Genomic DNA, 288,358 nt, shown 5'->3' on the forward strand with positions numbered 1-288,358 from the left:
GTGGCTCTCAGGGGGTGAGTGAGGGCTTAGGGAATGACAAAGGACTGGAACAGCTTGTCCTGGGAATAAGAAAACAAGCGCCCGAAGAACATATAAAAGGGCCATGAAGCAAGCAGCCCAAAGAGGCCTCGGGAGTTGGGCACCCACAGCTCTGGGGGAGCAACCGTCCCTGCAGGCTATGTGGTCTCCTCCAGTGACTCTCTGCAGTTCAGGAGCAAGATCAGAACAAATGGAAGGTTGGGCCCGCCCCATGGCCGAGTGGTTAAGTTTGCGCGCGCTGTTTTGGCGGCCGAGGGTTTTGCTGGTTCAGATCCTGGGCATGGACATGGCACTGCTTATCAGGCCATGCTGAGGCAGCATCCCACACAGCACAACCAGAAGGACCCACAACTAGAATATATACAACTATGTACTGGGGGGGAGGGGGTTGGGGGAGAAGAAGAAGAAAAAAAGAAAAGATGAAGATTGGCAACAGTTGTTAGCTCAGGTGCCAATCTTTAAAAAAAAAAAAAAGAAAAAAGAACAAATGGAAGGTAAAACTTATCCAGAAGAAACCCCTAGGGAAGTTTGACCATAAAAACCCAGTCCCGGCAATGGAACTTAAGGTTGGTACACCTTGAGAGGGAGGGCAGGCAACACTCCCAGCTCTACAGATGAGCTTCCAGAAAGAGGGAGATATTTGAGTCAGGATAAAGAGTCATAATAAAAAGACACCGGGAACAACAGGGCACCTGAGGGATTTCACAGAGGTGGGGCTGTTGTGTTGCACGTTGAGGGGTCCCTGACCACTAGTCCAGCCTCACTGAGGCCTCCATCCTGGAACGCCTACAAGAGCCTCAATTACCGCCTTTTCTGTTCTCCTCACGTGCGTATGTCTTGCTTCTCTAGTGAAACTCTTGAAAGAAACTCAGTGTCTCTTTCTCTTTTTTTTGTGTGAGGATGATTAGCCTTGAGCTAACATCTGCCACCAATCCTCCTGTTTTTGCTGAGGTAGATTGGCCCTGAGCTAACATCTGTGCCCATCTTCCTCCATTTTGCTTGTGGGACGCCTACCACAGCATGGCTTGATAAGCGGCATGTAGGTCCACACCCTGGATCTGAACCAGTGAACCCCAGGACGCAAACTTAACCACTGCACCACTGGTCCCCTCTCTCTCTTTTCTTAAATCTCTCACAAATCCCAGGAAACAGGGGTCACAAACAGCCAGACTTCACAGGCAGACCTGGAGGGGTCCCAAGTGAGTCTACAACGGCCCCAGCACAGCAGCTGAGGCAGAGTCTGCACTGCAGTCAAACAGGTTTGAACAAAACACGCAACAGAGAAAAATTTCTACAAAGCAGGTTTCAGCACTCAGGGCCTGGGAAACAGTGGAGAATGCCCGGCATTTGGATCAGGCGCCTCATACCTTTTAAGTAAACGGAGACATTTTTATTTCTGACTTTCGGGCCTGACGTGGGTGGAATGCAGAAGAGGGTTCCATCTGTGTAGTGTGCGGCTCCTGAGTCCACTTCACTCGCACAGGAGCCTTCCTCGCTTAGGGGAGCCCAGCACGCTCCCTCAGCTCACCATCCGAGCAGCCAGGACACGTCCTCACAACCTGGCGCTGGGCGCAGCAGTGCAAGAATGGTGGATGGGGACAATCTGCCCGTTCCTCATACCTCCAGACCTAGGGGACACGAGGCTCAAAGGCCACCTATTGGGGCGACTTAGCCTCACAAAACCTCCATGTCTTCAGGATGTGGCTTATGACACAGCAGAAGAAAATGCAGACCCTGGGGAAAGGTCTCTGAGATCAGACTAACCGGCCTGGCCTATGAGCTATGTGGGGGATGGAGCGCCTGAGACAAGGAGCACCTGAGGCTGAGGGCTGGGACGTGGCAGGCACCGAGCCTTACAGCTGAGCCGCCATGCCAGCAAAGGACAGCATAAAACTAGGCATAACTTCCAGAAATTTATTGGAAACACGATACAAATTGATTAGTAGATGGCATCTACTGACAGACAGACAGTCCACACTGTAATATCACGCTCTGAATGAATTATCCTGGGGAAAGGCTCATGACCACTGATGCATGGTCTGGGTTAGTGTTCTCTGGCAGGGAAAACCAGAAACTGGGGCGAGAGGAATGGGGAAGGGTGCACAGTAAACTGGGACATGGCTTTCCTGAGGGGAATGGTGAGGTGGGGCTGCTAAATGAGTAAATTCCCCCAAAGGAAAACAAGGACAACTCTTGAGAATAAAGGCTTTCCCCCTCCCTCCCAAAAGCACTTTCCTCTCTAGGCAGAGTGAAAGGGAGTCCACCAGACCCCATGGGGGCAGCTCCTCTGTCTACCTCTACCAGGTCTTAGGACAGCAAGGGGCATAAACACGAGGCTGGACATGACACAGAGCAGACCAAGGTCAGACACGTCCTGGGCCTGCTTGCCCTCAGACCGCTCCTCGTCTTCCCCTGCTCTGCTCTGAGTGGTGGAGAGCTGACCACGGCAGGCCGCCTGCCCCCAGCTCCCAGGTCAGCTGGCTTCCAGCTGGGTTTAGCTAACAAGAGGCACCTGCAGGAATCTGGAGGGCACAAGGAAGGGAGAAGCCAGGCAATTTCTCTCTCTTCTCTGCCTAGGGGATTGTTTCTGGCAGGGCTCCTGCCTCCTGGCGGCTCCAGCTCCACCAGACAGGCCCTCTGTGGTCCCAGGTTCCTCCCAGTGGCCTGGCCCCCAGCTCTAGTAACATGGACTCTCCCCTGTGTCCCACTAGCATCGGGTGATGGCAGCTTTTTGCTGTTGTTCCCCATCTCTGGGTTGTCCCTCACTCGCTGTTTGACCTCTCAGTTCTTCTGTTTCTGTGTTAAACAAGTCTCTGGATTAAAACCCCTCTGTTTTAAATGCTTAGAGTGGCCTCTGTTTTTCTGGTTGGATGCTGACTGATAGAAACTGGGCTGTGGGCAAGGTGGAATTGTGAGAGGCGTGCAAAAAAACCAGTCTGTCCTCCTCTTTTGCACCACTGCTAGGGGTAGGCGGGCGATGATGGAGAAGGAGAGGGAAGTCAACTTGAAGAGCTTCTGTGTCCTCATCCAAGGGAGCACAGACCAGGCTCGGCACAGCGCCACTGGGCACGTCTGCTGTGGGCCGTGCAGACAGCCTCTGCATGTCCACCCCACAAGCTCACTGCACAATGGTGACATGCCACTACAAACAGTAGGAACACCATGGCCCCAGAAAGAAGGCGGCTCTCAGCACCAGCTGCTCAGAACAGCAAAGGCAAACGTTAGCGGCTCCCTGCTGTCCTTCCTCCATTTCCTGGAGCATCCAATCCGAATGCTGGGGGACCTTCCAGAGATGAAGTGAGAGCAGATCTTCGTCGACATCCTCCGTGTAGGAGAATGGGCTACAGTACCAGGGGCTCTGACTACAAAGTGAAGGAAGAGCTTTCTGGGTACATATGGCTCAAAACGAGCTGCACTTGCCCCAAAGCTTCCTGTGAACTGGAACTGGGGTGGGCTTCCCTCCTCTTCCTTCAGACCCAGCCTGGCCCCAGTCTCCAAATCTCCTGGGCCTCGGCGAGGAGGGCCTCTCTCAACAGGCAGAGGGAACGGAGCTGGCAGCAGGGTCATGGGCAGCTAACGGTTTCTCTAATCAACAGCCATGGTTCCACGTGGGTTAGGAGAACATGAAAGGGTAGAAAACATTCCACCTTCTACATCCATGTGCAACAAAAAATCCAGGGCACAGGCAAGGAGAGACAGCTTTGCTGTGTCTCTTTCTTTAGAAAAGAACACAACACGTGGCGTGTGACATGGACAGCCAGTTGCCTCCTCTCCCTGGGTCTTTCTGAAGGGTCTTCTCTGTGGAGAACCCTGAGGACAATGCCTGCCACCTCCACTGCCTCCACCCGGCTCGCTGAGCACCTCTGACACAGGCCCACCCTCAAGGCCCCAAGCCAAGACCTAGAACAGCTCCAAGAGTTGGCAGTGATGAGAACATCCCCAGGGCACCCCCGCAAAAGCCTAAGATGAGAACCAACTCCTCCTCAGAAGGGAAGCCACGATGACTGCAAAACTGGAAAAGGAAAAGGCAGCTCGAGCTCCGAGCATCGCCTTCAGCCATCAAACATCGCATTCTCCTTGCTGAGCTGAACCCAGCCTCTGAGGATCTGGACATGCAGAGTGTCACTGTCATTTTAGTGATACCTCACTCTGCCTGGGGGGTCAGCTCAATTGTAGCCACTCTGTCATGCAACCACCTGGTTGTTTGGGGCACCTACTATCAGCCAGCCAGCTGCCTCCCAGCCACAGACCCTGGGGATGGCTGGGAGGCCAGACTCCAGTTGTCTTTCACGGTGCTGTGATTCTGTGCCTGCACACGGAGGGCAGGGGAGTGGCTAGACTCAATCTGCTCAGGGGGCCAATAGGGCACAAAGTTATCCTATCCCTGCAGCTGTGTGCACAGAGTGCAGAGCGGCCTGCCTGTGACGCCAGCAAGGGCTGGTGCTGAGGGCAGACAGGAAGAGCTCAAGTCAGTGGAAACCGGGTGGCAGGCGGGTCTCCCGGGGCCTAGGCACACGTGCTCACGGAAACGTTTGGGCCAGAGGAGGGAGGGGGCTCATGGTGTCGTATACACAGACTCACCAGCAAACACAGTTCTCTCACCTCACCCTCCTAAGCCCAACAGATTCCATCTGCTTAGAATAAACCTGGGTGGTCTGTGACTCATTGAAGGGCCAACCTGGCTGCAGCTCCTCATCCACTGATCTGGCTGTAAGGGAACAGGACAGTATGCAAATGGCTTGTCACAGTGACACACTCGATCAGCTCCGTTTTAAGAATCGTTCTTGCTGGAGCTGTCTGGGACCAAGCAGAACCAAGTAGAACACCAGCCTCTCTTCAATGACAAAATACAGATGATACGAAGAGCTCACAGGCTTACTAAAGACGATTTTGTCATCTTTTCTCAGAACCTCAGGTACTTCTGTACCTTGGAGGGGGAGGGGGGAGTCAAATGGAATGCAGGGGGTGAAGAGCAAAATTTCCCCATTAAAAAATATAAGTGTGAAGCCTATTGAGAAAAAGCTAAGTGACAATAACAGCAAGGACGGGGGGAAATATCATGAACTGCATAAACACTGGCACATTTCTTAAGAAAAACCATTCAGGAAGATGCCATGTCCCTGCTGGACACACTCATACAGCTTCCAACAGAGCGGAGCTGACACATGCAGGGCAGCAGCCCCACTGTCCCGAGGAGCTGCTGTGCCCGGGAGCGGAGTGTGGAAGAAGGGAGGAGGTGAAGTGGCTCCCTCATCACCTCAGTTCTCAGGCAGGTCCCGCTCTGGAGAGCGAGGTCTCTGAGAGGAAAGCGAAGTGACACTGATTCACACATGGGACATGGCTTTGGGAATGTGCACTCCTACAGTTCCTTGCCCTGCCCCATCGAGGCTCCATGGGGCGCACGCGGAGGTCTCCCTGAAATGTACTGGGAATGGGGCTGCCTCTTTCCCAGGCACGGCTGTGAACATCAGCAGGACAGTGTAGCAAGTCTTGGATTGTAGGATGAAACAGAAGAGCTCAGTCTGACACGCAGCATGTGAGTTCTGGAAAAGGAAACAGGGTCAAAGTTAAATGAGTTCCAGTGGTGGAGGCAAGATAAGAAGGATGGAATCAGTCCTCCCACCAATATCATCACGACCTTCAAGGAAAGGAGGTCAGGTATGTATTTAAAAAAAGCTCACGATGTAGTTTAAGGCTGGACCAAAGGAAAGTTTAATTGAGGCCAAGAAAATATGTGAATGACACTGAAGTATCTTAAAAGCTGGGTTTTGGATGCGCAGGTTTGGTGGTCATTGGCAAGGCACTACAGCATACCAGGCAAGTGCTTATATGTTTATCAAACCAACATCTTGGAACTTCTCTGACCAGATACCAAGAAACGGGGAACACAACTTGCCTGGAGGAGGCACAACCTGATCTGAGATACCCATAATTAATCATAATGATGTGGGCACTCAGAGACTAGCAACACATTTTTCTTAGGAGAAGAGTGAATCTCAAACGCCCACAGTGGCACAGTGTCCATCAATCCCACCCTCTCCACTTCCCCCAAAGACCTTCAACCCTGCTGTCCCAGAGCTGGACAGCTAGAGACTCTCAACAGAAACAAGCACATGAAAAGCAGAAGTGGCCTGAAACCATATGATCACTATCTGGTATTACTCAGTAGGTTGTGAAACCTTTTGCTTTGTTATTAGGAAAGCAGCGAGGAGGGAAGTGGGGGTTGTTCGCTGAGATGGTCATTAGGTGCCCCAGCCAACGCAGCACTCAGATATTCTCTCACATCCTGCAGGCCACTCTACAACCAGAAGAAGACACAGGGACGCTCCCCTTCACAGCCTCCCGCCATGCCGAAGGTCTGCAGGGTGGACCACAGCTGTGGTTTCACTCATGAGCCTTTCCAGAATGGGGGAGATATATGTACACAGCCTGGTGTTTGACGGGGCTCAGCAAATACGTGTTAAATAAAAACCCAGATAATTCAGTTTAGGACTTAGGCTAACTTTTGCTTTATGGAATCTACTGTAGGTTATGAAACCACCTTATTTAACTTTCACCAGAACCTTGTGAGGGTTGGAAAAATTAGGAACTTGCTCAAGGTCACACAGCAAGTAAGTTGAGGAGTTAAGATTTGAACTCAGATCTTCTTAATTCAGGTCAAGTTTTTCTTACTACACTAAGCCGTCCCATTCTCCATCCATCCCAGTAAGAGCATAGTGTCCTCTTTAGTGTCTAATTAGCTTATGGATGTGTCAGTAGCTCCAGTATCTCTTAGAAGCCTCTCTCTCTTTTTTTTTTTTTGCAGGGGCAGCAGGTAGGGGGGTGTCACTCTGTCATGCATTTGTTTGTCCAAACCCCTATGGAAGTAAGCCATCTGCCAGAGGAGCCACTTGTAATAGTTTCCTAAGTTTCTGACCTGCCATGGCAAACTGTGCTTTTTTCTATTTGTGCTAAACTCACCTGCTCCCGTTTCAAAAGCAACATCTCCTCCTGGCAGCTCGGGATCTGGCATCCAGGTTCACACCTGCCTTCTCCACACTCACCACGGTTTTATGTTGAGCTATGTCACCTCTCTGCATTCCAGGCTGAAGAATCACAGTGCTCACCACCTGCCCTTGCAAGGCTATCACTTCACTCCCCCAAGCTCAGCACTTCCTCAGCCCCGCTGCATTTCCTTGAAGCAAGAAACCAGAACCACATGCAGGGCCCAGATGCAGAGGCCCCCAGCATGGCAGAGGGCCCCTAGAAAAGATCTACACCCATCACAGGTGTTCCTCAGGTCTCCTTTCTAGACGATGCAGCCCAACTTATTTCCCTTTTTGTTTACAAGTAAATTCTCAAATGCATTAATCTACATTTGCTACTTTTGTCTCTACTAACCATGATTCATAAGCACTTATTTTGTTTTTTACAAAATTTTCCCTGTTGGTTTAACAATTCAGAAGTACCTGAAGTCCATGGACTTGGAGATTTTGCACTCTAACCAATCAATGCAATGAAAGCAGCCGTTTTAAAGGTTTCCAGCTGCTGGCTCCTGAGTTAATTAATTTCCCTCCTTTCTGAAACCCAGAGGAGAAACCACCATGAGAATTTTGGAAGATGGAAAGCAGATAAACAAGTGATAACAGACTATGCAATCAAGAAAGCCAAACTTGAAGTTGGCAGTGTGGAAAGTCCAGAACCAATTTGTCCAAAGGATCCTCAAATGGCTCAGGAATTGACACCAGACACATCCGGAAGTTGGGGAGGGAAGCTGAAGCAAAGATTAGTTGAAGGCTGTTTAAGAAGCAGCTGGACCCCTAGAAGCTCTCCTGACTCCACACTACTTGGCAACTGTCTACCTTCCACATGTCCGGATGTTTATTCTCGGGAGAGGGCCGGACAGAGGGTCTCAGGCCTAGGGGACACGAGGCACCAAGCACAGTTGAGGGCAGGACTACCAAATCCAAAACTGAGGGATCAAGTTACCGTATGCCTATCAGATGGTGAGACATCCAAGCCTTCTTCCCACTGTGTTCCCAGAAAGCAGGTAGCCAAGTCTTTACCCTCTGGGAAAGAGACAGTGCTACGGCCTGAATGTTTGTGTCGCCACAAAATTCATATGTTGAAATCTTAATGCCTAATGTGATGGTATTAGGAGGTGAGACCTTAGGGAAGTGCTTAGGTCATGAGGGTATAACTCTTATAAATGGGACTAACGCTCTTATAAAAGAGACCCCACACAGCTCCCTAGCCCCTCCCACCAGGTGAGGAGAGTGAGAAGTCAGCAGTCTGCAACCTGGAAGACGCTCTTCACCAGAACCCAAACATGCCAGCACCTTAATCTTAGACTTCCCAGCCTCTAGAACTGAGAGAAATAAATTTCTGTCGTTTGTAAGCCATCCATCTGTAGCATTTTGTTACAGCAGCCTGAACTGACTAAGATGGGAAGAATCTTCTCTGGGAAATCTGAGCAGCCGGTGAGAAGAGACCTGAAGATATTGGTTGGGCCAACCAGCAAACAGCCCAGCCTGATCACCATACTACAGGCTCCACCCACAAGCATGAGCACAGAGCTCTCAGTCTGATTTTAGTCTCCTTCTCTTAAACATTATGAAACATCCAAAGGTCACCAGGAAAAACCTCTACACAAATGTTAGAGACCAGAACAAAGAACAAAGAGAAGAGAGCAAATTGGAGGAAACAGAATATTCATGGAGAAGAAAAATGATAGCATTTTTTGTTTTCAGAAGAAGATACAGTATCCATGAAACAGAAACAGTATGCTATTTTTAAAAAATTGAGAGGACCAAGGGGAGTTGGCAGGGAGCCCATAGAAGGACTGAAGTGTTACGCTTCCCATAATGGTGGGCTAATTTACATTGGACAAACTCTCCAGCCAATAACAGTGATAAACTCTGGAAGAAATGTAAAAACAACTGTTTGGACAGCAACCAAAATCAGGCAAAAACTGAAGGGAATATGACCCTTGTAAAAAGGTGAGAACCACTCTTAACTGGTTTTTCCCTTGTGAGCACTTCCATGTAGTTCAAGAGGAATATAGCTCAAGCTGAAAGCTGCAGTCTAATTGGGCTGAGGAATCAGGGAGAGGTCGGAGTCTGAGACTGCCAGTGCAGCTGGAAATTGAGGGAGGAGATCCTGGAAAGGAAGGGGACAGGAAAAGAGGAGACCCCAAATCAATATACACACTTCCCTCAAACCATTGGCTGAGGTCAGAACTATGCATGTACAAGGCGAGACTCCAAGAAGCCTGGTGGAAAACACCAGCTCTATAGGTTTATAGAGTAATTACCATAGACTTTGTCACTCTTCTAAGATCTCCATATTGCTGAGAGGGTCTCAAGTCTAGACCTCTTACAGGCTCACACACTAGTATTTCCCTCAGGCACAGGATAAAAGTATTCTCTGGGAGAAACTGCAATATTAGTAAACCCAGGAATGGTCACAGGGGTGGCCAATTTGGCATCCTTCCAGAATATTCCAGAACACCAAGTTGTTGATTATTCATGCCTAATACACTTGGGTCTGTCTTTCTCTACAACTCCTACCCCTATGGCTTGACAGTGTGAGAGAACATCCATTGCCCTCAGCTGATGCTTCCACAGTCCTGAAATCCTCTAGACACTTTAGGTACTCTGCTATAATTGCTTCATATTCAATAAACCCTAGGGCCATAATGATCCATTACAAAATACTGAAAAAACTCAAAGGCACCTTTATATATTTAACCAGGTTTTAACAGTACACCTTGAGACAAGGAGACCAGAGGTGAGTCTAGGAGCACTCAATGTTCTTCCATAAACAATGTTTTAGAAGATTCAAAAAAAATCGCAGTCTTTTGAAATGACATAAAAATTTTGACAGAAGGCAGCCTGAGCATGCCTCGGAGTGCCATCAGCTGTTCCTGGCAGTCTATTTTTATCAGGATTTGTGAATACAGCAGATGCACTCCCAGAGCTCTCTCAGTGGTACAATGGCCCTCACCATCACCCATTTCCCAGAGTTGGGATGCAAACAGTTGAAGCTGTTGAATCACTGATTCAGAAACAAATCATCAAAAGGACAGTCTTCACACCCCAGATCATAATATTGTACTTAGAGGCATCCTTATTAGATACCCTCTTCATGGGAGACTTAGAGAAATGATATTACTCAATGCAGAAAATAAGAAAAATAACCAGATCTACAGTACACTCACATACCCCAGGGGAAATAAGCCAGAGGACAACATATTAAAGAGAAGTTTATTGTACAATTCATCAATTTCTTTGGCTCAGATGCCTTGACTCTGTCCCACTGAAAACTCACCTCTCTTCTAAGCCTGTTGCTCTGGTCTTCGGACACACTGAGTCCTGCTTCAGTAGTAGCACCCCTGGGACAAAAGTCACGTCATCTCGGAAAAAGGTTAAGAGCACCTCCAGTTGATGCTCCCTCCGTCTGTATCCCTACACAGCAGAAGCTGTTCTTAAGGGTCCCTATTTGATAAAAACAGCAGTCACCTTATCCCCGTGCAGTGGAATGGAAGATGTACTGTTTGAAACTTCACTCTTCCTATCACTATTCACCCCAAATAATGAGGCTTCTTATGTATGCAGATTTTGTCTTCACCCTCAGAGTTTCAGTTCCACTAGGACAGTCACAGGGCTCTGTGTGTGGCCTGGGGCGATGGGTTAAGCCTAACAGAGCAGACAGAGTGCTGGCTCCTGGCCACCAGTCACCCCATGGCCTTTAGAGGTCCAGGGCCAGGTGCAAGACAGTGACTTTCAAGAAGACAAGAAGAAGCTGTCTATTTTTTAATGTCAGGTACAATCCTTTCTGCCAGCAGAAATCCAGAGACTCTTCCCATCATCAAGGACCTCCACCTGAAGGCAGAGGGTGAGTGAAGGAGGAAGCCACTGAGAAGAGGACAGAAAGACCTAAAGCCGAGAGACCTGGATATTTCAGAACAATCAGGTTTTGTTTCCAGTTAAATCAGTTGGACATCCATCAACATCCTGTTTGGTTCGCTCATCTGTCTGACATGTTGATAATTAAGTGGCAATGCTAATTGATTTTATTATTGGATCACACAGGGCAAGGCTTTCTCTTGACTTTGTATCTATCAATTCCAGTATATGGTGGTATTAACTATCCTAGGAAAACTCACTAGTAGCCTAACATTTTTACTGATACTTTGAGTTCACCTTGGAAACTCAGGTTAGTCAGGATCCTATATCCCAAGGAAATAAGTAACAGACCCATTATCCCAAGGAAAAGGTCCACTGGGAATACAAAAATAGGGACATTTTCCAAAATGTGTTTCTGTTACATTCTTGTCTCTCAGCTCCACGTCAATCCATCTAAACTCAGCTTCAAGATTCCCTGCTGGACCAGTAGGGGGTGGCAGAGGGAGCCTGGAAGGCTGGAGGGCAGAGAAGGGCCTTGCTGCTTCCTGTTCCTGTCAATGTCACCTCAAATAGCAGGAGCAGTTTGTGTCAGTTCCCAGCTTTACTTTACATTCCCAGAACCAGCCTCACAGAGCAGCCCCCTCCTCAGGGGTCTGAGTTCCAGCTCCTCGGGACCTCCGTTGAGCTTCTAGCTTATGATAACCCACTTTCTTCCTTTTGTTCTCCCAACCCTAGGCCTGCTGGCTGCTTCCTGAGCTCCTCCTTTCCCCACCCCCACCCCCCCAGGTTCCTTGTTTACCTATTACATCCTGCAGCATCTGGCATATTAATTTCTACTACATTAGCTGTTAAGATAACTCATGTAGTTTCTACTTTGATGACTAATACAGCACAGTTTGAGAGCTGCAGCTTCGTTTATATCAGTGGTTAAAAGAGCAGACTCTGAAATCAGTCACACCGGAGTGGGAATCCCAATCCATTTATGTTGTACCTGATAACTTCGGGAAATTCACCTGTCTAGGTCTCATTTTTCTCACTTTATGTATTCAATTAACATTTATTGAGTACCTACTAAGTTCCAGGTACTGTGCAGGCAGTAGAGATACAATGTCATACAAAACAAATTCCCTGACCTCTTGGAACTGTCTGTCATGTGAATCAAATGAGATAAGGAAGGTAAGGCGCACGTCGTCAGCCCTCCCCTCCATACCATGACAGGAGAGCAAAGACAAATGGAGCTTGAAGAAGAAGTCTTTCAACAGCTAGGTGTCTTCAGAAAACGAGATGAGCATTTTTCCTCAACAAGGCTGAAGGTCTTAGTCAACAGAACACCAGGGACTCATTGTATGCCCTGTCCATTCCTCCGGTTCAGAGCAGAGAAGCAGCAGCATTCATTCAGACAGAAATGGTGCAAACAGCCCTAGAGAGGGAAAGCTACAAGGTGGCATTTTTTAGAAATTCCGAGGAGACAGGTACCTGTGATACAGAGTAAGAGCAACAGGAGCTGTAATGCAGAGCTGGGACTGGAGCTTGGAATGACCATGACCGCGGGGTGCGAATGGAAGAAGCTACTAGAAAGCTGCTATTCCAACATCAGTCACAACAAGTGTCTTTCTACCATAAAGAACATATATATCAAATGAACCAGAATGTACTTTACACTTTCTGCAGTAGGACTATGCACCTATAGAGGCCTGGAAGGTGATGAGAGGGAAAAGAAAGATTCCTGATTCCATTGAAGCCTGAATTCAAAGGCCCCCCAGGCTGTGGGCAAGGAAAAAGCTGGAAACAAATCCAGTCTCCACGTTTTGACACAATCCCTTCTTGGTATTTTGCTGTCTAGACATCAGGCATATTGTGGCAAGCACGGCCAGTGTTCTCATTAGCAAGGAAGTACTTCTGCAAGAGTACTGTGTAGCTAAAAACTGTATCTACAACACACTGATATCCTATAAATGCAAACTAAAGTCCTCGTCTTCAATTTTTTTTTCATTTTGACATCACTATGACCGTCAAAACTCATGGTGAAGGAAAACCACCATGGGAAATTATTACTAGAAGGTCTATTCCACATCCTTGCTCTAGATAAATAATTTGCTGTCACTGAAGGAGTTTAGAGTTCCATAAGACATGAAAAGCCTGGAGAGAGTTTTATTCATAAATAATGCCAACATTTAAACAATCAAGATAGCTTCAAACTCCAGGACTATTGAAACGAACAATTTTTACTGCCTGGATAATTTATTATGCTTGTGTTTATAGTCCAAATGGGAAGATAATTCCATTCCACCTGAAGAGTCATTATTGGCCAGCCCAAGAGAAGTACTTTGGATAAGAGGTGGTATCTCTCAGTTTTTCTGTTTCAAACAAATTATTATTTCTGTATTTAGGACATCACCCAGGCAATTCCTTTCATGACTGGTAGCACTCTTGAGCAATTAGAAAAATGTATCAAGTGAAAGAAGTAGGGGACAAATGCCAAATTCAAAATGATCCACAGAACACTGAAGAACCCCCAGAGAGCACTGCTGTCTCAGACATAAGGCAAAATAATCCCTTCTGCTCAAGAAAACATAAATGAGCAGTGAGTGTGCATCACAGCAAGAACATTATCACCCAGCAGAGGCAACCTGCTAAATACAGACTTCATCTCCAAACAAGCCTCCTAATGGGAAATGCGAGCAAAAGATCCCTCTTGAAGAGATGGGGAAATAACACTTGGCATAATGTCTTCAGTGTGGCACATGGCAGCCTTCCCTCTTATCCCCCTTACCACACATTTAGTTCAACCTATTTGTTACACATTCTTGGACTTGGCAGATGACACGATGGAGCATGCAAGGGCACAGGGGCCCCGGCCTATCAGAACAGGCCCTGGAATTGCTGGGCTTACATACCATCCAGGCCATTGTGATGACTGTAGTTTCTTTTCCCCAAAATGCTCAGAGACGTGTGATTCGGGGTGGTTAGCATCCGCTTGGTAGTTGGGGTTTGCAGGCTTGGTGTAGATCGAATTACGTTAGGTTTCTTCGAAGGATGGATTTCTGATGGGGGGAGAAAAGGTTTCTCAACTCAGAACATGGTATTAAAACTCTGTGTGCACTTACACTGGCTAATAGGCACACATCTTATTTCTTAATGAGCTGAGAGCCAGTTCCTTAGGAGCCAGCCTGTTTTCCCAAGGACTTGCATAATGAATCAGCTTCAAGTGCTGTTACCATGGCTTTACTTATCAAAAGTGAGCTGGTTCTTCCCCTGCTAGCTAGACCTCTGAGCTTTATGCTGTGAGTACAAGGGGAAAGAAAACAAAAAACAAACCAAACACTACAGAAGGTCACTTAAACACGAGATTTACTAAGGGAATAAGGCATCTGACTCTTCAAGGTGTTAGAAATCCAAAGGTTATCTGGAAAGGAGCCTTAGAGAAAAGTACCTCTGTGCTCTAGCAAACCAGGAACTTAGCATGCAGCATGTCTGGTGTGTGAGAGCTTTCTGAAAAAGAGGATTTCTCCTCTGGCTCTGCAACCAAGGTCTAAGACCAGGGTCTGTCACTCCCAGCCTAGAACATTTTGATATAGACGAAATCTGACACCAAACTCCAAGGACTAGAGTCAAGAGGTAGCAGAAGAAATGCTTTGACAGAGGCTGTATCACAAAACTCTAATGTGCATGTGGTATATGCGTGTTTATGTGACTTATGTTGTTGTCAGCCTCAAAGCCCAGAACCACTTGCACTTTTTTGGATAAAGCAGATGGACAGAAATTGCAATACCGTAGGAAGTGGATTTATGGACCTCAGTCTGCTACTAATACTGGGCAACCTCTTCTCCAAAGCTAAACCTGCTCACTGATTTTCAGTCATCCGCCAGTGTGCCAGCTATGCTCAAGCCACCCTGTTTTCTCAGGTGAGGTCCAGGATATCAGCCTCATTTACTGAAATTTAAAAAGAGCCATTAGGATGGTTAGAATTACTACGTCTTGGTCTGGTCAAAATCCTACACTTGCCAAATTTTAGAAACGGATCAGGTACTAACCAAAATATACTGCTGACTGTCTTTCAACATGGCCTTGAAGGTCTGCCAACCTCATTTTTCATTACAACCCCCACAATCTACGCCCCATCCAGACCAGGCAACCTGCATTCCCTGACCTTTTCAGGTCCTTGGACTCTTTGAAGACTTTGTTTATCTGGTTCTCTTGGCCTCATAAGGGAAAAAATATTGTTTTCCTATCTATGCAAACCCTACATATCTTTCAAGGCTGAGCTCAAAATATTGCTTTCTTCATTTAGGCTGTCCTACCATGCATTAGAAATAACTACTCCTTCCTTCAAGTGCCCAGTGCATATTACCTGTAATTCCTTTAGAGAATCTAACCCTTTGTTTAACTGTCCTAACCTGCTTTCACCACTAAACTAAGATTTTTGAGGGCAAGGTCTTATTCATCTTGGGGTTCCCTAAGCCACTTAGTATAGTGTCTTGTTACATAGTGAATACTCAGAAATATGTTATGTAGGGATGGAGTTCAGCTAGCAAGGACAGCAGAGCTCTGGGCTTATCTGGAAGGGAGGGAGGCCAATTTGCCCACAAGAGGAATACACAATTACCCATGGAAAGGCTGACTAATAGGCCATGTTATATTCTGTTTTTTAATTCAGAAGCTTTCCCTTGCAGGTGGGAAGGGGCTTCTAGGATTAGGTCCTGCAAGAGTACATAGATAACAGACTTCAGGGACTTGACCACCATGACCTAGGTCATGCCTGTGATGACCATGTGATATTTTCAGAGGATATCAAAGCAACTCTTTAGCCCGTGAGCAATAAAACAAGAAATAAGGCGGCAGAGTAACATCAAAGAGGGAGCTGTGGGCTTCTGACTCCCAGCTTGCTCTGATGAGGACCAGATAATATATCAAGTTCAAGGCTACACTTTGATTTTTAAAAGACTGGATGTCTAAAGTCTGAAAGCTTCACAACTATAAATTTTTCTGACAGAGCAATAAGGTTCAATGCAACTCTGAGTATGTATTTCACTTTTACTGAGAAAATGAAAAAGCAAGAATATTAGAAGCACAAAAATATACCATTATAGCATCTAGGTATATTAGAACCATTATTTGTAAGTTATTTACCTTAAAACGTCACAAAAATAAAAAAGAGGTCATTGCCTAATTTTTTTAATACTAAATTGTGATATTTCAACACGTAAATGGAACCATCATCTTTAGCAACTTCCAGGAAGCAATACGAATGCTCGCCTTTCAGAGTGACCTTAATTGGCATATCAAAACTAAAATTTTTTTAAGAAGGTAATCAGTTTATCTCATTTTTTTAAAAAAAAGAAAGTAAATAAACCAATCCTTCTCTATTTTAGGGAAGAGGTGAGGTGCGTTAGAAATAGTGAAAGTATCTAAATCAAAATATTAAGAATATTCATCCTCTAATAATTTAGTGATTATTTTTCTTTTTGCTTAATATGTATTTATCTCCATAAATATACATTTTTATTCAATGATTTTTTTGAGAAAAGTAAACATACTCATAACTCTGGATGTTGTGTGTTTGGTCATAAAAATAAAAGTTTCTAAAACAAAATAAGTTGGCTATACATATGAAGGTGTCCAATTTCAGCTATTTTAAAGGGTTGAATTTAGTTTAGGTATGTCAACTTAGAATAGCCAAATAAGATACAGAAATTGTTCTTTGAGATTTTCGTCTATTAGAAAATACCCACCTAAATACCCAATGATACATGCCAAAGGTTTCCTAGTGCTTTTGCTTTTCAGTGGACTTCCAGATAGTTCGGCATGTCTGTCTGCATCTGAGGAGAGAAAGAAACATGGAGACAACCAATGAGGCTGATTTCTCTACCTATGCTACACACACCGCAGAAACAAAAGGTGCGAGGGGGGAACAGCACAGAATGTCTGCCAGAGCCCTGCATGATTTCCCTTGGAGTCTGGGAAAACCACCTGCCTGGAGAACACTCACTTTAAAGTCCCGTATGAGAGTAGCTAACACACCCACGCTTGCTTTCTGCGTGTGCCCATCTGAAAAGCGGTGGAAATATGCTTCTTTTCCAGCCATGGCATTTCTACATTAAAGTAGAAAAGTTTCCACAAAGTGTGAGGCAGAATCAATCCTAACGTACGATCTGGCACGGACACAAAAGATGACAGCTGACAAAGGCAACACACTTCATCTAGGCGCAGTGGGTCTCCACTGAGAAGTCCTGATCTATCCTGGTGTACTCAATTCTGTTAGATGGGAGCCTCACAAGGGTAAAAATGGGCCATCTGGTTTTATCACTGGTTTTCCATTCTTCATATCCCACTATGATGTCACTAGTGCTGAGATTGAAAAGGTTATCTATATACATAGTATTTCATCTAACAGAATTAGTAAGATACTGTGAGGATGGATATTGGTTCATGAAAGTTCATATCACACTCCTCATACTCCACCATAAGACATTTCAGACAGAGAAAAATAAAGCCTACAAAACAAACGCTCTCTGCATTTTAATTCGCTGTCATTAGAACGGAAGAGTAGATGTGAAACATGCCACCTCTCACACCAAAGAGCCAAGTTATAAAAATAGAGTTCGAAGAGACAAAAATGTGGATTGAAATGTTTTTTAAATTTGCAGATATTGTCATAAAGCTTAACAGAGTAGCTTTAGCAGATATCATTCTACTATTTATGCCTTTTTCCCACCTTCAAATATTTGACAAAAATGTCCCACAGGCTTTCTGATTCTATGGGAGAATTTGTTCTTTCACAGGCTGAGGCCACATTTCTAGGCATACATCCATGAAATTTCCTTTGACATCCATAGGCATTCTCTGAACTATTAGTGTTAAAATGTACAATTCAATCTGAAATCTCAAATAACTTTAAATTAAAAATTAACTTATTCATAGGCTCTAGCCCTTTTACCAAGAAAACTCTCTTCTAATAACTATTAAACAGAAAAAGGTGGGAAAACAGCATTTAAAAAATATATTAAAATAGACAAAACACATACTTCAGAGAGCCTCGAGTAATGGGAATCCGAATATGTATCCCAAGCACTGGCTAATTATTACGCAACCATTGACAACTATAAATGACCCAATTGCTTTTCCTCCTATTCAGCTGATTTCTTTTAGGGGAAAAAATTACTAAGCAATGAAGCTTTTCACCTATTGTTGCATAATAGTGAAGATACAGGCGGTAATATAATAAGCATATTTTGGAGGTGTAATCTAAATAAACATTAAAAGACAGCCCAATCCTTGCAAGGAACAACACCCGTCAAATCACTGTGAGTTAATACTAAATAATTCCTTCCTAATATCACTAATTCACCTAAAATTCAAGTTCTATTTGGGATGAGAACAAGAGAAAATTTTCTCTTTTCTATTAACAAAGCTTGAACATATCACCTTGGTTATTTCCTCAATATTTTGGACAAAGGCAATTGCTGTATTACTAGTAATACGATTAATTTTCCTCTTTATTCCAGTCGATAAAGCCCAAAGGAAAACTGCCAATGTGCCTGCAATTGAGGGACTGCCATATAACCATCACCTTGACAGGAATCAACAAATCCAGCAAAAAGGTTACCAACACAATACCCGAAGATATTTCATTTTAAACTATACTACTCTGCTTTTAATTTCTCATTAAGTCAGTAGGATTAATTATGTGATGTTCCAAGTGACAATTTACAGAGCACCTGAGTAGGAGATCAAAGCTCTTTATAAGGATCCATATTTCACTTAGCCTCATTATAAAGAAAGTAGTTGGTGGCACGAATTATCAGTCTTAAACATGAAAAAATTAGGATGAAAGGTGTTAAGATTACCTAGTCACTGTTTAATGTAAAAATTGCAGCCATTCAGTGATATCCACTGAATATAAATGGGAGATACATTCTGCCCTGAGGGAATGATCATAAACATAGGATTATCAGGTCCACACTTGAGTTGGTTAAAAGGAATCTTTGTCTGCACTCAAGACCAGGCCAGTAGGGTCACTTGTCAGTCATTCCCACTGCCAAATTATTCACCTAACTCTATTTAAATAGCGATGATTCATTAATATGCATTAAAAGTGCACAGATAAAGAAAGGAACCTGAGAAACGCCTCAAGAACCCAGAAGGCATCAGAATATGCCCAGAGAGAGACTGTCTGCATGCCACTCAAGTCACCCAGCTGAGCAAAAGGCACATTTGTTTGGTTTTCTAGAGGATGATTTACACCTCCTTGAGGTCAACCTGGAAAAAGTTACTTCTATTGCAATGCACGGCCATTTTTCTAAAACGTTTTGGAAATATTAGCAGGGGAAACAAAATTTAAAAACTGAAAAAAGTACACACTGAATTAAAATTCACAAAAACATCTCACACGGGCTTTGAGGATTGCTTTCGAAATAAAACCATCTGTAGAATTTTCTTATAGCAATTGTAAAGGCATTTCTAAGCAAGACACAAAACCCAGGTGCTATAAAAAATTGATAAATTCAATCACATTTGAAAAAACCCTACTTGGCAAATACATAATAAACAGAGTCAAAGACAACGGGCAAAATATTTGCATCATGTATTCACAGATTGAGAACTTCCTTAAAATATAAAAAGTTCCCACAAGTCAATAAGACTTCTAACAGAAAACAAGCCAGGGGCAAAAACAGTTCACAGAAAAGGAAAGACAAATGGTTTTCAAATATATGCAAAGATTTCTATCTCATTCAAAATGAGAAATGCAAGCTAATATAACTTACATGTCACCTGTCAACTAGTCACAGGTTTCAAAGATGGATAACACTGCTGGCAAGATTCTAGAGAAATTGGCCTTCTCTAGACATTGTGGGTGGGAGTGTAAATCATAGTTTTTCTGACGGCAACTGAGTAGTGAGTATCAAAATTCAAAATGCACGTTTCTTGACCCAGATGTTTTATTTTTAGGGATCTATCCCATAAGCCACATGCACATTTCACACATCAGTATGAAATGATGTCTGAATAAGGATATTTACAATAGAAAATGATTAAACAACCTAAAACTGAGAACTGGTTAAAGTACAAAATAATTATGCAGTTGATAAAAAAGAAGGTAGCTCTCAAGGTACTGGTATGGAATGGCCTCCAAGATATCTTAAGTAAAAAAGCAAGGTACAGAACAATGACTGTAGACTAACATCGTACAAAAACAAAAAGAATACACCTACTTAGGCTGTTATAGATACAAAGCGACTCTCTGGATACTTTAGACGCTGATGACAATGGTTACCTCTGAAGAGGGTAGAAATGAGAGTGGAGATAAGATTTGTAACCACTTTTGTACCTTTAGAAGAATTTAAAGTATCTGTTCAAAAGCAAATTTTTATTAAACTCTCTAACAAAAATAAACCAGAACTGTTGTCTCCTAATGTTAGAGCTTAGTATTCACATTTATACAATTACTAAAACTAACCTTTGCTGAGAAATCCCTAGAAAAACTCATAAAATACATATTTCTTAAGAATACAGGGCCTCGGGATAATTCTGAAGTTGAATTAGCATCTTCAAACAGAAAAAATGGCTCCAGGTGCCTCTGGAAGAACTTCATACTGGGGAATGGCACTGTCATTCAAGTCTGGTGTGTTATCAACTCAGAAACCACCTAATTACCTACCAAGGTGTCAGATAAGTCATTTTGATCCACTTCTCTAGGCACTTGAGCTTCATCTATGGAATGCTGCTAATATATCTACTTCTACGTAACTTCATTTCTGAGGATCCTGAATCTTAAATAGTAATCCTGTGCTCATCAGGTGTCGGGTGTTTACAGATCTTTGACGAAGTCATCGGGTAACACAGAGGTAATGTCTGATGGCAGTAACAAAGGAGGAACATCATTATCACATCTGGCTTTTTTACTGAGGGAGGGATGGAGAAGAGACAAGCTGTCTGAAACTTGATGCTGCATTTAAACCATGTTGTCTGCAAATCTTGTTAAGGACATGGTAGTATGCAATGTTTGGTTTTTGGTTTACCAATCCATTTTTAATAAGCACTATCTATATGGTAGAATGGGCTCAGGCATTCTACTAATGTCAGTAACTTTTTGCAGGGACTTATATATTCACATATAAAGGTATATTATTAAAATAGGTGTTTGGAGAAATTGGTTTTAAAAAATCATTTTCCCTATATATATCTCATCCGTATATATTTTTAAACATGTTTTAGTATATAGTATATTACTATATACTAATTTGCTTGTAAACTACTTTTTTAAATAGGAAATATATTACCATGGTTCAAAACTGAGAAAGTTCAAAAGGATGAACAATGGTAGGTATTCTTCCCACACCTTTTCCTCAGCCTCTTGTTTTCCCTTCCCAAAGATGTTATTACTTCTTGTATTTTCTTTAGGATATTTTATGCACACACAAACAAAAATTACCCTTTTTACTGTACTGCAGTCCTTAATACTGGCTTCTTAATGAAAATAAAGGCCAGGGAGTGGGCTGTAACCAATCAAAAACCATTTCCTCTAAATAAGGATTAACGTGTAAGTCAAGGACTCATGGTCAGGATTATGCTCTCTCCCACCTGAGAGTTTTACCTCCTTAGCTCCCCACTTCCTCCCTCTTCTGTAGTCACCCCATAAACTCTGGCTATGATACCCATTGTGATGGTCCTGCCAAGACCAAAAGCCATGGAAGGAGTCAACTTCTATAGTTCTTAAAAGAGGAAAAGTTTCAAATCCACAGGGAAAACTATCTTCCTTTTCCAATCTTATGAAGAATTATTTTAAAGTGCATTAATCGGAGCTGGTGATCCATTAGCATCTTTAGAATTATAAACTTTCGCCTGATCAGAAAGTACATTCATACTGCATACTGCATTCTTGTTTAGGGGGGCCAGATCACTACTGCCTTTGAGAAACCCAGAAAAGCTTACTAAAAAAAATGCACCCATATACTCCCAGTGGACCACAAGACATGGTTGCCTATGGACATCCGGCTATTAACATCTAACCTTTTTGCTAATAAGCCAAGATCAATGGATCTGCTGAAGAGATTCTAACAAGGTACACAGAAAAAGAGAAAAGATAATGTAAGAATCAGTTACATGCCAGGAAGAGATTGTTAGATGCTTGCCTGAAAAAAAATAACCAAGTACAGGGCTGCTGAAATTTTATAATGTTAAATATCAAGGTAAAATTATTTTGAGAATTTGATTCAACTAATAAAGCTAAATACAAATAAAATCTGCTCCTTGACTCTCATCACAACAAATGATTCTGTTCTTTTATTATTATATCTATGTTTGTACAAATAAAATACAGGTAATTTAATCTTGACCCTTTTTTAGCAACATGGCCATTCAACTGAGAAAAATACTAAAGTGAGGTGACAGAAAAATGTGCTTCACTGAAGAAAAGTCAAAATAAAAATTTGCAAATTAATTGAGAAAGGAACAGAAAGAGCCATGGGAAACAGAAGCTTCCTCGGCAGCAAATTTAGTTGGTGATGGTTTTTTCTTTTCCATTCAGAGGAACAAAGACGGTAATGGATCCTGCCCAATTTTAATGGAAGAATTTCATTCATTTTCTTTTTCAAATGCTTTATTCTTCTTCTTAAGAAATTATACATAAAAGTAGATGTTTTAAATCAGCTAAGCAGTTTAAATCAGTTTTGCTGTTGCTAGTGCTGTCGAGTCGATTCCGACTCCTAGCGGCCCTGTGGACAGCAGAGCAGGAGCCTGCTCAGTCTTTTTGCACCATCCTCTCAACTTCCAGTGCTACATCAGACAATGCTCCGCTGCTATTCACAGGGTTTTCAAGGCCAATTTTTTTGGGAAGTGGGTGGCCATGTCCTTCTTCCTAGTCTGTCTTAGTCTGGAAGCTCCACTGAAACCTGTCCACATGGGTGATTCTGCAGGTATTTGAAATACTGGTGGCGTAGCTTTCAGCATCACAGCAACATGCAGCCGCCACAGTATGACAACCGACAGACAGGTGGTGTGGTTCCCTGACCAGGAAACGAACCCAGGAAAAGTGCTAACACAAATCCATGAATTCAGAAATGCTAGCACAAAACCTCAATATAAGCCTAAGTTCTCAAATATACATGAGTCCAATGTAGCTAAATTTCCCCTCCACGGGACTCAGAGATTACTAACGATTTCCATTCCCTTTACAAAGCACTTTTCTTCTTCTCATAAAGCTTTTACCTATAAGTTTTAAAGCCTTTCAACGGTTCAGCTGAAAATTCTCTTCAGAAACACAAAATGTTTTTCAATCATCACTCCTTTAAAAAGGATACCCTCTTTAAATCAAAATGGAACATCCTGTAAGAAACTTCTCATCTCATGGATTTAAAAAAAGCATCTACTGAATGTCTTTAAGATTTCCTATCCGTTAAGCCAGACAGCAAGTTTTCTCATTCTTTAGCAGAAAACTGTTGCATGGCTCTAACATGCTAGCCAGGAATGTGACTACCAGTAGCAAAACTAGATAGAATCAGAGCTGACACACAAATTATGGACACACTCAGGGGTGCATGGTAATAACAGAACAGTCCGCAATTCATGGGTACATATGACCTTTGTTCTAACAAAAAAATGAAACATAAGACTGAATGTGTTGAAAATGAGAGTGATAAAGTTATGTAAATGTTATGTGATAATATATACGATATATGATTATGATACAAAAACTGAAGTGGACAAATAGAACGCTCAACCACAAATTCAGACACTGACTTGTAAAAACTAAACGTGTAATTTCAGAAAATTCACCCAAAAGACTTTAAAATTCACTTATAATTTACTAATCTAATAAACATAGCGTTTGTTATGAAGCACTGTGAATGTCTATAATATTTTACAATAATTGTAAAAGGTTCGTGAGAAAATCAGAGATTTACAAAGACATGCAATTTCTAATTAGTCTAAATTGGCAAATTTTATTCAAATCTAATGAATACATGTAAGACTGCGCTGCATGTCTCCATTATGGAGTTTCATGATAACACCATCCTTAAGGATTATATGGTGGCACTACCTTATAGATATGAGTGCCTCAATAAGGGCTCTTTAGGCAATTCTATCACCAAACCCCACTGGATAGGACCACCTCCCACCAATCTTTTGCTGAGCAATACTCTCTCATAAAGACTGTAGAGGTTTCAATGTTTTTTCCCCAGGTTGGCATGATACAAATGGCAGCAGACAAAAACAATGTTAAAAAAATAAACCAAATAAAAGGCTGTACACAAGAACTTATGTTTATTGCAAACAAAAAACAAACAAAAAAAAGAGAGTGAGGGAAGTGAGAAAATGATCAGAGGCACAACATATAGGGTTAAGAATTTAAAAGCATCTTACATTCTGCCCTAATGGCAGCATAATTAATAGGAACAAACGGCCGTCTTGCTGCCTGCCGCAGCCGGAGGGTATTTTTGCAGACCTGACGAGCAAATTTTGTGAAATATGTAGTGTGAAGGAAGAAAGCTTGGCGGGTCTTCACTGCAGACTTCGGGCTCCCAGTATTTCGGACCGGCATCCCCTGCATGGCCTGGCGAGACATGTGACTTCTAACACGGGGGTCCTGCAAATTCAGACACCAACATACACGTAAAGAATAGAACTTACCAAAGTACAACACTACTTGCATCATGCTTAAAGAAAAATGTTATTTTTACGTCTTCCACTGAGGCATCTATAACTTAATACACTATCCCCAAAAGAGAGAATTAAAAAGTGTTCACTTTGGGGAAGGAGATGGGGAACAGAGACGAAAACTGGGTGGGGCTAGGTATGTGTGTGATCCTATACTTTTGTTTTTAAATTGACCTTAACAATCCAAAATCACATTCAAAATAGTAAAAAATTGTCAAGGGGTTAGATTATTAAAAAAAATAAAAATGTTGAAGGAATACTCAGATCCTGTTAGCACTCAAAAGGAATAGTCTCCCTCTGGTAGACACAGGTTTTTGATATCTGCAGTCTGTGAGAATTTTACCAAAATCGTATTTCAACTGTTGTTCACCCCAAGATTGAGTCCACACCTTCCTGGCCTTCCTATGACAGCCCAGGGGCAGAAAAAATGTTCAATTTCTATTAGCTTTAGGTAATAAGACACATTTTCAACAGTATCTAAAGGTTGCAAACTGTTTTTTAAAAAAGCAATTAAAACATTTAATTTGTAAGCTCTCTATTTACACTAACATCTCCCACACACATTGTTCTTCTTTTGTCTGAGTAATCTCATAAAACCAATGTTTTGAATATCTAAAAAAATCTGATTTGTCCCTGCCCCTCTCTCCACATCTACCCTAAAAACTCTGGTGCTATGTTTAGCTATAAAAATAGCTGTTTGTTTTTCAATTATCCTATACTGTACTTCTGTTTCCAAGGAGAGATTCAGCCATTGAAAACATGACATTTCTCAACACTAAAAAGCCTACTGCTCATGTACCTCTGCAGCTGGGCTGGGAGATAACTTCTCCTCCTCTGACTGAGTGGGCATCTTCAGGCCTCCATATTTTTTCCAATAGAGCCAACAGGTTGCACACAATCTACATTGCATGTTAGGTGGGCCCCAAGAATACCACTGATGAGACTGTGTAGCTAAAGATGGAGGAAAAACAGAAAACAAAAACAAAGAATGCCAGATAATTTGTAACAGCAATAAACAAAAAATCAAAATATTTCAAAAATATTCCAAAGCCATCTTCAGTTTACAACGTTATCTATCTTTCCCCAGTTTACCAGCCAAACATTAAAGTCTAGTATATGCATATATTTTCTGACACTCAGAATTCATTAAACCATCTATTTCTATATCCACATCAAGTGCCTGTGGCTCTTACTAAGAGAGGCTATTATGTGAAGTATCCCATATTACACGTTGTGCTGCGGAGGGAGTTTCTGTTAATTAAAAATATCCCCTATTGTGTACATTTCTGGAAATAAGTTATCAGAAAGGTATTATTAGTGTATTTAAAGTCTAAATCCAGGTTTCCAAACCTACGGTTCAGAAGCTACCTCAGGGTTTAAGGTGCTCAGCGGGGCCCCATTAACAAAGGCAGGAATCTGACAGAAACAGGCATCTGTTTTCCATTCTTTTATTTTAATCAATAGACAAAATAATTATTTTACTATTTCTCCCTTTAAGAACAGAATCCCTTCCAAGACTGTAAGTCTACATCGAGTGAGCATGTGCGCCCGAGATCACAGCATGTTTAAGACCTAATAACTCAGGGGCTCCCCCGTGGCCCAGTGGTTAAGTGTGCGTACTCGGCTTCAGCGGCCCCAGGTTTTGCCGGTTCAGATCCTGGGTGCGGACATGGTACCGCTCCTCAGGCCATGCTGAGGCGGCGTCCAAAATGCCACAACTAGAAGGACCCACAACTAAAACTACACAACTATGTACCGGGGGAGGGGAGGGGAGTTTAGGGAGAAAAAGGAAAAATAAAATCTTAAAAAAAAAAAAACCTACTAACTCAGTTGATTTATCACTTAGCTAACTAAATACTGCAAGTCTGTGTTGGTTCTGTTCTGCAGTCTGAATTACTGCCATATAACATTTAAAGTATTCCCACAATGGATCTGAAATTTAAGATAGAAAACACTGACGCTGAAACATTAAGTTAATGAGGTATATAGAAATTATTATAATTCTGTAAGTTTGCCTTGGAATATTCTTCCTCTGATCTCTAAGTTACCTTCATCAGGTCAAAATGATCAAACAGCACATCAAGGCACCAACAAACACTTCACAAACCAATGTGAAAAAGAGAAAATATAGTGACCATTACAGTCAAACTGCCTCTTGGTTTATTGAGAATAATACTGTGCACACATTATGGATTACTTTTGGAGGACACATTGCAAATAGCAGTCTAAAAACCTTTCCTCTTATAATTTAAAAACAATAAAATAAGTCAAGTTGATTCTTTTTAAACATAAATTTTAAGAATCCTAAATGTTAGGCATGGATCTATTTTGGATTCTGAATATAAAATTTTACTCATATTTAAAATACACATTTTCCCCAAACTAATCATGACATGTCATCTTAATATCTGTCAGCAAATGCCTTTCTCTTTACATAATTAACTCAAATTCAAATAAAACATGACAAATAGAAAACACCAAATTCTATCTATAAACATAAATTGTGTATATTAAGATACATTTCATGACAGATTATTTAATACAGGCTCTAAAATAAATATTATGAAATTAAAATTGCTTATTTGTGATGCACACATAAAAACGACAGAATCATTATTTAAAGGGATATATGAGACTACATAGGAGTGTGAAATTTCAGGGTTTGTGAGTCAAAACCAAGACAGATTAAGTCACCACCATTTGTCTGCAGTATTCTTTTTATTTTCATGTGAATATAAATCAACTTCAAAATCTAAGAATTCCCAATTCAAAGACATTTATGATGCAATCCATGTAAAATTTTGACCAAAAGAATCTGATTTCCACAAATTGTTTCCCTTTGTGCTTCCCATGATGCAGAAAATGCTTAGACATGTACTATTTCTGTGAAGTCAACAATTGTCTGGCTCACACCCCTTCCTTGGTTTCAGGAAAGATAATTATATGATTTGGTTTTAAAAGCCTTTTCAAATGCTGACGCTTGGTGTGGAGTATGGAGAAGAGCCATGGATGTCCCTTATTCCCCTGTTCTTAGGGCAGGAGGCTACATCTAACCCCCAAAGAGCTGGTGAGGGACAAAAACTGGGCCCCAAGTAGACTTTTTTTTTGAGGAAGATTAGCCCTGTGCTAACTACTGCCTATCTTCCTCTTTTTGCTGAGGAAGACTAGCCCTGAGCTAATATCCATGCCCATCTTCCTCTACTTTATACGTGGGACACCTACCACAGCATGGCTTTTGCCAAATGGTGCTACGTCCGCACCCAGGATCCGAACCGGTGAACCCCGGGCCGCCGAGAAGCGAACGTGCGAACTTAACCGCTGTGCCACGGGGCAGGCCCCAAGGAAACTTTTAATAAATATTAGTTTCCTCCCCTCTCCCACTCCAAGCCTCTTTGACTGGATTGGAAGGAAACACAGATGATACTGTCACCAACGCCCTCATTTAGAGATTATACAGTTGTTTGAGATTTTAAATAAATATAAAAAGTGTGTCAACTGCCTAACAGTTCATCTCACTAACCCAATTTAATATCCAGGACAAATGTAATATAATACTGCTGGTGTCTGATTGATAGGTTTTGACACGGATAAATGCTGATAAATACACTGGGGCCCTGAGGCCAAAAGCAAATACAGAACAGCATCTCCCAAACCAGCGCTCTGAGGAAACCTGGTCTGAGGACTACAAATAGCAGTCCATCCACACACAGGTCCTTCCTATGGAATTATCTGGAGCCTTTAACTTGTCACAGTGTACCGAGAAACTCCAAAGGGGGACTTGGTATATTTTGTGGGACCACGGTTTGCACAAAGCTAGCAACAACTCTGAACACAGCTTAGCAAACAATGCTGTGGAATACTTAACACACACAGGACTCCACAGAAGCAAACCAAAGAAACCCAATGCCTAGATTTAGCGTCCAGGCAGAAGGGAAGGATGGGCACCTATCCACTCTGAGGCTACGTTATTCAGCCCTCTGCGCAGTACTGACCTTGTGCACCCTCGAGAAAGCTACTCAACACTTCCCATCCCATAGTGCCAGCCTGGTTCCTTGCACTTCACCCAAGACACACCTCAAGGAAGAAAGTAAAGCTCTGCTGGAGAAAACTTACCATAGCAGCTCTCACAGGCTCGCCCTAAGAGAGGATTCTGTGGCTGGAATGTGGTCCCCACAGCTCCATTCACAGCACCAGGTTTGCCATTGCTGGTGGATATTTGGTTGGGATTTGGTTTGCTGCTTTCAATGAAATACAAAGTGAGGTGATAAAAATGACTTGTATAACAAGGCAAAAGGCTCTACATCTTGTTACTGATTTATCGTAACTACACAAAAATAAACATTTCAATGTTGGGTGAAGAAGAAATAAAGTGGTAAAAGTAAGGTGTTAAAATGAACCCAAACCATTCACCTTTACAAAACAAGGCTATGTGAAAACCAATCTCTTGCGCCTGATGCTCACAAAGTAAGTACAGCAGTATCTCTCCTCCACACAAATACAATTTCCTTAGGATACCTTCTGATGCTTTTGAAAGACATAAGTTGTTAAGTTTTATCGCTTATCATAGATTCTCCTGAAAAAATAAAATAACTTTTGGATCAAATAAATTAAGCCAAGGGCAGTGTGTTGTATTGAGAGAAACCACCATCCCATTCCTGCTGCTGCTGTGAGAGCTGCTGACTCGACACACCAGCTCTCACAGGACCTGCACAAAAGCCACGTGCTCCACAGAGACACTGCAGACGTCAACAGGGCACAGCTCCAGAGGCCAGTCAGCACCCCAGGAGATTCAGACCACTCGTGATAATAATTTCTATTACCTTTGAATTTTTATGAGCAAGATAACATAGCATTCGAAATTAGAAAAACCAATAAATGTACCTTGAGGTTTTTCTCTTTAAGAAAAAAACTTTTAGGAGGAGGTAAAAAGTGACATTTACCAGAATTCTATAGGCAAATTTCCCAGAGGCCATAATTCCTCAGAAACATGTAGCCCAGATTATCTTGATACTTCCTGTGCAAACACGGCTAGCTCTTCCCTATTTAGGGTAGGCTAACTCCCCTGCTTATAAGCCATGCCCAAGAATACTGCACAGGTGGACAAAGAATATCCTCAATAAACTCATAATTCATTTAACATACATTTATCCGGTGCCTAGTAAATAAAAGTGCCTGACATCAAGGAGCTTTCATTCTAGAGAAGATTTCATGTCTACTTGCCAGACAGAAAATAAGCAAAATAAATTAGCAAATTATTTGTTAGAAATGAATGCTGGGTGACTAAACGCAGACTACACCTTCCCATGGCTACTGAAGTAATGAGAGTTCACAACTATCAAGACACTTGGAGTTTCAATACAGAGTAGGCCCACGAACTTCTCATTTGCTGTTTCTCGTTCCCACAATTCCATTTCCCAGTGAAAGCCTAATTAAACTTGGCCTGACGGCAAACTAAAATTTCCTTCAGGCATTATTACTCTAACTCTTAGGTGACACCCCACCACCATCCCAGAAGAAACCATTTAACCTCTGTGTGCACTGAGGTCCCTATTCTATAAACAAGGCTATTATTTACACTTCTAACCTGTGCCAGCAATGTATTTTGAAGACAAATTGGTTTTGAAAACACATTTTAAACCAGACAGAATATATTTCTCTTCTTATAGTTTTCAGTTGAAAACATACAAAATGAAGAAGTGATTTAGAATGACTACGATTTTCCAAGGGTATGTAATAACATTTCTGATCTTTAAAAATCTACCATATATAGACAGAAATGACAGCCCCTTGGAATCAGATGACCGATAATGTCAGCAGGTTTCTCCAGAATATGAAAATTTCTGACATTTAACCCACAGCTAAATATGTGTTGAAAAAGAGCTAATACAAATTTACAGTTGAGCTGCCTGAAAAAAGGACAGTAAACACAACTTTAGTTAGTTGTCCAACTGAATCTAGACTGTTACATGATTGAATAAACCACTAACATTATAATAATCACAAAAGGAAAATAAATGTGCAAAGACCGAATATAGATATGTGACTCACTTAAAACATATTTTGCAAAACCAAGTACCTACAGATTCATTCTCGGGGGACAAATGATTAATATCAATGTGACCATTTGAATAAACTTTTACTGTAAGACAAACATACAAAAAAAACTTTTTAAAGCTGCATTATGTGAAACTGCCCTTCCTTTATCTAACGCCCAAAACTTCCCCCTCATCTGTGCTCCAGTCTCCATACCTCCTGCCCTCTTGAGAACTTTGTACACTTGATTCTATTTCCTGGATGCTTCTTGTCACCATGTAAACACATTTCTCCTATTTAAAAACCCTCCCATTACTCTATCCCAACCCACCCCTCAAAGCCAAGCACTCTCTCTGGACTGTCTTTCCCAGCCACTTTTCTTGAGAGATGCCAGTCTTTACTGTGTGCAGTTCCCTGGCTCAAATGCAGCTCTCACCCTACATTAAAGGCCACCAATGACGTCTATGGTGTTATACTCCTTGGCTATTTTTCATCAGCATTTGACACTGTTAATCTATTTCTCTCCTTGAAACGCACTCCTCTCTCAGCTTTTGTGATAATGCACTCACCTCGCTATCCTTCTTCAGCTATCATACTCTGTCTGATATATAAAACACTGGATTTCCTCATGCTTGGTCCAAGGCCCTGTTTTCTTACGGCTCTAAGAAATCTCATCCATGGTTTCAAACATAATAGTACATGCTAATGAAGCTCAAATTTGTATCTCTAGCCCAGAACTTTTCCCTGAGTTTAAGACCAATATATCCAACAGCATAATCAACACCTCTTTTTGGATAGAGCAAACTCAAAATGACCTAACCTGGTTCTCTGCCACAGTTTCTTAGCTTGGTGAATAGCACAACAATCCATCTAGCTGTGCTAGACAGAAACCTGGGACTCAACCTTGAAATCTCCCCTCTACCCCCCCATAAAAGTCAACCACCTCCAAGCAGTGCACCATTTCCAGGGCCACAACTCTAGGTTAAGCTACATCATTCTTTCTCTCCAAAAACTTTGTAATTGGTCTCCTTACATCCACTCTCAGCTCCCCTTCCCCAAACCACTTTCCAAAACATAGTCAGTGATCTTAAAGTACAAATTTGATCATGATACTTCCTTGTTTAAAATCCATTTCCACTGTTCATCAGATGGGTAAATTCCTGGCCCTTGCCTACCACACCAGTCTCCCATGGCTCGCACACTCTTTTCACATCAGCCACATTGCCTTTCTCTCAGCCTCTTATCTATGTTCTGCCCCTTCCCATCTCAGGATCCCATTGGCCTGGAAAGCCTCCATAACCTGGTTAATTCCTTCTCCTCCTCCTCTACAGTTCACTCAAAGTTACTTCCACAAGGAATCTTTCCTAATCATGTCGACTTTGTCTGGTCCCCCCATATAAATTCTCATAAAACGTCTTCTCCATCACAGTACTCATCACACTAGGCGACTAGCTGCTTAGTGTCTGTCTTCCCCACACTGGAATGCACACTCCAGAAGACAGCCTGTCTTCTCAACCTTTCTACTCTAGCATTGAACAGAGTGTTTTGCATACGAGAGACTGCCAGGCTCAAGAGAGGAACAGTATAAAATAACTCTTAATCTAGTATTTGTTTTAAAATATTCTATTTCAGAGTTAACTGGGAAATTCTTTGAAGAACTCAGATTCTTATCCAACTCAATAACACAGCTTCATAATTTCTATTTACATATATGATATATATATAACTTTTTAAAAAAAGTATGAGAAGAAACTCTATTTTCATCTTCAAAAATCATTCACTTAGATCAGGGGTTGGCATAATAAATATTTTAAGCTTTGTGGGTATTATAATTTATGTCTCAACCACTAAACTCTGTCATTGTAGCACGAAAGCAAACATAGGCGATACATAAATGAATGAACATGGCTGTCCAATAACACTTTATTTACAAAAACAGGCAGCAGCTCAGATTTGGCCTGCAGACTCCAGTTTGCTGGTCTTGGACCTAGATCAAGACTCCAAAGTCAGTGCAAGACACAACAGCAATTATCTGGGTTACTTGGTGAAAACTAGTTAAATGCACCTTTCCTTTGATACAACAGCGCTGCAAAGTACAAGACAGTGGAATGCTTGCTTTTGAAAATCTAAGACACAGGAACACAACAATGTTTTATTTGAGGAGTTGCTCTTTTATAAATTAGTCAAGTGAAATATATAATTTTCTAAAATATTAGAAACCACTCTGCAGAGGGGCATTATAGCTCTGAATAAAAATTATTGACCCTGTAAATTACATGTTATCTGCCTTGAGATAACATACTGATTAGAAATATCGCAATTCATCGTCTATAAGGCCTCCTATATGTAAGAAATATGTATTAATATATCAGAATTCCGTAAACAAAAGGCTAGGTATAAGACAACTGTACTGAGTTCAAAGAGTGAGAAAATCTTGGAGTAGTACATAGAACTTTGCAGAAAATTTCATTTTAACCTCCAAAGACCCTAGAGAGATAGCACTATATATACATGGTGCTCAATAAATTAAATTTTCCTGAACAAATGAATGATGGAACTCTAAAGACCTCAAAAAATTACAATTCATTTAAAACAGCAAATGAAAAGAAAGCTGGTATTCATTTTGATCTGACAATGATTTCTAAACTCAGAGGATAATGACAGAATGCTAGACATCTGAAACTATTAAAACCTATTCATTATTTATCCAACATTTACAAAGTATGGTTCTAATTACTTTCCCTAACCCTTCCCCCAAGCAAACAATGTAAAACCCTCAATCAAATAAACAACGCACCTCCAATGGGCAATGTGCATTAAGAAACAAAACCCATTCTACAATGCAAGTTTCAAAAGTTGCTAGCTTTCTGAAACACATTTGCTTCAAATAATAGAATTTCATGGGTGAGGTTTCTGACGCTTTCCCTGCAGCTTTGAGAGAAGTTCCATACATGACATTCTTCCTCTAGTACTTTTGTTAGTGTATTTGGGGTTTCTCCCACAGGCCATTTTTCTTCCTAAAAAAATCACTGCAGTGGTCTAATGGAAAGCAAGTCTCATGCTTTGTAGTGGAAGAAAATATGATACACAAAGAAATTCAAATTTGGCTGAAACTGACCAAAACGACATATTTTGTTTTGATAGAATTAATACCATGACAAATATTTTAAAAGATTTCCATTACTTACTAAGTCGGGATATAAACTTGTTTCAGTTTACTTTCAGCTTCTGCTGCTTTTAGACGTTTCTAATTCAAAAGACAGACAAAATATTTTTCATACAATGCCTAATAACTATTATCACTTCATCGTCTAAAAAAATTCAGAAGAAAATGAAATATTAAAGCATAATTCAAAAACTCCCATTTTAAGATGGGCTTTTCTTTCATGTGTATATTCTGAACCTAGTAATTTGTAAGAAAAGTCACTAGATTCTGAGGTACAGAACTACAAGATTTAATAACATTTTAGAAACAGGTTTAAAAAATAAAGCAATGAACAACTCCATTTCCCATTCCTCCATGAGTGAATGAATAGGACTTTTAAGCAACCATTTTTACTTTTCAAATTTAGTTTCTACTTTATTTCTTTTTTGCTTTCTGGGAGGAAAAAAAAAACACATATACTCTGCTTTTAGAAAAATATTCAGAGGTGATTAGTTTCCAAAGTCCATGCAAAAGAAAGAGATAGCAACTATTCTAAGTACAATTAAATAAGCATTTACCCTCAAATGTTGGGAGATATGCAGTAAACTTTAAAGCTTGGCTGAATTCACATCAGATTTTAGGAACCAATTAGGAGCCAAATGCATGGAAAGGAATGGGAAAAAGATTATATAATCAAATCCAGAGACTGCTCAACACAATAACGAATGCAAATAGGGAAGGAAAATAATATATGGTACATATCTAAAAATAAGACAAACGAAAATACAAGGCAATCCTCCATTTTCTCAATGAGGAGAAAACAAAAACATTTAGGGGGACAACTTAAAACTTTTATAGACAGAGTTGAAGTTTTTGGAAATAATTTTATTCAAACACTTTTCAACCATCCTTGATGCCATCATCTCCACCATTTTTAGGGACTCTTTTTGCTTTGAATAACACAGGTTTCCACAGCACATGGTCTTCACTTCTACCTAAGTTGTTTGAAAGAAGCACTTTTTGAATTATACATGATGTCGACACTGGAAGTTTTTCAATAAGCCGTGGGTATCTATTCACTATTCATGATCTCAACAACTCACTATGTGACGCTTAAAACGTATTTTTATAGCATCCAGTACTTGCTACTGTATGATCACATACTTTGGAAAAATAATGTCTGTGTTAAATATATTGCCCCTTTCATTACCAGTTCTGACATGTGACCAGAAGAATACAAAAACAAGTATTGACTGAGGTCACTTCAGGAAAATGTACCTTTCTCCAAAAGTAGTATTATTCAAAATAAGTACCTGAGAAAATTACCTCAATACGGGACTTTGGGAAGGACTAAAAAATAAATGATACTCTGCTTTTAGAAATAACTGTGGAGAAAAATTTACGTACAGTACCAAAGCATCAAACCAGTAAGATTAACCACAGTTAAGGTCAAAGACAGGGGACATACCCACACAAATGTCACATAAGGAGGTTTCAGAAGATCTTTTAAAATATCTCAAATTGTATGGTCAATGGCATTGGTCTAAATTTTCAATACTTCGTAAAAATAACTTGTTTCAAAGGTTTGTGTTAGTATCACATCTTAGGCCATTCCTGTCAACTATACCCAAAAAGATGAGGCACCAGACACCTGCAAGGCAAATAATATCTCTTCTCTATCGTATCTTTCCCTGTCATCTTTCCAAAATATTTATCATAAGGAATTCTGAAGTAAAGAAAATACTAAGAATAAAATCTTAAAATATCATCTTAAGGATATAAAATCATATAGTTTACAATAGTCTAGAAAACATAAAGCAAACAAAACATTTAAAATTAAGTATATTGCTAAGAAATATTAAAACATAAAGTCACTTTAACGCAATCATATTGGTACCAATATAAAAAAATTACCTGCTGCACATATCTGTCAGTAGTTTTCCACATGTAATAATATTCAATGATGCTAGTCAATGATTTCCAAGGGAGCTGAAAAAATATTTAACATGATAATGAAAACAAGCTATTGTAGAAACTGCTTTCCTTTAAAACCACTTCTTTAAAATTATGAGGCAAATATCCACATGGAAGATTCATTCTAGAAGAAATGTTTCAGAAAACTGAAATTAATTCTTAGCAAAGGGTACTCCAATCAAGTTACCTTCAGTTAGAGACGCTAACACAACACATTCCATTTCTCACCTCCCATTTTGTTAAAAACTATAAACCTATGGCTGATAATATTTCATGACTTACTCAGGAAAGTTGTTCTCAGTGTATAGGTGGGGTTGAAGTACAATTTTTACAAATGATATTTAAATAGATTTAGCCTGAGTTACTTTAACTTCCAAAGATGCCAGCTACAAATTGGGTGTCATTTGGTCTCTAGCATAGTAATTCTCATCCTTTTCAAAACTGCTCTATTTTGACCTATTTTGTTGTAAATAAAACAAAAACCTAAATCTCTGAAAAAGAACACAGCCTAGTGTGATTCATATTAGAAAAACAGGAAGCTTGCCTTTGCTATTTTCCATAATTATTCAAAAATGGCCAAATGAGCTCCTACTCAAGAAACTCACAACCAAAGAATATATTCAATATATCCCTCTGTAAAAGGGAGATCTGTTAGTCATCTACGATGCAAATCAGGGCAGATCAAACCTTCAAATAAAATGGCTGGTAACATTCACGATTTCTAGCTGTTTGGGCAGATTTCACACATAGGTGACTCAGCCCTCGCTCTGACTCCCACCTAGCTTGCCCTAACATACCATCGGGTTAGAGTCAAAACAGTACTTCCCAGACCCTACTGCACCCAAGGGTCTGCTTGTGATCCACGTGTACAACATCCACATCATTCCTATCACCTCCACCTTGAACTTACCTGCTTGGTCTGAAGAGAGAATAGGTGGAGTTTAGAGAAAGGAAATTATTTTAGGCTTAACTTGGTAGCAACTCCAACAGTAGTTACAAACGTAGTCTCCTCACAGGAACAAATCAGCACAGCCACTGGCATTTGGACTGCAGTTAAAGCAAATACGGTTTTCACCAATTCAACAAGAATGTAATGGAGTTGAAAATGTCTGAGGGATGGTATGAGGAACCTACTTTGGCAAGACCTCATATGACAGTCACAGCATAGTCTCCTAGGGTTTTAAGCAAGCTACGACTTCTTTCATCTCTTAACTATTCTTCTTTTGAGAAATAGCCCCTGGCAATTTACCAATGAACCTCCAAAAGGAAATCAAGTAACCATGGAACATGAGCATCATCATGGGTGAGATTTTATCTAAGCCATAAAATTCTATTCAGCTGTACTCAGCACCACCATTCCCTTATCAAGGAGGAATGTAAGTTGTAACCGTAACGGCACAAGCAACATCTCCCAGTGTGTCTACTCCTGATGCAGTATCATTTCTCCCTCAACCCTCACTTATGACTTTATGGGAGTTTCCTATGAGACGTCAATAAAAGAGGAAAAAAAATCTGAATATGGCAGATGACTTTGCATGATATACTGGCACCAACCAGAATTATACTAGAATTATACCAGAATTATACTGCCGTGTTTCAGCCCCAAGCAGAAGTGGCTCTGAAGCACAGTGAAGAGGGAGATCCTTTTGGACGGTGGAACATTACACTGAACATCTGGTTTTCTACACTGAGTTAAAGGAGAGATGGCCAGCGGTACTAATCCATATGCATTCATGGATGGTGGTTATTTATTTGTGACAATGATCAGGGACTTGAAAGGAATCAGATTACCTCTAACAAAGAGGCTTAGGAAAGAGGTTTGTGGACAGACACCTCAGGATGGGCCTGAGTGTGAGGACATTTGTATCCTCACGCTCACTCAAAGGGTCCCTTGCAGAGGAGGTTCTAATTAATCAGTTGGATAGGATGATCTCTATAGCTGTCAGCCAGCCTCCTTCCCCAGCCACACCAATGAGTGCTCAAAGGATACATAAACCAAGTAAGGAGACAGATTACAGAGATGTCCTCTCCCTAAATCTGATCTGATTACTCAGGTGTCCAACGTGCAAGGGAGAGAGTACAACGGGCCTCCAACACGGCACCATTCCTGGTATATGTCAGTTACATTAGACTCTCAGTATCTTGGAATAGCAGCTGTCTGTTCTCATTGAACAGACAATTATTCTAGATATGATTTGCCTTTTCTGCCTGTAATGCACTGGCTAGCAATACCAGCCACAGACTTATGAAAAACTCATTCCCAGAGAACACTGCTTCTAATGCAGGGCTCAGAAACTTCAGGAATAAAGGTTTGGGTCACCCTAATCAACCAAGAACTCTGGTCTTCTAAGGTACAGAGGGGAGGAGAATAGTAGGGGAATTTGATTCTGAATGTCAACAAAACCTCTGGATGAGTTTTAGAAAAGGAGAAGAGCCATCCCGGATGGCCTAGTGGTTAAGTTTGGCGTGCTCTGCTTTGGCAGCCCACGTTTGGTTCCCAAGCACAGAACCACACCACTCATCTGTCAGTAGCCATGCTGTGGTGGCAGCTCACATAGAAGAACTAGAAGGACCTACAACTAGAATATACAACTAGGTACTGGGGCTTTGGAGTGAAAAAAAAAAAAAGAGAGAGAGGGAAATAAAATAGTTAAAAGAAAAAAAAAGAAATGGAGAAAGGAAGACTAAAGAAGCTATCTATATTTCTTTCCTTGGTATAATTATTTTCCTTCTGCACCCACAATTCCCTTTCTATTTTTATATAAGGTCTCTTGGTGGTGGTTTTACCTTTATAATTTAATGCAGAAGTTACAAGCTATAAAGACAGAGTTCTGACTAAAACCAGAGGAAGAATAAACATCAACCAGAGATGGATGCTGTGCCATTAAATTTGGGCCTACTCATTGAAGGAAATACCCTTGAACAAGGACGCAGACATACGTGCCAGGTTTAGCCACGCTAACAAACCTGAATGATACTTTGATAGAGAAGTGACCAACATCAAGAGGAGACTGCATGCAGGGAGACCGGATAGTTTGGCAAGACCAATGGCTGACATATCATATTCTTTTGGGACATCTGTGTTGACCTTTCTGCCATCCATACTTGACATCATGGATGCCAAGCAGCAGAGAGCATGGGCATTTCCACTGTTTCTGGAATTGTAGCATCCAAGCCTTGTTCTCCAGTCTTCCCAGAGATTCTATGAGAACCTAATATCCTGTATTCTTTGTGCTTAGATATAGTGAATTCTGTACTTAGCAAGTAAGAACCCTAATATAACAATAATCTATTCTTTCTTCTAAACTACGTGAGGCTGAGTTTCTCTCACTTGTAATTAAAAGCACTCTAATACAAAAATCGGTAAGAAGTGCAGTGTTCTTACTAAGAATAGACCCTAGATACATAGCATTTATAAACACAGTCAAGGTAGAACAGAATCAAGCAAGATTGGTAGTAAAGAGAGCAGATGTCATAGTTGGGCTTCTATAGAAAATTGCCAGCGAGATATTAGACATTGCTCCTGACTTCACAAGTCCTGGCTGTGAAGTTATCTAAACTTGGATCCCCTGGCCCTCCTGGAGGTCCTGTTCACTTTCTAACACTCTTTAATAAATTTCGTTCTTCTTAAACTAGCTCACTCAAATGGATTCTGTTGTCTCCAATTATGACTTGCTCAGTAAGTACCCTTTCCAACTTCCTTGTAGTACACCTTCTTATACTGCAAACCCAAACGTTATATTTCCAGGACTCTCTCGTGATTTATTTCTACCCATCAGACGTATGTGTATAAGACCTAAATTCAGAAATGAATTAAGCAGAGATAGAGAGGACGGTGCACAAGGCATCCATTTTACTGCAGCAGAACTAGGAGGCACAAAATCGTTCTAGAGCCAATAACTCTGGTAGAGGTTGCCTGATCCCAAGATCATGGTTAAAGTAGTGTGGTTCTAGAGCCGAGGGTAACCCAGCAGCTTCCCAGTTTCCATCCGGGGCAGAGGTAGGAGCTCACTTGCTGAATCATTTCTGTGGGATTGTTCTCAAGTCCAGCCTGAAGCCTCCTTCTCCAACCCTATCAGTGATTTTAAGCACCTAATTTCCAAAATCAAATTCCATTATAATACCTCCTGTAAGTTTGTTATCTGCAACTAAAGCCTAAATGATAGAAGAGCTAGGAAATACCCTTTGCCAAAAGAAGTTTCTATGGCAAAGGACTTCATTGCATGAATGGGGAGAGGCTTTGCTACTTTGCACTTTGAACTTTTCAGGTTCCTCCGCATATTTCAGGTCCTGCTTCTGCTTAGCATGTAGAAATCCACAATCATTTCTTTAAAAGATCTTTAAAAGATCACGGATTGCCTGAAGCAAAAAAAAAGTAATAATACACTGTGGGATTTAGAACAGATGCAGAAATAAAATGTATGACAACAAAAGCACAACAATAGCAGGGAATAACTAGAAGTGTATTGTTACATGGTTCTTATAATCTACGTGACCTAAGTATTACAGTAATTGATTTGAAGGTACACTATAGTATATTAAAGATGCATACTGTAAACCACCAAACAAAACAAAAGTTTAATCAGTAAGCCTCTAGGAGGGAAAAAATGGAAATAAAAAAATTAGTCAAAAAGGAGGAAAGAACAATGGGACAAATGGAAAATTAATACTAAGATGATGGATTTAAACCAATGATTATATTAAAGGTAACTGGTCTAAAGGCCCCAAGTAAAAGGTAGAGGTTGTCAGATTGGTTTTAAAAAAAAAGATCCAGCTACAAAAAACCCACTTTGGAAATAAATAAGATGAAAATAAAAGGATGCAAACAAAATATATCATGTAAACAATGAAATAAAGCTGGAGTGGTTATATTAAGAGGAAACACAGACTTCACCACAAGGAATATTGCCATGGGGAGAGAGTCATGATGTAAAGATCAAAGGGTCAATTCATCAGGAGAACACAACAATCCTATATATGTATATACCTCATAACGGAGTTTCAACATAATCAAAGCAAAAACCTATACAATTGAAAAGAGAAAGCCACAATTATAGCTAGCGACTTTTGATACTGCTCTCTCAGCAAATAATAGAAAGAGCGGACAGGAAAGCAGTGAGGCTCCAGAAGACTTGAAAAAACACTATCAATAAACTTAACCTAAGTAGCATTTATCGAACGTTCTACCTAACAGCAAAATATCCATTCTTTTCAAGAGTACATGGCACATTCACCATAATAAACCATAAACTGGGTCAGAATTCATCAAATCTCAAAAATGTAAAACATGGGTTTTTTTTGTTTTTTTTTTACAAAATATGTTTTATAAACAAAACAGAACTGGAATTCAGTAACAGAAAAATACATGGAAAAAACCCCACACATAAGTGGAACTTCTAAATAATCCATGAGTCAAAAAACCCCCAAAATCACAAGGAAAAATGAAAATACTCTGAAGGAATGAAAATGAAAACACAACTTATCAAACTTCGCAAGATGAAGCTAAATAGAGCAGTGCACAGAGGGAATCCATACACCCCCTTTGTTGAGCAGGAAGAATTTGGACAGGGCGAGAGACCTCAGAAAGCCCCCACTGGTGGTGATGTGGGTGTGCAAAACGGTGATCAGCTACTAGTGGAGACCAGGCGAGAAAACCCCTCGCTTCCCAGCTCCTTCTCTCATTCAAAGTCTGCTACCGGAGAGGGACTAGAAACCATCCCACCCCTGGGTCCCACGCCAAGTGCCACTGGAGAGAGACTGGAAAGTCTCTCACATCCAGAAACCCCTGCCAACAAAAGGCAGCACAAGGCAGAGACTGGCTCCCACAAGGGTGCTGCGGGAAGAGCAAAATGCTGCGGGAGCTCCGTCTCTGAGACTCAGGCACACGAAGCCTGCCTAAGCCGGAGCTGGAAGAGGACAGCTAAGAAACCCTCGAGCCTTCAACCATGAACCTGCAGCCAGCTACGAGCAACACCATTCTACCACCGGGGGAAGGGCAAACATGTGGAGAGGCTGCAGTGCAGGGCCCACGGAGGCTGGGACAGGAACACTGAAAAACCCTTCCACGTTCCAGGCCCCACACTAAGCAGGGTAACAATCCAAAGTCTGTGGATATTCAGATCACCTCCCATTTACCCTTCGGTGAGGGAGGGACCAGCCCCTCAAAACAGTATAAGATGGCCGGACATACAACACTCGACACGGGAGACAAAACAGATGAGATTGATAGCAGTTTACTAGTCAGATATAACCATAGCCCCCAGAAGAGGACACCATGCAGCGCCACACGGGGGTTGTACTTGGGAACAGTGAGCCAGAAGGGGCTGTGAAAGCGAGGCTCTGTGTAACAAGAGGGTGAGGTGTGCCCTAGTTCCTAAAGAAGGTTCCCATGGGAGGATGTGATTGGCTTGTTTGAATAATTTTGCAGGCTGACAGGAAACTGAAACGGTTAGGTTGAAGTCTGGGTGCTAGGGGAACTGGCTAGGTGGGGAGCCTTTCTGGCTGGGTTAAGGGGCAAGAGCTGGGGAAATCACAGTTAAGCTTTTGAAGCCCTATGAGGCTCAAAGATGTCAAGGCAGTACATGAAATTTCACGACTTCCAACACAATGGTGCAACAAAGGCAACTAGAACAACAAAAACATCCAAACCTGGACCAGCTACAGACTAGAGAGGCTCAATTCCCCACAATAATGGCCTAGAAAGAGAAGAGGCACCCTCGTTTCAGAATAGAAATACTATTTAACTCAGTCTCTGTCATTGTTTACACAAGATGTTCTGCATCCAATCAGAAATAAAAGACATTTAAAAAGGGCATGAAAACAAATGTCCCGTTTTCAAGAAATAAATCAGGCAACAGACAGAAAACCAATATGGCCCCAAATGTTGGAAATATCAGATAGGAACTTTAAAATAACTATTATTAATAAATTAAAGAACTAGTTGAAAAGATGGACAACACACATGAATAGAGTAGGAATTTAAAGGGAGACAAAAAGCATAAAAAAGAATAAAATATGAATGTTAAAACAAAACATGCTATCATATTTGAAAAATTCCTTTAACAAGTTTATCAATATACTGGACACAGCAGAGGAAACACTTAGTACTAGAAGATAGACCAACACAAATCACACAAACTAAAACACAAACAGAAAATCTCAGCTCCAGGAAACTCAGCGAACTACAAGTAGAATAATTACAAAGAAAAACACAGCCCGGGGCCAGCCCCATGGCGGAGTGGTTAAGTTCAGGCATTCCACTTAGGCGTCCCAGGGTTTCGCTGGTTTGGATCCTGGGCGTGGACATGGCACTGCTCATCAAGCCACATTGAGGCTGCGTCCCACAAGCCACAACCAGAGGGACCAACAACTAAAATATACAGCTGTGTACCGGGGGTCTTTGGGGAGAAAAAGGAAAAATAAAATCTTGAAAAAAAAAACCCACACCCAGGCATAATGTAGCAGTAAAACTACTAAAAACCAAAAATAGAGAGAAAATCTTGAACACAAAGAAACATCTACATGCATAGGAACTTTTCAGCAGAAACTATATAAGCCAGAGAGAGAGACATCTTTAGACTATTGAAAGAGAAAAGGGGAAAAAAAGAATGATATTTTTATTTTACATTATAAATATAAATATTTTATATATTATAAAAATTATATTCTTATTTTTAAAAATGAAATATATTTTTAAAGGGGACAGTAGAAAGTTTTTGATAAAGCTGAAATCATTGTCTGCCAAACGTATACTACCAACAAACAAATACACTAGAAGAAATGTTTCAAATAAAAAATCTAGGCTTCAGGAGCTGGCCCCATGGCCGAGTGGTTAAGTTCGTGAGCTCTGCTGCAGGCCGCCCAGTGTTTCGTTGGTTTGAATCCTGGGCGCGGACATGGCACTGCTCATCAGACCAGGCTGAGGCAGCGTCCCACATGCCACAACTAGAAGGACCCACAACGAAGAATATACAACTATGTACCGGGGGGCTTTGGGGAGAAAAAGGAAAAAAATAAAATCTTTAAAAAAAAAATAGCTTTAAAAAAAAAAAATCTAGGCTTCAACCTTAAAAATAGACACTAGGATAAGACACACTATGTAAGCCCAAAGCAAGCTGAAGGAAAAAAATAATAACATAAAAGCAGAAATCAAGGAAACAAAAAAACAAGCAAACCAAAAGCTGGTTCTTTGCAAAGATCAATAAAATTGATAAACCTCTACCCCAACTGATGAGGGAAAAAGAGAGAGCTAAATAGTATAAGGAAGGTAAGAGGGGTCATCATTACAGATCTATATATCCCACAGACCTTAAAAAAGGATAACATGAGGCTATTATGCACTTTATGACAATAAACTAGACAACTTGAGACAAAATAGACAGGGACAGAGACGACAGCAAGACAGAGGAGTAGGAGATACTAGTCTTTGTCCTCGAACAAACAACAATAATTAGACGGCCACTGACAAACGAAAATAGCCCTGGGAGGGCACAAGAGTCAAAGTAAGAACCTACAAAAAAAAGAAAAGAACCTATAGCAACACACTAGAGCAAAACAACAGAGAATAACTGAAGAGAAAAGACCAGTGCCAAGACACCTGGAAATGGCTAAGAGTGCAGGGTATCAGTATAAGCCACACAAAGGGTGCCACTGCGGTCCCCAGTGGCCTGCTCTGCAAGGAGCCTTTGCCACTGAGGACCTCAACAGCCCCCACGAAAGGCACAGAATCCCTGCAGCTTTTTTTTTTTTTTTTGAGGAAGATTAGCCCTGAGCTAACTGCTGCCAATCCTCCTCTTTTTGCTGAGGAACACTGGCCCTGAGCTAACATCCATGCCCATCTTCCTCTACTTTATATGTGGGACGCCTACCACAGCATGGCTTGCCAAGCGGTACCACGTCCGCACCTGGGATCCGAACCGGCGAACCCCAGGCTGCCGAAGTAGAACATGCACACTTAACCACTGCGCCACTGGGCCGGCCCCCCTTGCAGCTTTCACAGCAGAGGACTCTAGTGTTTCTTGGTGTGGACCTCAGTAGCCTGCTCTGCAGAGGAACAGCAGCAGCTCTTGCCACTGAGGTAACCAACAGCCACTGGGGCTGCTAACCTCCTAGAGAGGGAGACGCCACAGCACCCCTCCCAAAACACTGCTGTGTCTCCCACCCCAGGAACAGGGAGGCCAGCCCCGACCTCCAACCCCTTGGACACCTTGGACCCCAGAGCCCTGGCTGCTCCGCACACACCTGCACTTCAGACCTCAGTTCCATGCTGCTCCACATGTGCCCACATCTTAGGCACCAGAGCTACTGACACTGTGGGCTAGCCAGCAACCCAATCCCCAGGCTGCTGTCACTCTGCAAGCATATATGCTCCACTCCTGGCTCTGAGGCTGATCCAAGCATGCCCACAACTCAGCACCACTGCCACCACAAGAGCACTCCAAAGCCAGACCCAGTGCCAAGAGGGATTCCCTTGGCCACGACATACCTCATGAGAGAAAATGATCAGCAGGTCCCCACCAGCCTTTGCTACCAAAGATCACAGCAACCCTCACTGCCGCTGCAGACAGCCAAGGCTTTGCTATTGAGGACCCCTGCCATCTTTACCAATTCTGACCTCAGCTGATGGAGCTGAACATAGACTATGCACCCGGGCCTCGCCAAGACTGGTGCCATCACATCCCATCCATTAGATACCCTTGCACCCACCCGCAGGAGAAGGTCTTTCCCCACAAAAACCAGTCTAAAGTGTGTGAGAGGTGACTGCTCCGTCAAATGCAGATACCAAGACAAGGCTATGAGAAACAAGAAAAATTAAAGAAACGTGACACCACCAAAGGAACACAGTAACTTTCCAGCAACTTATCCCAAAGAAATGTAGATGTATGATTTGCCTGACAAAGAATTCATAATAATTGTTTTAAGGAAGCTCAATAAGCTACTAGAAAAAAACAGATAAACAACTCAATGAAATCAGGAAAACAAGACACAAACAAAACAAGAAATTAAACAGAGAGAGAGAAATCATAGAAAAGAACCAAATTCTAAAGCTGAAGAATACAACGAATTAAATGAAAAATACATCAACAGACTTCATGAAGCAGAAGAAAAGAACCTGTGAACTCACAGACATGTCATTAGAAATTATCCAGTCAGAAGAGGAAAAAGAAAAAAGAAAGCAGATCCAGTTAGCAGAAAGAAGGAAATAACAAAGATCAGAGCAGAAACAAATGAAGTAGAAGCTAGAAAAATAACAGAAAAGATCAATGAAACTAAGAACTGGTTTTTCGAAAAGATAAACAAAATTGACAAATCTTTAGCTAGGCTAAGAAAAAAGAAGGCTCAAATAAATAAAATCAGAAATGAAGGTGGAGACATTACTACTGATACTGCAGAAATACAAAGGATCATAAGAGACTACTATGAACAATTATACGCCAACAAATTGGATAACCCAGAAAAAAATGGATAAATTCCTAGAAACACACAACCCACTTAGACTGAATCATGAAGAAATAGAAAGTCTAAAGAGACCTAGAACTAACTGGGAAGGAGACTGAATCAGTAATCAAAACCCTCCAACAAAGAAAAGCTCAAGACAGGTGGCTTCACTGGAGAATTCTACCAAACATCTAAAGAAGCATTACGGCCAGCCCTCCTCCACACCCTCACCAATGTTCATCTCTCTGTCTCTTTGATAACAGCCATCCTAACAGGTGGGAGGCGATATCTCAATGTGTTTCTGATTTGTATTTCCCTGATGATTAGTGATGCTGAATGCCTTTTCATGTAACTGTTCTTCACCAGTGAGTATGATGTTAGTTTTGGGCTTGTCATATACAGCCTTCAGGTTTATGTATTACAAGTATGGGGTGGGAGGGAGATAATAAGTTTAAAAACAGCCAAAACTACAAAAAACACAAACCCTTTGAGGAGTTAGTCTCCTGACGTTCTATCTTCTTTAAGGTTTTTGACACTGGAGGCCAATACCAATCTCCAGTGTACAACAAATCTAGCACGGACTGACTAATGACCAAGCATTCTAACTACCTTCAGCAAAAACTAACATAGACCATACTACACATTTATAAGAATTTTGTTAGATCATGAAAGTTAACAAAAACCATCTAATACAACTATTACTATTATACTCCTTCCCATAGGGTTACCTTATCTCATAGCAACGTCAGCCTCTTTGTCCAAGCACACTGTACCAAGCTACTGTGCAGAGTTATCTCCTAGTCCTGGGTTAAGTGCCCAGGAGTGCTGTATGCAAGTTTCAAAATTCAGTGTATACTTTCCAATCTGCTCTTTTTTCCCTTTACCATCAGAGATCCAGAATATGCCAGTTAACTACACGAAGCCACTCCTGAGTTGAGTGGCACAACTAATAGCTCCCTCCCCAATGCACCCATAATACTTGGTCTTACTACTGACAGAAATAATTACATTATTTTTCGCTTGGGAGTAGTCTTCCAATCCCTTGATCTTGACTATGAACTCATTCCCTGCAGTAAGGACCACATTAAATTTCTGTTGCAAGCCTAGTGCCTACCTGAAGGCCTGGCACGTTGCAGGTACTCGACAAACATTTGCTGCACTGAACTGAGTTCAGAATGATAACGAGAACATACAATGAGCATGTCACACTCAGTGCAGGGAAAAGGAGTTTCACTTTAGAATTTCTCGTCTTCTACTCCTTTATCAGACCCAAAGATTTGTTCTTAAGAGAGTTTTGTTTTCGTAGTTTCTACTTAGTGGTATAGCTATATTAATAACTGCTATATTAATAACATTGCACTATTGTGTTATTCTGACCATCTGAAGCTAAATGCCACCAATGCATTTTTTACATTCTCAGCTGCATATCCTATAAATTGAAATCATGACATATAACAATCTGAGTATGAGTGAAGTTTTGCCAGAAGAACAAATGTCAGTGACAACAGCTTTAATTATCAGGTTTGGGATTTAATGTAGCAATGCATATTGATAAACAATAATTTTGCTTCAGAAATATTCGAAAAAGATGCAACAACAAAGGCAGGATATTAGCTCACAGCAAATTCTTCACAGACTATAAAGATTCTATTTTCATAATTAAAAAAAAGGATGACTGCTATAGAAAGCTATTTATGGACTTCTCAAGTAGAAATTTCCCCATTTCAGAGATTATAAACTTCAAGAGAGCAATTCCACAAATACAAAGACAAAAAGAAGTACATAATAGTGGATAAGATTATCTAGTATTTAAAATGCAACTCAGATACTGCATATCATTAAGAGAAGCCAAAGATCAAAAGCTCACAAAGCAAATTCCCCTATTCTACTTGGTACAGGTCATTTCTAAGGTAAAGGTCCACATCAAATTCAAGCTCAACAATTAGTAAGATAACTAGAAAAACATCGAAGGCCTAAAAGAGAGCAACAAGCTTAAAAAGCAGAGATCAGAGGGGCTGGCCCCGTGGCCGAGTGGTTAAGTTTGCGCGCTCCGCTGCAGGCGGGGCCAGTGTTTCGTTGGTTCCAATCCTGGGTGCGGACATGGCACTGCTCATCAAACCACGCTGAGGCAGCGTCCCACATGCCACAACTAGAAGGACCCACAACTAAGAATATACAACTATGTACCAGGGGGCTTTGGGGAGAAAAAAAAAATAAATAAAATCTTTAAAAAAAAAAAAAAAAAAAGCAGAGATCAGAAACATTTAGTGTAAAAGGTTAGAAAAGCTGTCCATATTTTAAACTTGGAACTCAGAGAGAGATGAAGAGGATGAACTCATACTGCCAAGGTTTACAGCCAGAACTCAGGGCCTCCTGACCCTGGGTCTTAACAACTACTTCCTAGAACAAATGTCAATTTCTCCCTCTACAAGACTGGCCTTCATTCTATGTTGAGCAGACAAAAATTACTGGCTTGCTAAATGAATACTTTGAAGCTTACCAGATTTCTAAAATAAATAAAATATTCCCACTCCAACATTTTATTCTATTCCCAATTTTCTACTTACAAAGTCTTGACGTATGTCGTTGAAGTCTTTGCCATACTTTTCCAGTGCCTCTTCAAATAAACTAGCTTCAGAGGCTGACCATTCTTCCATTTCATCTCTGCATAAAACAGGTCCTCCAAGTGGTACTAAGACACTAATCGCACTGCTCAAATCATAGCTGTGTCTATACAACGTATCCATAGCATGAAACTAAAGAAAACAAATAAGAGGGAAAAGATCAGACAGAAATACAAACTTGCTAGATTATTTAAGAAGAGACATACTAAAATGCATGATGCACTTAATTAAAATAATATACTTAAGTAGTAATTCTTTAAGTAACAAAATTAAGAAAAATTTAAAGAGATTACTTATTTAAAATATCATTTATTGCTTTAAGAAATACTGATTTGTACCTTTTAAGGTATGTACTTTTTTAAATGCATCCGTTTGTTAGAGCAACCTAACCATGAAGATCCAGAACCTCCAGGCATTAAATTGGAAACCCAGTAAGTTTCAACATCCTTTTGGTCAAAAATGCCAGTCACTTCAGCTATTGTACAAGTTTGGCACAGCCTTTCTTGACAAGGGAATAATAGATTATATATAAGTGAGTGAGAGAAATATTCTCAGCTTAGATTAAGGAAATGATGTACTAAGGACAAAAGATGGGAAGAAAACAATGAACTGACAATGATGGTAAGACAAAACAAAATTACACATCCATTAAAAAAAATTACATATGCAAGTTAAAATAGTCACTTGGTTGAGATTTTGTAAGGCCACGAACAGATGACTAGGCTTGCCTGAAATAGCTGGGCCAGTGTGGATTCCCTAAATATTTCAAGGGAGAGTGATTTGAAAGGAGGAAAGATAGATTAGGATAATATACAGATGATCCCCAATTTACAACGGTTTGACTTACGATTTTTTGACTTTACAATAGTGCAAAAGTGAAACCCTACTTTGAATTTTCATCTTTTCCCAGGCTAGTGGTATGCAGTAGGATAATCTCTTGTGATGCTAGGTAGTGGCAGAGAGCCACAGCTCCCATGGGGTCAGCCACATGATCACGAGGGTAAGCAACTGATACACTTACAACCATGCTGTACCCAGATGACAACCACTCTGTTTTTCACTTGCAGTATCGTATTCAATAAATTACATGAGACATTCAACACTTAATTATAAAATAGGCTTTGTGTTAGATGATTTTGCCCAACTGCAGGCTATTGCTAAGTGCTCTGAGCACGTTTAAGGTAGGCTAGGCTAAGCTTTGATGTTCGGTAGATTAGGTGTATTAAACACATTTTCAACTTACGATATTTTCAATTTGCAATGGGTTTATTGGAAAGTAACCCCATCATAACTTGAGGAAGATCTATAACTGGATTTTTGCAAAAATACCTTGGGTCCAGCTTATTTAAAAAATATTCTCCTCCTATCAGAAGCAGTGAATAAACTAGGTTCTAAAACTTTCTAAGTTTTGAAAAACTTTTGATGGTTTTTCTACTAGAGAGAAAGAGCTTCATTTATAACACGTATGCACATTTGTATGTGTAGCAGGAAAATTGCAACACAGGACCATCAGCTCTGTCTCTGGATAAGCATGTAGGTGTGGCGCAGATTTGGTGGGCAAGGTGGTCAAATCTTTGCCAAGTGAGAAGTACTTCTGTTTAAACTTTCCAACATATGAAAGCCAAGTCTTGCACCTTTACACAAACTATCTTCTAATATTTATTTAAAAATTCTCAAGTGGCTATAGCGTCATATCTATGTGACAACACATCTCTCAGAAATTTAGCTTATAAGTGAACCCTAAATGTCAGGTGGAGGACAGTGCATAGTTCCCTACTGGTACAAGAGCATAAAATAACCTCATGTATCAAATAACATGTATTACAGAGAAAAAATTACTAGCAGAAGTATGTATTAAAAAATATATTTATATCACGATACATTAAGACATTGAATAAGGACATGGAATATAAATTTACTGACAGAGCTATGGGCAGGATGTAGGACATACAGACATGTTGAGGAACAGTAATAACTCTTTAACAAGGGCTGACATCTCATCAAAATAAATCATTAGAGTCCACAAAACAAAAACAGGTAGAGACTTCATTGTCAATTTCCAAGTTATAATCACAGCTAAGACAATCATGGAATAACTTCAACTTTTAAGTGAATTTCTTCTCTCTCTTCTGCAGTAGGGGATACAAAGATGTTAAACTGATCTTTATTCTTTGCTTGTGTTCTGCCAACTTCAGAATCAAGCTCCGCATCTCTAGCTAACCTTCTCACTTGACAGACTCAGTAGTTTAGCTGTGGTGTACACTGTTACACACTTTTACATCATCCCTGAAACTAAATAATTACTGTTTCTGGATAACTAATCTATGAAAAGTAAGTTTAACAGCATTTAGAAGTCCCTTCAATTAATATATTTCCGTAAACTATTTTTTAAATTCCCAAATTTACAATGGATAACAAAATTAAAAAAGATTAAATGGTATTCAAAATCAGTAATTACACAAATTAACTGTGCTGCTGAGATTTCTCAGGAGCTAGAAGTAATTTTTATAATTAACAGGTGCTCTGAAACCAAAAGTCACAGAATTAAATGAGTTCTTCTCAGCTGATATTATACCAACCACTCAAGGCATGAATCAATTTTCAGTCTTTTGTTCATGCTAGATAAATGAAAATGCTTTTCTTATACGCACTTTTAAAAATCATGATGGGCTATTATCTAATAAGGCTTCAAAGAACCAAAGTAGTATCTTAGTCTTTTTTTTTTTGAGGAAGATTAGCCCTGAGCTAACATCTGCCGCCAATCCTCCTCTTTTTGTTGAGGAAGACTGGCTCTGAGTGAACATCCATGCTCATCTTCCTCTACTTTATATGTGGGATGCCTGCCATAACACGGCTTGACATGCCGAAGCTGCTGAAGCTAAACGCGCAAACTTAACTGCTGCACCACAGGTCTGGCCCCTATCTTAGCCTTTATAAGTGATTATGACCAAAATCTCAAGAGATTAAAGCTTCTGTTCTTTACAGAGTCTGTTTGTGTTACTCCACACTGAAGTAAGCATTTGCTTTTGGAAGACTGGCTTCTGTGTTGTGCCACAAATCACATGGAAAGAATCAGTTGGACTTACAGCTAACCGGGAGCCATGAAACCTCCAAAGCCCACTATACCACAGCTCAGAGGACAGCACAGTAATGCTCAGTATGTGTAGGAAACAAACATCCCATCAGGCACACGCGCTGTAGAATTCCTAGGGAATAATTCTGTTGAAATTGATGACTAACTTCACAAAGGAAACCAGAGGATCACATTATTTGCTAGGAGTCCATATTAACTCCATCTTTCTGACAAACATATCAGTTCCTTTTGAATAGAGTCTTATATAGTCTATCCTACCCTAAAAAGCTGTAAGACACGGAAGAGACTTTCCATAACAGAAGAGACAACAGCCAGTAATAACTCACAGAAATAAGCCAAGAGAAGACAGGAGTTTGACATATAACCAATGACTATGGTTTATCAGCAAGATAAAAACTCGAAGAGCCAGATGTATAAGAGAACATATTGGCTGATTCTACTTATATAAACTTTGAGAAAAGTAACAATTGATGGTGACAGAAGTCAGAATAGTGATTACTTCAGAAAGGGGAATCGCTGACTGAGAGGGCGTGAGGGAACCTTTTGGGATTCAGGTAATATTCTTTATTAGATCTGGGTGGTGGTTACAGAGATGTACAGTCATGCATGGCTTAACAACGGAGATACTTTCTGAGAAATGCATCATTTGTTGACTTCATCGTTATGCGAGAATCAGAGAGTCCCCTTCACAAATCTAAATGGTAAGGCCTACTATACACCTAGGCTATATGGTACTAATCTTATGGTACCGCAGTCGTACACACAATCCATCCCTGAGTGAACCGTAGTTATGTGGCGCATAACTGTATACATATGTAAAAATTTATAACTGTGCACCTAAGTGTAGGGTACTTAATACATTTTACTGTATGTATACCTCAATTTAAAATAAGATAACGAATTTAAAAACTAAACATAAAGAAAACTGTAAGTCTTCCCTACAGATAAATACTTTGCAAAGATACCTATCTTTTCATTAGAGATACAGATACACACAAGATCCATTCAAATCTAAATTTTAAAAATCTTAAGAACTCAGCACAAGCTGTTCTCTCTGCCAAATAGCAGTGAAGGTGTTGTCACATTTCATCTCATTCATAACAGATGGAGATGACAAACAGAAGTATTTTAGGAGAAGGACTGACATTGAAATCTTGGCAGTGGAACTCTCATCTTTTGTTCATTAAGCAGAATAACACTATGGTAGACTGCATTATCGTTTGGCAAATATTCACTCCCTCCCCTCGACCTCCATAGGAGGGTATTCTTCCAATCCATTGATGTTGGGCCTGGCCATGTGACTTGACTAGCCAATAGGATGTTAAGACACGTGAGTGAAAAGAAACTTAACATGCGTTTGTGCATTTGGACTTGCCCTCTGGTACTACTGACTTTTGTCAACAGAGGATGAGAGATACATGGAAGAGATCTGGGCTTGGCACCTAAAACAACCCAGTCTAGTTTAGCAGAATCCAAGACAATCAGCAGAGGAGTGTACAAGAAATTATGCTTACTGTTATAAGCCACTGAAATTCTGGGCAGTGTAATGGATACTGTGTTTTTCCCCTTTGAGAATAAAGAATTTATTCAGCGAGTGCTAGAAGCGCTGCGAGAAGACAGACTTCAGCTATTGGTCCTCTTTGGAATGATCTCAATTTAAGAAAGATTCATCCCCCAAGGTCATGCCCTCTTTCTGGGCAGCCTGCATCCAATGATGCAGCAGCAGAAAGGCCCAGCCTTTCACTATGATTTGGGACAACTCTTCAGAGCATCCCATGGAGGCCTTCACTTAGACTGTACCATGGCCCATCTTCTCCCTCTGTTCAACCCTGCCTCCTTCCCTGCTCCTTCACAGGTGCTGATCCCAAAGGTACCTCCTAACAAAGTCCTGCATGCAAATCTCCATCTCAGAGGCTGTTTCCCAAGAACCCAACCTGTAACATGCAGCACCGTTTTGACAATTATTAAGTTATGCATATATTCAATACTAACTATTGATTTGCTCAGTTAAAATTTTACAGAAAATGTATATCTCTAGCACAAATTACAGCATTCAGAACATCAAATCTATTGAAAAATTAATGAGCATTAACGAGCATATGGTTTTTTCCAAGCAGAAGGTAAATATAAACTCTCATGAGTAAATCCCAAACCGTGATTAAGGCAAATTTTTTTATATATAAAAGAGAAGTATGCCATCTACTCTCAATTTTTGCTTCACTGCATAGTACAGTACTCAAAACAAAATCCCTCGTTCATCACCAAATTTGTTAAGACTCAGCTGTCATTTACTCACATCAAACTAGAAGACACCTTGAGCCATATTCTTACGTGTACTCATACCTTTTGATTATTATCACGAGAAAGCTACAAGAGTGGCAGTCCATGGTAAGCCCATAGCCCTAAATGCCATTTTCAAACTTCACGTGAGCAGAACTATGGGTTCTTCCCCCTGGCTGTGATTCTAGACACAAAGCAGACAAATACACAACACAACTGTGAACACACTGGAGAACAATCAGTGCAGGCAAGGAGAGGCTAAGGCAGTTCAGGAAGAAGTATGAGAGGTGAGCTCCCACACGGACCCAGCTTATACCTTGAGGGCATTTTCTAGACTGCTACAAGGGAGAACAGACCCAAACAGAACGTTTCCTTTTTACTAGGCTGAGGTGAAAGGGGCAAGACCTGGGGAGCAAAATCCTAGGGAGGATTGTATTCCAGCCCCTAAAGGAAATCACAACATATTAAAAGAAGTGGTAACATACGTGTTCTCTGACCACAACCCCCAAGGCAATTAAGATAAATTATGAACCTCATTTCCTCAATTAACTCACAATCAAATACAAAACTGTAAAATAAATTAGGAAATACTCAGAACCAAAAGATAATGAAAATAGTACATATCAAAATATATGAGATACCGCCAAGGTGGTAATCAGAGGGACATTTACAATCTTAAATATTGATAACAGATAAGTAGATAAATAAAATTAATGGGCTAAAACTTGGGCTTAAAAAGCTGGAATAGGAATATCAGAGTAAGCCCAAAGAAAAGTAGGAGGAAGAAAATAATAAAGAGCAAAAGTAAATTAAATAGAAAACAAACATATAATAAAGAAAATAAACACCTAAAATCTCATTCTTTTAGACAATAAAAGAGAAATCTCTGGTAAAACTATAAAGACAAAAATGGGAAATGACACAAACAGTAACAGGAATGAAAGGCTATTTACAACTACAAACATAGCAAATCTTTCTAATGAAAAAACACTATGAAAAATTATTTTTATAAATTTGAAAATTTAGGGAAAAATGGAAAATCTCCTAGACTGACATAACTGTCCAAAATAGACTTAAGTAGAATAAAGACTTATTCTAATTATAAATCAAATTATAACCACAACCCAAACTGAGGGACATTCTACAAAAGAAAAGGCCTGTACTCTTAAAAAAAAAAACCACGGTCATGAAAGACAGAATGAGGAACTGTTCAGGATTGAAGGAAATTAAAGAGATATGACACCTAAATGCAACAAGTGATTCTCAAGTAGATTTTGGACCAGAAAAGAATAATTTTTCTTTTGTTATAAAGGACATTACTGGGACAACTAGCAAATCTGATGAAAGCCTCTAGATTAATTAACAGTGCTACAGCAAGGCTCACTTCCTGAATCTGACAATTGTACCGTCGTTATGTAAGAGAATATCCTTGTTCTTTTAGGAAATACCTCTTCAAATATTTAGCGATAAAGGGACATCCATCCTGAAACGTACTCTCAAACTATTCAGAAATAATAATAATATGTATATCTAGAGAGAGAACAATAAAGGAAATGTGGTAAATGTTAGCATTTGGGGAATCTGGGTGAAGGAAACACAGGAAGTCTTAGTACTATTTTTTGTATTATATCAAAACACAAAGATAAGTTTTAAGAACGTATAATCACAGGCCTTCATTAACTCACATCTGTAATCCAAATCTTCTCACCAGTTACCCTAGACAAAGCAGTTAGAACAATTTTCCTTCTATTTCCCCACAGTTCAAATCTACAATGACTTTCTGATGCTTCTTAGTGTCAAAGTCATGGGAGAAAAAGAAAAGTAAAGGGCAACATAAAAAATAATAATAATTTAAGCTTAAATTTAAAAGAAAGAGATGGATAAATAGACCTTAATATATACAAGCAATTCTCATAGCACAGTCTGCAGTGTCTCTAAGCTCATTTAATATCATTTTAAAATTCCTATCTGCAATAGATCATCAGACAAAAAGAAGTGTGCCTAATGTACAATATTATTGCCTTAATGGTGTATTTAGAAGGAAGGGAAATTTCCTGTTTCATATTTTTCACTACAGTGGTATTCCATTAGTTCTAATCCTAATTTATAGCCTTGGAAACATGGATCACACCCATAAGTTTTAGCAAATTGAGTTTTAAAAAATTATGTGATTCTCATTTAATCAATTTTATATTCATTTTGAAGACTAGATTTCTGATGTAAGTTAATGCCTAAAATGTTAATCAAACGATTTATATATTCTGCTGAGTACAATTTCTTTCAATGACATAATAACTGATTTTCAAACTATCCTCAAATTCCCAGTACAGTCATGCACTGGATAACAACGTTTCAGTCAACAATGGACCACATGTATGATGGTGATCCCTTAAGATTAGCACCATACAGGCCGGTGTGGAGTAGGCTATACCATCTCAGTTTGTTCTAAGTACACTCTGTGATGTTCGCACAATGACGAAATCGCCTAAGGACACAGTTAAGTGACACACGACTGTACCCTCAAAGCCCTAAATGAAATGTGTGATTTGAACAGACTCACCAGAATAAAGTGCATGATCAATGGCTAGCATTTTTACAAAGAGTTAATATCTGGAGAATAAAATTATTGTTGGTTAAATCAACTGTCTCTTATCAGGAAGATAAGTTATTTTTTCTAAGCTTCTCTTGGTAGGAAAACTTATATCGTAAAAATTATAGCTTGTTTTAAGGGGAAGATCTTTAAATCGTATAGTGATTTCCTTGTAACAATTACATTAAAATGTATAGTTAATCACAGCCTAATGATCATATTCAAGCTTGATAATCTACTACAATGACAGTAACTATGGCATGACAAAACCTCTTTTACACAATCAATAATGCTGTAAAATCAAAAGAAAGTAAATTAGACTCAACAAAGATTGGGCGGAAAATGCATCATTTTTATCAACATCATCTCAACAATAACAACTAATACTTATTGAGCTCTTACATTGTGCCAGACACTGTTTTAAATGATTTACAAGTATTATCTCGTTTAATCCTCAAGTTGATGCCACATGGTAATCCAGAGACAGACTTTTCTGGAGGCTGGAAAGAGGATGCTAGAGATCTTGTTCAGGACAGTGAGGCACTGCCTGCTTTCTCTCCCAGGGAGGAGAGGGCCTCAAGAGCCACAAGAGCCCAGTGTTTGTGAACATTACAATAAATGAAGGTGCACGGACTGCTGAACGTAATTTCTGCTGGGATGTTGATGGAAGCTCAAAAAGACTTGCGATATAGCAATAAATCAGTTGTCTTCCACTCAACCTGGGGAGCTGATGTCACAGAGAACTCTATGCTCCTCAGAGAACCCAGGAAAAACAGCCCTGGGGCATGCTCTGGGGAGCCGCCACAATTCCATCAAGTTCTGTATGCTTGTACACATATATCAGCAACTTAGAGAGGTTCATCTGTATAACTCCTTCTTGTCAATCCATAACCCCCTGGAGCAGGGCAGATAGGTTTTACTATTATCCCCACTGCAGATGAGGAAATTCAGACCCAAGGAGGTTAACTGGGGTAAGGCTATACGGATCATAAGCTAAAGATCATAAAAGTGTATCTATTTGTATACCCATGTTCACAGTAGCATAATTCATAATAGCCAAAAGGTAGAAGCAACCCAAGTTTCTATTGACAGATGAATGGATAAACAAAATGTGGTAAGGCAGAAAATGCAAACACATGCTATAATGTGGATGAACCTTGAAGACATTATGCTAGGTGAAATAAGCAAGTCACAAAATGGCAAATATGGTTCCACTTATATGAGGTACCTAGAGTAGTCAAATTCATAGAGACAGAAAGTACAACAGTGGTTGCCAAGGGCTGGGGAGTGGGGAGTCATTATTTAATAAGCAGAGTTTCAGGTGGAAAAGATGAAAAAGTTCTGGAGATGGATGATGGTGACAGTTGCACAAGAATGTGAATACTTAATGCCAGAGAATAGTACACTTAAAAATGGTTAAAATGGCAAATTTTGTAGTACATATTTTATATATTTTACCACAACTTTTAAACAAGTGTATCCCAGGCCTAAATCTTGTTACAATTCCTGGTCTTCAGGTTGTATGTGTACAGCTCTGGTGATACAAGGAAATTAGAATTCAAATATACATCACTCTTAGTGATGAGAGGCACTCAGTAAAATATCTATTGAAATGCAAAAACAACAGAATAGAAATAATATACTCCAATGACCTATTTTAATAAGAACCTCTGTTCCAGAGATAGAAATTAATTTATTCATTCTCAATTATTTACTGAACACCTAGTATATATGCCAGGCACTATATTAGGTGCTGGGGATTCAACAGTGAGGAAAAATAGTTACAGAACCACTATACTAATGGATGCTATAAGCTGCTACATGGGGAACAGGAGAGAGAGACAATCAGATAAATCACAAAAATGAGTTTTTAATTACAAACAATTAACATAGAGAAACGTGGTTGGTTCTTGACATGAGCACATCACAAAGTAACCTGCCATGGACTGATAGATTAGATAAGATCTGAAAAAAGACTAAGAGTTAACTAGATGGGGTTGTAAGAGCAACCAGGCAAAGGGAACTGAATGTGCAAAGTGCCTGTGGCAGGAGGGAGACCATGGAACCAAAGGAAGGATATAGCCTGGCCGGAGCCCAAAGAACACAGAGGAGCATGTGTAGGGAAGAGACTGGAGAGAGAGGTCAGCCAAAACCCCATAGTCTTTGTTGACTGTTTAAAAATCCAGGTTTTTTTTATCCTAAATGCAATTAAAAGCCACTAAAAGGATATAAGATAAGAGACAGCAAAATCAGTTGCATTTTAAAACCATCAGATATAATATAGGAATTAGAGATGTTCCAGGATACTATTTCCTCCCTACTAAATCAACACAGCCTGACCTTTTTCAGAACCAACGTAACATCAGGAAATCTAAATTTCTACTCTTGTATGAGGTACTTCACCATTATCTCTAATACAGTCTATCCAAGATTTCTAAGGCCCCAAACAACTCAAAAAGCTCTTTTTCTTAGATCCTACCCTTCAACTTGCTTTAGTCCTCAAAGTCCAGGCAAAAGAGAAATCTAGTACCTGTACAATTACGTGTTCTCCCAGACTCAGGCTCTGCTCCAGCAACAGCTCCCTGAATGTACACGGCACTCTGCCCCTCCAGCCACGAGGGTGCAGACCACAAGCAACTAACAGGCAAAACGTCCACCAACCGCTACTTACTAACCACCTCAGGGTTGACTTTGTTCTAAGGAATTTTGTTTCCACAAAAGGGAGAAGGGGAGATCAATGTAGGTATTGTTGTAAACTGATTTTTTTCTTTGCATGTTGTACAAAGTACACTTTACAGTTTAATGAAACAAGCGTGAAATATACGAAGCCTCCATGGCGTCAATTTTTTAACAATTATAAACCTTACTACACATCTTGTAGTATCTGAAATTCACAGTCCAGCTATGTCCATAACAGATCTCAAAATGAGGAAGTTAGATCTAGAGATCTACAGGCAGCTTAATTAGCGGCTTCTAAAATATTACTGGTGATTTGACAAGTGGCACACATTGTCTTGGATAAAAGGATGTGTCGGATTAGGAATGCCAATTAAGCAGTCCTCACAGGAAGGGCCACAGAGAAATCACCTAGGACAGACTACCTGGCTCCGGCAGTTGCACAACCCTGCCCTCTCTGCAGTGGGAGGTCTCCAAATCCATACTCTGGTTACCTGATGGAGAAAGTTGCTAACATGATCTGTACAGGCCTGTAAACACCAAAAGAAAAATAAGAATTTGACTCTCCAAATTCAACTGAATGATGCGTTCATTGTCATCTAATGGCACAAAACTTATCAGCCTTTCATATGTTCCTTTTAGAAAACAATTTGCAAAATTCATATTACCAACATATTATCAATTTTAACCACTTCCACTCATTTTTATAGGAATGCCTCAGGATCTTATACTTTAACATCAAAGTAGAACGCATGCTACCACCCTGCAAACAGGATTGAAGGTGTAGGTCATGGCATCTGAAATAAAAGGATATCAATTTCTTTCCACTTTTGCAGCTTCTGAAAGATGTCAGTTTTATGGCACTGAAAACAATATAACCTCAACACAAAAACAACATAAAGAGTCTTAGGGGCCAGGCCAGTGGCGCAGTGGTTAAGTTTGCACTCTCAGCTTCAACAGCCCAGGGTTCATGGGTTTGGATCCTGCGCACGCATCTACACACCGCTCATCAAGCCATGCTGTTGTGGCATCCCACATACAAAATAGAGGAAGATTGGCACAGATGTTAGCTCAAGGACAATTTTACTCAAGCAAAAGGAGAAGGATTAGCAAGAGACTTTAACCCAGGGCCAATCTTCCTCACCAAACAAAACAAAAACATAAAGAGTCTTATATAGTAGTTAGAGCAGGAAACCAAGGCATTTAAATGTTGCAGACAAAAGAATGATCTTCAGTGCTGCCTAATCCAAGACAGACAACAATAACGATATTGAATCCCAAGACACTTTAACGAGAATGAAACAGAAGAGGGGATCTGGTAGAGAGAACTCCTTAGTAAGAGTCAACAACAGATTCAAATCCTGTCTCTGAAACCAGCTGTTCAAACACGACAAAACACAATTTCCTGAGCCTCTGAGTGTATTTCTGCTTAAAAAAATGGCAATTACAATAATAAATTATTTAATAGATGTAATACAAAAGTGACCTCCAAATTGCTAAATTCTACAGGAAACAAAACAGAAGAGATGAAAACACTGGAGGGCGTGAGTACCTGCCTAGAAGGAACATACTAGGCAAGTACTGCAAGAGATACACACAATATGGTATTTAAACTAATGAAGGTATACAGGCTGCATCCTCTTTAAAATGCTTCTTTTATAGATGTCTTTCACTGACAGAAACAAATACTGAGTCTTGAAAACTCTGCCCTCTTCCTGAAGAAACTCATCTGCTGTCCCACCAGCCACCAGCAGTGGGAAGCAGAGAGCTGCTGCAGCTGCAAACCAAGTGCCTACACACCTGCTCTTCCCATCAGACTCGTCTTTAGGCCACTCAGCCCCAACTGTCACAGAGCTCTACCATCTCAAGAACTGGCTTTCCACTCTCGCTCCTCAGACAGGGTAGAGGGAACTTGCTGGGCGATGACAGGAATAGCATCCAGTCATAACCTGAGAGGCATTATCTCCTAAGAATAGTGCTATACCACAAGAGACTAGCTACGTGAGTAACCATGTATCTATAGAAGGCAAGTTCATACAACATTAGAAAAAAACTTTCCAGCTTCTTCTAATGATATGAAAAAGTGTTTATGTCATATAGTTAGGGAAAACATGGGGGTGGCAAAGTACAAAATTTTTTTAAATGCCTTCAACTATACATTAAAAAGAAAGTTCATGGGGCTGGCCCAGTGACACAGCGGTTAAGTTCGCACATCCTGCTTCTCAGCAGCCCCGGGTTCGCCGGTTTGGATCACGGGTGCGGACATGGTACTGCTTGGCAAAAGCCATGCTGTGGTAGGCGTCCCACATAGAAAGGAGAGGAAGATGGGCATGGATGTTAGCTCAGGGCCAGTCTTCCTCAGCAAAAAGACGAGGATTGGCAGTAGTTAGCTCAGGGCTAATTTTCCTCAAAAAGAAAAAACAAAGAAAAAGAAAGCTCACGTGGGACTTGTCTTATAGCTCCCAAAATCTATTATAATTTGGGGGCCAGCCTCGTGGTGCAGTGGCTAAGTTCACATGCTCCGCTTCAGTGACCCAGGGTTTGCCAGTTCGGATCCCTGGCACAGACACATGCACTGCTTATCAAGCCATGCTGTGGCAGGAGTCCCACATATAAAGCAGAGGAAGATGGGCAGGATGTTAGCTCAGGGCCAATCTTCCTCAAAAAAAATAAACAAAAAAAAATTATTATAACGTGGTGCTTGCACAGGGAAAAATAGATCAACAGAACAAAAGAGAATAGATTAAGAATCCAGAAGCAGACCTAAGCATATCTAGGACCTTGAAATAAGATAGAAGGGGTATTACAAAATCATGAGGAAACAACAGATTCAATAAAAGGTGTTGGAATGATTTATTTTCCATATGGAGAAAAACAAAATTAAACCCCTACTTTACTCCATTCTTAAAAATAAACTCCAGATATATTTAGTCTCAAATATGAATAAAACTACTAGAAAAAAAATATAACAGTGCAAGTGAAAAACAGACAAAGGCTAAGAATCTAAAGTACAAAGAAGGAAAAACCTGAAGAGCCAATAAACATATGAAAACATGCTTAAAAAACAAAATGAGACAGCATCAGCTTAGTAAAACTTTTAGTCTGAAAATACCAAGTGTTGAAGACAATGTAAGGTAATGGATGAAGAAAAGAGAATGCTCATTATCTGCTTGTGAGATTATAAATTTCTACCATGCTGTGCAGAATAATTTGGCTGCTTCTGTCAAATTCAAAATGAGCACTGCCCTACGAATCACTATGATAACTATTTCAATTCTAGTTATTGCCTAGAAAGCTCACACACATGCTCACCAAGGACAGGTGTTGGAAATTTCAATGCATTACGGGCAGGAGCAAAAGAGCAAAAGAAAAACGTGTTTAAAGCACTCCAGATGTTCTAGGAAACAATACTACGAATACTACCCAAGTAGTTAAAATGAGTGAAGTAAGTATGTATTTAGGAAGTAGTTAAAACGAGACCTCAATAATAGGCAAATGGCAAAATGTTACAGAATAAATTTAAACACATGAAAAACATGTTTACATTGTCTTTGGATACATAAATACATAGCAAAACTATAAAAACACAGACTAGCAACACAGCAGGTTTGTTACAGTGGCTGCCTGTTGAGAGGAGGCAGGGGTGGAGGGGGTCAGAGGTACAGGTGGAGGATGGGGAATAGGACCACAGACTTCAACATTTATATAACGGTTGAAAAGGTTTTCAATCCAAAGAACTAAAATATTAACATTTGGTTTAGGTGGCATTATGTGGAGTTTTATTACCTGGACTTCCATACTATTCTGTAATTTGCTATTATCATTTATAATGTAACAAAAGTGGCTGAAAGGAAACATAAGAAAATGGTAAGAATAGTCTACTCTAGGTAATGAGAACAAAACTTTTTTTGGCCGCTGCTGCACTTAGTTTTCAATTTTTCCTAATAAGCACACATTAACTTTAGAACTGGAAAAAATTTTCAAACAGGAAAAAACATACATGTGATGATTAAATTCTATGTAGTTCTGGTTCACATAAATATTACTGACAATTTTGAAGGTTTTTATAAATGTGCCATCTGTGCTCTTGCTTCTTCAGTAAAGTAGTACTCTACAAGTTCTAAACAAAATACAAACCTATTTTGAAACCCCTAAACTTTTATATAAAATATTAATGTACTGATGGAGACAACAAACTTGCTTCTATAAACAACACTCCAGTCTCTGAGAAACAATAAAAAAAGGAGTTCCAAAATGGCTTCAGATTATTAATGCTTTCTTCATTATCTATAATTACAGAAAAATACAAGAAAGCCTTAGACAAATTTGGCGTACATTTTAATATGAGTTTTTACATTATATTTTATGGAAACATTTCAGATTGAAATATAATGAGAAAGGAATGAAACCTATCATTGTATTCCATCAGAAAATAAAATTGAAACTTTTATTACATGTAATTAATGAGTATCAGTCAAATAACTTAACCTCACCAAACCTCAGTTTTCTCATCTGTAAATGGGCATCCTACCATGCCTATCTCAAAGGACTGTGGCAGTCAAATACAGTAACTTCAATTGGCGAAAACCTGCATGTCTGGTTTGCTGAGGGTGCAGAGAAAGAAGCAAGTGCCAAGCCCAGCGCCTGGCCCCAGCAGGCAGTACCTCGAGGTGTAACTAAAGCGAACACAGGAAGCGTCATCTGATCACCAAGGGAAAAGAGGAATTAGTCTTAGAAGATAGCAATCACAATACAATGAAATGTATGAAAACAGAACCTCCTTCTAATGAACAGACAGAAAACCTTTAAATATTGATACTAAACAATGACCTTACAATAGAATAACTCCTATGGCAATGGTTTCAAGAGGTGGTCACTTTCACTGAAAAAAACCGTACAGCACTATGTATGATCTACAACTATTTAAGTACACAGATGGAATACAGTGAAAACAGATGGGTGAGAATGTGGAATTGTTTTCCCCAAAGTATTTTTTACCATTTCAGACCTCCTCTGTGAACAGTCGTTCCTACTTAGCTCACAAATAATAACAGGTGACTGAGGACTGAGACACCCCAGTCAACCAACCAGCCACGCCAAATCAATCCAGCAGTCAGCAGGGCTAAGAGCCAGAAAGCCCTCATATCTACAACATTGCTATACCGGCTTTAAAATTAAGCAAGTGGCAGAAGAAATAATAAACCCAAAATTTCAAAAAGCATCTTACCAGGGTGATGTCTCGAGAAGCTGCAGCTGCGCTCATGTGCAAACTAGGCTGCCTTACAGAACTGCTGCAATCAAGGGCTCGAGCAAATGTTCCAACAGCCCTGAATGAACCGCAAAAACAATGAGGAAAAATTAAAGCTCTGTTATTTTTTTATCCTTAGAAAAACACATTTGGGTAGTGAATGAAAAATTGTAAAAGAAAAGTCAAACAAGTTCTTGGATATTTGAAAATCAAATATCAAATTAAAAGTATTTTCTGTAAGATTTAAGAACTGACAAGCCAATTTACTATATATGGGTCATTATAATTAAATTAAGAAAAAACAGCTTGTCTGGCACAAAGAAGGGAAAGATCTATTATGAAATACCATGGAGTAAACAACTGAGTATTCAAATGTGCTCAAAAATGAGAAGGATATTAGTTGCAGAGTTTGACTATTACTGCAAAGTAAGTTCTGACCATTTTTTTGGCCCAAATTGTGAAATCCCATTAACATCCTTTCCTTGAAAAGTGATATCAACAGTAGCAACCTCATCCTATGAGGACTCAATATATAACAGATTTCCATTAAAAAAACAAAACAATTACCACAACGCTGATTTTCCATTAATGATTTAGAAGGCCTTCTCATACGTAGAGAACCCTAACCTCAAGAGATAAAGCATGAAATGAAGATAAGACTTGCTCCTCGTCTGTATTTTAAACATGTTAGCTGAGGAAGAGAATTTTTAGATGTTTTAACTAAAATGTAACACACGTGCAGAACAGTACACATTGTACAGCTATTTAGTTATGACAAAGTGAACCATCCATTTCGCCAACATCGAGGTCAAGAAACAGGACGTGACAGCACCCCAAATGACTCCTCATGCTCCTTCCCAATCACTACTCCCTCCTTCTTCCCCAAAGGGAAACACCATCCTGGATTCTAACACTGTAGGCTAATTTTGCTCATTTGAGAACTTAAATACAATCATACACTACATACTCTTCTCACGTCCAGCTTCTTTTGTTCAAAATTATGTTTGTGGATTCACCTATGCTGCTGGCTGTAGCTGTGTTCATTCATTTTCCTTGCTATGGAGCATTCCTTTGTATGGCCCCCCCACCCCGACTCTATTGTTAATGAATATTAGTTTCCAGTTTGGGGCTTCTATGAATACTGCCATTCATGTCATCTGTGTACCTAACTTCTGGTGCAAAGGTGTATGTATGCATTTCTCCTGGGTATATATTTAGGAGTGAAACAAAGTATGTGTATGTTAGATGACAGCAAACAGTTTTCCAAAGCAGCTGTACCAGCTTCTACTCCCCACAGCAGGGTGTGAGAATGCTGGCTGCTGCTCCCCTCTTCACCAATGCTTGGCACTGTTGGGTTTTTACATTTTAACCATCCTGGTGGGATGTACAGTGGTATTTGATTGTGGTCTTAGTTTTTATTTAGAAGATTTTTTTTAAAACAAATATTGAAAAAGATACAAGGTGCATCTCCTCGGTGCCTCTCACACTGGCTTCAAGGAAAAAGGAAACATATGGCCCTTGCCATTCAGGAAAACGAAAAAACAAAATGGAAATCAAATCTACAACTGCAGTGTCTACTAAATAACCCCAAATTTGGGTAACCTGTCTGGAGACTCTAGGCCAGTAGTTCCACAAATGACTCATTTCTACTACCAAATCTTCAGTCTTGTCTATTCCACTGACTGGCTCCTTCCCAACAATGTACATCAAGTCTCTTCATCTCATCACTTAGTGGCAAGGCATGTGGGCACCGGAGTGCGAATGCCTAGCCACCAATACAATATATGATTTCCATGGTGACTGACATTATGCACAGTGCTGTCTAAGCACGGGCTAAGACTCTTTTTTCCTTTGTATTACAAAAAGAGTTCAACAGAAAATTAGAGAATATAATGAAGAACCTACTAACCATGTCCAGATCTACCTGATTCTACTATTTTGCTGTTTGGTTCATTTTTTAAAGGATATAAATACTATAAATTTTGTCAGAGCCCCCTATACACATTCCTAGAACTCATATATATATATAAATATGCATTTGCATATATTTGCCCATTAATGAAATAAGACACTGCACACTGTAAAACTTTTTATAAGTGATCATACTATGCGTATCCTCATTCAACATTATTTTTGAGATTTATCTCTTTGCTACATATACCTCTAATTCATTTTAATTGGTGTAAATAGTTCATTATTGAGTATACCTCAATTCATTCGTCAACTGCCTGCTGATGTTCTTCTGGGTTTTTTCCCCAACTTTTCTGCTATTACAATCTCATTTACTTTCTGCTTTGCCGCAATTCCCCCATGAACATCATTCACTTTTATAATTAAAAAAATAAAAATAAATTTCTGTCCCATTTATTTTCTCAAGAATAGAGGAAAAGTAGGGGAGAGAAGGAAGCAAGCAAACCAGCCAGGCAGGGAAGCTTAGATCTCTCAAAGGAAAGCCCTGTGCTTAGCGACCGGCCTCACTCACGCAGAGGTGCAGAAAGAGGCATTCCAGGCACACATTATTAACAACACCCGAATAACCCTGACTCGAATAACCCTGACTCGCGTAAAAAAGATCACTGCTTTAATGAAAGAGATGGGATTTCAGGTGTTGAATTTCTTCTTTATACTTTTCTATAGTGCTTAAATTTTTATAAGGAGTATTTATTATTTTGCTAATCAGTAAAAACTAATAAATCTCTTTTCATTTTTAAAACAAAAGCTAATGATAATAAGGCATATTCTTTAGGAAGTGGTGTGATATATATTAGGCTTTCTTACATGACTAGAAAAATAAAATTACAACCAATGAAAGAAAGCAGAATACAAAGAAAGGAAAACACATATACCTGTAAATTCTTTTATAAAAAGAAAAGATACTTCTTGACTCAGTAGTGCCATACTCACCGTGCTACAACTAAAAACTGGTCAATCTGTCGATCTGTAAGTGGGCTATCTGGGTCCCAAACTTTAACTTCCAATTTTGACTGTTCCCTCTCATCTGATTCTCCTGTCAGAGAACAAACGAAATGGAATTTTGTTACTCACAAGGCACACCCTTACACTGTCACATAACGATTGATGACTGTAGTCTCCGCAGCATGAAAAATGTAAGGTCAATGTTCAGGGTTTTGGTACATTCTTTCAGACAGCAATGCGGAATACTCTGTAAAGTAAGCACTGATAACAACACAACCAAACCAACCACAGGGTGTCTGCATCTAGTCATTAACATGTATTTCCTGAGTACTTGTATGTGTGAGGCACTCAGCCTCACGCTAAGGATTTAAAGACAAAACAGAAAGCACTCCTGCTGCAAGACACTTAAACTATAATAAAACTTACACATAAGTAACTATGACACAGATGAAAAGAAAGAGACATCATAAGAGACATACAGATATGGCTGTAAGATTCCAAAGATTAGAGAAATCATTTCAGGCTAGCTAGGGAACGATGTCATGAAGGGAGCGGCATTTCTGCTAAGAACTGACAGGTATGAATGCACTGGCAGGAGAGGATGCCTTAGAGTAGGAAATGAGAACATGAACAAAGTCATGGGGCTTTAAAACGTGATAGAGAAAAAAGCAGCTCATTTTGTCAGGAGTGTATTAAGAGGAATGAGGGGAGACAGCCAAGAGAGGCAGGTTATGAACATATTACTGAAGGTTCTGCAGAGATTTTCTGAATAGATCTTATTTGCAACTAATGAGAGCCCTTGCCTTTTTCGTAGGACAGTGACAAGACCAGAACCAAACTTCTCATCTCACACTTAGCAATGGTGTATAATCTGCTCTACAGAGATACCCGATGAAGACAAAGAGACATGGTACTGACAGCGACAACAGAGAGCAAAGAGAGAAGATGTAGGAATGTCAGCGATAAACTGGATGTAGCAGGTAGATTTCAAGTCTTGAGAACTACAGGGATGGTGTTGGCATTAACAAAAAGAAGTAAATAAACAGGAGGCAAGGGCTGAGGAAAAGACTGTGATAACTCAGGATGCTTTGTTTTAGGAATATCTCACAAGGAGATATAACCATCAGGCAGGACTCAATGTGAAAACACAGGATAGTACTAGAAAATAGACTTGGGAGTCAATCAGAATTTGGATTTACAGCTATGGATTTCCTATCAGGACTGGTTTGGGCTTTGTTTTGCTTTTGCTCACTGCATCTATAAAGCAGGCAAAATGCCTTGCACTGACATGCTACGAAGCTAAACATCCGCTGGTGACTGACAAACCCAGAGGATGGGCTTCTAACATGTCCAAACCTAGGGTAGGAGCAACCAGGTATCAATGGCTCTAATGGAGAAAGGGGGAGAGCAGAACCAGCCATTCCACCTACAGTCTCCCAAGTCAGCCACTGCTGTCAGGGAGGGCTCATCTTGCCCTTTTCAAAGGCAGGTAACCAGCTGCCACCAACACAAAGAAGCACAAGCACACACTAGGCCAAATAGATCTAAAGTGTTTGAAAGGATTTCATTTTTCTTTGTTTTGTTTACAATTCTCAGCATGCTGAGCCAAGACATCCAACACTAGGTTCACAGTTAAAACCCCCAAAATTTGCAAACTGCATGAAACTTGAGAAAGAATGACACAATTACATTTCCCTACATCTTCAATACATTTTAAGTAAGATAAATAGTAACAGTAAAAAAGAAAAACAGTAGTGGTAAAAATAAATCAACATTTAAACTCCATATATTTAAATAACGTAAGATGAAAAATGATGATGCTATTCAATATTAAGACCCTCTGTTATATCCTCCAGAATGTAAGGGTAAAACTAATACTTTTCAAATTCTAGTAAAATTGATACATTTCAATCCCATCCATACAATCTGCAGTATATAGCTGAAAGAGAATTCAGTATAAGAATTCTAAAATAAATCTGCTGCAAACAATAATAAAACATTTCTGGATGCATTTATCTAACACTTAAAATACAGACAGTACCATGGGAAGAGAACAAAAACAGCAACAAAAACAAAAGGATAAATATAAAAATGTTCTATATCAAACAGTGCTCTAAACTAAACAAGAATTTCCCATTTTGGATTCACTATATAATTACATTAATATCACTGTTTGATCATTTCTTCACAGTGGAAAAACTCTTGAGTAAACTTATTTAGAGCCTGCATAACTCAATTCTCAGCTAAGCCAGCAGTAATCTTGGAATGGTCCTGCTAACTGTGCTGGTACCAGAGACTGGACCAAGATTAACTCCCTGCTCTGGTCACGTTCATTCCAGTCATCGCAACAATTTCACTCCACCCCCTCCTCTTATGATAATCTGGACAATTCCAATCTGCTCAAGTCTCACATCATTAAATAACCCAGCCCATGAAGATCTCTAATGTCTGAATTCCTACAAAATGTATTTACCAACTAACTGCATGATTATATATATAGCATCCTATTTTTGCTTCATATTTTCTTCATAATTTTGAAGAAATGTAGATTCAGCAATGATTTCAAATGTGCCAGCCATAACCCTCCATCTATATCTTAAGATTTCTAGAAAATACAACAAAGTACTTCTTCAGTACATCCCCCAAGAGCGCATGATGTTGTTTAGAGGCTCTGAAAAACTAAGGCTGTATGAAACTGTCATCCTACAGGCCCTTTCCTAGACAAGTGGAAAGATTCTTTGCTCTAAATACAATTAATTTTCTTCGTACCAACCATCAGAGTACTATATATTTTGTTACAGTTAATCCAGAAACGCACAAAGATGCCATTTATCACCATTTTTGTTTAATACTGTTCTCAAAGTTCTGGCCAATGTATTAAGTTATGAAATAAAGAAATAATAAGTTACTAGAAAGGCACAATAAAAGATGAGTATAAAGAACTCACGGCATTCCAAACAAAAAGAATATAATGTAAAAAATTCACATTCATTGTGGCAACAAAAATATAAAACACTAAGAAATAAAATTAGAGGTATGTTTATAAAAAGAAATTATAATATTTTAAGATACAACGACTTGAGTATAAAGAAAGAGTAAAGAACACAAAATCTTAAGGATATAATTTTTGTACAAGTAACTTAACAGGTTAAATTTAACAAATTTTAGTCTTGGAAGCCAATAAAATGATTCAAATATTAATCTGTACAAACCAAATAATATTATTATGAAAAGAATAATAAAGAGAAAGGATTAACAGTTAACTGGATAGGATTATAGTATACAGCAACAGTATTATACTGGCACAAAAATAAACAGAATCAAAAGATTTGATTTTGATTATGTAAATATTAGTTAACATTTATCTAGTGCTTACTATGGCCCAAGAACCCTTTACGGCAGTTTCTCAACCTCAGCACTATTGACACTTTGGATGGAGTAACTCTGCTGTGGGGGGCTGTCCTGTGCATTAGAGGATATTCAATAGCATCCCCAGTCTATAATCACTAGATGCCAGTAGCATCTCTCCCTCCTCACCCCCCACCACCAATCATGAGATCCAAAACTGTCTATAGACATTGTCTAATGTCTCCTGTGGAACAAAATTGCCCCAGGCTGAGAATTACTGTTCTACATGGTTGCAGTCAACACCTACTTACACTTAATTGTTACGGGCTGCTATTTTCAAGTTGGTTAACATCCACCACGTTGCTGAAAAGCACATTCTACAAAATTACACACAAAAAAATAATAGGGTTTGTGGAAAATTAGGTCAAAACTTTGAAAAGCTATTGAACTTGATGAGAAGAGCACCCAAACAAAGTAATAATCATAATGAAAAGACTAGCACAGTTAAATCTCCACTGACACATGCAGCAAGTACGTCAGTCAACCAACACTCTCCCTAACCCTGGACTCATGCTTCCTCCACTGAGATACAGGGCATTGTGCACAGTTTCAACAAAAATAAAAATAGAATCCAGGGTGAAGGTTGCTTTAAACGCTAGGGGAAGTATCTTCATAACCCCTCCAATCTGTACCTCGAAGCTTCCCCATGTAGTTTGAACCACAGAGTTTGAAGCCACTTTATCAGCCACTACCTGAAACTAGAGGAAGGCGCCTCTATAGAATTTCCATCTTTTTCCCTTAAACTCTCTTCACCTGTGAGAATACTTGCTTCCCTGATTGCTGGGAAAAGATTCACATGAAATGACCCAACTTCACACTACACTGACATCTTCCTATTTACCAACTGCATATGAGCTAATGCAAGTTTAAAAAGCAAATATTGTGGCAGAAGAGACTACACTAATTCTTTAACTCTCCAAGATAGAGACCTCCTGAAATTTCCAAACACTGACAAGAGTTATTTAATTAGCAGCAGCAGGCAGTGCTGGCCAGGAGAGAAGGAACTGTAACAGCTAACGATGAGGGTCGGTGCTGTGCCACTAAACGCTTCACAAGAATTACTTCATTTGATCATCACAACACTACGATGTACGCACACACATTATTACTCCCTTTTTCAAGAGGAAGAAATAAGAACTTAGAGGGGTTAAATAGTTTTCCCAAGGTTTCTCAGCTAAAACAGTACAGCCAGGCTTTACCCAAACCTGTGAATCCAGAGTCATTTTAGTTTAATTAATGTTACTGTAATACATTTTAACAGCTACAAATTTTAATATGTAAACAGATTTGTTTCTTAAAATATCAGTGTTACAATACAGTGAACTAATAATTCAAAACTTCCCACGCTGTGATATGTTTTTCAATGGAAAATTCTGTAGGTGGTTTATTCAAACTCAATAAGATTTGCATTCTCAAAGAAACCATTACCTTCCTTTGCAAACTACATACTGATCTTTCCAGACCTCAAGAATTTGTTAGATGCTGGATAGACATAAATGAATTTAAAAATTCTAAAGTCACAAAAAGAATTTATTCACTAGCAAGACAAATGCCATAATGATGGCTTAGAATCCATCAAGATAAATTCATAAAGAAGGCAAGCCTCTAATATATTCTGGCATGGTGCTGACGCTGCCACTACTCAGGATATTAATTCAAATTCTACATCCCGTGCCAATGAAAATTGGAATCTGGCCACTGGTCAAAACGCAACCACTCAAGACCATCAAAAGGGTTAGTAAACACATATCACAGCAAGTCTTTTTTAAATTTTTATTTATTTTTTAATTTATTTTATTATTATCTTACATAGCTGTATATCCTAGTTGTAAGTCCTGCCACTTCTTCTATGTGGGATGCTGCCACAGCATGCCTTGATGAGCAATACGTAGGTCCATACCCAGGATCTGAACAGGTAAACCCCAGGCCATAGAAGCAGAGTGCACAAACTTAACTGCTACACCACCGGGCCGGCCCTAACAAGTCTTAAAATATCTGTCCTTGAATATGTTTTATACTATTTAATTCCCCTGAAAATAGGTACTGGCTATGTATAGAAGTTTCTATGATGGTAATGTCCCTGTTTTTCAAGTGTGGTTTAACTGTTGGTATACCTATTTGCCTCCCAACATGTTCTCCCCTGAAAATGTATCAGCCATGCATCACTTAAAGATGGGAATATGTTCTGAGAAATGTATCATTAGGAAACCTCATCATTGTGCAAACATCACAGAGTGCACTCACACAAATCTAGATGGCACAGCCGACTACACACCTAGGCTATGTGGCACTAATCTTATGGGACCACCGCCATACCTGCAGTCCATCACTGACTGAAACACTGTTGTGCAGTGTGTGACTATAATTAGAAAAAAGAAGGGGATTCTTTAAATCTCGAATCCAGTTGGTTGCCTGATTACAAATGAAAAGAAACATTTTGGATATGATAAATACTTTAGGGTGAAATAAACAGTCCAAAGCGACCTCTTCATTTATGATGAAAAATATGTTATTTTTCTTTGGTAAAGCTGAATACTGGGGCCGGCCTGATGGTGCAGCGGTTAAGTGCCCACGTTCCGCGTCGGCAGCCCGGGGTTCGCTGGTTTGGATCGCGGGTGTGGACATGGCACCACTTGGCAAGCCATGCTGTGGCAGGCGTCCCACATATAAAGTAGAGGAAGATGGGCACGGATGTGAGCTCAGGGCCAGTCTTCCTCAGCAAAAAGAGGAGGATTGGCAGCAGGTGTTAGCTCAGGGCTGATCCTCCTCAAAAACAAAAATAAATAAATAAATAAATAATCTTTGGGGGAACAAGCTGAATACTTACAAATAAAGCTAACAAATAATAAACTTAAAAATGAACTTCACAAGAAATGTATAAAATCTATATTAAAAAAAAAAAACCTCCAAGACCTAAATGTGGCCTTGAATAAAGGGAAAGACATCCCTTATTTCCAGTTAAGATGTTTCAAACTCATCAAACTGTCTGTTCTCCCTAAATTAACTGAAAAATTAACTGCAACTCCAATAAAAATAGGAAGGAAGAGTTTTTTTCTGGTGGTAGACAAGCTGATAATAAAATTCTTTCAGAAAAACAAGAGAACTAGCCTCACCAGATACTAACACATACTACAAAGCCTCTATAATTAAAACAGCAAGTTATTAGAGTATGAAGAGACAAATAGACCAGTGGAACAGAATAGAAACCTCTGTTTCTACAGATCCACGCACTGCTCAATATTATAATCAATCCCCTCCTAAAGTATCATATAATATTAATACAACTTCAATCAGAATCCTAATGAAATCTGAAAGAAAAGAAATTGACAAACTGATCTGATAAAGTTCAACAGTAAGAAAAAGCAATCGATGAGATAAGAGCCCCATTCCCCAAAGATTTTTAAAAACCATTGAGGTGGGGCCAGGCCCGTGGCCGAGTGGTTAAGTTTGTGCGCTCTGCTTCAGCAGTCCAGGATTTCACCAGTTCAAATGCTGAGTCCGGACATGGCACCGCTCATCAAGCCACGCTGAGGGGGCATCCCGCATGCCACAACTAGAAGGACCCACAACTAAAAATACACAACTATGTACCGGAGGGCTTTGGGAGAAAAAGGAAACATTTAAAAAAAAAAAAAATCTGAAAAAAAAAAAAAAGAAAAAACATTGAGGGAAAACTTGCCCCACCATAAAACATATAACAAGAGACAGATAAAATAAACCTGGATCTACCACACAGTGGAACACTGCATAGAATAGAATTTCACAGATCTCTATGTAACATTTATGTAACAAACATTTGGGAGAACATGCTAAATTAACCACATCGGTTAACGGTGGGTAAGAAGGGATGACCTGAGGGATGATCTTATCTACCACAATCCCTTTTTATTTGCAATAAAATAATTTTTGGATTTAAAAAATGGGAAGAAGCAAAGAGAATAGAGCGGAACCTCTTTGTTATGCTATGTTATAAAGGGACAGCATCCTAAGCACTTCTAACTGTGCAAAGTTTATTAGGAGATTTTGTGTAACAAAGAGAAGGAATTCTAACAGGTGTGGAGTACTGAACAGCGGCCTTCAACTTGCAATTTTCTGAATCCTGAGGCTCGCTAGGGTACCTCAAGAGACTCAATGGGGCCTTCTCCTCCGCCTCACCCACAACAACCTGACTTCTCTTATTTCATTCAAGATCATGTTGTGTAACATTTCATTTAAAGAAAGGGTTCTATTGCCTGAATAAAGTTTGTAAACCACTCACCCAGAAGACTACCAGGAGAAACATTAAAGGAAATTAATACTTGTTAATGAACTCTAAGATCTGTCATATTAACGAATATTTAGTCACATTTTTCTATATACAAAGAATGCCTTTGGCAGATAACTGGCATAACTCCCCAAATGCCATAAGCTCTTAAGAATCATTCCCTTTACCCAGAAGAACCTCAAGTCCATTCTGAGAAGGACTGTAGAATAAATTATTGTATTTTTTTGTGTTATTTTGTTTCCTAAAATAATTTTTTAAAAATCTAAGCTAGGTAAATATGCTCTCCAAATTACATCATTCTAACTATAACTAGGCTTTTGCTTTTCAGGGGCATATTAAATACTATACTTAAATAGTTTTTCAGATAAATAGTAACTCATGAAATTCCATGATCTAATTATTCTGCCCCTGGTTACTTGAAACACCCCAACTTCATTAGTTGGTTCAGCATTTATCTTTACACGAGCAATAACCAAAAATTCCTAGGCTTTCTATACTCCAAGGTTTAGGATCAGGCTCAAGGAAGAGCTACACAATCAATGGCTCAGGGAGTACAAAATTTTAGAAGGCACATAATAAAAATAGCATAAAAGATCACATGAACGACAGGTCTGCACAGCTGGAAGAAGGGAGAGATCAGAGTTCAGGGAGGAGTTAACAAGGGCTACTTAGGGCATGGAGGACTTGGCCAGGCGCCTGTGCACACATGAGCACTAGGGCCGTTCCTGGCATGGGGACTGGGCACAGATGGACTTGAACTAGCTCACTAGGAGCATACACATTTGTCACACAACTGTATACTAAAGGGTGGAATGTACTACATATAAATTATACCTTAAATAAAACAAGGAAAAAACCCACCTGTAAATGACTACCTGGAAGACAATTTGGCACTCTATAAAATTTCAAACACACATGCCCTTATGACAGCAATTCCACTTTTAGGAACGTATTTTCCAGTTATATTCAGAGCACAAAATTATCCATTATACTCGCAGCACTACTTGTAAAATTTAAAAGTCAAGGTTTTTTTTTTAAATAAAATAATAAATATTTAGTGAACACTTAGGTACAGTGATATAAGCCTAACATCAAACATTGTGAAGTACAAACATCCAAAATTATTTCTAGAAGACAAGTTGATTTACACAGATGAGAATGCCAATAAATACAGTCTCTCAGCCTTATAATAAACTGATTTACTACTCACAATCTATTCAAAAAACTTCCAAACAAAGTTGAGTACAGACACAGCACTCTGTTTTCCAAGCTTAATCATTATTGACTGATCTTTCCTGGTATTTAAGTTCATGAAAATGCAGAAGTCTGGCATTATTCACAGCCACCCCACCTACCCAACACTGACACTGACGTGACTATGGTTCACAAACTCTACCCTGAGTATCTGTTGATTTAACTTTTCTGCATACGTTTTCTAGAAGTAAGGCAAGGGAAAGAGAGAGAACGATGAAAGAACTCATTCACATGTTTTAATAATCAGAGGGCAGAAACGAACGTGGAGGTCTTTCTGTGATAACACAAATCACAAAGGCCTTAAAGGAAAAGACTAATAAAATTCCAAACCTCTGTATGACAAAAAATAAATAAAATGCATTTAAATTTAAAATCATTAAGATTTTTAAAAAATTAAATTATAAAGTGGGGAGGACTATCTGCATTACTTGTAGACACAAGGCAAATAGTTTTGTATTTGTCTACTTTTAATGTTCAAAGAACTCTTGCCAAAACATAAAAAGATAAATAACCAAGTAGAAAATGCACAAGAAATTTACAAAAGAGCTAAGTTTACAAAATAACTAAGGCAAGCAAATCTCAACTTAAAAAAAAAAGAAAAGACAATGAGATGGGGCCAGCCCCATGGCCAAGTGGTTAAGTTCACACACTCCACTGAGTGGCCCAGGGTTTCACTGGTTCGGATCCTGGGCATGTACACGGCACTGCTCATCAAGCGATGTTGAGGCAGTGTCCCACACAGCAGAACTAGAAGGACCCACTACGAGAATATATACCACTGTGTACTAGAGGGACGTTGGGGGGAAGCAGAAGAAAAAAAGAATACAATGAGATAACAAAATGTGAAAAAAAGGGCGGGGGGAAATGCCTAGTAATCAGTGTTGGTGAAGGAATCTGGTTCTTTCATACATAAATTAACAGAGCCTTTCTGAAGGGCAAAGGAGCATTTTCAATGTCTAAAATGTACATACCATTTCACTTCCAAGAAGTTATGGTCAACAAGTACTTATACAGCATAAATATATGTACAGATTTTCTAGCAACATCATTTGTAATATCAAAAAATGTAAACACCTGAAAGTCTACCAATAGGAACTAGAAAAGGAAATTACAGTACATCCATACAAATGTAAGAACTACACAGACATTAAAAAGAATAAATATCCTTCTCCTCATAGGGAAAGATGCTAAAGATACATTGTTAACTGAAAGAAGCAACTGAAGAATAACATGCAACCTGCTGCTGCATGCGGACCATTCTGAACCAAAGTGTCAACAAAAGAGACAGACCTTAAACGATCAGAGCAATTAAATATGAGTTTGGAATAAAGGAAAGGGGAAGGCATTCATTTCCTACATTATACATTTCCTTATTTTGAGTTTTATCTTTGAATGGTAAGGTATTTTTTTTTTCTGGGAAAGAGTTGCCCTGAGCTAACATCTGTTTCCAATCTTCCTCTCTCTTTTTTTTTTTTCCACTCCCCAAAGCCCCAGTACATAGGTCTATCTTCTAGTTGTCAGGTCTTGTATGTGAGCCATTGCCACATCATGGCCACTGACAGACAAGTGGTGTGGTTCTGCACCCAAGAACCAAATGCAGGCCACCAAAACAGATCACATCAAACTTTAACCACTAGGCCATGAGGGCTGGCTCAAGAATGTTTTACTTTTGAAATCAGAAAATAAAGGTTTGGAATGTACAGTTATAAGAGGAGAAAGAAAAATTATATCTCACTAGGAAAATGTTTTTAAAATGAAAAGCTCTGAATCTCTCTGGTACATAAACTACCCAGATCAGCCAAAATCCCCACCAAAGTGTAACTGTTCACTAGATTCCATGGTCACCTCAGATAGTTGACTTAAGGGCATTCAGGATCTCTAGGCATGAGAGTGTCACATTAAAACACAGCTTCAACAACTCTAACATTCTTAAAGTTGTATTTAAAAGAAAAACCCAGCCAGAAAACTCATAAAAACGTGAAATCAAAAATGAGTAATTGGGGAGCCGGCCTTGTGGCTGAGTGGTTAAGTTCGCATGCTCCACTTCAGCAGCCCAGGGTTTCACTGGTTCAAATCCTGGGCATGGACATGACACCACTCATCAGGCCATGGTGAGGCAGTCCCCAACATGCCACAACTAGAAGGACCCACAACTAAAATATGCAATTATGTACCAGGGGGATTTGGGGAGGGAAAAAAAGAAGAAGAAGATTGGCAACAGTTGTTAGCTCAGGTGCCAATCTTTAAAAAAAAAAAAAAAATTAAAAGAAAAAATGAGCAATTGATCAAATAAATTATTTTCTGTTGCTATTTGCTGTATTTCTAAAATTGGAAATTCCACCAAGCAGACATAACACTTATGAATATATAAGCATCTAACACAGGAGCACTAAAGTACATAAAGCAACTATTAACAGACCTATAGGGAGAAATTAAGAGTAACACAAGAATAGCAGGGGACCTCGACACCCAACTTACATCAATGGACAGATCACCCAGACAGAAAGTCAACAAGAAAATAGTGGATTTAAACAAAACACTTGATGAGATGGACTTAATCAATATACAGAGAGAGCATTCCATCCAAAAACAACAGAATACACATTCTTCTCAAGTGCACATGGATCACTCTCAAAGAGATCATATGTTGGAAAACAAGGCAAGCCTCAATAATTTTAAGAAGACTGAAATCATCTCAAGCACCTTTTCCAACCACAATGCTATGAAACTAAAAATCAACTACAAGAAAAAAAGCGAAAGTCAGAAACGTGGAGATCAAACAACATGCTACTGAACAACCATTGGATCAATGAAGAAATCAAAGGAGAAATTTAAAAATACCTGGAGACAAATGAAAATGAAAATACAACATACCAACTCTTATGGGATTCCTCAATAGCAGTTATAAGAAGGAAATTCATAGCAATACAGACCCACCTCAACAAACAAGAAAAATCTCAAGTAATCTTAAACTGCACCTAACGGAACTAGAAAAAGAGAACAAACAAAGCCCAAAGTCAGCAGAAGGAAGGAAATAATAAAAAGCAGAAGCAGAAATAAATGAAATAGAGACTAAAAAAACAGTAGAAAGGATTAATGAAACTAAGAGCTGGTTATTTGAGATGATAAACAAAATTGACAAACCCTTAAGCAGACTCACCAAGAAAAAAAGAGAGAAGGCTCAAATAAATCAAATTAGAAATGAAAGAGGAGAAATTACAATGGATACCACAGAAATACAAAGGATTATAAGATAATACTATGAAAAACTACATGCCCACAAATTGAATAACCTAGAAGAAAGGGATAAATTCTTAAGACTCATACAACCTCCTGAAACTGAATCAAGAAGAAATAGACAATCTAAACAGACCAACCATAAGTAAAGAGATTGAAACAGTAATCAAAAACTTCCCAAAAAACAAAAGTCCAGGACAAGATGGCTTCCCTGGAGAATTCTACCAAACATTCAAAGAAGATTTAATACCTATACTTCTCAAACTATTCCAAAAAAGTTTTTCTGGAAAACTTTTTTGCAAGTTTAAAGAAGACAGAACACTTCCTAACTGATTCTATAAGACCAACATCACCCTGATACCAAAACCAGACAAAGACAACACAAAGAGGGAAAATTACAGGCTGATGAACATACATGCAAAAGTCTTCAACAAAATACTGGCAAACTGAATACAGCAACAGATTAAGAGGATCATACACCATGATCAACTAGCATTTATTACAGCAATGCAGGGATGGTTCAACATCAGCAAATCAATCAATGTGATACACCACATTAACAAAATGAGGAATAAAAATCACATGATCATCTCAATAGACGCAGAGAAAGCATCTGACAAGATCCAACATCCATTTACAATAAAAACTCTCAATAAAATGGGTATAGAAGAAAAGTACCTCAACATAACAAAGGCCATATATGACAAACCAAAAGCCAACATCATACTCAATGGGAAAAAACTGAAAGCCATCCCTCTGAGAACAGGAACAATACAAAGATGCCCACTGTCGTCACTCCTATTCAACATAGTACTGAAGGTTTTGGTCAGAGCAATTGGGCAAGAAAAATAAATAAAAGGAATCCAAATTGGGAAGGAAGAAGTGAAACTCTGTTTGCAGATGACGTGATTCTATATATAGAAAACCCTAAAGAATCCACTAGAAAACTATAATAATCAATAACTGCAGCAAAGTTGGAGGGTACAAAATCAACTTATAAAAATCAGTTGCCTTTCCATACATTAACAACGAACTAACAGAAAGAGAAGTCATGGATACAATTCCATTTACAATCACAACCAAAAGAATAAAATATCTAGGAATAAATTTAACCAAAGACATGAAAGACCTATACACTGAAAACTATAAGGCATTATTGAAAGAAACTGAAGAAGACATAAAGAAATGGAAAGCTATTCCATGCTCATGGCTAGGAAGAATAAACGTAGTTAAAATGTCCATACTAAAGCAATCTACAGATTCAGTGCAATCCCAATCAGAATCCCAACAACATTCTTCACGGAAATAGAACAAAGAGTCCTAAAATTTATATGAAACAACCTAAGACCTCTAATAGCCAAAGCAATCCTGAGAAAAAGAACAAAGCCAGAGGCATCACAATACCTGACTTCAAAATATACTACAAAGCTACAGTAATCAAAACAGCATTGTACTGGAACAAAAACAGACACACAGATCAATGGAACAGAATTGAAAGCCCAGAAATAAAACCACACACCTATAGAGAGTTAACGTTCAACAAAGAAGCAAAGAAGACACAATGGAGAAAGGAAAGTCTCTTCAATAAATGGTGTTGGGAAAATTGGACAGCCACAGGCAAAAGAATGAAGGTATAGACTACCACCTTGTGCCATACACAAAAATTAACTCAAAATGGATTAAAGACTTTAATGTAAGAGCTGAAACCATAAAACTGGTAGAAGAAAATACAGGCAGTACACTATTTGACATTGGTCTTAGCAGCGTCTTTTCAAATATCATGTCTACACAGGGAAGGGAAACAAAATAAAAAATTAACAAATGGGACTACAGGGGCTGGCCCCGTGGCCGAGTGGTTAAGTTTGCGTGCTCCTCTGCAGGCGGCCCAGTCGTTCGTTGGTTCGAATCCTGGGTGCGGACATGGCACTGCTCATCAAACCACGCTAAGGCAGCGTCCCACATGCCACAACTAGAAGGACCCACAACGAAGAATATACAACTATGTACTGGGGGGCTTTGGGGAGAAAAAAATAAAAATATCTTAAAAAAAAATGGGACTACATTAGACTAAAAAGCTTCTGCAAGGCAAAGGAAACCATTAACAAAATGAAAAGACAACCCACCAACTGGGAGAAAATATTTGCAAATCATATATCCCACAAGGGGTTAATTTCCTATATAAAGAACTCGTACAAGTCAACAACAAAACAACAACCCGATCAAAAAATGGGCAAAGGATATGAACATTTTTCCAAAGAAGATATACAGATGGCCAACAGACACATGAAAAGATCTTCAGCATCACTAATTATTAGGGAAATACAAATCAAAACTACAATGAGATAATCACCTTACACCAGTCAGAACGGCTATAATTACCAAGATAAAAAAACAACAAATGTTGGAGAGGATGTGGAGAAAAAGGAACCTCATGCACTGGTGGTGGGAATGCAAACTGGTGCAGCTACTATGGAAAATAGTATGGAGACTTCTCAAAAACTTAAAAATAGAAATACTATATGATCCAGCTATCCCACTACTGGGTATTTACCCAAAGAACTTGAAATCAACAATCCAAAGAGATTTATGCACCCTAGGTTCACTGCAGCAGTATTCACAATAGCCAAGACACGGAAGCAACCCAAACATCCTTCCACAGATGAATGGATAAAGAAGATGTGGTATACATATATACAATGAAATACTACTCACCCATAAAAAAAGACAAAATCGTCCCATTTGCAACAGCATGGATGGTCCTTGAAGGTATGATGTTAGGCAAAATAAGCCAGACAGAGAAAGACAAATACTGTATGATTTCACTCATATGTGGAAGATAAATAAATACATGGATAAAGAGAACAGATTAGTAGTTACCAGAGGGGAAGGAGGCTGGGGGTGGATGAAAGGGGTAAAGGGGCACATATGTATGGTGATGGACAAAATTAGACTACTGGTGGTGAGCATGATGAAGTCTATTCAGAAACTGATAAATAATAATGTACATCCAAAATTATACAATGTTATAAACCATATGATCTCAATAAAATTATTGAAACAATAAATAAAATTGCAGGAACTCATAACCTTTAAACTTTAGCCTAAAGGTTGTTTCTCTCATAGAGGAAAAGAATATTTGAATTTTAGGATATATTTGTTTTCATAGGACTGAAAGCCAAAGAAAAACATACCTTCTAAGAGCATTTCTGGAATGTCTGCTTGATATCTAGGTCCCACTCTAATTTCACCTTTGTCAGCTAATAGTGTTTTCACCGAAGGGTCATAGACCAATGAATAGAAAAAGGTATCCTGAAAAAAAAAGACAGAAAATATCTAGGTACACTTAATGTCTTCTACTTTCTATAAAGCAATAAATCCAATGCCACAATAATAAAACCATAAAACTTCTGAGTGTATAAAACTTCATTTTGGTAAATAAACTCATAAATCTTTAAGGAGAGCAGGATGTTACCATCATGTAAGATAGTATAAAACTAACTCAAGCCAAAACAAATAGCTTACAACAAAGGCGGATTACAAAGTTTTGTTATTATTTGTTTTAGTCTAAAAGAAAACCATTTAACTGCTCTAAAACAGAGTTTTGAAAAGCTAGCAAAGTTAAGCCATACGTCAAAGGTAAGCCATCTGAAATCAAGTAATCATTTAAACCTCTAAAGCCCATATCAAAGTAAGGATGCCTTCATAGATACCAGGTACTTACTTTTGGAGTGTCCATCCCACATTTTATCAAAATATTAAAATGCACATGCATCTCACATTAAACAAACTATACAAGAGTTGAGCTTATATGCAGTTCACTAATTAAAATGTCACATTATATATATTTAATTAAACATCTATTAATTCTAATTCTGCAGTTCTCCTTTAAATTCTGAAGCATTCATATGTACATACAGATAGGCATATAAACATAATTATGCATACCACCACCACTAGCACAACCACCTAACTTTCCATGATCCTTTAAAACACAAAAAGGCCCTAAATTCTGCGCCTAATGAATAAAATGACCTGGCCACTAGTCCTTTGCTAATTTCTGCATAACCACCCGAGGTCATCTGAACCCGTGAAGTCTTATCCCTGCTTCCCATTATGATTCTGAAGATCATAGACTGCACAACTCTCTGTATTATACCTGGAAGGTATCCCTACCATCAGCACTTTATTAAGACCCACCTAAGCAAGCTGCAAATAAGAGATAACCTATCAGACCACAAAGTTTCTCCTTTCAGGGTCTTAGAGAGAGACTGTGATAAAGGGAAAGGAGGAAAGCAGACATCCATTGAGAAATTCGATGCTGTTTTAATCATGGGTCACTGTCAGGAGAAAAGATTAAACAGTAAAATGGTTAAAAAGTCACACCAATATATGTGAGAATTGATGCATTTAAAAAAATGCTACCTGGGGCTCGCCCCAGGTAACAAGGATTAAGTTTTGGTTAAGCATTGGTTAAGTTTGCACATTCTGCTCCAGTGGCCCTGGTTCACCAGTTTGGATCCTGGGCACAGACCTACGCACCGCTCATCACCCATGCTGTGGTGACATGCCACATAGAACTAGAATGACTTACAACTAGTATATACAACTACAGCCTAGGGCTTTGGGGAGAAAATAAAAAATAAAAAGAGGAAGACTGGCAAAAGATGTTAGCTCATGGCCAATCTTCCTCACCAAAAAGCATACTTTAAAAAAATAAAAATAAAAAAACGCTACCTAAGGAAAAGAAGAAATCTGCAGAATATATAAACCAAACTGCTTAATAAGTAGATGGGGGGTAATTAGTAGGTAATCAGAGTTGTTTATTTTTTAAGTCAGGAGCAACAAAGGATGTACTAGATAACTAAAGCTACTGCCGCTGGCTCATCATCAGCTTTAAAAGTAGACATACTTCAGGTCACTTTTATTCTGTAAAATGCGTTAGCATAGTATTCCATAAAAACAGGATTTTACCATACTTTACAGTAAAATGAAATGAAATTATTATTTAGGGCAGCGTAAGTTGCTTAGACTCTAGATTTATATATTGATTTGGGAAAATATCCAAAATGTGTTTAGTTAAAATAAAAGTTGTAAAAAAAGGGCAAGAGTTCTGAAAGTTGTTTAGACAATCAGCCAATTTCAAGAACACACTCTGTTACAAAGTAAAAAATGATTAGAAAGTTGCCTTTTGAGTTACCATCTTCAAACATGCCAATCTCAATACTTTAATGAGACTAAAAAACAGATTTTCTCAAAGATGGTCTTCTAACAGATAAAGTAGCAAATCTAAATCACAAAAAGTGTTTTTCAAATTGAATAAAGAATACTGTGAAAGCAGTACTACTTTTCCTAAACTGCTTCTTCTGCCCACCCCCACCCCCCCACCCACACACACACAAAAGAATTTCCTTAAATACATTGCCAGAGGTTAGTTCCTATTCCAAAGACTGATAGAGGACTAAGTAGTTAAAAATCAAGTGGATAGGAAAAAAATCCTAAAGACTTTTGGGAATTTTCATCTAATACAGTCCCTAGCATATACGAATTGTTAACAACAAATTAGAAGGCAAAAAATAACTTTCAAAAAGAATTCCACTTTTAAGAGCCAAATATACCAATAAGATACACTGAAACATACTGAATGCTTCCTCTTTTTATTTCTGCTTCTGTGAACTAATGCTAATTTCTGAGCATTATCATTTCCCATAGTATTCTCCACCATTCTGCTGGACAGACTGACGACAAACTCTACCACCTTCTTTTCTAAATTTCACAAGTTATAAAAGATTATTAACCTTTTTTCTACCTTAAACATTTATTTCCTTTTAGCTTTCTTTATTAGATTTTGTAATGTATAGTAGTTCACAAGTTTGTATCCATCTTGTTCGATTAAGTTTTCTTCATTTGAGATAAGGCAACAACACTTTTGAGTATGACAAGAATTTTTTTTTAATGAAATATGTCCCTTTAATTGCTTAAAAAACCATACATATACAAAATAAAGATTTGGGGAAAATAAAAACATCGTGAAACCATAAAGGTTAACTACCTAAAACATCACCAACAGTAAAATATTTTTCCCATAATACAAATGTTAAGTCACATAAAATTCTGCATAATGTGGAATATTCTGTTTATAAGAATTCCCTCCCTTCAAAGAAGCACATGCTCTAATTCAACTTGTTAAAAAATGTTTAAAATGCTTCTTGTTGAAGTTTACAGAAAGAAATATTTTTAGCTGACAAAGTTTATTAGGATTCCAGGAAAGAAAGCAGACCACCAATGGTAAAATCTCATCTATAAAAAGTCTAAAAGAAAAGCTATTTATTTAAAAAACAACAAAAAAACAGGGAGGAGGACCAAGTACACTAAAGTCACTTATTTCATAAAACCAAAATATTTCTTCTGCCACCAACTAAATCATGTGCTACACTTTATAAAGCTTTTCATTACCAACTAAAAAAGAGAGACAGACAGACACCAGAGCTTTTGCCAACACTTAGCTGTTAACCAGAAAAATCAAATTACCCAAATACATGCTAGTCATTATACTTTTACTATAATTCTGCTATCGTGGTGCAATAATTTGGTGCAAGAAGACATAAATTCAAAGGTATGGGCTTCCTGTGAAATAAAGGGGGAAAAGCACAAAACAAGTGTAATTGTGAATTACCTCTTTATCAAGATATGACAATACTGACTCTGTCTCATTCAGAAGGGCAACACTGCATTTTCCCCTGTTGAAAAAAGGAAAAATAAATAAATGTAAGAAAAGCCACCTCACTTTCACAGCTATACAAAGTCAGGAATATTCAAAATGTAAAGTTGGTATTAAGAAACCAGACAGCAGGTAGGAATATAAATGTATATATATAAATGTATATATTTAGATTCACTTTCCAATCCAGGTATACCAAAACCTAAAAAATAAGATTGTCTTTGTAGACATTTATTGAAAGGCTAACCTGGGAAAGGAACTGTGTTAGGCAGTAAATCCTTATAACATAAAACACTTTACAATAGGTAGTTCCTAATTATTCAAGAAAAAACCCTTCAGAGTAAGAGTCAGTTTCTGAATATAACGAGTTAACATGAGGTAATTTTATACATGAGATCTTCAGACAATGACATCACCATGCAAACCAGTGTCTAAAATAATCTTCAGATTTTTTAAGTAACCACTGCACATGAGAACCTAATACACATTTGTATCAGGATTAACTAACCTAACTTTACTGAAATTGCTCTAAAGACTAGTTAAAATTTAAACACAAGGAACTTCTATAGAGCAAGGGGCAAATAAAGAGCTAGAGATTCATGGACCTTGAAGTGTGATGGCATTCACCTTTGATCATAAAGCTGTGGGCGTGAATTTGGAAATGAATATCTATCTTAAAAAAAAAGGCTTGTCCAGACTTGAAAAAAATTAATGTTATCCAGGTAGAGACATTTATTACAAGCACTTTTTAAAAAATTATCCTAACTAGCTTGAAAAATTCAGTGGAGCTACAAATTTAACCAGAGAATTTTGATAGACTATTCAAGTTCCACATATTAGTCAAGACTAACAAAATATTTTTTACATGTCATAATGTCATTTGGTTTTCTCAGCAAAAGTCACTACCTACTCCCCAGAAAATAAGAAGGGAAAACAAATACATTACATATATATTAAATAGGAAGCTAGAAGAGCTTGCTGTTGGATTTTCAGGTGAAAAACAATTCAAAGGTAAAAATCAACAAAAGCAAAATAAAACAGCAAAAGTAAATGCTAAGTCAAAAGTTAGTTTTCTAAATACTTTGCAACTGTATGTTCCTCAAATTAAAAAAAAAAATTCCTGTTATAAAAACATCTTTTTCTGGTTATTATCTTAGGTTAATATCACTTCAAAAGATTTCTCTGAGAGCATGTGGTATTTCCATATTATCCTGTCAAATCTCTAATTTGGTGACCAAGAGTTATAAAGGTTTCCTGTTTTTCTAATATATTTTATTCATACATATTGCTGAAGCAGAAAAAATTAACATTACTACTTCAGTGCACATAAGAACACTCAAAGTCAACAATTACCTGATGTGCTCTTACAAAGGACAGAATCATGAGCAGGGAAACTGCTCTGTTGCTGTCAGCCCATCTACAGCTGCCAGAGAACTTCTATGACGAGTGAATACGTGTTCACACATGCAGCCTGCTGCAGTAATAAATGAGGTCTCCAAAAATAGTTTTTATCTACTTTCTTTGCCTCAGTAACAGCTGACAGAGCAGTATTTCTAACACTTAATACTTAATCACTTAATACTTTAATATTTAATCACCTAGAAGAAATAAAATCTCTTTTTTAAAGTTCTCTAGTGTTGGTTTTTCTTTTAATGGGCAAGAGCTGAATATTATTTTAACAGATATCACTATCTTTTTTTAAAAATTATTTTATTGAGGTCATACTGGTGTATAACATTGTGTAATTTCAGGGGTACATTATTAGACATCAGTTTCTGTATAGACTGCATTGTGCTCACCAGCAACAGTCTAGTTTTTATCCATCACCGTACCCATGTGCCCCTTTACCCCTTTCACCCTCCCCCTACACCCCTCCCCTCTGATAGATAGCACTTTCTTTATAGTCACTTGAATTTTAAGGGATAACAGACACTGACAATTCATACAAACAATATAGCATAAAGTCTCCTCCATACTATCTGAAATGACAAAAGAATTTAAAATGAATCATTAAACTTTTCATAATTATATTAGGAAATGAGGAAACACTGGATATACTGTTTTAGAGGCACAACAGAATCAATGGAAGGAGGGCCAGCCCGGTGACACAGTGGTTAAGTTCATGCTCTGCTTCGGTGGCCCAGGGTTTGTGGCTTCAGATCCTGGGCACGGACCTACACACTGCTCATCAAGCCACGCTGTAGTAGCATCCCATACACAAAATAGAGGAAGACTGGAACAGATGTTATTAGCTCAGGGACAATCTTCCTCTCACACACACACACACACACACAAATCAATAGAAGGATACTATAACCAATCTGAAATATAAATTTAAGGGGATTGTAGCTTTCATGTAAAGATAAAAGAATAACAGGTGATTTTAGCCTTTATTTTTTCTTTTAATGTCGCTTTATTGTACTTTTTCCCAAATTAAAAAATGAAAATCCAACACTTAAATTTTCATGTACATATATTAACAGCTAACTAAGAGGTTGAGTCAGAACTATTTTATGAAGTAAATGTGAACATGTAATTAACACATGTACTACCACGCCAAGAGTTGTTGATACAAGTAGTTTAAAAAGAGATTTAAAGTGTTGGCTTCCTTTATGCTGAACAAATCTTGGCTCATAAATAAAAACATGATAAATTTTAAGTGAGCTACAAACTAAAGGAACTATTAATTCTGAATATAGACAACCCAACTGATTTATCCTGAACCTCAAGCAATGAACCTAATTGTGTCTCTTTAATACTTTAATTGTGTCTCAATACGTCACTCCTTAAGGAATGATGATACCCATACATACTAATATAAAACATACCAAAGAATGTAATGCAAAGAAACATTACTTCAGGCCCACAGAACTATTCATACTGCTTTTCTTTAGGGAATCACACAAGAGTATGGGATTTCTATAGACATAACTATTTTCCCACAGATCGTTCAAGAAGTTTTAAAAAATATACTGTTTCAGAGCCTGTGCTAGGTGCTGGGACAGAGAGAAATATGAAGAAATAATTACAACACAACACAATCCCATGTAACAGCAGGTGCTGATCAGCCTGAAATCTGCTATTTGCTTAACAAGATGTCCAGTATAATCCCACAGAGCCAAAAAACATATGCAAAAATGTGCATACAGGGGGCTGGCCCCGTGGCCGAGTGGTTGAGTTCGCGCGCTCCGCTGCAGGCGGCCCAGTGTTTCGTTGGTTCGGGTCCTGGGCGCGGACATGGCACTGCTCATCGGACCACGCTGAGGCAGCGTCCCACGTGCCACAGCTGGAGGGACCCACAGCGAAGAGTACACAACTATGTACGGGGGGGCTTTGGGGAGAAAAAGGAAAAAATAAAATCTTAAAAAAAAAAAAAAATGTGCATACAGGTTACATACTTCTTGTATCTAAAGATGTTACCTATTTGTATAAATGAATGAAGAGGAAGTTGAAATTAGCATCTATTTCCCCACTGCCTAAAGACTTTTCCTCAGTTTGCAGAATGGTTCAGGACCACTATCCCTGCTGGGAAAACGCAAATTTCTTAGTGCCACACCAAACTTACTGAATCCAAGTATCTTGGGGAGGGATCAAGGAATCTACTTGGCTAACAAGCTTCCCCACGTGCTCCTTAGGTACACTGCACTTGGAAAACCACCACTACAGATGCAGAGTCTGACTTTTAACTTTCCTTGTTCAACAAAAGCCACTATTCCTTCATTAAAGAAAGGCATTTTTCTCATTGGCCTCATGAGTCTTACATTTGCCACAAATTGAATTCTGAACATTGTTTCATATAAAAAACCATGCTAGTTTCTGTTACTGGAAATCCAACGAATAGTCAGATTTACACTGCATTTAACCTACTGAATATAATAAACAAATAAAAAAATACTGAGGTTCAAAGATCCAAAATGCTTTCAGAAGATTACATTTCTCAACAGCAACACGGTAAGATAGGACAAAAGGGAAGATTCAAAATTCTGCGAAAAATGATCTCCAAAGCAGAATTATATGTCTAAACAAATCATCAACCAAGTGTGAAAAGCATTTTCAGATAAGGACTAAAAATTTTTTACATTTTAGAAGACTAATCAAAAAGAAAAAGAAAAATGATCAACTCCAAGGAAAACAGAAGGTTATACAAGAAAGAATTATGTGAAGAATACTTAAATGTTCATAAAATACAAAGGCTGATTATTAAGTTAAACAAAAGTTGTGATGTATTGGAAATACGGGGAAAAGGAATAAAGAAAAAGTAAAGAGAGACTTCTAAAATCGAAAATTAATAGTGGCAGTAAGAGTGGAATAAATGCAGAAACCACTGTCAGAGAAGTTGAAAATGATTGCAGAGTGGGAACCAGGCATATGACTGACTGCCTTGGATATTATTAGACAGCTATATACACAGACTTGACTTTAAAAAATAATAAAATTTAGGGGCCAGCCCTGTGGCCAAGTGGTTAAGTTCGCATGCTCTGCTTCAGTGGCCCAGGGTTTCGCTGGTTCGGATCCTGGGCGTGGACATGGCACCACTCATCAGGCCACGTTGAAGTGGCGTCCCATATAGCACAACTAGAAGGACCCACAACTAAAATATACAACTATGTACTGGGGGGATTTGGGGAGAAAATGCAGAAAAATAAATAAATAAAATAAAACTTAAATGTAAAGTAAAGGGGAGGATCCTAATTAGATAAAGTACATAAATTTGTATAAATGCTATATATACCAAGGGAACAACAATTACTTACAACAACTCTACACTGGGTTTTCTCAACCGTGGCATTATTGACATTTTGCACCAGATAATTCTCTGTTGTGAGGGCTGTCCTGTGCACTTAGGATGTTTAGTGGCACCCCTGTCCTCTACCCACTGGATGACAGTAGCACCCCACATCTAGCTATAACAACCAAGACTGTCCAGACTTTCTCTAACGTCCTCTGAGAGACAAAACCGGCCCTGCTTAAGAACCACTGCTCTACATAACAGAGTTGACGAACCATGGCTTTCTTAACTATATCTCGGTAACAAACATTTAAGGACTGCCTATCTAAGTGAAAGAATATGATTTTATGGATCTTTAGATTATGAAAAGGAGGAGGACAGAAAGGAGAAAGAAATCTGGAAAGCTTTACACATTTCTATTCAAAGGTATATTTTTTGTTGTTAATATTGCTTTAACAGATGTTAAAAAATAAAAATTAGAGGAGGCCAAAAAAAAACCTACAACATCTGTTTGAGAAGGTAAGGCAGAGGAATGAAAACCCAAGAAGTTTGGGCTTAAAGTGATAGATCAATGAATTCTTGTGAAGAAAAATGACAAGTAGTGTTTTGGAAAGCTCATTCTGTCTCTGGCATGTTGAAAGTGCCAAAGCAATAAGACTAATCCATGATTCTGGAGATTTGATAACAAAATGAAAGAAACTGTCAAAGAGGAATTAAAGGGGAAAAAAACCCTTCCCTTGGAGACACTTTTCCCTTCTATAAGGGAGACAGTGGAATGTCCAAAAGAAGGCAGCAGGTGTCAGGAAGATCCTCTTCTCCAGGACACGATGACAAATCAATTGTTTTGATTACCAGGAAAATCTCACAAACATTTCCACAACCATGTGGAACACTAGTATTCAGCATGAGGATATACTTTCACCCAGCCCAGTACTCTTCTGGGCTGTGATTCTGGCTGAAGAAAGAAACACTTCACTGGGCCAGCCCCATGGCCCAGTGGTTAAGTTCGGCAAGCTCTGCTTCAGCGGCCTGTGTTCAATTCCCAAACATAGACCTACACCACTCATCAGCAGCCATGTGTGATGATGACCCACATATAAAACAGAGGAAGACCGACACAGATGTTAGCTCAGGGCGAATCTTCCTTGAGCAAAAAGAGGAAGGTTGGCAAGAGATGTTAGCTCAGGGCAAATCTTCCTTGGCAAAAGAAAAAAGAAAAGAAAGAAAAAAGAAACACTTCAACCCATAGGGAATAAACTGATCATTTCAAAGGAAAGATTATATAGTATAAACACAATATTCAAGACAGTGTGCTAAACATGTAAACTTTAAAATATCAAACTGTGATATAATTTTTCTCCTCTTACTGTATTTTTCCCTTAGTTCTCCTCCTACTAGAAATCCTAAGAGCCTACACACTCTAGGTCGTTAACTTCCTTATGTTAAATTCATTTCTTAAGTTGCACTACTTATAGTCATTGATAGTACCCTTTGGGCTAATTCAAATTTTGTTTACAGATACCAAGAAAATTGTGAAAATTCAACAACTTCAAATAAAAATATTGGCATAATGAAACACGCAGGGGAAAAAAATCTGCCTTTATTAGGTTTTTTTTTTTAAAGATTCCAAATAAGCTTCTTTAACATTAATAGCCAAACTGAAGAGAGACTGATAATCCACAGTGGAGTTCTATTTTATTACTTACATACCTAAAAGTTAATACTACTACTTGTTTTCCACTAAACCTAAGTCTGTAAAAAAAAAAACAAAGCAAAACTGTTTTCTCTGATAACAAAAAAGTCTCAACAGGGGCTGGCCCGGTGGTGCAGTGGTTAGGTGCGCACGTTCGCTTTGGCCGCCCCGGGTTCACCGGTTCGGATCCCAGGTGCGAACATGGCACCGCTTGGGCACGACATCCTGTGGTAGGCATCTCACATATAAAGTAGAGGGAGATGGGCATGGATGTTAGCTCAGGGCCGGTGTTCCTCAGCAAAAAGAGGAGGATTCGCAGCTGTTAGCTCAGAGATAATCTTCCTCAAAAAAAAAAAAAAATTAAAACAAAATTTTTTTTAAAAAGTCTCAACAAACACATCATAAATTAAACTTATAAATTACAAATCCTTTCAGTTGAAACTCTCTGCTTTGCCCAAAACAGCAGTATGAAGAAATACAAAATACAGAAAGCATACAATCATGCTATTTTCAAGTATTTGACTTAGTATAACTTATTTTGTGAATATCCTCACAATCAAAACCTGTGTGAAATGATCTATACAAAAGTTTATTCTTGGCAGTATTATATTTTTAACAGCAAAAAACTAAAATGAACTAAACATCCATCAATTAGGACCAAACAAACTAGAAATATAAAACAGTCCTGGAAAAGAATGAGGCAGATCTTTATGATCTGATACGGAGCTATGTCTGAGATACTTCATTTAAAAAGCACAACAAATAGCATCATAATTTACTCCACAATTTACTTACACACACAAACACATACAGAGTTCACTGCTTCTGTATGCACGAAATGTTTCTGGGAGTATATATAACATTCCAGAAACACTGATGGGGTGGGAGACTGTACAAGAGTGAGATATTTTATTGTGTAACCGATATTTCGATTTCTGAACCATGTCAACACATTACATATCCCCCCTAAATGTCTGATTTTTAAAAGGAGGAGACCTGATCAGTTTTCTGTGATGCTGACAATAAAAAGGACAGCTCTTCTATCATCCACTGCTTTGGGATCGCATGTTATTCTAAACATTCATCCAAACTAGGTATACCATCCCCAACCATAGCAATTAATATCTATTGCCATCAAGTCCCATCTGCTAACTACAGCTTTGCAATTTCTGGAACATTTTTTGTTTAAAAAAATTCTGCAGATAGAGAGGCATTTTCTGTTCATTTATTAGTTTCTGATATGAATGACCACCTAAGGAAAAACTCAACCTTCCAAAATTAATTGCTCTAGGTAAAACATGAACCAGAAAATTTTTCAAATTACAGCTTCTGAAAATAAATGGAAATATTTTGCCAATGCTGAAAAACTTATAAGGCACAATGCATTTCCAAAACAATTTGATAACTCAGTTTCACGGAGACACACAAAGAGATAAATCCCAATACTGTATTTTTATTCAGTGACCTAATTGAAAGAAGTTTAACAGCATTCCGTTGGGGGGCGAGGGGGTAATATTTTTAGAGTCTCAACAGAGTAATAATGAACTAAATGACAGGCAAAGCCCATGTGTTTATCTCCTCTTCTCTGAGATGATTTTAAAATGACAGCAAGAGAATTAGAAACAAAAGAACCTAAAATCACTACGGGGGGGGGTGGGCATCAGCACAGTGAAGATTTCAGAAAACTCTAGAAGACAGAGACAGATAAGAGAGACTTAGCAGGGCAAACCAAAGTCCAAGATGAGCATTTACTTCATTTAACAGAGAAACACTAAAGATAGTTTCACTAAGATTAGAACAAGGCACAAATCCCCACTATACGCATTACAATTAAACATGGCATTGGTGGTTTTAGCTAGTAGAATCGAGTAAGAGAAAATAATAAGAGACAAAGCCGAAAAGATGCATAAAGAGAGCTGATGCTGAGGAAAATGGAACTGGTTTACCTTAGCAGAGCCTTAAAGAATTTCCAGTCTTAAGATTAGGACCTGTAGGGTCCGGCCCCGTGGCCAAGTGGTTAAGTTTGCGCGCTCCACTTTGGCAGCCCAGGGTTTCACCGGTTCAGATCCTGGGCGCAGACATGGCACCGCTCATCAAGCCATGCTGAGACGGTATCCCACATGCTACAACTATAAGGACCCACAACTAAGTGTATAACTATGTCCTGGGGGGATTGGGGAGAAAAAGTAGAAAGAAAAAAAAAAATAAAAAAGATTAGGACCTGGAAAAGCCAGCTCCACCTCCTACTGGGACGCCTACCAGCAAAGTCTGGCCACATAATGGAAGTCCTGGTCAGCCTTGCTATTCCCTTGGTTTTAAAAAGGAAAGACAGCTAAGAATCATCTAATATTGGAAGAAAGTCTACAGCACAAAAAATAAATGCAAAAAATCAAAAATCAAAAACTGAAGCTGGAGGAAACAGAGGTGATTTAAGTAAGAAAAGAGAACTTTTTAAAAAGTTTGAGGATACTGCATTAATGAAACAAAAATAGGATGCACCAAAAAAGAAACATTTGGAAGACAAAAAGATCCTCTGAAATTTTTAAATGTGGTTGGCAAAATTAAAATATCACTAGATAGGCTGGAAGATAAAAGTCAAAGATTTAGCTCAGAACCAAACAAAGAAACAAAAACGGAAAACATGACAAAAGACAGGAAACAAAGACGAGCAATCCAGAAGATCTAACATAAAAGCAATAGAAGTACTATACAGAGAGGAAAAAAATATGAAATATTAGGGGAAAAATTCCCAGCTATAAAGGAAGACAGGTTTCTTCAAATTAAAATGGTCTACCAAATATCCTCCCCATTGAGAACCCACTGTGAAATTTCAAGATATAATGGATAAGAGAATTCTAAGATTAACGAGAGAAAAAAAAAACAGGGAATATGCAAAGTATGGAGAATCTATGTGACATAAACTACTGTTCAGCGACAATCTTTGAGGACAATGAGATGATTCCTTCAAAGTTTCAAGGGAAATCATTTTCAACCCAAAATTTAATACCAAGCCAAACTACATATCACATGTATAGTATTAAATTATCTATGAATTTCATTTCAGAATAATATAGGAAGTATTTCAAAATATGTAAAGGAGGGACCGGCCCCGTGGCCAAGTGGTTAAGTTCGTGCGCTCCACTTCGGTGGCCCAGGGTTTCACTGGTTCAGATCCTGGGCGCAGACATGGCACCACTCGTCAGGCCACGCTGAGGCGGTATCCCACATGCCACAACTAGAAGGATCCACAACTAAAATATATAACTATTTTCTGGGGGGACTTGGGGAGAAAAAGCAGGAAAAAAAAAAAAAAGAAGATTGGCAACAGTTGTTAGCTCAGGTGCCAATCTTTAAAATATATATATATATATACGTAAAGGAGTGGTTGAGTCTGATAAAGTTGAGAACCTCTGCTGTTAAGGTATTACAGAGTAAAACATAAAACTAAAATTAGGTATGTCAATTATTTTTCAATAAAACGGGAAAAAAACCCCTAAAATTAAGAACAGAACCAAAAAACACAGAAGTCTTCCAACTAGTATATGAAGAAGGAACAGCGTAATTAGAATATCACCACTCTGTAACTATGAATTAATGGATCTCTAGGCAATAATCATCAAATGCCGGTAACATCCAGAAAAAAGATATTATACACTTCCTGATATACGGTACCACCTATGAAGAAGTTCTTGTCTTTTGCAGTTCCCTCTTTCCCACACACACACACACACACACAACTGAACCGCACCCTATGTATCTAATTACCAACTGACAGGAAACATAGGGAGAGAGGAACATGGTAAAGGGCACCACAGTGATACAATCAGCCAAATCCAACTGACTTGACACCATTTCCTGAAAAGACCACCCTGTGCCCACTACACTGCAGGGATGCCTCCAGCAAATATCAACTTGTATTATACATGTGGGTCTGTTCTGGCTTTTCTATTCTATTCTACTGGTTTATTTCTCAACCCAGTTACTAATACCACCCTACCTTAATTATTGTAACTCTACAAAGTGTCTCACTATCTAAAAATATAAGCCTCTAATATTTTTGTTCTTCAAGACTGACTTTGGCAATGATTCTGAAACTTTTTGGTCTCATGATCTCTTACATTCCTAAAGATGACTGAGGACCTCAAAGAACTTTTGCCTGTTTTCTTTGGTGAGAAGATTAGCCCTGAGCTAACATCTGCTGTCAATCCTCCCCAACCTTTATTTTTGTATTCTTTTCTTGAGGAAGATTGTCCCTGAGCTAACATTCGGGCCAATCTTCCTCTGTTTTGTACGTGGGATGCCTCCACAGCATGGCTTGATGAGTGCTGTGCAGGTCTGTGGCTGGGAATCAAACCTGCAAACCCCGGGTCACTGAAGCAGAGCACATGAACTCAACCACTAGGCCACTTGCCTGGCTCCCAAACTTTTGCCTTTGTGGGTTATATCCATCAATATTTACCATGTCAGAAATTAAAATTTTTTAAAAACGTAAACATTTAGTAATTAAAATAAAAATAAACATTACATATTAGCAAATATTTGTTAGGAATAATTACAATATTTTCCAAATTAATGGGAACAGTAGCACTGTTTTATATTTTTGCAAATCTCTTTAATGTCTGGCTTAATAAACAACTAGATCTTCACGTAACAAGTTCACTTCATTTTCAAAAGACATCCACCAAATACTCATGTCTAAATAACCATAGTTTGTCTTTCAGTGGTTATTTCAAGTAAAAATGGTATTCCACAAAAAAGGCAACTAGTTCAGTTCACAGTTCAAACAAGCCCATGAGGTTTTTCCTCAAGACGACCATCTCACTTCCACATGCAGCAACCATGATTTATGTATACTTCCCATTTTACCACATAGAACATTAAAAAGACGTGTAATCTCTTGAAACAATGTAAAGGTAATGGCTACACAACACTGTCAATGTACTGGAGTACCAGTGAATTGTACCCTGTACACAGTAAAAGGGTTAATTTGATGTTGTAGAATTTATCTCCATTTTTTAAAAAAGACAAGAAGGGTCAAGATTTATCAAAATTAATAAATTGTACTGTTTGTCAAGAATATTCGTAAGTGAAACTTGTAGTGTTTTTTTTTTATTATTGCAAATGCACAGAGGTGAAGAATACAGTGACAACTATAGCACAGTTTGGTGCCACTGACTTGATTCGTGCTAAGCTGCCAGCAGTCTACCCACCACTGCTTTTGTACATGCTTTTTGCTTTTTTTACAGGGAAAAGGCCGATCTTATGATCTTTCACTCTTATGGAAATAGTTTTGATCTCCCGAAGCCCCTGAAAAGGTACAGAGGGACACTCGGGACCACATGAACTATGTTTTGGAAACTTCTCGTTTTCGGTTTTCGGTCCTTTCCATTCCCATAAATTTTGGAATGTGCGTCTCAGTTTACATATTTATATTTATACACACACACACAACCATGCTGAGCTTTTCTTTGAAATTGTATTGAATCTTCAGACGAATCTGGGAAAACTGACAGACTGTCATGCATTTACTTATCCTGCATTTACTTAAGTCTTTAATTCCCTCAGCAATACTTTCTAGTTTCTACGCAGAGTTTTTACGCATCTTTCTCTTTTTTTCACGTCTTTCCTTAGATTTATTCCTAGGTATTTGGTGTTTTTTGATGATATTGTAAATGCTATCTTTTTAAACTTAGTTTTCTAATTGACCCCTCTTTACACCATATACATAAAAACAGACAAATACAAAAAGTGAAACAAAACTTCAAGAAAAAAACATAGGAGAATACCTTCATAATCTTCAGAAATCTTTGCCTTTTCCAAGACAGTGACACTTGGATTCATTTTTGAATGAGCACTCTTTCTGAGTAACAAAGTGTTCTTACTCTAGTTTCATTCTGCTTCTTCATATATATCAAACCTATCGGCCCGTCTGTTAACTTCTCAAGAATGGAATTTTTCCAGTTTTTATTTAAACATCCTCCCCTCTTCCTGCTGCTCCATTATTCATTTTCCAACCGTATTTCTCACATATTTAAAAACAAACCAACCAATCCAAAAAGAGCAAAGACGACAATAGCTCACTTCTGAAGAATAAGCACTACTTCACAAGAAAGGAAGCTACACACGAATAACACAGCTCCTCTACCCTTGCAGATAAATTCCGGCAATGTGCAGCCAAAACCCAACGAAGGAAAGATGCATTAATGATACACCAAAATGTCAAGGCTGCGAGGGGAAGGAATTACAGGGGTGTGTGCTTACGTATGTGTGACAGAGAGAGTGTGCATCTCTTTCTGTATTTTCCACACTTCAACAATAAATTATAATTCTTTCATTATCAGAAAATAAACAGTTTATTTTAAAATTTTAATATGCAGTAATGTCGAGGGAACAGCAAAATGGGCATTGTGTTGGGAATATAAACTGACAGAATAATTCTTGAAGGAAATTTAGCATTTTGCAACAAAAATACCTGAAAAATGTATGCCTAAATTAGAAACAGGTCTGCTATCAAATGGTAATAGTAGTTAATGTTACTACTTTACTACTGGGGAAGGGAGGATAAACAGGAGTTTTCAGTTGGTTTCCATCTATACTGGCTTCATCAGAACTAGTCATGTTGTCAGGCAAAGAAGGGGATAAAAATGAATGCAAAATGGGATATTCCCTCTCTATCTAATGTATAAAGTGTGCAAATTTTAAATCAACACTTTTACCCATTATATATCTAATGTGTTTTCATTTCAGAAAAATCGGAAATACAGAAAAGCATAAAGATGAAAGTTACTTGCATTTTGATATTAAAACAATTCTGATATCTATCAAATACCAAGTTCCGATTTACATTTGTGATGCAGATCCATGCTTATTAATGAAAATGATCTCATTTATTCACAAAGTAAAAATCACTAAAAAAAATAAAATAAAACCAATCTGCAATAAACATATCAGTATATATATCTCTACAAACTTGCATGAGAACTTCTGATAGTTACAAATCCAAAAAACAGAATTGCTGGGTAATAGGATATGCAAACATTGTAATTTGACTGGTTTTTCTTATTATACTAACACTCCAGTGCAGAAAAGTATTTCCATACCCTTGCCAACACTTGGTATCAGGACAAGAACTAGGGGCCGGCCCAGTGGGCGAGTGGTTAAGTTTGTGGGCTCTGCTTCGGCGGCCCAGGGTTTCGCTGGTTTGGATTCTGTGTGCAGACATGGCACCGCTCATCAAGCCATGCTGAGGTGGCATCCCACATGCCACAACTAGAAGGACCCACAACTAAAAATATACAACTATGTACCAGGGGGCTTTGGGGAGAAAAAGGAAAAATACAAATCTTTAAAGAAAAGAAAAAAAGACAAGAACTATAGTATTCCATCCCCCAGATAACTCTTGTTGGCTAAAAACTTTTCCATTTCTTCCTTTCTCACGGTTGCTAAATAGTGCTCATAAATTCATTCTGTTTGGTGACAAATAATAAGTACACAAAAATGGTTTTCTAGCCTAGCTCTCCATGTGAAAGCTTGATGTTGACTCTGAGTAACTCACTCTCCCTTAGAATACTGAGCAACCTGTGATTCCACATATTCCAATCTTTAATTCTCATGAAAAGAGAAAGGCACCATCTGAAATTTCATTTAAGGTCCGTAGTAATTGAGAAGAGATTATTCTATTATCTGTTGATGAGTTTCATTTCCTAAAAGAACAAAAGCAAAATTAAATGCAAACTATGAAAGCTTAAAATTCTGACTATTGTGCACTGTGCTCCAAAGCAGGCATGAGAAAAGAAAAAAAGATACCAACCTTCAAGAATCCTACCCTCTAAGACGATGTCTGAACAGAACAATCCAGACAAATTACACATAAGCCCCGAGATTTTTATCAGCTGCTCAAGATACGTTTTCAACTGAATTAAGAAAGCTCCCTGTTTTGAAGGTGAGGAGACCATGCAGAAGCAACGTGGCACCACTTAAACCAAGAAAAGTTCACAATTTATGGTTGTAGTCAGTCTTCTATATAGCAAAATAATGATGATTATGATGATGTTTATATTCTGGAAACCTAACCCAAAAACTGCTTAAAAGAAAAAGAATGTAAGGCTTTCGCTAAAGCACCCTGCCATTAAGAGACTGATTGTATACTATGTGCACCTATGCTTTCAAGACCTACCCTACTACTGACATCAAATTTAGTTCTGGAATAGCTTCTCTGGACCTTTTTTTTTTTTAAAGGACTGAAATTTCAACCAGTTTGTTTGTTGTTGTTTTTTTCTGCTGGGGAAAGATTTGCCCTGAGCTAACATCTGTTGCCAAGCTCCCATCCCCAACGCCCAGCACATAGTTGCTTATTCTAGTTAGAAGTTCTTCCAGTTCTTCCATGTGAGCCGCCACCGCAGCATGGCTGAAACGGAGCACGCCAAACTTGAACCACTAGGCCATCAGAGCTGGCTCTCTCTGGGCTTTTTGAAAAGTACAGTCAAGGTGAAGCAACGAGGTAGACAGAATCCTCACCAGCGATGCTCTGAACGAGGGTCATGTCTACTGGCATGGATATAATGGTTTCTCTACCACCACTCACTCCTCATAACAAGACAAACTTAGAACAAATCATTAGGTCCAAAAGCCCTTAACGTAGGACAAATTGAGACCAATAATCAACAGGTACCTAAGGAAATGCTTTTAAGACACAATGAAGCCTAACTTCAAAGGCTGTGATCCAGACCCCAAGGTTGGCAGGCAGGAAAGGACTGGCTCTTTGTAAAATATGACTAGCTGCACCAGAGGCTGGGAAAAGGCATTAATCATTACACGTACAATGCTGTAATTAGCAGCTTTTAAGAAACCAAGCTTTGTGTGTTCAAGATGTGGAAAAACTGACACTGAACCATATACAAGACATATCCACAAACTGAGACAGCCAATCAAGTAGGCAGTTCACAGTTGCTACTGCATATCTAGCACTGTAACATCATCTTTTAGTATAACAGTACAGTTTACATGCCTAACTCAGTTTTTAATTTAATTCTGCCCACTTGACTTGAGCATCTAAATAGAAAAATTGTGTGAAAAAGTAGAAAATCAAAGAGCCTACCTATTCAACAAGTTATTAAACTGCTTTCTTTCTGTCTCTGATGCTTTTCAACATTTACAGTCATACACATCATAATCCTATATATCTACAGCCAGGCAGTCTGGGTTCAATTTCTGAATCTGCCATTTAAAAACTGCGAGACTGACAAGTTACTTATTAATCTTTTTGTGATTTAGTCTCCTCATCTGTAAAATGGGGATAATAACAGGACCTACTTTATAAAGTCATTGTAAGGATTAAATAAAGTAACATGTAAAGCAACCGGAATAGCACCTATCATAAAGGTTCAATAAATGTCAGAATTTTTAAAAGCCAAGTTCAATAAACATGGGCTATACAGAAGATTGAATACAGTCTTATATATACAGGTAACAGGTCTAGTAGCTGGCATAACAATAAATTTTATGGTGCTTTATAGTGTATGCAGCTCTATATAATAATAATCTACTATTAATGACCTTGAGCACTGTGCAAGAAGCATGCTGCCTCTCCCCTTCCCCCTAAAAGTAATGTTCCAAAGGCATTCTGAATGTTCAAATCCTATCTATCTCATAAACAAGAGGTGAGTCACTAACTCCATCCAGAACGTGCCAGTCCTGTTCACTCTCTCTCTTCCAGCGTAATGAGAAGGAACAAAGAGTTCCCTCCCTGTCCCTCTGAGAACCTTACAGCATCCAGTGAATATTATAGCTCACAAACTACAAAGGACCTCAGCAACGCCTCACTCAGGTTTTCTCCTATGTTCCACACAGCACCAAGGGAATTCTGGGCACTTGATAATGTCCCTGAGAATAAAAAGCCAGTATTCACCAAATTACCCCTCTTTGCTGCCAAAGAACAATGGGGCTTCAGTAATTTTCTCCTATTATAGCAGAAATAGATAGGGCATGACTTCAACACTAGCAAAATGTCAAGATCACTCCAACGTGCACTTGTTCTACACCAGCATGAGGGCTGGTTAGCAGGCTCCACGCTCTGGCCAGAGACTGCCCCTAACCCCATTCAGCTGTTTGAAATGAGAGCCACAGATGAGAAAACATGGCTCTGTGCTACTCCCTCTCAACTTGGAAAAGAAAAAAACAAAACTAAAGTCTCAAATGTCTGTTTCTCTTCATCATAATTCAAAAGAATTACCACCCAGTAAACTCCTTGAGTTTACAAGCTGGAGACCTAGTCTTATTTATCAAGCACTTAATAAGCTCCCTAATCTAAAACACACTCAGGAAATATGTTCAACAGTGATTGAACGATCATGTGTTCTATGTAATTTCTATGTTCAACACAGGGGTGTCTTGATAATTATATTTCAATATACTCTCTCAGTCCTTATGGAAGATGAAAAACCACTAGTTTTTCCATTCCAAGCAATCTGTTAAAGGAAACCAACACTACTTGTAAACAGATTCCAAGCTATCAGGAGGGTAAATTAAAAATATACTTGCGTGTTTTGGATACATTTTTAAAACCATTTGTCAGATGCTTTTCTGGCAAGATTCTTATGACTAGCCACATAACTTCTTGAGCTTAAAATGAATCTTCATATTCTAGCTTCTTACAATTAAATAATAAACGCATACGGCTCTTCAGCATTTATTAGTTACATACATCCTTAGGAAAATTACAAAATATGTTTTCATGTTCTATCTCTCTAAGCAAAAATTGACCTACTTTCCTACTTCTTGAAATACCCCTACTGGTAGGTAAAATGACCGTTCCCACATTACCTGGCCTGATTATCTTTTCCAGGAAAGGACCTAAGTCACATGGAATATACTAACTCTAGCCAATCTAAACAGTACCCCCTAAAAAACCTAAATAAATCAATGATATGATGTTAACTATGGAGAGGGACTAAGTTATTTCTGAAAAGATTTGGAGAAAATGAAATTCCAGTATCTTTGTCATACACTTCCTACCTGAGAAGATCTGTGTTCATTTCTGAAAAGATAAGTATGCACAAAGGTCCCAGGAGAGAGATGGAGCGAGAGAGAGAGAAAGGGGGGTGTGTGTGTGTGTGCGTTACAAGGACCGAATCAGAGCTTTATGAAGTCTCCAAACCTGTCTGAGCCCAATAAAGACTGACTTGGATTCAATACCAACACTGGGGGCTAAAGAAGAGGGGCCAATTTCTTAAATAAGTTAATACATTTTATTTCCGTATATGAACAGTTTTTAAGACAATCATGACTAGTAGAGACCTAAATAAAATAAGTAAAGATTGTCAACAAAAGCTTAAGGGATTTCTTTAACCCAAGGGGACAAGAACACCGCATTCCCTCCCGCCCCCCACCCGGCACACATGCTGGTCCTGCACACACCCATGCTCACCTGTTTCCTCTACCTGAAACATGCCTCACAGTCTCTCAAAGGGTGAGTAAACGCCAACTCCTTCTCAAGTTTTCCTGACCCTAAGGATCACTAACTGCCTGTCTTTTGAGTTCAAACATTTTGTTATACCTTCAAGATGCACCTACTAAAGACTGTGCTAAGAAACAGCTCAATTGTATTTATGCTTAAATTCTACCACTACCAGCAGATCATAAAAGACCACCACCATCCCTCCACAAACTGCAAAACTACAAACCAGGGACTAGATTTTTTCACTTTTGCATTCCATCCCTAGCACAGACAGATGCTAACCAGTGAATAATAAAGAATATAATATTTTCATCCCAGAGGTTCTCAAAAGAAAATAAAAAGCCATATACTCCACAAGGTCAACAGTCACTGCCTGGGAACCAGATCTTGGTTCTAGTTCTTGGATTCTAATGACTCTGACATGTTCTAGGAATCTGGAGAAGATCGGCATTTTCTCAAAATGGTGTCTGCTGGACATTGTCCTGCTTAATAGAGACTTAAATAAATTGGGAAAGTCTGGATAAAAACAAAGTTAAAATGGCAAGTTTACTGTAGAACATCTGCAGGGTTTTAATATGCTAATACACACTATGTTTCCAAGATAAGATTCCATTATGAAGCCTTTAGTAAACTAATTTGAGCAAGATCGTGAGGAGAGTTTGAAAAATGCTTCAAAGAAAGTTGATTTGGGTTTTTTTTAATTGTCCAATATTACTGGGTACTTCAGATCAACTTCCAAAAAGTTCTTACCTGATATGTGTTGCAGGCAGAGATTCATACTGGCGTGATAAAAAGAGTTCCCTGTGTTTCAACTGATGTTTCTGTTTATCAGTCAAGTCAGCCTCAACTGTTGTTTCAGATTCTTCCTCAATTTCTTCTACAAATAAAATTCAAAGAATTCATTATTACAAAGCACACTATCCATCTGGATATTAAGATAGGTCAATCAACCTTTCATTCAATGTTTTCTTCAAAGCAATTGATTTTAAATTTACGTATTTAACTTGTCATTTGAATTACAATCATAAAATTAAGTTACCAGGGCCTCAAAGGAAGAAGTACTCCAATTTAAAAATGGCAGATGGAACACATGCATATATTGCCTCTACCCCCATAAAAATCACACCAAAACGGCAATTAAAATGTATTAACATCTCAGTGACAATGAAAACGGAAGCAACAATGGAAGAAAGATTTTCAACCAAAAAAGTTTAAGAGGATGGAAAGCAGATCAAAAGAAAAAAAAAAAAGCAAACACTTAGCTGACAGAAGGAAGTGACAATCTCTGTGCATAGAGACAGATGCATGGAGAAGGCAGCAGGCACAAAGCTTGTTCTGACCTAGCCCTTGAGACAGCAAGGACTGTGAGAAAGAGGAGTGGGACGAGAGCTAAAAAACAGGAGGAAAGGGTTGAAAGTCTATCTACCACACAGCAAGTGAATCCCAGAATACTCTATTTAAAAAGAGAATAATCAGAAAACAAGAAATAGGATAACACATTTCAAATTTGCTAACACAAATAAAAAACTAATAGAAGGATAAGAAGGTAATGCTAAGGAAGCCTCCCAGAAATCAGAACACTAAGACAATGAGATACATAATGGAAAACCAAAAGATAAAACACTTAAGGAACAATTCATGAAGTCCAACATCCCAGTAAAGAAGGTTCTGGAAAGAAACAATAGAGCAGATTTCTTTACCTCTTTTGGAGGGGAAAAGGGGTGAGGAAAGACGTGGCAAAGAAATGACTCGAGAAAATTTCCCCTTACTGAGCAAGATGAGAGTCCAGATGGAACACCCAGCATACTTAATTTTTTTAAGTGCTCATATGAGAAGGCCACAAAACTTTACAGAAAGGAAACACAGGTCACGTGCAAAGAAACTAGAATCAGAGTGGAATCACCAATGACTAGCAACACTGTATGCTAAGATGGTAGAGCAATGCTATCCAAGAGAAAAAGTTCAACCTAGAATCACATAGTACATTATTTATCAAGTCTGTAAACAGAGCAAAGACAACCTTTCATTAACTCACCAAAATTCATTAGGCACCCAAACAGGCACTGTTCAAGGTGCTGGAGACAAGCAGTGAACAAAAAAGTTACTAAAAACAAACAATTCAAAGTGTTCGCCTTTGGGAAGCAGGGTTAGAAGGAAGGGATGGAAGACAGGAGACGGAGTTCGACATGAGATTGTTTTTAACACTGTTTTTAATCTTTTTAAAGGAAAAAAATGACCAAATGTCATGTACAGATGTAATTCCAATTAATTTCAGATACAAAATTTTTAAAACTATAATACCTCTAGAGGCTCAGAGATCCCCTGCAGCCTTACCTGGACCATTTTTTGCGGCTCCAGGATAGCGGCAGCAGTGAGAACTCAGAGGTGAGACCACTACAAGGTGGGGAAGGGGTGGCTGGCTCTTTCACACAGCAGGTAGAGCCCAAGGTCAGGCCTCGGAGGCCTTAATTTTTGGACACTGATTGGCAACACACAGACAGCAACACATTTTTGTTCCTCATAATTCTCATAAATTTCTTATTTATGGACCCAGACCACAAAAGAGATTTTATCAAATAAATCCTTTCATTGTAGCAGTTCTTTTGAATTGCATGATGCTAATGAATGGGCTTTTCTACAAACTTGTAAAAACTATGAATTGAAAATGAACCTGTAAAAAGTAATTTAGAAACTGATGTAGAAAAAGACTCACCTAGCTCAAAAACAGTATAACATGATTTAAAATTCTTTGGCTGTTCTTTATAATGAACTATTCAAACAGAAATACAGCACTAAAAGAGCCATTTACTTGCAAGTCTAACAACATTTCATCAGTGGAGATCAATCAAGTTATTGCTGCTTTGGCACTATTAGCACCAGGAAATATCACAAACAAAATTATACTCTTTACCTAATTAGGATTTGATAAAATGTTGTTCTATAAAACACAGCTAACTGAATTTTAATGCGTACCCTATAGAGCTAAAACAGCAACAAGCTCAACAAATAATGGTAAAAGCAGCAAATCTTATTTTCTCATGCAACCCCTTGGTATCGTGTGAAAAGGACTAAAATCTCTGAAGTCCAACCTAACCAAAGGCAGAAATTACAGCAACAGCATCTGAAACCCATTTTTTAAAATTTACTAGTTAAATTTTATTTATATATTTTCATAAATTTACATTGGCTTCTGAATAGGAATGACTCCCATGGCAGTAACATCGTAAAAACATTAAACCACCACAATGGCAAAAAGTGGGATTTAGACAAGGAAAATTTTAAAAGACCAAATATAACTATCATCAAAACATAGTTACATTTCACCAAGTGTGATGGAACATCAAATTTGCTACCTAAGAGTTATTAAAGTAGAAGTCCCATACTGTATACAGTGATAGAAGAGACTGACACCAAATTATTTACTGCATTTTCTCTACCGTTGGGCAAGTTTCAGTGCACGTTAATTTATTAGCATAAGGCGGGGGGGGGGGGGAGGCATGGAGGGAAGAAACAGTACAGAAGGGAACTATACAAAGGGAGTGTATGAAGTTTTAAGGAGCAACATAAATACCACTATACTTAATACTGGTATCTCCTCTTTTAGCAGTGTAAGCCATACAATGCGTAACCCAGCAAGGCTCCTACGAATTTCAAAGTTTGAGACTGCAAGATGAGAAGGAAGCCATGGACAAAAAGCTCAGCAAGGCTAATTACATACGCAGGCTGAGAGGGCATGGGATAGAACAACGTCCAAGAAGCAAGGGTCAGAGAAGAAACCAAACTAGCAAGAGTAGTCGGGAACACCAGAGCATCCAGCTACGGGATATGGGAGGTCAGTCTCAACAGCAGGTTACAACTGGGGACTCAGGCAAAGCTTTAGACATTGGGCATGTGACACGACAGGGCCAGAGTAGGCAACTGATGATTTAGGTACCTGAGCAATGAGGGACAGAACCCAGGGAAGGAGGAGCCATTACTGATTCTAGGTACTTGATCTGAAACTGGGTATTTTTCAGAAAAGATCAGAATTATAATTCCTACATGTTATTGGAAGGGATTGAGGGGGAGCAAGCAGAAGTAGAGATCTCCACAGGTTATTCTCAAGCATCCTTGGGTCTCTATTTTAATGAAGTATTGGCCCACAGTGATAAGATGTTAGTGGGTACAGACCGTACAGAAAACCAGGCAGTTAAAAATCTGTCTACAGATGCATTTAACAAGTAGCCAAACGTTTGAAGGCATATTATTGGATTGAAAATAGCTGAGTATCGATGCAACTCAAGCCTGCGTGGTAAGAAAAAAGAAATCCTCAAAAAGGAATAAGCAAGTTGAATAAAATTAGAAGGATTTTTGTGACAATTGAGACTTCAGGGAACTATCTGAGTGAAGAAAAGGAAACAGTTTGGCAGTCTAGAGGCAAACGATCAACCAACAAAAATCAATTATATTTCCATTGCTAGCAATAAACAATCCAAAACTGAAATTAAGAAAATAATTTCATTTACAATAGCATCAAAAGGAAAACAATACTTAGGAATATAACAAAAGACAAAACTTGTATACTAAAAACTACAAAACATCATTGAAAGAAATCAAAGACCTAAATAAACGTTCACAGACTGGAAGGCTTAATATTGTTAAGACAGCAATACTCTCCAAATTGATCTACAGATTCAATACAACTCCTATCAAAATTCCAACTTTTTTGCAAAAATTAACAAACTAATATTAAAATTCACGTTGACATGTGACTCAGAAAAGCCAACATAATTTTAAAAAAGAACAAATTTAAGAGGATTCATACTTCCAGATTTCAAAGCTTACTTCAAAACCACAACCACCAAGACTGTGTGGTACTGGCACAAGGACAAGACATAGAGATCAATGGAACAGAACTGAGAGTCCAGAAATAAGCCCATAAATTCATTGACTTTGGAAAAGGGCGCCAAGACAATTCAATGGGTAAATGAACAGTCTTTTCTACAAATGGTGCTGAGAACAACTGGATATCCACAAGCAAAGAATGAAGCTTGACCCTCACACCATATACAAAAATTAATTTAAAAAGGATCAAAGATCTAAATGTAAGAGTTAAAACCATAAAACACTGGTATAAATCCTCATGACCTTAGAATAGGCGATGGTCTCTTTGCTATGGTACCCTAAATAAAGCACAAGCAACCAAAGAAAAAACAGATAAATTGAATATTAAAAATTTTATGCTTAAAAGGATATACAATCAAGAAAGCAGAGAGACAACCCACAGAAGAAAATATTTGCAAATTGTGTAGTATCTGATAAGAGTCTAGTATCCAAAATATATAAAGAACTCTTATAATTCAACAATAAAAGACAACCCAATGAAATAATGAGCAAAGGATGTGAACAGACATTTCTCCAAGATATATGAATGGCCAATAAGTACATAAAAAGATGTTCAACATTCTTAGTCACTAGGGAAATGCAAATCAAAACTACAATGAGATATTTCACACCAACTAAAATAACTATAATCAAAAAGATAATAACAAGCGTTGGCAAAAATGGGGAGAAATTATAATCTTTGTACATTATTGGTAGGAATGTAAACTGGTGCAGCTGCATTGTAAAAGTTTGGCAGTTCCTCAAATTGCTAAACAGAGTTACCATACAACCAACCAATTCCATTCCTAGGTATATACCCAAGAGAACGGAAAACATATGTCAATACAGAAACTTGTACATGAATGTTCACAGCAGTATTATTCAGAACCAGTATGTGGAAAGAATCCAAATGTCCATCTACTGATAACGGATAAACAAATGTAGTACATCCACATAATGGGATATTATTCAGCCATAAAAAGTAACGACATGATTTCATGTTACAACAGGGATGAACCTTGAGACATTATACTAAATGAAACATTACGAAAGTGAAAGACACAAAAAGTCACCTATTATATGATTCTATTTACATGAAAAGTCCAGAACAGACAAACGCACAGAGACAGGAAGTAGACGAATGGTTGCCAGAGGAAGAGTGGAAGGGGAAATGGGGGAGTGAGGGCTAATGGGTATGAGGTTTCTTTTTGGAGTGATGAAAATGTCCTGGACTTAAATAAGGTTGTGGTTGTACAAATTTGTGAATGTTCTAAAAACCACTGAACTATACACCTTTTTAAAGAGGTGAGGCCAGCCCCAGTGGCCTAGTGGTTAACTTCAGTGCACTCTGCTTTGGCGGCCCAGGTTGTTTCCAGGGTGCAGACCTACACCATTCATCTGTCAGTGGCCACACTGTGGCAGCAGCTCACATACAAAAAAGAGGAAGACTGGTAACAGATGTTAGCTCAGAGTGACTCTTCCTCAGCAAAAAAGAGGAAGATTGGCAACAGATGTTAGCTCAGGGTGAATCTTTCTCAGAAAAATAAATAAATAAATAAATAAGTGAATTATATGGTATGCGAAATGTATCAAAAAGAAAAAAGCTAAACCTGAAAAAAAAATAAGGGCGGGGATGAAACATCAGAAGGTCAAAAGAAGAACAGGTAAATTTCTCTTCTGTAGCTAAAAATGAATGAGCAAGTTCACATGCCAACATGAACAGATCTTGAAAACTTGAAATGCGTAAAAAGCAATCTGTAGAAGGGGACGTATATACAATAACATTCACTTTTTAAAATGTAAAAACAATGCTCCATATAAATACACACATATGCAGCAAAATTATAAAAACATGAAGGAAAAAACACACCAAAGTTAAGACACCAACTCACCTATGGAGAAACTGGGAAGGAAATGGGGTTGGAGATGGATACACAAGAGCACTATAAGAACCTGAAGCAAACATGTCAAAATAATAAGGGAAGACAGAGCTGGCTGGCAGGTTCATAATAAACACTAGATTCTTCTCTTTTCTGCTTCCTAAAAATACTTCGAAAATAAGAAATGAATAGGATTCAATAGAATGAAAACACTTCTTTTGCCTGTAACTAAACTCTAATACATGTTAAACTGTTTTTTTCCCCTTAAGGAAGATAACCACGAAAATCGATAATCATTTCTTTACATATATCTTCCTTCTCTCCTTTCTATCGTCTTGCCAAAATATAAATTTCAACTGTCATTCTGTATAACATTAATGAATTTCTGAAATACATACAAATAAAAATACATTTTTATAAATATAAAAATAAGTCTCGCTTTTGAAGATTAAAAAAGGAGGGAAACAAAATAGAAAAATGGTCCATTTTGGAAGACCAAAAATAGGAAAGAACTGAGAGTCAAATGCTTCTATAAAGAAATGCATGAGAGAGCCATCCCTGATGGCCTAGTGGTTCAAGTTCAGCATGCTCCACTTTGGCAGCCTGGGTTCTGTTACCAGGCACAGAACCACAGCACCTGTCTGTCAGTAGCCATGTTGTAGCAGCAGCTCACATAGAAGAACTATAAGGACTCACAAGTAGAATATACAACTAGGTACCGAGGCTTTGGGGAGGAGAAAAAAAAAGAGGAAGATTGGCAATATACATTAGCTCAGGGCAAATCTTTCCCAGCAAAAAAAAAAAAGGAAATGCATGAGATAAATAGGGAGAATATTGGAGTAGATGAAAAGTTAACAACGCAAAGTTCAAAGGGCCTCTGAGATTCTGGTACATGATCTATGAGGCTTCTGCCAGTCTCCAGGTGGAAGAGTCCCCTCCTATTTGCTACAAAGCAGCACCCACAGGAGCTTAGGGCCCTTGTCACAGTATGCCTTCACGACAGTCATCTGATTCAGAGTCCCCCGAGAACAAAGAAAGGTCATTTATCTTTGTATTCCTGCTGTTTTACTCATGGAGTAAAAGAGATGGAACCTCAAGAAATGTTCACAGTAGACCAAGTAAGAATTATCAGTAACACTCAAGGCTGCCTCTGCAAGGACAGACTCACAAAGTTATGACATAAAACACTGTGTGGAGTAACCACCAAAAAACTACTGTTCAAGGCGCTCTGCTTGCCGCATTTCATCGCAGTGCTTTCCACAATGCTCTGGAGAGTTAACACAGAGTGCGGGATGGGAGATTAGGTTTCAGAGTCGCACTTGAATTCAAAGTCTAGTTTTGCACGTTCCTAGTTATGTGACCTCGGGCAAATTATTTACTCTTGTAATCCTCAGTTTCTTCATCTGTAAAATGTGTACATAATTCCCGCCTCATAAAGTTATTGTGAGGATTAAGATAAAGCACATAAATTGCTTAACACAGTGCCTAACACAGTGCTAGGTTAAAAAAAACTGCTATCACTATTTTTTAAATGAATTTTAATATGATTTTCTTTGACATTTGGAAAAGGATTCCTATCTCCTAAAACGATGGTTTCTAATTAAGGAAAGCAAATCATATTAAAATTAAAACAAATTAAAAATTTGTTTTCACTTTTTATAAACAAACAGATATCCAGACCCCACCCCTAGAGATCCTGATTTAGAAACTGTGGGGTATAGTCATGCCAGCTGAGCCTCACTTAAGAATCATTATTATAAAACACTAACTTTAAAATATTTTTCTGGCAGAACATCTTTACCAGCAGTTCTCAAGCTTTTTAGTCCCAGGACCTATTTATGCTCTTAAATCCTATCAAGGACCTCAAAGAGCTTTTGTTTACCTGGGTTATATCTACCAATACTATATTAGAAATTAAAATCCTATCAAGGACCTCAAAGAGCTTTTGTTTACCTGGGTTATATCTACCAATACTATATTAGAAATTAAAACAGAAATTTTCAAAACACAAGAAATAAGCACAAAATCCATTATCATGAGTGATGATGTCATCACATGTCATGGAGCCTCTGGAAAAACTGTATTATATACTTATGAGAAAATTGGAGAAACAATTAAAGGACAGCTTAGTATTATTATAAAAACTGTTTTGACCAAAGGTCCCCTAAAAGGTGTTCAGGAAAAGTGACCTATACAAAAGAAATATTAACTGAAAGTCTAACCTGAAAAGAAAACCAAAAACTGGCTGAAGCAAAGGGTGTTTTACTTTACTGGGTTCAAGAAACCTGTCACAGAAATTCTATCTTCACATTGTGAGATACAATGACTCATAAGTTGCTCTATAGCAAGTTAGGATCCCATCAGAAATTTAAGCTATTTCTGCTTTACATTTATTTATTCCAAGAACACTGCATCTGGCAAAGCCTGCCCAATCTTATAATATATTCAAAGTCCATCTGGAATTTTATACAGCCTCAACACGCCACCATGCATTTTTCCATTTGCTATCAATTTTAAAATTTAAACAAAATAAAAGAATTAGAACTAGCCAAATTTTCCAGCACCTCCAGACCACCATCCTCTCCAGTTCATTACAGACACAGCAGCCAGCATCTCCCTACAACACAAACTCACGTTTCTCCCTTGCTTTGATTAAAAAATCCTCAGTAGCATTCAACCACCATTCAGATCAAACTGCTAATAGTCTGCCCTGCCATATGTTTCACCTATTTCCCCCACAACCACACCCTACTCCCAGCAAAATAAAAGAAAAGAAAATTTATTGATGTGCCTAACGAAGTATTACAGGGATATCTGTGAGGAAGACATCAAAGTCCTGCCCTCATAAAGATTACGGCTGATCGGTTGATCGAGGATTACAGATAAGAATATACACTTTCAAGGGTGGTAAGTATTATAGAATTATGTAGCGTACTCCAGAAGAATGACAGAGGAAACTAACACAGCCTGAGGGGCCAGGAGAGCCTTCTCTGAAGAAACACAGTGCAAGCTGAGACCTGAAGGAAAAGGAGGTGGGGTGGGTAGGTCCCTGTCTTTAACTAGAGAGCACAGCACTGGGGAAGGTTGGCCCAGGTCCTTATCTGTACTTAGCCCCGGCGTGACCATGTGAATTTCCAGCTTTTACCTTCACATCCCAATGACTAAATCAGCTGAGCGCCTCACTTGGGGTGACTAGAAGTGTCCTGGTTTTGAAACATAAAGCCCTGAGTTTAGACAATCCCTCAGTTCTAGGCAAACCAGGATGGTTGGTCACCCTAGCCCTCAAATTACTCAACCTAGGTATTATGCTTTGGCCTACTGAAAGAAATCTTATGATCCCAAAATGGCTAAAATTTAAAAGACTGAAAATATCAAGTTTCATCAAGAACATAGCCCAACTGGAATTCCCATACATAAATAAAGGAAGTGAAAATTGGTTCAACTGCTTTGGAAAACTGTTGGGTAATATTTTCTAAAGTAAATTTATACCTATCCCATGAAGCAACAATTCCACTCCTAGGTATTTTCCCAAGAGGAATGAGAGCTTAAGTACACAAAAAGACTTGTTGAAGAATGTTTACAGCAGCTTTATTCATTGGAGCCAAAAACTAGAAATCACTCAAACATTCATCACTAAAAGAATGACTACTATTGGGCCAGAAAAAAGAACAACTGATACAAGCAATAACATAAATGGATCCCACAGACATGGTGCTGAGTGAAAAAAATCAGGCGAAAAAAGGTAAATACTGTAGGTACTCCATTTAGATGAAGCTAACAACATGAATATCTAACAGGTGGTAGCAGACACCAGAATAGTGCTTACCCGGGGAGAAAGAGATGGCAGTGACCAGGAATGGGCACAAGGGAACCTACTGGAGTATTAGAAAGTTTCTCTATCTTGATCTGAGTGATAATAAAGTATAAATGCATACACTTGTGAAAATTTATTGAGCTGCACATTTTACCCATTCCACTATTTTATACCTCAATTTTAAAATTTTTTTAAGAGAACTAAGATTTCTGCTTCCAGACAAATGAAGTAACAGGAACCAAATCTACCCTCCTGTCTGAAAAAAACCAAAACAATAAAAAATTAATAAATAATTTAAAAAGCAGACAAGCTACATGAAACATCAATTCTCTCAACAATGGAACACTGGACATCAGGCAATCAAGAACAGTGATCCCTGAGAGACAGGAAACAAACACGGTGAGCCCTAACACTGGCCCTGCTTACTGCCTTGAGGGAGTTTCCAGGCAACAGTGCAAGGAGGGAAACTGAGGCAGAGCCTGGCAGACTCCCAGAGTTGAAGAGACAAAGCTGAGAGACCAGGGAGACCAAAGCAATTAGACTTCAGAATATAGAGCACCAGAGAAGAGAGAAAACCTGGAGATTGCAGAGGGTGATCCTTGAGCATGGTACCAATAAGTGAATGCACATAAGGAAATTACCAGAAGCCAGGGAAAGAATCAACTGGAAAGAATCAGAGGGAACAATGCCTACTGCTCACACGGGGGCACGAATAGTGCTTGTTCACAAAGAGCCAGAGTGGAAAAACTCATAATTCACACTGTATTGGGTAGAGTACACAGAAAGGTCTTACCTAAGTAACAGGGAACAATTAAGCCCTAGACTGAGCACCGACAGCTCTGCATCCATTTAACAAATATACATTAAGTCATAAACACAACAACCAAAAGGATCAAACTATTTCCCAGTAACTTGAATGCACCCCAGAACAAAGCTCAAGACGATTTACAGGAATGTAAAAATATCCAGGACCCAAAAAAGTGAAACTTACCATGTCTACTACATATCTATTTGAAGCCTTAAAATGAAGAGGCTGACCATACCAAGTGTTGGCAAAGATGTGAAGAAGCCAGAACTCTCCAACACTGCTATGGAAAAGTAAAAGGGTACAATCACATTGGCAAACAGTTTGCAGTTTCATAAAAAGCTAAAAGTACCCCTACCATATGAAAAAGCCATTCCACACCAAACCAAAACAGAATGTATATCTGTACAAAGACTTGTATATAAATGTTCACAACAACTTTATTTGTAATAGCCAAAAACTGCAAACAATTGAAATGTCCATCAACAGATGAGCAGATAAACTGTGGTACATACATACAATGGAATACTACTCAACAATAAAAAGGAACAAACCATTTACACTGAGAGACATACTGTGTTCACGGATTAGAAGACTCAATATTGTTAAGATCTCAATTCTCTCCCAAATTGATCAATGGATATAACACAACCCCATTCAAAATCCCAGCAGACTTTTTACAGAAATTGACAAGCTAATTCTAAAACTCATATGGAAATGCAAAGGATCTAGAATAGGCAAAACAACTCTGAAAAAGAGAATTCAAAGTTGGAGGGCTAACGTTACTTCATTTCAAGAAGTATTAGAAAACTACAACAATCAAGTGTGTTACTGGTGAGAAGAGCAACAAGTGGATCAATGGAACAGATACAAAGGTCAGAAATAGAGCCACACATATATGACCAACTGATCTGAAAAAGGCACAAAAGGCAACGCAACGGAAAAAGGCCAGCCTTTCCAACAAATGGTGCTGGAGCAACTGGATATCCATATGCCCTCCACCCCCAAAACACAGGAACTTAGGATCCATAACTTGCATCTCATACAAAAATTAATAAAAATGGGTCATAAATGCTATAAGACTTCTACAAAAAAATATAGAAGATTAAATGACAGCTAAGAATGAAAGTAAAACTGATTCACAATTTTACTCTTTGTAAAGGCTCTTTGGAAACACGTTTTAAAAACCTTAAAAACTGTACATGCCCTCTGATCCAATCATTTCACCAAAAAAGACAGATAAATTCATGTGAAAGTATTTACTAGGACAATCATTGAAGCATTTTTCTACTTCTTTTTTTTCTATAAACTACCCAGTAATCTACACTAATTCTACAATGGTATACTTTGTTTAAAGTTGTGAATTATGTGCTACATGAATTATCAACAGAAGAAACATGAAGCATCTCATACTATAGGATACAACCCTTTTCAAAGTCTTAAGCAGTCTGGAAACAAGAGTCAGAAAACTTACAGCCTATCATGGACAAAATGGAAACAAGAATCAATCACAGGGTACAGGATTACAATTACATTTCTTACAGACATTTTCTGCAGTATATTTCCTTCTGTGAGCCTTTCACTAGTGAGTTTCATAATTTCTAAAAATTTCTTATAATCCTGTCATCCTTTCCTGTCCTATTTCTAGTCGTTTATATGAAAAGATATACAATCAATAAGTTTTAAAAAGTCTTTTTAAATAAGGAAAAATATGGAAAACATTTCCCCAACTGTATCGAGTACTGAGTAATCTGAAAAACACCTCACAAAAGAAACAGGTTTGCTGCTTAAACTATAAAAACCCAATAAAGGAGTCAACCATATTACACTTTAAAGGCAAAAAGAATTACACAAAAACAGGAAATAAAATCTTTCATTTTTTATCTCTAGGGATGTCTTTCCAACATGCTAACCTTCAATAATTTTTCTACCAGGTTGAAATTAATTCCTGTTAGGAAATGCAGTTTCACTCACATGAATTACTGATATTCTTAAATGTAAAGCAAGTTTGGATAATCCAGCTATTTTTACAACCTTGTTACAAAGACTCACAAGTCCCCACAATATGAAAATATTCATGCAGCTTTAAAGAATAATGGAAATATTAGTCTGGGTCAGGGGAGAAAAAATTAAACACAAGACAAAGAAAGAGATCATGGGGGAAAAAATGTGCTAAGAAGGATCAATTTATAAAAACTTTATTTATGCAAAGAAGCTGAACAGAACCAACATAGTGTGAGATGCCGACTGAAACTACACTTTATTCCAGCATCTGCAAATATCGGCCAATAGAAAGGTTCAATTTGGCCATGAAGAAAATGAATTATTCCAGTAAATTATGGGGGGAAAATCACACTCATCAAGTGGTATGGTTGGAAGGTAACCCTTTAATCCAGGTGAGAACTCTAAACTATTCTTATCTGACCTATAGGTAAGAAGCAGTTTCTACTCTATCTTTCACTAAAGGGAATTAAAACAAGAGTGGATCTGATATGCATATCAAATGGAGGACACAGAAAACACAAAATGGAAGTGAGCAGCAAACTAAGCTTTTGATTTTCCTTCCAAATCATACACCAAACTAGCCATAAAAGTTCAAGGTCTTCCACCAGCGAAAACATGGTACATCCTTTGGAAGTTTCAAAAATTAATGCTATAATTAATGCAAATTCCAATGTAGATTCAAAGAAATTGCTAATTAGAGTGAGCATGTAAAGTAACGATACTTTACCATTCTATCTCTCTCTTTTTTTTTTTAAAGATTTTATTTTTTTCCTTTTTCTCCCCAAAGACCCCTGGTACATAGTTGCGTATTCTTCGTTGTGGGTCCTTCTAGTTGTGGCATGTGGGACGCTGCCTCAGCGTGGTTTGATGAGCAGTGCCATGTCTACGCCCAGGATGTGAACCAACGAAACACTGGGCCACCTGCAGCGGAGCGTGCAAACTTAACCACTGGGCCACGGGGCCAGCCCCATCTATTTCCATATTAGAATACGAAAGCTTATAAAATAACATTCCTATTCTACCAAAGCAATATGAGTCCAAGGATGATTTTATTCCCCATTCTTTTACCAATTAAAGGACAAAAGGAATAAGGCAGGAGAAAGTCATTTTACTAAAAACAACTCAGAAACATGCATTTTTAGAATTTAAGTACTTCTGCCTTTCCCTCCCTCCAAAAAAGACTCAAACTATAAAACAAGTTTACATCTAAGAAACGTTAAAAGTTAAAAAATACTCCTAAGAGTTATGCCCAAGGGCATTTACAAGGGACCTTTTAAAGGGTGTAGCACACAACTCTGGAACAATCATTCTGAGCACGAGTTTGGAAAGTTTCCAGTATAGCGGCGGAGCTCTCCGGGAGAAAGACGGCACAAGGAGGGCTTCTGAATGACCACTACTTCCACTTAAATATAAGCAGCCTCATTAGGAAATGTGTAACACACATCGTTATATGCTAACCTCTACCAGTATCTGCTGTACGTGCGAAGCAAAATACCTCTTCCAGCTCACCCATAGCTCTTTACCCTTGCCAGCTTGCGGATGGTGATGGTGGTGGCAGATGGTGGTAGTGGTGGATGGAACAGAAACAGGCTATAGGAAAGACACATGGTGAGGACTCACTGTTCCACACAGGGGAGAAGCACGAGATAGTGTGGGACTGTGCTTCCCAAAGGCACAAGAGGCAAACTGCTGCCTTTCACAGTACCCCTCCCCCCACCACCGCTTTTCTTTATTTGTCTTACACTTTTTCTGATACAATGGGACCTATGTTCTATGGCCCTGAAAAGGGGAACATAAGCATGAAAAGAGGAAAACGTTTTGAGCCCCACAGCACTCTACACAAACTGACGGAAGAGGCACAAACAGATTCAAAGCAGTGCATCTTATCTCATTTATTTGTAAGTTATTACTAAGGGTTGGACTGATAGAAAAGCCTCCCGCACTAGAAAGGCAGAGGGCTTTGAGACATTCATCACCAAATATTTAAGTGCCTGCTATGTGGAAGCAATGGGAAGAGCGGGACACAAGAAGGGGACACCAATTCGAGTTAACAGTGCTATGACTTTCAGTAAGTTACTGACTTCTCTTTGGGCCACTGTGGAAAAATAGAGCGAATAATAACCTAAATTAACAAACTCTAGTTGTGAAGATTAAGAGAATAAAACGAACAGATGAGTGTCCAGTGTAGTGCCTAGAACATAAGAGTTCAAAAAGGTTAGTTTTCCTTCCTTCTTCAAGATAAATTATTGGTGGCTTAAATGTGTAAAATTCCTTTTGATACACAATATGAGTTATTATCACATTTACTGAAATGCAAAGCCTATGAATAAATGGCCAGACAAAAGAACAATGATTTACAACTAACACAGAGCAAAGATATCTAAATTAAGCCTAAAGGCTGCACAAAACTAAAATCAAACAAAATGTCAGTGTAATCTTACAAAATGTACAAAAATGAACATTTACTAATGCTTCAAGGATATTATTTGTAAGTTTATTTTTAAAAATAATGATTTATGGGGGCCAGCCCCATGGCTGAATGGTTAAAGTTCCGTGCCCTCCACTTCAGCAGCCCAGGTTTGCAGGTTTGGATCCAGCACAGACCTACTCCACTGCATCAGCCATGCTGTGGTGGTGTCCCACAGACAAAAAAATGGAGGAAGACTGGGCACAGATGTTAGCTCAGGGCTAATCTTCCTCAAGCAAAAAAAGAGGAAGATTGGCAATGGGTGTTAGCTCAGGGTGAATCTTCACCAAAAAAAATAAATAATGAAGAGGCAATTTGGACACAAGCTATAATCTTTTTTTCTAACTGTATCCTCTACAACTGAAGACCACCACAACTGGCTGCCAAAAAATATAGAAAGTGAACAAATAAGGCCCTCTTTGGTGCCTTAAAATTTTGTTTATTGCACACACGGAATAAAACTAAGGAGTCCCTTCTTATATCCTGGATGAAGATAATAGGGAAAAAGGACAGAGAACATCTGGACCCGAGGCCTAGAATTTGCGTTATGCCATGAATGCCTACTTGGCTCTTTAGGAAGGAATATGGCCCCTGGAAGCCTTACAAGTGAAGACGATAAATAGGTGATGACAGGAGCCAAAGACGTCTCCCATGTTAGCTCAGCAACAGAACTGGCTAGATCCGAGAGGATTTTCTCCTCTTAAGCACTCTCTCCATCTCTCTGCAAAAACAATCTCCCATCTATAGTATTCTGTTCTGACCAAAAACTGACATGAAACAACTCTCTTTATTCTTTTATAAAATGTATAGGCAACTGGGGTACTCAAAATTGTGAATGATCATTTCCTAAAAGCGTTTGGTGATGCTTTAGGAGTCCTGCTGACAGAGGTGAGGTGTCCTTCCCGGGTGTTTCACCTCCACCACAGCACTTACTATACTTAGTAAAACAGTCTGTGTCTGTGACCCAAAGGACTAAAGGCTTTTTTTTTTTTTTGAGGAAGACTCACCCTGAGCTAACTACTGCCAATCCTATTTTTGCTGAAGAAGAGTGGCCTTGAGCTAACATCATGCCCATCTTCCTCTACTTTATATGTGGGACGCCTACCACAGCATGGGGTGCCAAGCGGTGCCATGTCCGCACCCGGGGTCTGAACCAGCGAACACCAGGCCGCTGAAGCAGAACGGGTGAACTCAACCGCTGTGACACTGGGCCGACCCCAGACTAAAGGCTTTTTGAGAGCAGGGACAGTATCTGGTCACTGCTAACATCCCCAGCACCCAAGATAGACACCCGCTCATACTGGGATGCTCAGTGAATTATTTATTGAATAAATAAAGAATAAGACATTGGAAGGAGCATGGCCCTCTGAAAATAACTGAATTTGGGATTCCCAGTTCTAGTTCCAGAATGTTACAGACTTGATGTATAATTCTGAAAGAGGTATATTAAACATAGCAATAATAATCCTTACCCACCACCATCATTATCATCCATCCACTACAGTAAATATTTGGATTTTCTCAACCTCCTTACTTCCCTTCAGAGACATCAGAAAGCTTGAAATTAGTTCCCAGCTTCCCAGATACCCCGAGTTGTGCATGGAAACAGGCATGAGATGTACTGGGAGGCTATGAGGCAGGAGTCATCTTGCTGAGACTCTTAGCCATTAACAAGCAAAGTTGAAAGGGGAGGCTTTTATGCAGCAACGTCCATTCTCCAAGTTCCCAGGTATCAAGAGAGGGGCAGGCATCAGCAGCTTCTTGATATGACTTCTGAAACCTCTGACTGAGGCCTCAGGTGACCATTTTCCAACTTCCTAGCTGTGAGGCGCAACTGAAAAAGCATGCTGCTAGCTTAGCTCCAGAGGCTTCAGAGGGACCAGCTTCCCATGAGGGTCAGTTCTGGGAGTCCTCCAGAGGCCCAGCCTAGGATCTGTTCCTGCAAGCTTTCCATCATTTTGTAAGTGCCTAATTACCAATAACAGATCAAATCCAGATTGGTTTGCTTCTTCCACTGACTCTGACTGTACAAAAAGCTACCATTATCTGCACACCTCATGAACTGCCAAGCATTTTATTCATTTAATTCCACAACAACCCTCACGACAGGCAGGTTGGTAAGGAAGAAAGCATTAGCAAGCCCTTTGTAAAGATGAAGAAACTACGGCTCAGCAAGGTTAATTAATCTGCCCAAGGCACATGATAGAACCAGCATTAACACTCATGTCTGACTCCAAAACCCATTTTTCCACAATGCCAGTTGGACAGACATAAAATGGAGTATAGCCATATTTATCTTCTCCAAAATAAATTTTAAACAGATTAAAAACAAAACATAGAAAAGCAGCAATCAGAAGACAGAATATTAGTCCAGCTAGGTAACCGTGGGTCAAGGACTCAGTCATAAAATACAGAGAGTGTACACAGATTGTGTGTAAGATCCTTCCAGGTCTAAAGTTCTATAGTTTGAAATGCTAAATGAAAACATATTTTGGGCTATTCTAAATAAAGGCCATATATAAAGGTAAAAACACTAACAGAAACAGAGGTAGCAGTAGGAAGCTACAGAATTTAGTATGTATACTATACTTCAATGAAAAGATTTTTTTTAAAAAGATTACCTGCGGAAAATTTTAGATTAACTACTCTGACTGCAAAAATGATTTTCATTCAACTAGTCACATGAAAATATAAAACATGTGTCTATATTTTTCCAATCCACAAATTAAGTAAAGCTAACACAGGCCTTTAAAGAATCTTAAGAATATCTAATTATTTGAATGCCTCATTTAATAATCAATAAGCAATGTGACATCAATTTTTAAAGTATTAATATAGTACTTGCTTTGTTTAAAAAGATAATAGCAACCATTAACATTCAAAGTAACAGATCAATAAGAAAATGTGCATCATAAAACATAATTAACTTGTCAAATAATAAACCTTAGTAATATTTACAGTTGATAATAATCTGGTTAATGAGACACAAACTTGCCATAACTGCTAATTATAAAATGTCAGTCACAAAAGTAAAAACATTACAAAACAGCAAGAGAAAAATGTCCTTATAAATGAATGTTTATTACTTTTAATGCTGTGATGGAAAATAGATTTTTCTGCCAACTCCAATAAGTGGTGGTAGACGCCTGGGAAGGAACGGCCTCCAGGGGCCGAGTGAGGGCTCAGTGTCTCAGCCCAGGCACGTCTGACCCAGTGTCTCAGATTAATCTCCTGGATTCAGAAAAGGAGAGTGTCAGGCTGAGGTCTATGTACCTACATACTTAACAGACTAAGAAACAACACACTCATGGGCTATGTTCTCACAATGTCAAACTTCCTGAGAAAATACAACAGATAGCTGGAAATCAAATATGTCTAGCCTTAACCCTGCTAACAAAATTTGTGGTCAAAGTACAAAAATAGGAAACAACAAAAGTTCTTCAAATGCCAGGGTGACTTTCTGTTGTTGTATTTTCCCTTGTCTCTCTGGTATTCCTCCTGGAAGCATTACAATTTCAACAAATGGGCTGAATGAATCTCAGAACAGATACAGTTGTTGATCAAATAAGAGAGCTGGAGCATAATATCAAAGAATTCTCCCAATAAGAGACACAAAAGATCTAAGAAATGAAAGAATGAAATCAAGTTAACAGAAATCACAAACTTTTGCTAGGAATTCCATAAAGCAAACAGAACAGAGGGACAACATAGAAATAACAGTTGTTTTCTTTGGGTTTTCTTGAGGAAGACTGGCCCTGAGCTAACATCTATGCCCATCTTCCTCTACTCTATACGTGGGACGCCTGCCACAGCATGGCTTGATAAGTAGTGCGTAGGTCTGCACTGCACTCAGGATCCGAACCGGCGAACCCTGGGCCACCGAAGTGGAATGTGCAAACTTAACCGCTGCACCACCGGGCCGGCCTCTAGAAATAGCAATCTTAAAAGAAAACATCCCTAAGCTGAAAACAAAGGTCCTCCCTCACTCTAACATATTCACCAAAAGTGCACAGAATAGTTACTGAAATAAGTCCAACATTTAGACCTATTCTGGTAAAATTTCAGAATGCCAATTCTAAAAGAAAATCACTTCCAGAGGAAAAAACACGTTACCTACAAAAGAATAAGAATCAGGTTGACATCAGACTTCTTAACAATAACGGTTTCAGAAGACAAGAAAAGAATTGCTTCAAAGTTCTGAGGGGAAACTATTTTGAACCCAGAATTCTATAAAAAGCCCACTAGCATTCAAATGTGATGGTAAAATAGTGACATTTTAAGTCAAGCAAAGATTTACAAAGTTTACCACCCACAGATGATTTCTGAAAAAAAATTTAGATGAGGGCATATTCCAGCAAAGCAAAACACAAATGTAATTCAAAAATAAAGATAATTTGGATACAAGACACATTGGCGAGGAAACAAACGAGTAAAACTAAACTATAATTCTTTTTTTTTTTTTTGCAGGGAAGGATTTGCCCTGAGCTAACATCTGTTGCCAATGTTTTTTTTCCTTCTCTCCAAAGCCCCAGTGCATGGTTGTATATCCTAGTTGTAATTCCTTCTAGTTCTTCTACATGAGCCACCACCAAAGCACAGCAACTGACAGACAGGTCAGGTGGTTCCGTGACCAGGAAGCGAACCTGGGCAACCAAAGCAGTGAAAGCACCAAACCTTAACCACCAGACCATCAGGGCTGACTCTAAAATATAATTCTTAAAATGTAGCTATGTAATGTAAGAAGGACTTATACGTACAGCCCTGAGAATATCGTCTGGTGCTATGTGATGTTATTATTATTAAATCATTATTATTTAGTAAAAATCTAGACCTAAATGTTGCATAGTTTCAACATGGAAAGAGAGAGGACAAGGAAGGAAGGAAGAAAATGTGAGCTAAATTTGCTTCCTTATGCTAAAGGCAGAATAACTGGTGGAAAAACAGAAGTTAAACATGCCTGTTTAAAAGTAAGGGTAAATACCCAGAATTGGAATAGCTGGATCAGACGGTATTTCTATTTTTAATTTTTTGAGAAATCTCTATCTTAAAATTTTCCACAGTGGTTGCACCAGTTTACATTCCCACCAGCAGTGCATGAGGGTTCCCTTTTCACCACATCCTCTCCAACACTTGTTATTTCTTGTCTTTTTAGTACTTGCCGTTCTGATGGGTGTAAGGCAATATCTGATTGTAGTTTCGATTTTCATTTCCCTATTAATTAGTGATATTGAACATCTTTTCATGTGCCTGTTGGCCATGTGTGTGTCTTCTTTGGAAAAATGTCTGTTCATACCCTCTGTCCAGTTTTTAATCAAGCTGTTCATTTTTTTGTTGTTGAGTTGTATGAGTCCTTCATATATTTTGGAAATTAATCCCTTATCAGATAAATGATTTGCAAATATTTTCTCCCAGCTGGTGGGCTATCTTTTTGTTTTGTTGATGATTTCCTCTGCCATAGAAGCTTTGTAGTTTGATGTAGTCCCATTTGTTTATTTTTTCTTTTATTTCCCTTCCCCGAGGAAACATGATATTCGAAAAGACACTGCTAAGACCAATGTCGAAGAGAGTACTGTCTACGTTTTCTGCTAGGAGTTTTATGGCTTGAGGTCTTACATTCTGGGTATTTACCCAAAGAACATGAAAACACTATCAAAAAGATATATGCACTCCTATGTTCGTTGTGACACAACAGCCAAGACTTGGATGTAACCTAAGTGCCCATCAACTGATGAATGAATAAAGATGTGGTGTATACAAACACGCACATACATTACACAATGGAATACGACTCAGCCATAAAAAAAAAGAAAGATGAAATCATGCCATTTGGGACAACACAGATGGACCTTGAGAATATTACGCTAAGTGAAATAAGTCAGAGAAAGGCAAATACTGTATGATTTCATTCATATGTGGAAGATCAAACAAACATACAGATACATAGAACAGACTGGTGGTTACCAGAGGGGAAGTGGGTGAGGGGAGGGCGAAACAGGGAAAGGGGTGTATATGTATGGTGATGGATGGAAACTAGATGTTTGGTGGTAAAGGTGATACAGTCTATACAGAAGCCAAAATATACTGACGTACACCTGACATTTACATACTGTTATAAACCAATGTGACTTCAATAAAATAAAATTTTAAAATGTAAGGGTACTTGCTTTTTTCTTCCTTTAGTGAATTAAAAATTTTCCCCCCACAAATTAATTACAAAAGTTAAACTCAATATAAAAAAGGCAAAGGATATAAACAGTTCATAGAAAAGAAAATAAAAGTGGTTTTAATAAGAAAGTCACATTTTCATAAGAAATGTAAAGTAAAACTATACCAAGGTATCATTTTTCACCTACTAGATTAGTAAAGATCAAAAGCCTGATAGTAAACTATATTGATAAGGATGGGAGAGAATAGGCACTCATTCATTACTGGTAGGTGAAAACTGGTACCCTATCTGAGGCAGACAACTTGGCAATATCTAACAAAATTACAACATACAATCTTTTGACCTTGCAACTCCAATCCTAGGAATCTCTATCCTAAATATAGATGCTGTACTCCTACATGTGCTAAATGATATGTAACTGTTTGACAGCAAAAGATGAAAAACCCAATTCTCCATCAGTACAGAGTGGTTGATAACTGTGGAATACAATGCAGCCATTAAAAGAAAGTATTGATATGGAAGGATCTCAAGAGAGAAACAAGAAAAAAGCAAGGCTGAGGAAAAGTGGTACAGTGTATCAGAAGTCTTCGGAAACACAGGCTTAAGGAGATCACTTTTCAGATCAACTCCCAGATGTACTAGGTTCCTACTGATCTGCCTGAGAACTAGCACAGGGTCGAGGCACCAGGCTGATCCTTCTTTCCTCATCTCCACTGCCCTGCTCTCACTTACCTCTGTACTACCCTACATCTTAGAGTGAAGCACCGCCCAAGTGAGTAAAAATTTCCAGGGCATCAAACAAAGAGACCACTGGTGGCAAAACAGAGACACAATATACATCTCTAAGAAGCCTCTTTAACCAAGATATGAGAAACTCACTCAGTAGGGTTTGTGTCTTATATATACTTCAGTTTACAGAGAAGTGTGGAATTAGAATTGGGGTTTTTTGGCCAGTGTTAGGATGTTACAAAATCAGAAATATTTGAGACTATGGCATCAGGTATCTATCAATCAATCAATCGATAAATAGATATATGAGCAATTTTCACTCAAAGGCTTAACTTCTTTCAACTCCTGAATGGCGGTCAAAAAAATGCACCACTCCTGAGAAAACAGCCCAAAGAAAACTAAAACACAAAGAGAATGTGTAAAGAAATACTGAAGCCCTTAGTCCATCACAGCAAGGCTCTGAGCATTATCCCTGAGTCTATCTTAGAATTCAGGAGATGGCTGCCTCGAAGATACACAGTACTCATTTATTAAAGCTGGAAAAAAAAAGAGTCAGACTTTCAAAGCTAGTGTGACTTAGTGTCCTGGTTTGTCAGTAAGGACTGGTTTCACCATTAAGGTTATTGGTGGTCATTTTCCGTAATTGAATAAATGAAATCCACAATTCTAACAATTTGGTGAAACTATAATTGAATACAGTATATAATATTATATATCAATTTATATATCATATATTTTAAATATATTTTAAGTACATACAAGGTACACGATTTGAACATTTTACCAGACATAAATTAAAAATGCAAAGGTATATTTAAATGAACATTATTTCAACTATCCCAAACCCTTCTGGGTGTACTGGTTTAAATAAGTTCCTTATGATGGTTAGTTTTGTGCGTCAAATTAGCTAGGCTATAGTCCTAGGTTATTCAAACTCTAATCTAGGTTTTCCTCCAACAGTATTTTGTTTAATTAACATCAGCTAACATTAAGCAAAAGCAATTATCCTCAACAATTTTGGTGGGCCTCATGCAATCAGTTGAAAGGTTTTATGAGCAAAATTGAAGAAATCCCACCTACCAGCCTGTCCATCCAATTTCAAACTTGCCTGGCTAGCCCCTACAATCATGTAAAACAGTTAGCTGCAAAAAATCTCTTTACATATTTATATAAACCAGTTAGAGATACCTGTGTGTATGTGTATAGATTATATACGTGTGTGTAAATGTATATGATTTTATATATATACATATATATTAAAAAAAAAATCTCCAACTGGTTCCATTTCTCTGGTAGAACCCTAGGTGATATAATCCCTAGAGGTGAAATAGTAAGAAGTATAATTAACAGTCATTTGTCAGATCTTGGTGAAGCCTTTTTCTGTGATTCTCAGAAAATGAGACCATGAATGACTCTAACAACTGGTTTAATAGACTTCTTCCAAGTCTGGTGGTTTCACATTCTCAACTTTCAGTAAAACTGAAGGATGACCTAATTGAATTGTCATTAAAAATCACTTTTGATGAAACAGGAAATGCAAATCAAAACTACACGAAGATACCACGTTACGCCTGTTAAAATGGCTATAATCGCTAAGACTAAAAATAACAAATGTTGGAGAGGGTGTGGAGAGAAGAGAACCCTCACACACTGCTGGTGGGAATGCAAACTGGTGAAGCCACTATGGAAAACAGTATGGAGATTCCTCAAAAGACTAAAAATAAAACTACCATGTGACCCAGCTATCACACTACTGGGTATCTACCCAAACAACTTGAAATCAACAACCCAAAGTAGAATACGCACCCCTATGTTCATTGAAGCACTATTCACAATAGCCAAGACATGGAAACAATCCAAGTGCCCACCCACTGATAACTGGATAAAGAAGATGTGATATATGTATACAATGAAATACTACTCAGCCATGAAAAGAGACAAATTCATCCCATTTGCAACGACATGGAAGGACATGGAGGGAATTATGCTAAGCGAAATAAGCCAGACTGAGAAAGACAAACACAGATGATTTCACTCATATGCAGAATATAAACAAGCACATGGACAAAGAAAACAGTTCGGTGGTTACCAGGGGAAGGGGGGTGGGGGGTGGGCACAGGGGGTGAAGGGGAGCACTTATGTGCTGACAGACAAGAAATAATGTAGAAGTGAAATCTCACATTGATGTAAACTATTATGAACTTAATTAAAATAAAAAATAAAATAAATCACTTTTGATGAAAAACTGCCATATGACTTTTCATATACAACTCAAAAGAACAAAGATGAGACACCTGTAAGCTCTGAGAGCAGGGTTCCAACTGCTTTGTTCACTAGAGCTTAGAAGCCTGTCCAGAACATAGGAAGAGCTCAGAATATATTTGAAAGTGAACAAATGAGCAAAACTCCACCATCTTCATCTACTTACCTAGATGAAAAATTTTGTCACAACTTATATGTATAAACACAAAACTTAGGAACAGAATCAATGCCAAACCCTACCTCATTCTAGCAATGAGTTACATTAATCCAAGGATTCATTAACCAACTGGGGTGAGAGGAAGCCCCATCCATCTCATTAGATGATTCCCAGTAAAAATATATTTTTATGTTTAGTAATTACCAAAACTTTTACAATATTTGGACTATAATTATAATAAATCCAAAAGAAATTTTTAAGACTCTGAGCCTGATGGTCTCAGGAAATATAAAGTGTTTTTAAATTTTAATTTATTCGTATGTTTTTCTTGCAGAGAATGATACAGTGATGAATAAAACTTTCAAGCATAAAATACATTAGGTGAAAATCCTGTGGAGAAGGCAAAATGGAAATGAGCTCAAGAAGAAAGGATCACGTAAAATTTAAAACTCTTAGGGGCTGGCCCCGTGGCCGAGTGGTTAAGTTCGCGCGCTCCGCTGCAGGCGGCCCAGTGTTTCGTTGGTTCGAATCCTGGGCGCGGACATGGCACTGCTCATCAGACCACGCTGAGGCAGTGTCCCACATGTCACAACTAGAAGAACCCACAACGAAGAATACACAACTATGTACCGGGGGGCTTTGGGGAGAAAAAGGAAAAAATAAAATCTTTAAAAAAAAAAAAAAAAAATTTTAAACTCTTAAAGTCAAGCTTGTTCATACATTTTTTTGACTGGTGATGGTGGGCAAATTGTTATTTCTTTTCCACCAGAATGGTTAAAAGTGTGATATAACTATTTTTAAATGTCACTATTCACAATACACTAGATAATTTATCTTTGCAACTATTTAAATTTTTGATGAAAAATTTTAGACCAACTCTAAAACATATAAGGGAGTTTTTTAAATTATTAAGGGAAATTTGAGACCAAAAAAACCACCAAAACCACTATATTACACTATCATTTTTATTAGGAAAATAAATTTGGAAGGAAATACGTCTACACACATATGTATGATTTCCTTCTATATATGATTTTCTCTAGAAAAAAACACCAGAAACTAGTAAGAATGGTGACCTGCAGGAGAAAACTATGTCTTTGAAGACCTGATGTGGGGAGTTTTTGCACCAATGGCAGTTTTTGTACCTTTTAAATGTTGACTCATATTCAAATATTACCTTTCAAAAAACAAAAATGTTCAGCAAGATAAATCAAAATGTGAAGGTAATCATTACAAGACTATAAATAGGATGAATATCTTCCTGACAAATAGAAAATTTGATAAAACCAACACAGGTAAGGAAGGAGAAAACACACACACACAGAGATATTAAAATAAAATATAAAAGAATTAAATGTCCTTACTCAAGTTAAAGACTCTCAGAATAGGTTTAAAAAGAAAAAAAAAATGCAAACAAAAAATCCAGCTATATGTGGTTTAAAGAGACATGACACTCCCAAAAACAACCTAAAAGATTAAAAATTAAAGGATAAAAAATTAATATAAACTAGACAAATGCTAAAAGCAAAAACGGGAATAGCAATAGTATCAGAAAAAACAGAATTCAAAGTGAAAAGCATTAGAGAAAGATATTTTCTATTATTTTTTAAAAGAATCCATCTGGAATAACAACCTTTATGCCCCTGACATAACTTCAAAACCAAAAACTGTGAGAAATGCAAGGGGAAATGGACTGATACGCTTACCAGAAGTAATCAACAGATGAGTGATCAACAGATCAGACAAACTAAGCCTATGCCTGTAAACAAATATTAGGTTTAAGAAAAGATGTAGTTACAGAGGAAAGAGTGTGCTGACAAGATCCGAGTTGGGGTGGGAGGTAGAGGAAGCAGGAGCAAAGTATGCCGATGAACTGTTGAAGCTGGGCGATGGCGATACGGAGTTCACTTCGCTGTTCTACGTTTCTGTTATTTGAAAAGCAAAGACTACTCAGAAGTGAATGACAAAGTATTACATAGCAAACCTGCAAGAGGTGACCACAGGTTCTCAAAGAAAAACAGGTAACCTTAAAAGCATTTACTCGAAAGCAAGAAACCAAACAAAACTGACCCATTTTTTTCCACTTTTTTTTCCTCCCAGTGTACCACAGAATCCCCCTGCCAAGTTCCAAATAAAGTCCTATTAGGACTCTGACTGGCATTTCATTATACTTATAGATTAACCGGGGGAAAATTCAAACATCTACAATTTACAATTTCAAAGAACCAGCCTCTGATTTTATAACTTTTGCTGTTTCCCCTATATCATTAATTTTTGCTTGTATATTTACTTGCTCCCTTCTTTTGGATTTACTTTATTTTTTCTCTTCTGTCTTGAATGGCTGGCTTTAACAATTATTTTTAATAATTATTTTCAAGGATTGCTTTGAAAGCTTTAAGTTTTCTATGAGTATCACTCTGGCCTCTTTCTACAGGTTTTTAAGACATAGTACTTTCATTGTCATTCATTTTGGAATCATTCACAACTGCAGATTTTGTTTCTCCTGCAGCACAAAAGATATTCATAAGCACGTTTTTTAAATTTCCAAATTGGACAGTAACACTGCTGGTTTTCCTTCTGTTAGTTGATTACTTCATTGCTGTGTAGACAGAATGTTATCTGTGTAATTCCTACTTTGGGTTTCTTTGGGCCTCATTTATAGACAAACGTAATGAATAACAGTCTGTCTTTTAACAGTGAATTTATTCCTTTCACATTTTGTGTCATTGATATGTTTGGACTCATTCTAGCCATCTTATTTCATATTTACCTTATTGTTCTTTTTCCTTCTCCTATTGAGTTAGGGTCCATTGGGGACCATTTTAAATTAATTTATTAATCTAGTAACGCAGATGAAGTAAAATCAAATTATTCTGTATCCTTCCGTTCATCATCCTTAAATTAAGAGGTATACTGTAACTAATAAACTACCAACATAATAAACTGAACACTACCTGTAACCTTGCCTGTCCTCAAAATATCATACTTTTAGAAGACTTTTACTTTCCCTCCTTGCTTGTAATGTTCTGTTAAAATACTGGAATTTTATTCCTAAATTATTGATTTACGTCATGCTTCTCATTTGTTGAAAAACACCTTTGGGGCCGGCCCAGTGGCACAGTGGTTAAGTTTGTGCACTTTGCTTCAGCCACCTGGGGTTCACAGGTTCAGATCCCAGACACAGAGCTAGCACCACTTATCAAGCCATGCTGTGGCGGCATCCCACATAAAACAGAGGAAGATTGGCACAGGTGTTAGCTCAGCAACAATTTTCCTCAAGCAAAAAGAGGAAGATTGGCAACAGACGTCAGCTCAGGGCCAATCTTCCTCACCAAAGAAAAAAAAGAAAAGAAAAGAAAAATACCTTTGTTTGAAATTTGATATTTTTATTGAATTCTCAACTTAAAATAATCTGCTCTTCTCGTATGATTCCTTTACTGATAACTTTCTCTAAAAACCTGTAGGATCCTCAGTTTTCCTTTGGTGTTCTTAAATGAAGTATCTGTGTCTTTTTTCAGTCAATCTGAAGATTTTTGTCTTTCAACTCTGAGGAAATGTTCTCCTCTTTAATAATTTCTCCCTTTCTCTCATTTATTTTTATTACTTAAATCCATCAGTCTTCATTATTCAGCCCTTCTATTATTTTATTTCAATAAGCATTTTTTAATTTTCCAAAATACTTTCTTATTCTGACTGTTCTATATTGATAACTGTTTTGCTTTGTAGGGGCAATATGTGTATGCAGATCACATATATACACATGTAGAAATTCACACAGAATGTCTATAAAATTTTACTTTTTGTATATTTGTTTCAAAATTGGGGTTATATCTTGTATGTTTATCTAATTTTTTAATTCAATCATATATTGTGCCATCCGTCTATGTTGCTATGTATAAATCTATTTCATTCATTCAAATGGCTGGAAGGCATTCCAGAATATGCAGTAAACAAAGTTTGTTTAGACTGGTACTCTTGCTGGACACTCAGATGTCTTATATTTTTGCTATTAAGAAGGCAGGTTCCCTTGAGCACTTGCCTATGGTTAGTATTCAGTAATAGAAATAGCAAGTTTTAATTTTGCTAGGTATTGTCAAATTCTCCCTTACATTCCAGATCAAGACAGTATCAATCTAGCTGAATATAAATAGTTTTAGCTTTTTTATTACTTGAAACTTTATCTCTAATTTTGGGGAATTAGGGGAAATATTAAGGATTTTTTTTTTAATTTGTACATATCAAGTAACTTCCATGTTCCCAGCATTACAGTGAATGTTAGAGAGAGAGACCTGGTTTTTGGTCCATGATGCTAAGTTTGGTGCAGTGGTTCCTGATGGGTGCTAGTCCACATCCTAAGGAGCCTTTTGGAAAGGGTGAAGTGGGGAGGGAGGAGTGCCACAACGGGAGTGGACTGACAACTCAGAGATGGAAGACAAGGATGTTAGATACCCCATGATGTACCAGTATATAGCACAGGACAGTCCAGGACCAAAGCACTGATTCCACATGTTTCTCTGGACATTCATGTAGGTGAAAAACAGATGCTGTTACCTGAGAGTAGAGTTAATTCCATTTTATGTATGAGAACACAAAGTATTTTGGGTATGATTTTAGTATAACTGAATTTTCCAGGAATGCAGCCATCATATAAAAACAGAAAACACTGTATTTTCTTTTGTTCAGAACTTACCAAGAGTAATTTACCATTTTGAAAAATCTCAACAATAAATCTTAGAGCTCCTAGTGCAACCTATCAGTTTAATCTATAACCGCTGCCCTGCTAGCGAGTCCACGCACACGCACGTGCAAGCATTTCAGCTCCTTTGTTACTTTGAAGTAACAACGAACTGTGATTAGTGGTTGTATATCTTTTTAAAAGAGGTGTCAATTCTTTTATAAAATCCCATTTTAGTCCAAAAATCCTATAAAACATATTAAACATTCTATATCTTATGTATGTGTGCGTGTGAGGAAGATTGTCCCTGAGCTAACATCTGTGCCAGTCTTCTTCTATTTTGTATGTGGGACCCCACCACAGCATGGCTTGATGGGCAGTGTGTAGGTCCACACCCAGGATCCAAACCTGGAAACCCCAGGCCAAACTTAACCACTATACAACCGGGCTGGCCCCTCTACACCTTTTTAATGATTCTGAATCATATACTGCATGAATCTTAAAAAATAAAGTTCCCAAAATGCCTTTTGACACTAAAACATTTTACAAGAACATAATGACTCAGACCAGGGTGTGGGAAGAACTGGGTATAGAAGTCACCTCACCTTTTACCTGAAACAAATCATAACCTTATTGCCTAATAATATTACCACATCCTAAAATGTCTCATTATTTAATATTTAAAATTCTTAAAATTTAAAAACTTTTAAGAATCAGGGGCCGGCCCAGTGACACAGTGGTTAAGTTCACACATTCTGCTTCTTGGCGGCCCGGGGTTCGCAGGTTCGGATCCTAGATGCGGACATGGCACCGCTTGGCAAAAGCCATGCTGTGGTAGGCGTCCCATGTATAAAGTAGAGAAAGAAGGGCACAGATGTTAGCTCAGGGCCAGTCTTCCTCAGCAAAAAGAGGAGGATTGGCAGTAGTTCACTCAGGGCTAATCTTCCTCAAAAAAAAAAAAATTTAAGAATCAATACCACTTTCTGATTCTACATACAATAATCACACAAAGATTCCAGAATCATCACTAAGTTGGTAAACTATATAAACAGGACTTAACGTAGGCAGGATCAGCTTCTCCCCAATTCTCTTCCACAGCTAATTCTGGTTTTATAATTCTAAGTATAAATAAATCTTCCTATCTCTGCTCTCTTCCTCTTCCACAAAGCTCTGAATGTGTAACTGCTGGAGTGGAAAGGCAGGGGCACACAGAATGAAAATAAGCAAAAGAACTATTCTCACTCACTCCATTTTTTCCAACGTCACAACTTCAACCCAGAGTAAGTTACACAACCACTGAAAAGTTAGGAAGAAAATTCTAAGAAACAAAAAGAGCTATAAGTAAAATAAACACTTTATCTTTGCCTAACAGGTTAAAGATGAAGGTGACACAAACAATTTTCTATAGCTTTACATTTTAACAATCATAATCTAAAAGTACACAATATGTCAAAAACATCTAAAATATACATAAGATAAAGAGTACCAACGAAATTCTTCATTTTCAAAGAGTCCATCAGTTTAGGGTGGACACGGTTACCTCTAAATTGGCATCACTTCTTTAATCCAAAATTCCATTTCTAACAGATTAAGAGAACGAAAATTGCTTTTATTTTTTGTTTGTTTGTTTTTTTGAGGAAGATCAGCGCTAACCTAACATCTGCTGCCAATCCTGCTCTTTTTGCTGAGGAAGACTGGCCCTGAGCTAACATCCGTGCCCATCTTCCTCTACTGTATATGTGGGACGCCTACCTCAGCATGGCTTGATGGGTGGTGCCATGTCTGCACCCAGGATCCGAACCAGCAAACCCTGGGCCGCCAAAGCAGAATGTGTGAACTTAACCACTGAGCCACTGGGCCGGCCCCAAGATTGCTTTTAAAACACAAAGTATGTACACTGGCTTTTAGTGAAATTACCTTAGAAAAGAAGAATCAGTAACAAGTACTCAAGTCAGATTTCTTTTAATTCTGAAGAATACACCAGAAAATAGTCTAATCTGTTAAAGTACACAGCAATCAGGATATAGCACCACCCTCTCTCAAAAGACAGTCCATCCCATAGTGCTCAGACTGTGCTCTCTAAGACCATTTCCCATTGAAAGGAAAAAGGGGTTCCATAAGAGATGAGGTCTGGGGCGAGAAGTGTAAAAGAGAAGCCTGGAACATCTTGTCAGAGCAGAAAGCCAGTCAGATAACAAAGACTACTGGGGTCATTTCAACATGACTCAAGAGCCAACCTAAGTAACCCCACTGGCTGAAGATCAATAAGGATGTTAATAAGGATAATGACTGAGAACATCAAATATGTCCAGGGCTGGCCCCAGTGGCCTAGTGTCAAGTTCAGCACACTCCACCTTGGCGGCCTGCTTTGGTTCACAGGTGTGGACCTGCACCACTCGTCTGGGCCATGCTGTGGTGGCAGCTCACATACAAAAAGAGGAATACGAGCAACAGATGTTAGCTCAGGGTGAATCTTCCTCAGCAAAAACAAAGTATGTCCAAATCCTTGAGCTCATGATAAAACTAAAAAAGAAATGAATTGGTGATCTTTGGAGGATGCCAGGAGCCACCTCATTATTTTTGAAAACTGGTAACTAAAAGGAGGAAAAAACACACCAAGAATTTAACCTGCCTTGGGCCTGGCCTGGTGGTGCAGCAGTTAAGTGCACATGTTCCACTTCGGTGGCCCGGGGTTTGCCGATTCAGATCCCGGGTGCAGACATGGCACCACCCATCAAGCCATGCTGTGGTAGGTGTCCCACATATAAAGTAGAGGAAGATGGACATGAATGTCAACTTAGGGCCAGTCTTCCTCAGCAAAAAGAGGAGGATTGGCAGATGTTAGCTCAGGGCTAATCTTCCTCAAAAAAAAAAAACAATTTAACCTGCCTTTCCTATAAGATCTGAACCTGAAGAGTAACCTAATAGCTGACAGAGGGAATGTTCTCTTAGAAATATTCCACCTAACAAATGAGGGGATGATAGAACTAAAAGCATAATGTTTACAACTTTAATGAATTAAAAGATTAACGTAATGGTCAATCAATCAATGGTTGATAATATTACAAAAAAATAGCTTAAAAATTCTTTATTTTTTATTATAAAAGGCATTAGTAGGAAATTTTGCAAAATCTGAATAAGACTACAGATTAGAGTACTATCACGTGGAGGTGAGATAAGAGAATATCCTTGTTCTTAGAAGATATACACTGAAGTATCTTTAGGGGTGGGAAATACATCGGGAACTTACTTTCAAATGGTTTAAAAATACTAATAATATGTAATAGAATAATAGAGCAACTATAGTAAAATGTTAACATTCAGGAAATCTGGGGGAAGGGCATATGAGAATTCTTGGCAATATTTTTAATAATTTTTCTGTAAGTCTAAAATTATTTCAAAAATTAAAATGTCAAAAAAAGAGACCGGCAACAATACATTATAGACCTCATGACAGGAGTACACACTACCTATGCAGTAATCCTGCACTCCCTTCTCCCCCACCCCAAAAATCAAATAAGCAAATCTGGATTTAGATCCTCTAGAATCTGGATGTAACTACCCATCTACAGAGAAACATGATAAAAGACACAACAAAGATGCAATAAACAAAATCTAGACCAAAGGAAACTCTACAGGAAAAATGACCTGGTGTCTTCCACAAGATATTGAGAGACATAGAAAGAGAGAGAATATGAATATGTATCTATAGATTAAAAGAATTAAGGATGTCCACACAAAAACTTGTACATGAATGTTCAAAACAGCGTTACGTCACAACAGCCAAAAGTGGAAACAATCCAACAGTCCATCAATTGATGAACGGAAGAGCAAAATATGGCATAGCCATCCAATGGGATATCATCCAGCCACGAAAAAGAATGAAGGGGGGCCAGCCCGGTGGCGCAGCAGTTAAGTGCACACGTTCCGCTTAGGTGGCCCGGGGTTTGCCGGTTCGGATCCCAGATGCAGACATGGCACCGCTTGGCGCGCCATGCTGTGGTGGGTGTCCCACGTGTAAGGTGGAGGAAGATGAGCACGGATGTTGGCTCTGGGCCAGGCTTCCTCAGCAAATGGGGGAAGACTGGCAGTAGTTGGCTCAGGGCTAATCTTCCTCAAAAAAAAAGAATGAAGGAATTCATTTCACAACATGGAAGAACATTAAATACAGTGTGCTAAGTAAAAAAAAAAAAAAAAAAAAAAAAAGTCAGACACAAAAAAACACGTATGATCCCATTTATATGAGATGTCCAGAACAGGCAAATCTGTAGAGACAAAGTAGATGAGTGGTTGCCAGGGGCTGAGGAGAAGGGGAAATGGGGCATAACTGGAAAAAAAGACAAGAGTTCTACCAACCAATCACAATCTATGAACTTTATTTGGATTCTAATTTAAACAAACTATAAAAGAGAAAAAGTATTATAATAGGAGAAATGTGAAAACTAGATATTTGGTGATACTAATGTTTAAAGAATCCTAAATGATCAATGGATGCTAAAATGAGTAGGTTAAAGTTTGACCAAGAACAAGATATTTACATATGTGCCAAGTATCTCTCCAAAATAACTTACTGAATACAAAGTAAAAGTACCCTAACCAAGTCATCAAATCCAACATCACCAATATTAAGACAAAACCAATTATGTGCCTCCTAACACAACGTACTGAGAAGAACCAACATCATTTCTGTGGCATTCCTACAATATATAACTTGAATCTAATCATGAGCAAACATTGGACCAACATAAATTGAGCCATATTCTACAAAATAACTAGCCTGTCTTCTTCAAAAATGTCAAGGTCCAAAAACACAGAGAAAGGCTGAGGACTGGTTCCATGTAAAGGAGACATGACAACTAAATGCAATGTGTGAGCCTGGATTTTATTCTAGACTATGGGAAAAACATAAAGCTATAAAGAACACTGTTGGGACATGGAAGACGAATAAGGACTGTGAATGAGATAATAATTTTGTGTAAATGTTAGATTTCCTGACTTGTTTACTATACTGTGTGGTTACGTAAAAGAATTTCCTTGCATTTAGGAAAAAAGTCTCAAATGGTTCAGGGAAAAAATATATATACATAGCTATAAACATATTTTATATATAAGCATATATAAAGAACGATAAAGTCAATAGGGCAAAATGTTCATTGCTGAATCTGGGTAAACGGCATATGGGCGTTCCTTGCATATTCTTAGCACTTTCTTTAAGTTTGAATGAGGTCATTATATTTAGAAACACATACTGAAATATTTACAGAGGAAATGATAAGACTTCTCTGGTGAGCTTCAAAATAATGGGGCAATCAAACAGGATTCTAGATGAATCACAATTGGTAATGTATTGATAACTGTTAAAGCAGAGTAATGGAAACATCAGGTGGATTATACTATTCTCTGTACTCTTCTGTAATAAAAAGTTTTGAAAGAGTCCATAATGAAAAGTTTTTTAAATGGAGAAACTAAAGGTCAGGAGAATTAAGTGCCACTCACATCCAGGGCTCCAGTTTTGAAATCTTTCTAATATACGACACTCTTTCCATTAATCCCCCCCTTAAAACCTCTTCAGATGGGGGCTGGCCCCGTGGCCGAGTGGTTAAGTTCTCGCACTCCGCTGCAGGCGGCCCGGTGTTTTGTTGGTTCAAATCCTGGGCGCAGACATGGCACTGCTCATCAAACCATGCTGAGGCAGTGTCCCACATGCCACAACTAGAAGGACCCACAACGAAGAATATACAACTATGTACCGGGGGGCTTTGGGGAGAAAAAGGAAAAAAATAAAATCTTTAAAAAGAAAAAAACCTCTTGGGGCTGGCCCCGTGGCCAAGTGCTTAAGTTCGCGTGCTCCATTGCAGGCAGCCCAGCGTTTCCTTGGTTCGAATCCTGGGCGCAGACATGGCACTGCTCATCAAACCATGCTGAGGCAGCATCCCACATGCCACAACTAGAAGGACCCACAATGACAAATATACAACTATGTACCGGGGTCTTTGGGGAGAAAGAGGGAAAAAAAAAAAAACCTCTTCATAAAATATGAACTATCAGGCAATTTTATTTCCTCTCCCCACCTGAAGTTTTATTTAATACCAACAGAAATACAGTAAGATACCTCTAACTCCACTGTACCTAGACATAGTTACCCTTGAGAATAAAATCAATAAATAATGGATGGAAGGTAAATGTAGACAGAAATAATCCTCTCAAAGAGATGATCTACAAATCACTGAGGATGTAGAAAAATCAAGAGACATTTATTAAGCACCCATTATGAGCCATCCCTTAAGTCATTTAATCCTCATATCAAGGCTGGTGTAATTTTTTTCCTTAATTTTTTTTATTGTGGTAAAATATATATAACTCAAACTGAGGTGATGTTTTTCAATCTCATTTTAGAGATAAGGAAAATGGAGATGGGTGAGAGGAAATTTTCCCAAGGCAAGCAGTAAGCAGCAAACCAGACTCAGAACCCAGGTTTTTCTCTAAAATGCATGACTGCCATATCTGACTGATTCTTAAGTCCCTTAAAATTTGGTTTCTTAAAAAAAAAAAAGGTGGTTTCTTTGAGTCAATACCAAGAACCTAACCAATTCTGAAATAACTGATTTCCTACATATATAAGCCTAAAACAGCACACAGATGCAGGCATGCTAAGATCCTCCATAAACAGTCAGCAGACCCCCAGACAATCTCTCCACCTCACGACCTTTGCAGCAATAACTTTAGATGCTAAATCAAATACAAAAGTATATGAAAATAGGGCCGGCCCCGTGGCCAAGTGGTTAAGTTCTCGCACTTCGTTTCAGCAGCCCAGGGTTTCACCGGTTCGGATCCTGGGCGTGGACATGGCACTACTCGTCAGGCCACGCTGAGGCAGCGTCCCACATGCCACAACTAGAAGGACCCACAACTAAAATATGCAGCTGTGTACTGGGGGGATTTCAGGAGAAAAAGCAGACAGGGGAAAAAAAAAAAAAACCATCGGCAACAGATGTTGGCTCAGGTGCCAATCTTTAAAAAACAAAAAGTATATGAAAATAAATGAGACATTTATCTTTCTTAAGCTTATATGTTGTAAATGGTAAATAAAATCCAAATAAGTTTGCATGGACGCTTTAATAATACATTGAATTTATAGATTTTGGCTATTTCTAAAATAACTGATTAGTACGTCATTTTAAAAAGCAATGTTTTGGTCTCATATACGAGAGACAAATATGAATGTCCTGAATCTGTCAATATATAATTTGTAAATATTATAGAACCACCCATATCATAATGACCACCTTCTATACAAACATAGAAAGAAACTGAAAAACACTGTGAACTACAGCAGAAAACCCAGTAGGAATTTAACTTATGAGATAACCAATCTGCCTGGTTAACCTGGCGACACAGTGAGGAAATAATTCTCACGCAGACACGGAAAAAAACCTGTGCACACAAGTGTCCCTTACCCCATTACCAAAACACTTCAAAAGTTTCTCAGGATCCCCAAGACCACAGCATTACGGATCACAGTATCAAACTGGAAAATACACATACGCATGGTCCTATTCTCATTACGTATTTTGTGGGACAAAAATGGCTTTCAAAATAAAGAACTTATATTCAACAACCCTTCTTTCTTAAAACTTAAATCTTCATGATTGAGCTTGTTTTAAAAAATTAAAATTATGGCCAGCCTGGTGGCGTACTGGTTAAGTTCGCACACTCCTCTTCGGCAGCCCAGGGTTTGTGGGTTCAGATTCCAGGCACGGATCTACACATCGCTCATCAAGCCATGCTGTGGCAGCATCCCACATACCAAAGAGAGGAAGACTGGCAACAAATGTTAGCTCAGGGCCAATCTCCCTCATCAAAAAAAAAAAGCTAAAATTAAAAAAATCAAAGGGGCTAAAATATGTCAAAGCTATTGATTGGGGAAAAAACACACAGAATAAAGATTAAACTACAAAGAAGCGCTGAGAGCTGCTATCCACAGAAATTTTCATTATCTAAATATCACTTTGCCCTTCTTTTTCAGGCAAACTTTTATTTTCATACATACCTAACACTATAAACATATGATAAATACTCAGAATTTTTAAAAATATAAATATTACTCAGTTATTTTAGAGAAAGAAAAATGTCCTCCAAAAAAATACCAGTGAAGTATAAATTTCCTCATATCTGTACCCTCAAACCATCATCCAAAATGGGAGATGGCAAAACATTGTCCTGATTGTCCACTAAAGCCTACTTGCAAAGACTTCTATTTCAACATTTTGACTAATTAACAAACATATGACGCAACCTAAAAAAATATACTAAAACCAAGCACCACCCAAAAAATTACTCCCATCTAAACTAAGAGAAAGACAAATGGGAAAGCAAAAAGTGACAGGCAATAAAAAGTATTTTTCCTCACATCAAAGAAAATGAAAGCTTAAAACATTTTTTGTTAATCCAAGAAAAAGACAATTAACTTACTAGCATGCTTGTCTGCAAGCATTATAAGTGTGTTGGAAATATCTCGTCGTCTATAAAAGCACACTACTTTTGCTTCCACGTTGCCAGTTGCAGTCTAAGAAATAAGAAAAATAAAAGTCATTCTGTACTGAATATTAGATTCAAATAGTTTATAAAACAAAACTAGATACAGCACAATTATAAGATCCCTCTCATTTACACTGTGCCGACCACAACTGCAGGATAATCAGAGAGCTTAAAAAATTCAAATGAGGATGAGCAACACTTGTTCAGGTTCCAAGTGAAACTGAAATGTCAAACATAAAAGAACTCACTGGCATCAATTAAACTAAAGTGATCAGATCGCTTTAATGACTAAAGCCAGGCATAGTCAAATCTGATTAGCTGTAAGAAACTAATCCCGAAAACTTAAACAGCCACAACATAACTTAAGACAGTTAAACATATCTCCTCCAAACCCACTCCCAGAAGCACAGGCTGATTACAATCATTTCTCCTAAACAGCCCCGTGTTCGACTGATGGTGAAGCTCTGTAGGCGCAGTGCAGCCAACCTGCAGGATGCACCAGACGACCTGGAAAAGCATTCTCCAGCCCAAGGAGTCTATGAATCCATAAGAGTCAATCTTCTTAGTGGTACTTAGTTTACCTTCACGTATAAAAGTATTAGAAACCCTGAGTCTGTGAACACTGAAGCTCTTCTTTCTTTCTGACTACAGTCGAGAATACAATCAATATTCAGTTAGGTTGCAATTTACTGCAGCTGGGGCCCAGCTCCCACGCTCCTGTGCTTTATGAATTGAGAGCTTTCAAGAAGGTCAATCATTCATTACAAACTTTCTTGTAAAACCATAGATTATAATAAAATGCTATTGTGATTTCCAATTTCAAATAAAGCTGAGAACAAATTTTCAGAATTTCTCTGGGCTTACAGATACAGTCAAACATAAAGAAATAAGAATATATATGTGGTGCAGTAAATTTGTCAGTTTTATGAAGTTCAGCGTCAGTATTTTAGAGTGAGAAACAGTCTTATAGAAATACTGCCCCTTAAAATTGCAATCATTAAATCCTAACCAAAGTGCTTCTATAATTCACAATATTATGATCAAATACATCCTCGATAAGTAATGATCACAGCAACCTGCTAAATGAACAGGCCAATATTTCCATGTAAATAAAATCTATCAATGACTTCAATAATAACTTCTTTATCATTTTTGTCTTCTGGAGACAAACACATATTAAAAACCCAAAGCTGGAGTTTCAAGACATATTTTTTCTTGAAATAATATTTTTTCTTGAAATAATAGGGATACTCTAACAAGCTAATTAAATTCTTAAAGCTACTTGGGGTGAAGGGACATAGTTCAAAATAAATATTCTCTTCTGAACCACGCACACACCTGGCCATTAGGTAGTTTACAACTCCAGTATTCCTCTTCGCCTCTACAATACACACACACAGAACCTCAAGCATTCCTCTAAAGCTGAGCTACTCAAATTGTGGTCCAAGGCCCAGTCCACAACTGTGACTGTGTAATGAAATAAGTACAGGATTGAGAGTAAGTGTATTATAACATTTGAGAGTTAATTTTTTATCTATTGAACTTAGTGAAAAAATGGGGGCTTGCATTCTCATAAGCTTATTTTAAATTTTTGTTGTTGTTATAAAAGCAGTCTGAGATAGTGACAATTCTTAAAAATCCTTCACTACTAATAGTTTGAGAAGTACTGCTCTAAAGACCTAGGTTAAATATTTAGCATATATAAAGTCTGGTTATTCTTTCAACTCATCAAATTTCTTCTGAGCCCTTTCCATGTGCTCAAGCACTGACCTAAGCCCTGTGGACACAGAGTGCTGCCCTCAGACCCTCCACTATGGCAAGGAAGCCTGCTCATACGTCCTCTCTCCAACCTTCCAGAGGCCAGCTGATTAGAAACCTTCACCAGTTCCCCACAGCTAAAGCATAAAGGTAAAACATTCGTGACAATATTCCCAGCACCGTTTTCCTTTACTCCTTCCTTTCCCCTCCAAACTCCACTGCTCACTCATGGAGGCAAGAAGCACAACCTGTTGGGGGAGGGGCAGAAAAAGCTTGATGGAGGAGGAAATGCAGTGGAGGATCCTAAGTCGGCTAGGAAAGAAGTCCAGCAGGCAAAGCTTGGAGGACTGAGTAATCTAAGAAAAAAGAAAGACCTGAGCAAAAGCCCACAGGTGGAAAAAGTGGGGACATGTATAAAAAAGAACCCAGAATGAACATCAAATTCTTGCCTGTGTTCTTTCCTCCATTTAGGCTGCAGCCTCTTAAATCTCTATTCTGTCAAACACGTTTACTAAAATACCCTCTCACAACAAGAGGCTCTTAACATCATACTCATGTCTGTTTCTATACCAGGCTTAGAAAGTATATTATTTAAAAAAAAACAAAAACACTTTCTATGTCAAAAAGTCCATAGCTTGCTCGAACTGAAGACCAAGTGGAAAAGGGACTTTCCTGGGGCTGGCCCAGTGGCGCAGCGGTTAAGTGCACATGTTCCGCTTCGGCGGCCCCGGGTTTGCCAGTTCGGATCCCCGGTGCAGACATGGCACTGCATGACAAGCCATGCTGTGGCAGGCATCCCACACATAAAGTAGAGGAAGATGGGCACAAATGTTAGCTCAGGGCCAGTCTTCCTCAGCAAAAAGAGGGGCATTGGCAGCAGTTAGCTCAGGGCCAATCTTCCTCCAAGAAAAAAAAAAAAGGGGGGACTTTCCTTTCCCAATTTCTGTCCTTATTCCCAACAGATCCCAAATGGCAGGAAGGGTCTTAACTTGGGTTCCATAAAAAGGCTTTGAGGGAATCTCCTGAAATTATGTGCAAAATCTCATATGTGCAAATATAGATTGGGGGCAGGAAGGGAGTGGCTCATCAGATGCCCAAAAGTTAGTGACACCGCTCCACCTACCAAAAAAATAAAGACTCTAACCATTAAAAGGAATCTCAGCAAAAATAAATAAATAAATAAAATGAATCTCAGAGCAAGGTAGATGGCTAATAAAATATACAGAACATGAAGATACATATAAATTATACAACATACACACCAAAAAATCAATGGCAAATAACATTAAATTTATCTACAAGCATAACTTCCAAAATTTCCTAAGACTACACCGTCATTATTGTGCGTGCAAAGCTTTCTTTCAACATGTGTGCAGACTCAGTCTTCAGAAACAAGAGCAACACTCAACCTAGATAGTGACTAAATTTACCAAAAAATTGTTTTCTATTTTAACCTTATATTCTTCCCCTAAAAGATCATCTTCACTATATCTAAGTACAAATTAGGGGAAAGTAAAAGAGGGAATATAAGATAAACAATGTTAAACTGTGTTCATCCACTGATATTTAGTTTTGTACCTAAAAGTTCCCAAACTATTTGGGGAAAAATTGAGACAAAAATCTATTTCTGGGGCTCGCCCTGTGGCATAGTGGTTAAGTTTGGCACACTCTGCTTCAGTAGCCTGGGTTCGTGGGTTTGGCTCCCAGGCATGGACCTATACCACTTGTCAGCCATGCTGTGGCAGCAACCCACACATAAAGCAGAGGAAGGTTGGCACGGATGTTTGCTGAGGGCTAATCTTCCTCAAGCCAAAAAAAAAAATTTTTGTAATCAAAAAAAAAAAAATACTGTACTCCTGTTTTCAAACTGAGCAAGTAACATTTCAAATAGGGTTTTTTTAAAAACAGGGACCATCATCCTATAAAAGTGAATTTTATATAAAAATGGTGATTGACACCTTATCCTAGGAATTTTGTTAAAAAACATTCTATTTAGAAGATGGTTAATGTCCCTTCTTGTTTTGGCTTATCAATTAGAATATATCAAGTGTACTTTAATTCATTACTTGGACTTTCCAATCATGTTAACTTTCCCCACTTAGCCAACTTGACCTCTGATCCTCTCAGGGCCTTTCTGGAATACTCTTGTGGCCTCTCTCCCACGGCTACCTCTTTCTCATCCTTTAAGCCTCAACTTCAATGGCCTTAAAGTCCTTTCTCTCCCTATCTAAAAGAAGTGACCTCTGTTCTTTTCTATGTCAAGGCTCTTGCTTCTTTCCTTCTTAGAAGTTAACATCATTTATCACTATTTTCTTCATGCCTATTAACTTGTCTTTTTATGTGTCTCCCTCATGAGAACGTAAACTCTGTGTGGGCAGACTGTGTACGTATTGTTCACTGTTGAATCTCTGAGCCTAGCATAATGCCTGCTACATAGTAAGTACTCAGTAAATATTTGTTTAATGAATTATTTAAAATGAGATATCTTTTTCACATGCCTTCAGAAATAAAGGTCCCACATAAATATTTAATATTTGGCCAATCTCAGTTCTTATTTACCAGTACTCCATCCATTCATAATACCATTCCCTGAAATTACAGAGAATCCCATCTCTCACACTTCAGTCATCACCAGCCCTCAAAGAACCATTATTATATTAATGACCCTTTGCTGAAGGCAGAGAGGCAGGTAGAAGGTGAGGAAGGTGGGGGTGGGGGGGTACTCTTGAAGTGAATGGTAATATAATGATAAAGGAGTATGAAATGATTCAGGTTCAAGCTGGATGTGTAACACAGTCATTTAACCACCGTGTGCCTCAGGACAACAATCCATGATGCATTTACCTTCAAAGGTTAAGGTTAATGAAAGGCTCAAAAGAGGTAACAAATGTGAATCCCCAGATTATACGCTTTCAGGGCAACCATGCTCTGATGTTTGTAAATTCAGCAGAGCTGCAATTTTCCCTCTACTTGTGGGATTATTTGGCTGATGTCTGTCTCCACTACTGGACCTATTTTTGTTCACCCCTGAATTCCTAAAAGTGCCTATCTAAAAGTGTCTGGCAAGTAGCAGGTCCTCAGAAATACCTATACAATGAATGAGTCAAAATACTTCATAAACAGTAAAGCTATGTACAAGTATTAACATTAGACATTTGAGAAATTCATTAATTCAAAAATATTTACTAAATGCCTGAACTACATGCCAGCCACTATTCTAAGGCACTTGGGATACATTAGTGATCAGAAAAGATCACTACGCATAGAGCTTACATTCTAGTTAGGGAAAACAAGACAATGAAAATAAACACAATAATTAAGTATATTGAAAGATGATAAATAATATGGAAAAAAGAGCACGGTACGGGGGACCAGAAACAACTAGAGGGTCCTAAGGTGAGTGCATGTGAGAAACAGTCAAGAGTCTACCGTGCTTGGAGCCAATGAGAAAGGCAGAGAGTACAGCAAGAGGTCAAAGAGGGACAGGGAGCAGTCAGAGAATAGGGGCCTCACAGGCCAACAATTCTCTTTGAATCCCAATGGACTTTCTAAACAAACTGATAGGCTTTAGAGTTGCCTAAACTCTTACATCTTACATCAACAACGTAAAAGAGCAGCAGATCAGAACGACATCCCAAGAGTTCTCACCCACAGACTGATATAATCCTGAGGCCATTCTCTTCATTGGGTGGTAGTCTCAAACACTACAGAAGTTTTTAAAATGCAAGGTCCCTGGAGTATCCCCAGAAGCAAATCAAGATCTTAAGGCTTATAAGTCAGGAATGCCCTCAGCCAGACTTGAGTTCCTGGGGCTTATAATTGGACCAGTCTCCAGAAGGTATTTGGGGGGAAAGGTATTAGCTAGATAGCCCCAAATATTTTAATCCTATGAATCCTCATAAGCTACACAAATAACCATCAAAGTATTTGGAGGAAAGCAGAGCATCATTAGAAATCTATGGTCCATGTTGTTTGCAATCTTTTTTGAGCGCCCACATTGTAAAAACTCAGCTACTGCAAATGGTCACAATGCTTCTGATGTCCTCGACACCTGTGATCAGGGACAAACTTTAATGTGAGTTTTACTTACTTGGGCCTACTTTATACTATACTAAAACTGTATTCTTATTGTTCTAGCCCAGAATTTCACAAATTCCCTTTAATATTATATTTCCCAGCTTCCTCCTTTTAAAACTAGAAGAGGAAAAAACTAATTCACTAAAAAGGGAGAAATAAAAATTATGACTCTAAATATAAAAAGAGACTGAGTTACAGGAGTAACCTGCTCTGAGAAGCTCTAAGCAATACGAAGAAATCTACAGATGTTAAATATTCAGCAACAACATTTAATATCAGAGGTAATTATAAAAAGCAAAAGCATATTCAGAATCTTGCATAACTCTCTCATCTGAAATCTCTTCTTTCAAAGAGTCTGGGACTGAAAGTAATATCAACTCTTATGCCCTGTACCCAATTACCCTTCAATGGAAAACAAATATTTTTTAATATTTTTATCAAGAACACTAAGTGTATACCTTGTTGAGTTCTTCTATCCTTCTGATTAGGTATGGGTTGCTGGAGGAATTCTCAAAGTAGACATAATCTGCAATTAAAGGAAGTAAAGAGCTTAATCTTTTCAACAAAAAGTTCACATTTGTCAATCCATGCCTTTCTACATTAGGCAATTCACATTCAAAATGAAGCATGTAATTCATTCTCCGGTAAAAGCAAAGTTAGTAATACAACCTTAAAATATTCTCTCATGTGCCCACTATTCACAGATTCTTATTTTCCTGGCATTTTCATTTCAATTAATGTTTTATCAAGTTCTCCTAGACTTTTGTCCCACACATGTCATTTCTTTAATAATAAAAAAGACACCTCTTCTCTTCCTTGAGTAGTCAGGGCTGACTAAACATGTGCCTTTCACACTCTTAACTGCTTCCACATCTTCTCCCTCCAATCCAATTTGCCCTGGAGTATGCTTCTCACATAAAACTACTGACCTAAGACAAACTCACAGCATCTTGAAAGGCTTAGCAGCCCAAAGTACATTTCAATCACCAACTTTAAGGAAAAAAAAAAAAATCAGGTGACCAGAGCAGGTAAGAGGAAGCACACCGACAAACTTTTCCTCAGCTCTATCTAGGAAGATGAGGGGAAAAAAAGGGGGAGGAGGGGTCACTTTCTGAGAGACAGAGCTCTCTGGAGGTGACATCAGAATCTTTTTAATACTCTTTTACCATATTTAATCCAGATCCATTTAGGGTCTTGTTATAAAGAAATCGCTGCAGGCTTTCAACAAAAAGGATAAAAATCTTCTCGTGTAGCCTTTCCTCTCCTCTAATAGGCTCACTGGAAACTTCCCACTGTGCGTTTATTTGAGAGGCTGGGCTGCATTGTTATTGTCTATCTTAGTGGCTCTTTCCCGTCTCTCTTCTGCAAAGTGGCCTCATTTAGCCAGGCCATTCCCACCACCATCCATCAGAAGCTCAGCTAATGAGCAGAGAAGGAAGAGCAAGTCTCACACACAAACACGCCACTTATCTGAATTATTATTTTACCAGGAAAGAGGGAGGAGGGCGTCGTGAGTAGGGAGAAAGTTTGTTTGACCTTATTTCTCTCTTCTGCAGAAGGCTGGGAAGGAGGCAGACAGCAGAGCAAACGTCCAGGCAGAGCTCAACTCCCCACCTCGGGCTGCCGAGCCCTGGCCCTACTAAGCCCCATTCTCGGGGGGCTGGATAACCCACGGAAGGGGGAGCGAGGAAGGAGAGGGGCAGGGCCCTGTCCCCGCAAACAGGCCTGTCCAGCTGTGCCCCTGGCTGGGCCCCCATCGCCCCCACCCCCACCCCACACTCCCACTGAAGGGGAGAAGGAGTCCAGGGTCGGGGGATGTCCCCCATCCTCTCCAACCCCCACTGGCCAGAAGCCACGCAGGAAAGACCACGCTACTGGGGGGGCTCAACGGCCCCTACCCCTATGGGGGTTTCATGGAGGGGGGCGTCTGATAATCCATACCTCCAAGTATAGGCCTGGCCCTAAATCACTGGGCGTGTGTGGGGGTGTGCGTGGGCCCAGGCCCCTGGCGGCCACGGTGGGGGAAGGAGGGAGGGGGAGTGCAGGGTGGGGGGGTGGGGAGCCCCCTCTGCGGGCCCCGGCGCCCCCCGCCCCCTGCGCCCTCAGCCCGGGCGCCCGTGGCTCCCTGCGGTTAGGGTGCACTCGCCCCGAGCCCCCCTCCCGGAGCCCCCTCCCAGACGGGCCGGGTCGGGCCGAGCCTTCCTACCTCCGACCCGGTACATGTTGGCCGCCATGTCCGCCCGCCCGCCCGCGGAGCCCGAGCCGAGCCCCGCCCGCCGCCGCCGCCTCAGCCTCGGCCGCCGCCGCCGCCGCCGCCGCCGCCGCCGCGCCACGTGGGGGAGGGGAAGGAGGGCGCGAGGGGAGGGGGAAGTGGAGGGGAGGGGACGCGAGGGGTGGGGGCGGGTGCCCGCCCCCGGCGCCGGGCTCGCGAGGCCGAGTGGGCTGGCCCGGGGACGTCCGGGCGCTGCGGGGCTAGCGGGGAACCCGGGAGGGGGCGTTTTGGGGGGCTTTACTAGAAGTGGGGGATCCTAGGGCAAGGGTCCTGGCCGAAGCGGAGGCCAGCGCTCGCAAACGCGGACCAGGGGTATTAGAGAATTGGAGTGGAGGCAAGGGTTCAGCCTCTCCGGAGCCCCTACCCCCCCTCCCAGCGTACCCCGACACCTGCCCACCCCGAGACAGGTCTTTCTCCCTGCTTCTGTCTCTGGGGAGTCTCAGTATGTGTGACCTTGAGCACGTGAGTGCGTGTCTCGGTGGAAACACTTGGATGCAAATAAGTGCATGCAGCAGGGCGCCTTCCTCGTGGTGATGTTAATGCGGCGGGGCCAGAGGGGCCCCAGGTGCTTCCAGCTTCCCCAGGCGGAGACCCAGCTGGGGACTAGACTAGAAAAACTGGCTCTCTTCCAAGTCCACCCTAACTGCGCTGGCAAGTCTATCAGCGTTCACCCCAAACGGCTGAACAGAACCCACTCCCCTACACCTGGAGGCCTTGCCCCTAGACGAGCCCTGTATACAGTGCCGCCCTGCGGAGAGAAGGGGGAGGGGGGTTCCTTTGTCCATAGGAGAACGGGGCCCTACAGTTCATCATCACCCACCCCAAAGCAGGAGATAGTGTCAATCAGCTTGCTGTTGGTTGCTGGACGGTTAACTTGGTTATGTGCCTAAAGCTTTTCAATAGTTATTATTTTCCCATGCTAATTCTCAAAAAAATCCTTGTTTTCTGAGTCTTCAGACCCTCACAGAAATAAAAAACCTAATGGAGTTGCATCTTCGCTGGCTATCCCCCAAAGGAATACAAACAACTTTCTTTTCAGAAACCGGTCCATTCCAAACTACTCCCAGAAGTCGTCGTATAATAAACATGAAGATGATCCTTTACTGTTGTTGTGGGTTGTTTGGAGTTTCTGTTGATTTACAGCTATATGTTGGGGTTTGGGGTCTGTGCAGGGATGGGAGGTGTACCCAGAAAAGAAGATTGTATTTTGTTTGTCTGCTGATGGCATTTGTGATGGTCTGTTATCACAAATTATTGAGGTGAAAAAAGTAATTTTCTACATAGCTGAAGCAAAGTAAAAAATAAAATAAGAAATAAAGCACCTTTGCCTGAATTACCTTGATTGTGTGACCCAAGTTTCCTCATCTATAAAATGAGGACACTAATTCCACTTCACAGGTGGGGTGAGGATCAGTTGTGATAATATCTGACAATGCTTTGTAAACCATTCAGCATAGAGCACTATGCAAATAACAGGTGTCTGTTTTGTTTTTTTTTTTTACCTCCGGAAAGTTTCAGATTCTCAAGGGTTTTATGCCATGTGTCAAATTGTGAGCCTGTGTCAGTTAGCTCTTTTGACCCAGAGAAAAACGCAAAAGTGTTCTGTTATGCACACTGCATAGCTGTTGTTTATCATAATCCTTTTACTGGAGATCCCACCAAAAACATATTGTGATACATCTGACATCACTCTCTCCATTTCTGAGCTGACGCATAAATAGGTTGAATAATTCACCTGAAGTCATCAGTAAACCGGCAGCAGTACTGGGATTGTAATTCAGCCCCATTCCTCTGGGCTAGAATTGTCTAAACCAGGAAGCCTTTTACCAAGTGAACAGGCCACCTGGTAACCATAAACTGCAAAGGAATGGATCATAAGCTTTAAGAAGTTTTCCTGTTATTTTTAAATAAATGAACAATTTCTGTATTTCAAATATTTCTGTATTTCTGATAGTTCCTTGGCTGCCTGTCTCAATTTCCCATCTTTGTACACCTTCCCAGGCATTTGTGATGCCTGTGCCACAATAAATGGACAAAGGTGCCAAGAAAATGCCCTCCATCCATACCCACCTCCTCCCCTTAGGAACAGCCTTAACCAGAAGCCCCCCATGAAAGGTCTCACAGACGTGGTAGGGAGGAGCAGGAGGCAATGGTGGTGGCAGAACCTGGGTCCCTTTGTTCCTCTAGATTCTGTGTAGTTAGCCTCTTCTGCCTCCAGCTCCTGAACCGGTGTGATCTACATAGTGTGCTCAATATCTGAAAGAATAAATGCCAATGAATGATGGGCTCAGTATAGTTAGGGAATCAGGTGCAGCGTTAAATGCAAGGGCTTTGTCTATGAAATGTTTGTACCTCCTAACACCAAAGAGGTATGCACCTAAGGGAGTTCAGCAGACGTTTGTAGATTGAAAGAAACCCTCCAACCAGACAAGGGAGGGTAGAAAAGCCTGTACCTTCAAAGAAAGTAAAATCACTTCTACCTCCTATGCTGCGTGGTTCAGATCACAGAATTGTCAACAACCAGCCCAAACTTCACTCTAATTTGGCTATTCAGCTTTAAGACCTTGAGCGAGTTACTTAACCCCTCTGAGCCTCAAATTCTACAAAATATGACTAGTGATTGACACCTACAGCAAAGACTTGTGCTAATAAGTATATCAAGTGTTTCGCACATGTTAAGGGCTTCATATTTATTAAGTCCCTTCTCTCTATTCCAGCCATCCTCATTACTAAGGAAGTGTCTCACAGACGATGCCAGAAATCCCAGGGCCAATCCAGTCCTCCAATGGGTAATAGCTCCTGGTAAGGCTGTTGTGATTAAAGAACCATGGTAAAGGATTGCCTAAAGGCTCAGGATGTTCCCTGTGTCAGTCTCACCAGTGTCCCACCATTTAGCTGAAGGGAAGTGGATGCTGCACGAGAGCTATAGATGAGATAGAGAGTTGGGTTTTGTCTCAACTTCAGGATGGAATTTTCTTTTTTCTTTTCTTTTCTTTTCTTTTGGTGAGGAAGATTGGTCCTGAGCTAACATCTGTTGCCAATCCTCCTCTTTTTGCTTGAGGAAAATTGTTGCTGAGCTAACATCTGTGAATCTTCCTCTATTTTGTATATAGGACACTGCCACAGCATGGCTTGATGGGCAGTGTGCAGGTTCGCACCTGGGATCTGAACCCGCAAACCCTGGGCCACCAAAGCGCAGCAGATGAACCCAACCACCACACCACCAGGCCAGCCCCCAGGATGGAGTTTTTATACATGCAAAAACAAAAAAGATGGGGCTGGCCACAGAATCTGGGAGCTTTGTGATATTGAACTCACAAAAGGAGGGTGGAGGTCTAGAATATAATCTGAAACCAGTTGCTGGGCTTTGGATAAGGGACTATATTTGTGTTTTCTGTTGTGTTTCTCTCTCTTTTTTTTTTTTGTTTTTTGAGGAAGATTAGCCCTGAGCTAACTACTGCCAATCCTCCTCTTTTTGCTGAGGAAGACTGGCCCTGAGCTAACATCCGTGCCTATCTTCCTCTACTTTATATATGGGACGCCTACCACAGCATGGCACTTTTGCCAAGCAGTGCCGTGTCCGCACTCGGGATCTGAACTGGCGAACCCTGGGCCGCCAAGCAGTGAAACATGCTGCGCCACAGGGCCGGCCCTCTCTCTCTCTCTCTCTTTTTTTCTCTTTCATTAACTTATTTTGTTATTTAGTAAAATTATTTTGGAAAAAGGCCAGATTGTCTCAGCTATTTTAAGGAGGTCATGGGTTTTAACAAAGGATGAATGTATCCCGGGAGAAGGGTGGGCATGTAACAGCAAGAATCAAGCAAGGGAGCCCCTAAGGCAAAGGAAACCAGAGCAGGGAGTTCGTAACTTCTCCAGTTCATGGAGCTTCTCCTTCCCTCCATCCCCTGAGCTAAAAACATGAAACCTAGGGCCAATCCTGGAATCTCCTGGTTTTTGGAAGTGTGTGTTTTAGGATTCCATGGTTCCCTCATGCCCTCAAAGGGGAGCTAGCACAGCCATTTGGTTGCATCCACAAGGAGGTTCCTTTTCTAGTGACAACATTGTCTCCAGGTAGTGAAAAATGCACTGAAAGTCACAATGGGGACAGGGATGAGCCCCTAGAAGGTTAACCTGATCGACCTTACTGCTTCCCTTTTTTAGCCTATGGAGTGCTATGGATTTGAATGAGAGATGGCTGGGCAGTATAGGATGTGGGATCAGGAAAAAGAATCCTAAGGGACAATGGGAGGTCTTGAAGAGATAGAATAGGGAGTGTTTATAGGAATGACTCAGGCTGCAGCAAAGAGAGTGACTGGAGAGGGCAGAGAGTCCAGGCCAGCAGATCAGTTGGAAGATTGGTGAGAGGAGATGATGGCTTGACCTAAGGTAGAGGCAGTGGGATGTGAGAGAAGTAAATGGATTTGAGCCAGATTTAGGAGGTAGGCGCTACATGATCTGGTGACTTTGGGGAGGCATGCAGTGAAAGGGTAGTACCAAGTTACGAGTAACTGGGTGGAGAGAGGTGCGATTCAGTAAGAGGAGAATACAGGAGGGGAGGCAAGTTGGGGGAGGAGCGACAATTGACAGGTTCAGTGTTAGAACCTGTTCGAGGTACCTTTGGAAACTCCAGGTAGATATTTCCTCTTTGGGAAAGAGGTGGAGGAACAGGCCTGGAGTTTAGGAGAGAGATCTAGGCTGGAAATACCCTCTTCTATATTACCATGAGCACAGAGCCCAGCCTGTCTTGTATGAGAACTATGCCAAACCCTGGCCCCAGGGAAAGAAGCAGGTTCTCTGAGTCCTTCTGCTTGGGCAAAAACAGGTTTAACAGGTCTGAGTTCAGGAGATCAGAGTCCAGGTCCAAATGTGCAAACAGGCAGGGCATGGGCAGAGAGCCACACAAGTCACTGACCAAGACAGATGGTGAAGACAAGTGGGAATGCCCAGGGCTGACAATATCCCAAGGGCCAGGGAGCAAAATTCTCAGAGAGGTTTGCTCCCAGCTCGAGAAAATCAACCAGGGTGCGGTGGGGGAGGGAAGATGAACAAGAGAAGGGAAAGGATACAGCCTAAAAACCAAATCTGCCTATTTCCTACCTCACCCTTTTGCCTCTAAGAGGGTGTAGGGAGTTAAATGGTGGTCCCCCAAAAGATATGCCCAACTGGAACCTGTGAATGCGACCTTATTTAGAAAAAGGGTTTTTGCAGATGAGATTAAGGATCTGGAGATGAGATCATCTTTGATTAGGGTGGGCCCTAAAGCTAATGACAAATGTACTCATAGGAGACAGAGTGAAGAGAAGGCCATGTGAAGGTGGAGGCAGAGATTGGAGTTATGCAGCCATAAGCCAAAGATTGCCAGCAACCACCAGATCCTGGGGGGGAAGCATGGATTCTCTGTCAGAGCCCCCAGAAGGAAACGACCCTGCCAATACCTAGGTTTCTGGCTTCAGGCCTTCAGAACTGTGAGAGATTAAATTTCTGTTGTTTGAAGCCACTCAATTTGTGGTAATTTGTTGTGTACGGCAGCCCTAGGAATTGAATACAGATGGTATCCACCACTCAATTTTAAGTAAACAGATTCAGCCAGAAAACAGTGAGCACTATATGCAGAGACTAAGGGACATAGAAACAGAATAAGAGAATAAAAGAGAGATACAGAGAGAAGGCCCAACACCACTCCATCTAAGTCTTACTCAAAATCTTGAGACAGAGTTCAATTTATGTCATCTTGGTTTGTCTCTCCTTCTAGCTGACATGGTTGGCTTGGTGCTAAGAGAAAAGAAGACCCGGATGCCATGCCCCTTTGATAAGGACCAGTGGAAGCATCCTAACATTTTTTCCTTCACCAGCACACCTAAAGGATATCACGCATTCCCACCGAGCAGCAGTAGATTACCAACATGGTGATGCACCAATTAACCCCTTAATTGGATTCCTTCATCAGGAAGCACCCTGGCTCCTCAGATCCCAATCCATGCTTCTATGGTGGAGTCGGGTAGGGGGTACCAAGAATATAAGGCTTGTTTATAAAAATGCCCTTTTCATTCAACAAATAAGCTTTAAACACCATGAAGGCACTGAGGATACAGCAGTGAACAAGATAGACAAAGTACCTGTTCCCCTGGGTCTTGTATTCTAGTAGGGAAGACAGACTGTGAGCAAGTAAATAAATCAATAGATATGCTAGTATAGAATGATGAATGTACTAGAGAAAGTAATTCAGGATAAGGAAACAGAAAGTGACAATAGTAGTCAGAGAAGTCTTCTTTAAGGTCGTAAGAACTGAAAAGAGACCTCAGTGATGGGATGGAGTGAGCCACTGGGATATCTGGGGAACAACATTCCAGGAAAATGGAACAGCAAGTAGAGATTCCCCAAATCAAGACTCAGGTTGACCTGATCATGACTTAGGAAGGCCAGTGTGGGTAGGAGATGAGGTCAGGGAGGTGGGCTGGGTCTGGACCACGTAGGACCTGGTAGGCCATCACAGAGAGCTTGGATTTTATTCTAAGTATAATGGGAAACCGTTGGAAGGTTTTTCTTTTTCATTTTTTTTTTTAATCCTCCCCAAAGCCCCAGTTCATGGTTGTATATCCTAGTTGTAATTCTTTCTAGTTCTTCTAGTGAGCTGCCACCACAGCATGGCTACTGACAGATGAGTGGTATAGTTCCGTGACCGGGAAGTGAACCCTGGGCTGCCAAAGCAGTGAGAGCACCAAACTTTTAACCACTAGACCGTCAGGGCTGGCTCCTTTGGAAGGTTTTTTGCTTTTGTTTTTTGCTAAGGAAGATTCACCAATGAGCTAATATCTGTTGCCAATCTTCCTCTATTTTGTATGTGAGCCACCATCACAGCATGGCCACTGATAACCAAGTGGTGTAGATCCATGTCTGGATCTGGATCATGTAGATCCAGATCATGATCCTGAACTGAACCCCGGGCCACCAAAGCAGAGCTCACTGACCTTAACCACGAAGGAACTGGGGTTTGCCCCTTTGGAAGGTTTTAAACACAGGAGTGATCGGGATCTGATTTGTGTTTTTAAAAGATGACTTGGAACATGAAGAACACAAAATAGCAAGAGGCTGTCTTGACTTCCAATTCAAAACAGCATGATTGTGTTCTCAGGTGGCATCAAACCTCCTTTGGTCACTAGGAATTCAAAACTCACCAAACCAAGGTTTATGGTGACAGAAAACCAAAATTCCTCCTGTGTTTCATTTGGTTTAATAGTGAAAGAGCCCACTTCCAACCCCATCTGTGGTTCTGAGAACTGTGTATAATGGCCATGGGAAAAATGGCAACACATATTGGCCACTTTTTAAAATCCTATACCGAATCATATAGGACAACACCTAGTCATGTAGGCTGTTGTTCCCCCTCACTCCAGTACTGTGATAGCTTTCCAGAGGGCCATTCACCTTTCTTTCAGGTGAAGTGCATGTTGGTAATAGGGCACATGGTTAAACCAGTGAATTCCATGTGGATGAGTCGCTTACTGCAGTTTTTAAAAAATTTCAGATGTACATCATTTTAGTTCAGCTTCCTTATACACTGCATCATGCATTTTTTTATCTTAAAGTTTTTTGGTTGTAAGTGATGCCGCGTGTAACATCATGGCCTGAAATAAAACCTTCTGAAAGTTCAAAAACAACAACACAACAACAATCCCTTGGGCTGCTGTGCAGAGCATAGACCGTGGGGAATGGAAACAGGGAGACTAGTTAGATGGCTGACATAGTGCAAGGAAGAGAGAGGGAACAAAGGTTTGGAATAGAACAGTAGCTGCCATGGCCAATGGAGATGTATTTTTAAGGTAAAGCCAACAGCTCTTGCTGAAGGATTGGATGTAGGAGACGAGAAGGCAAAATCAACGGACAGTAGTACTTCCAGATGCTTGTAGGTATCTGTTTGGGGTTAAATAGACAACCAGATCTGGGCTCTGGAGCTCAGCACAGAGGCCCGGGCTAAAAATACAAATCTGGGAGTCACCACTGTGTAGACAGTGCATGAAGCTGGGGACTGGTCAGATCACCTTGGAGAGAGTGTAGACGGAGAGGAGGGCAGAAGCCTGAGCCCTGGGGCAAGCCAGCATTGAGAGCAGAGGTTGGTTCTGCACCCTGGCTGTATCGGGGAACTGCTATTACAAGGCCTGAGCCCCATCCCCAGAGATTCTGGTTTAATTAGTTTGGAGCGCACCCTGATTTTCAGAAAAAAGAAAAAAAAAAAACCCTTAGGTGATTGTAATGTGTAGCCAAGATTGAGAACCACACATGTAGTGCTCAAGGAGAGCAGGGCCACAACGGGGGACTGAGAGAGCAATGAGGGAGAAAAGCCGGAGGAGTACATGTTCTAGAAACCAGGTCAAAAAGAGAGAGCTCCAACTGTGACAAACCAGAGTGACAGACTGACCACTGGATTTGGCAAGGTGCTGGTCATCAGAGACCAACTTTTCTGTCATCTTTCCTTTGGTGGTTCCTGGCTGTCCAGGTCCTAGGCAGCTTGAAAGGAATTGATAGGGTTCTGGCCTTAGATATTTTATGGTGTAGATGAGCGGGTGAGGGGCTCATGAAGCCCCTCAGACTGAAGTATGGAGACTAAAATTTTCTCCTTTCATCAGCTCCTTTTATCTTTATCTGTAGGTTTGTAGCAGCCGCCCTTTCTAAAAGAGGAAAGTTTATTTGCACTCTTGATTTCAAAAAGGACAGCAAATGTTGGAGGGCTCCAAGCCCAACTTTGAACTCCTGGATAAATAAATCGTTGTTTACGTCTTCTTTTATCTCTGTAAAGTTTTAGAGGAAAAAAGCATGAGTATTACAGAGCTGCCCCAAGGAGCTTCTTTTACAAAGCCAGGCCAGGACCCTGTCATTAGTGGCAACGAACGCAATGTTTCCCATTTAATTGCACAGATCAGAGTGCTGAGAAGCTGGCTCCAAAGACAGGGCACCCGGAGGCGGTTGACCCTTTTTGAGGTTTTGGCAAAGGACACTCAAGTCCTGTCTAGTCAAATCCCGTCATTGGTTCCTTTCTGTAAGAGGAGACAAAGTGTCCATCCCCTGGAAGCTATGACTTTCCCCTTAGGTTTCTGGTATAATGGGGTGAAATCTGGACCGTGTTCTTGGAATAGAGAGCAGGGCCCAAGTTAGGAGCCAGAATTCTGAAGGTGGAGGGAAGAGAGAAGGTTCCAGCATGTCATGGAGTCTCCTTCTTCCTCTGCCCTTATATTTGGCTGCATTTATATCTGGCGTCCTTGTCCTCTGCTCCACACTCACATAGAGCCTAGGTCAGACCTTTTCTAGGTGGCCTGAAGTCCCTCCATCAGGTCTGAGTCACCTGGAAGGCAGAGTCAAAACACTTTGTGGCCGTGGTGTTTCTACCTCTTCCCAGCCTCTTACTCTCCCCATCAACACACCCTCTTGCACTCCTGCAAAACCCCTCAGGTCAGGGCTAGAGTGAGGACTGCTTGCCTGTCACAACAACTCCCTCCAGAAGTAGCAAGGCCTTTGAGGCAAGGCCTTCGAGGTGCAAGGCAGATTTCTTTGTCCTAGTCCAGCTTCTCCCAAAGAAGCCAGAGGAGAGGGCAGGCCTCGAGACTTGAGGGATGGAGTGACTCCCAGCCAGTGGCATGTTGCTGGAATCAGATGCATTATTTATGATGCTGGTGTCAGCATGGCTCCCAGGCACCAGGGGAAATGGAAAAGGCACTTGGGCCTGTGCTGATTAAACTAAATATTTAAACAGGAATGAAGAATTGAGGCAAAATCCATTTTTCTTCAGTAAGGCAGAGCACCACAAATGACTTCAAGGCTGAAGACTTGGTAAACACCATGCAGATCATAAGGGAAGGCTGGAGGCTCCTGGTCTATGGCTCTCTTCCACAGTCAGCTCCCAGCTCCCTATCAGGAGCACATCTAAAGGGTTTGCAGGGGACCTGGGAGTCAGGGTCAGGGCGGGGAGATTGAGAAGCAGAGGAATGGTTTGAGACACTGTGGGAATGAGATTAGGAGACACCAGAACACAGTCAGGCTGGATTCACACCTCTGGTTACTTTTTCTTTCTCCAGAGACCTCCATTTCCCTGTCTCCTGAGATCTGTTAACAACATTTGCCCACATTATCACACCTACCTTTTGATTAGCTGGAAGAGGGTGGTGGGATGTCGGGCAACCATGAACCAACCCTCTTGGCTTGATTCTTCTTACTCCACCAGAGACAGGTCACGGTCAGGAAGCTGATCTCCACCCACTGCACACAAACACAGAGGAGACCCTACACAGAGAGGACACAAGGGAGCTTGGCCCTCCATTTACAATATCCTGAAATCTCCGGATTTGAGGAAAGAGGAGATCTCAAAGGGAAATTTCTTGGTGGAAAGAAACAGCTGTCATTTGGTCTGGCTTTTCCCACTGTGTTTTTCCTTCCCTGTGGGGTCCCTCACTTGTATTCCCACAGCAGTCACCATCCCTGGCCTCCAGGGATTTTCTCAGTCCCTGTGTGAACACGTGCCCTTTTCCTCCTTTCCTCCAAAGACAGCTGAGACAGGCTGACATTTTCAAAATTAACTTTTATAAGAACTCAGGAAAGAAAAGGAAATAATTGCAGAAAATATAATTGCATAAGTTCAATTCAGTTCAACATTTATTGAGATTCTTAGGTTTAGTCAATGTGGTATAATCTGGGTTACCTTGATGGATGAAATAGCATTCTGGTCCTCAAGGAGATCACTGGGAGGGGCAGGCATCAGTATATGATGATAAATTAATAAATTAAGGGTCATAATGGCCCAGAATTGAGAGCAATTAATATGGCCTGCTGTAGGGGCCGGGCTCATAAGAGAAGGCTTTGAGAGAGGTAATACTTGATCTGGAACTCCAAGTAAAATAAAGACTTTGCCTGATAAACAGTCAGAAGGGACATTCCAGACAGAGAGAATAGCATATATGAAGTACACGCATGACATATGAGAACCAACTGGAAAGTTGGTTTGAAGCCAAATTGTAAAGGCCTTGAATACCAGGCAAAGGACTTTGACCTAATCCTTTGGGGTCTATAGGCAATGGGAAGCCAACATTATTCTATTTGTATTTAAGTGAGAAGTATAAAAGTAGCTAAAATTTAATAAACTGGCATTTTAATTTATGCAAGTCTTCTGTGAGTTAGGTTGGCATAAATATATCAAATCTCTAGACCTACAGAACTGACAATACTGCCACTCTATAGGCTAAAATACTGCCACTCTATGAAGGAGCCAGGTTTCCTACAAGACTTATCTTTTTCTTTTTTAATTCTTTCTTTATTTTTTTGAGGAAGATTAGCCCTGAGTTAACATCCATTGCCAATCCTCCTCTTTTTTCCAATCCTCCTCTTTTTGCTGAGGAAGACTGGCCCTGAGCTAACATTCGTGCCCATCTTCCTCCACTTTATATGTGGGACGCCCGCCACAGCATGGCTTGATGAGCAGTGTGTGGGTCTGTGCCCAGAATGCGAGCCGGCAAACACCAGGCTGCCAAAGTGGAGCATGTGAATTTAACTGCTATGCCACCAGGCCAGCCCCTCTCAGCTTTTATATACTTCATAATTAGCATACATCCCAGGACCCTGAAGAGTCAGCTGAGAAATTAACCAACTGATATATAAACATTAAGTAACTTGAGAAGAAATGCTGGGTAAGGATTGACCAAAATTTATAATTCTCCCAAGGATATGGCACTGTGTTCCCTCTGCCATCTCTCTCTGGGTGCTAACTATGAATGAGTTTGCACCTCCAGGTAGAGACGCCCTGATGCTCTTTCCTGAATCAAGTATAGAAGCACACATTTTTAAATTTATTTGTTCACAGAGACAAGATTGGACATTTCCAAAAGAATTTAAATGTATTAGAAATTTAGGAAAATAGTGAACAAGAAAAAGCCACAAAACATATTAAGTGAAAAAAAGAAGCTGGGTTAAAACACAGATGGTACAATTACATTTAGGAAAACCAAAAATTAGATATTTTTAGTGCAAATATATAAGCATATAAATGTACAGAAGATTGGCTAGAATCTTGGCACCCAACAGTAGTTACCTCTGGGGGCAGGGAGCGGGAGGTATATGAAAAATAACTCAACTTTCTTGTATGTACTTCCATATTGTTTATTTTTTACAATGAGAATGTATTACATTTCCATCAAAAACACTTTTTTAATTAAGGGAAAATAAAAAAACCCAGAGACATAGAGACACAATTATAGAGTAGAACTTTCTGAAGCCAAGTTTGTTAGTCCAGAGATTATCACTTCTCTTGAGTGTCTGGCATGCACGCCTTTCCCTTGCACCAATCCCAGAGCCAACCAGACTGCTCAGCAGAAAGAGATGGAGAAAGACACTGAGGCAGAGGGGAAAGGCAGAAAGCTTCCCCAAGCTTCCAGTGCACCCCAGATTCCTGTCCCATCCTAAGATTGCCTCGTTCCACCCCTGGGTTCATGAGACACTCCTCTCCTTAATAATAAATCTCTTTTTTTTTTCTTGCTTAAATTAATTTAGGTTAGCTTATACAAACCAACAAAAAAAAATCCTAACTACTATAACTAAGAAGACGCCAGATTATGAATACCAGGCTAAGTCGAAACTTCATTGTGTGGAGACCACAGGAAGCCACTGAAGGGTTTTAAGCAAGGATGTGACAAGCATTTTTAGAAATATCTCAGGAGCAGAAAGGAGGACAAATCTGACAAGGGAAAGACTAAAACAAGGAGTCCAGTTACCAAAAGCTTTTTCAGTAGTCCAAGTGAGAGATGATTTTGACAGGTTTCTTCATATTCTGCTCTAAACTTGCTGATTGACTTAGAATCACTTGCATTCTTAACTATTCATGAATTTATCCAATAGAGAGGAGGAAGAACTACCAGAAACCCTACAATGGCTACAAGACCTTACAGTATTTTATCAAGGTATTGTGTGCATGAAAATAACCTTCACTGGTTCTCCAGGATCTCAGCAATCAAGGCCAGACTCCTTAGCACCATATTCAAGGCTAGCCCTTTACAATCTGTCCCCAACTTCCTCCTCTCAGTCTCATGTCCCACCCTTCTCCCCATGTTCTCCACCAACTAGGAGCTACTCTCAGCTCCTTGAGCAGGACATGGCTTGCCTCAGTCTCGACCTCTGCACCCACGTTTCCATGACCTGGCCCTCCCACCTTCTCTTCCACTGGGAACCTCTCAGTTTATACACAACCTCCTACGCAGAGCACTAATCCCTCCATCACACCACTCTTACTGTAATACCATGCTATTTGGGCCTGTCCCACTGCACCAATGGGCTCCACCAATGGGCTGCAAACCTGGCTGATCAACAGATGCACAGGGCGGTTTGCTTTCTCTTTCCCAGGCCTCACCCTAGACTTACAAAATCTGAGTCTGTGGGATGGGTGGGGGAATCAGTATTTTATAAAGTCCTCTATTAACTGTAGTCACCTGCCAGGAGTGGGGGGTGGGGCCTCTACTGCTCACAGACCACATCATTGTGAAGCCTCCCAGATCAAGGTCACTGGTGCCCTTAGCACTTTGTTCCCACCTCTGTACAGCTCTTGCTATGAGATCTGTGTGACTGGTGTCCCATTCTGCCATATTGTTTAGTTATTTTTCTGCCTGTCCCACTCTGCTCACATTCTGCCTCCTGTCTGCCCACATGTCCTATCTCCTATCCAAACGTGAGCCCTTGAGGACAGGGACCGCATCAAGGAACACCACAGATTCCATGCACATGGGTGCTTAGGAAAGACATGCAACATGCATATGGCATAAAAGCAGGAAAAGCCTCTAAATAGATTGCAGTGCCCATAAGAAACTTCAAGGAATTATTTTCAGTTCTTTTTGGTTTGAGTAGGAAAAAAGATGATCAACAATCTGGTTGCCAGGTTGGACTGTATGCAGCAGCCACCCGTAGATTTGATTGTATACATTTTACTAAAACACGGAGGTCCAGAGAAGTGCAGGGTCTTGTTCCAGGTCCCAATGCCAAGTAGGGCAGAGGAAGACATCTTAATTCTGGGCGCAGGACTGCTAGCATTTCACACAGACTTCTTACCCAGCGTGGGACCAGGCCACACCCTCCACTAATCTCCTGGCCGCCTTTGTTTGAGTGGAGCTACTTCATTAGCATATAACAATGGAGACAGCCAAGGTGCCTTCCTGTTTTCCATTTACAATTTAAGTGCCCGCAATCACCAGGCGCCTCCATTGTCAATGCTATTAGCTGAAGTTAATGGTTTTTTATGAAAACTCGAAGGCCCTCCCTCCCTCCTCACCACCAGGTTATCTACAGACTGAATTCCTGAGTCAGCCAATCACCCTTTCAGGAGTGGCACAGGGAAGCTTCTTTTAAGTAGCACCATTATCATTGTGATTAGCGTTATACTGAACCCTTCTTTCATTTCTTGGAATCCTTCTGGGAAGGCAAGTTCTAGATGCCCTGCTTAAAAGAATTTCAATAACCGGAATTTCCAGTTGGCTTCCCACTGTCTTGGAAGGCATGGAGGTCTTGGGTCAGGCCTCATCTGGAATCTCAATGCCACCTCCCACTGACTTGGGGAGCTGGAACCCCTGGACCTCAACTTTCACATCTCTAAGCTATCTACCCTTGTATCCCACACTTCTGAGGATTGTATCTTGCAATCTATTGAAAATGGTTTGTAAACTTTAAACTCTCTTGAAAACCTGCCATGCACCAGGAACAAAACTAGAAACTCTACACATTTTATCTAATGAAGTAGGCATTACATTATACTCTTATTTTACTTATAGGAAGACAGATTCCTCCTTGACACCCTTCCCCATGCATGAACACCCGCACCCCCCCAACCCTCCGCCTTTTTTATCAACTCCAGTTCATTGATTATCTGGGAGCCCTCGCTCTCCCCTCCAACCCAGGAGCATGACCTTCATTGTCCTAGTTCTCACCCAGAGCATTTCTTTCCTGAATTACTGACAAAGCCTTGCATTTTCTTAAGTTCTCTCTGTACTCCAGAAGGATCTCTTTGTCCTGCAAATCTCTTGAAGCCACTCCTCTAATATGCTCCACTGCCTCCTGTAAAGTTTAGCTGGGCTGAAACAACTGCCAGTCTCTTGCCTCCCTCCCCTACCACACACAGTCTGCTCTACCACACTGAGATGCTAAACACTCTGAAAGCCGGCCCTGTGCTCTTTCCATCTCCTAGCCTTTGTATCTGTTGATCCTCCTCCCTTTGACTCCTGGCAATTCCTACTCAGGGCTCAGAATTACTTCTTCCCTGAACCCGCAGGCTGATGGTTGCTCCTCCTCTGGACTCCCTTAGCACTTGTGCTTAGCTCCATTATGGCACATTACATTTGAGTTCATTGCCCTAGAATATATATTCTGGCATCTAGGTTGGAAAATACTTATTTCGGGAAGCGTGAGAAATTGACATTAATAGGGCGTAAGGAGGAGCTGAGGTGTACTGCCTGGAACATAATGGGAGATGAAGTTAGACAAGCAAAAGCTAGAAAATTTCAAGAGCCTTGATTGCTAAGAAGCTTTGGTTTTGCTCTGTAGGTGGTCTGGAGGGTTTTTGTTTTTGTTTTTGTTTTGAGGACGATCAGCCCTGAGCTAACCACCGCCAATCCTACTCTTTTTGCTGAGAAAGGCTGGCCCTGAGCTAACATCTGTGCCTATCTTCCTCTGCTTTATATGTGGGACACCTACCACATCACGGCTTTTTGCCAAGCGGTGCCATGTCCGCACCCGGGATCTGAACCTGCGTACCCCGGGCTGGCCCCAATCTGGAGGTTTTTATGGAAGGGAGCAACATTGGGTTTATGTTTTTAATGAGATAATCTGATTCTAGCATGGAAAATGGACTGGAGGACAGAGAAAGAAAAAGTAAGGAAGTTAGTGAGGAGGCCATTGCAATTGTCCAGACAAGACACAAGAGTGCTTAACCCAAGTGGGCAGTTCTAGGGTTGGAGAAAGGGGACAGATGGAAAGGATGCAGGGAGGCTTCTAGCTTGGTGGTAGTTAGAAGGAAATGCCACTGCGTACTTGTTTGGTAATGTGGTAAGAGAAAATTGGTGGGGAAAGATAGTTTTGTTTTGGTCATAATGAATTTGGAGTACTTATAGCAATATCCAGTGCAGTTGGAAATATATATCTAGAGCTGAGTGTAGAGAAGAGGGCTATAGTATAGATTTATGAGTCTTTTCTATAAAGATGACAGTAAAAACCATGGAAGTGTAAGGGTCACTGAGGGGAAAATTGTAGCATGAGATAAAAATCTAGCTTTTTTTCACATATGTCTCTTCTTGTTATAACATCACATGTCCATAAATCAAGTGATGTAAGGCAATCCACTTGAGAATTCACTTTAAGGACAACACTCTGGGATTAAAAATCTTGATGGTCTCCTCAAAAAATTAAGACTAGAACTACCGTACGATTCAGCTAGTCCACTGCTGGGTATTTATCCAAAGAACAGGGAAACACAAATGCATAAAGATACATGCATCCCTATGTTCATCACAGCATTATTCACAGTAGCCGAGACTTGGAAGCAACCTAGGTGCCCATCAAGGGAGGAATAGATAAGAAAGATGCGATACAGGGGCTGGCCCACTGGCGCAGTGGTTAAGTTCGCCTGTTCCGCTTTGGCAGCCTTGGGTTCGCCAGTTCGGATCCCGGGTGTGGACATGGCACCGCTTGGCAAGCCATGCTGTGGTAGGCGTCCCACATATAAAGTAGAGGAAGATGGGCACAGATGTTAGCTCAGGGTCGGTCTTCCTCAGCAAAAATAGGAGGATTGGCAGCAGTTAGCTCAGGGCTGATCTTCCTCAAAAAAAAAAAAAGAAAGAAAAGATGCGATATATATACACAATGGAATACTACTCAGCCATAAGAAATGATGAAATTGTGCCATTTGTGGCAACTTGGATGGACTTTGAGGGTAGTATGCTCAGTGAAATAAGTCGGAGTGAGAAAGTCAAACACTGTATGATCTCACTCATAAGTAGAAGATAAAAACAATGACAAACAAACACATAGAAACAGAGTTTGGGTTGGTGGTTACCAGAGGGGAAGGGGGAGGGAGGAGGGCAAAGGGGCTGATCAGGCACATGTGTGTGGTGATAGATTATAATTAGTCTTTGGGTGGTGAACAGGATATAATCTACACAGAAATCGAAATATAATAACATACACGTGAAATTTATATAATGTTATAAACCTATGTTACTGCAATGAGAATAAAAAAAGAAAAACATTCTTGACGGTCTTGTGAACAAGTTGTTTTCCGCTGCTATCCCCGCTGGACCTGGGGTGCCAGAGGCCTCTACTCTCTGTGAGACCTAAACAAACCATTATGTTGATCAAAGAATGGGCTGTTCAAGGTCACTTATTAGTTGTTTGCCAACTACCAGCTGTTGCCAAGTAGCCAGGCAAGAAATGGACAGGGTAGTCCTTGGTGTTCAGTACCCCTGTCTTCATATTTGAGGATCTGTTACTGGAAGTTCTCAGGAAGATTCTAACAGCATAGGCCCATGACGTGCATTCTCTGAGAACTCACCTACACTTACATCCATGCACAGAGCTGGGACAAGGGTTATGCTGATCATTTGGGACCCTATTCCCCTGACCACAGCTGACTGGAGTAGGGGAAGACCCCTGACTCAACTGGGTCAGTTCCTCAAGAATCTGGGGATGGGACAAGTACTTGGGAGTCTGCGTACTTGATCTAAGAGAACATACACATTTTGGAATGTTGGTGGGGTGGCGCAGATATCTTCCCATGAGCACAGAAAAAGCAGAATAACGCAGGGAACATTAGTGTAGCCCCAAAGAGAGAGAGACAGAAAATACACATAAGGAAATGGCTGCCTTGGCTCTCCATTTCCAGATTTCAATCCCTCCCAAGGCCTGTATCTTGGACCCATGGGTTCTGTCTTCCTTTTTGCCTAAACTGATCTGAGCAGGCTTCTGTTATTTACAAGTAAAGAGCCCTCACTAATTGACAGTAGCCATCTGGGTGAGGGCCTTCAGGGGAGAAGTGGTTAGAGTAGGTATAACTGAGAAGACTTGGGAAATATCTAAATCCCATCAAGAGGCTGAAGTATATCCTTAGGACTGAAATGGATTTAGTGAAAGCCGTAACAGAATCAACTGTTACCATGACTGAAGAAAGGATACTGAAAAGCACAGGCGTCTAGTACAAAGTGGGTGCTTTGCAGTGTTTATTGAATAGCTAAAACTAAAAGGCAAACATCAAGTTGGGGTGGAAAATTCACAACAAAGGGAAAATGCTTTTTCTGCTTATATTGTTTTCACCTCTCATTTTAGCAAAGGTTTCTACAAAGCTAACACCCACTATTGGCGGTAATGGGCATTATTTTGTCCATCCACAGATGGACTGCTCCTCCTCCTTCACCTGACTCTACCCCTGCTGACTAGAAAGGACTGTGATGCATGCTGGACCAATCAGAGCCCTCCCCTGGCATTTTAAAATTTCCAGCCAGAGAGAGGGGGGAAGGTGCTGCTTCTTTCTAGTGGTAGATGTGAGGCTCCGAGGCTGATTTGGCAGACAAATTCCAGCTGAGCAGCAGAAGCCATTATGCAACAGGAAGCAAAGATGCAGATGATGCAGAGAGAAAGTGGCATTCTCGAATCTGATTCCAGTTGTCCCTGAGGCCAGCTGCCCCTGCCTTTCTCGCAATGTGGTTACATGAATTAATAAAGTCACAGATTGGGACACCTGTGCTGAGGTCAAATGTGGGACATGAGGGACCACTATATACTCCTAATCACCCAATTGCCATCGAGGCAGGATTGCCTTAGGGATGGTCTTCAACCTGCCCCTGTACATATACTTGATTTACTCTATGCTCCCTCCATTTGTATGAGGTCCAGGGGGAGATCCTTGGAGGGTCAACGCTCTGTGGCTTATCTTTTGTCTACATGCCCATGCTGGAAGCTGCAGAACCAAACTGTGGGTCCTTTTAGAGCGATGCAGGTCATCAGCATGTACTCAAGGGGTACATATGTGTTGCTTATGCCAGCATTCATTTTCCTCTTTCTTCTTAGTGGCAGAACCTTGTTTTATTCAAGGCAGCAATTCACCTATCTAAAAAGCATTTCCCATCCTCTCTTGAAGCTAAGTGTACCATGTGACCAAGTTCTGGCCAATGAAATGCAAGTAGAAGTGTTGTATGATACTTCTGGGGAGTCTCCTTAAAAGGAAAGAAAAGATCTTAATCCCTCCCTTTTCACCTTTCTTCTGCCTAGAACGTGGAATTCTAATAGCTTGCTTGAACAGTGAGACAATAAACAAATGATAGCTCCATTGTCATCCAGGACCTGGATTCCTTCTATCTGGCTGTTCTGCCTTCATTAGCTCATTGTCTCCTGGGCCAAGATGACTGATAGAAATGAATGCAACCTTTCTTGCTAAGTTCAGTTGCGTATAATAGATGAAGTCCAAAAAAACAGCGTGTAAACAGGAGTTTATTTCTCTCAATTTTTTTTTTCTTAAGAGACAAAGTTATGTCTTGCTTATGCTTTTGTTATTTTGGGCTTTATCTATTATGTGCAACTGAACCTAATCACCCATCAAGTAACCTAGGGTGGGTACTGGCGTGTATTGGGGTCAATGATGGAGCTAGTTCCAGGCTGACTGTGAGTAGAGGGTACAGCCGCATGAGAATTTGCTCCCCACCTTAAGAATCCTCCCAAACTTGTTAGGGTCCTCCACCAAGCAAACTGGGTAGAGAGACTCCATCTGAGCTCCTTCTGGGAGGAGGAAGACTGAGAGGGGTGTTGCTCTTAACCTTTGCCTCTTTATTGAGGGCAAGGGTTCAGGTTCCCTATGAAAGGGTCCCGCTGCTTTGTTTCCTCGCCTCAGGAGATCCGTCTAGGGCCTACAGTCAGGACTATCACTGCCCAATAATGGGAGCCACCTATGCATTTAAAAATTTTCTAGTAGTCACATTAAGAAAAGTAAAAGAGATATGTGAAATTAATTTTAATAATATAGTTTACTTACTCAAATAGATACAAAATATTATCATTTTCAACAGTCAATGTAATCAATATAAACAGAATCATTATAAATTGTATTTGATCGAACATAATTAATATAAAAATTATTAATGAGATATTTTATATTCTTTTTCTGTTCCAAGTTTATATACACTGAGTATACACTGAAATCTAGTGTAGTATAGGTGTAAACATAGTGCATCTCAATTTGGGCTGGCCACATTTTAAGTGCTCAAGAGTCCTATATGCCTAGTGGCTACCATGTTGGACAGAGCAAATCTAGACTCTGCCTCTTCTCTCTTCCAAGCCAGCTAGTTCCATCTTCTTGTCTCTGATTATAATCTCATTGTGAGATTTTTGCCTCTCTGCCTGACTCCTTAGATTGCAGCATTTTTTTGAGTGCTCTTAAATCTTTCAGATCTTCTTTGTCTCCTGGCCCTGATAGGCATGGACCAGCCCATCTCCATTCTTTGCCTAGTCTTGATGGCCCCAGTTGTTTGAAAGGGAAATTCAGATGGGTGAAGTTCCTTAGGTGTTTCTCAAATACATGGCTGATCCTTTCATGGGCAGTCTCACACCATTGCTATCTAAAGGCCAAGAGTTAAGATCTGGCAAAAAAAAAAACTAGAAAAAGTAGGAGGCAAAAATAACCTGATGAGTGAGGTTATTCTTGATGTGTCATTTGGGAAACTGGCAAAAACTCAGATTAGAAATAAAAACTGGGGTATAGGGCAAGGTGAGGTACAGAAAGGCTTTCTCTCTTTCGGCTCTCAGTTGCCTAAATGGTGGAAAGTTGTCATATGGCCCTTGGCACCTAAAGACAGGTGAGGATCTGGAGCTTGAGAAATCAAGACCATGAGCCAGTGAAGTTGTGCCACCTCCTGTGGGTAGAGCAGTGATTTGAGACCAATCTGAGAGCTCATGCTATCTCATGGAAGGATGAATCTTTAACATGTAGTGATAATATCTGGGCATAATGAACTCCCACTGACAATGTGGCCTTAGCAAAGAAAGGAAAGGAAGTCTTGGGATTCCACAATTTTTTTTTTTTTTTGGTGAGGAAGATTGGCCCTGAGCTAACATCTGTTGCCAATCCTCTTTTTGCTTGAGGAAGATTGTCTTTGAGCTAACATCTGTGCCAATCTTCCTCTATTCTGTATGTGGCATGCTGCCACAGCATGGCTTGATGAGCATGTGATGTGTAGGTCCATGCCAGGGATCTGAACCCAGGAACCCCAGGCCACCGAAGGAGCATGTGAACTTAACCACTATGCCATTGGCCAGCCCCTCCACAAAAGAATTTTACTTTTTTTTGAGGAAGATTAGCCCTGAGCTAATACTGCCAATCCTCCTCTTTTTGCTGAAGACTGGCTCTGAGGTAACATCCATGCCCATCTTCCTCTACTTTATATATGGGACACTTACCACAGCATGGCTTTTGCCAAGCAGTGCCATGTCCACACCCGGGATCCAAACCAGTGAACCCTGGGCCGCCAAGAAGCGGAACATGCGAAATTAACCGCTGCGCCACTGGGCCAGTCCCCCACAAAAGAATTTTGACTTGTTTTTTCTGCTGAGGAAGATTCGCCCTGAGCTAACATCTGCTGCCCATCTTCCTCTTTTTGTATGTGAGCCACCACTGCAGCATAACCACTGACAGATGAGTGGTGTAGGTCCACACAGAGGAACTGAATCCGGGCCACTGAAGCAGAGCATACCCAACTTAAGCACCAGGCCACTGAGGCTGGCCCTTGACATTTTTATTTATCAAGAAACAGAACTTTTTTATAAAAAGAAAAAGCGTTTGAAATACTTGAGAAGACTGAAATTTGAGTCAACAGACATTCTCTGAGCTCTTCAAACCTGTATTATCTTTGTCAGTCTATCTACAACACCATGGAGGTCAAGAAGACTTATGCCTTAAGGGTTCATAGCTACGTATGGGCAGTCTCAGGACCATATCCAGACAGTCTCCTTCCAACACACAGTTTCAGTAAAGAAGGGAAGGAAGAAAAGGAGGGAGAAAGAGAAGAGAGGAAGGGAGGGAGAGAAAGAAGGGAGAAAAAGGGAGGAAGGAAGAGAGGGACAGGACAGATGGAATGACTACAAGGAAACATAGTTAAGCAGATCTCAGTATTCTTCCAAAACACTAAACATGTTGCTGCCTTTGTACACCTCCTTCCCTCTTCTCCAGAAATCCTCACACCTTACTCCTTTGCCTCACTGAGGTCTCTACTGAATGCAGAGGGCTTCCTTGACCACCCTATCTCAAACAGCACCCCGTCACTCTGACTCTGCTTTTTCTTCATAGCATTTATCAGCACTTGACATATTGTATACTTACTTAAAATTTATCGTTAAATTTTATTTCAAAATTTTGAGGAGAACTGATGGGTATTTTGTAGACTGTCTATATTTACTTCTTAATGTATCATTTCCCTTTCTCCACTAGAATGTAAGCTCCCAAGCTACAGAAACTTCACTTTGTTCAGTGCCGTATCCTCAGATAATAGAACAGTGCCTAGAGCATAGGAATTTCTCAATAAATGTTAAATGGCAGAATGAACAAAATAAAAGAATTATAGTCCAGACGTAGCGGGAGTTTGGAAACAAATTCTAGCCCGCGCCATCTTCCAGGGTGCCCAGAGATGAGGGTGAATGCAGCTGTCCTCAGAGTACTTGTCATTTGTCTGGGTTCACATGGCAGAGCACACTGAGTGTTGACAGAGCCAATAGAAGTTCCAAGGAATGTGTTAATCATCTTGACAGCACCCTTGAGGTTGCCAGGGAAGTGTGGAACACAGGCAGAGCCATGAATCTTGGCCTTACCCAGAAGCACAAACCACCATCTACAGGGGTAGGCAGCCACCCCTGCACCTGCCTTTCTCTGGAGCTGTATATGGGTGACGGAGCTTGTAGGTATCAGACTGGTGTTATCACTAGTTTGGGGCAATGATTTCTAGGTCTGGGTGGACTTATCTGGCAATGAACTTCTTCAGGTGGCAATGGGAGTCCCTGGGTACTTTGGTTCCCCAGGAAATCATTGATTGACATGGTGGTTCTTTCTCTGTGGCAAAGGAGAGGTTGAAATTGACATGCAGAAGTAATAGGACTCAATGTAACTGCCATGCCTCACCCTCCAGAGACCAAAGGGGGTTCAGGCCTTGGTAATTCAATGATATGTCATAGAGTATTGGGGTCTTTATGTTGAAGGTTGCCCTTTAGGCCTGGAAGGTGTCTTTACTGCAGGCTCCTCTTTTTTTTTTTGATAATCAGATAGGTTTTTTCCCCTCTTCTATCAGTGCCAAAATACAATGTTTTAAGGCCTTAGTTCTTCCAGAATCTGAGACAAAGTGGCACCACCCTAAGATTGGAGGCCTCTATCTCTAGTATAAATCTTGGGTCAGCATATGTGAAGATACAAACAGGGATGAAGAGGGCCTTAAACTTCCCCAAATGATGGCTGCAACCATTCCTGGTGAATATAAAGCTTTTTCTCAGGAGGCCAATCAAGGGGCAGTTGTGGGAAAGAGAGGAATCAGACCAGAGGAATAGTCCGCAGAACCCAGGGACTGTTTTGTTTTTTCGATGGCTTGAGGAGTTTCCAATATAGAACCACGGTCACCTTTGCTGGAGTCAGCATGCCCTGGCTGAAGATGTACCCTCGGATGGCCACCTCAGGCTATGACAACATAGTGTCTCTGTTAATGGAGAGGTGATTGCATTAGTTGTCAGGAGAGCAGGTTTCTAAGTTACTGTTCCTAAGAGAATCCTAAAATTCCGTGGCCTAAAGAACAAAGCTGATTTCTTTCTGGTATAACATCCGAGATGAGTGTCTGGGTCAGCAAGTAACTCCGCTTCTTGAGGTCATTTAGGCGCCAGGTTCCTTCCTCTTGGGACTCCTCCATCCCCTATGGCTTGTCTTATCTCCTTTGTTGAAGCTGGGCCATTGCCTTGTCCAGAGTCCAGCAGCAGGGAGGGAAGAAGAGAACCTGGGTCGGCCCACATTTAGCACTTTGAGGCCAAGTTCAAGGAATATAGATTGATCTACGAATCCCTTTAGGATAAAGACTGATTAAAAACTCATCTTTGCATCCCCAAGCCCCAGAGCCTAGCACCGTAACTATACAGAAAGGATGCCCAATAAATATATATTGAAGTTTGTGTTAAGCTTTTTTTGGTTGCAAGAAAATATTATTGGGAGTTTAGTGCAAGGCTTCTCTAGAATTGAAAAAAAGGAGCTAAGTAATCAAGTCTCAGACAGAATAGGAACTAGCATAGCTACAGGGACTTCAGCAGCTAGAGGTCATGGACACTTTCTCTAGGGCAATAATCTGGATTCAGCTCCCCAAATCCTCAGGCTGAACATCAATTCATTGAGTGCTCCAGATTTACAGGCAGGAGAATGCAGCTGTCCCAGGCTGGGCCAGCTGTCAACCCCTATCAGGTAGCCCCAGCCAGGAGCAGGGAGGAGAAGCAGGTAAGACCTCCGGGTGCCTCCCCATGTGCAAGGCATTGAACTGGACCTGTTTCCAGAGAAGGGAAAATTACCACATGAATTATTATCCAAATACCTGACCACACCCTGGTTCAGGAAGCCTTACAAGCTTCCGTTTGTTAGGTGCTGGCGCCCAGCAGGGGAGACGCTACAGCAGAAGAGTAGGACAAGTTTTCAAAGTCGCTGAGCCTTGGAAGTGGTTTTGAAAAGGCGTACAAGTTTGGAACACACAGCAGGCAGTGGTAATCTTGGCAGAGTCCCAGTCTGCTACTTTTACACTTTACCACTTTCCTAGGAGGCTCTAGGAGGCGCCTTGGGGGTCTGAGAAATCCCCACCATAAAGTGTGGGTCTATGTGCTTCTAGAGGAGCTGAATCTTCTTGCCTTCACCTGGCTGTGCTTGGACCTGAGAGAAGAGTAGAGGCTCAGTCCAGTCTCTATTTCACCACTAAGATCACGTCTTGGTTCCCTGCCCTTCCCTGAGCCAGAAGCGTGGGACCTCCAATTCTGCCAAGTACTTTGCCTAGGTATCTCATTCCAGAGGGGCTGATCACTCCTTCCTGAAAGTGGATGCAAACAGCAACATTATTCCAGAGCAAACCCCATACCAAGAGCCACAATTCATCTGCCCCAACCCTTCCAGAGATGCCACAGTGCTCTGACTGTACTCTTACACAAACTGGAGACACAGATATTTTATATTCTGCAGCAAGTAACCCCTTATGATCCTAATGCTGAGTTAGGGAGGCAGGATAGTTGTAACTCTCTCTCTCTCTCTCTCTGTCTCCCCACTTGGGTTTAAGATTAGGAAGACTGCTCAGTTGGCCTCCACCACACAGTGGAAAGGTTAGGAAATAATCTATTTGCACTGGGAACTTGGACAGCTTGATCGGCTGCCTTAGAGGAATCAGGTGCAATTATCTGGCAACTAGCCAGCCTAGATTAGCCAGTCTGACAAAGGGCTTCCAAAACTGGCTTGAATCAATGAGAAGGAAAGGGTTTTGCCTACTCTTGAGCTCCACTCTTTCCTTCTGTGTGCCCCAGATCCATGGCCTTGTGTAATGATATCTGCTATGCATGTGTGCCACTGGGCTACACTCAGTTTGAGTTGCTCATGAAGGTGATACACGGCTTTGAGAGGTGTACTGGTTACCTACGGCTGTGTAACAAATCATCCCAAAACTTAGCAACTTAAAACAACAGTTATTATCTCAGTTTCTGTGGTCAGGAATCTGGGCACAGCTTAGCTGGGTGCCTCTGACCCAGGGTCTGTCACAAGGCTGCAGTCATCACAAGGCTCCCCTGGGGTAGGATCTGCCTGCAAGTTCACTCACATGGCTGTTGGCTGACCTCGGGTCCTCTCTCACTGTTGGCCAGAGACCTTAGTTCCTTGCTATGTGGGTCTCTCTGTAGTACAGCTCATGACACGACAGCTGGCTTCCCTCAAGTGAATAAACAAGAGAGAGGGAGAAAGACAGAGCACCCAAGATGGAAGCCATAGTCTTTTTATAACTTAATCTTAGCAACGACATCCCAACACCTTTGCTGTATTTTATTCATTAGAAGTGAGTTACTAGGTCCAGTCCACACTCAAGGGGAGGTGGTTACCCAAGAAATCATTGAGGGGTCATCTTACAGGCTGCTTACTACAGGAAGTCCCAGAGATGTGATGCCAATAAGGGCTTTGTCACTGGTTTGTCAGTTCTAGGAGATGCCAGGACAGAGGCATGGAATGTTTATCAAAGTCAAGGACTTGAGGCCAGAGTTAGGGAGCTGGGATGTCAGAGAGGAAATGCCAAACAGAAGAGGAACCAAGGAATGGATGAGAGCCAATAATAGAGTGGCCCGAGACAAGCAAAGGTAATGATTTAATGGAGCACTGAGGAACCAATTCTGGGAAGCCTGTCATAACACACAGCTGTTCACTTATGCTTATGGGGCAGCATCTTAAGGCATAAGGCTGGGTAGACAGATGCAGGTGGGTGGTGGTACAAACAAGATAGGAAATAAAGAGGGTCATTGATTTGCTCTAGGACAAGTTGATTTTGTAGTGCCTGTGGAACATCCAGATGGAGATGTCCTCTGGGCAACTGAAAAAGGATTGAAGGTCTAGAGAGGACCTGCATATATAGGGTTTGGAACACAAACGTTAGACTGAGGGGCAGAGACAGGAGCAGGAGCCATCAAGGTAGACTGAGGAACAGTCAGATCCTCAGGCAACTCCTACTAAAAGTGTCTCTAACACACTTACCTTTCCTTTTTGAGATCTATCATGAATCTGCTACCCTGATTTTTGTGTTTGCATTTTTCTTGAAGTCAACTGCATTTTTTAAAGTATAAACTTTATTTTTAGAACAATTTTAGATTTACGGAAAAATTGAGACAGTAGTACAAAGAGTTTCCATATACCCCACACTTAGTGTCCTCACTTATTAACAACCTACATTGGGATGGTCCATTTGTTACAATTAATGAACTAATATTGATACACTGTCATTGACTAAAGTCCATAGTTTATTCAGATTTCCTTAGTTTTTTAACCTAATGTCCTTTTTCTGTCCCTGGATCCCATCTAGAATACCACATTACATTTAGTTGTCACATCTCCTTAAGCTCCTCTTGGCTGTGACAGTTTCTCAGACTTTCCTTGTTTTTGGTGACCTTGACAGTTTTGAGGAGTACTGGTCAGGTATTTTTCAGAATGTCTTTCTATTGGGATTTGTCTGATGTTTTTCTCATGATTAGACTGGAGTTATGGGTTTGGGGGAGGAAGACCACAGAAGTAAAGCACCATTCTCATCACCTCATATCAAGGGATACTTACTATTAACATGACATCATTGGTGATGTTGACCTTGATCGCTTTGCTGAGGTAGTTTGCCATTTTCCTCCACTGTAAAGTCAATGTTTTTTCCACCCTTCTATACTGCACTCTCTGGAAGGAAGTCACTGTGAACAACCTACACTTAAGGAGTGGGAAGTTATGCTCCACCTCCTTGAGGGTGGAGCACCCACACGAGTTATTTAGGATTATCCTGCATGGGAGGCTTGTCTTTTCTCCATATGTCTGTTTGTCTGTCTATCTATCTACCTACCTACCTATCTATCCATTCAATCATTTATTTCTATCAGTATGGACTCATGGATATTTATTTTATACTTTGGGTTATACTCCAATGCTACTTTATTTTTTTGCTCAAATTCCTCCAGCTTTGGCCATTGGAAGCTGTTTCAGTTTGCTCCTCTGTTGCTTTGACATACCGCCATCATTGTGGTGGTTTTGTTTGTTTGTTTTAGCACTTCCTTACTTTCTGGCACTACAAGATACTCCAGTTTCATCGTGTATATTCCCTACCCCAGCTCTAGAATCAGCCATTTCTCCAAGGAGCCCTGCTTCCTTTTATTGGAGAATGGTATTAGAAACTAAGATCTGAGTACTAGGTGTGCTCAACTCAACTGTATTTTCATGCTTTGCTGTTTCCTGACCTAAAGTAAAGTGTGCTATACTTTTGCATAGGCCTACTTTTGTTTCCATTTTGGCTTCCTAATTTCTTTGAATACCTTACTACTCATTCTCTCCTTTGCTTTCTCTCTACATTTAAGGCTGCTTAAATGGGCTTTGGCTGGGGGGCCGGCCCCGTGACTGAATGGTTAAGTTTGCACGCTCCCGCTTGGGCGGCCCAGGGTTTCACCGCTTCGGATCCTTGGTGCAGACATGGCACGGCTCATCAAGCTGTGCTGAGGCGGCATCCCACATGCCGCAACTAGAAGGACCCACAACTGAAAATATACAATTATGTACTGGGGGGCTTTGGCTGGCCTGATGTCCATAAGTTGTTACCACTAGATTCTTTAGTCACATTTACTATTTCAATCCTAGACTTAAGCTTCTGCAGACATTTCTTTCCTTCCTAAATAAAGGTATTGTCATTTTGCAAAATAAAACTATAACATTTGCCTTGGGTTTGTAAGCCTGTAAAAATTAGAATTCTATAAAACCATTGTTGGGGAAGGAGAGAGACATTTAGAAAGCTGGGTTGAGTTGGGACCCTAAACCAGAAAAGGCTTGAGTTTCACGAATATATATCCATTTTCTGTGCTTAATAAAAAGCCTAGATCAAAGGAAAAAGGAGCAGTGTTTATGGTGCTTCCTATAATTTATCTCTGCTGCTGCCGCCCAGAAGCTCAAGTATGGCCAAAAAGCCCTCTCCCTTCAGCTTAACAAACACAGACTGAGTTTTACAGAAAGGGCTTTTAAAATAAACACACACATGTATATACAAAGGAAAATGTAAAAGTATAGATTTTTTACAAATAGCATAGAAGTGGTGAGCTAACGGAGCACAATTTTCTTGTCCTAAGATAACCATGATTTGCCCAATTTTCATTATTGCAGACCTGGGATTCTTCAAGCTCTTACTTCTGTCTCTCAACTTGAGGTGAAGGAGGGGGACCAGCATGCCTGGGTCTGATGGGAGTCTGAGATCCTTCCAGGGCCTTAGCCTCCATTTGCCCCTCAGACCAGCCTGGGATGCCTGCCCATCCTACTGCTTCTCTGACTCTCACAGGTTCTCCCCGATTCCCAGCTCACTGTCTCTAGCACTCATCTTCTGGGCTTCAAGTCAGCTGGGCTTAATTTTCCAAATGTCCCTCTTCCTATGCTCTGGAAGTTCTACCCTTTTCTCTGTCCTGTGTAGCTATCCAAAGAATACTTTGAGGGTCCTGATAAGCCTGGTTATATTTTTCCATGGAGCTGGGTCTCTTACTAGCTTTAGGTTGGTGTTACCAGCGGCCAGATGGCCTCAGGAGGCCACTGCCTTCTTAATTTTGAGTCCATCCTTTTCCTGGGGTGTGGTCTCTGCTCTTTTCTTCCTATGCCTCCTAGTGGCCTTCTCAGGAAGGTTCTTTTTTAGCCTCTGAAATGTTCAGTTCTAAGGATATTTGTTAAACCAAGAAGATTGACCTACTCGAGCTCAGTGACTGCAAAATCCTTTTTCGGTCAAATTCTGAATAGGAACAATGTATTCCAAGTAGTTATTCTATCCCTTATAAACCCTCCAACCCCAACTGGTTTTTGCAATATAAATTACTACAATTTAACATCCAAAAAATTCCTTAAACATGTAACAAGGTTCTTCCTAAGGTAGAGACAAAATGGGGTGTCCACTGAAGGGGTAACTGGAAATGCCAGCCACTCCTATGTGCCAAGTTGATTATTTAGCAAGTTAGAAGTAAGGGCAGAGTGAACATTCTCCTAGGGGACACCATGGTGACTGAATCAAATGAAGTGGCAATATTACTTGTATACCTCACATTTTCACAGTCTGGGAGAATTGATTGTTTGAGTAGCACCATTAAAACTGGAGTTTCCTTAAGGGTCTTATAAGTAAGGGGATGTCTCAGTAATGTTTAATCTATATAGGATATAAATATCACTCTTGAGTTGGTTACTAGGGTGAAATCACAATGAACTATAAATTGAAAGTCTTGACTAATGCTGATTCAATGGAAGTTATATTCACAATTTCTCCTTTCCATAAGTGTCTGTTGCTATTGAGACAGACCACTGGTATAGTCATCGAGTGTTTGCTAATCCCTTGACACTATCGAAGTTAAATACACACTATAACCGGGGAAGAGAATGCCTTGGCATCATCAAAGGAAACTTGGTAAGCCTATTTTCTTCTTTCTTTGGAGATTTACACTGACATTTGCTCTAATTGTTCTTGCAGTTTCATTCATCACGATAGGAGCTAGCGAAAGGGGATAAAAAGCTTCTCAGTGTCCTTTGCTACAAAAATTTTTATTTGTGATTACTTTTCTCTATAAAGGAAAAATCCTACTTAGAAGACCTAAGGCACCAGCAAATGTTAAGCAGAGGACAAGGCTCCTCGCAGGCAGAGGAAGGTCCTATCTGGGGACAGGATCTGATGTTGCTCGACCACATGGAATTAGAGCCGGCAGTCACTTCAGCATTTTTCACTGAGCCATAGGCTCTGTTCTCTGACCCGGGCCTGTGACAGGCTTCCACTAACCTAATTGCATTGGCTCCAAACCTCCTTTAAAAACTGCACATCTTCCAGATTGCTGGACCTCTCAGCTTTCCACTAAGAGCGTTATTTTTTGCTAACCTGTGAGAACACGTGACTCATGGAAAACTGAGGCAAATGGCCGTGGGTTTTTTTTTTTTTTTAACCATAGAAGGGTAACGGGATCACATACACCAGAACTGGATTATTATAAGAACTGGAGAAAAATAGTCTGTATTTTAAATCCTGTACCTTGGAGAAAAACGCAATGGCTGTTGAAGAGTATATCAATTATTAAGTGCGGAGCCAATGCTATTTTAGTTGCATTTACAATGAGAAGATCATTTCCAGGAATACCATACGCTTTGCTTCAGTCAACCCCAGCCCCAATCTTTCCTCTGAGGCAGAAATAATAGCGGGGTGTGGGGGGAGGATGGCTGGGATTGTGGAGCAGGGAAATAGATTGTTACAGGGACAGAAGGATGAGAACAGCAGGTGTTTTCGAAAGCTGAATCCTATACTAGTTAATTTTGGTTCATTAACGTTGATAAAGGCTGCTCTCATCTTTGCAGAATGGATAAAACACAGTGGGGAACTTTCATTCACTTTGAAAACATCTTTGATTTTTCTCTCAGGCTGTTTGAATACGCCCTGTGACGTAATAAGGGGCAGAGTGGGGGAATCCCTTTCTCTCTGCTTGGCTCTTCCACCTCCTTCCTGTCTGGGCTCAAGGCCTGCTGTACTGGAAAGCTTCTTCTCCTAATCTTGGGCACCCAATCAGGCAGTGAGGTGTCTGAGATGTCAATCTACCACCAGGACGACAGCCTTTTCCATTTCTTTCCATGTTCCCTGTAGTTCCTGAGCCAAGACACACAGAACCTCCTGGAGCCACGTCCAATCCTTTCTGGACACTATTATTTATCTTTTTGGTAACAATTTGGAAGTGTTCGATTCAATGGCGGATAGTTCTTTCCTTGTAGTCCCTGGACTGCTTCCAGCTTATCTCCTTCCTCCAGGGACAGGTATGGGTGCATGATGGGACCCAGACACGACTAGTGCTGATTCCAAGAAGTTTTCTAACTAAAGTATCTTGTAGGTGAGGAACGTAGGGGTGCTGAATGGCCCAGGGTTGGGGTCTGCTGAACGAGTAGAGCTTCTGCAGTGCTTTTAAATGCCAGGAAGCTGGCACACACTGTAGGCACAGGGGGAAAGCAGTGCCAAGATCTTCTCTGCTAGTATGCCAACCATTTAACAAAATTGAAGTGGTTTTTCAGAAAGAGCCTGAATTTCCCAAGATGGTCAATTCCAGCCTCAATGTATGTATACACTGATACTGCCAGTTCAGCACTCAGAGAACATTCTTGTAATCAACAGTAATAATCATTCATTCCTTCACTGAACAAATAGTTATTGAGTTTCAACAAGGAGCCTGGCACTGTTCTAGGAGCTGGGGACACCACTCTGAACTAGATCCTGGGTCCCTGCTCTCCAAGGGAGTGAGCAGAGTCTGGTGGGAGGATAGATGATAAACAAGAAACAGGTGGATGAGCAAGATGATTTTTTTTTAATAGTAATAGGGAATAAAAAAAAATAGATTGATATGCTAGAATGGGTGATCAGGGAAGGCCTCTCTGAGGAAGTGACATTTCAACTGAGAACTGACTGACAAGAAGGAGTCAGTCACGTAATGCTCTGGGTCAGAATGTTCCAGGCAGAGGGAGCAGCAGGTGCTTGGCCTCAGATATAACTGAGCAGAGGGGGAGGCAGAACACGGCAAGGGTGGGCCTGAGGATAAAGAGAATCTGGTAGGAGGATACGTGCTGAGATTTTCTTTCTTTTTTCAACAATATTTTTTTAAACTGAAAACATAATCCTTGCACTCCATTAAAAAAAAGGGTTTACAATAACCAATAACAAGTAGGTCTCATATCTACCCTAAACTTCCCAGTCCCTCAACCAAGAAACAGCCACCCATAACTGTATTTTATGTATCCTTTCAGAAATCTTATCATGTATCTATATCTATATCCATATCTACATATCTTTAACATAAAGAAGGAATAATTTAGCCCACAGCCCAGGACCTAGGCTTTTTTGTTTAGCAATTTGTCTTAGAAATGGTTCCATATGAGCCTACATGAACAACAGCACTAGGTTCAAGGATATGCCATTATTTAAGTAATCAGTCCCCTAATTATGGACATTTAGGTTGTTTCTAGACTTTCGCTATTGAAAATGACGCAATGGTGTTTAAATGTATGTCTTTGTGAAATATGTGACTATATCTGTAGGATAAATTTCTGGTGTTAAAATTGCTAGATCACTAGATGTGTGCATTTTATTTTATTTTTTGCTGAGGAAGATTTGCCCTGACCTAACATCTGTTGCCAATCTTCCTCTATTTTGTTTGTGAGCTGCCGCCACATAATGGCCACTGATGAGTGGTGTAGGTCCGAGCCCAGGATCCAAACTTGTGAACCTGGGCCACCAAAGTGGAGTGCGCTGAAGTTAACCACTAGGCCACCAGGGCTCGCCCGGGTGTGTGCATTTAAAATTTTAATAGACATGGTCAAATGTGTGCTGAGCTTTTTTACACTCTGGAGAAACTGAAGGGACTCTTCATTATAAATATTATGAAAGAGTCGGGGCTGGCCCCGTGGCCGAGTGGTTAAGTTTGCACGCTCCGCTGCAGGCGGCCCAGTGTTTCGCTGGTTCGAATCCTGGGCACGGACATGGCACCGCTCATCAAACCACGCTGAGGCAGCGTCCCACATGCCACAACTAGAAGGACCCACAACGAAGAATATACAACTATGTACCGGGGGGCTTTGGGGAGAAAAAGGAAAAAAATAAAATCTTAAAAAAAAAAATATTATGAAAGAGTGCATTCTGGTTCAGACTGAAGGAATAACTGTCAACATTCAAAAATAAGTTTAAATAAAGCTCAAGGTTTACAATTTTCATTTTGACTTTTTTTATTATGGACAATTTGAAATAAATACAAAAGGAGAGAGATTAATATAATGAACTCCCATCACCCAGCTTCAACAATGATCAACACACGGCCAATTTTGTCTCATCTATATTCCCACCCACTTGCCCCTGCCCCTCATTATTTTGAAGCAAATACTAGACATTATATTATCTCCTTCAATATTTCAGGATATGAAACTGACTTTTTGAAGATTAGCTATCTTGTAGAATGACCCACATTCAAAATTTGTCAGATTGCTTCTTCTGGTATTACCTAACTTGTTCCTCCCTCCCCTGGGGTGTTTGATGGTTGGTAGAGAGGAGAGCTGGTGGTCAGCATGGGAGGCAAGAGAGGCTGCATGGACTTTGGGTTTCAGTACTGGGTCCAGTACTTCCTGGGAGCTGGGGGTCCTTGAGCAAGTGTAACCACTTGTGGCCTCATTCCCTCATCTGGAAAATGAGGGTAATAGTAAGAGTATTTTTGTGGAAAGCTGAGCTAGTGGTGCCACATAGAAAGGGCGCTTAGTCACTGGAAGGAGTAAGGGACACAGAGTGGTGGTGGGGAGAAGGGCCACCACATCACAATTCAACACAGCAGCAGGACAGGAGTGAGGGTTGGGTGACGATAAAGGAGAGTGGGGCCCTTCTGTAATGGTGCCAAAAATGTTTTTGCTGCTAATGATGAAGAGGAGCAGGATATGCCACCCCAGAATATGCCGCTTTGGCATAAGGATTACTTTGAACTAAAAGCTCTTACAAAAACATCAGGTACAAGAAGGGTGCTCTGACTTCCCCCTTTTCTTCCTAAAAGCAGGAGATAAAAACCCCATATGGAAGATGTCCTCCCTGTACCAGGAGGAAAGTACCATTTTCATCATCAAGGACCGGAAGTTGAAGCTGACGGAATTCTGTATCAACAGACCTTGTTAAAACAATTCTTGTCTTCCTTTAGCCGCCCCACATATTTTAGTTACTTTTCCACTATTCTCTCTCTTTGTTCAACATAGTATAAAAGCATTTAGATTCTGCCACTTCTTTGGGTCTTCATTTCCTTATGAAGGCTACTGTGTCATGCAAAACTTATATAAAATAAATTTGTATGCTTTTCTTCCATTAGTCGGTGTTATATCACTCTAATTTTCAGGCCCAGTTGAAAATCCTAAGAGGGTAGAGGTAAAATTTTGCTTCCTCTATAATGATTACACAGTGACCCTCTCAAAGTGGAGATCTAAGGAAGATAGTCTTCCTTTTGCTTGCATAAGAGCATTAAGTGTCCTGGAGCAGAGAAAAAGGCAAGGACATTGGTGTGGGATGGGGATGACATGTCCCTCTGGTGGCTTCTCCCCTTTAAGAATGGGGTCCATGTGGTAGGATGGTTCTGAGGGCAGTTTATTGAAAGGTGCAGCTTAACCTTCTTAGGGGTACTTGTGCATAGTGGGCGAAGTCATTAGAGTCTTTTATTTATATAAAAATAGAGACATTGGAAGACTACACTTCCATTCAAAAAACTGACTCTTTAAAGCATCCACTGATTCTGCAGATGCTGAGAAATAAACTGGTTTAAACACAAACACTTGGAAATATGCATCAACAGCAGAGCGAGGGCTTTTTAAAGCAGAGTTGGTAAGTAAGCTGCAAGGGCCAGTAGTGCCCACAGGGTATTTCAATTTATAAAGCTTTGGGGAAAGGTGTTCAGAGTCCCTGAACACATCCAGTCATGCAGTGCAAAATGTTGGATGAATCTCTGTTCAACCCAGATTCAGTAGTATAAGGGTCTCAACCTTTCACTGAATGTTTGATGTTTCAGGTTACTTGTGATTGGTCATATTTTTAGATGAATCAATTCACTCGTCCAATTTGTATTCATTTAGAACCCAGAATGAGGATGAGCATGGCCTGTTTGGGCCAGTGGAAACATACATGAAGTGAGATTTTTCCACTGTCATGCACTGAGCAATTTACCACCCTCACACCATCTCATTTAATCCTCACATCACCCCTCTGATAGAGCAATCATTCTCTCTGTTCTATGGGTGAGAAAACAGGCTCAAAGACGTTAAGGAACTTGCTCCAAGACACTTAGCAAATAAGTTGTGCAGCCAGGATGTGAATTGAGGGAGGGCCCTAACAATCAGCTTGGACTTTACTGTATGGACAATTTGTAATTTTGTAGATCTTTTAGGTTCTTGAACTGGGGAATGACTTGATGAAAATGAACAGGAGAGCTGTCCGGTGGCATAATACAGGGTTCACAGAGGGAGAAAAGAACTGGAGTGCCCAGAGATGAGACAGAAGGCTGCGACAGCAATGCAGGCCCTGCAGATGGAGTGACTAGAGTTCGGAACTAGAAAACCTGGTTCCAGCCTCGTCTTTACCATGATACTGCCAGCCGGGGAACCTTGCTGGGCAAGGCACAGTCATATCTCTGAAACCTTGTTACTCCTTTCTAAATAATGGGTTAATAAATTAAGAGTAGAAAATCTTAATCTTTAGAAATCTTCAAATTCTAAAATTCCGCCTGATGCATTCTAAAGATTTATATATGAAGATCCAAAATATCATCCAGAATCCAGAAAAGAATTTAGATGTAATAATTCTCCACATAATCTTCTTTTCAAAGTACAAAGGGATAGAATTGTTTTTAGGAATGCTTTCTAACCAGATTAGTTGGAGACAAGCCAATCATTTCTGCATTTTACTGTTTCTTTTGTTTAAGAAAATGATTTGGGTATTGCTGCTGCTGCAGTAGTTGATGATATTAAAACCAAATAAGAATATTACTCTTGAAACAAATGAAATGATTTAAATCTATCTCTCTAAGAAATTTTATGAAAATATACCTAGGAGGCAAAGTGTATTGTCGTCAAATTAATTTGTTTCCTAAACTCAAATTTAATTTAATATGTGATATTTCTTCAATGGGTTCAATGAATCGACTTTCAAGAGATTTCAGATAGAGAACACAGGAAATAAATATAGTAATCTTGGAGCAAATAATCAACAGAATAGTTGTTCTGTGTTCTGTTGCTTGTGATGCTTCTAGAAACTATTTTTAACAACTCCCAGAGGAATTGGCTCTTGCTGGTGTGAAGCCAGGCTCTTCTCTTGGCTCACATCTGCAAACTTTTCTCCAATCTCATAATCCTATAACAAATCCATTTCCAAGCCCTGCTGAGTCCTTGGTCTCCCTGTTTCTCGGAACTGACCCTTCCTCATCTACAAACATTTAGGGGTGGGATTCCCGGTCGGTTGCAGAAATAGCCCTCTTAGAATAAACCACAGGGTAAAGGAATCTTCCTGAAATAAAGCTTTCATCAAGCCATTTCTGTTATTAAACTCTTCAGGTATCCCATTGCTTATAGGATGAAATCTGAATTCTGCAGTTGAGATCCCCATCTTTCAGCCAAGCAAATGCATTAGTTTCTTTAATGATTTTAATCCTCCACATCTGGGATTTTGCTACTCGGAATGCTCTGCTCTTTCTCTCTGCCTGCTCATGACCATCCCCGCCTTCGATTCTGTCTCGAAACTCATTTCCTTCAGGATGTTTTCCCGGTTTAGTAGTTAGGAAACAACTCCAGTTTTTGAGCTTTTAATCACATTAAGTGCTTTTAAGATAAATTATCCAAGACTAGGGATAAACAATTTATAGAGATTTTCATTCCTCAAAAAACCATCCAGAGTGATTTTACTTCGTGAGAGAGATCACTCCAATTTTTAGTGTCTGCTTTTTCACTAGGAATCCACACACCAGAACCACACTAGAAAAATGACTCTTTATGGTGACCTCTAGTGGGCACGGGACAACCCTACAACATTACAAAAAGTAAAGGGCAAAGTAAAACCCTTCCCAGTAACCAGCTGGGTTATTATGAGGTCAGATGACAGCATCCCACCCCACCCGACTCTTATTTTTAATTCCAGCATTTGTTTATGCATTTAACATCGTTTGCCTTACAACTCACCTGTTTCGCCTCTGGCGGGCACTGCGTGGGCTGGGCTGCTGGTGTCGGATGTCGTGTGAATTGCGGGTAGCAGTTTAAAATAGTCTCTGGCAAGGTGGAACCCACTCCCTGGGCATCGACCAGAGCGCGAGGCAGTTCGGGGCTCTTCAAGCTCCAAGGGCCGGTGCTGCAGGCGACTCGGGGGTGCACGGGGGAAATCAAGACCTTAAAAAAGGAGATGCAGACGAAGGCAACGGGAAATTCTGTTCTTGCCAGTGGCAGGGCGATTCTCCCCAGACTTTCACCCCACTCTACAGGGAGCGTCACGAGAGGGTCCAGGCGCACTGCACGTAGGCGCCCTCTTAGGACTGACGCCCCAGAAAGCGGGGGTAGGGCCGCTCCCCTCCGCGGGAGGGCGGGAGGCAGCGAGGCCCGGAGGCTGGTTGCTGGGGTGTGTGGCCGCCTTCAGAGCACGCGGTACGTGAATCTCAGCACCGGGAGAGGAAGAGCAAAGTAGACTAGAAAACCGATTGCTGGGGTGCCTTCTCTAAGAAATCCTTTGGGGCGGTCTCAGAAACCGAGATGGGTTCCGGATAGTTTCTGGAAAAAGCTCTCCCAACGCCGTCTGTCCCTGCCCCTCAAATCCCGCACTCCAGTCCTCACCCTTCCTTACCCTCCTGTCGCCTCACTTTGGGAGCTGTTAAAAGGACCCTTGGGGGCTGCCCAAGTCATCCCAATGGCTCGGGGAGGGACGCGGGAGCAGGCACCCCGGCCGCGGGGCTGTGCTCCCCCCTCCAACCGGGGCTCCCCGGTCCTCGCATCCCCGCCCCGGGACCTCTCCCGGCCTCTGCGGGCGGGAGCGCAGCGGGAGGATGGCGTTGCGAGGCGGGGAGCCCGAGGTCTAGGGCGGGGCGCCGGGGAATCCCAGCCCGAGCGAGCCCGGGCGGTGCGGGCGCGGGTGGGAAGAGGAGGGCGGCGCGCGGAGGGAGGTGAGCGGAGCGGGGCCGCGAGGCGAGGAGGGGGAACCGCGAGGAGGCCCCGCCCCCGCCTCTCCGGGCCGGCTCTTCTCCGCCTCCGAACCCGCTCACTTTGCCTCTCGCCTCTGGACGGCGGCGGGGCGGCTGCCAGAGCCGCGACCAGAGGGATCGCCGGGGACCCGGAGCCATCCCGCATCGGCGCCTCCTCTCGGCGCCCGCGCCCCTCAGGGGGGACAGCGCCGCCGCCTTGAAAGGGCACCCTGGCCTCGGAGGGGGCATCCCCCGGGCACGAGAGGCGGCGGCGCTGACAGCCTCGTTCTCGGCCAGCGGGGCGCAGCGCTGGAGCCGGAGGGGACTCCCTGGCCACCTGCAGGTACCGCCGCGCGGAGGGAGCGTTGCTAGCGGTGACGCCGGGCTGCAGAGCAGGCTAGAGCCGAGTGGCCCCCGAGCCAGCGAAGGGCAGGAGCGGAGCCCCGAGGGAGAGCCCGCCGGACAGCCCGCGGGCCCCGACGGCGCGCTCCCCCGTCGGCCCAAGACAGGCAGACCCCGGGGGGGCGGCGGCGGCGCCCTCGGCCTCGGGGCCTCGTGGCGGCCAGCCATGACCTTCGGGCGCAGCGGGGCGGCCTCGGTGGTGCTGAACGTGGGCGGCGCCCGGTACTCGCTGTCCCGGGAGCTGCTGAAGGACTTCCCGCTGCGCCGCGTGAGCCGGCTGCACGGCTGCCGCTCGGAGCGCGACGTGCTCGAGGTGTGCGACGACTACGACCGCGAGCGCAACGAGTACTTCTTCGACCGGCACTCGGAGGCCTTCGGCTTCATCCTGCTCTACGTGCGCGGCCATGGCAAGCTGCGCTTCGCGCCGCGGATGTGCGAGCTCTCCTTCTACAACGAGATGATCTACTGGGGCCTGGAGGGCGCGCACCTCGAGTACTGCTGCCAGCGCCGCCTCGACGACCGCATGTCCGACACTTACACCTTCTACTCAGCCGACGAGCCGGGCGCGCTGGGCCGCGACGAGGCGCGACCCGGCGGTGCCGAGGCGGCCCCCTCCAGGCGCTGGCTGGAGCGCATGCGGCGGACCTTCGAGGAGCCCACGTCGTCGCTGGCCGCCCAGATCCTGGCCAGCGTGTCGGTGGTGTTCGTGATCGTGTCCATGGTGGTGCTGTGCGCCAGCACCCTGCCCGACTGGCGCGCCGCGGCGGCCGACAACCGCAGCCTGGATGACCGGAGCAGGTACTCCGCCGGCCCTGGGAGGGAGCCCTCCGGGTAGGACGCACTGCTTCTCTGCTCGTCCCGTCCGTCCTGTCGCGTCTGTCCGTCCCGTCCGTCGGTCCCGTCTCCGTCCTGTTTGCCTCCGGGAGGTTGAGCCAGGCTGGGTTCAGGGCCCAACAAGGCCCCAGGCGCGGCCCGCCAAAAGACGGGTTGGTCCTTTACCCCCACCTCTTTTCCCGGACATAAGCCTGCTTGGGTCTATACACTTGACCCCCTTCTTGAGAGCGAATCGCCAGGATGGGGAGGGGCAGAGAGAGATAAACAAGCCTCTCATCTTTTTAGTTTACTTTTGAGCAAATGGCAGCAGGTTAATTATATTTTAATAAACTTTATTATTAGTATTCAACAATTTAGCCTTGGACTAAGAGCAGTTTGAGTTATTTGCCAATTTTTGGTGATATTTGAATAGATGAAGTCTTGCTATCTGAAATGTGGTCTGCTATACACTGCCCACACGTTCTATGCTCTCTGCGTAGTATGTGCTCTAATGGAATTGTTGTATTCTAAAGGAGATTAACTTAACGATAGACTCTCAATAATAGATGTCTGTGCCCTTTGTTCTCTTCTTTTCCTGCAAAGTGTGGAGTTGGCAGCAAAGCACCTGGCCACCACTTGGTACCAGAGATTCGCGCTGTGGCTCTCAGAGGGATCTGAAGGGTGGGAAGGGAGAAAAATTTAAACTGCCTTAAATCTTAAAACAGTATTGGAGTAGGTAATGTTTTTTATTTTCACTTTACTAGGGTGAGAGGAAAATATTTTAATCTTTCCTTAGATCGTGCTTACCTTTCAATAGTGATAACATAACTTCTGTTTTCAGTTCTGGTGAGTTTATTTTGCATATGTGGTGGGAGGAATAAACAAAGTAAAGTTGGACTTCAAGGGACACAGCCTCTTTGAGCACAAACACAAAATTGTATATTCTGTTTTGCCTTTGATACTGTGTTAAGATTCCCCCTCCATTCATTTTTTAAATAAGGTTGCTGCCTGGTAATCTTTTGCTGATAGGCGTGTGCAGTTTCCAATGGTGCTGTGTGCCTTGATATTGCAGTGGATTACTTCCACATGGTAGTCTTCCTCTGGAGAGTAAAGATTTCTATTTAAATCTAAGAAGTAAATAAAATTGTCTAGTACCACAGAGTCCATTACTGATATGCCATCTTGGCATGAAATCTAAGATACATGCTTTGAAAGGAAATTCATTAGGAAACTCATTTTGTTTAATGTATTAGGTTCTAACTGAGTTTTCAATTTACAGATAAGAATTACTTATTTGTACTCCACCAGTACAATGAAATTAATTTATATATCTAAATGCATAAGTGCCCTTGATTCTTTCAGAGGGCCATAGGAAAATGAGCCATAAATGATTGGCCTTGAAATGATTCACTAGTAACTGTAGAATTCTGAGGTTAGTGCAAGTTCAAGCTACATTAGCGAAGGAAACAGGACAATTGAGTTATTAGTATGAATGTTGAGGCAGTTAGCTAATCAGTATATAAGCAAAAACAGTAAAATAACCTGAGTAATAATTTTGGGGGGATGGAGGGAATTTTGGGAAAGGGGAGGATGGTTTGGAGATCTTTAATGTAAAGCATTTGGAAAGAAATGCGAGATGTGAATAATAATTTTAGTGAGAGAGAGAGAAACCAAAAAGCGAAGAGACAGATGGAAAAGAGGAAGACTGGAAAAGAAGTGAAGGAAGAAGATAAGAGTAATGCTTAATTTGTATATGTGTTTTATGTATGTATATAATTATTCACGTCAGAACTGTTTCCTAGATACCCAGATATTTCAGGCAAAGCATGTTTTTCTTGGCTTAATGGCCCAATTTTAAGCTTCACTCTCTGAGTGTAGGTATAGGAAACTGTATCTATAATTCCAAACAGAAAAACTGAAGGATAATAAAGGACTGAGGAAGCTGCACACTATGGAGGGAGCATCCCACAGGCCTCCTCCAACCATGAGGGCCCCTAAGCTGGCACTTTCACTATAGTCTTTCAAACCCTGCTAGCGTGTGGTTGCTGAAATTTAATCTTTCTTAAAAATGATTCTGATCATTTAACCACATTTGGCATCTACCAAATAAAATCAAAACTTCTTTCTTGGCCTTCAAGGCTCTCTGCAGTTTAACCACAATCTACCTTTCTTGGCTTATCCCATTATAATTTGCAAGCATCTTTTGGGTATCTGCTGTGTCCAAGGCACTGTTGGTGTTCTAAATATTGTAACTTTTTTTTTTTTTTTTTTTTGGTGAGGGAGGTTGACTCTGAGGTAACATTTGTTGCCAGTCTTCCTCTTTTTTTTTCTTTTTCGCCCCAAAGCCCCAGTACATAGCTGTATGTCCTAGTTGTAAGTCCTAGTTTTTCTATGTGGGATGCTGCCACAGCATGGCTTGATGAGTGATGAGTAGGTCTGTGCCCAGGATCCAAACCAGCAAACCCTGGCTGTCACTGAAGCAGAGCGTATAAACTTAACCACTATGCCACCGGACCGGCCCCCGTAACTTTTTTTGTAAAGAAAAGATAGCAGGTTGTTGATGTAGGAATCAGAGGCACAGCTGATCAACGGTTGAGTTGAGTTGTTCTGGGAACGCCTTCAAGGTGGGGGAGGATGGAAACAAGCCATCTTTGGAAGGTTGCAGAGGTTATGCACTGCCCAACACTGGCAGGGGGTGTCGTTTATATACACTGTGGTGTTCACAACCTTTACAACCATTTGTGCCCTGCCTGAGAACAAAACAAGGAGAATTTTCTAGATGAAAACAACAGTGTGGGCATAGGCATGAAATTTGTATATTATGTTTAGGGAGCGTGAATCCAGTGCTGGAGTGAGAGCTGGGTAGAGAGCAGATGTTAGAAGGCCTCAGGTGAGAGGCAGAGGAATTGTATTTTGCAGGCAGTGGTTAGCCATTGGTGGCTTTGGGGTGAGTGAGTTATACATATAAAATAACAAATGTCTTGAGTTGTGTGCTATGTATTGGAGATAGGGGAGGTTGGAAACAGGAGGACAAGTTTGGAGATCTTTGCAGAGGCAGCAATGAGAATTTGGATTGCTCTGAGATGGTGAGAATGGAGAAGAAATGACAACTCTGGGAGATATTAGGAAGAATCATAACTAATCCAAGGTATTGGAAGGATACAGGCATCAGGGACTGTTTAAGTGGACTCCCAGGTGCTGGGAGCACTCCCTACCACCTGCAGGCTCCGTTTGTCCAGCCTGGCCTGCTCTCCTGTTTGTGAATCACCTGAAATTTGTCCCTTACTGTGCAGTCCCTTGTCTGTTGAAATTGGATCATCCATCAAGCCCAACTCAGGTTCTGTTTCTCTTTTGAAACCTTTCCTGACTACCCTGGTAGATGTGGTGTTTTCTCATGAATTTCTTGAGGGATTGCTTATTTGTACTACTTATTTGGCATTTGTAATATCTTTCCGAGCATGGTAGTTATTTTTTCATATAAACATGTCCTAACTCTTAAGCTTGAGGAGATGAAAAGCCCTAGAAGGCTGCTAAATTATCTTATACTATTTATTGTGACAGCATCTTTTAGAAAAAATTAGTATTCAGGCACAATAAATATCCATTGTTTATATTAGATTTCAAAATATAACCTCCCAGGAATATATCTTCCATGGCATAGAATGAAGAGCTGTGGGGAGTCAGGCTGTGGACTTCAGGTGTTGGAAGTCTTAGTGGAGGAGAATGGGATCCTGTGCTAGAATGAGAAAAAAGTCTGTTACATCAAGGAATAATTATCCATCAAGTACTTATGGTGCAAAAGGAATAAGGATAAGTGTATGATTTCTTTTTATTAACCTCTGAAATTTTGGAATAACACGTAATCTGAAGTTTTGAAGAATCTTGAGAGGTCTTGCAGATCAATAATTTGAAAACTTTTTGTGTATGAATATGATTCTTTTGAGTTGATTTGTTTTGGATAGTTAATAATCGTATACGTAAATAATGATTTAAAGTCCAAAAGTTACCAAAGGAAGCCTTTCTCCATCCCACAGGCATTCAGTTCTTTTCCCTAGATGTAACCAAAGTTACTAGTATTTTGCGTGTCATTTCAGGGACATTTGGTGTATTTACAAGCATGTCTTACGTATTTACAAAAAACAAAAAAACGCATATAATAACTCCTGAAATTTGCTTTTTTAACTAACCAACATGTCATGGAGACTTTTTCATGTGAGTAAATAAAGAGCTGCCCAGTTCTTTCATGCAGCTGCTTAATATTCCATTGTATGGATGTCCTGTAATTTCTGGATATTTCTGTTGTTTTTTTGTCTGTAGGAAATGCTGTAGTGAATATCCTTGAACATGTACATTATTTTGCTTTTGTGAAAGTATGTTCATAGGATAAATTCCTGAAACTTAAGATACTGGGTCAAAGGCCATGTGCACTTGTAATTTTCATAGAAAATTCCAAATTGCTCTCCAAGAAGATTATATCACTTAAACTGCCACCAGCAATGTATGAGAGAGCATGGTTTTTCATACTCTACAAAGTGTTATTACACTTTGAATCTTTACCATGCTGAAAGGTGAAAAGTATCTAGTAGCTTTAATTTATTTTTGCCTTATTTTGAGTAAAATTCTGCATCTTTGCCTATATTTAGGAGTCATTTATCTTGCTTTTTTGTGAACAGTTTATACCTTTTGCTCATTTTTTCAATGACTTTCTTAGTTTGAAGATTTAAAAAAGTATGTTAAGAAATTAGCCATTTGTTTATGATATGAGTTGCAAATATTGTGTTCTCTAAGAAAAGAAACCACACCTGCATGGGACATAGTAGTTGTACTTTTAATGTCTATTTATTGAGAAAAGATACATAATGATTAAAAAAAATCATGAATTCTAACCATTCATCAGCCGTTTTTGACTCCTGCAACTGTGCCAGGCACTGTGGAAACAGAGGTACAGAAGACAGGGTTCCTGCCCCCGTGGAGCTGATGGACTAGTGGTGGTAGGGGGAGGTGGGGACAGACAACAAAGTAAGCAAAAAAATAAGAATTTCAGATAGTCAAACAAAGTCAAACATGGCATAGAACACCACAGGAGTGCTCCTTTGAGTAGGACGTGACAGGATTTGAGACCTGAATGATGAGAAAGACCCAGCCTTGGAAGAGGGCGGGAAGAGTGTTGTGGACAGAGGGAACAGCAAAGGTAGATGCTCTGAGGTGGCAGTGAGCTCGGCCTGTCTACGGAACAGAAGGAAGGCCCATGTGGGCTAGCATCTAGTCCACTGGAGGGAGCAGGGTGGATGAGGTTCGATGGGAGGCAGGCCCCCTATCAGGCAGGGCCTGTGTGCCGTGGGAAGGAGTTTGGATTTCATTCTGAGTGTGACGGCAAAGCCTTTGGAAGTTTCTAAAGCAGAGGAAAGATATAATCTGATGTCTTTTAACAATACCACTGACTGCTGTGTAGAAAATGGACTGAGGGGGCAACAGCAGATGTGACAAGACCTGGCAGGTGAGAGAAGGTGGGGCTTGATGTAGGGGATAGCAGTGAGGATGGTGCAAACTGATTGGATTTGGGTAAATACGCGGATTTCTATTATGTTACTAATGATGACTCATCTGCCAGCCCTGGGCAGGAATGAGGCACTGTTTATTGAGTGAAGCTGTGCTGGGACCCACAGGCATTGGGGTCCCTCTTGCTTAATTGCCTTGGTCCACGTGGAGTGAGCTGTGAATCCAGTTCCTTTCTACAGAATCTGCTTCCCATCTTGGGGTATTGTGAGGAGAAGAATCTGGAAGAGGGATCTCCTGAGGGCCAGTGGGGTAGGGATCATGGTACCATTTTCCTTTCTGTACGACCAAAACCATCTCCTTGACGGGACTTTCTCCTCTGTTAAAGATCATTGGTGAACCCATTCACAACTTTCCTTAATAAGCAATTCTGGTAACTAATTAATCTTAGAATGGTGATGTTCTTAATGTTTTATCTGATTGATGAGACAAACTACAGATTTTTCAGGCAGTTTGCTTTCTAGTAACATCCAAGTATCATTCTGATACTGCCAAGGAGATTAATGTTCTTTTTGGCATTTTAACATATAGACGTAGTCATCTTTTAAAATTACTAAGCATTGCTGCCTATTTCATAAAAAGATGCTCTATGCTAGTCAAAACTTGGAGAAAGATGAGTCAGATATAAAGTAATTATCCCTTTTGCTTTTTGGTCCCTTTTGCCTCTCAACTTCTGGTCCCTCAGTCAGCCTCAGCAGTAGTATTCCTCTTTTGAGTTTTAAATCTCTTTAGCATGCAAAGTCTTGCTGTAATGTTCCTTAGAAATTATTTCTAAAAGTTACTTCATGTTGGAATTTTGATCTCTACTTTGTATTGCTTTGTGGCATGATGGTGAGAATTGGAGGAGAGGTGAAGATGTTAAAATTTCTTGCAGTGTTATATTAAGGCCAAGTTTAAAAAATGAAATAATCAAAATGAAACACCAGGTGATGGAAATTTAAAAATCAGTTGTTATATTTCTCTTGCCTTTTGGGTCAATATTATATAAATTCAGTAGGTTTTTAAGTGCTTTAAAAATAAAAAGCAGTATTTGAAATGGAAGATGAAAGTCTCAGTGCTTTTACTTTGCAGATAATGTGGATGTTTTCAGGAGCCGGTAATTAATAGATCTCTGATAGGATTGAACATAACCCAGAACCTCCGTTAAAGTCTATTCCTGCACAGTGGGCTGTTTCTTTTAATATGTGTGCGGACTTTCTCTATCTGCTGCCAATTTTAGAATTCAGTGGAAACTTTCTTTTGTCACTAGCTTTTCTTTAATCAAAGTGCTTGTTTTCTCCTTTGTGGTAAGCAAGTAGTTTTCAGCATCATTCTTTTTATTTTTCTTAAATGAAAACTTTGCTCATTGGAAAAAAGTCTGGTTCTAAGTGTAATGAAGTGAAGAGTAAACATGCCCCTTTCTCCTCCATCTCGTTACTCAGTTTCTGGGTGTTCTTCCAGAAATTTTTATGCACATATAAATGGACACACACACTCACACTATGTGTATGTGTATAAATTACACATACATATTGTATGTGTATCTTTTAAAATTTATAATTGGGATCATTCCATAATGTTGTTTAGCAAGTTGTTTTTCTCACTTACCGTTTTGGAATTCTTTCCATATCACTGCATATAAATCTTCCTCATTCTTTATAAAATCTGTGTAGTATTCCATCGTGTGGATGGGCCACAATTTGTTCAACAAGTGTCTGTCCTGTCTATAATAGCGAGGGCTGTAATAGTCCGTATGAATTGAATACTTAATATATGCTAGTCACTTGTTAAGTTTTTATGTGTTTTGTCATCTAAGTCTCATTACAGTTCTCTGAGGTGGTGCCATGACTATACCCATTTTCTAACTGAGTTTTAGGTAGGTTAGGTAGTATGTCAGACTCACACAGTGGGTAATTGGTGACCTGGCGTTTGATTCCCACGTCCCTGTTCTACTTTGTTGGGTAATGGTTAGTTTGACTGTAGTCTTTAAAACATGCAAACAGTGGTATAGAACACACTCTTTTTCACATATCTTTGCAAATTGGTGTGAGTGTGTATGTTGGATAAATTCCAAAGTGAAAAAGTAGCTAAGCCAAAAGGATTGTGTTTAAAAACACTTTTTGACAGATATTGCCAAATTTCCCTGTGAAATATAAATGAAATTCAGTACTACTCTTTATTAATAATAGTCATTATAACAATAATGCAATTAATAATGAATAGAAAACTAATATTAATAACATTTTAATAGCAGATGTTTGGTAATAATCTCCTTTTTAAAAAATATAACAGTGGGACAGGCCTGGTGGCATAGTGGTTAAGTTCGCTCACTCCACTTGGGCAGCCTGGGGTTTGCAGCTTTGGATCCCGGGTGCGGACCTAGCATCACTCTTCAAAGCCATGCTGTGGTGGTGTCCCACATAAAAGAGAGGAAGACTGTCACAGATGTTAGCTCAGCGAAAGTCTTCCTCAAGCAAAAAAAGAGGATGATTGGCAACAGGTGTTAGGTCAGGACCAATCTTCCTCACACACACACACACACACACAAAATTAGAAAAAATATATATATATATATATAACAGCTTTATTGGGATATAATTCACATGCCATAGAACTCACCTTTTATTTATTTATTTATTTTTATTTAAATTTTTTTTTAAGATTGGCATCTGAGCTAACAGCTGTTGCCAGTCTTTGTTTTTTAATTGCTTTTTTGCCCCAAATCCCCCCGATACGTAGTTGTAGTTTTAATTGTGGGTCCTTCTGGTTGTGGCATGTGGGATGCCACCTCAGCATGGCACGATGAGCAGTGCCATGTCTGTGCCGAGGATCCAAACTGGCAAATGCCTGGGCTGCCAAAGCAGAGCGTGTGAACCCAACCACTCAGCCACGGGGGCTGGCCCCCAAACTCAGCTTTTAAAGTGCACAATTCAGCGACTTTTAGTATATTCACAGAGTTGTGCAACCGTCACCATCCATGCTGTTTTGAGCATTATGTTTTGGTGGTGTGTTTGAAGGAGTATAAAATATGTTAGAAAGCTGGAACCCACGAATGGCTAAGGAAGGATGCAGGCATTTTGGCTGAGCAGATGAATCAGAGAAAACAACAGGCAACACATCTGTGTCTGAATTAATTACTTTGTTCATGAACTGGTGGGTTCTGTTGGAGTGTGTGGAATAGTTATGTGTATTTAATGATTTTCTTAGCCTGTGAGTAGCAAGGACTCCTGAGCTTTTGACTGTACTGGCAAAGGGAAGTATGTAATTGAGACAATTATCTGACTTTCTCAGGCAAAGAAATGTCAGAAGGAAAAGGTTATGGTGGAAAAAACCCTGGGCTCAGAGTCAGGAGACCACCCTGGAGAGTTAATTCACTGCCCTACTTTGGGCCTTTTAAGTGGGGATGTCACACTGAAGGGTCAGTGAGAGAATGAAGACCGAGCCCTCAACAGGAAGCTAAACTCCCTCAGCTCTTGACCTTTCCATCCTAGGCCCGTTTTCACTGTTTCTCTTTTCTTGACGTTGCTGTGAGTATGTCTTAGCTCCCTTTTAGTCTAGAAGTTCTTTGAAAACAGAAATTCTTAGCTTCACAACACGTATAGTTCAATGCCTTGCACATGGGTAGGCACTGAGTATATTTTTAAGTGAATTATACATGTGAAAGAACCATGCAAATGTAACAGCATTTTCATTTTTGACTGGAGAGTATGTATTTATAAGTTGACTTCCACTTGTGAACATGTCATATTTTAAGAAATCAATTGCAAATTGATTTTGTGGCTCTCTATTCATTTATTCATTAAATTCAACAAATATTTATTGAGCGAGTATTATGTATCTGGGATTGTTCCAGGTGCTGGGGAAATGGCAGTGAATGAAACAGAGAGTCTCTGCCCTCAAGAACCATCTATTCTAATAAATAAATATGTAACAGATGGTGATAAGTGCTATAAAGAAATAAAGCAGGATAAGGGGTTTACAGAGTAAATGGGAGCCATGATCAGGAAAAAGGCCTCTCTGATAAGGTGAATGATGTCTGAACAAGGACTGGGAAGGATGCAGGAGGCAGCATGAAGATATCCGGGTGTGAGTTCCAAGCATAGAACGTGGTAAATGCAAACCCCTCAGGTGAATGTACCCTTGGGCTATCGGATGAACAGCAACGAAGCAGAGTAGTAGGGAATTGAGGGTGAAAGTGGGGAATGTAGATCTTATAGGGCCTTATAGATGCACCAACGAACAGGATTTTTTTTTTTTAAGATTTTATTTTTCCTTTTTCTCCCCAAAGCCCCCTGATACATAGTTATATATCCCTAGTTGTGAGTCCCTCCAGTTGTAGCATGTGGGATGCCGCCCCAGCACGGACCAACGAGTGGTGCCATGTCTGCACCCAGGATCCTAACCAGCAAAACTCTGGGCTGCCACAGCGGAGCACATGAATACACTTGGCCATGGGGCCAGCCCCTAAAAGGACTTTTTTAAATTTATTTTTTATTTGAGGTTGTGATAGTTTACAACGTTGTGAAATTTCAGTTGTACATTGTTATTTGTCAGTCATCTTATAGGTTCACCCCTTCACCCTTTGTGCCTACCTCCCACCCCTTTTCCCCCTGGTAAGCACTAATCTGTTCTCTTTATCCATGTGTTTATCTTCCACATTCTCTATCTGGCTTATTTTGCTTAACATAATGCCCTCAAGGTCCATCCATGTTGTTGTGAATGGGATGATTTTATCACTTTTTATGGCTGAGTAGTATTCCATTGTATGTATATCCCATATCCTCTTTATCCAGTCATCAGTCCATGGGCACTTAGGTTGCTTCCACATCTTGGCTATTGTGAATAATGCTGCAGTGAACATAGGGGTACATGAGTCTCTTTGAATTGCTGGTTTCAAGTTCTTTGGATAGATACCCAGTGGTGGGATGCCTGGGTCATATGGTATTTCTATTTTTAATTTTTTGAGAAATCGCCATACTGTTTTCCATAGTGGCTGCTCCAGTTTGCGTTCTCAGCAGCAGTGTATGCAGGTTCTAAAAGGATTTTTTTTTTTAAAGATTGGTGCCTGAGCTAACATTTGTTGCCAGTCTTCTTTTTTTTTCTTTATCCCCAAAGCCCCCCAGTACGTAGTTGCATATTTTAGTTGTGGGTCCTTCTAGCTGTGGCATGTGGGATGCCACCTTAGCATGGCTTGATGAGCAGTGCCATGTCCGTGCCCAGGATCCGAACCAGTGAAACCCTGGGCCGCCGAAGTGGAGTGCATGAACTTAACCACTCGGCCACGTGGCCGGCCCCTAAAAGGATTTATTTTTGATCATCTTCTTTTTTAAAAGAGAACATGATAAGGACTTTGGATTTGTGTCTGAATGTGGGTTTTGAGCAGAAGACATAATTTGACTTAATGTTAAAAGGTCACTCTGGCCCTGGTGTGGAGGACAGAACATAGAGGGCAAGGGTGGAGCCAGAGAGGCCAGTTAGGACCGCTGTTTCACTTCGACGCTCAAAGGGCTGCCTTGAGTCCTGGGTCCATGCAGCTAATGGCCGTGTTGGTCCAGGGTGTGGTGGCAGGGTTTCCTTTTCCGTTTTCTGGGTAAAGATACTCTTGTGATCGGCCAGGTTTGCCCCTGACATTGCTGTATGACAAGGGTCTCTGCTGTCTCCTACACCCTCTGTTACAGGACTGGTGGTGGTCTGGAGCAGGGGTGGGCAAACTATGGCCTGCAGACAACTCAGGCCCACTGCATGTTTTTGTACAGCCCCTGAGCTAAGAATGATTTTTACATTTTTAAATGGTGAAAAAAAAATCAAAAGAAGAATACTGTTTTATGACTTATTGAAAATTATGTGGGGCCCGCCCAGTGGCATAGTGGTTAAGTTCACGTGCTCGGCTTGAGTGGCCTGGGGTTCACAGGTTCAGATCCCAGGCATGTCCCTAGCACCGCTGATCAAGCCACACTGTAGAGGCATCTCACATAAAATAGAGGAAGATTGGAACCGATGTTAGCTCAGGGCCAGACTTCTTCACAAAAAAAAGAAAGAAAATTATCTGACATTCAAATTTCAATGTCCATATATGGAGTTTTATTGGAGCACAGCACACTTACTCATTTACGTATGGTCCATGGCAGCTTTCTTGATACTTCAGCATCAACAGAGTTGAACAGTTGCAGCAGAGACTATGTGGTCTGCAAAGCCTAAAACATTTGTTATCTGGCCCTTCACAGAAAAAATTTGCCAACTCTTGGTCTAGAATGATCTTGTCACAGGTCTGGGCCTCTCCAGCTGTCCGCTCTCAAACACATTCCTTTTCTAAGCCTGAGTTTCCTCGTTTCTAGAATGACAGTGATGGTACCGACGTTATTGAGGATCGAGGATGGAGGGTGACTGATTCTTATCTTCTAACCAGCCTGAGACCAGATGCTGCCCTTGGATCTCAATGAGGCCCACCCTGACTCACACATTGTTCTGCTTTCCCAAAGTACTTCCCCTAACCGGAGCTTCCTGTTCAATCACAGGGGTTCTGGAAGAGCAGAGACTTTCATTAATATTTATGGTTGGTGTGGGAAATCAAGTATTTGTAAGTTAGGGACTGTCTTATTAATTTCAGATTACAGATTTATTTATTTATTTATTTGCTTTTAATCAAGGTCACATTGGTTTATAGCATTATCTAAATTTCAGGTGTACATCATTCTGTTTTGATTTCTGTATAGATTGCATTGTGTTCACCACCAAAAGGTTAGTTTCCATCTGTTGCTGTACACATGTGCCCCTTTGTCTCTTCTGCCCTCCGCCCACTCCCTTCCCCTCTGGTAACCAGCAATGTGTTCTCCATATCTTTGTGTTTGTTTGTTTGTTTATCTTCCACATATGAGTGAATTCATATGTTAATTGTCTTTGTCTGACTTATTTCACTTAGGATAATACACTCAAGGTTCATCCACGTAGTCACAAATGGCAAAATTTTGTCTGTTTGTATGGTTGAGTAGTATTCTGTTGTATGTATATAGCACATCTTCTTTATCCATTCATCCATTGATGGACTTAGGTAGCTTCCAAGTCTTGGCTATTGTCAGATTACAGATTTAGATTTAGCTTTGCTAGTTTGCTCTGAACTGGTGCTTGGGAGGTGGCTGGGGAAGGGATAGATGATCAAAACTGGGATTCACGAGATAGGTCCTATTAAACCAGGGACTGCATTTTTGTAATGTACTATTAAAAGTTTTTATGATTTTTTTTTTTGAGTTCATAATAGTTTACATCAATGCGAGATTTTAGTTGTACATTATTTCTTGACTGTCACCACATAAGTGCTCCCCTTCACCCCCTGTGCCCACCCCCCACCTCCCTTCCCCTGGTAACCACTGAACTGTTTTCTTTGTCCCAGTACTTGTTCATATTCCACATATGAGTGAAATCATCTGGTGTTTGTCTTTCTCAGACTGGCTTATTTTGCTTAGCATGATTCCCTCTAGGTCCTTCCAAGTTATTGCAGACGGGATGAATTTGTCTTTTTTTCTGGCTGAGTAGTATTGCATTGTATATATATACCATGTCTTTATCCAATCATTGGTCCATGGGCACTTGGGTTGCTTCCATGTCTTGGCTATTGTGAATAGTGCTGCAATGAACATAGGGGTGCATATGTTACTAAAAGTTTATGATTTTATGGGAAATAAAATGGGAAGTACGTTTCAAAAAAAGGAAGTGAGTAGTATTTATTAATATACAGTATAACTCAGTCGGCTTTGAGGCATAACCAAGACAGCCCTTGCCCTCGTAGCTTCCTGTGTAGTGGGGGGAAGAGCCAGGGAGTCACTGACGATAAGAAGGTGAGATGTTGCTTCTATAGAAGGGAGCATAGGTGTGGGAGCAGAGCTGGGGCAGCCTGGGGTGTTGTGAAGGGGCTTCTGGTGCAGCGTCATTTAAGTCTACACTGCATTCCCCGAATGCAAGGCACAAGAACACAGTGGAAGTGGCAGTGGCACCAACCTGTGTTAGTAGGTGTTGTATTCTCCACCACTGTGTACTTATAGTTAAAAAAATTTTTTTTTCGGGAGGCTGGCCCAGTGGCTCAGTGGTTAGGTTCGCAAGCTCCACTTCAGTGGCCCAGGGTTTCACTGGTTCAGATCCTGGGCACGGACATGGCACTGCACGTCAGGCCGGGTTGAGGCGGCATCCCACATTGCCACAACTAGAAGGACCCACAACTAAAATATACAGCTATGTACTGGGGGGCTTTGGGGAGAAGAAGGGAAAATTTAAAAAAAAAAATTTTTTTTCACCTAGGCATGCCCTTGACGAAGTATTACTTTTATTACACTTTGACCCTTAAGAATATATTTTTAAATAGTTTATGTGATGAAATGGGAAGTTGCAGAAAGCCCTTCTGCTGTATACTGAAATACTAGGGCTGTCTCAAGGGAGAGTACTCGTGCAACTGGATGAGCTGCAAGCTGAACTAGTGGCTTTTTTCATGAAGCATTTATATTTGAAAGAGTCACTGACAAACTGTGGTTATTCAGACTTGAATATATAGCAGACATTTACTTGTAAAAGAACAAGGTGAGTCTGCCACTTGAAGAAAAACAGTGGACAGTATTTGTTGCCAATAATAAAATTAGAGCTTTCAAGTAAAAATTAGACTTTCAGAAAACTTAAATCTGCCACTGTGTGCTTACCAATTTCCCAACAACTTTTCTAATGAGACTAGTGGTGATATTAATAAACGTGATTTTTAAAATATTAAAGAATGAAATGTGTCAACATTTGGAAGATCTGCATAATTCAGTAACCAGTACATCCTAAATGACCGATAGCTGATGTTGCAAAACCACGCATGGGCAAAAGATCCACTGAGCATCAGAGGGACCAATGGGTTTTAACGTAACTGAACACCAAAAGTTCAATTATATGATTTTTCTTTTTAAAGATTGACACCTGGGCTAACAACTGTTGCCAATCTTTTTTTTTTCCTCTGCTTTATCTCCCCAAACCGCACCGCCCCCCCCCCCGGCCCCGTACACAGTTGTACATCCTAGTTGCACGTCACTCTAGTTGTGGGGTGTGGGACGCCGCCACAACGTGGCCTGACGAGTGGTGCCATGTCTGCGCCCAGGATCCAAACCCTGGGCTGCCGCAGCGGAGCGTGCAAACTTAACCACTCGGCCATGGAGCCGGCCCCCAATTATATGATTTTTGTTTCCACATTGCAGCTGACCTTTAAGAAACTACTACTTTTTGACTTTTGGTGTAGTATCAAAGAAGTATATCCACAATTATCAGAAAAGGCATAAAAGTGCTCTTGCCTTTTCCAACTACGTATTTTTGTGAGGCTAACTTCTCTTCATGTACTTTAAAACAACATAACACAACATATTGAATGCAGAAACAGGTATGAAAATTCAGTTTTCATATGTATATATGTAATATATATATTTTTTTGAATTCTCCCTCTCTCCCTCCATCCCTCTATCTCTCCCGCTCTGTCTCTCTTCCTTCCATCTTCCTTTCCTCCCTCTTTCCCTTTGTTTGTCTTAGAATTCAATAGTGAGAAGGTTGTCATAGGGAAATGTATTTACACATCATCTGAATTGAAAAGAAATAAATCAACTTATTCCTTAAGAAAGTAGATCTGATTTGAATGATTGGTTTGACAGTGAGGATTGACTTTGCAAATTCAGTTATATGTAAGGTGGGCATTGTCCACCAGCTGAATGAGCATGCAGTTCCAAGGTTTTGATGAGAATATATTTAAAGCACATGACAAGATACAAATATTTAATTAAAAATGTTGTATTGACAAAGATGTGTTGAAATGCTTAATATCCCAACCCTCTCTAATATGACCAGATTTAGAACTGGTGCCTCAAAGTCGAAGAGTAACTGGTGTATTTAGCAGTCACTGGGTGAGTCTTGGTCTCAGTGTATTTTTATGCAGTACCTCCCAGGAAGTGAGAAAGTGAATGACTCTAATGATGGGCAACAACTCCTTTTGCAAGTTGGTGATCGTCAGTTTTTACTTTTAACAAATTTGAAGATCATAATTGATTTCACAGCAAATAGATCATTAACAGATTTTTTCCAATTTTTAATTTTATAATTGTCAGACCTATAGGAACATGAGTGCGTAGCCTTCTATCTTTCACCTAGATTCACCAAATGTGAACATTTTGCCTCATTTGTTCTATTATCAGCATAATAATTATTATTATTTTGCCTCATTCTATTTATCTGTCTATAATTATTGTTATTACTTGGCTGAAAAATTTGAGAGTTGGTTGCAAACATCTTAACACTTCATCTGTAAATACTTAAATATGTATCTTTTAAAAACAAGGACATTTTCCCATCTAATAATACAATGATCACACTCAGGATATTATTTAATGCTGATGTTTTTGGAGACTCTAGGCCAGTTGTTTTGTAGATGAACTAATCTGATGATTTTGTCGTAATTTTACTGAAGTCAAACCTTCTCTATAGAAATGCTACATAGGTGTAAAAAGAATTTTTGTTAATAGATGATAATAGATCAAGATGTGATTTTTTTGCATATACTTGGAAGGAGGTAAAAGGATTGAATAATATTCCTATAGACTCCTTCCATTTTCCTCTACTTAATTAAGTAAATAAGGATTCTCAGCCCTTTTATCTGTGAAAACAAAAATAGGAATAGAAATGATGCTGAATCTATGTCATTCTACCAATAAGAAATATTAATTTATTAATTTGGATGTAAAATATACAGCTGCTAAAAAGACATGAACTAGCTGAAAAAAAAACTATCCGTTTCATTAAAGGATATGGTTCAAATAAAATTTCATTGAAAGATGCAGTTTAATAAAATTAACACAGATTATATGAAGTTAAATTAGAGCTTCACAGGAAATTAAGAAATTAAGGTATAAGCATATTTTTTGTTATTGGAGAGAAGTATGATAGGATGTTTAAATTTTTCAAGCATAAAGATATATTACATTAGAGCAAAATTATGTGGGAGAAGTGGAATGGAAATACAAGTTTTATGTGAAAAAGTTAACCATGTATAATTCTATTAAAGAAGAGTTTGTTAGTGTATTTTTTTAATGAGGGTTGATGAGCTGTATCAAAACACTCTGGTATTTGGATTCGTTAGATAGTTTTAAAAAGTGATGCATCAGTTTCATTTTTAAAATCTCAATATTTACAACATGCTAGCATTTGCATGCTTTACAACTATTTTAACTTAAAAATTATCCCGTCAAAATAAAAACGTCTGAGGGGGATATATAGTTTTTCTAAATTCCTTCAGAGGTTCCATGAGCAGTAAGTTTGGGGACCACTGTGCCGAAGTGAGCTAGAGGAAGGAAGAGCTGCACGGATGGTTTGGGGGATGGCATTGCTCTAAGTCAGTAAGTTAAGATAGTGTCACAAAGTGTCAGGAGGTGAAGATGCTCGGGGAGGGGGTGTCAGCTTGGTCAGCAGTTCCTGAGTGACATGTTATGGAACTTTACCTTCATAGGAAGGGGACAGGATGCCAAGGAAGCACTGAAACTCTAAATAACAATACCAAAATGCCTGAAAGACAACAGTAAACTTTTGGCTTTTATAAAATGCTTCTTCAGGGGCCGGCCCCCATGGCCTAGTGGTTAAGTTCAGTGTGCTCCACTTGGGTGGCCCAGGTTTTGTTCCCAGGCAGGAACATACACCACTTCTTGGCAGCCATGCTGTGGTGGCGACCCACATACAAAATAGAGGAAGATTGGCATAGATGTTAGCTCAAGGCCGATCTTCCTCAGCAAAAAAAAATAAAGTAAAATAAAATACTTCTTCATAGTATACTTCATGACAGAGTTTAGCCGCCCCTTTATTCATTTACTGATAATATACAGTAATGTGTGATCACCAGGGATGTGGTTGCATGGGTGTATCATAGGATGTAATACATTTTGAAGAATACAGAAGCTTTTCCATTTTTGTCTCTTTAAAGGAACCTCTGTGAAGTAGACTGGCTAGTCTGCACGACATCTTGTGAGCACCTTTGCATATGTGTGTATTTCCTGTGTGTGTGAATGGGAGTAGGCAAAATAAATATCACGGAGTTCCCCACGATATGACAACAACACATGAATTGCCTTGTTTAGACAAAACACTCTGAAGTTGTTAGTATGTCAGGTTACATACAGGTAAGGCGATGGAGAAGTCGCGTGACGTACTGTAGGTCTCAGACCATAAGAGAGGTGGGCATCAGCCGGGTTTGCTGCCAGAGCCCCTGTGTGTAGCTGAAACTCCCTTGCTTTCTGTGGAGCAGCCACGCTTGTTTGGGCATGTAGATGTGTGGGGAACTTTGTCTCTCATCACAAGAACCAAATTAAAGACCACTGAATTTAATTGATAGCTATTTTTGAACATTTTGAATGTGTCATTTGAGAACAAGTGAAGGAAAGCAGAATTTTTCAATCTTTGTTATAAAAATTAAGTTTTATTCATTAACAGTACAATATACAATGGGCTTTTGAGACAAATTGTCCCTATTTCTCAGTTAATCTGTGTAATTTATTTAAATGTTGGTGCTTTAAGGCGTTACAGCAAATGCTCTGAGGATTTTTTTGTAATATGAGGCTATTGAAAATAAAACATTAAAAAAAATTTAGAATTCCTTATGCCAATCAAAATGTGTTTTCCTTAAATACAACTACCCAAACCTTAAGAAGTAGAAAAAAATCAATCTGTGAAATAAAAGAAACACATGTTTTACAAAGAAGAGGAAATTATGCATAAGAACCATTGTAAAGTCTTTCAGGCTTGTAAAAAAGTATAGATTATAGTACAATGAACACCTGTGTACTTACCTTCCAACTTAAGAATTAAAATATAAAAAATACAGTTGAAGAGCACTGAGTGCCTCTTTCCCATTGAAATCCGTTCCTTTTCTATAGAAATAGCCACTTTCCCTGACTTTGATGTTATTTGCATGCATTTTACAATGCTTTTAATATATGCTTGTATGTGCACATGTATCTACGCATAAAATATAGGATTGTTGTGCATATTTTAAACTATTTTTGTAAATGGTATCATCAGTGGAATCTGCAGCTTGTCTTTTTAGCTCAACTTTATTTTTGAGATCTGTGCCTCTTGATACCTGTAGCTGTAGCCTTTCATTTCAACTGTAGTGTAGTAAGCGTTGATTTATTTGTTCTTCTGTCAGTGGAAATTTTGCTGTTACTGTAGTTCTGCAGTGAATGGCTTTGTTCACGTCTCAGTGTACACACAGGAGAATTTCTTTAATATACCTACCTAGGAATGGAGTTGCTGTGTTGGAAGGTATGCACATCTCCCCTAGGTGTTGCTAATGGCTCTCCAGACTACTCATACTGATGTCTTCTCTCACCACTGGTGTGAATGAGTCCTGTTGCTCAATCCTTGCCGTGTCTACATGTTGTCTGGCTTTTAAGATTTTTGCTAATCTGGTGGATGTGAAAGAATATCATGGTTTTTTCTTTTAAAATCAATTTTATTGAGAGATAATTCACATAAAATGAAATGCACCATTTTCAAGTATACATTTTGATTGACATTGGACAAATGTATATATCTGTGTGATTACCATCCCAGTCAGGATATAGAACATTTCTTTTACCCTAAAAAAGTTTCCCTATGCCTTATTGCCTTAGTCAGCCACCAGTTTCTGTCACTGTACTTAGTTTTACCTATTCTAGAGTTTAACGTGACTGGAGTTGTATAGAGTGTGCTCTTTCAAGTCTGGCTTCTTTTCATCAGCATGTTTTAAAAGATTCATCCGTGTGTTATTTGTATCAGTAGTTCATTCTTTTAAAAAAAATTTAGATGTAATTCACATAATAAAATTCACCATTACAAACTGTACAGTTTGATGGTTTTTACCATATTCACTATATCTTGCAACTATCCCCACTGTTCCTGAACATTTCATCACCCCAAAAAGAAACCTCCTACCTGTTAGCAGTCACTCCCTGTTCCCCCCTCCTCCTGTTCTCTGACAACCATTAATTTACTTTCTGTCTGTGCAGATTTGTCTGTTCTGGACACATCATCTAAATGTAGTTATACAATATGAACCTTTTGAGTCTGACTTCTTTCACTTAGCAGAGTGTTTTCAAGGTTCATCCGTGTTGTAGCATGTATCAGGACCTCATTCCTCGTTACGGTTGAATCGTCATCTGTTTTATGGTTATGCCACATTTTGTTTATTATTCATCAGTTGACGGACATTTGGATTGTTTTTGCTTTTTTGGCTTTCATGAATAATGTTGCTATGAACATCTGTGTACAAGTCTTTGTGTGAACATATGTTTTCATTTCTTTTGGGTAGATACCTAGGAAGGGAATTGCTAGGTCATATGGTAACTTTTTTTTTTCTTTTTTGGCTGAGGAAGATTAGCCCTGAGCCAACATCCATTCCAGTCTTCCTCTGCTTTATATGTGGGTCACCTTCACAACGTGGCTGACAAGTGGTGTAGGTCTACGCCTGGGATCCAAACCTGTGAACCTGAGCCACCGAAGCGGAGCGCATCAGACTTAATGACTACACCACGGGCCTGGCCCCCTATGTTTAACTTTTTAAAAATTTTTTTGTGAGGAAGATTAGCCCTGAGCTAACTACTGTCAATCCTCCTCTTTTTGCTGAGGAAGACTGTCCCTGAGCTAACATCCATGCCCATCTTCCTCTACTTTATACGTGGGACGCCTACCACAGCATGGCTTTTGCCAAGTAGTGCCCTGTCCACACCCAGGATCCCAACTGGCGAACCCCAGGCTGCCAAGAAGCGGAACATGTGAACTTAACCTCTGGGCTACCAGGCTGGCCCCAGTATGTTAAACTTTTTGAGAAAAGTTTATTCCTTTTTGTGGTATTCCATTATATGAATATACCACAGTTTGTTCATCAATTCACAGTTGATGAACATTTGGAATACTGCTTGTTTTAGTAAAGAATAAGCTTGTTATAAACATTCATATACAAGTGGTTTTGTAGACATACTTGTTTTTCCTCTTAGGTAAAATACCTAGGAGTGGAATTGCTGGATCCTAGGGTAGACATATGTTTAATTTTTAAGATACTGACAAACTGTTTTCCAAAGTGGTTATACCATTTTATACTCCCATCAGCGGTGTATGAGAGTTCCGGTTGTTTTGCATCCTAACTAACACTAGATATTGTCAGTCTCTTTAATTTTGGCTATTCTAATGGAAGTGTATGGTATCTCACTGTGATTTTAATTTGCATTTTCCTTATTACTAGTGAAGTTGAGCATCTTTTTGTATAATTTTTTGCTGTATGGATTTCCCATTTGTGAACTGCATGTTCACATTTTTTCCTCATTTTTCTGACTTTTTTTTCTTAATGATTGACTATACATCCTGGGTACTGATTTCTGTCAATTATGTGCAATGTAAACATCTTTTTCCTGGTGGCTTGTCTTTGCTTACAATGTTTTTTGGTGTATAGAGGTTGTTCATTTTAACATAGATAAATATATCAATATATTCCTTTAAGGCTTATGTATATTGTTATTATTGTTAAAGAAAACATCCCATATCTCCAAGATCATAAGGTTTCTTTTATATTTTCTTTCTTTTTTTCTTCTTTTTTTGCTGACGAAGATTAGCCCTGAGCTAACATCCAGGCCAGTCTTCCTCAACTTTGTATGTGGGTCACCTTCACAACATGGCTGACAAGTGGTGTAGGTCTACGCCTGGGATCCAAACCTGTGAACCTGAGCCACCGAAGCGGAGCGCATCAGACTTGACTACACCATGGGGCTGGCCCCCTATGTTTAACTTTTTTTGTGTGTGTGAGGAAGATTAGCCCTGAGCTAACTACTGCCAATCCTCCTCTGTTTGCTGAGGAAGACTCGCCCTGAGCTAACATCCATGCCCATCTTCCTCTACTTTATACGTGGGACGCCTACCACAGCATGGCTTGCTGAGTGGTGCCATGTCTGCACCCGGGATCTGAACCAGTGAACCCTGGGCCACCAAAGTGGAATGTGCTAACTTAATCTCTGTGCCACCAGGCCTGCCCTATATTTTCTTATAATTAAAAAAAATATTTATGAAAATTTTACTTTTACTTTTCAAATTTGGTCTTTAATCTACCTAAATTATTTATGGTGTAAGGGATCTAATTTTATTTTTCTCATATGGGTAATGATTACCCCAGCACCATAGAATAGTCCAGTATTCACCCCACTGATCTGGAGAGTCTCGTCTGCCTGCCACGTGTCTCATTGCTGTGAGCATGTGGACCTCCTTCTGGGTTCACCGTTCTCTACATTGCTGTTCATTGCCTTCTTTATTTCTTTTTGCGGCTGAGTATTGCTAGGGGCGAGATTTTATTAATCTTTTCATGGAACCAGCTTTTGGTTTTGTTCTTCTCTTTTGTATCTTTGTGTTCTTTTTATTATTTTTTGATCTTTATTATTTTCTTGATTCTTCTTTCTTTTCCCTTCTCCCCTCCAGTTGTTCTAAGTCATATAAAATTTGCTTTAATGAAAACACACTCAGCAAATATTTAGCTCTTCAACTGTATCACGTTTTGGCACATCAAAAATCCATCTAGGGCATTGGGGCCACTGCCACACCTTTTCCCAGAGTAGCTGTGCCGTTCTGTACCCCTAGCCACAATGTATATGAATTTCAGGCGCTTCGCATCTTCATCAATGTTCACTGTTAGCAACCTGAATCTTATTCTGTTGAGTGTGTAGCAGTATCTCATCGTGGTTTTAATTTTTGTTTCCCTGAAGATGAGAGTGTTGATCATCTTTTTCATGTGCTCTTTGGCCTTTTATATGTTTTATTGTGTGAATTGTTTGTCCAAATACTTAGTCTCTTCTTTTAAAAATGGGGCTTTTTGTCTTTATCATTGAGTTTTAGGAGTTCTTTATACATCCTAGATACCCGTCCTTTGTCAGATAAATGTTTTGTGAAAATTTTCACCTTGTCTCTGGCTTGCCTATTTATTTTCTTAATGGTGTCTTTTGCTGTACTGAAGTTTTTAGTTTTGATGAAGTCTAATTTATCAATATTTTCTTTCATGATGACTGCTTTTTGTATCCTGTGTAAGAAAGTTTGCCCACTGCCAGATCACAAAGATGATTCCTGTGTTTTCTTCTTTTTTATTTTATTTATTTATTTTTTTAAAGATTGTCACCTTAGCTAACATCTGTTACCGATCTTATTTGTTTGTTTGTTTCTTCTTCTCCCCAAAGCCCCCGGGTACATAGTTGTATATTCTAGTTGTAGGTCCTTCTGGTTGTGCTGTGTGAGACGCTGCCTCAGCATGGCTTGATGAGCGGGGCTAGGTCAGTGCCCAGAATCTGAACTGGCGAAACCCTGGGCCGCCAAAGTGGAGCATGCAAGCTTAACCACTTGGTCTCGGGGCTGGCTCCCTATGTTTTCTTCTAAAATCTTTATAGTTTTAACTTTTATGTTTAGGACTATACTCTATCTCATTAATTTTTGGGTGTGGTATGAAGTAAGGATTGTAAAGCATTATCTTTATAATTTTTTTTAAATCAACACTACATCATTTTGTCCTATGTATTTCGTGAGACTGATAAAACAGCTGAACTCACTAATGATCAAATATATTATACCCTTCATTTATTCAAACAACATATTTACTGAATACCTATTAAGTGTCATGATTAAGCACTACAGTGATTTTTTTTTTTTTTTAGGAAGATTAGGCCTGAGCTAACTACTGGCAATCTCCCTCTTTTTGCTGAGGAAGACGGGCCCTGAGCTAACATCCATGCCCATATTCCTCTACTTTATACGTGGGACACCTACCACAGCATGGCTTTTGCCAAGCAGTGCCATGTCTGCAGCTGGGATCCGAAATGGCAAACCCCAGGTCGCTGAGATGCGGAACGTGCGAACTTAACTGCTGCACCACCGGGCCAGCCCCTGGATATTTTACAATATCCCTATAATTGATTAAATATTTTGTTTTAATGCGTATGTTGGAAGATTTGTGTGTGAAGAAGTGTCATTTCTGTCCTCATGTTTGCATGTGAGTACCTGGTACACAGTAATTAAGCAAAAATAACTGAAGTTGAGCTCTGGACAAGTTATTTACCTGTGGTTAGAAAATAGTAAATACTGATTTTAGCATGAAATACCTCACTTTTAAAAACATCATCCTTTTGAAAGTTATTTCCTGAGTGGCTCTGTAGGTAGAAACTATTTTGACATCAAAATGATAAAATGCTTTTAGAGAAAAGAATCACTATCAGTTTTTATAAGATGATCTTGTCTGAAGAGGGGGATAGTTTCTTGATATCCCTTCTAGTTTCTTAATTCTCTTATTAATGAAGTGCCAATTAAATAAAAAAAGGAGCAGAACCCATCTGAGTAGTTATAAATGGAATGGGAACCAGATTAGTTCTTGAGACGAGATTGATTTTCTCATAGGATTGAGATGACTTTTGTCTATTTGGGGCAGTGGCAAAGGTGCTGGGGAGATTACTGCACCTGCAGGGTGCAGGGGGCCCACCTGGATTGGAGAATGCAGGCCGCCTGGGAGGGCAAGTGCTGATGGATCTGGGTTTCTGGTGCTCTCATCTCTGGGAAGCTCTTTAGTTGTGAGAATCAGAGCCACTGATTTTGGGTCTCGCCACTCGTATGTGTATGTCCATCTAGAACATGCTGGTCTTCTAAAAACACGTTCCTTAGCCTCTGGTGAAGAGAAGCTACCCTGATGTCCCTGATTTTGAGAGCCTCGGGTGAGCCACACACAGAAACGTGGATGGTTTCTTCAGGGCCAGCCCAGAGCAAAGTCCTCAATTAGAGGGTAAATGAACACCAACACTGAAACATGGTGTTGATGAGGTTCTTTACGTAATTTTGCTCTGAAAAGATGATTTCTGTCTTTTCATCTGTTAAGAAAGTGAAGAGAATGGTTCAAAGTGGCAGTCTCTTGTAATAAGATTTTTGGGGGGTGGTTTTCCTTTCGTCACTTGCTTTCAGTTTAGGGACAGCCTTGGAGGCTCTGCCTGGTTCCCTCTGACCCTTACATCTCTCCAGGAGGTCTGGGACGGTGATGAATGTCTGCTGAGTGCAAGGCACCTGCCCACATCCTGGTAGCTGAGACTCTTTGTGCCCCTCACAGCCAGCCAGTGACAGGGTCTTGTTGAAGGCTTCTGGTATCTATCCCCCATCATTCCATTTCATTTTATTTTATTCCCATCATCTCCCGCCAATTTGAGCCTTCCATTTCTCTTCCCTGTGTCGTAGCCTCCTGACCCTCTAGTCATCACATAAGCTCCTGCCTGATGCGTATTCCCACAGTACGCTTGACCTCTTCCCAGCTCGTGGGCCTGGCAGCATGTCCAGCACATAGTAACCTCTTAAGAAATGCTTGTTGAATGAATGAATCCACCTGTTGCCAAATCTTTAATGGGTTCCCCTTGCTTTTAAAGCTGTAACTTGACTTTCAAAACCCATCAGCTTTGTCGTGAGGCTTCCATGTACACACCCAGCCATAATTCCTACAATCACCCCCTCTTCCCACCACACAGCTCAGTTTGCAGCCAAGTAAGGCTCCCTGTTCTCTGAGCACCATGATGCTCTTCTGTTTCTGTGCCTTTTCTGACTTGGCCCCTCCCCTCCTTTTTCCACTATCACTGCTTGGTTTGTGGTCTTTATTATTGTTTTTGATTATTTTATTAGTCCTCTAACCAAACCTCCTGTTTTCAGTCTCTCCCTTAGCAGAAATGTCCATGCTGCAGACCCAGTACCCAAGCTAGGCCACTGACTTAGCCTGGAGCTTGTTTCCTCATCTATAAAATAGGGATAATACAATAGTGATGACCAACTTGTGGGCCCTGCAGAGTGATAAAACTATATACTTAAAAGTTATGGGGGGGCTGGCCCCGTGGCCGAGTGGTTAAGTTCGCGCGCTCCGCTGCAGGCGGCCCAGTGTTTCGTTGGTTCGAATCCTGGGCGCGGACATGGCACTGCTCATCAGACCACGCTGAGGCAGCATCCCACATGCCACAACTAGAAGAACCCACAACGAACAATACACAATTATGTACCGGGGGGCGTTGGGGAAAAAAAGGAAAAAATAAAATCTTAAAAAAAAAAAAAAAAAAGTTATGGGGCCGGCCCGGTGGTGCAGCAGTTAAGCGTGCACGTTCCACTTTGCCGCCCTGGGGTTTGTCAGTTCAGATCCCGGATGAGGACATGGCACTGCTTGACAAGCCATGCTGTGGTAGGCGTCCCACATATAAAGTAGAGGAAGATGGGCACGGATCTTAGCTCAGGGCCAGCCTTCCTCCGCAAAAAAGAGAAGGCTTGGCAGCGGATGTTAGCTCAGGGCTAATCTTCCTCAAAAAAAAAAAAAGTTATTTGAAGAATCATGTAGTTAATACTTGAATACATTCCAGCTGTGAAAAATTCAGCTATTCATAGATGCTTATGTTACAAAATGGATTCCTACTTTTATAATCCTCTGCCTGCCAATCTCCTTCTTTCTCCTGGGATAACCACTGTTAACAGTTTGATAACCTGTCTCCTTTTCTGGGTACATATGTACCTATAAATATGACGTGGTATATTTAAAGCACCAGCCTCAGAGCAGTCATTTCAATAAATGGTACCGATGATTATTGCCATCAAATAAATTTCAGGCTCCAATTTACCTTTCCATCTTTTTCTTAAAGATTGGCACCTGAGCTAACATCTGTTGCCAATCTTCTTTTCTTCTTCTTCTTCTTCTCCCCAAAGCCCCCCAGTACATAGTTGTATATTCTAGTTGTAGGTCCTTCTAGTTGTGGCATGTGGGACACTGTATCAGCATGGCCTGGTGAGTGGTGACATGTCCACACCCAGGATCCCAACTGCAAAACCCTGGGCTGCCAAAGCTGAGCACGCGAACTTAACCACTCGGCCACAAGGCTGGCCCCATCCATCTTTTTCTAAGTTTTTATTTTTTTGCTGGGAAAGATTCTCCCTGAGCTAACATGTTGCCAGTCTTCCTTTTGTTTTTTCCTCCCCAAAGCCCTAGTAAGTAGTTGTATATTCTAGTTGTAAGTCCTTCTAGTTCTGCTATGTGAGCTGCCGCCACTGCATGGCTGCTGACAGATGAGTGGTATGGTTCCACACCTGGGAACTGAACCGAACCCAGGCTCCTCAAGTGAAGTGCGCCAGACTTTGACCACTAGGCCATCAGAGCTGGCTCTACCTTTCCATCTTTATCACTGGCGACGTCACTTAGGCTTTTTTATTTTTTAAATGTAATTGCTTTCACTTCTCCAAGTTTACCCAGCACTTTCCTGCTTATGCACCTTTGCTTGTGCTGGTCTTTCCATGACAAATTAAATTGCTGCTTCTTCAAAGAAGCCTTCCACAGTCCCCTAGATGAAGGGAAACTTACTGTCTTCTGAGCTTACTGTATGTCAATTACAGCATTTATCACTTTCTACATTTTATGTTTGAGTTTATATGGGTAAGGTTGTTGTTGAGCAGGGTATATCTTACCTTGCACTAAATAGTAAATTTTTTTAGGCTAAGTTGTATCTTGTTTTTATTGTTTTTTTTTTAAACTTTTTATTTGGAAATAATTTTATACTCACAAGAAGGTGCAAAAATAGTACAGAGTGTTGCGGTATACCCTTTATCCAGCTTCCTTTAATGATAACATCTTACGCAACTATAATTAAGTTCTGTCTTTAATTCATTTTTATAGACCCCTCTGTGGCTCTGTAGAGCCTGGCGTACAGTAGGCGCTCATTAGCCTTAGCGCATGATGAATGGATTAATGTGCTCCATGGGCTTAGACCCACATCCAGGTAATAGATTGTCATCCCATCCTTGCTCCCAACGTTGCATCACACTGGCTAGCACCGATCAGTTTCAGGAGACTCAGCCTGAAGCCATGGACTTTTCCTGCCTCTCTTCTTGAACACTTGGTTGACCCACCAGGCAGGGAGGACAGGAATGGCTTCTGGGATACATGCCACACTTGGGATTTATTTCACAATTATACCTGAGGAGGGAAGTGGCTGCGAGTATAGATGTGGTGGAATTGGCTATGAGCTGATTGTTGATGGGGCCAGGAACATAGGGGGTTCGTAATAACATTCTGTCTTCTTTTGTATGTAGAATGAAATTCTAGTTGTAGCTCAATTCTTCACCTCAAAAGTTAAACACACACACACACAAACCCCACTGTATTGCCAAAGCATAATAACCATTTCTTTCTTAGATTTTAGAATCCGTTTCTACTAAGTCACACTAGCAGGACAGAGTTCCTAGCAAGATAACGTACTACCTCAGGTTCTACCAAAATGCACGTAATCCATGTGTTTGGGTTGAAAATGGAATTGATTATTATACCAAAAGGAGCCAGAGAAGATAACGGTTGTTTTCAGTAATTCCCTGTGACTTTTCACAGAAACACACTCTGATCTTTGATGGAGGTTTATATACAATGGGTCCCTCCTTGTCTCAGCAGAGCAGATATTGGGGTCCTTGGATGTATAGTCAAGAACTTGGTTGTTCCTTTTTAGAAGGTGATCGGTCCCTATTTATCTATAAAGAGAGATGCCTATGTTGCCAAAACAGAGGACAGAGGAACAGTAGAGGAGAAACTGTGCTGTGCAGTTAGGAGGTAAAGCCCCAGCTTACTCAGGCAAGGGAGAGAGCGGCGTGTTCCTGTCTGCTCAGGGGGAAGTGAAAACAGCAAGGGCAGCCCAGTGGAGGTGGTCACGGGAGAAGAGATCCAGCAGCGTAATGGCAGCCCCTTAAAAACTCTCAGGGGGAGCCCAGTCCTGCATTGCCAATCCCCAATGGCCTTTCTATTCCTCAGTATCTTTATTCTGCTGCATATCCTAAAGAAATGGCCATCCAAATAGGGACATGAGTAAACACAATAATATCAAATGAGGAACATAAAACAACAAGTATACACTGATCACAGCTATCAGGAAATACGTAAACCCCAGCCAGGATTCAATGTATTACATAATCAACGAGTATGTTTTATTAATCTACTATTTTTTAGCTGTGTGGCATGAGCAAGTGACTTCTCTTTGCTTCAGTTTCCTCATTTATAAGTGGGGAAAATAACAAAAGCTGTTGCATTCACTCGTGAGAATTAAATGAATTAATACATGTAAAGTTATAGAAAGATACTTGGTACTTAAGTGCTTAATGTGTTTTACTTTATTCTCATTATTGATCTAGATTGGAAGATAAAAAGATATGAATGGCACGAGTATTTTTTTCTGTAAGGTATTTAAAGTGCATTAAAAAATCAAGTTTTTAAAATCCTGTTTTTTTTTTTTTTTTTACCATTTAATTTGTTCTTGTAGAGAAAACTCTTATAAGGACCTGAAAGAAGCTCTAGGTAATGTGGTGGACATGGATGTGCAGTTTGTGGGAAATTTTTATCATGCCATGTATTTTCACACTGTATGTCCCTGTTAGAAATGTGATTGGAAGTGCCTCGTACCTTTAAGTCTGAAAGCTTGGGGTAGGAATGGTGTAACTTTTTCTTTTGTGCTGGTTGACTCAAGCTGCTGACGACTCCGTCATGGTGATTACTCTTCTAGTTGAGCATACTTTTTACTTTTTCATAAAAAAGGTTTTTTTTAATTGGAAAAACAATATGTGCACATGGTAAAACATTTAACAATACAAAAGGGAATAAAGCAAAAAGTGAGTTTCCAGCTTGCTTCAGGCTCCCAGGCTCCCTCCCTAGAGGCAGCAACTGGTGTTAACAGTTTCTTGAATATCCTTCCAGCACACGTTTGCACGCAACACACATGCACATGCGCACAATTATAGCGTAATATATGTACTGTTCTGCATCTGTACATCTTGAAGAATATTTCCTATCAAAGCACAGTAATGCACCTCATTCCTTTTCATGCCTACATAGCATAAGGTAGAGTCATAAAATTCCAAAATCAATTTCATGTGATTCAACCTAATAACTTTGGGAAATACATTTGTATAGTCGGTCTCCTATGGATAGATGTTTATATGTATTTTTTATCCTTGGGTATTATAAATAGTGGATCTCATTGTACATGTTCCTGTGTAAATATGAGGGTGTGTATGTAGGATAAATTTCTAGAGTGGGTGGCTGGGTCTCATGTGGAGTATTAAGCTTGATAAATCCTGCCAATTGCTCTTTTAAGTGGTTTTACCAATGTATGTTGCAACCAGCAGTGTATGAGAACATAGGCAGAATTCTTGAGAGAAGAAAGAATGAAAGGATGGAGCTTTCATTCTCGCCTTCTCTCTTTTTTGTTTTTAAAGATTTTATTTTTCCTGTTTCTCCCCAAAGCCCCCCAGTACATAGCTGTGTATTTTTAGTTGTGTGTCTTTCTAGCTGTGGCATGTGGGATGCCACCTCAGCATGGCCTGATGAGCACTGCCATGTCCGTGCCCAGGATCCGAACTAGCGAAATCCTGGGCCGCCGAAGCGGAGCGTGCAACCTTAACCACTTGGCCATGGGGCCAGCACCCTCTTGCCTTCTTTGTACTCAGCAAACACTGAGCTGATCTCCTCGTGAGTGTCAAGGGAGGACTATGTGCCCGGAGATGGTTTGTAAAAATCATAATTATGACCACAATTTATTGAGCACTTACTATTATTTCATTTAAGTCTTACGACAACCTGAGAGGTGCGTTCCATTATTAGTATCACCATTTAACTAATGAGGAAAATTCAGGAAGAGAGACTAAATAGCTCATTCAACATTCCACACTAAGTACTAGTGGAAAAAGGTTGCCTGCCTCGAGATCCTGCGGTCTTCTCCCTGGTACTTTGCAGTTTATATAAAATGAAGAACATATTATTTTTATTTTGGGTAAAAAATGATCACAGTCTATTATCTTTAATCCTATATATATGTATATCTTTAAGGAACTTATATTTCCTTTTCCCACACCAAAACGGTAAAATTGAATCTTAAAGTTTATTCCAACTTAAAGGTAATTTGAAATAATTATCTCAAAAGGATATCTGCACCCCATGTTTCTTGTAGCATTATTTACGGTAGCCAAGATGTGGAAACAACCTAAGTGTTCCTTGACGAAGGAATGAATAAATAAAATGTGCTATATATATATATATATATATATGCATATGTGTATATATATATAATTGAATATTATTCAGCCATAAAAAAGAAGGAAATCCTGCCATTTGTGACAACATGAATAGACTTTGAGGGCATTTTGCTAAGTGAAATAAGTCAGACAGTGAAAGATAAATACTGTATGATCTCACTTATATGTGGAATCTGAAAAAACCGAACTCATAGATACAGAGAACAGTTTGGTGGTTGCCAGAGGATGGGGTGAGGAGTGGGGGAAATGGGTGAAAGTGGTCAGAAGGTACAAACTTTCAGTTATAGGATAAAGAAGTTCTGGGGATGTGATGCACAGCATGGTGATTATAGTCAACAATATTGTATATTTGAAGATTGCTAATAGAGTAGATCTTAAAAGTTCTCAACACAAGAAGAAAAATTTGTGACGGTGAGGTGATGGATCTTAACTAAACTTATTGTGGTAATCATTTTGAACATATACAGATACCAAATCATGATGTTTGTACACCTAAAACTAATACAGAGTTATTTCAATCATATCTCATAAAACTGGAAAAAAATAGAAAACTTTTAAAAAGATAATAAGAAACAGTTAGGGGCCAGCCTGGTGGTACAGTAGTTAAGTTCGTACGTACCACTTTAGCAGCATGCAGTTCACCAGTTTGGATTCTGGGTGTGGACCTGGCACCACTTGGCAAACCATGCTGTGGTAGGCGTCCCACATATAAAGTAGAGGAGGATGGGCACGGATGTCAGCTCAGGGCCAGTCTTCCTCAGCACAAAGAGGAGGATTGACAGCAGATGTTAGCTCAGGGCTAATCTTCCTCAAAAAAAAAAAAAGAAAAGAAACAGTTAACTGGATTTGAATTCTAAGCATTTCCTTATATTCTTATATGTTGTGATACTGTGCTTTTTAAAAATATAATTTTATTATAATTATATATGTATGGAAATATGTGCATAATATATATAACATGTAATAACTATTTCAGATGATTTTCTGTTCTATTGTATGTTTACAATAGAATTTTTGTATGTTTATACAATAGTATGTTTGCAGAATAGTATGTTACATTTAGTTTTAACAAGTCAGCTATCCAGTAAAAATATTCAGTCTTCAGCTGTTTTTATATTTTTATTTTCTTAATTGTCCCTGTAATATTGAATTTTAATCAGGTTCTGGTTGGTGCAGATGACAAGAACAATCACCTTAAATCCTTCTGAAGTAAAACAGAATATGTCAATAAATTAATTAAGGGCGGGGTCAGCACCTTTTTTTCTTTGCCCCAGTGGGAAGCACGGTCATGTCGAAGGCTCTGAATTAAGGCTGCAGTCTCTTTGGGAGCATGGCTTTGAATCCCACCACTGCCTTAGTATTTTTTGGTTGGTTGGGGTTTTTTTTTTTACAGTTAAACCAATTTATTTGTGGTCTTATCTTGTAACACATTTGTCTCAATAAGCTGATGTTAAAACAATAGGAGCTTAAATAGTTTGTGTTGTATATCATGGAACGGTCCAGTTGATCATTTTAGTTTTTGTTTCATTTCATTTTGCAAGTCGTTATAGTTTTGCTTCACTTCTCTGTCTCTCTTCATTTGGTTAATCTTCAGCCTAAGCTGGAAGAAAGGCTGTTATTTTTCTGGGGACACGATCAATCCAGATCTGCATTGCTCTTTAATAGGTGGCAATTATGTGTTGAGTTTTTCAGGGTAGTCATATTGACTTCTGTAAGTATTAGGCCTTCTTGTTCTTTTTGTTGGATGATCATTTGTAAATCTAATGTAGCAATGGCTGTGTAGCAGCATTTAAGACTCTGAACATCATATATCTGGTAACTGCAATGCAGACAGACACTAAGATGAAAATTATTAGAGTTTGCAAAGCATTTCAAAGCCATATTCCTAGATTTTGAAAACTGGACATTGAAAGCATGTGATGTAATCCATTTGGATCGTCCTTATATAATCAAGTTTCTTTTTCCCTTTAATTTGGGTAGAGTTTGTTCAACCTTACTAGTATATGAAGAATTAGTCCTATATCTGGTAATTGTTAAGGATACAAGTCTTGGGAATACCGAGAGTAAAGGACAATAATCTAGGACCTTAATCCAGAAGAGGGGGAAGAAAATAGCCAAGAAGATACATATGCAAAGCTAAGGGGGTGCACATACAAAGAAGAACATGGCAATCAGTGGGGTCTTGTTCCAGTGGTCTTGGTGGGAAACAGCTTACCTCATGTAGTCATCAGCTTGTTCCAGGGATCTAGGGCTGGGCCTTATTATTTTTTTTATTGTGGTAAAAAACACATAAAATTTACCATTTAAACCATTTTTAAGTGTACAGTTCAGAAGTCTTAGGTATAGTCACATTGTTATGAAATAGATCTCCAGAATTTTTCACTCTGCAAATCTGAAACCCTACAACTTCCCTCTCTCCGCTCCCCCCAGCGCCTGGGAACCACCCTTCTACTTTCTGTTTCTATGAATTTGACTACGTTAGATACCGCATGTAAGTGGAATCATACAGTATTTGTGTTTTTGTGACTGGCTTATTTCACTTAGCATAACGTCCATAAGGTTCATCCATTTTGTAGCATGTGACAGATGTCCTTCCTTTGTAAGGCTGAATAATATTCCATTGTACGTATTACCACGTGTTGTTTATCCATTCATCTGTCGATGGACATTTGGGTTGCTTACATCTCTTGGTTACCGTGAATAGTGCTGCTGTGAATGTGGGTGTGCACATATCTCTTTGAGACCCTACTTTCAAATCTTTTGGATATATACCCAGCAGTGGGATGGCTGGGTCAATGGTAGTTCTATCTTTAATTTTTTGAGGAACCTCCATACTGTTTTCAATAGTGGCTGCACCATTTTACAATCCCACCAACAGTGCACAAAGGGTCCAATTTCACCACATCCTCACCAACACTTGTTACGTTTTTTTTATACTAGTCATCCTAATGGATGTGAGGATACCTCATCATGGTTTTGATTTGCATTTCTCAGATGATTAGTGATGTTGAACATCTTTTCTTGTCTTTTTTTTTTTTTTTTGAGGAAGATTAGCCCTGAGCTAACTACTGCGATCCTCCTCTTTTTGCTGAGGAAGACTGGCCCTGAGCTAACATCCATGCCCATGTTCCTCTACTTTATATGTGGGACATCTACCACAGCATGGCTTGCCAAGCGGTGCCATGTCCGCACCTGGGATCCGAACTGGTGAATCCCGGGCCACCGAGAAGTGGAACGGGCACACTTAACCGCTGCGCCACCAGGCCAGCCCCCTTTTCTCATTTTTTAAATTGGGTTATGTGATTTTTTGTTGTTGAGTTGTAGGAGTTCTTCATATATCCTGGATATTAACCCTTTATCAGATATATGATTTGCAAGTAATCTCCCCTGTTCTGTACGTTGCCTTTTCACTCTGTTGATTGTGTTCTTTGATACACAAATTTTTTTAAGTTTGATGTAGTCCCATTTGTCTATTTTTCCTTTTGGAGTCTGTGTTTTTGGTGTTATAGCCAAGAAGTCTTTGCCAAGTCTGGTGTCAGGAAGCTTTTCCCTTATGTTTTCTTCTAGGAGTTTTATAGTTTTAGGTCTTACATTTAGATATTTAATCTATTTTGAGTTAATTCTTGTATGTAGTGTAAGATAAGGGTCCAGCTGAACTCAGCATCATTTTTGAGTCAGGCTTCCTTTATCTTAAAGTTCCCAGAAGAAACAAGAGGCTTCTTGTGGCTTCTGCAGCGGCCATCCCAGGCCTTTGAGTTCTATCAAAGTCACTTACCTTGTGCTGGAGAAACATCTACGAGCACTTGCTAAGTGTCTGATGGGTTTCAGAAGTGAGGGCAAGAGATACAAAGATGGATAAGGCAGGGAGCTCTCTGGGGTGATGTGAATGCTCCATATCTTGATAGAGTTTGGGTTATAGAGGTTACGCATTTGTCAAAACTCAATGAATGTATGCTGAGGGTTTGTACATTTCATTGCATGTAAAGTTTACATCCAAAGAAAAAAATGAAACAAATATTGAGCTCTAGTTAATGATATGCATTCTTAAGTTTTTAGAGGGAAGTGCACTGATGTCTGCAATTTACTTTAAAATGCATCCAAAGAAAAAAAGGATAGATTAATAGACGGATAGGGGAGTGAATAGGTGATGACCTAGTATGTTTAAAATATTAATGAGTTTTGCTCCACTTTTGACATTTTTTATAATAAAACATTGACAGAAAAAGATGAGAAGATAGCACCAGAGAGAGGCTGCTCTTTGCCTCACACAGCGTAGTTAGGGACCCCTGTCCTGCCCTGGTCTTTTGAGGGGGGGCGGGAGGCCATGAGGGTAGAACTGGTTAGAACTGAAAGCATTTGCTCCCCTTTGGAGCCTGTTTGTAAACCTCTGAGTCATTCCCAGATGTGCTTTCTATCCTGAGGGGTTAGTCAGAGTAATTTGAATGACTGATGATCAGCGATTGTTAAGGTCCCCCAGTACCTACAGAAAGGAATACTATGCTTTGCGTCATAACTTAGTGTACAGTTATATGTAACTGAGACAAAAGTTTCATGAAACTATGGTTTAATGCATTCTGACATTTTCTGTTCAATTTCTGGAAAGATGTCAGTTTTGATCCATTAATGGGTTAAGAACTGACAGTTTGAAAAATGCTGCTGTAACACGTAAACCGTGGAGACTGAGAGATTGACATATATCATTCAGTGGTAACAGTGAACATTATCATAAAAATCATTAGCATTTTCAAATGTTCCTTAGAGCTCAAAGCCCAATAGATCTGGTTTTTATTACATGATGCCACTGCAATTTCTTAGTTGTGTGACCTTGGAAAAGACATTTAACTTTTCATCCTCAGTGGTCCTCTGTAAAATGGAGATATTAGGGGAAATACACACTTCATAGAGAGTTTGAAAAGGATCACATGAGGTGATGTCTGTAAAGTGCTTCGCAGAGTGCCCAACTGAAAGGCCTCGATAAGTGGTAAATATTTTTATCCTCCACAACTTCGTGAACTTGGGTATAGGTTTGAGCCTCAAAAGAAATCAGAATGGGCTTAAGGAATATGATGTCTCTCAGTATCTTCTTTAGTTCTTTTTTCCTATTTGTTTTTTATAGAAGTAACCTTCAGGAGTACCCAGTTGTTGGCTGTAGCACTCAGTAAAACAGTGCTCAGTTTTTCAGCAGTTGGTGGTGATGGCATTGGCAAGAGTGCCATTTGGAAACACGGGGAGTTTTGGCAGGCTGAGTGGTGTTTGTTGTTGGAGACTGCCTTGGCATAACCCTTGGTGAAAGAGGGATGCCAGGGGTTTCTCAGTGATTCATCCCCTTAGCGTGGAATTTTGGATAAATTGCATCTTCTTGGGGGGTGGGCAGGAAGGGCCCGGAGGGCCTCATTACAGAGGAGTCTCCTCTTTAAGATTACTTGACTGAGGGATTGTTCCACACCATTTGGATTTCCTTCTTTTTAATCTGAACAATGTTGGCTGCTGGTGGAAATAATTAGACAGAAAATGTTCTGGTATTTTTGGCACAATTAAAATTTGTACGCTTCTTAATTTAATAGACTCTTAGGATTTTACTGCTGGGAGAGCCCTTAGAAGATCAATGCAACTCTGCTGCCTGATCGGTGAGGTCGTCCTTCAGAGTAGGGGCAGCAGCGGGCCTTCTGGCACGAGGTCCCCTGCTCTCGCTCGTGTCTGGCTAGAGAAGAGACGTAGTGCTTTTGCTGGAGAACTGGTACATTTTAACATAGCCAATCTAAGAAAACTATTACTGTTACTACTGTGTGCTCCTGCAATGCCTTTGAATGCACATCTTACCGTCTACTGTATTTACCAGTTGATTACCTAGGACAGCAGCCAATTTAGAAATCTCAGTGGCTTAACACAACAAAGATGTATTTATTGCTCACCTATCATGTCCAATCAGAGTCAGGGTGAGGAATGTCTGTTCTTCTCTGCACAGACACTCAGGGTCTTGGGCTGACAGGGGCCCATCCTTTTATAGCTATTCAGGACACAGGCCTTCCGGGTTGCCGTGGCAGGGAAGAGAATTAGCACTCCTTCTTCTGTGCTTCTGCCCGAAAGTGATAGAGTCATTTTGCTCATAGCTCATCAGTCAGAACTGGTCTGACCCTGCCTAACTGCAAGGGGGCTGGAAATTCGGGGGAACATATGGAGTATTTGGTGAGCGTTACCAGGGAGAAGTGGTACGTGGTATTGTTAAAACTGGATATTGAAAAGAATGCAACTTTCTCTTCTCTGGATCTACCAAGTTCCATTACTCTCCCCTTTTTCTAAGCCTCCAGGTGTGTGGAGGCCATCATGGCGGCAGCTTTTACTGATCGCCTGGTGGGGACGGGGAAGCTGCTGCCAGCCACAGTGTGATGGGGTCCCTGAGCGGAGCAGCAGGCAACACAGTAGAGAAAGAGTGGGGGCAGCTGTGACTCCATCTTTGTGTCGTTGGCTAGAAAACCTCCCTCTTCCCCCTCAGAGGATCCCTGGAACCAGTGGATGTTACCTTGGCCAAAGGGGTTTTGCAGATGTGATTAAATTAAGGATCTTGAGATGGGGGATTATCCTGGTTTATCCCAGTGGCCCTAAATGCTATCTCATGTATCCTCCTAAGAAGGAAGCAGAGGGAGATTTGACACAGTGACAGAAGAGGAGGAGGCAGTGGGACCTTGGAGGCAGAGATTGGAGTCCTACGGCTACAAGCCAAGGAATGCTGACAGCCACCAGAAGCTGGAAGAGGCATGGAGTGGATTCTGCCCTGGAGCCTCTGAAGGGAGCGTGGCCCTCCTAACGCTTGATTTTGGTCCAGTGATACTGAGTTTGCACTTCTGGCCTCTGGAACCGTGAGGAAATAAACTCCCCTTGTTTTAAGCCATGGAATTTGTGGTAATTTTTGGTAGCAGCCACGGGAAACTAATATACTTAGGTTCCCAGTTTCTGGGTAGTCAGTGCCCTGAGGAATTGGTGACTGCAGCGAAGACTGGGAAAATGGGTCACTGGGGCATTTAATGGGGTGAGAGTGAGGATTTTCTTTTTACGCTTTTTAAAATTGAACCATGTGAATGTTCTACGTACTCAAAAAATAAATAAAATTGATCTTTATAGATCTGTAAACCCTACAGTAGGAGAACGTGGTTAATTTTATTTATTCATTTCCCTGGGTAACATCCGGGGCAGCTTGTCTTCTGTGGAATACACTTTGAGTAATTCTTTTCAAAATGTTACCCCATGGGCCTCATCATCCCAACTCTTCCAATTTCTTCTCTCCCTCTGGTTCTTCTGATGTTTGGGTCTAGGTCAGTGGGGGGAAAGAATTATGTGGGTGAAAATGAATGATGGTGTAATAATGACAACTTTTAATTTGAATTTAAAAATGTAACGTAATTAAAAATTACCTCAGAATTTCCTGTCACTCTGGATCAAGGATTCCTAACTGGTGTGCCGAGATTTAATTTCCTCAGCCTTGGGTTCGACGGGCAAGGGCCAGGGCGATCAGAACCCCCAGGCTGGTGGCTTCCGCTTCCAGAATACCACCCCTGACGCCAGTATGCTATGCAAATATTATTTTTAATGTGTGCAGTGATGTGGCAAGGTTGGTAAATACTGCTCTAGGTAAAATGTGGCCTTATATTTTAAAAATATATGTTGCGTAAAAATAGCTGTGGAAAACAAACAAACTGGTTGGGTCTTTGGGAAAATTCTAGTGATTGTTGCTCCAGTGCTGGAGTCCTCAGCCTTTTTTCCGCTGTGACACTCGTGATGAGCATGGTCATGACCTCGTGCTCTTCTGATGAGGGCATTGCATTGGCCTTCCTGCAGAGCCCAAAAAGCTGGCTCAGCTCCAACATCTCTCACATAAGCCCCATAGGAAAAGAAGGCCAAGTAACATTTTAGGAAATGATCTTGATTTCGCTCTTATTTGCTAAGAAATAAGTCATCGAAAACTTGAGTATGTCTACTGTCTGTAGGAACAAAGTCCTTCTGACCCACCTCATACCTGACATCACAGTTGGGAACCACCGTCCTCACAGAGTAGGTAACATATCATATTGTGGCTACCTGAGTATAAGTTGATTTCAAACCACCAAATAAGTGATAGGTTTTTTTTAACTATTGTTGACAAGCAAAAATAAATTTTAATGGTGTTACATGCAGTATATAATTAAGAACTCTTGTCAAGTTCAATTTTCATTTGAACTGTAATATTTGTTGTTCTGTTGTGTCCTGGTGAGTCTGATGATGTTGGTAATGTCTGTTCTTTCTGTTTTTTTGGAAAAAGTAACTGAATTAGTATGTCAGTGTAGTACTATCTGAAGAAATCTAAGAGCTATTAAAATGCTTAAAAATAAAATGATCAATTCTCCCTTTGTTCTCTTGACAGGATAATTGAAGCTATCTGCATAGGTTGGTTCACTGCAGAGTGCATCGTGAGGTTCATCGTCTCCAAAAACAAGTGTGAGTTTGTCAAGAGACCCCTGAACATCATTGATTTACTGGCAATCACGCCATATTACATCTCCGTGTTAATGACGGTATTTACAGGCGAGAACTCTCAACTCCAGAGGGCTGGAGTCACCTTGAGGGTGCTTAGAATGATGAGGATTTTTTGGGTGATTAAGCTTGCCCGTCACTTCATTGGTCTTCAGACACTTGGTTTGACTCTCAAACGATGTTACCGAGAGATGGTTATGTTACTTGTCTTCATTTGTGTTGCCATGGCAATCTTTAGTGCACTTTCTCAGCTTCTTGAACATGGGTTGGACCTGGAAACATCCAACAAGGACTTCGCCAGCATCCCTGCTGCCTGCTGGTGGGTGATTATCTCTATGACTACAGTTGGCTATGGAGATATGTATCCTATCACAGTGCCTGGAAGAATTCTTGGAGGAGTTTGTGTTGTCAGTGGAATTGTTCTATTGGCATTACCAATCACTTTCATCTACCATAGCTTCGTGCAGTGTTATCATGAGCTCAAGTTTAGATCAGCTAGATATAGCAGGAGCCTCTCCGCTGAGTTCCTAAATTAATGCACTGCCAATCAATTCTTGTATAAACTTTGATAGAAAGAGGTGACGCTACTTCATATTCACGCATTTCTTGCTGGGTGAGCACTGCAGTGGTACTGTTATCATCTTGGTAGGGTAAGAATTATCCTTCCCAGCCGAAGGGATAAAACAGTTTACTTATTATGGAGTAAATAGGATTGAAACTGCAAAGGAAAAGTAATGACTCCTAGAGTAAATTTTAAGATCTTACTTTATTTAGATTTGTCTCCTCCATGCCTTGAACAATTACACTTTTTGTGTTTGTTTTGAAGTATATTATTTGAACATTTTAAGACTGGAAGCTACTATTTTCCAAATGTTTTTCCGTCTTATGAATTCAGAAGAAACTTGGAAGTTACAGTGTTGTTTTTTGCTGGAGAGTAACATTTTCATTTCTAAATGTTTTATAATCTCTCATATCAATGTCAGAAGTATCCGGGAAACATATGTCACATGCAGGAACTGTTTGACAAATACTTACAAAATTTGGCCAAATTTTAAACTGTATAATGGAGCTAGATACAAGCAAGAATAGTATTTGAAAAACTTTTCCAGCATATTTCTCAGTTCTCTGACATATTCTTTTTCCTGTTATTCACCTTATCATACAGCTTCATGGAAGCTTGTATATGTTCTCTCTTTTCTATTTTGGATTTCTTTTCTCTCTTTACTGAAATGACTCAAAAGAGTATTTCAGAATGAGGAGAACTTGTATTGTTAGCATTTCATTGGAGTTTATTTTTTTATTCATTGCCTTTACTAGGTGATAATTGTCCTCACATTCAGATGTCCAAACAAGAGTATTTCCAATGTAAAAATGATAGTAGAAATAGTTTGACATTATGACCCATATTTATCTTCTTCTGCTCGTGAATTTTTCCCCCAAACACTATCCGTTTAATAAGCCTTACCAGATGAAAGGATATTTATATAGGTTTTTTATACCAAAGTCATACTTAGATGTTGCTACTGGATTGTCATAAATAGAGAAATTAAATATTTCCTTACTCTTAGTTGCTATGTAGCTAAGCCAATTTTAAGCCAGCTTGAGGCAATGAACACATAATTATTTGATCTGATCTTCAGCATTGTGAATTATAGTGACACCAAAACTTCTTGTAACAATATTGAATAATATGCCACATTAATCTGGTAGATTATTAGGACTAGACAATGTAAAACTGATGACTCTTTAGTGCTGAATTTTAGCATTATGAGTTAGGATTTTGCTTTGTTGTTAACCAGTTGCCATAAAGAAGTCAGTGTATAAACAAAAAATTAAAATCATTGATTCATGAATAATTTAATGTTGTCCACTGTAATTTAGTGGGGGTGGAGAAGGGATGGGGCCAGGATATATTTATGAAAGAAAGGGTTAGCAGAAGTGTTCCCTAAAGGAATGTCAGCCATCCTCTAGTTCACACCTCAGCTAGTGCAGGTAGAAAACCAGGGTGAGAGAGGATACGATTGCGAAGGAGTTGGGGCTAAAACCTGGGTCTCTAGAAACTAGCCCAGCTGCTTATTCTTTTTTTTTTTTCTTTTTAAGATTTTATTTTTTCTTTTTTCTCCCCAAAGTCCCCCAGTACATAGTTGTATATTCTTCGTTGTGGGTCCTTCTAGTTGTAGCATGTGGGACGCTGCCTCAGCATGGTTTGATGAGCAGTGCCATGTCCGTGCCCAGGATTCGAACCAACAAAACACTGGGCCCCCTGCAGCGGAGCGCACGGACTTAACCACTCGGCCACGGGGCCAGCCCCCCAGCAGCTTATTCTTAACACACCTCTGGGTTTTGAGAATAACCTTGAGAAGCCACACTTCTTTGCCCTTTCCATTGTTGAGGTAATAATAGCAGAACTGTTCCTTTTCCCTAATTTTCTTTTCTGAGTCTGTGTGATATTTTGGCCATTAAGAGTCTCACTCCATCTTCCCTACTGCTGCACACTGATGTGCTACTTATTACATACTCAGAATAAATTCTGTTACTTGTATATTTATTGTATTTTAATATGTTTGAAATAAATAGTATGGATTTATTTTTTTCTTACCTATTTGGATTAAGGCTTTCTGATTTATGCAAATAATATGCAGATGACAGCATCCCCATATTACTAATAAAAATATGATAGCCATCCATTTTGCTGGCACTGGGAACTCTTCATAGGAATATATCTTATTTCCCCAGTTATAACTATCTTGAGGGCTGGGACCCTGTTTTTTGCACACACCTTCATATCCCCATAGCCTTTATGACAGATTTGGGCACAAATTATTGTGCCTGATTGACTGATTTCAGGGGAGAAACTTCTATGTGAGGAGGCAAGGAGAAGCATACACCCATATGTGTACATGTATAGCCTCATGTTTGAGTACGCACACAGACTTTGAGATTGCCCTTAAGTAACAAGTAAGAAATCTCTTGCTGATGGATGTCAGACTTTGCACAGGACCAAGTCTTATAAAGGAGCATGTTTGATAAATTCTAATAACAGTTCAGCCACTCATTTAGTAAGAAAGATGATGGGGTATGATAGAGTAGTTCATTCGTGAGTGAAAAAAACATATCATGGAAGTTGTAATTTTTTAGGTACAGAGGCACTTTCTTAAAACTTTCCCTGAATGTTACTGCCTTCAAAAAATTGTTTAGTAGGACTTTCTTAGGTGTGCTTTTAGGCATTTCTCATAACTCAGTCTTCATGGCAGAAATGCTTTCATTAGGATCTTTATTAGTATCAGTAAGGCAGATATTATCCTAAGTTAGAATGCCCAACTAGAAAAGAGGAAGCCCAAATATTTGTTCTGATTTTACCACAACTGAGCTTATGTGACCTGATCTTCTATATAACTTGCTTTGTATCCTCTAAAATGGAGATTTTTCGGGCTTTAAAATCCAAAATTAGGGACTATATTTGAAAGTGAACATACTCTAAGAATTCAAGGTCTGATTTATCTTTTTCTTTTATGACTCTATTGTTTCTGTGGATTGCTAGTGGAAACAATTACATTTGCCTTGCTCTTGGGTTTTGCAGTTTCTTGTTTGTTGGCTTGATATTTTCTAGAAGCAGCTTATTTTTTCTTTTTTCCATAGAAATGAAAAATAAAAAACTGGAAACTCCTAGCTCTGTTTTACTATTAGGCTTATATAACTCCAAACTTAGCGCCTAGCTTCACAGAGTATTTCCAGAGCCCTCTAACTCTACATAAATGTACATTCACTTGTGGTATGCAATATACAGTCCAAGTGTGGCATAAATATTTCACAGGGTCATAGGAAATTAGAATTGAAGGGCCCTCGAGACCTTCTGGTCTACCTTACCCCCTTCCTGTGTTCTTTATCCCATCCAAATGTTAGCACCTGGGGAACTGCCCTCCTAATGGGTTGTGATTTAGCCATTGTCACCCATAGGGAGCCCAACTTGTCCTGATTTGCCTGGATCTTTCTTGGTTTTAGCCCTGACAGTCCCCCATCCTAGGAAATCCCTTAGTCTTGGGCGAACTGGGACAGTTAGTCACACTAGTGTCCCATCAGACTTCAGAAACTTGGTTTCCAGACTTTTGGTTCGGTACTTTTGGACATACTTCTTTGTTATTTTGTATCATCAGAAGGCCTGAAGGATTTCTTTTAAAAATGGTTTCTTTTTCAGCCCCTTTTTATAAATGAAAGAAAAAGCAAATGTTGCTTTATCATTTTTTTTGAGGAAGATTAGCTCTGAGCTAACTGCTGCCAATCCTCCTCTTTTGGCAGAGGAAGATTGGCCCTGAGCTAACATCCATGCCCATCTTCCTCTACTTTATACGTGGATGCCTGCCACAGCATGGCTTTTGCCAAGCAGTGCCATGTCTGCACCCCAGATCTGAACCAGTGAACCCCGGGCTGCCGAAGTGGAATGTGCGCACTTAACTGCTGCGCCACCAGGCCAGCCCCCACAAATGTTGCTTTTAGACAGCTTAGATGTCAGGAAGGAGGGGTTGGGACCAGTGTATAGGGAGCTCAGATTTTCAGTAGTGTTTTAATTGCAAAACCTGACAGTGTGCACTCATTCACGTATATACAAATAAGCACAGTGATTTCATAGTTACCGTTGCATTATTTAGAAGAGCCAGGTTGAGAAATGTCATAGCTGAACAGAAAGAAACAAGAGTTGAAGCTTTAATGGAATGCTCTGGAAAAGTTCCATTTTGGTCAAGGAAGGTTGGACACACTTCTCTGTTTGTTCAGCGTGTTTTCGTATGGTGTTTTGCTTCCTGCCTTTCCAGACCCATCTGCACTCAGAGGACTGAGCATATCACTTCTGCCACGAAAAGTAAACTAATGATTTACTGCCCCGTGCTGCAGAGCCTTCCCTAGACTTGTGAAATGTCATCTGAAAGCTGATCGTGTTGTCTCATTCTCTTAATTTTTTTCTTTCAGCAATTCCCCACTTATGCCTAAACTTTCATATTTTTCCAATTCTCCCATACATTCTGAATAAGCACTTAAACTTTCGACTGTTAGCATAAGCTCAGTTGTCAATTTATTTGTTTAGGGAACTGAACTTGATAATCTCTATTTATGTTATAATTTAAACAAATTAATTTTAAGTATCTCTGGTGAGAATCCTTTGACATATATTTAAAAATATAAATACTATGTAAAGTGTAGGACAACTTAAATGACATTTAGTGGATGAAAGCCAGAGGAAATAAATATTTTGATTTTGCCTACCAAGACTAAGTACTGCTATGTCATTTAAATCTGAAGTAGTGCTCTTACTTTACTTATGCAACATTGTATTAAAACTAAAATTTCCCATAATTTTATATTAGGAAGGTGTTTCCCCCTAGACCTCAATTATTTCAATTGTTTTGAAATAATTCTATAATTCTGCCCATGACATAGTAGAGGCCATTTTTGGCATGTACTGTTATAAAGTGTTTTTTTTTTTTTAAAGAAACGAAGCATAAGTAATGACAGGTGTTTTTGCTGTATTGATATACAACAATTTGTTCAACTTACATAATTGCTTTTTCACTGTAACCAACTTCATCTTGCAGCCCTGATGGAATCTATGTTTTTCTTCTCTGCAATACAGAGGGCAGGAGAATTTCAGTTCCTTAGTGGAGAACAGTATCTGAGTAATAAATCCTGAATTCTGATCTAAGAAAAGTGTCTTTGCATGTGTGTGTGTGTGTGGCCATAGCTATATATATACACACAATCTTATTTTTTTAACCATAGCCACTCTTTCATATGGGACAGTTGAAAGTAAAATGCAAAATTGCAAAATTGATATAAGGCTTAACTTTCAGGTCCATGTGAAAGGCTGTTTTTTTTTTTTGTAGGACAGAAGTGGAAAGTTTAGATTTTTTTGCTTTGAGATAAACTGCCTAGCTTCTTATCTGTATTTTTATGCATTAATTTTTACCATTTGGAAGGTTTTTTAAAATATAAATAATGCAAATCATATAAGTATTATAATTCAAAATTAGAATAATGGGCCATGGTCCCTTTCTTGATAAGATTTAACTTTTAATAATTTAAGCGAAATCACCTTTTGTTTGCTCGTCCAGTCAACTCAGTTTTGGAATATCAGATAGAAATAGAGCTTATGTATGTTTGTGCCTTTTTCTTAAACACATTCTTTATTTGTACGTCTTTCTGTGCTACAGTCCAAGGCAGAGATAGGAACACTGTATCTTTCAAGAGATAATTAGGTGCATCCACTTTTTGTGATAAGTTGGTTTCCAGACATTTTTATGAAACAAAAAAGGTTAGTAAATTTCATCGTATTTCATATACACAATAATGAATGTGTTCAGGAACTCAGGGAATCCTTTTAACCTGAGAGTCATCCTTCTGTTGCATTATCCTCCCCTAGAGTATGTTTTTTAGATTCTATTTTTCCTGTATATAAGAATGAGAAGGGCATACCTGCATGGGGATCAGAATCCGATCAACTTATTGAAAAGCTGCTATGTGTGAAATCAGATAAGAGGAATTATGATAACATTTGACATAATCTTGAGGATTTTTATCAACTAATAAAAAGGTGTGGTTTCCTAGTTCCCACAAGTTTTCTAAGGAGTAGCTGGGGATGGTAGATGGACACCTTCTTCTTATTACCTGTTCTAAATCTTTTCTGCATTTCCCTGTCTCAGTTTAGTGACCTACATCCTATTCTGTTTAAAACCACACAAGTGAGGTTAAGCATGTCTTCACCATGCCAAGAGGCAAGGGAGTGGCTGGGGCGGCGGGAGTGAGAGATATTTGGCTAAACTGATCAACCAATTGGTAGCATTGTGGTTTTGTTGATAAGCTTTAGGCTATTTTGGAAGACTGGTTAGGGAAGTTAAAAAGTGTAACTAAATATATATATGAGGTGGCCCTAACAATGTGTTTTTTTTTTACAAATTGAGATAGAATTCACATACCATAAAATTTATAGTTTTAAAGTATACACTTCTGTGGTTTTTAGTATATTTACAGAGCTATGTAAACTCTAGAACATTTTCATGAACCCCACACTAATTAGCAGTCGTTCCCCATTTCCCCTCACCTGTCTTCTGGCAACCACTAATCTACTTTCTGACTCTGTATTTGCCTATTCTGGAAATCCCATATAAATGGAAACAGGTGGCCTTTGTGTGTGACTTCTTTCACCTAGCATAATGTTTTCAAGGTTCATCCATGTTGTAGCATATGTCAATACTTGATTCTTTTTATTGCTGAATAATATTCTGTTGTATGGATATATACCACATTTTATTTATCCGTTTCTCTATTGATGGACATTTCGGTTGTTTCCACGTTTTGACTGTTATGAAAAATGCTGCTATGAACATTCATGTACAAATTTTTGTGTGAACATATGTTTTTCATTCTCTTGAGTATATATACCTAGGAATGAAGTTCCTGGGTCATACGGTAACACCGTGTTTAGCTTTTTGAGGAAGTGCCGTACTGTTTTGCAAAGCAGCTGAGCTGCTTAACATTCCCACTGGCAGTGTATAAAGGTTCCACTTTCTCCACATTCTCCCCAACACTTATTTTCCTTTTGTGTGTGTGTGTGTGTTTTTTTAAAATAATACCCATCCTAGTGGGTGTGAATTGTGGTTTTGATTTACATTTTCCTAACAACTAATAATATTGAGCATCTTTTCATGTGCTCATTGGTTATTTGTATATCCTTTAGAGATAAAGGTCTGTTTAAATCCTTTGCCCATTTTTAAAAAATGGATTGTCTTTTTACTGTTGAATTTTGAGCTCTTTATATATTCTGAATACTGAACCCTTATCAGATATGTGCTTTGCAAATATATTCTGTTAGTCTGAGGGTTGTCTTTGCATTTTCTTAATGATATCATTTGCAGCTTACAAGTTTTAATTTTTGATGCAGTCCAATTCATTTTTTCTCATCTCTTGTGCTTTTGGTGTTGTATCTTGAGGAACTCAAGGTAATGAAGATTTACTCCTATGTTTCCTTCTAAAACTTTTATAGTATTAGCTCTTACTTTTAGGTTTCTGATCCATTTTGAGTTAATTTTTGTATATGGTGTGAGGTAGGGGTCCAACTTCATTCTTTTGGAGGTGGATATCTAGTTGTCCCTATACCATTTGTTGAAAAGACCATTCTTTGCACCATTGAATGGTATTGGCATACTTGTCAAAAACCAAATGACTGTAGATGTCTGGGTTTATTTCTGGACTCTCAAGTCTTTTCCATCAATCTATGCATCTGTTCTTATGCCAGAACCATGCAGAAGACTAGCTTTGTAAGAAGTTTGGAAATCAGGAAATGTGAGATCCTCTTCTTTTATAAGATTGCTTTGGCTGTCTGGGTTCCTTGTATTTCCATATGAATTTTAGAATCATTTTATCCATTTCTGTAAAAAAGGCAGGTGGAATTTTTATAGGGATTGCATTAAACCTGTAGATCAATTAGGGGAATATTGTCATCTTAACAATATTAAGTCTTCCAATCCGTGAACACAGGATGTCTTTCCATTTAAGTCTTCTTTAATTTCTTCCACTGTTTGTTTTTTTTTTTTTAAAGATTGGCACCTGAGCTAACAACTATTGCCAGTCTTTTTTTTTTCCTTTTCTGCTTTATCTCCCCAAATCCCCCCGGCACATATTTGTCTATCTTAGTTGTGGGTCCTTCCAGTTGTGGCATGTGGGATGCCTCCTCAGTGCGGCCTGATGAGCAGTGCCATGTGCGCACCCAGGATCTGAACCAGCAAAACGCTGGGCCGCCGCAGCGGAGCACGCGAACTTAACCACTCGGCCACGGGGCTGGCCCTTCTTCCAATTTTTTATAGTTTTCAGTGTACAAGTTTTACACTTCTTTGGTTTAATTTATTCTTAAGTGTTTATTCTTTTTGATCCTATTATAGATTGAACTGTGTTTTAAATTTCATTTTCAGGTTGTACACTGCTAGTGTATAGAAATACAACTGATTTTTTGTGTATTGATCTTGTATCCTGTAACCTTGCTGAACTTGTTTATTAGCTCTGATAATTTTTTGAAGATTCTTTATGGTTTTCTGTATATAAGGTCATCTCATCTGCAAAGAGAGATTACTTTTACTTCTTCCCTTCCAATTTATTTTATTATTTTTTAAAAATCTTCTCCCCAAAGCCCCCAAGTACGTAGTTGTATATTCTAGTTGTAGGTCCTTCTAGTTCTGCTACACGGGATGCTGCCTCAGTATGGCTTGATGAGCGGTGCTAGGTCCACGCCCAAGATCCGAACTAGTGAAACCCTGGGCTGCCGAAGTGGAGTACACGAGTTTAACCACTAGGCCATGAGGCCAGCGCCTCTTCCTTTCCACTTTGGATGCCTTTTATTTCTTCCTCTTGCCCAATTACCCTGGCTAGACTCTAGTACGATGTCAAGTAGAAGTGGTGAGAGTGGACATTCTTGTCTTTCTCCTGATCTTAGGGGGAAAACTTCCAAGTCTTTCACCATTAAGTGTGATGTTAGCTGTGGGTTTTTCATAGATACCCTTGACCAAGTTGAGGAAGTTTCCTTGTTTCCCTCCTAGTTTGTTGAAACAGTGTTGGATTGTCACGATATGTTTTGATGAAGAGATAGACAGATTTGGTTGTGAGTTGAGTTATTGTACTGTCTGTGTCAGGAAATAAATTTTGTTGAAGTGAGCTTCTGAATCTATACAGGATACTAATCAACTGAAGCTGTAGAAGTGATTGTGGATGGTTTTTACAGTTCATCAATTGATATATAGTTATTGGTTTCTAAGACTATTAAACTGATTCTCTTCATTAACCCAAGTTAATTTGAGTTTGTGTTCACTTCCCTAAAGATACAGAGACACAGAGAGAAGAAAGAAAAGATAATTTGCTTCTGTTGGTTGGTTTATTTGAATGCCTCTTTAGTACCTGCCCTTGTGCTTCTCATACTTGGATATTCCAGGAGTGCTAGGAGAATGCCCAAGGGTGCGGGTAAAGGCAGGCTCTCTCTTGCTGAGCAGGCAGTGTTAGAGCTGTTGCAGTTCCCCCTCCCCTTCTCTACCTGTCTTGGGGGTACGTTGGTAGAAGAGCTCCTGAAGCAGGAGGCTGTCTGAGCTACCTGGAATTGATTTTCCTAGTGTGTTTAAGTCTGCTTCTTTCTGTACTACTTCCAGTAAGTGAGGTATCACTGAATTGCTGGAATGGGGAAAAGCCATCTCAGAAACGAGATTTGACCTGCGGCATTACTGTAGGAAAAATTTGTTTTTTTTTTTTTAATCCTTTGTGTGCACACAGTAGGAGCATTTGCCTAAAAAATGTCACTGCTGGGCCGGCTCCGTGGCCGAGTGGTTAAGTTCGCATGCTCTGCTGCAGCGGCCCAGGGTTCAGATCCTGGGCAGGGACATGGCACCGCTCGTCAGGCCACAACTAGAAGGACCTGCAACTAAGATATACAACTATGTACATGGGGGTTTGGGGAGATAAAGCAGAGAGGAAAAAAAAGGAAGATTGGCAACAGTCGTTAGCTCAGGTGCCAATCTTAGAAAAAAAAAATCTGTAAAAACAAACAAAAGTGTCACTTCTGTGCTGGGCCCTGTGGGGTACATGGAGATGACCTTCAGCTGGCCTCCCCCTGGCAGATGCTCTTTGAAAAACCCTTCCTGTTCTGTGCAAAAGACCCATTTCTTTGGTTTAACCTGAGGATTCTTTACCCAGATACTAAGCCCAGATTTTTTAATGTAATCCTTCACCTTGAATATAAACATTCTGAAATTCCTCTAGGAAATTATGTCAGTAAGATAATTGGAGAAAAGTTCAATATTATCTGTAAACAACACTTCCCCAAATGGTTTGGAAGATCACCTACAAGGTTGAGTTTTCCAGTCTCACTAACTTTTAATAGATAGAGCTCTACTGGCGTTTTTTTTCCTGAGTGATATTGCTAGTGTAGTTATCTGACTGAATACTTATAGTTCTTTAGTTTTGTACATATGTCTCAAAGACCTTTGGTTAATGGCTATATATATATATTTTTTTAATGGCTATATTTTTAATAAATCTCATGAATGTGCTGGACAAATATTAATAATCTTCAGTGCAAATGTGGATATCAAATCTAATGGAGTTACGATCCAACATTTTGGGTATACTACATTTTAATGTTATGTTTTTGCTAAAAAAAAGATTTCAAAGAGAGAGATACTTTGTTACAAATGTAAAATAAATATATTCAGTACTATTCATAACTATTCTTAGGAATAGTAGGATTGCCAATTACTATTCACTGAATGTTTGAATAATGGCTACAATTCCTAAAATTTATAGAGTACTGAAAATTATGGCAACTTTTTCATAAAAAATAATGTACCAATGTTTTATGCTTCCTTTGTTTTTGCTTAATACTTCAAGTATTCTGAAAATAAATCTCTGACCCTAGTTGATCATCCTAAAAAACAAAATTTGGTGAGAGGAAAAAGATTTGTGACTAGCGATAACTCAAAAATATATTCTTCTCTCTGTATTTGTAGGTTTATTTGCTACAGGGAACACGTAAGTCACCAGAGGCAGTGAGCGTTTATTGTAAAGACACAGCCAGCAGCTGCCTCACTGAGTCTGGCGGTTCTGATGTCTTTCCTCCTGCCTCTCAGAATTGGCGTTGCTCTCACTCTCACTCTCTCAGTGGCATCTCTGCCCCTCTTCAGTGTGTTCTCCCCGTGGTATCCACTGGTTGATCCTTTTTCTTCTTTCCCTGTTCCAGTTCCCGAGTAGCATTAGCTTAGCCTCATCATCACCCGGGTTGGGGAGAGGTTTTCCAAGCCAGACCTCCTGGCTTGCGGGAGGCAGTCTTTCTGAGATGGGGAGATTGTTGTGAGAGGACAGTTTCCCTTTGAAGGAGATGCTGGAAGAGCCATAATATGGTCTGCAGAGACATTGCACAGAACCACGCCCTGTGCCACCACACTTACGGCATTTTGCCGATTGGACATGGTGAACAGGCAGTAGCAAGTCCTTAGTGACTGACCTGTCTGGTGTACTCAGAATAGAAAACTAATCTCACCTGGAGCTCAGATTGCTTTTGTAATTAGCCACGGTTTACAACAAGAGCGAATCGTTCTGTGGGCAGAAGCTGTGGCTGATTTGTGGCTGTCTCTAGAAGTGTGAGTGTTTGAAGTCAGTGGCATGTCCGGTTAATTGCTAAATAGGCAGATTTCTAGATCCCTTGAAATGAAGGAACACTTAACTTGGTATTTACACTTACAGCTCCTCTCTCCCACCCGCCACCCCCCTCCCCCCCACTATTAACCAATATTAGGACATTTTTGCAAAGGAGCAACTATCTGAGTTTGGTGGCAGTGAAAACTTGAGGGTTTTTTGTGCCTGTTCTGTAGGAATCAGCAGGAGACCCCACAGTCCACAACTGACATCACTGTGGAAGTGGAATTTGGGATGTGGATCTTTCTGGTTACTCTGTGTGCAGTTGTTTTAATGGAAACTTCCCTTCATCCATCTGCAATCTTAAATTCTTTTTCTTCATGTACCACCAAGAATGAGGTTACAAAATGTTTGCTGTTGAATTTTCCAAATTTTGGTTATCATTTGTCTTTATTATTTATTCAGTTACATAGTCTAATGTTTTGAATCCCGTTGTTTCCCTTATTTTGATCTAATTTGGAAATTTAATAACCAATTCCTGCTGAACTTCCCCTGAGAACGGTGTTTTTCAAGACTACTAGATTAAATTATTAGGTGAAAATAATTAGAATTTTTTTCTCTTAATATCACTGGGAGTTTGGCAGAGGAAACAAGTATGGTAATTTTCAAACTTTAAAAAATCTGCCTTGTCATTAGTTTACCTTTGTATTTAGGCATAATGAATACTGTCTATTTTCATTTAAAAAAACATTTTTGAGTACAGTTAGTGATCAGATATTTTCATTGAATGTCATTACATCAAACTATTCAATAATTAAAAACACCTAGAGACTAAGTTTTTGGACTAGAGCAGAAATTTGGGGTATATTTTTTCCACTTTATGTAGTATCAATTATTTTTCGCTATTAGGGCCTAAAACTGATGGCTTACATGTTAATGCGCCAAATGGCCTGTGACTAAAGATTTGTATTATCTTTCATTTTATATAGCCATTGACTGGAAATATCCAAAGATAAACTGTTATACTGTTTCTAGCTTGAAAGTAAAGAATAGATCTACTTTTGTAAAGGTCACAGAACGTAGATTTTTGAAATATATTATACATAGCAAGTTATGGATTATATTCTATTTAAATTATTTATGTAAAGATAAATGTATATCTGTTTTGCACCAAAAAGTACCTTAACATTCAACCATTTTTATATCACACTAGTTCAATTTTTGTTAAAAAAAATGAGAGGAAGAATTTTTATTTGATCTATTTTACAATTTGCTTTTTGACTGAGTTTAATTTTGCTCCATAACTTGTCACCTCACTCTCCCTCGTGAGACCAAGTTCTCGCTCTTCAGTTCAGAATAGCTTGAATTTTGATGCACATTTTTGCTTTTTTCAGAAACCAAGTTGAAGTAGCCTTATATAAAAGGCAGCCTTATGTGGAGAACCTTGCTGCAAAGATTTTAAGAGTATTTAATTTCTAGTATTTTTTCTAGAATTCAGAATCTTGGGTATTTCTGGACCTATAAGAACTTTGAGAAGAATTCTCTATTTAGTTATGGGTACAATATGTTAAGTGCGTTGAGAATGTCTTTACACTTTCTGACATTTGTATTTATGTTAAACCAAGTTATACCTCAGTTTTTTGTTGACTTGTGTACTGTCACATGATAAAATTCACCAATGGATAAATTGTTCTGTATGTATGTGATAAAGATACTTGCCTTAAAATAGAGCACTTCTGTTTTGCAAACAGTCTACTGTCAAATTGTTTTTCCAGTTACTCCTCTTTCTGTGTGCCTGCTGAATACAGGCCTAATAAAGACCACGGAGGTAAGAAAGAAGATGGATGTCTTTTCATTGTTCATAATCTGAACCTGGATTAAAAAGTATTTTCTACATGTAAAGATTTTGTGGAAAAATAATACGTGTGTGTTGTGGGGCATTTGCTGCTAAAGATAGCAAATACTGAACAGATAAAATGTGTATTGGTTTTAACCATTTTTTTTGACCCAGTTCTCAGTGGGAGTCATGATTTGAATGTGTGTATGGTCATTTCTGCCACTTGCACTACGTATACGTAACCACTGCTGATTGTCATCATCAATGGCCACTGCGTATGTCATGGAGGGGTCAGATGTACTGTATCAACCCATAGAGAAGGTAATTTGGATAGTAAAGATTATATTGCAGTTTGGGATTTAAGGTAATAATTATTGTTTGGTAGCTCTTTTAGGAATGATGGTTTAAATGGACATAGCTTTTACCTTCTAATAAAAAATTCTTAAAATCAGCTCAATTTATGTGGCATAATTTTTTTTTCTACTTTAATATGGGAATATTGAAGTGTGCAATCAAATGGGTCATAGCTGTTCTCACTCAGCTGTATGACTTATGTATTTATGTCAGATCTCTACTAGTACCTATAAATGTGCATCAAATATTTAATTGATTAGTGGTTGAAGCTTTTTAGCATCTGTAGTCCTTAAGGAAATATTATTTTATAAAAAATTAACTTTGTTATGATATAAATATGTTGTATATACATCTGAAAATATCTGTACAGCTTGAACATTTGAATAGTTAATAAATTTTGACTTTGAGAACCACCTACAGCTCATACTAAATACATGTTACTATCTGTTGATTTCATTTAATTAGTGTAATTCATTCCTGGTGGATTTATTTCCCTTTTGTTCTGAACCAAAACTTCACTTTGCAATAAACTCGCAGTGGATGAAGCACGAAAGGTGTCTCCTGGCTGTGACGGTGCCTCTGATGGTCATGTGGCTTTGAATCCATCATTTGATCTTCCTCTGACCTGCTTTCACATTCTCTTTCTCTTCCTTCTAACTACTCCTCTTCTCTGTGATAAGGGACATAAATAATCCACATTTATATATGAGGTAAGTTTCCAGGCGATGATGATGGCTACCCATAGGCATGTAATATGTGGGGAGTTGAATCAAAAATTGTGGAAAGTGTACCTTCTAAATGCTGCCCTTGTTTACAGCATGTTCTCAGAGACACAAATGCCTGCCAGACCCTTTCAGTTTTCCTAGTGACAAGGCCACACGACCCTCCCCACCTCCCCTTCATCCCTTGTGTCTCTCCTCTGTGTGATCCCTGCCCACACCCCACACTCCACACCCCCACTTCCTGGAGGAAGAGAGTGCAGGTTTGACATTCTTGTGCTCCAGGGGCCCCGTGATTCCGGTGGTGCTTCAGCTCCACTGCTAGAGGCCCCGTGCTCTGGCACTGCCAACAGCGCGGCGGAGTCATCCGTGGGATGGAGGCAGGCAGCGCCTTGGGCAGGGGTTTCCTAAGGGCAGAGGCCCTGCTTATCCCGATTGTCTCAGCAGGCCCTGGCAACGGGCTTAATTGTGAAAAGCACCCCTCCAGGAGTAGATGCAGAGACTTCTGAGGGCAGAGAAGTGGGTACCTTCCTGGACAGCTGTTGAGCCAGGGTCCAACATTTTACTCCAGGGTCTCTGCTGGCTGAGGGGGAGACAATCTAGTCAGCCCAAGAGCTGAGGTGAGATTTCTTTGGATTCAGTGCTATTAAACTTATGGCTTCAAAAACTGGGCGTAAACTGTAAAAATAGTGGGGATCATGAGAAATTTGTGATAATTGCATTTAAGATAGGAATCCATTCGTCAGGTAACACTCATGTGCTGCCAATCAGAGTGATGATTTCTAAGCCACAGGGTTTAGCTTCTCAACTGAGCTTTTCTTTGTTCTATTTTCAGAACTAATCAGGTTTTTGTTTTCTTTTAAGGAAAAATAATAGCAAATGTCAGACTGAACATTATATGGTTGGATTGTTTCTCACTAATTTAAAAGAATTACAAGCCAGTGTGTATGGCTGAAATTTCTGATATCCGAGAAGATAATTAATGTTTTGGTGAAAAAAAACAGGGGAAGAATTTGTAGAGATTTTATCCCCCCATCTTTCACTGATTTCTCAAGTTGAGAAGGTAGTAGATATATCACTCAGCATTCCCAGCATCTCCATCCTTTATAAATCTTAGGCGGGTTCTGTGAATGTACCTCTTCATTTGTGTTAGGCTGTGAATACAGTGAGGTTCTGACGAATGTTTGGCCAAAAATGGGTTTTGGCACTCAGCTCCTGGAGCGATGTAACCTTTTCAAGGCCCAGGAATTTTTGTATGTGTGGGTGGTCCTTCTGTCTGCTGAAAATGTTGAAGTAAGTGCTTCTACTTTGCTCAGTTCTGAAGAACTTGTGGGGCTTGAGGTGGGGTCCCTGAGGAGCCCGAGGGTCCTGAGAAGAGAGGAACTTGACTTGATTTCGGCAGCAGGTTCTTTTATTGGAGCTGTGTAGGAAAGATTGGACATATCTTCAAAATGAACTGATTTTTAAAATTTATAAAAATAGCATAATCCACTCATTAGAAAATATAGGAAACAGGAAGAGAAAAAATAAGTACATACTTCCTTGTCAGTGTAACAAGTTACCGTAATCATTTGGCTTTATTTTCTTCCTCTTGCCTCATTTCTCTTTGTGGTGGGCTCTAGACACACATGTGGAAGACACGCTCCCTGTCCCTGAGGAGCTTCTGGTGGGGAAAAAGACCAATGCTAAAACATTAAAAAGGCCTAGGGGTAAAGGTTATGAAATGGCTGCTGTGAATCCCAGAGGAAGGTCACCTCATTCAGCTCAGGAGTCAAGGAAGGCTTCCTGGAGGAGTGATTCTTAAATTGAGTTCAGGAAGATAGGCCCTTAAGGATTTGCAGCACTTACAGGGTTCAGCATGCACCAAAGCCAGAGGACATGTCTTGTTCTGGCAGTTGCCCTTGGTCCACAAGAGCACAGAGAAGAGTGTGTGAGAGGTGCTCTAGGGTGGGCAGAGGCCAGATTAGGAAAGGCCTCGGGTGCCAGCCAAGGAGGTGGGCTTTACCCTGCAGGCAGAGAGCCATCGGAGGACATAAGTCAGGGGAGTGACATGGCAGCGTTTGTCCTTAAGGAGGATCAATCTTTCAGCTAAGTCAAGGATGGAAAGGGACTGGGGACAGTGGGACCAACTAGGAAACATTGCAGTCATCATCCAGGTAGGAGGAAGAGAGGAGAGAGGATTCAGTAGCAAAGACGAAAGACACAGGGAGAGAATGAGCAGCTTTTAGTGGGAAAGAGTTAGTTCTTCTTTAGACTTAGTAAATTTGCTGAGCCTGGGCAGCAGGCTAGTGACTCTGTGCCTCCAGCCCTGGGGAGAGGTCCAGTCTCGAGTCATCCAAAAGGTCAGAATTTGGGAATCCTTGGCACTTAGATGGAAATAGAAGCTAGTTTGGAATAGGATATGAGAGAAATTCCTCTGAAAGAGAATGTTGAGGGGATAGGAAAAGTAACCTGGGCTTGGCTCCAGGAGACCATGAAATGGGGCAAGAGGAAGGAAGGAGGTTGAGGGGCCCAACAGGGAGGTGAGGATGGTAAATGCCTCCCAACGCTCAGGTGAGTGGACGACTGAAAAGTAGTCTTTGGTTTCAGCAACTAGGAGCTCTGGGTGGCTCAGATGAAATTTAAACCTAGGTCTTCTAACACTGAATCCTCATTTTTTAAAAATTTAATTTAATTTTCGTTTTTGAGGAAGTCAGCCCTGAGCTAACATCTGCTGTCAATCCTCCTCTTTTTGCTGAGGAAGACTGGCCCTGAGCTAACATCCATGCCCATCTTCCTCTACTTTATATGTGGGATGCCTGCCACAGCATGGCTTGCCAAGTGGTGCATAGGTCTGCACCCAGGATCCGAACCAACAAACCCCGGGCCACCAAAGCAGAACGTGTGAACTTAACCGCAGCGCCACGGGGCCGGCCCCTGAATCCTCATTTTTTTATAGACTGCCCAGCAGTAGTCCGAGGCAGCCTGGGCTCTTGTGACTAGTGCTGGCTTTGAAATCACTTCTTGTATTTAGCCCTGAAGCACTTGACGGCTGTCTCCCCAGTGCTGCTGTTGGTTAGTGGTGAGTAGTTATTTATACTGATGCAGCTTTGTCCAACAAGCCCAGAACATGAGGTAAATGGGAGACCTTCCTTTTAATCAAAGGGCTGAAAGTGCACGTTGTACTGAGTGGAAGATGGAAGCGTCTGAGTGCCAAGGCCAGGCTTCCCAACTCTGATTTAGCAAACCTTTGATTCAAAATTTCCATTTCCTTGAGTCTAACCTTTTCCAAGGATATTAAGAAGCACCATTTGAACTTTATTCTAATCACCTGGGAAATCGCAGCACAGGAGAACTTCTTGTGGGCCTGTCAGGAGCCGTCTTCCACAGTTTGAACAGCTGAAATCACAGTAGCATTTTCGGTTAAAAACCAAGGGCAGTTACACAGGGTAGCATTTTACTCCAAATGAAGTAGCTGAAATGAAGTGTATTCTTAATCACATTTAGACTCGGAATGTGGTGCTGTAATCTTCAGCTTTGTTCAAAAGGGACTGTTATTACTAATAATCATTAATCATCATGAGCCATAAAATCTGATACAGAAGAATAGGAGAATTAAAGGAGAAAAAAAGTGATAGTATTATGGGCAAGAGTCTCATTTAGTCATACACAGCTTCCTGCAGTGTGATTTTAATGTTTAATCAATGCTCTTCTTCGTTTATGGGGATTCTGAGGTTGGCTGGCTAGTGGAGCCACCCTAAGCTTTTACTAATGATTTTTAAAAACATATTTCCAGTAATTCATTATGTCTCTGGTTCATCCCCCTTCAGACGAAAGGAAGCATTTGTTTTTAAAACTCTTTTTTGGTTTTTTAAATTGCATAAAAATTGTAACAAATTTAAATAATATAAGAATATGTAAAATAAAGAGTAGGGGCCGGCCCGTTAGCACAGCGGTTAAGTTCACATGTTTCACTTTGGCCGCCTGGGGTTCACCGGTTCAGATCCCAGGTGCAGACTTGGCATACCATGCTGTAGCGGGCATCCCACATATAAAGTGGAGGGAGATGGGCACGAATGTTAGCTCAGGGCCAGTCTTTCTCAGCAAAGAGAGGAGGTTTGGCGGCAGATGTTAGCTCAGGGCTAATCTTCCTCAAAAAAAACAAAAGTAAAATGAAGAGTAAAAGTTTTCACCATTCCAAATTGAACCCAACAGGCTCCCACTGGTAGTAGTTTTTATTTCAGGCCTTTTTGTATAATAGCATGTATTTGGCTACTACTAAATTAAGAAAGCACAGTAACAATAGCCAGAAAGGTGGAAACAACTCAAATGTCCATCAGTAGGTGAATGGAAAAACCAAAATATGGGGGGTGCACACACACACACATACACACACTGGAATATTATTCATCCTTAAAAAGGAATGAATTTCTGACACATGCCTCAACATAGATGAACCCTGAAAACATGATAGTAAGTGAAATAAGCCAGACACAAAAGGACAAATATTCTATGGTTCCAGTTATTTGAGGTACCTAGAATATACAAATTCATAGAGACAGAAAGCAGAATAGAGGTTACCAGAACCTGAGGGTGGAAGGAATGGGGAATTATTGTTTGATGGGTATAGAGTTTCTGTTGAAATGATGAAAAAGTTCTGGAAATGGGTAGTGGTGATAATTGCACATTTTGAATGCACTTAATGCCACCAAATTGTACACTTAAAAATGGTTAAAATGGTTGGGGCTGGCCCTGTGGCCTAGTGGTTAAGTGCAGCATGCTCTGCTTCAGTGGCCTGGGTTCAGTTCCTAGGCACAGACCTACACCACTCATCAGCAGCCATGCTGTGGCAGTAACCCACTTATAAAATAGAGAAAGATTGGCAACAGCTGTTAGCTCAGGGCCAATCCTCCTTAAGCAAAAAGAGGAAGATTGGCAACAGATGTTAGCCCAGGGTGAATCTTCCTCAGCAAAAAAAAAAAAAAGGTTAAAATGGTAAATTTTATGTATATTTTACCACAATAAAAAAAGGAAAGCACAATGAGTATATAATTTTTGCGTGTACTCAAAACTTAGAAATGATAAAAAAAAATATATGATAAAAATACCTTTTAAATGTAGTTTTACTTGACAGCTAGAATTTGTATCAGTCACCTTGGACTAAGTTATGCAGTGATAACCAACAACCCCCCCAAAGCTTAATTTCTTACAACCACAAAGGTTTATTTCTTGCTCACGTTACATATCTTTCACAGGTTGACTATGATTCTGTGCCACATCCTCTTCATTTCGGGATCCAGGGTGAAGGAGCTGCCTTTATCTGGGATGTTGCTATTCTTGTATCAGAGGAGAAGAGAAGATGGTGGAAGCACACAGATGCTTAAAGCTTCTACTTAGAATGTCACACTTCATTTTATTGATAAAGCTGGGTACATGACCCAGCCTGACGTTATTGGGGTGAGAAAACATAATCCTCCTATGGGGGGGCAGTGAATATTTGGGAGCAATATTACAATTATTATAGGATTGTAACCAAGAATATGACACATGTCTGTGGCCATGGGAGGAAGGGAAGGCAAATACACGTGTGAGACCTCACTGAGCTGATGCGGAGTCTAGAATCACACTATCGGGATGGGGCAAGAGCCCTGAACCCTAATGTGAGGTCTAGCTGAGAACCCTGCACCTGCTCAGGCTGGATCATAGCACCAGAGAAACCACTTGACAGGAAGGGGTGCAGCAGGGTCAAACTCTCCAGATAAGCTCTCAAGCATAAATTGCAAAGCGCTTGAGGAGGTCCAGCCTTATGGAGGAGGATCAACACATTTAACGATGGGAGAGTTGCTATCAGGAAATAGAAATAATAGGCCAATCCAAAAGACTTTAAAATAAAAAGTATATTTAAAATGCTTAGACATAATGGAGGGACGAGTATCACTGAAGTTAGGATCAAGAGACTAAGAGACAAGAACAAGTATGTGAAGAAGATAGCCATTGAAATGAAGAAGTGCTAGGCTGGACACATTTAAAGAGAGAATTAAGGGGCCGGCCTCATGGTTAGCCTGTTATCTCAAGGCTAATCTTCCTCAAAAGCAAAAATGTATAAGATCCTTATGAAGAAAACTTTAAAATATTGCTGAAGGACACCAAAGGAGACCTGAACAAATGAAAAACATCCTGTGGTCTTGAATCAGAAGAGCCATCATCGTAAAGAGGTCAGTTCTCTAAGTTAAAAAGCTATACAGGAGCACTAACTAGCTAACTCTTATTTAGAATTAGAAATGCTGATGCTGTGATTCACATGGAAAAATAAACAAATTGGAACAGTGTGGAAAACTGAAAAAGTAGATGAGTGCGTGGAACTAGCCCTAGCAGATCTTAAAACACACACACGCTCAAAAATGAAAACAATGGAGTATTGCTGAATGAATAGACACAAAGCAATGAAACAATAAAAACATTAAAATACATGAGAAAATATTTATATATGTTAAAAGGACTGTCTCAAACCAGTGGGGGAAAGAAAGATTATTTAATAAGCTGTATTGAGACAATCAGGGAGCCATCTGGAAAAACAAACTTAAATCCCTACCACAAAGCATGCATCATAAAAGCTCCAAATGGTTTTAAGATTGAAGATAAATGTACCACATAAAACCATAAAAGGACTAGAAGGAAACAGGAGAATTCCTTCATAACTGTGGAGTGAAGAAGGTCTTTCCAACTTTGACCAGAAAGTTCTGCATAGCAAAAAACAGACAGAGAAGGAAAGAAGCCACCGTAAATAAATCACAGTCAAAAGACAAATGGGCAACTAAGAAAAAACACGGAATGACAACAAAACCCTATGAAACACAAACAAAATATCAAACACTGACGGATGCAGTGCATTTATTAGGAAACAAGAAAGACTGAGCATATTATTTAGTGTTCAACTTCAGTCTGGAGACTGAACCCAACAAATGCAGAAGGGATGAAAGGATAAAGATAAAAGCACGAACTGATGAAACAGAAAAACAAGGGAGGATCAATAAAACCAAAAGCACCTTTTTTTAAAAGAATAGGTAGATATCTAGCAAACCGATTGAGAAAAAAGAGGAGGCGGAGATAAAGAATCTTTGGAAAATAGAGTGCACATAACTGTATATGTAGTGGAGAGTTTTAAAAATCACGACGAGATGTATTAGATATAGTTGATTGGCAGCTGGCAGTTATTTCCACCTCCTTCGCGTCTGTCTTCCTGACTTCAGAGGCTGAAAGCTGAAAACTGCATTTCAACTAGGTTTCTAAATGAAAATTAGGTTTTGCCAGGAGCTGCACTTCTGTGAGGTTTGGTTGGCAGAAGGGAAGCAGTGGCCATAATTCTGTAGCTTTTGACTCGTTTCTGCTGCCAAACAAGGTTCTGGAGACTTAGAGTCCAGGATCCAGCTTTGAAGGTGTCAGAGTGAGTTGTAGCAGTGGCAGAAGATGGAGTCAGGTGTCTCGAGCTTGTCACAGCTTGAGAGTGGGAGGCAGTTTTAGTGGTGGCTTCCTGACCCTGGATTGCAGCCGTGGTGACGTGTTCTTGAATTCAGTTGTCCTGACGGCAGCATCTGACTCCCCACCTTCCTGATGGTGGCACTGTTTACGGTTCCTCTGGAGGGTCAGTTTTAGACTGTTCTGAGAGTCATTTCTGGGTATCCCACCCAGAGGTCACTCCTCCTGCCCTTTTAACAATTTTGGAAGCACCCAGTTGCCTGTATTAAATCAGGGGTTCGTATTCTTTGCACTCACACATGACTGATGAGAAAAGAACTATCAATGATTCTGTGCCAAGAAATTTGAAAACTTGGGTGAATGGATAATTTCCTAGAAAATATAAATTACTAAAATAGACCCTAGAAACCATGAATACCTGAATAGACAATAATAATAAACTTATAGGTAGTCAACACTGCCAGCTCCCCTCCCAGCTCATACAAAGGCTACTAGGCCTAAGCAGTTTTATGGGCCAGTTTTCCAAGAAAAAGATAACCCTCGTGCCATGCAAATTGTTACAGAGAGAAGAAAAATAGGGAAAGTTCTTTCAACTCATTTTGTGAAGACAGTATAACCTTAGTAGCAATGTGGATAAGGAGAGAACAAGAAAAGAAAATTAAAGTCCATTCTCAAGAACAGAAATGCAAAAATTCTAATTAAATTATTAGCACATTAAGTCCAGTATTAAAAACATCATCAAGACCATGCGGGGTTTATTTCAGGATAATATTAGAAAATATATTAAATTAATTCAATACATTACATTAACAGATTTTTATGCCAATTTTAAGTACAATTTTAAGACATTGCATTTTCCACTTAAAATACAGTGCTTATTTACAAAGTGCAATGTTATTTCTTTTCCCTGTGCACATAGTCCGTACTGAAGTATCAAGAATGCCCTGTTATTTACTGTAGCAGCTCAACTTTAAAACTGCCATGGAATTTGCTACAAATTTGGGTCCTTCGATGTTTTGTGTAGAATAGTGCTAAATCTATGCTTGGGTTGGCTTAATCATGCTCTTCAGTGGTGGACCCAGAGGAGGCCTGCCAGGTGGCGGAGCGCCACCACCAGGGAAGCCCCCAGGCTTTCCTCCTGGCAGGCTTCCTGCACTTTGGTACAGCTTGGTAATGGTAGGGTTGCAGACTTTCTCCAGCTCTTTCTGCTGATGTTCAAATTCTTCCTTCTCTGTAGTCTGGTTTCTAAACAGTCAGTTGATGATTTCATTACACTTGTCAAGAATCTTCTGTTTGCACTCACCGTTGATCTTGCCTTGAAGTTTACCTTCAGCACTTGCTTTCATGTTGAATCCGTAGGATTCAAGTGAATTTTTGGAATGTCCCGCTGCTTCTCATCTTCAGCTTTCTACTTTTCAGCTTCCTGGACCATACTCTTGATGTCTTCCTTTTGAAACACCATATGATTTAAATAGATTCAGAAAAGGCATTTAGCAAGATTCAGCACCCATTCGTGATAACATTTCTTGGCAACTAGGCATCAAAGGGGCCTTCTTAACTTGATGAAGGATATCTACCGAAAGCCCACAGCAGATGCCATTCTCAGTGGTTAAACTTTAGAAGCAGTTCCGCTAAACTCAGGACCACTCTAATAGTGGTTCTAGTGACACAATAGTACCAGAAAACCCAAGAAACCAGAAAACTAGTAGAATTAATAAGGATGTTTGCAAGGTAGCTGCATTCAAGCTCAACATAAAGAAATCAATAACATTTCTTTGCATGAGAAATAGCCAAAGAGAACATGTGTAAAAAAAATGAGAGAGAGACACACACACCATTCAGATTAGCAAGATGGGTAAGATACTTAGACATGAAATGCAAACTTCTATTAAAAATTTATGTAAATACCTTTAAAAGACACATAAGAAGAAATGAATAAACCATGTTTATGAAAGGGAAGACTCAGTAATCTCAAAATAGCAATTGTGCCCAAATTGATCTATAAATTCAATGTGATCCTAACAAAAATTCCCAATAGATTTTTTTTTGTATGGGCCTTTGAGGCACATTGCTTAAATTCATATAGAAGATGAATGGCTGTAACAATCCAAACCCAATTCTGAAAAAGAAGAATAAGTATCAGAAATCAAGACAGTGTCTGACTAGTGTAATTAAAATGTTGGATGTCAAAGCAGGAATAAACAAATAGATCAGTGGAACAGAACAGAGAGCCCATAACAGAGCTCAGGTACTATGAGGTCTTGGGATGCGACAGGCGTGGTCTCATTAATCAGCGGTAAAGTGTGGATATTTAATAAATGGTAGTAGGGAAACTGGTTCTCTGTAAAAAGACAAACACAAATCCCTATCTGATACCATACTCAAAATATAAATTCCAGACGAATTAAAAATCTGAGCATGAAAACAAAACTTTAAAACTACTAAAAGGAAAGCATTTTTTTAAAAAATATGAAAAAGGAGAAAAACAGGAGAAAAAGAATAAATTTAACATCAAAATATAAAATATTTTTATATCAAAAGTCACTATCCATAAATTAAAAGACAACAGTTTAAGAGAAGTCGAATATTTACAGTAGATGTGTCTTAGTATATTAGATAAGCAATAATTGTGAAATAATCAAGGATAAACTTTTTGTTTTTTTGCTTCTATCCTCCTTTAAAAATCTCAGTGGGTTGATCTTTTCCTGCTCCTAGATAAAAACTCTGGCAGGTCCCAGACTTTTCCGTTCATTCTTAGATAATAAAACATCTTAGGGTCAGTTTAAGCCACAGGCATAGTCTCAGTTTATAAATATTATCCATCCAAGATCTTAGTTAAAACTCTGAACTTGATTAAATGTCAAAATTTCTTTCTTCCTCCAACTTAGACCTGCTTTGGGTGGGCAGCCTGTAGTGAGAAAGGAGCGGGGAGGTTGGCATTTTACTCTGGGTCGTTGTCTTGGGCCCTCTCAGCACCTCCAGCCCTGAGCTTGCTGCCCAGTTTTTGACTTTCCATGGCCCAGGGTAGGAAGGGAGAGATGGTAAGCAGGTCCGTCTCATCATAACCTGGCTTTGAAGTCTGGGCTTGGCAGACTTTATGTTTTTTCTCTTGTGGGTACTTTCATGGCCTCGTAGGAGATTCTCTTACTAGGCATCTCTTTCCTGCAGGTCCCTCGACCTTGACAGGTGTGTTCTGTTGAGAGTTGTGGTATGTGTCTCCTTCTACTTTCTTGGAACTGGGCTTCATCTCTGGTCTCTTGCTGCTGGGTTCCCTTTGCTCCCTCAAGTAGCCCCAGTTGACTGGACCACAACCACCCACACCTGCCCTCTCCACAGTGCGCTTATCTTGTCCATGGAAACACTCGTGCATCCTTTGTCCTGATGAGCTCGGAGAGCAGGAGGAAACAGACACAGCAGCAGTCTCCTGCCTCTGCCATCTAAGCAATTCATTCTCATCCCTGCTCTCTGGGTTTCCTGGCAGGAGTCAAACGTGCCACCAAGACCCCCAATTACAAAGACACACAGATCAAGCTCCTTGAGTTGTGTCACAGAAGCCCATTCTTTAGGACTGAGGAAAGGAGGAAGCAACCCTGTACCCCCAAGCTGAGATGGGTTAGGGACTACTCGTAGTACAGTAACGAGTCTCTCCAAAGAAACCGCTTCAGAAGTTTCTCTTTTTTCTCCACCCTCTGACCCTTTGATTATCCTTGACCTGACTAAGGGGTCTAAGGATTATTGAACTAGTTCTCTGAAATTTCGCTTGTAAATTCTGCATATGGAGAGGCGGCCTCACAGCCACGTTGATAATTGGTTTGGAACGTATCAGTAGGTCTGACTGAAGGTTAGAACTGAAGCAGGAGGAGCCCTATTTTAACATCCTGTTACACAGAAGACTGGTATCCAAAATAGAGAACTTGTGCAAATCAAAAGGAAAAAGACAATCCAGTATTTTAAAAATGGGCAAAGGATATGAAGGGGCAATTCACAAAGATGAACCTTATCCGGCAATGAACATAGAAAAGATGCTGAGCATGCCACGTTTCCTGCCCAGACAGAACTCCCAGAGGCTGGGGCAGCCTCTGTCTCTCCTCTTTGGGTAAGTATTCTTCACACTGCCCTGGGTCAAATTTCTTTCCCGTTTCTCTCGGGCGCTCTGGGATCCTAGTGCAAGCAAGACTCCTGGGGATCTGTCCTGTTGGCTCTGAGTCCCCAGAATTAGCCCTCTCTCTTGCCCCCAGGACATGTGGGAACCTTTTCCCCTCCATCGCCCATCCTTGCTGCACACCTGAAGCCCGTTGGCCTCTTGTGGATCCCCTCACTTGCAGAGCAGGAGGGGTAAACCTACCATTGCAAACTGTATTTGCTCCAAGGCCTTTTTAGAATTAATAACCAGATTACATGTGTCAAAAATACCCAGTGCTTTAAATTGTGATGGGATTTCCTTTGGAAGCAGCTGCTACATCTCTCAGACTCTTTTTCTGTGTTCTTTTTCCCTAAAGGATTGACTTCTGTTGGAAGATTGTTTATTTAATTTGGAAGGTTATAATAATTATCAAAGCCATTCTGAGTCTTCCATAATGTTGTGTGTCTCAAAAACTCATTATAGAACTTAAATTTGTCATGGGTGGTGGAACCAAATCCCAGTTCTTGGGGTTTTTCATGGGAGGCTGTGAACTCACCTCTGGCCAGAGGAGGAGATGGATGCCCAGAAGTCAGGACTGAGCAAAACGAAGGCCACCTTCGAATGATGGAGGAAGCCACAGAAAAGAGCACTGATCTCGGAGCCCAACACCAAAGTGCTGTTATCTTGCCTTGATTTTAAAGGCAATGTCTGCCTGTTGGAGTTGTCGTGAGAATTAAATGATGGGGTAGGCATGGGAGTGAACTGTAGACTCTAAAAGGGCCGTACGCGTGCAAGGTTTTCTTATACAGAGCATAGTCAGCCATGTCTTAAAAATAGATTCTCCTTTTTTCCATTATTAAATGAAGTCAGATTCATGAAAGAGAGTTTTGAAAATACAAGCGAGTAGGAAGAGGAAAACACTCAGTCCCACCAGTCAGAGCAACCACACAACACTGTAATCTGTGTCCTTTGGTCATTATACTATGCGAAGGCTTGGCCTTATTTTGTCATACTCTTGTAAACATATGGAACATAGATGTGTGTCATGTTTGTACCTAATATCACAATACTTTCTCACATCATTTCATTCTTTGTAAACCTATTTTTTTCTTTTCAATTTAATTTTTCAGTTATGTAAACCACGATTCCAGAGTTGAACCCATATAATAGGTGTATGTACAAGGAAGCACCCATTCCTTTCCTTTTCCACCCTGTTCCTACCTTCCCCCATAAGTAACCATGTTTTTTTGTCTTTTCAGTGCTCATATATGCATGTTAGTATTTTCCCCTCCTTCCCACATGAAAAGTAACATACTATATATAACATACCTTGCTTTTTTTCATTGAACAGTATATCCTGGAGCCATCCCATATCAGTAATTAGAGTTTTTCCTCATTGTTTTTTATGGCTGCCCAGTGCTCCATGGTGTGGCTGTACTTTAGTTTATTCAACCGGCTCCCTAAACAATGGACATTTAGTTTCTTTTAAATTTTGCACTGTCACAAATAATGCCCCAGAAATGACCTTGCGTGAATGTAATTTTGAATGGTCACAGATTGTGCCTAACCTTACCTGTCCATCAGTTTTCAAAATAGTTGCCTGAAATCCTGTCCTCTGTCCTCCTGCGCTGAATTCTCTCCGCCGTGTTCTGAGTCATCCCTCAGTGACCCCAGTCTCAGTCCCTGCCCCGAACTTGAGGTTTGGGTGTGGGCTCTCCAGGATGGTAATCTTGAGTTCCCAGGGGTCTCAGTTTGGGGCTTCCCCAGCTCTGACCGCCTGCAGGAACCCACTGCCCCACCGCCCCCACCCTTACCTGGCTTCCTTCTGGAAGACTTTGAAGAGGTTACACCACAGTTTATTTTGCCATTCTTTGATTGTTTTTTGCTTGGTGGGTTGGTTTTACTTTTTATTATAAAAATTTCAAACCCAGAGGAAAAGAGAAAGAATAAGACAATGAAAACCCAATACCTTCCTTCACCTAGATTAAAAAATTGTTAACATTTTGCCCTATTTGATTCTCTGTATATTTTTCCTGCGCTATTTTAAAGTAAATTATAGATATCACAATGCTCCACATTTAAATACTCCTGCATATAATCTAAAAACTAAGGACATTCTCCAACATAAACACCATTACCACACCTATCAATAATAAACAGTAATAAAAAGGAGTAAACTAATTTCCTGGTTTCTAATACCCAGTCTATATTCAAATTTCGCTGGTTGTTCTAAAAATATCTTTTATAACTTATGTTTTAAACCAGGATCCAAGCAATTATCCTGGTTGCTTTTGGTTGTTGTATCTCTTTTTATTTAGAACAAGTCCCCCTCACACTCTATTTTTCATCAAATTGACTTGTTGAAGAGACTTGGCCAGTTGTCTTGCGATGTGTCCCACATCCTGGATTTGTCTGATTGTTTTCTCAAGGTGTCATTCACTTTGTTCCTTTATCCCCTGAATTGCCCCCTCCCCTCGCCCTTTTAAAAAAAATATTTCGTTCACCCAGCGTGGTCTCCTGGTTCGCTTTGATTTCTTCCCATGAGAAGTTTTCCTCTAATGATCCTAGGCTGATTGGAACCCCTGCTGATTGCCAATTGTTTACCTTACTATAGGTCCTGTTCTTATTGGCTGGGTCCTATCCTTAGATGCCCCTTCATGTCAGTAAGTCTCCTTTCCCAAGAAGATGCTTCCAATTTCCTGCCTGGAGGGTGAACACCTGGGAGCCAGTCGGGGAAGGAGTTTGGGGCTTTCGACATTCAACACATAAACATCCTTCAAGCCCTCTGTGTTCTGACTGAAAACACATTGTTGTTCCTCAGACCGGAAGCCCTCTGTTCTTTCCTGAAAATAAACCTCTAGTCTCTGCTGGAGCAAGGGAGAGACTGCCACCTGGGAGAAGGGATCTAAAGGTTGAACTGCTTCTACACACCCTTTTCGTCAATCCTCCTGCTTTGGGCTCCACCTTCACCGTTATTACCAATGGTACCTGTTCCTGCCAATCCCCGAGCTTTTGGGGTGCCCTGTAAAAGGGATTCCTGTTTGTTTTTTCTACCTGCCAGCTTATAATTCGGCTTTCTTGGAACTGCCTGAATCACTCCATGCTTTCCGGTTTCCAAAATATTATTGCTGTTGTCTCTTCTCCTGTTCTCTTTGTCCTCTTGGTTTGTATCCTTTACAGATTCCTTTGCTGATGCTAGAGGAGCGTGAGGAGGGAGTGGGAGTAATACATGTATTTATCCACCAGCTTTCCTTTCTTTGACTTAGAAAAATGCTTTGATTGGTCTGATGAGCATTTTGGCTGAGAAAGACTTGCCCCCAGCCGTACGGGGCCCCTGGGTGAGGGCAATGCCAAGGGGCAGCCGAATTGCCCAGCATTGCACTGAGGAGAATTTTGAATTTCTGGAGAGAAGGGAGTGGTCTGAGACTGGGGGCAAAGGGGAAGATGTGAGACGGGTGCAGGTGACAAAGGTCTAGAGAGAGGCGCTAAAGTGACACAGGTGAGTCAGTGCAGGAGGAGAGAAGGTAGCTGATGGAGACTTCCCTGTGGGGGCCCAGCTGGGGGGCTTTGGAAAGACACGCCTGATCTCCAACTTTAGGTGGTTGTGCTGTCGTGTTGTGGCAGAGACTGTTCTCTCCTCCTTCTTTTACTCTTCCCTTTCTTTTTCATAGTTTTTAGCTGGGCACATTACCACCTGGAATAAAGAACACACTTCCCAGCTTCCCTTGCAGTAAATCATGGTCATATGACCCAGTTCTGGCTAATAACATATAATCAGAAGTGTGACCAAGTTCAGACCAATAAATGTAAGCTGAATGAAGTGTTAGGTTGGAAGGAATCCCACTCAGCTAGGATAACCTCTTTTTGCCCGTATGCCTTTCTTTCTTCTTCCAGACTGCAATTTGGAAGCAATGACTGGAGCTCCAGCAGTTATCTTGTGTTATGAGGTAACTTGGGGAGGGAACAGAAGGATAGGAGTCTGGGTCTCATAATACCATGAAGCTGCCATACCAGCTTTGGTCCGCTTACCTCTGGACTTTTGGGGTCTTTTGATGTAAAAGAGAAATAAAATTTTTGGGGGTTTTTTCCCCCTTGTTTTACCATAGCAATCCCCTATCACATGCCAAGTAGTGTTCTAAGTGCTTGGCTTATATACTAATTTAATCTTTGCACCGCCAACCCTATGAAGTAGGCGCTGTTATTATCTCTGTTTTACAGAGGAGCAATGAGGCACAGAGAGTCTAAATAACTTGCCTGAAGTCACATAGCTAGTAAGGGCTAGTAAACAAGGCAGTCTGGGCTTGTAAGCACTGTGCTACACTGCATAAACTTGGCCAAGCCCAATCCTCACTGTCCTTGTGCAAGACAACCCTGGGATCTGCCACCCACCACAGTCAGGTATGGTCGGTGATTTTTCAGTATTCCTGGTGAGTGATTTACAAGACACGAGGCAGTAAGCACACTCCCACCCACCCGCCGGTTCCCCGAGTCACCCGTCTCCTGATGCTGATGTGAAGGAAGGAGACCCCGGACTTTCAGGTTGTAACCAGCAGTGGTGCCAGCAAAGGAGCAGCAGAGCCTGCAGGAAGAAACCAGGGGACCTGGAAGGGCAGGGAGATGTGGGCTGCAGCAGGGGCCAAGAGCCGATTTCCCCAAACACGTTAGAGGAAGGTGCAGAGAGAGACGCTGGCATTCACGCCCGTAAAGCATTTCCAACATTTCGCCTCGTTTCCTCAGGACTGATTCCCAGGCGTGGGCTTTGGTACATCTTGACTTCATTTGAACTGAATTGATGAAAGAATGCTTTAGCCAGTTTCAGATGCTCTACTCATTATGAATAAAGCGATTCCCACAGATTCTGCTATATCCCTGGTGGGTTATATTAGGGGCCTAATTTTACGATACTAATAAGAGCGCTTGGTGCCATAAAACCGTCTTTATTGGTTGAATTAATCAAAGACTAGTGATAGAAAGTGTGAAAAACAGAGACGAGTGTGCGGTAGACATTCACCCCTTTGATGAATGGGGAGGCCCAGAGGTGCAGCTTTCTCAGGAAGCCGCAGTGAGAAATTTGGGCTGTTTCTGTTACTCCCTTATCTCTCTGAAACTTCCAGGACTCAGGGGCATAAGTTCCAGTCCTGGGTCCCCAAGCTGATTGTAAATAGGCCAACCTCAAGGACACCTTTGCAAGCTAGAATGTGCTTGAGGCAGAGTTTGAGTTCATGCTAATTAGCTGTGAGTTATAGGGCTAAGCAGGTGAGTCACTTTGCCCTGGGTCCTTAGGCAGCTCTCCGGGGCGTGTCTCCTGGTCACAGAAGGAGAATAGGCTTCTTGGGGGGCTCCACGAGAGGGTACAGGATCAATAACACTGTCTTAGAGATGCTCTTCTGCTTTGATTTTCCTTCTTATTCTTAATAAAGACACAAAATATAATGAGGCAAATAGGCCCTGCATTTGGAAGGCAAATCTGGCCTGTAGAGCCACATCCTGGCAAAGCTGCCCTGGGAGGAAACAGCTCTCACTGGAGTCCTTCTAGAACATTCCCCAGGAGAACCATGAGGTTGGCCCATAGAGCTTCCCTTCTGAATGAGGGGACCTGGGGGAAATCCAAAGCCAAAGCTGGACTGCCCAGAGAAACAAATAGATATCCTCAAGGAGCCTTGCTGAAATGAGTCCAAATTGGACTCTCAGAGAAAATGTGAGAAAATGAAAATATAGGCGAATCGATCATGGTTTCAGACAGGTTGGGGACTTTGAAGATAACTCAGCCTATGAATGCTGGTTCAAGAATTGCTCTAATAGCTCACTAAATATTTGTTCAGTTTTTGAGTCGCTGAAGAGGAACGGGCTTTCCTAAGGACAGAACAAAGATGTTCAAATAGACAGTTCTGAGAGCTGCTCCACTAGATCAAAACGGCCTTATTCAGAGGAGTATGATAAACAACCCAGCAGCATTTTCTTCTCAGCTTTTATTTTCTCCTTCCTGATCATTGGTGTATTTCATGACTTCTTTCATTCACTTTTCCCCATGGGGAGAGGGTCATGGAGCAATCAGGGATCCATCCAGGAAAGGATATTAAAGATGCCATCCTTGTTCTGCATTAAAGAGAGAACATCATAGAGCCACAGAAAATGAAGCAAATCGTTCACCTAGGACGGCTCAGAAGAGATCATTCCCCAGGCTCTGTACCCACCATTCATAAATGAATCCAGAGCTTTTCTACAGGAGTTTAAAAGATTTTATTCCTAATCCGTTTTTTTCCCCTAGAGTTTTGGAAATATGGCTCTGTAATTTAATGATTACAGGAGATGAGCAAAAGAATGAACTAAATAAGATAGCATCAGCCTGCTTTGTAATGAAAGGCCAATATTTCCAAATATAGAGCAAAATCCAATTGTGGTGCTGTTGTTTATGTTTCCTGCATAACATTGATATGAGACCCCCCCCCCCCCACCCCAGGGAACACATGCATGTCCTTTCCCACATAAAGAGCCCTCCCCTTGGCTCTTCACAAAGTTTGGAGAGGTAAACCTCAACAGTCATTTTCTCCAAATCATCCTCATTGCCCTGTACAACAGTAACTTTGCTGATGGAACAAGCATAGGCTGGATTAAGTCATACCCGGAAGCAATGAACAATAACCAACAGTTAATGTTAGACGTGGCAAGCCCCCAAACACCAGGGGACTTTCTTGTGGTCAATTAAAAGTAAAATTTTAAAAGTGATGACACACAAAACACAATGAGGTGTCCTGGATTGAATCCCAGAATAGTAAGAGGACCTTAGTAGAAAAACTGGTGAGATATGAATAAAGCCTGCAGTTTAGTTAATGGTAATGTACCAATGTTAATTTCTTTTCTTTTCTTTTTTAAAGATTGGCACCTGAGCTAACAACTGTTGCCAATCTTCTCTTTTTTTTTTTCCTGCTTTTTCTCCCCAAATCCCCCTAGTATATAGTTGTCTGTTTTTATTTGTGGGTCCTTCTAGTTGTGGCATGTGGGATGCCGCCTCAGCGTGGCTTGATGAACAGTGCCATGTCAGCGCCCAGGATCTGAACCAGCGAAACCCAGAGCCGCTGAAGTGGAGCCCGTGCACTTAACCACTCGGCCATGGGCCCAGCCCCCCAACGTTAATTTCTTAGTTTTGACAAAGGTACTATGATTGGGCAATATGTTAACATTAGGAGACATGTTGGATGAAGGGCATATACACCTTGTCTGTACTCTGTACTATTAGTGCAACTTTTCCACAGATACAAATTTATTCCAAAATAAAAGTTTTATTAAAAAAAAAGTGAGGCCATATTTTCATTTGCTACTAGTGGGAGTATAAATGGATATAAATGCTCTGCTGCTACTCATCAAAGGCTTTAGAAGTATGCATACCCACTGACCTATAATTTCACTCCCAGGAATCTGTCCTGGGGAAATAGTCAAGGATGCTCACCCCAGCCATCTCGGTAATGGGGAAGTCGACAACAAACTACAAGGCCAAAATTGGGGACCATAGGAATAATGATGTAGCCACACAGAGGAATTTATGAAGTTACTAAAATCAATGCCAGAGAAGTAAATTCGATGACGTGGAAAGACTGTCACCATATATTGCTGAGTGAAAATAACAGGCTACAAAGTAATCTTCACGGTATGGTCTCATTTTTTTTTAATCTATGTGCTTAGAAGAATGGGAGAAGATATACCAAAATATAGAGTGAGGTTGTGGGTGCTATGGACTGAACTGTGTCTCCCTCAAATTCATACATTGAAGCCCTAACTCCTGATGGGACTGTATTTGGAGAGAGGGCTTTTAGGAGGTAATTAGGTTAAATGAGGTCGTAAGGGTAAGGTCCTAATTCTATAGGAGTAGTGGCCTTGTAAGAAGAGGAAGACAGAATGAGATCTCTCTCTCCATGCACATGCATTGAGAAAAGGCCACATGAGCACAAAGCTGGAAGGCGGCCGTCTGCTCACCGAGAAGAGGACTCTCACCAGAACCCAACCACGCTGGTGCCCTGATGTCAGACTTCCAGCCTCCAGAACTGTGAGAAAATGATTTCTGTTGTTTAAGCCCCCCAGTCTATGGCATTTTGTTCTGGCAGCCTGAGCTAAGACAGTAGGTATTCTAAATTTTCTTGGTTTTGCTCACTTGCTTTTCTGTAGTGAATCTGAAAAACAGTCAATGTGAAAATTTTCTTCTTAGGGTTTCACTTTACTTTTGACAGAGAGAAACAAAATTCCCTAGGTCTCCTTCCGGAATAGTCTTTGTGAGGGGATAGTAAAATCACCCAGAGATCATTTCCTTCACGGAATCAACCCGCTATCAGGCTCCTTATGCCCCAGGTCCTCAGGGAGAAGACAATCCCTTTCTCCCTGTCATGGTCAGGAATTTATAGTTCACTTTTTATGGTGACTTGCAGTTTAAAATGCACATCTGTGTATATTATCTTAGTTGACTGCCATAAGCCGTAAGCAAGGCAGATAACGATGCTCCTCGTGAGTGAGGTTTGAGGAGGTTAACGGGACTTGCCCAAGGTCACATGCCTAGTGTAGGTGGAGCCAGGACTGGGAACCCAGCCTCTTGACCTCAAGATCAGTGCCCGTCTCTGCTATCAGCTACTGCCTGTCTAGCTCTTTCTTTGCAGCAGTCCTGGGCCATCTCATGAGTAGGATTCAGATAGCTGGCTTAGTCCTCCAGAGTCCCACCCCAGGCGAATTCTGGTCCTCATAAATTTCACATTGGAAATAGAAAGATGTTACATTCTCCTACTTCCATGCCAACCACGAGCTATTTCTGGGTCGTTTGTTTTCCGGAACCTCAAAGGCTGTGCAGGCTTTGATAGAGTCTCGAGCTGCCAGCCTTGACTTATTCTGTGCATTCACCTGGCTGCATGATGAAGCCTGAACGCTGGGCCCCAGGAGGAAGGTGGCACTTTCTGACAATGGCTTTGCTGGAGCTGGAAAAGCCAGGATCTGTCAGTGTTGAGACCTACCTTCAGATTTATCTATTTATGTATTTGTTCTGCATTGGCAAGTGTGAGCATGGATAAACATCTTTAAATCCTCTTAGGGATTTTGCAGCTTTTGCGTTGGTGAATGAGAGCAGTTGGAGACGTTGGTACTATTTGCTAGATTTCTTAATGTTCAGAGAGTTAAGTAAAAAATGTGACTAAATGGAAGCACCAGGAAGAGTTTGTATCAGCATGGGGATTGCTTCTACTCTCTTTGACGACGGACCTTAAAAAGCCAGTTGACTTATAAAGCAGGAAAATAAAAAGAGCATTGTACTATCTGAGCATTCAGCAGACATATTGGCACTTGAAATGTGCAAGGCATTGTGCTAGGCTTATAGACGACGCAGAGCTGAACACAAAACTAACACCTGCTCTCAAGGTACATCCAGCCCACTCGGAGAGATACACATGTTCACACATTATTGTTACCCAAGACAGTCAGGATTTCAATCCCAGAAGGTAGTTGGAAATGTGAGGGGAATTATTTTATTGTAATTTTTTTAAAGAAATTTTTAAAAATTGAGGTATAATTGACATAAAACATTGTATTAGTTTCAGGTGTTCAACATAATGATTTGATATTTGTACATATTGTGAAATGATCACCACCCTGAGTCTAATTAACATCCGGCACCATACATAGTTAGAGAATTTGTATGTGTGTGTGTGATGAGAACTTTTAAGATTTACTCTCTTAGCAACTTTCAAATACGCAATAAGTATTATTAGCTATAGTTGCCGTGCTATACATTACATCCCCATGACTTATTTACTTTATTTACTGGAAGTTTGTACCTTTTGACCCCCTTTACTCATTTTGCCAATCCCCTACTCCCTACTTCTGGCAATCACCAATCTGTTCTCTCTATCTATGAGTTTGGGTTTTTTGTGGGTTTTTTGGATTCCACATACAAGTGAGATCACATGGTATTTCTCTCTCTATCTGACTTATTCCACTTAGCGTAATGCCATCAAGGTCTATCCATGTTGTTGTAAATGGCAAGATTTCATTCTTTTTATGCCTGAATAATATTCCACTATATATGCACACCACATTTTCTTCATCCATTCATCCGTCAATGAACACTTATTTTTCCCCCCCACATCTTGACTATTGTAAATAATGCTGCAATGGACATGGAGGTGTGTGTATCTTTTCAAGTTAGTGTTTTCATTTTCTTTGGATAAATACCCAGAAGTAGGATTGCTGGATCATGTGGTAGTTTTACTTTTATTTTTATTTTTATTTTTTTATGAGGAAGATTAGCTCTGAGCTAACATCTGTTGCTAATCTTCCTCTTTTTTTGCTTGAGGAAGATTAGCCTTGAGCTAACATCTGTGCCAGTCTTCCTCTGTTTTGTATGTGGGTTGCTGCTACAGCATGACTTGACGAGTGGTGTAGGTCTGCACCTGGGATCCAAACCCACAAACCCAAGATGCCAAAGCAGAGTGCACTGGACCTAACCACTATGCAGTGGGGCCAGCCCCATATTTTTAATTTTTTGAGGAACCTCCGTACTGTTTTCCATAGTGGCTGCACCAATTTACATTCTCACCAATAGAGCACAAGTGTTCCCTTTTCTCTACATCCTTGCCAACACTCGTTATTTCTTTATGACAATAGCCATTCTAACAGGTCTGAAGTGATATCTCTTTGCAGTTTTGACTTGTATTTCCCTGATGATTAATGACGTTGAGTGCCTTTTCATGTGCCTGTTGGCTATCTGTATGTCTTCTTTGGAAAAATGTCTATTCAGATCCTCTGCCCATTTTTAAATTAGATTGGTTAGTTTTTTGCTATCGAGTTGTGTGAGTTCTTTATATATTTTGGATATTAACCACTTATCAGATATATGATTTGCAAATATTTTCTCTCATCTGGTAGGTTGCCTTTTCATTTTGTTGATGGTTTCCTTTGTTGTACAGAAGCTTTTTAGTTTGGTGTAGTCCCAGTTTTCTGTTTTTCCTTTTGTTGCCTTTGCTTTTGGTGTCAAATCCAAAAATCATTGCCAAGACCAGTGTCGAGGAGCTTACTGCCTATGTTTTCTTCTAGGAGTTTTATGGTTTCAGATGAGGGGGATTATTTTAATTGTTATAATCACTAGGGGTCATGTCTGTCATTTGGGCAGGTCCAGTGATGCTGAACATCCTGCAATCTTGGGAAGATTCCATACAACAAAAAGTTGTCTGGCTCAAAATGCTGAGAGTGCCTTGAATGAGGATCTGGAGAAAGGACGAGCACAGTGCTGGGTGGAGAGGCCGAAGCTTCTGGAGAGAGGACACTGAGCTGATGCCTACAGGAGGTGGGGTTCTGACAGGCACAGAGGGGCAGAGGGATATTTTGTGTGGAGCGACAACATGAGCCAAGGCCAGAAATGAGAACACGCAGGGTATAGTCTCAGAATGACAGATAGCTCAAGGTTTGGGGAGTGGAAATAAGAGTGGGAATATATCATCGGTCTTGAAGTGCCATGCTTAGAAGTTTGGATTTTTTTCCTGGGGAGTGGATAGGCTCTAGAAGGCAGTTCACGAATGAGACAATGAACGAAAGCAAACTTGTGCCTAGGAAGGCTGCACCTGGGAGCAGTGCGTGGGATGGGGTGGAGAAGTGTGCTCCACCGCTTCTGAGGGCTGTGGCTTTAGGCAGCTTTATTTTGCTTCTCTTGGAGTTGTTTATCTCATTTGCAAAATATCTAGCACAGCAATTGTTATAAGGTTTAAATGAGACATAATGCATGTAAAGTGGCCAGCACACGTTACATAAGCCCAGTAAACGGTGGTTGTTATTGTTTGTGGCTTCAGGTTTATTGGTTCCTGCTGCTACCACTCCCAGCTGCTGGCCGATAAAGCTGACCATAGATGTGCAAACTGGTGTGTCTTGGCACACAGGCGTGTTAGTGGCCGTGAGAGGGACAGGTCTGGTCTTTCCCCCTTGACCTTCCTTCCCACTGAGGAACTAGAAAGGCAGAGTGAGAGCCCATATCCCATCCCTGTCCCCAAATGGACTGTCCCTAAATCATGATGGAGCACTTAGAGCGGGACAAACCTCAGAGGTCCACTTGCTCAGCGCTCTCGTCTCCAGAGAAGGAAATTCAGACTCAAGCGGGACTGGGAGGACCGGCCTGCGGTCCCACAGCAGAGCAGTGTGATCAGAGTTGGACTGACCCAGATGCCCAGACTCCCCACAGGTGAGGAGAGAGCTGGAGGCCGGGCAGGGACCCCTCCCTACTTTACTCCTCATGCTTAGAGAGAAGGCCCTCAGCAGGAGCAGGAGGGAGGAAGCAAGAATGATCTGATGGAGGCCTTCCCCTGCTATAAACTCCCCGTGGCTGTCCCAGACAGCAGAATCAGGCTCAGCATGGCCCCCTAGACCCTCGCTGAGCGGCCTGACCTGCAGACACAGCCCAGCTCTCTCTGCTCCTCTCCACACTCCCTGCTGGCTTTCCTTAAAACCCTCCTGCATTTTTCTGACCCTGGGACTTTCCGCATCACCATCCTGTGTCACCTTCTTTCCCCTGCTGAAATCCTGTGCATCTTTCTCAGTCCAGCTCAGCTGCTTCAGCCTCCGTGAAGCTTTCCTCTGTCTCTGCCTTAGGAAGGGCTCCCTCTGCTGCCTCGCAGCACTTGGCTGTGGCCTGGCCTCTTCGGCCTTGTGTCACAGAGATTTGATGAGCACCTACCCTTTGTCTATGGGGCTATATGTTCCTTGTGGGTAAGGACTGCATCTTTCGTCAGCCTCTCAAAGGCAGCTCCTGTCACATCTGTTTTGGTATCCTCAGGGCCAACCTCCATGCCTTTCACATCCTTGGTAAAGATAAATATTTCTTCACTGGGATTAAATTTCTCTCTCCTTCACTGTTTGACAGGCCAACAAATCTTTGTTGAATTGATTTGAGGAAGGAATGAGGAAAGACTAGCATTAGGGAGGCATTTGTTCCCCCAATTATTTACAAGAAATAGCAGAGACCTGAAGTTATAAATGACAACTGGCAGTCCCGCTGATGGCCCATGTGTCCCAGCTTCCTGGAGCTGCAACGGCAGCCTTGCTAACTACTACTCTCCAGAAACTGGCAAGGCTGGCACCCTGCAGAGCTGGGGGGAGGCAGGTGGGCAGGAGAAGGGAAAGGAAGGCTTGGAGAAGCACCCAGCTGCTATATTTTCAGAAGGGATGCAAGCATTGCAACTTGAACATTACGACATACTCTTCCAACATTTCCTCTCATAAAGCCAGTAATAGAATCATTAATGATGGTTTTTAATTTCGACAGTCCGTTTTACCTGAGCAATTCTGAGGTTTAATGACCAGTAAGCTGATGGCTTGGGAGGTTGCTCTAATAACTTTATTTTCACAAAATGAAGGAAAACGGTCCCCCCAAACTAGATGGTTTTTGGACAACTGCACAGTAGGGTCAGAGTCAAACCAGGATTGGATGTCCCACTCCAGCTCCCTGTAATAGCAAACCCACAAGACTGCTGTGGTCTGGAGGTCTGAAAGCTGTTGTCCATCTGTTTAAGAACTAAAATGCATTGCTATGTGCCTTGTGCCAAATTCTCAGGCCTTTGCTTTTCCCCAAGGCTGTCTCCGGAGAGTCCCTGAGGAGGAATGTCTAGGAGGGCAGCTTATTGACCTGCAGTGGAACTCTGTGTGTGGTCCTTGCCCCAAGGTGTCAGGCCTGCAAACACTTTGGGTGGCGCTTCTGTTGGTGTGGAAGCACAAGCCCATTCACAGCCCTTTAGTGCTTTCCCCCCTACCCCGTACCACCAGTTTGGCCAGCCAGGATTCTGCATTTACAAAACCAAGGCTCAGGGGTTTCAGGCTCTGTTTATCTGACCAAGAGGTGACCAGAGACCAGAGAAGGGGCTTGAGCCTGACGTGGGGACTTGGGATGTGACTTCCAGTCTTCCTTCTCTAAGGACAGACACAGGGCAATGACAGACCCATTGAAGTCGACCTTTGAATGCCACCACTTGATTTCCAGGCCAAACTGGCCTCTTCCTCTTGCAAAGCTTGCCATGGACCGCAGCTGCATACCTCAAGGCTGTTGGAAAAAGTCATTTGTTCTGAAAAAAAACTCCTTTTTTGAAAACCGAAGTGCATCCCACCACCCAGGGCGTGTGTCATGGAACAAATGTGGGTCTTTGTGTTTCGGGCCATTAACTTAATGGCTCTGGTTCTTGGAAGCTCTGCTGAGGACAAGAGTTACCCCGTTACATAAACATATTCATCTGCCTGAAAAACACGTGTTATCGTTTTCTGAGTAATGGTGGTTTGAAGTAACGTGTGTGCTTTTCTTGTTGTGAACATTATTTAGGCTCCTTTGGAAAAATGGTAACAGCCCCAAGAAGCTGAAAGAACAACAGAATTTCCTTTCCTCCAATCAGATCCAGTATTATAATCATCTTGCACCAGTTGAGGACGGATACCCAACCATCACTGCTGAGAAGATAATTAGGAGATAATGTCAGTGGCAGCTAAACTTGTCAGAGCAGAGTGGTCTCCTGCCGCTCCCCGAGTGCTGAGCGTGGATGCAGGAAATGCGGGGGGAGTGAAGTCCTTAGTGGAGATAAATGTGGAGGAAGAGCCAACTATTTCGTTGCCACTGAGGAGATGATCATCTTGCAGCAATATTCTGCCAGTGGCATATCCTACCAAATGCCCATCTCGGCCCCCCTTGAACTGCTTTACATAGCTATGAGCGGAGGGGGGCGTCGCTGATTATTACAACGCACAGCTAAGATAAAGGAGCAGCTAATTGAATTTAATTCACTGAGGAGGCAACCAATTTTGTGCCGAAGCTTAACTTCTGGATGGTAAATATTTTGCACTAGATGCTCATCGCCTGAAAACTGAATGCCAACTGTTTTTGCAAGACAGACCGCGTTGTTGAAGGGCAGAACGCTGGGCAGTCAGGGAACAGCTGGCAGGGGACCCGAGGCCTGGGCTCTTGCCTGTGTTAGTGGGTTGGCCTGCTCACCGTGCTGCCAGGGCCTGCTGCATGAGGGACACATGCGTGACAGGGACCAGGGTTTGCCAGGCAGATTTGTGATGAGACTCTAGATTCGAATTTAGATTTGCCGAAGTAAACAAAAATGCAACCCTCGTTTTTCACTGTATGTGACAGGCTAGTAGAGTGTTCTGGAATGTGTTTGTGTGTGTGTGTTGGGGGGGGGGCCCACGCGTTATGCTTATTTATGGAATCACTGTATTCCTTCAGATTTTAGGGAGTATGCGATACCACGTATGTAAACTTTGTCGCCAGTGGTCAGCAGTTGGCAGTTGGCTGTGCCTTCAGTGTGTTTCTTGGGTGGGGATTGTTTACTCCCTCTCCTCTTTTTTCTATTTCTTCCCCACTTTCATTTGTTCCATTTCAGAGCTGACCATATAGCATCCCAGGCATCACACATTTTATTCCCCCTGGGAAAAGTAATTCACATTTCATCTTTGACTGAGTACTTAACACAATACCTGGCCCGTAGTAGATATTCAACAAGAATTCGTGGGATAAATAAATGAAAAAAAAGTTTTTTGTATTCTTTCTCTTTCTCTTCAAGACACTAGGCTGGAGAGGCGACTCCACTGCCTTTGGGCTGTGATCCTTGTGGTTTGATCCATGAAACCCTTACCCACCAAAACTGGGATGTCTCAGGGAGGGCTGTTGTTCTGTATTTGCACCTGGGAGCAGCCACAGGGACTGCTGGCAGAGACTGGCTATTTAGTCACTGTAGACTCCAACTGTTGGCATTCCACTGCTATAGAGCCCGGCAGTTCACTTGAGTTCTTCATACTCGAAAGAGTCCTGTCACTTATGACAGCTAGCTGGATGGCCTTTTTCTTTTCTTTTCTTTTCTTTTTTTTTTTTTTTTGAGGAAGATTAGCCCTGAGCTAACATCTGCCTCCAATCCTCCTCTTTTCGCTGAGAAAGACTGGCCCTGAGCTAACATCCGTGCCCATCTTCCTCTACTTTATATGTGGGACGCCTCCCACAGCATGGCTTGCCAAGTGGTGCCATGTCCGCACCCGGGATCTGAACCGGCAAACCCCGGGCCGCCAAAGCAGAACGTGTGCACTTAACCCCTGTGCCACCGGGCTGGCCCCTGGATGGCCTTTTTCATCATGGCCCAAACTGAAGAACCAAGGAGTGAGGGCAGATACTCACAAAGATAAGTCCCAGTGTGGGATATTCATTGTCTGAAAACAGCCAGATAAAAACAAAATTAATTATAGCAAGAAAATAAAATTAAAAAAGAGTTCATCCTAACAGAATGAATTAGATGAGTTTATAATTACTGAGATTTATTTTCTTTTGAGAAGAGACAGTTATCAGAGATGGACTCTGATGAACTGTGACTGGAAACTGATAACAGTATAAAGATCGTAGTGAGTGACTGGGTGAGAGAAAGAGGAGAATTTTAGTTAACCAAAGTCAGAAATGCCAGTGGGATGTTTGTGTACATATATCAGACTAGGAGAATCAAGATGGCAACTGCCTTGGAGGCTGAAAACCAGTCATTCTCGCGGGGCCCAACCACAGAGTAGGACCTTTAGGGATGGAGAATGTATACTTCCTACAATTATCTATATTTTTACAAAATGGAAATATTTCTCTCTTTTGTAGAATTTCATAAAATATTAAAATAATGCAAAATTAAATAAAGTTGAAGATGTATATCCATGTAATCCCATCTCATAGTAATAACCACGTTGAGCAGACAACGTTGGTGTCCCATCGTATCCCTTTGGGGCCCACCCCTCGGGTCACCTCTAACAGGTCTCATATGCACAACCCAAGCAAGGGACAATGAATGTCCCTGTAGATGTCTCTGTGGGGCAACTCTGAGGACCCCACAGGAGGTTGAGCCCCAGGTGTTCTCAGCGTCTATCAACACATCCTTAGGTGGCTTCACCCTGCCAGTCTCATTATTCCACTCTCTCTCTGTGCTTCCTGGATCATCTCCTAAAATAAAGTGCTTAGACCCAAATCCTTGCCTCAGGGTGTGCTTGGGGAACCCTGCCACACTCGTAACCACCTCCTAGAACTACACTGTCTGCACCTAGGACCCAGGGAGGGGCCGTGCCGTGGTTTGGGGTGCTCCTGCCCTTCCTCCTCCTTCTTTTTTCTCCCAAACAAGCCTCTCTCTCTCTCTCTCACTCTCTCTCTCTCGCTCGCTGTGCTCCTTCTGCTGCTCGGCTCTCTGGTCCAGAGCCCATCTCTCTTCTCACTGAGTCACGTTCCCACCCAACACACCTTTTCTTGTTTATTTCCAACAAAGAAATACATTTTAGAGGCACACTCTAATTTATAATTTAGTATGTATTCAATCATCATTTGCTTACAAACTTGTGTCAATCATCATTGTGTCAAGCATAGGGCAGACTGAAATGAATAGCTCTTGTCTCTATCCTTAAAGCCTGAAAGCAGGGAGACGAGACAGACAGATGTGAAATAGTTACAATATAGTGTGCCAAGTGCTCTGATACGGATTGAGGAAGAAATTTGGTGTTGGAGTTTGGAACTCAAAATGCCTTTTGCAATAGAAACAATGTAATGTATGATGGTTGCCAGGCATGTGCAATAGGTTGAATAATGGACCTCCAAAGATGTCCATGTCCTAATCCCCAGAACCCATGAATATGTTACTTCACATTAAAATAGACAGCAGATCTAATTAAATTACAGATCTTGAGATGGGGAGATTACCCTGGATTATCTAAGTGGGTCCATTGTAATCACAAGAGTCCTTAGAGAGGAAGGTAGAAATGTCAGAGTCAGAGAGAGAGAGAGATTTAAAGATGCTATGCTGCTGACTTTGAAGACAGAGGAAGGGGCCATGAGCCAAGGAATGAAGGAACCCTCAAGAATCTGGAAAAGGAACCAGCCCTGCCATCACCTTGACTTTAGTCCAGTGAAACTGATCTTGGACTTCTGACTTTCAGAAATATAAGAGAGTAAATTTGTATTATTTTAAGCCACTAAATTTGTGGTAATTTGCTACAGCACCAACAGGAAATTAAGATAGCAAGTTAATAAAAAAAATCATGTTACCAGATAAAATACAGGACATTCAGTTAAATTTGAATTTCAGATAAACAACATATAATTTTTTTTAACAAAATTTTTTAGTATAAGTATGTCCCATGCAGGATTTGGGACATACTTATACTGAGGAATTATTTGTTGTTTATCTGAACTTCAAATATAACAATGCTTCATGTTACTATTTGTTAAACCTTGCAAGCCTACCAGTAGCAGAACTGGGACAAGTGGCCCCATCAAAGGTGGGCCTGCGTCCCCAGGCTTCCTGAGACCCTCCCTCAGGTCCACATCCCTGGACAACTGAACCCTTCTGATCCTCAAGTACCTCAAGTGACCTGTCCTTTAAGCCCAGCCACAGGATGGCCCTGAAGATGTAGAAGGAGAGGCCAGATGACATGCAAGGCCCCCCAGAAGCACAGCTGTGCAAGTACAGGTCCTTCCCGGGTCGGCCCTGAGGAGCAGGCAACTGCCTGCCGAGGTTCTGCAGAGCCCTGTGATCAGATTGGCGTGCGACTTGCACAATCTGCTGGCCAAATGAATACATCGTTGAGAAGCCAGCAACACCCTTAGCAGAAATTGCCGTAATCATCTCAGTGGTTTAAGAAATGCAAATTAAAACAAGAAACAAAATATCATTTTTGCCTACCAAATTAGCTAAAATTTGAAAGGTAATAATGGCAGCTGACTTTGTGGGGTGCTTATGACATCCCAGGCACTTTGCGATGGATTCTCTGATGCAGCGCCCACAGCAACCTTTGATGTCACTTCTGTCATCCTCATTCCTGACAGGGCATGGGACTTAGTGAGGCTAAGCAGGTGCCACAGGCACGAGGTGGGCCCAGAGCTGAGGCTCCATGCTGCAGTCTGCACTCTTCCCGCACAGCCCGGGCTGGGGGAGATGGAGGAATGGCTGCAGCCTTTCTGGAGGGTACTCGACAATACCTAACAAAATTTAAATGCACGTTGCCATCAACCCAGCAATCTCACTTGTAGTATGAGTATGTAAAAGCATGTGTACACAGGTACTTATTATAGCACTGTAATGAAAAAAAGTGGACCGCAACTGTTCATCAACAGGGGCTTGATTAAAATAAATTATGTCACATTCATAAAAATGGAGTATATTGATAAAGGTGTGTGCATGCATGCATGCATATGTGTGCATGTATGTAAAGAGAGAGATCTTGACAACATATGAGTATTGTTGAGGAAATAGAAAATTGTAGAACAGTATAACATCTTTTTATTTTGTTAAAAAAGATATATTTATCTTTCCATCTATATCTAATCACAAATTCTTTAATGAACATGTATTATTTTTGAAGTCAAGGCAAAAAACGTTAGCATATTTCCTGTCTAATTATTTGAGCATCTCTGAACGTCTGCCTCATTTCCTGCCAGGCGGAGTCCTTGCAGTGCCAGCACAGCCCTGGATCATTTCACCTCAGGGCCTTTAACCACACTGTCCCCAGGACCCGGAGTGCTGCCTGATTCCCACCCCAGCACACTCATTTAATTTTCCTCATCCTTCAAGTTCAGCTCAGTATCCACCCACCACTGTCACCACTACTCCAGGAGAGGTTGCCAAACTGTGGAAAGCCCTGGGCAATCTTGTCTCAAAAGAGCCTAGATCACACCCACGTCCACAATTGCACACTTTTGTGAAGTTCTCTGTGGTACCTTCACTGTGTTCTGTGTGAGCATCAGCATCAACAAGACTGTAAACGTCATGAAAGCAGGTGTGCAGCTTACATTTCTGTAGTCTTCCCTTTTGCCCCTACCAGACCCTGGGAGTGGTGCTAACTGTTTCTGAACAGAGAGGCAGAGCCACAGTCAAGAGTTATTTCTTCTATGCCTTTGCCAAGTAGGATGCAGTGGAGCAGTAGAAAGGTTTCAGTTCAGATGTTTGTGGGTTTCATCTCTTGGTCTGTGTTTCTTGAACCTATTAGCTTATGAAATTAAACATAATTGCAAATGTTTCCAAGGTTGTTTTAAAAAAAGATCTTTCTTTTTACAAAAGCAACACATTTATTATAGAAATATTGGAAAATACAGAAAAATGCAAAAATAAAAGTAAAACACTTATCATTCCACCCCCTTATCCTCCCTTTTCATGAAACATGTAAAGTAAAATAGGAATAGAAAAGATCCTCCCACTGTCCCAGAGCTAAACCCTGTGAGTTAATGATTTGGCACAAACCAGGCTAGACTTTTGTTTCTATGCTTATACTAAATGTAACATCTCTCCATATTCATCTATCTATCTATCTATCTATCTATCTATCCATCTTATCTCCATAGAAAGACAACCTTGTCTTCCCTACTCTCAGCACTTCTTGTGTCCAGAACCCAAGGAGTTTCTTCACGTTCTCCCCTTTGTATTTGCTATCAAAAAACTCCATGGAACAGGAAAAGATGCTCAACATCATTAGTCATTAGGGAAATGCAAGTCAAAACCACAATGAGATACCACTTCATACCCATTAGGATGGCTATTTAAAAAAGCCAGAAAATAACAAGTGTTGGCATGGATATGGAGAAACCTGTACATTGCTGGTGGGAACATAAAACTGTGCAGTGGCTGTGGAAAATAATATGATGATTCCTCAAAAAAATTAAACAGAATTACCATATTATCCAGCAATTCCACTTCTGGGTATATATCCAAGAGAAGTGAAAGTAGGAACTCCGACAAATATTTGTGTGCCTATATTCATAGCAGCATTTTTCACCATAGCCTAAAGATGGAAGCAACCTAAGTATCCATTGACCCAGGCATGGGTAAACTTAACTGTGGTATGTGCATACAATGGAATAATGTTCATCCTTAAAAAGGAAGGACATTTTGACACATGCTACAACATGGATAAGCCTTGAAGACATTATTCTAAGTGAAATAAGCCAGTCACAAAGGACAAATACTAAATGATTCCTCTTATATGAGGTTCCTAGAGTAGTCAAATTAATAGTGACAGGAAGTAAAATGGTGGTTGCCAAAGGGAAGGGGGAATTATTGCCTAATGAGTACAGAGTTTCAGTTGGGAAAGATGAAAACTTTCTGGATATGGATGGTGCTATTGGTTGTACAACAATATGAATGTATTTAATGCCACAGAACTGTACACTTAAAAGTGGTTAAAATGTTAAATTTTATGTTATGTATTTTTTAACACACACATAGAGCTTTCTGAAGAAGTCAAGAGTGGTGATCTGTTCCATAAAGAAGTGCCGCTCTTCTAGTAATAATACCTACCATTTCTGAGTGTTCAATATGAGCCAGGCGCCTAAGTAAGCAGTTTATATACATTATTGTATTTTATTCTGTCCACAACCCTAAGGGAGGTACTACAATTATCTTCATTGTCCAGAGCAGGAAACTGAGGCACATAGAGGTTTAAATGACTTGCTCGAAGTCTCCAGCTAAGAAGGTGCAGTCAGGACTGGAACCCAGGGTGGTTGGCCGCAGAGCCCCATCGTTAGCCCTCCTGGTACACCCTCTTTCCAGTAAAAGACAAATCCATCGGCGAAGCAGGCCACAACTCTTGCTAAGGGGCTAAATGCAGATTCTGAAAATGTGAGCACCAGTGGAGGCTCACATTCGGGGCACTTGGAAAAAATCCCGTGTGTTTTGACAAGTTTTAGGTTCTCAGTCCCTCCACATGGATGTTTGGGGCAGAGATGATGGTGGTTCTCTGTACTTTTCGCCACACACTATGTCACTACTGCAGCTGTCACTTCTCCCCTGTGGCCCCCTCCCTTCTCCAAGAACCCACTGCCTTTTTGACATGAAAAATGGACTATAATGAATCCACTGGCTAATTAATTAAAAGGGAAAAAAATCCCAATCTTCAAATATGAAATGATTAATTACATAAGCATTAATGCCTCGGCACACTCAGAATGGCACGTCTTCAATTTAAAACTTTCCCAGGACATTATTTTCTGCCGACGTATGTGTTTTCTGGCCATACAAGGCCGATTTCTTATCCCAGTCCATTTCACAGTAAATGGCCCCAAATGCTGTTTATCCTGCTCATTAGGAGCTGTATCAATTAAGCAGGCCTAGCTCAGCTGCCCATCCAGACCTGTACATCCTGGGCTGGTATGTCTGTGCTCTTTGCACCCATGGGCTGGCTGGGACATCCCACGCCCCTCCCCACCACTTAGGGGCCCTTCTGCTGCAGGGCCATCCTCCATGCTTTTCCCCAGACCAGGACAGAGTGCTGACATCAGAGAGTCTGTTGTGCGCCTCTTGCACTTTATGGATTTTTAAAAGCTTATTGTCTGGCTCAGACACACAGCTCCAAGCTGCTGGCTTACTGGATCTCTCCGTTTTTCTTTCTTTTTTTTTTTAATTTTTTTTTTCCTTTTTCTGCCCAGAGCCCCCTGGTACATAGTTGTATCTTCTTAGTTGTGGGTCCTTCTAGTTGTGGCATGTGGGATGCCGCCTCAGCGTGGCTCGATGAGCAGTGCCATGTCCGCACCCAGGATTTGAACCAACGAAGCACTGGGCCGCCTGCAGCGGAGCGCGCAGATTTAACCACTCGGCCATGGGGCTGGTCCCAGCTGTTTTTCGTTTTTGACCAGAAGACCTTCACCCAGTCTGCACCCTGCTTTGGGTGACTTTGTTCCACCTCACTCAAACCACCCCTGCTTGACCTTTGCCCCTTGCAAGGGGTGAGGCCAAGGGCTTCAGGGCCTGTTCTGCAGGGACTGCTGTGGGCTTGGGCCACCGGTGGGCAGTAGGGAGGCCCAGGCACTGCCCCTTCTCTGGTGCCCACTGTCAGTGGGCAGAGGCCACTTCACCCTCAGGGGATTTGCCCAGGCCCAAGGATGGCGCTCGGATCTGCTGATGAGCGCTGGTTGTGGAATGACGGTCAGCAGCACGTGAAACATTTCTCAGAGGAGTAAGTGGCCACTTCACAAGCAGAAATGTTGAAATGCAGTGAACTACTGGATGGAGGGGTTGCCTAGGTCAGGGTGGGAAACCTGACCTGTCATTAGCATTAGAAGAACTTGTTTATGCTTCCGGCTGTAAAAATCAAAACATGATGTTAGCAGCTTACAGAGGCAAAGCCCTACATGGCTTGGAGATAGAGACGTTAATGGTGGGTCCATGCTGAGAATGACACTTCCATCTTCCAGAAGCATAAAATGGCATTTTTTCCACTGAAATTGTGAAAAAGAGAAGCTATTATGGTTCAACATTTAGACAGGCATGAAAGCACTTTTCAATACAAGTTGAAATTATTCTTTTACTCCTGTGGCCTGAATTCATTAGCAAATGAGTTAGATTTCCTTCTTTCAGGATTCGGACAAACAGGGAAGTTGTTCTTATGTCTCCTTTCTCTTTCCCACCTTGATCCCCTTGAACCTGTGTCATCTAGTACCATAGCCACTAGCCGCATGTGACTATCTAAATTAAAATCAAAATGGCGTGAAATGACAAGTTCTTCAGTTGCACTAGCCACTTTTCAAGTGCTCAATAGCCACACGTGGCTGGCGCAGATATAGAACATTACCATCACCACAGGATGTTCTATTGGATTGTTAATCTATCCTTATTATCAAAGCTCTCTGTGCATTCTTTTTTTTTTTTTTTAAAGATTTTATTTTTTCCTTTTTCTCCCCAAAGCCCTCCGGTACATAGTTGTATATTCTTCGTTGTGGGTCCTTCTAGTTGTGGCATGTGGGACGCTGCCTCAGCGTGGTTTGATGAGCAGTGCCATGTCCGCGCCCAGGATTCGAACCAACGAAACACTGGGGCGCCTGCAGCGGAGCGCACGAACTTAACCACTCGGCCACGGGGCCAGCCCCTCTGTGCATTCTTGAGTAGTATTTATTGAATAGCATTTTTTTCCCTGTAAGTAATTTAAATGTCAATAAAATGCTTTATAGTTTTTTCCTGGAAATCTCCTTCTCCCCAAATCCCACCACACGCATTCACCCCATCACCCAGTGCCTCAGCTACATGGCTACATGACGCTCTTCTTTCTTACGTGGCCCTTCTGAGAAACGAAAAGTTCTCCATGATTTTCTTTTTTTTTTTTTTGGGAAGACCTGCCCTGAGCTATCATCTGCCACCAATCCTCCTCTTTTTGCTGAGGAAGATTGGCCCTGAGCTAACATCTGTGCCCATCTTCCTCTACATTATATGTGGGATGCCTACCACAGCATGGCTTGCCAAGCAGTGCTATGTCCACACCCAGCATCCAAACCGGCGAACCCCAGGCCGCCGAAGGGGAATGTGTGAACTTAACTGCTGCGCCACCGGGCCGGCCCCTCCATGCATTTCTAAATCAGAGGTCTGCAAGATTAGGAGAAGGTATAAATGTCTGATGGCATCAGACCAGCATCTGGTCATTCCTCAGCCAACTGCCTCACTGTGTCAGGGCCACTGCTGCTGTTCCCCTTCCAAATGCCCCAGGATTCACCCTACATCCTTCTCAGCCTGACTCCACCCATTTTCCCTGGGGATGCCCCTTATTGATGAGGCAGTGTCAAAGTGGCTAAAATTTGGCCTGAGCAGCATGCTCAAGCCATAAGGGCAAAGCTCCATTTGTGCCCACAAGGTGCTGCTAAATGGCTGCGGGCCTCCAGTGGCTGTCAACTCAGGTTACACATGGCTTCATCAAGGCAATTTAATGGAAAGTGATTCCTTCGCTACAATATTTACAATCAACATAAAAGTAGGTTTGGTCTTTCTCACTTTGTTTTTAATTCTGAAGCAAGAAATCCTCATTGAGTGTAGTTGTGCTTGCACCATTTAACTTTAGAATCCGACTGAGCCACTCACCCTGAAGCTTGCAGGATAAATGGCACTTTTACAGCCCACCGGAAATTAAGTGCTAGTTGACTGACAGCGTTACAGCTCTCTTGGAAAAGTCTGTGGCCACCACTCTCAGTTCCCTAATTTGATTAGCTCCTGGAGTGGGCTGGCTGGGGATGGACAGCCCCCAGGACTCCTAGAGCTTGAAGGAAGTAGTCTTGCTGGCCTAGTTAGCATTCCTGTAGTTAAGACCTTGTCCTGGACACTGAATGTTGGCTGGACAGGCTTTCAGATCAAAAGTAAGTTCCTCTGTGGAGCTTGGTAAGCTCTCCCAGGGAGGGAAAGATTTGGAGGCCCAAGGCCTTCTCCAGGACTGGCTCCGGCTTTGCTGGTCCCCCTTGTCCATTTCTGGACTGAGGAGGCTTCCCTGTACCTGTTGGTGCTGTGGGTAAAGTCTGAAAAGCCCTCCTCTGGCTGAAAGCCCTCTGGAAATGCAGTCTTATTAGCCTATTGAAAAGCAGCAATACGCTGCTGTTTCTGAAAGAATCCCGGCAATTAGAGCAGGCAGAGGAGAAATTATTATGGAACTAAGTTATTAGATCCGTTCCAGGGAACATTTTTTAAAAACCAAGCTCGTTTTCCGGAGAGAAAATTTAATGCAATCGCTCCCTCTTTTAAAACACCTGATGCCACCGTTCCCTGCCTTCAGCAGCAAGACAGCTGCCAAAAACAAGGGGACGTCTTTGTGATATGTCACAGAGAACATGCCTGAGAGTGTGTGCCAGGCGGGACAATGCCGAGAAAGACAATGAGAGAAAAAACAATAAAGTGAGACACACCTGGATGGTAAACACAGCACGAGAGCTCAACAAATACACACACCCCTTCCAGGGTTCCACGGACAGCAGTTCTGCTGGGGGTGGACAGAAACTGCTGGGGGCCCGGGGAGCCTGGGCACTAACCAGGGTTCTTAGCACCATGGGAAGTCTGAGAGCCACCATTTGTTGGGTGTCTGCTCTGTGCCAAGGTTGGGGGAGGTGCATGCCAAAGGAAAGGATCCATAGGGTCTGACAAAAGCCTACCCCACCTGTCCATCCAGTCCCACGACTATTAGAATAACAGTATCAATAACAGTCATGAACGGTTATGAGTACTACCGGTTTCAGTTTAATGAGTGCTTACTAAGTTCAAGGCGCTCAATCTTCACAAAGTAGATAATATTCCCATTTTATAGATAAAGAAACTGAGGCACAGTGAAGAATCTTGTGGCAAGCGCATAAACCACTAATTAAACCCTGCTGCTAATTAGCATCACAGAACTTCCAATTCACTGGGTTAAGGTGTCTTCATTGCACAATAATGGAAAAAGGAAAGTGATTTTTATGATTTGGGAGCAGTCGTTATGAGCTTTTTAAACAATACGTAATATTCAAATTCAATTGTTACCTGTGTTATTCATTTTACTAAAGCATTTATTTTGACTGAGTAAATGGAATTGGTTTAGAGAGACACTTATTGTAACTTATTCTTTAAATTTGTGGAGATTTTGGTAACGCTCTCAATGTTTCTTTTTGGTGAGTGTGGGAGGGCTGGGGACAGGAAGGAAGGTGGGGTGTTAAAAGGCAAACATAGAAAAGATTCTTCATAAAAAAAGAAAACACGCCTAGAAATGATTGCTCCATAAACAAAACATGAGTGCACACAGCAATTTCATGTTCTCCTTCCACCCACTCGGTTGTTCTTAATGATTCAAGAACAGAACTGCCTGGGAAGGTTTACAGGCTTCACGTTCCTGACATCTGTGCCGAGACAAGGCTACATGTGTTTGCAGAGCGCTTGCTTCTGCTCAGGGGAGAAAACACAAACACCTTGATTTGATTTTTACCTTTACCATGATTTAAATGAAAATAGACGCAGTTATTCTCCAATGTGCATCTGTGGGCTGTTGGAATCTAAGAGTGGGCTCCAGGAAAGAGGATGGGGTAGCCTTGAAGTCTGGGGGTTGAATGAGATGTGAAGACCACACAATTAAACGCCAACAATCATGTCTTCTTCCAGCTCTCCCCCATGTTGGAAAGCCCGGCTTCCACACAAGCCCCCCACTGGAAACCTTCGGGTGGTTTGCATTGGTGCTTTAGCAAATTCCTCTCCTGGGTCAGTCAGTGGAGTGCAGGGGTGTGGCTGGGGGTTCCAGGCCCAGGGCCAGGGCCGCTTGACTTGGACTTTCTGATTTTCTCAGCTGTGTTCTTGGGAATGTCATACTCTCTCCAGTCTCCTTTCTTTTAAGGAGGAGATTTGCCTTCCATTAGACACTTTGCTCAGCTTTATAACTTCCTCCTACCCTTTTTTCCATGGCCTTGCTTCTCAGACCGTAATGGTGACAATCATAGGCCTGTCCGTTTCTTGGAAGAAGACCCAGTCTGACCTCCCAATCCTCCTCCCCAAGTCAGCCATTCTGGAATCACCTGGCAGGTTGGTCCCAGGTCTCAGGTACTAGTGAACACAGTGAACACAGGTACCTTTGCTACCTGATAATGCACTGACAATCCTGTGATTTAGAACCTTCGTCTCACCTGTGAGACTCAGCGTGGAGAAGTAATTTTCCCAACGTAACGGAGCTTGTCAGCAGGGAGAGCTGGGTTCAAACCCAGGCTAGTCTGTTGTTACAGCCTGTGCACCTGCCACCCTCTTAGAAGGGGATCTGAAGTGAGGGCTATGGCTTTGGGTTTCTATGTAGAAGAAACTAAAGAAATGCCAAATCTCCACTGTGTAAGAATCTAAGGCAGAAGAGGTGGCAAGTAAAATTATGGTTTTGGCATTTGAAATGATGTGATTTTTTATCTTAATGCAGATGCTGAAAGGTTGGCAATTACTTTAGTGGGACACTCAACTCCTCTCTTGGGCCTTCAAGCTTTAAAGAGAGATTCCACTTCTTTGGGGGCTGTTTTCATACTGGATTCCACCTGAAAGCTCTGCTCTGGCTGTCCCCTGGCCTTAAATGATATTTATGACTTTTGGGGAACGGTGAAAGGAAGTGGAGAGAGGAGAAGGGAGAAGGCGATAGGAATGGAGGAAATGGAAAGACTTCTAGGTTACAATTTTTATTATAACCGGCTGACTTTACACAAACACAGAATCAATAGACTTAAAATTCTAATGATTTATATCATGCCAAATTAATTTTTGGTTTGTATCAGTGACTATGGATCCATTTTTACTGTTTTTGCTCAATATTATTTTCCATATAGATTTCCATATATGTACATATTTTCTTTTAACTTTTTCAGCACATATAATTTTATTTAATCCTTGCAATCACCCTGTTAAATTGAAATTTTTATTCTGTGGCCCAGAGAGGTTACACAGCTAGCCTAAGGTCATAAATCTAGTGCAGGGCTGGGATCTGGACACAACGACTATGGAGCACCCCATGTTTTTTGGATAGAGTCAGATAGGTTTTTTCCAAGACAAAAGTTCTGCTACCTCAAAAGAAAATGACCCATCAAGTTTCATCTTCTTGAGACCCAGGTGTATAGCTCTTAATGTCCTTTCACACTTTTTTTTTTCCCAAGGAAGATTAGCCCTGAGCTAACATCTGCCGCCAATCCTCCTCTTTTTTTTTTTTCTTTTGAGGAAGACTGGCCCTGAGCTAACATCCGTGTCCATCTTCCTCTACTTTATATGTGGGACGCCTGCCACAGCATGGCTTGCCACATGGTGCCATGTCCACACCCAGGATCTGAACCGGCGAAACCTGGGCCGCTGAAGCAGAACGTGCACACTTAACTGCTGCGCCACCAGGCTGGCCCCTCCTTTTACACTTGACTACCAATTTTCATGTAATCAGGATGCCCATGTAAACAACTACCCAGGATGGTTGCTCACTTCTCACAGCAATATGTGGAGGTGATGTTAATTCGTTCATTCATTCATTCATTCATTCTTTTCTCTAACAGTCCTGTGAAGAACCACTATGGTGTTTACTCCAATGGGCAGGATGGCCCTCAAGTGACCCTTCGTATGGCTTAACATTTGGAGACTGTCATTCAGTAGGTTCCTCCCATCTACACATCTAAATTAATTGGTAGTTTGGGGTATAATTAAATTAATTTTATAATTAAATTTTTAAAATTCTAATTTTTATGCCCTTTAGGGGTTTTGTCTTATTTGTGTCTGTGTATGTGGGCTTACAAAAGTCGTGCATGCTCATTGTAAAATATTCCAACACTGCAGACATATACGATGCAGAGAGTGAGAATCTTCCGTAATTAGGAAACAGCCTCTGACCCCAAACTGGAGAAGGCCACTGCTCATCCTTTCATTCTATGTATAGGACAACATTATACATACTGTATTTTTATGGGTGATGTTAATGTAAAATCGCATGACTCTTGTTCTGGATCTCAACTTTTTTCTATGCATAATTAAGTGTATTTAAAATGATTTAAAATAAATTATGAGTCATACCTCAGCCTTTCTTATCCAGTGAAATGAAATGTGATGTGTCAAAATTGAGTTAAATCCATAATCTCTGTGGATGTGCTTTTGACTTGCACATAAGGAAAAGCAGGCAGCCAAAAGTAAGGCAGCTTCACACACCATATTAACATTCAACAACGAGAAGGTCAGAGCAGGGAGTTGATGTCAATATGTTCATCCTGGACTGCAATAAAACTGTCCTGGCAACCACAATCCCAGCTGCCACTTCCCTCCTTTGGGTGAGAAATGCACCATTCAGACCCTCAACTCCTTTGCTATGAAAAGACCATGCTTTAACAAAGGTTTAATTGTTTTTCAATAGGATCAATATAATCCAGATTTCAGGTTTCAAAGACAAACAAAATTTCCACATCAGACAGGACTTTAACTGACAAGAAGACTAAGAGATGACAGCTGAGATTTCTAATTCTTCCACATGAAAATTGCCAAATAATTGTACAAGTGTTATCATTCCAAGAATCATAAAGTGTGTGCAGCTCCCCATTTTGTTTTCCAATATTTTCCTGGGGTTGCTTTTTGTGGGGATATCACTAGCAGTTTTAAATGTTGGGAAATGTTTTCCCTCTGTCTTCTTTCCTGCCAAAGAGAGGGTGGGTTGGCACAAGCAACAATGAAAAAGATAGCACTGCACTGTAACATGATCCTATTATAGTCCATTTTCCATCACGGGAAACTGAGAATGAGCAAAATCCATGTGCACAAACATGCTTCCCCAGGTTAGAAACATTCTTCAGTTTGAAGATTTGGCAGCAAAGAAACAGTAAAGTGGGGGGAAGTCAGGGCTTCCTGGAGGCCTGTATCCCGGAGATGCCCTCCCCATGGTAAATCAGCCTGGAATAAATGTTCGTTACTCATATTTCTGCTCCCAACTGGTGACACCAAAGCCAGGTGGTATATGAAGCTTCCTGAAGATAGAGAAGGATTGAAGGGATCAAAAAGAGAAACCCACAATGATCTCAACTACTACAGGGCCTACACACTTTAACCCTGCCAGACCCACAAAGCGTCAATTTTTAAAAAGTCAATTCTCAGAAAATTGGAGAATTGAAAAAATTAAGAACTATTTCACAAGGAGGCAGTTCCTACCTATATTCAGTACAACCCAATTTCAATTTATATTGGTCTTCCATCCATTCCCCGGTGCTTTCACAGAGCGGCTTGCCAGAGGCCATTAACACACAGTCCTCACAAATGGAGGAGCAGCAGCATCTGATTCACCAGGAGCCAGACTGGAATTTGCGCTCACTCAAATCACTTGGCGGTTGACAGGCTTCCCTGCACTGTGAATCGTGGTCACTTCTCCTCAGAATAGGATCCAGGGAACAACCTGAAGGGATCATGATATAAAGAAAGATCATGCTTTGATGCTGGGTGGGATATGCAAATAAGAATGAGAATAGGGTGCTTTAGTGCTGTCAGAGGATGCTGTGTTTTATTTGGGAGATGAGACAAAATCTTCCTGTGATCAGCCACTCCATGTGACATCCCAACCCACACTCTGGTACTGACATTTTATCTCCCACTGAACAGCCTGGCTGTTGTAACATTTTCAGGATTCTTAATTTATGTCTTGCAGGATCTAAAATCAGATGGCAGGAACTTTAAGAAAGTAACCAGTGTTGACAGGCACCTTTCTACTTCAAGGAGCTAGTACACCTTAGTGCTGCTAAAAGTTGGGGGATGTTCTCTACTTTCTTCTTCCAATATACGTCCAAAAGAGAGTGGGATGGAGACAGGGAGCTGTCCTAAATCATTTAATTTCTCTTTTCAATCTAAACTCTATGAAAGACCTTTCCTTCCACTCAATATTAGCTGGCAGGCTCATTCCTCTTTCTTGCTGCAAGCGATTTCAGCATTTTAAAAACAAAGTCAATCAATTGATTTAATTAATTTAAATTAGAGTAACCAGGAAAAATTAACTAAGATTCTTATATATAGCCAAGAACTATGGAAAAGTAAAATGATTCAAAGGTAAGATCAGCAACTTAACATTTGTGCAAGCTTTATAACTTACTGAACTGTTAATTCTCAGAACACTAGTGAGGGAAGATATTAGTATGATGATTCCTACTTTACAGAAGAGGCAAATGAGGCTCAGAAAATGGAAATGAATAGTTGCAAATCACTCAGCCTTGAAAAAATTGTGACTGGAACTCAAATCGCATGTTTTTTCCATTATATCACAATGTTGCTTTCTAAAAGCAGCAATTTTGGATTGACTGAGCAGATGAATATGCTGAAACCTTTGCTCTTCATAGCATCAGCAGGGCTGAACACCTGGGGCTCTTGGGCGTACACCTGCCAAAGTCAAGATGCTGGTGTACACCCTAGGTCTGGAGTACTCAGCCTTCATCTTCCTCTTCTCAGAATGGATTTATATCTATTTATCTATAATGTAGTGCTTAAGAGTACAGACTTTTGAGCCAGTTGACCAGCTCTGCCACTAACTAATAGCTGACCTGGGCAAGCTACTTAACTTTTATGGGCCTTACTTTCCTGTACTGTAAGATGGAGATGAGAATAGCACCTGCCTTATAGGATTGTTGTCAAGATTAAATGAAAAAAAAAAAAGATTAAATGAGTTTATTTAAGGAAAATGTTATATAAAGGGTAGTATCACCTATCAGTTTGCCACAGCCTTTCATAAATGCACTATAAATGCATCCATAATATGCTTGTGAAAACCTCTAGTTAGATGATAAAGCTAAGAAAAGCCTTGCTCCATCCCTGGAGGTA

The 288,358-nt window shown here is 40.4% G+C and overlaps 2 protein-coding genes across 18 annotated transcripts; one reads left to right on the plus strand and one right to left on the minus strand.

Moving 5' to 3' along the window:
- Nucleotides 1-1,939: 1,939 nt before the first annotated feature.
- Nucleotides 1,940-189,259, minus strand: MTA3 (metastasis associated 1 family member 3). 16 transcript variants are annotated; one of them, XM_070574016.1, is made up of 18 exons: nt 188,313-189,194; nt 160,954-161,071; nt 149,010-149,077; nt 142,651-142,744; nt 105,107-105,233; nt 86,435-86,498; nt 82,953-83,070; nt 67,587-67,689; nt 64,662-64,761; nt 48,738-48,926; nt 35,674-35,748; nt 33,803-33,861; nt 28,695-28,816; nt 25,381-25,532; nt 24,288-24,510; nt 16,658-16,744; nt 13,823-13,969; nt 1,940-5,582 (listed from the first exon to the last, which is right to left on the minus strand). In XM_070574016.1, the coding sequence occupies exons 4-18, from the start codon at nt 142,670-142,672 to the stop codon at nt 5,557-5,559; spliced, it is 1,614 nt and encodes a 537-aa protein (XP_070430117.1). In that variant the 5' UTR covers nt 142,673-142,744; nt 149,010-149,077; nt 160,954-161,071; nt 188,313-189,194; the 3' UTR covers nt 1,940-5,556. The 16 variants fall into 16 exon arrangements, with proteins under 16 accessions (XP_070430117.1, XP_070430114.1, XP_070430118.1 ...); XM_070574013.1 differs by having other exon boundaries at nt 28,695-28,819; nt 188,313-189,146; XM_070574009.1 differs by lacking the exon at nt 1,940-5,582 and adding an exon at nt 12,331-12,401 and having other exon boundaries at nt 28,695-28,819; nt 188,313-189,146.
- Nucleotides 189,260-189,301: 42 nt separating this feature from the next.
- KCNG3 (potassium voltage-gated channel modifier subfamily G member 3) lies at nt 189,302-231,522 on the plus strand. 2 transcript variants are annotated; one of them, XM_008530214.2, is made up of 2 exons: nt 189,302-190,531; nt 229,557-231,522. In XM_008530214.2, exons 1-2 carry the CDS (start codon nt 189,867-189,869, stop codon nt 230,200-230,202), a joined length of 1,311 nt encoding a protein of 436 aa, XP_008528436.2. In that variant the 5' UTR covers nt 189,302-189,866; the 3' UTR covers nt 230,203-231,522. The 2 variants fall into 2 exon arrangements, with proteins under 2 accessions (XP_008528436.2, XP_008528437.1); XM_008530215.2 differs by having other exon boundaries at nt 189,719-190,498.
- Nucleotides 231,523-288,358: the final 56,836 nt, after the last annotated feature.

Source organism: Equus przewalskii, chromosome 14 (genome assembly GCF_037783145.1).
Source record: "Equus przewalskii isolate Varuska chromosome 14, EquPr2, whole genome shotgun sequence".
Classification (NCBI taxonomy): Eukaryota; Metazoa; Chordata; class Mammalia; order Perissodactyla; family Equidae; genus Equus; species Equus przewalskii.

Excerpts from the sequence above, each read along its gene's own strand:
- MTA3 (XM_070574002.1), bottom strand. The coding sequence starts at position 150,785 with ATGGCGGCCAACATGTACCGGGTCGGAG. Across the intron at positions 86,499-105,106 it reads CTGCCTGCAACACATATCAG|GGGAAAATGCAGTGTTGCCC; the intron begins GTAAGAACTTTT and ends TTTTTTCAACAG. Across the intron at positions 28,820-33,802 it reads CAAGTTTATATCCCGACTTA|CAGCAAACCAAATCCCAACC; the intron begins GTAAGTAATGGA and ends TTTCATTGAAAG.
- KCNG3 (XM_008530214.2), top strand. The coding sequence starts at position 189,867 with ATGACCTTCGGGCGCAGCGGGGCGGCCTCGGTGGTGCTGAACGTGGGC. Across the intron at positions 190,532-229,556 it reads CCTGGGAGGGAGCCCTCCGG|GATAATTGAAGCTATCTGCA; the intron begins GTAGGACGCACT and ends TTCTCTTGACAG.